Source organism: Podarcis bocagei (assembly GCF_964188305.1).
Source record: "Podarcis bocagei genome assembly, chromosome: 4".
Classification (NCBI taxonomy): domain Eukaryota; kingdom Metazoa; phylum Chordata; class Lepidosauria; order Squamata; family Lacertidae; genus Podarcis; species Podarcis bocagei.
The window spans coordinates 31,330,575-31,578,655 of record NC_138128.1 but is presented as its reverse complement, the minus strand read 5'-3'; the positions used below and the strand labels follow the sequence as shown (position 1 = coordinate 31,578,655).

The 248,081-nt window shown below is 42.6% G+C and overlaps 1 protein-coding gene across 13 annotated transcripts; it reads right to left on the bottom strand.

Moving 5' to 3' along the window:
• Nucleotides 1-8,652: 8,652 nt before the first annotated feature.
• DOCK10 (dedicator of cytokinesis 10) lies at nucleotides 8,653-223,092 on the bottom strand. 13 transcript variants are annotated; one of them, XM_081192469.1, is made up of 58 exons: nucleotides 223,063-223,092; nucleotides 192,667-192,757; nucleotides 109,000-109,116; nucleotides 104,318-104,407; nucleotides 98,881-98,963; nucleotides 94,759-94,831; nucleotides 94,351-94,473; nucleotides 93,827-93,961; nucleotides 87,787-87,970; nucleotides 86,085-86,170; nucleotides 84,518-84,601; nucleotides 83,548-83,703; nucleotides 79,231-79,449; nucleotides 78,847-78,969; nucleotides 77,922-78,004; nucleotides 73,736-73,858; nucleotides 70,189-70,268; nucleotides 68,700-68,887; nucleotides 67,587-67,652; nucleotides 66,749-66,841; nucleotides 65,950-66,073; nucleotides 65,656-65,777; nucleotides 63,914-64,000; nucleotides 62,097-62,189; nucleotides 59,786-59,904; nucleotides 57,976-58,045; nucleotides 51,384-51,497; nucleotides 50,273-50,344; nucleotides 48,682-48,828; nucleotides 46,350-46,433; nucleotides 44,872-44,968; nucleotides 44,597-44,641; nucleotides 43,800-43,975; nucleotides 43,582-43,698; nucleotides 42,455-42,566; nucleotides 40,818-40,939; nucleotides 40,612-40,726; nucleotides 38,901-38,967; nucleotides 37,218-37,265; nucleotides 36,415-36,516; nucleotides 34,220-34,344; nucleotides 33,819-33,931; nucleotides 33,236-33,373; nucleotides 30,638-30,820; nucleotides 29,807-29,917; nucleotides 28,070-28,285; nucleotides 27,484-27,541; nucleotides 27,064-27,162; nucleotides 25,125-25,231; nucleotides 23,316-23,438; nucleotides 22,152-22,265; nucleotides 17,103-17,249; nucleotides 15,386-15,596; nucleotides 13,415-13,605; nucleotides 12,394-12,494; nucleotides 11,981-12,119; nucleotides 10,704-10,779; nucleotides 8,653-9,268 (listed from the first exon to the last, which is right to left on the bottom strand). In XM_081192469.1, exons 2-58 carry the CDS (start codon nucleotides 192,751-192,753, stop codon nucleotides 9,201-9,203), a joined length of 6,546 nt encoding a protein of 2,181 aa, XP_081048595.1. In that variant the 5' UTR covers nucleotides 192,754-192,757; nucleotides 223,063-223,092; the 3' UTR covers nucleotides 8,653-9,200. The 13 variants fall into 13 exon arrangements, with proteins under 13 accessions (XP_081048595.1, XP_081048601.1, XP_081048602.1 ...); XM_081192475.1 differs by lacking the exons at nucleotides 192,667-192,757; nucleotides 223,063-223,092 and adding an exon at nucleotides 190,082-190,300 and having other exon boundaries at nucleotides 109,000-109,119; XM_081192476.1 differs by lacking the exons at nucleotides 192,667-192,757; nucleotides 223,063-223,092 and adding an exon at nucleotides 190,082-190,300.
• Nucleotides 223,093-248,081: the final 24,989 nt, after the last annotated feature.

Below are 248,081 nucleotides of genomic sequence, written 5' to 3'. Positions count from 1 at the left end.
AGAGATGCAGCAGGGCTGAAAAGACCATACCAGACTAGATGGCCAGAGGAAAAATAACCTCCCTAAATTCCTGGGCACTGCTCAGCTTTGTGATACGTGACAGGAAATCTGAAAACTCTCTAGTCTGGGATTCTAAGCACGAAACCTTGACGTGTGCTTGCTGTCTCTAATGGTCCTGCTAGACAGGGATCAAAGAAATCTGACTCACATTTCAGAGTGGCGTATTGGGAAACTGCGAAAGGAGGGCCAAAAAGCTAAACGTCACTTTGTTCTTAGGTTTTTTTTTCACTCCATGACCAAGAACTCTCGAGAGTGTCTGTTTTATGCTCTGCTGTTCTCATGTCACAGATCTGAAGAAGGAACTGAGAAATTCAGCCAGTTTTCTGCCCCCGTTTCCATTTCACAAGTAATGGCAACCTATTAGGCAGGCAGCCCAAGTGAGGGAAGTGGGAAAGTATTTCAAAACAATCCCAAAGTGAAAACCTTGTCTAAATGTTAATTTTGTCATATTTTAGAGAGGATGGAAAGTCAGAGGCAGCTCATTAATATCTTGCAGTAATTAATGCCTTGCTGCGATGGTTGAAACTATCCAATTATTTGAAACCTGGTGAGGAATTTGGAGGGGATCTCTATTTTAAGTTCCTCACACATTCCGGCCCACCCCCCTGACACAGAGATTAATTGCCTGGTGAGAAAAGCAATGTAGAAACTAGCCCTAATATGAGGTGGAGAACCTCAGAACCAGGGGGAAGTGTGGCCCTCCAAAACCATCTGTCTGGTCCTCAGGACTCTCCTCAGGTCCATGTTTCACCAACCCTACCTCATGTCATTCTTGAGTAATTTTGCCTGTCTAGAATGTTTCTCCTGGATGGAATTTAAGCTCCTTGATGGAGCACAAGAGGAAATGTGTGTGTGTGTGTGTGTGTGTGTGTGTGTGTGTGTGTGTAGAAACTAGCCTACTGTATTGTACTTTTGCTGCTCCACCCACCCTGGGCTCTGGCCCTGCCCACCACTGGCATGTGGCCTCTGGTAATTTGTCCAGAAGGAAATGTGGCCCTCAGCCTGAAAGGCAGGGGTGAGGAAACGTTATCAACCGAGGGCCATGTTATCTTCTCCGCCAGCTTCTGGGACCACATGCCAGTGGTGGGTGGAGCCAGTAGCAAAGGTGGGTGGAGCAACAAATGTTAACGTCCCTCTCCCTATCCATCTTAGGTGAGCAAGAAGCATTATCAGAGTCCAAAGATGCATTCTAGCAAGGTGAAAATACTCAAAAGGTGCAAAGCAGGGTTGGAGAGGGTGTGTGTGTTCTAGGAAAAGTCTCAGGGGCCAGACAGAGAGAGGACTGGAGGGCTGCCTTTGGCCCCCGTGCCTGAAGATAGGCCAACAGCATCATCCATCTCTCTGATGATTAGAGAGACTGGTTTGTCTAAAACCTCTTAGTGAGTTTTTTTATGGTAGGGGGTGAGGTTCAAAATGATAAGCCCCTGATTCATAGCTCAGTAGTTGGCCACTAGACCACACAGTCTACAGGTTGATATGTTGATGGATGTAGGTAAAGCCCAGGCTTAAGCAACTGGGACATGGGGACAACCCATCAGGATAAGGTGAAGATTACCGTATTTTTGCTCTATGATATTCACTTTTCCCCTCCTAAAAAGTAAGGGGAAATGTCTGTGCGTCTTATTGAGCAAATGCAGGCTGCGCAGCTATCCCAGAAGCCAGAACAGCAAGAGGGATTGCTGCTTTCACTGCACAGTGATCCCTCTTGTTCTGGCTTCTGAGATTCAGAATATTTTTTTCTTGTTTTCCTCCTCCAAAAACTAGGTGCGTCTTATGGTCTGGTGCGTCTTATAGAGCGAAAAATATGGTAGTTACCTTTCCATCTACAGTGGAATTTGATGCTCCTCTACTTAGAAGCAAGAAATTTGAGTTCAATGGGTACGTGTGCATAGGATTGCAGCCTGAGTGCAGGACTAGGTCTGTCCAAGCAGAGCGGTGGCCTCCAAGATTGGGACCCACTTTGCCCCCCAGCCCATCCAATCATTAGGCACCTAAGGTGGCTGTTGCCAAGGGGCAAGAAGGTCACAGCTGTGTGTCAATGCACTATGGCAGGTGTTGGGACCCTGTAGCCTTCCAGATGTTGTCAGACTTCAACTCCCATCAGCTCCAGAACCCTGTGCTAGAACATTAGGCTTTGCATCTAAGGAGACCTAGGTGTAAATAATCAACAAATCTTACTAGGTGTCCTTGGGTCAGCTGCATACTTGGATCCAGGAAAAAGGATGTATGCTGCCTTGAGTTCTTTGGAGATAATAAATGCAATAAATCATTATCATTCCTCTTTAGGAGAGGAATTAAGCACACAAGAGATTGCCCCAAGTCAACCAGTAAATTTCAGACCTTTCAGAGGCCTTCTATTTAATTCTACCGGTGTGTGTATATTAATGCTGGGGAGTGTATTAAGCATGGCTGCAGAAAAGAGAAATACTCTGTGGTACCCAGTGCATTTTTTGTGTGGGTACGCAGGGGTACGCATATCCCTGAACATTTTGTGAATCCAAGTTTGGTCTCAGTGAGGGGCAGTATTTCAATATGAGTAGGAAAATGAGAGTACCCCTAAACATTTTTTTTAAAGAAAAAAGCGCTGGTGATACCAGAATCTACATTTATAAATAGAAATGTGCTTGGATGCAATGACAACTTAATTCAGATTTCAGGTGGCTGTACAGTAGCATTAATCAAGGCTCAGAGTGACAGAACATCTCAACAGTTTAAGAATATTGCAGTTACTAACACATACCGCCAGGCATAAAAACTGAACATAATAAAAGAAATTTCAAGGGTAATTGCTTTTATGGATAGAGTAGCTTGTGGCTTGACCACAACTGTAATTACATTTGTATCTTCTTCCTGATAATGATGAAAGGCAGCACAGCAAATTGGAAGAGGTGTCTATTTTCTAAATGCGGTTTTAGAACTGAAACCATCTCTCATATTTCTAGGATGGTAAGGGCAGCCTCAAAGTGTCAAACAGGCACTTCTCCAGGAATTGCCAGCTTGAACTACAAATATACCTTAAAACATATGAGCTACACATTATCGTCTGGAGGTGTGACTGCCTGCTTATCTAGCAGAGGTAGGGAAATTCAATACAGTACATGAAGTTATATTCTTTCTGGACCACAGCTGGTGACTTTAAGTGTTTGCACAGCAAGCATTTTAAAATTGATTTCCATTAGCCAGGCATCCTTATTGAAAAATATGCATCTAAATTGTATGTTTATTCAGAAGCAAGTCCTTCTGAGTTTAGCAGAGTTTACTACCAAGTAAGTTTGCATGTGATTGCAACTTTGCAGTGCAATCCTATATACGCCTCCTTAGAAATAAGCCCAACTGAGTTCAGTAAAGGTTAGTCCCAAGCAAGTGTGTCTATGATTGCAGCCTTGTATGTCTTATTTACAACTGCACACTCTGCAGTTATATTGGACAATAAATATACAATGATGCAGCAATAAAACTAGCACATTTTCATGGTATAAAATTGGATGGGGGTGTGTATGTTGAGCAGGGGCGTCTTACACATAGAGGCTAGTGGCGTGGAGCGCCAGGGCGCCAAGTTCTGGAGGGTGCCAGGGAAGAGGCGGAGGCTGGATGCGGCGCCTCCCAGCATCAGCTCGCCACCCTCGCCCGCCTCTGCCATGCCGCGCCAAAGCAGTGCTGTGCCTGGAGCCTCCGTCTGCCTCTTCCCCGCCGGAGGAGCTGCCTTCTAGCCACTGCCTGCCTCCTCCAGTCATGCCAGCAGTGCCGCCCTCCCTAAAAAACTCTGGGAAACGGGGGGGGGGGGGGCGGCGGGGCGGCGGGGCGGTAGAGGGAGCTTTGCACCACGGCTCCGGATATGCTTAAGACGGCCCTGATGTTGAGATTCCAGTATTGCAGGGGGTTAGACTAGATGAGCCTCAGGTTCCCTTCCAACTCTTCAATTCTATCAGCCTATGATTCTATGAAATATTCAGACCAGAGTGACCAGGCTATCTCACTTCAGCATCTGAGGCACACAAGCAACCAAGATCACTCCAGGAGGACTAAAACCATTTGCAAAATTAAGCATGTAACCACTGGTCATATTCTGAAAGACCAGTACTTATACATTGTACATCCAGATCTTACAGAACCGTTATGTTAGTCTAATATGTGGTGTCCTGCTCTAGCAGACCTGCTGTTGCTTGGAAACTTTGTCACGGCTGTGCTGGTGTTTTTGATTCAAATGAGCTGGAAAGTCTCCCAGAGGATGTCTACATTGTGCTTAAGTCACAAGTGGCATTTTAAATGGCTGTATCATATCTGGGACCAGGAGGGATGCAGCAGTGCTAGAGCAAGTGCCAACCCTCATTTGAAAACATAACTAATAATAATAATAATAATAATAATAATAATAATTTATTATTTGTACCCCGCCCATCTGGCTGGGTTTCCCCAGCCACTCTGGGCGGCTTCCACAGAAACTAAAAAACACTAAAATATCATACATTAAAAGCTTCCCTGAATAGGGCCGCCTTAAGATGTCTTCTGAATGTCAGGTAGTTGTCCATCACCTTGACATCCAATGGGAGGGCATTCCACAGGGCGGGCGCCACCACCGAAAAGGCCCTCTGCCTGGTTCCCTGTAGCTTCGCTTCTCGTAATGAGGGAACCGCCAGAAGGCCCTCGGCGCTGGACCTCAGTGTCCGGGCAGAACGATGGGGGTGGAGACGCTCCTTCAGGTATACTGGGCCGAAGCCGTTTAGGGCTTTAAAGGTCAACACCAGCACTTTGAATTGTGCTCGGAAACGTACTGGGAGCCAATGTAGGTCTTTCAAGACCGGTGTTATGTGGTCTCGGCGGCCGCCCCCAGTCACCAGTCTAGCTGCCGCATTCTGGATTAGCTGTAGTTTCCGAGTCACCTTCAAAGGTAGCCCCACGTAGAGCGCATTGCAGTAGTCCAAGCGGGAGATAACTAGAGCATGCACCACTCTGGCCAGACAGTCCGCGGGCAGGTAGGGTCTCAGCCTGCGTACCAGGTGGAGTTGGTAGACAGCTGCCCTGGATACAGAATTGACCTGCGCCTCCATGGACAGCTGTGAGTCCAAAATGACTCCCAGGCTACGCACCTGGTCCTTCAGGGGCACAGTTACCCTATTCAGGACCAGGGAGTCCTCCACACCAGCCCGCCCCCTGTCCCCCAAAAACAGTACTTCTGTCTTGTCAGGATTCAACTTCAATCCATTAGCCGCCATCCATCCTCCAACCGCCTCCAGGCACTCACACAGGACCTTCACCGCCTTCACTGGTTCTGATTTGAAAGAAAGGTAGAGCTGGGTATCATCTGCATATTGATGGACACCCAGTCCAAACCCCCTGATGATCTCTCCCAGCGGCTTCATATAGATGTTAAAAAGCATGGGGGAGAGGACGGAACCCTGAGGCACCCCACAAGTGAGAGCCCAGGGGTCTGAACACTCATCCCCCACCACCACTTTCTGAACACGGCCCAGGAGGAAGGAGCGAAACCACTGTATAACAGTGCCCCCAGCTCCCAACCCCTCTAGACGGTCCAGAAGGATGTTATGGTCGATTGTATCAAAGGCCGCTGAGAGATCCAGCAGAACTAGGAAACAACTCTCACCTTTGTCCCTAGCTCGCCGGAGATCATCAACCAGTGCGACCAAGGCAGTTTCAGTCCCATGATGAGGCCTGAACCCTGATTGGAAGGGATCCAAATGGTCCGCATCCTCCAGGAGTGCCTGGAGTTGTTCAGCAACCACACGCTCAATCACCTTGCCCAAGAATGGAAGATTTGAGACTGGGCGATAGTTGGCCACACTGGCCGGGTCTAAAGATGGTTTTTTAAGAAGCGGTTTAATGACCGCCTCTTTCAGCGGATCTGGGAATGTTCCCTCACAGAGGGAAGCATTCACCACCCCGCAGAGCCCATCGCCCAGCCCTTCCCGGCTTGCTTTTATTAGCCAGGATGGGCAAGGATCAAGGAGACAGGTGGTTGGTTTCACGCGTCCAAGCAGCCTGTCCACATCCTCGGGGGTAACGGATTGAAATTGATTCCATGCAACTTGACCAGACAGGGCTCTAGCACTCTCCCGCCCCGGCCCTGCTCCCACGGTGGTGTCTAGCTCCTTCCGAATATGAGTGATTTTATCTGCAAAAAACTTTGCAAAATCGTTGCAGGAGATCTTGGGGTCTTTACAAGGCCCCGGTGGTAAAGGTGGTTCCGTTAAATTGCGGACCACCTGAAAGAGTCTCCTGCTACTATTTTCTGCAGATGCAATAGAGGCGGTGAAGAAAGTCTTCTTCGCCGTCGCTATCGCCACTTGGTAGGCTCGACGTTGAGCTCTAACCTGTGTCCGGTCAGATTCGGAGTGAGTTTTCTGCCACCGATGCTCTAGCCGTCTCAGCGATTGTTTCATCGCCCTCAGCTCCGAAGAAAACCACGGGGCTGTCCGGGCTCCATGCAATCGGAGAGGGCGCTTTGGAGCCAGACAGTCGATAGCCCTGGTTAACTCCGCATTCCAGCGGGCCACCAGGGAATCAGCTGAAAGGCCATCAACATGGGATAAAGCATCCCCTACCACTCTCTGGAAACCATTTGGATCCATTAAGTGGCGGGGGCGGACCATCCGAATTGGTCCCACCTCCCTGCAGAGGGGAAGGGTAACATTGGGCTCAAGGGTCCTGATGATAGCAGGAAAAGTGATGTGCTCAGGTAACAGAATATAGGGCCAAAAAATTGTTCCAATTAGGTCCCCCTTGCCTCTATCCAGAGAATGGAAAAACACTACCAGCTCTTCCTGATCACTGTTATCAACCTTCAGAAAGAAGCACTTTTAACAACATACAGAGGCATTTTCTTGTTATATTTTCCTCAGCAATGCAGGAATTGCAACTCCTAGAAGATCGCCGTGTAACTAAAAAGTTACTTTCAGACACTGTGTTTTTGTTAACAACCCTGTGATTTTAGTGGTTTTTAATTTTCCCAGTGCTGAATATGAAAGGCAGAGCTGTCCTCACCAACATGAAGATTAGATCCACATTCCTTCCATTTGGTTATGTGGCTGAAGCTGATAATGAGACGCAGGCTGATTTTCATTACAAGCAAGCACTTCACTCAACAGTGTGTATTATAGAGGTGACAGACGGAACAATTATCTACACACAAGCTAATACTATCACTATATAAATGAGAAAAGGGAACTGGAGAAGTATAGTGTGTTATGAGTAAGCAACCCCCCCCCCATTACAAGTTATCTCCCATGAATGTGAGTAAAATACACAAATAAGTGCAAAAGTTGATAATAGAGGGGGTAAAGGATAATATTTAAGAACGATGAAATTTTACCCTTTTCCTCTATTATCAAAACTGCCTTGATTTATATATTTGCAGACTGTCCGAGTCAGCAAAATTGCTGTGTTCTAATGAGAAAAGTAACCAGCGGCAACTCACAAAGTGATGGGACTGCTTCTCTGGTTTGAGCAGGATGGAGGATCACCGTTCACTCCATTTCTTCACCCCCCCCCATGTCTTTCACTCACTCAACACATCTTGCTTGATCTCCATTACGTACTGCTCTCTACAGTCGTACACACCCTCACACAACCTCTGTGTACATGGACACACACATATCACCCAACTTTTTCACATAGTGAGCTACACATCCCATTCTTTACCTTCATAAATGCACCTACCAATCCATCAAAACACACACACACACACACACACACACACACACACACACACACACAGCTCATACCCCAGTTGCACACAAATACCCAACACAACCAGGAAGGGTACCACAAGCCCTTTTAAATCACAGCAACTTCATCCAACTTTGAAAGATAATCACTATTCGAAATCAACTTCATCTCAGCAAGGGCTAGGAAGGTGTTAGCAACATTCAAAGGACTATCCCACAAGGGAACCTCATTTGCATCTCAACAATCCCAGCTCCTCACCTTTAAAGGCAGGCAAAGTCTTCAAGCACAGTTTGGACAACTTCTAGCTCTGAAATTCCTGCATTGAGAGAAGGCTGGGCAGGAAGATCTACAACAGAGATGTTGTTGGACTCCAACACTCTCAAGGAGGCTCACCCAATAACAATGTAAAATCACATGTAACCCTCAAACAAACCACCCTGGGCTTCCTGGAGGAGGGGCCAGATAAAAATGTGATAGATCAGAGATACATCAACCCCAGCCAGCAAGGAAATCCAGCAACAGTGTTTGGTTCTCCACTCCTGTGACAGGCAGAATTGTGTGTGTGAATGTACCTTAAGTTTATAATGCCAGAGTGGGAGGTGATTAATACCTCCTGAGCCCAGCGGAGCCTGTAATCTGCTGGATGAGCTGGAGATCTGCTGCACCTTAAACAGCTCATCCCAATGGAGCTTACCATAGGATTGCCCCTCAATGAAGGACTTTTTAGGCAGGGGAGAAAGGAGAATACAGTAGGCAGGGAAAGGTGAATGAAACTGAGTGCATGGAACCCTGAACCAAAGCACTGCACACTGAAACACTCCTGTTGCCGGACCCAACTTGTATGGTGCATTCCCAATGGACATTGCAACATGCCGATGAATTCCCATATCACAAAGAAATAATTATCAGTAATTTTTTACACATAGACAAATATTTTAATATAATTGTATCTGAAACGTTATCCACATTTTAGTAATTATTAACTAAAAACTTTGTAAAAATGACATATTTTACACATCTTCTATTTACAATCGCAATATTCTTAAAGGTTATAAAACATCCACTTTTGACTTTTAAAATATATGTATACTAGGAATTAGATTATATTATCATTTACAGCAAGCGTAAGGCTTGTTGAGAAACCAAACTTTCAATGGAAATATCACTTTCAGTCTGTTTAATAAAGGCTGAACCATAATAAAGAAAACCATAGGAAATGTGCAAATATCAGGAAAGGCAAGAACATTAAAAGTATCAAACTTACAATTAAAAAAAACAAAACACTGAAAATGTTCAATAAATTAAAACAATGCACCGCGTTTCATTTTCGTGGGATCCATCATGATTTTGCTTATTCAGAATAATCCCGGTTTTCTAGCAATCCGTCGAAAGTCAATTTCAGCGATCAAATGTCAGCACTGGAGACAATCAGTGGCCCAGGTGGGCCTGTGATTGTTCTACTGATTGCATGGGAATAAGTTGGTTCCACTCCTTGCTGCTTTGCCGAATCCTCCTTGTACGTGATCTTTTAAAGAACAAGTTTTAAAAAAAGACTTATGAGATGCAGAAAAACTGGCAGAAATCAATACAATTGTACTATATTAAACACAGTTGTTCTAAAATATATCTTTCCAAGGATCGTACTGGATGGCAGTTACTGCCATATGAAAGGGAAGGCAACTATGGGTCCTTTTGCCACCTTGCTCATTCCTCCCCCAGCCCCCTTCCGGAATCCTATAAGGCGGAATGTTCCCTGAATCAGAAGAAATAAATAACAACAACAACAACAACAACAACAATTTTTATTTATACCCCACCCTCCCCAGCCAAGGCTGGGCTCAGAGTGGCTATAAATAGAAATAAAAATAGAAAGCGGAAAGCAAAACACACTAACACCCCCCCCCAAAAAAACCTGCCCTGATTTCAACTTTTGCTTCTTCTGTCTTTGTAACATCACCATGCTGCTTCTATTACAGAGAGAGGTTCAAGGTTCTTATATTAATTTACAAAGCCCTGAACAACTTAGGTCCAGGGTATCTTCAGGCGATGTCTGAACACTTCCTTATATCCCAGCTCCATCACTGAGATGGAGCCTTGTTGGTCATTTCCCAAATTGGTGATGCTCATTTGACAACAAGAAGAAACCGGTCCAGCATTGTGGAATACTCTGCCAATAGAGATTCAGCAGGTGCCTTTGGTACTACCCTTTAAATGCCCACTGGAAACTTCTCTATTCTGCCAGGCCTATGTGGGCAATTAAGAAAATAACTTTCCACATTGGTTTATTGATGTCTGGGTTTTTAAATATTTTTTGTTGCAGGTTTTATGTATCATTGCTGTAAAAAACGTGGACATTTTTCTTTTTGTGATATAACAGTATAACAATAACAATAATAAAAAACATGATTGCTGTGGCACTTCTATATCTCAAAACATGTATATGAATCTGGTTTGCTGTGATTACAGGTAGCATTTACCGAGTGAGGTAAAAATAATAGTGTTTGTGTGGCACAAATGTTCGAAAGAAATATTAATTCAAGTGAGAAGTGTGTGTATTAAAAAATGAACATAGGAAATGGGCCTCAGTTATAAGTCCGCAAAGGCCTAAACAAGAGTACACTGTATCCTATCCTTACATTTCTCTCTGATCCCATATTATGTCCTAAGCTCTTTAAAGGAAATGGTGACTCATGCCCATTCCCAGTGCTATTTTTCTAGAAAAAGTGGTGCCGGAACTCACCACAAACTTTCCCTTTATTCTCTTATATCAATTGCATCCATCTGAGAGGTGCCGGAGCTGAGCTCTGGCTGAAAAAAGCCTTGCCCATTCCTTTGCTACAAGAATCAAAACAGAGATGATGTCCTAAGTAGACATTAAAAGTCGGGCTACACAGAAGACTAGCCAAGTGAGGATGTATGACAGTAAAGGAGCATGTAGACATAAAGAAAACCAAACATACCACTTTTGGCTATAGTATTGAGGGAAATGTTAGACAGTGAGGCAGAGAAGTTGTATAAGCAGTGACCATGACAGAGCTGTCAGGAAAAAGAGAGAGAGATGTTGATGAAGATGCTACTGCCATGGAAGACACAAACAATGTGACAATGAGCAACGCAATGAGCAACCCCCAAAGCCCAGGCGAGAAAATGCAGTTAAGGGCTATTTGTGGTCGACACACACACACGTTATACTTGGATGCGGTAAAATTACAACAGGAGAGTTGACCTTTTCGGTTTGCATGGTTAATATATGTGCTGAGGTGGTGAAAGCTGAGATCTACCAAGCAAGCTTAAAGGGGTAACCCTATACGCAAGCATCTCCCGTGGCTGTCTGCTCACTCAGGTGCTCTGGGAGGGCAGGACTCTTGGGGTGTGCAAGTGGGAGAGGTGCCACTGCCAAGGTGTATGAGGCAGTCAGTTGGCTCAGGCCTCCTCAGATGCAACCCAATGGGGCTGGCATAATGGGCAGAGCAGCAGGAAGGGGATGGGTGATATAACTGAGGATGCTGTACCTGAATGGGGGTGGGCTCCCCTCCTTTTCCAGTGCAGATTTGAACCTGGAGCCTCCTGTGAGACCTGAGATGTGCCAGCAGGCTAGGGTTCTTCCTGCAGGCCGTACTGACTGGTGGGACAGAGATGTGTTGCTAGGGCATAAGGAAAAATCTAACAGACAACATGGTGGGCTGCATTTCTTTTCCTGATCAGTGTTGATCTTACTTGAATCCTAGTGAGACGTAAGGAAAAGGCAGGGGGTGTATGTCTGGGGCCTGGAGGTTAAGATCACAAGAAGAGCCTGGTGGACCAAGCCCATGGCCCATCTACTCCAGCATCCTGTTCTCACAGTGGCCAACCAGATGGCTGTGGGGAAGCTCTCAAGAAGGACCTGAGCACCAGAGCCCTCTGTCCTCCTGTGGCTTCCAGCAAGTGGTATTCAGAAGTATTACTTCTGACCGTAGAGGCAGAGCATCACCACTGGTAGGGCTAGGCTTTGTAAGATGAGGATGAGGAGTGGAGATGGGGGTGTCTGCAGCCAGGAATTGCTCTCCAAGTGAAGGAAGTTTGGGAGTTGGAAGACCTGTCCCTTCCTTTCCAGCTGGACTTCCAACCCCCCATTCCCCAGGTTCTTCTCCAAACCAGGCTCAGGCTGCCTCCTGTAACATCTCTAATGCCGTAGGAATAAGAGAAATAAAATAGGTCCAAGCCATCAGCCACAAGGAGATAAAACAGAATCGCCAACCTGTTCATTCATAACTTCAGAGAGCTCACTGAGCATATCCTTGTAATGAGATTTCATTTCTTCCTGGTATTCCAGCTGGTCCTCCTTAATCAGCCGCTCATTAACTTCCAGAGCTTGTCCGCATGCGTCTGCAAACTGCCTGCATAGCACAGGAAACGCCACATTTTTAATATCTAGGCAATGCAAAACAGTATTCTTCTCTCATTACGGATTTAAACAGTGATGGAGACAGGCGCAACTGAACTTCAAGGGTTTTCTCTCTCTGCGTATGAACAGAAGAATGCGGTTCTGTGTTTGCCGCCTGGTGCTTTGTCAGGATTTGGTTAACGTTAAGTCAAATAGCTTTAGTTTCATTTGCTGAACATTTCTTAAAGGAGTGATTGCCTTGCTGTCTCTGGAATGGAAAAGCTTACCTGAAGATTTCCTTCAAAAGTTTAACTTGGTTGTCTGGGTACTTCTTCGCATTTGTTTCCTCAAGGAAAGCTCGCGCATAAGCCATTGGTCCTGCATTTACCTGAAAGATAAAACATGCTGCTTTTTAACAAGGAAGGGCAAAGCTGGAGAAAGTCCTATGCTATCTTATCTTGTGAGGATTTGCCATTTCTTTTCATTTATTCAACAGGATTTCTGTTCTACTTAATTGTCCACACCTTTAAGCCTGGGGACGGATGGATGGACTTGGCTCTCAGGCCTCCCCATGTGCCCTGCCAGGCTGTTTTTGGGAAGCCATGCCTGTCCACTTTACACCTGACTTCATACATGACATCAGGTATGGGGCGGGATGCCAAAGGAACAGTCAGGAGCTTAAAAGTTTTTTCTAAATCCTGTTCTGTTACCTAGTATGAATCCAAATTGCACTTGAGGTGGTTGAAATTATCAGCCTCAGGCTTAAAAACAGTTTGCTTAAACAGCAACGCAATGCAAGGTCTAGGATAAGAATCCTGGTAGGAATTTGAATAACTCCCTATAGGTCTCAAGCTTCTCTCTTTCTCTTTTTCTTTTCTTTATTTCTATTGTTTTTTTCTCTTCTTTGTTTATTTCTAATTTTACTGTATTATGGAAAAATTTTAATAAAAGCTTTTACATAAAAAGGGATGCCCTGTGTCTGTCCATTTCCAGCTGCTATAGTACAAAACATTTTATTATATTTTTTTTTTAAAAAAGGTAACAATTTATGTACTTGCTTGTAACCTATAGGGGACATTGTGGTTTTATCCTTATAATATTTTTATGCACACTGCAGTCTTCAAGAGGTGAGAGATTTTTGGGTTGTCGGCACATACTTCAGGTTTAGATTGTGGTAGCTTTTGATTATGAGTAATAAAGTCCATAACAGAATAACGACAAAAAAGTGGAGATTTTGTTCCTTTTGATGACGCGTAATATGAAATGTTGAAATCCTTAAGCCTCAATGAAGGACCAAGCCATATTTACCTTAACACTGACACTTCCTTGTAGTTTCAATTGTAGCCTAATCATATCTACTTCCTCCATTGTGCAAAGCTGATTGAGTTCCAAAATCTTCTTAGACATCTCATCAATGGCTACTTCAATGGGGTTCAGCTCTGTGCTTGTTTGGCTTATGACCTGTATTCTTTTCTTCACATAAGGGAATAAATGGCTGGCTGCATGCAAACACAAGAGGGCACGTTTAAGGAAAATTCCCCTTCTCCTGCAGTCAAGGCATTAATCTCACATATTCACAATTAAAATGCAGCCATCATTCATGCAGTGCTTATGTAATAAATCCATTTACTGGACTTTCAATATTTTTTAACAAAATTCTGAATGCTGATGAACACACTACACAAACTGAATCACTACACAACAGAATTTATTCTCAGAGTAAAAGAACGACATCATTCCTATTATAAAATCTAGCACTTTATTTTTAATTTATTCTCCAGTAAATTAGGAGATGGGCAAATAATAAGATTAATAAATTTATTATACCCCTCCCATCTGACTGGGTTGTCCCAGACACTCTGAACAGCTACCAACAGAAATAGAGAGGGACAGGAAAAAACCAAACAAAAACATCAAGCATTAAAAACTTCTCCAAAAATGGTGGGATGGAATTCAACGTCATGCTCTTTCAGTCGCTACATCTGCATAAACTGTGTAGCTTGCCAGATTGAACTGCCCCTCCTTCCTTCTCAGAGGGTTCTCCAGACTCCCCCAAGCTAAGCTCAGGGGGACATGGGGGGAGGAGGCCCTGTTGCACAAATGGAAGTCCTTGCACAGGGCTTCTACTGATGGGGATGCTTAGAGGAAATCTGTCCAGCATGATTAACTCTAAAGAAGCTTCAGTAGAAACAGCAACCATACCAAAAAGGAATAGTTTTTGATCCAGGCTATGTTAATCAGTGGGTGGCGCTGTGGTCTAAACCACAGAGCCTAGAGATTGCTGATCAGAAGGTCGGCAGTTCGAATCCCTGCGACGGGGTGAGCTTCCGTTGCCTAGTCCCTGCTCCTGTCAACCTAGCAGTTTGAAAGCACGCCAAAGTGCAAGTAGATAAATAGGTACCACTCCAGCGAGAAGGTAAACAGTGTTTCCGTGTGCTGCTCTGGGTCGCCAGAAGCGGCTTAGTTATGCTAGTCACATGACCTGGAAGCTGTATGCTGGCTCCCTCAGCCAGTAAAGTGAGACGAGCACCGCAACCCCAGAGTCGTCTGCAACTAGACTTAACGGTCAGGGGTCCCTTTACCTTTATGTTAATCACTTTAGGCTACTATCTTATGCCCACTTAACTGGGAGTAAGTCCCATGGAACGTGATGGGAATTTTGAGTAGACACATACAGGAAATCAGTGGGACAAAACTGATCACAGCTAGCTCAGTGGGAGTTCAACAGGACTAAAGAGTGTCCAGCATAGGCCTGCATCCTACCCAACTTGGATGGCAAAATAGCATCTTTCTACCTTTGCTCAATTTGCAGAAACCTCTCTGTATCTGCTTGCTAACATACTATGGGTTGTTTCTTTCTTTGTTTGCAGTGCTGAGAATGTGGACTAGCTTTCACTTTTGTTTCAGTGGGCATGTCCAAGATATTGCCACTCTGCTCCCCCCCCTGCAATAGTTGTTTATTTTATTTTTTTTAAATACATGGATTATTTAATATGCATTTTATAGGCTTTGTGTATTGAAGTTCTAAGGTACAGTACTATAGTTGATATAGGAAAATGAGATCCAGATTGCAGGAACAAATAAGGTTTGCTGAACCAATAACTCACACAATTTTAACAAAAGAAATGAAGAACTTTGGTCCTGGGGGGGAAAAAGGTTATGTGCCAAATGTTCTAAAAACAAAGATTCCCTCCTAAAACTATACATTCCTGAGTGCAACCTTTGGCAGCTCCACAACAAGCCTCCCTTGTGCCCTAAATAATGCAACAACCATCATACTTGTCAGAATGGTCCTTCTCTTGCATTGCTCTTCCACCCCTCCGTGTTTCTTCCCTGACAACGTGAAGGGCGTTTCAAACACAAAGCGATTGATGTTGTGATGCATTTCAAAGTCAGTCTTCCGCTCCTCGGCTTCTTTCTCTTCAAAGAAGGGTGTGACGTATGTCACTTGGATGTAAGCGTATTTCGGATCTAAGTCTTTGGGGTTAACCTGGACAGGCACGGCAAATGAAATGAAACAGCTGAGATCAGAATGGGGAGTATGACCAAACATTAATTAAAGACAGATATAGCAACGAATGGCTCGGTAGTGGGGATGGGCGGTGGCGGGGGGAGGCGCAAACAACCCCATCCTCTTTCTTTTAATGGCATGGCAAGGAAGATCAGAGTCCTTTTTCTATGCATTCTGAAAAGAATGGCAGTGGTTTATATAGCCCTGTGCTCTTTGCAGTCGACAGGGTGCACATGAATTTTGTACTTGGGCATTTCTACTGGCTAAAGTGTGTGTGTAGCGGGGAGTGTTCTCATGACAGAAAGTGAAAGGCAACAATCCCTAAGGAAGGCTTTCTTGGTGGCAGTTCCACCATGATTCAACCCTTCACTTGGAAGTTAAACATGCAAACTCCTCCTGCTTGCACTTCGATTTGGTGCGTGAGGTTAAGCTACCCAACGAGTTATTTGTAGAATTATACATTGTTTTAATTGCTTTCAATATTGTATCTTTATATTGCAAACTTATGGCTGTAAAGTTTCAACAACGTAATGTTGTAAGCTTATGGTGAACGGCAGGTAATAAATAACAACAGCAGCAACAACAACGATGTCTGAGGTTGTATGTCTGAGATTATTTTTTAAATATCTAATTTCAAGCACGTCATTTCAAGTCTTCTGAATGGAAAAGAGTAAGCAAGCAAATCAGAGGAAACTCCAAATACAATTCATCCCTAAATCTATATCTTCATCCAGCCTTCCATACCACCTCTGGCAAGCTACTGAGACCAAGTAAACTGCAGCCATGTGAGAGGAAGAGCTCTTTTGAAATATAGGTGCTCATGGATCTCTCATTCTCAGCAATAGCCTAGTGCAGCTCTCCCCAATCTGATGGCCTCCTACAACTCCCATCATTGGCCAAGCTGGCTGGGGCTGATGGGAGTTGTAGTCCATAAGGCACGAGCTTGGGAAAGTCTGGCCTAGCAAGTACCAAAAGTGGAAGGGGCACAAGGCCCTCACTCCTCTAGTCCTTCATTGTACAGAAAGATTTTACCAAGTGTTTTCTTATAGTGGGTTGCCTCCAATTAAATCCTACCCACTGAAATGAATGGATAGGAGTAAGTTAGGTCGATTAATTCCAGCTGGTCTACTCTCTGGATGCAACCGCATTTCAATACATTTGGCAATGAACAATAAACTTTCCTTTATTTGCTGGTTAGCGGAATTAGCCCCTGACCTGCTCATTTAAGTATTATGAACTACTACATGCTAACAAGGGAACAGCACTGTGATTACTAAGGTGTGCTAGAAATCAACATCCTTTCACGTCCAGAATCTTTGAGGACAATCCATCAGGACTTTTTCCTTTGCAAATCCCAGTGAAATGCTGGGAGCCACATAAGAATGTGTTTCTGCACATATTCCATTTATTTCAGCGGGGCCTGTGCAGCAGAACTTACAGCTACCTCGTGCTCAGAGTCTCAGCGGTGCTAATTTTTTTCCGTACCTTGTTTGAGTCTTGGATTATTTTCACATTGTCCGCTCCGAACTTATCTGCATAAAGCTTCAGCAATCTCTGGGAGATCTCAGACAGGCCTGTTAATTTGGGCTCTTTGTAGATGTATTCCTTGCCCTCCTCTTCTTCAAAAAAGCCCTATTTAAAATACAAACCATAATAGTTAAGAGGAAAGTAAGCAAGACAATACTTCCAAGCAATCCACTGTGGATGGAAGGTGTAACATATCTAATTGATAAGGGACATAAAGCAAACCACACACACCAGCTTATCTGAATGCTGCAGCGTGTGCTTGATGAAGGAATGGAAGGCAAGAAAACCAAACTCTGTATATTAGCACAGGATGAATCTAAGCTTTTTACCAGTGGGACAAAACTCTGATGTGAAATGCGAAAGAAAATCTCTTTGGAGAGCAAACTACTAGTCAGTACAGTATAACAGGGGCACCCGCATTTTGTGGAGACTGCACCACCGTGTGGTGCAATCCAGTAATTGTCACAGGAGATGTGAAATAATCTCACAGCGCCATTAATATATGTTCAACCCACTATTCAGCGAAAAATAAACAGAACAGGGGGGAAAGTCTGCAATTAAAGTAGGACAAAATGCTTTAGAAGCATGTTAGGGGTTAACAGCCAACTCTAAACAGAATTTAGTGGGTGGAAAAGCTGACTGGACACAGTAGGATTTGGTTGTGAGTAAACATACACAGGCTTGTGTTGTTAGTCTACTGAAGTTTCTCAAACTTGGGTCTCCATCAGTTGTTGGACTACAACTCCCATCATCCCTAGCTAGCAGGACCAGTGGTCAGGGATGATGGGAGTTGTAGGAAGTGTGGATAAGCCATAAGCCTGACTATGTGCTATAGTAATAGAGGGCAAGAACTTGACAGAGGACTGCCATGTTTCTCAAAATGTGAAGTTTTGCAGTAAAACCAGTAACAAAGCCGACTCCGGATATATTCCTATGAAGTGCTGTGCCACTATTGAATCCTTCCTTTGTGCCTCCTCCACATGTTTACAGAATCCTCAAGCTCATCAGGAAGGATCCTGATGTAGGAAGAAAATGTGTTTCCTTTCACCATTCTTTTTGTGTTGGGGTGACTCATTCACTCTGACTCTCCTGGCAGCCAAACATTTGGGGGTGGCAATTAAGAAGTCAGCAGCTCTGTGAAAACTTTACGTTTTCAAAACACTCTTAGGTACACATAATTGCACCTATTTTACAGAACTTGAGTGAAGCATTATTTTTGTCTATTGTTCAGGCTGGCTTATGAATAGTGAAGTCTAAAACATAGTTTTTCTGTGAGCCCCAGAAATCCTCATTTAGGAATTTTGTATTTCAGATCTGTGTTTGTGAACCGTAGAATTGGAGTCTTCTGTGGGTTTTTCATCAAATGCATTCTTGTCAAGAAAGAGCTGGTTACATAGAAATACTAATGTCTGTACATACATGAGTACTAAATAAGTCATATGATAGCAGTTCTGCTTCTTTTTAAAAGAGTCATTGTTGACCAAGAAGCTTTCTCATAAGGTATTACTAAACAACATGTTTTAAACCTGTGAAATTTCTGCAGTTTTCTGGGAAGATTTACTTTTTTCAGTTTCTTAGGTTTAGCTCTCTCGATGTTTTTGAACTGTACTGTGAAGTTGAGTATGTTTGGACACCAACATTTCAGTATAAACTGCTGGCTTGCTAAGCATAATGAGCAGCCTCTGATATATAATATTGCCAGGGAAAGAGAACCTGCAAGTTCACAATCACCATGACGATAAGGTGTTGATGCTAACTCAAAGAAAGTATTTCAAAGCCTCAAATAATTTTGAAATAAACACCTTCAAAATCAGGAACAGGGAACCTGTGGTCCTCCAGATGTTGTTGAATTTCAGCTTCCACAATCTCTGATCACTGGTTGGTGGGAGATGATGGGAGCTGGAAGTCCAACAACATCTGGGGGGCAGCAGATTCCCATCCTTGCTTTAGGTGAACAGATCTGCTACAACAGCCAAGCAGATGAAGATCTCCTTGCCACTCGATAAATGGGTGCACTGAAATATTTAATGCGTAGAAAGATGCTACAATAGATTTTCCATACATGAACACAACTTTAAAGTCCACTCTTCCTTTATTATTTTTTGTCTTTTTCACATTGCCCTCCCTTTCATAAATCAAAGCTGCAGATTGAGCAAAAATAAAAAATGACAACTGGCTGGTTCTTTGGCTTTTACACCTGAAACCAGAAAAGCAAGGGCCAAAGTCATTCCCTGGCCATTCCCAGTTTTTTGCACTGGGTTTTGCCCTTGTGATCCCCCCTGAACAGCTTGTTTCCAGCCACATAGGAATGTTTTATTTCAAGTCTGGCAACTGCGACAGGGTCTGGAAGAAGGTTGTAACAGCAGCCCATTTATTTTTGTTTTTGTTTCATTATAGAAAATGCTAATAAATATATATTAAAAAAAAAACAGCAGCCCATTGATGATTACAGAAAAACCTCTCGTAGTCCTTTCTGCCTCATAACCATTTATTTATTGCCTCCTCCTCCTCTTACTTGCCAAAATGGCTCTTAATCAGTTGGGATACAGCAAGGGATAGCCTTGAGGCTTGTATTACAGTCTCTTTTTTTCAAGGCTGCCCTGAGTTACATCACCTGGGCTCCACTAAAAGTAAGTTTAATAGAAGCATCTGCCTCCTTGAGAGAGGGGACAATTCTGAGGGTTTTCCTTGTGCCAAATGAGTGAGCAGGTGAGACTGGAGTTAAGCACAGGACTTGCATCCAGGAGAGCCTGTGGTTGGCTGCCCACATCGCCAGCCACATGGGCTATTCTGCCTATCTGCCGGGATGTCCTCTGGAATGCAAAGGCTTCCTTGTTCATCTCTTGGTCAGGTAGGTGAGGTATAGATTGGCCCTGGAACAGCAGTGTAGCTCCTCCTAGACATGCCTGTTTTCCCTCCCCATCTTCCCTCTTGATTTGCTTTCTGTTTTAGCCCTGATCTCTCACCCCTGACCCCGGTCTTATATGCTTCCTACAAGGTATCTCTGGATTCTGGTTTTGAAGGTCCCAGCTGACTGGGGCTACCTCCTCCCTTACTGGTTGATCACTGGAGGTCCAAGGTTCTCTTCCACCACCCTGGCTTCTCCTAGAGACTCTTAGTGGTGTCCCCATTTCTGCCATTTCAGTGCAGCCTCCTCTCTCTCTCCTCCCATCTTGTAGGCAGGCAGGGGCCAAATGCAACCTTCTCCATTTGGCCCTCAGGACTTTCCCCAGGTCACAGCCACTCTTTCCAGGACACTTTTCCCACCAGCCATGCTTTGCACCTCTAGCTTGGCTGGACTACGCCCTTCAATTTTGAATACGCTCCAGATATGCAAACAACCAACAGCATCTAGAGGGCCAGAGGCACCCTATTTCTGGTCTGCAGTTATATTCTGGAAGGTTTCTGGCCTCTTGAGCATTTATTTGAGGAGCTGCGCAGAGATAGGTATCTAAGTTGGGCAATAAACCCAACAATTCATGGCAACAATGCCATGTGTGCACAAGACCCTGAAATAGTTTCACTGTGGGTGGGGATGGAGATAACTATAAATACCTTCTTAGCTCTGCAAATACATAACTGGCAAATCTGCTTGCAGTGGACATTTCAGTGAAAAGGAGACATGGCCTGAACCTGTTTCCTCTGGACAGAGGAACAGGATTAAGCCTCAAGTATGTAAACAGCAAAGAAACCGCTGTAATTTCAGAAAGCAGAGCAAAAGAATTAGTTTTGCAAGATGCGACACGGCATATAAATGAGTGAAAGCAATGTCATTTCACCTCTCACATTGAATGCTAAAGCACTTGAAGTTAGGGTTAACTCATACAGGGAAGACAATGAGTAAGAAGAATTAAAGAAAAAGCATGCAAAAGAATAGACAACTTACCACAGCCTTGAATAAGACCAAGAGAAGAAAAGAGCAAATTTCTGCATTAAAACCTAATTAGCAGACAGAATGATTCAGATCAATCTGTTCTTTACACACCTCCTCTTTTCATTAGATTAGGGGGAATTGTTTGCCTGGAGAGCACTCTCTCAGAGAGCATGCTTAGTCCCCTGACCCAACTGGTGCATAGCAGAGGCAAGCATAAGCACACAGTACACCAATACAAGCAGGCAGAAAGAGCACGTGCTCCAAGACTACTCTACAATGTACTGCAGAGAGCATCAGAGGCAAGCTAGAAAGCAAAGCCAGAGAGTCTATGAGAAATACAACTAATGCAGGGATGTGGATTTCAGGCCACATAGGAAAAAAAATACATCTTGATGGCTTAAAACTATTTTGCAGTTGTAGTAGGGATAATTTTGGATAACATGACAAACGTCAAGTGGCAGGAGGAATCGCCAGAGAATAAAGGTGCTATTTGTATCCCCTTTTCTCTGTTTCCCATTAGAAAATGTGCATATCTCTTTTATCTCCGAGTAAACAATTGAAATGATGAGACTGGCTATTGGGTCCGTTGATGCCACCAAAGTTGAAAGTGATAGACCTGCCATAATTTTAGACTACCTCCAAGGACTATGAGGTATGTTATGGGATCTCAAATAGGTAAACATGGTTAGTGATCAATCACTTCTGTGTCACCATTCATGGTGCTTCACTGCTGTCATGTTAATTGTATTTGATCCTGTGCATGTTTATTTGGAAGCTGAATAGGACTTACACCCCAAGTAAGCATGCATAGGCTTGTATCTAGATGTGCAGGGAAACAGCCAATTTCTTGTGCAAGGCCCCATCAATATTGCTTATGCACTGCCTCAATTAAATATATATTTATATTAAAGACCTGACTTTTGCTCTGGAGATGGTAGCACTGGTTCACTCCAATCTTCAGCAAAGATTTCAGAATTAGATCCTTAATAGTAAGTCAGCTAGCATCATCCTTAATATCACCCAATATCATCTTGTTTTCTTATTATACTTTCCTTAAGAAGAGCATCTGTGGAACTGTCTTTTAGAAATGTATATGGTATCTGTATGTTCGCAAACATGTTGGAGTCACTCACCTGCCCATAAAATGCTACCCGGTAGTACCGTCCAAATAAGCGCTTCTCAGAATTCACGACTTCTGCCACTTTCAGATAAGATCTATGGATGTCGTAGTACAACTCTGACAGTCTCTGGAGGTAGAAGAATGAATGAAATAAAAATAGGCTTTTTAAAAAGTGAAAGCACTGATCTTCAATACAACTTTGCAGTAAACTTGGGAGCTCCCTGGATCACTAATTTAAGAGGCTTTAGTCTAGCCACATTCGCCATTATAAGCAAAGTGCGTAAGTCCTATGTCAATTATGGGAGTTAATCTCTTCCCACTTGCTCCTTCTGTATATACTCAAAACAAAAGCTGCATTTGAAAAAAAAAGGTTTCACTAATTTTAATTGTAATTGTTACATGGATTTATTAATTATTTTCTCTCTCTATGAACCACTTGTATTGCAGGACTTCTCAAGAGGCTCCCCACACATGTTTGACTCGACCAATGCCAATTTGGGCTCACTGTACGGGCAAGTGTTTAAATGGAAGAGGGAAGGGAAAGGAGAGTAGGCAAGGAAGGGAAAGGGAGAAAGTTGGGCATATTGTCTTAGTTGGAAAACTTTTAAATAAAATGTTTTTCAAAAAAGTGTGCACATTTTGTATTGGGGTTGTCAGGATTTCCCTTCACATATAGCTGAATGCATTGAAAGCCACTTCTCTATAGTGCAACGCCATAGCTGGAGGAAGCAGGCTGGACATGGATAACAGAATTACACAGGCAAAGCAAATTGTTGTGTCTTTCTTATGCCACGAATACCCTCTGTCCTGGGTGAGCCAACAGGAGTGCAGAAAGCTTCTGGCACATTGGTTTTTGCTGTGTGCAGAATTGCGAAGAGTCCAACAAACTCAATTCACATTGAGATGGTCTCTCTGAGCCCTGTGCCCTAGGTGGCTGCCTAGTTGTACTGATGATAGTACCAGACTTGAGTGGAAAAACTGTAGCCTAGAAACTGTCCTCTGCATCACCACCATGCCTTTTGTCACTGTGCATAGGCTATACACAAAGTCTTTAGCCACTAGAGGAGGAATAACATGGGAAAAAGAATGAAAAATGAAAGTATGTCCAACTATGCCATGGCATTTTCCAGGACTCTTCCCAGAGCAACTGCTAGATCTTATTTTCAGCTTTTCTTACCTTGAAGTCTCTCTGTTTTTCAAACACTGCAATGATTGGCTTGTTAACTTCAGCAATGAGCTCATATCTTTCAGATTTCCACAAAAAGTCAACACACAATTCCAGCTGCGACACAAGGATATTCTGTAATCGCACAAGTAAAAAGAATGTTAAATCTGTGTCTTAACACTGTTGGTATAGTTGAAATCAAAGGCCTGGTTTAAGAAATTAGTGAAGCAAGTAACTGAAGCAAACGTCTAAGGACATCTTTGCATCTTACATGCCAAGGCTGCTTGGTTTTGGTAGGTGTGTTAATAGGTGTTGCACCGCAATGTACATGCTCACATGCTGCCACTATCTTTCTTAAGTTGATAGCATGAGGTGACTTATGTGGGCATGTGAATCACTGTATGCAATCTATGAGCACGTCTACTAAATGCAGGTAGTTTCAGCATAGTAAAGGCATCCAAGAAGCTGCCCTAACTTTAAGCAAAAGTGTGGTGTCATAAGGAACATCAGACACAACTGAAAGACCATCCACACCTGCTAGATTATTTATATTGGTTGCAGATCAATCACATAAGGATAAAATCCAACAGACTTTTCTGAGACCCAGAAAGGCTACATGCATGATCAGCTATCAAACACATTGATATAACTAGCTCCAATTCTCCTGCTTTCAGATATATGGGGTGAAAGGATGCCTCTTCTTCCAAAACTGGATACACCCACCAATTTATTTCAGTGCATGCTTTCTGTGGGCAATAGACGTTTCATTTTGGAGCATATAGCTTTTGCTCAAGGTATTGTTTTCTTTCATAGAAAGAGAGGGTCCCTCAACATATTGTTCAAAGTTCTGACAATCCCAGCTTCTTAGAAGATTCTTAGAAGATTTCAGTTCCTTGATGGATGATCCAGCAAATAGCACTGATTTCTCTTCCCAGCTTCCCCCTCTGCTAGTAAACATTTCAATAAGACACTGAAAACAGGACTTTGGGTTTGGCAATTATAAGCCTACCCTCTATCGGGGATTTATCTATCAATTAGGATTTTGTCCTAGGCAAGCTCCACTGAAGGAAATGGGATGTTCTCACTCTTCCTGGTTATGCCTCAGAGAGCACTGTTGAAATTCTATTTTTGTAGATTTTTGTAGATTATTTCTGCTGATAAATTAGAATTGTAGATATGTAGTACTTGTGCTGTGATGATAGAGAACTGTTGTTTTTTTACTGTGGCTTGTTTCATACAGCAACAAAAAGTAGTGTGCAAAAGTAAAATGTAGCTGCAATCCTATGTATGGTTTCATTGGTCTAGGTAGGTCCCACTGGTCATGTTCATATGTCACAGTAAACCATGGTTTAGCACAACACATGTGGGCTGGAAGTAGCCTGAGGCTTACTCTTGTGCTTCACCCTCTCCTCTCCTTCTTGTGTGCTGAGAGGAAATCTTTGGAAGACTTTCTTTCAATTTCCCATAAACATGGTTGGTTATTGCATCTGAACCAGGGATCGTGGATTGCACTAACTATGGTTAGTGTAAACAAGTCAGCTTCATAACCCATATTTTGAAGCTGGTTGGTTTTGAAACTAATCAGAACTACTGACAAGCTAAAGTTGATAAGAAACGGACGGCAAAAGCTTTTGTGGTTCTCCTCCTGGCTAGGAGGGCAGGGAAGAGGTGAGTGTGCAGGCCTGAGGCTCACTCGGGCTTATCCCAGCTCATGCATGTCACACTAAACAATGGTCTAGCATGACATATGAACATAACCAGTGGGACTTATTTCTGAAAAAGCATGCACGGGATCAGGGTGTAAACATTAGCACTGCTGACCTCATTATATGGTGTATCCTGCATTCCAGAGTCTTCCTTCATAGCTCCTTCTTCTTTAATATTTGGTGTAATGTTGAGGAAAGCTGGCCATCCCATAGAAAACAAGCCTTTTTAAAAAAACAAGAGAAAGAGCCCCATGAATCTATTAATATTACACTCTTAAAAAGAAGAGGATGCTACTATAAAGAATGCTTTAAAGAAATGCTGATCAAAAGGACTTTTTTCAGAGCCCATAGGGCGAGTAGAACAAATGGAATGGGGTAATTTTGTGATAGGTTATTTATAAATTCCATTCAGTTCATTAACCTATTGGCAAGGCTGAAGTGTTATGATTGGATGATTCAGGCAAATAATATTCTTATTCAAAAAGCATTATTGAGAAACCTCCCAAATAATTGTATTGCTAATATGGCAAGGCATTTCTTTATTTGGACCATTCATAAATAAACAACGTTCCCGGATTCTTTATAAATAAAAAAAATGCTGACAGAATCATATGCTTTGTGTTTAGTCTGAAGTTATGAAAAGATGAATTGCCTTCCCATCATCCAGCCCCCTTGCCAAGGTGATTTAGGAAAAGAGGGTAGGGCAAGGTGGTGACAATGAATACTGCTGGCACAGAATCTAGCTTCTTTTGAACATGGCCTGAATCTTGGATTGGCCTGAAACCATTTTGAAAGGTTTTGAGAGAACAAATGGTTGAAATTCACATTTGATCCACTCATTTCAAGACTCAGAACTATCACCATAATATTTGTGAGTGGTCACATTTTCTCCCTTTCTCCCCTAAATTGCTTATGATCTTGATATTGCCACTAAATATATTTTATTTTGCTTTTGGAAACAGGAAAAAAATATATCACCAGAATGATGTTACATGGATTTTTTTGAACTCTAATGCAGGAAGAATGGAATTTCACTGGGAAGAGCTACCATGTTATTAGGAGTTTTTTTGTTCTATTAATTTCCTCAACTACGTGGCAACAGTCCAGTTCTAAGGCAATGGATGCATGCCTCCATCTTAGGACTGGGGGTTTTCCACCCGAGGGAGATGTAGATGTAGCTTGATTTACATGCCTTTTCTTTCTCCCATCCTTATTAGAAAGCAAGGCAAGGGAAATGCAACCCACAAGAGTAATGCAAAATGCAGTCCAAGCATAATCTGAACTGAGATAAACTAAGCAACCTACAACAAGCAGTGAGAATTATCCCACTACTGATCCCCACTTCCTTCTTGGATGCTACTAGATCAGGGATGGAGTGCCTCTGGCCCTCTAGGTGGTTGCCATTTGGCTGCAGTTGATGGGAACTGGAATCCAACATCATCTCCAAGGCCACGTGTTCTCCATCCATGTTCTAGATATTCCTTCTACCAGGACTAGAATCCTTGAAACCACTAGACTAAAGGTGGGGCAAGAGGTAGCTAGAACTACTGGATATGGAGGTAGGTGGACCCTACTCCACATACATGGTTATTGGGCACAGGATTGCTGTTGCCCATGGGAAGCTTGCAGAAGTGGCCATGCTGACTTATCATGCCCTGGTGTGTGTTTGTGTGTGTTAGAGAGAGTGACCTTTGCAGGCAACCAAATTTCATTTTCTTGTTTATCTTGGTGGGTTTCCTAAGTGATTATTATGCAGGCATACCCCATGCATACCTTAATGTGGAAAGTCAATGACCTGAGAAGTTGTCTTGGAGTAATCCTTATAAGAAAAATGTATACAGCATTGCAGTAAAAGACTTCTTCTAATTCAGTCTTCCAACCAATGACAGAAACAGAGAGAAGACCTGACACCTCCCAATGTCAAAGAATATAAATATGCATCATGATATTCCCTCCCTTTTCAGTTAATCTCTTCTTCTGTTGAATCTCTGCAATCGGTGTGGGTCAAATGTGGTTGTCTATGCCACATAAACAGATGTGGTTAGAACACTCACTTCCTCCAGTATGAGTTGTTAGTAAGACATTACTATCAGAGAGTTCAGCATCTTCCAGGAGCATACGAGAGGTACATATCTTTTCCATTTTCCAGTAACCTACGATAGTGTGAGATGTTATTAGCATTCTGCTATCTGTATGTGTTAATACATGCATACTTAATGATACACACTAAAGAAATGAGATACAAATGTCCCCCTTCCCAAAAGAGATTGAGTTAAGCTTCATTTTCACACCACATGCAAGGTTGTAACCATTGATTTTACTGGTTGTAGTATCTTACATGGGAAACATTTGAGAAGAGTCAAAGCTGCTTAAAGGATAACTACAAAAGGACATGAATTGCATCAGATTGAAATAGGCGGTCACATTTTACTCTTTGCTGCATCGATGCTAGCCTTGGAATAAAGTTATCTTACCTTTTCTTTTCAGGTATTCAGCAATAAGGGCAGCTATATGGATATAGCACATAGCAGCCTGCAACAAGAAATTGTATGCAAGTGTTAATATTAAGCCGCACAGATTTTCTTTATCCTCATAAATGTCAGGCAAGTGTTTTGCAGAAAGGTAGCCAAGCTTCACTTGACAGATTTATTAGTGTGAATGTTTGTGCAAAACAAGAAACTGATGCTGAAGTCTTTACTTGAGCTAAGCTCCAGTTACCAAGAGATTTGCCTAAAAAGGCTAAGAGTATGGCTAAATGAGAGCATCAGGATTTCAACCATAAAAACAACTATCTGGGTCATGTCCTTGCAAGAGCTTAGAAAATAAAGGAGTCTAAAATAATTTGAACTCTGAATCAGGTTTCTTTTGGGGTGGGAAAGGATGCACAATAACACTCAATAAAGTGCTTGCATTTTAACAAAACAATTGTTAGCAAATGTCAACGGGTGATAATACATGCTCTGCTCCAGCCAGATGTACGGTATTTAAGTCAGACTCATATAGAGTGCTCCTCCCAATCCCTTTTGGATACAAAATCAATCGTTAGTATTTGCAAGTTACCTCTGATAAGTCACCATTTCTAGCATGGATCTTGGCCATGCTTTCTAGCCAAGTCCTACGCAATTCAGGCGTGCTGGCGTATGAATTTGCCAAACTGTACTGCAAATCCACTAGCATCTCGGGGTCCTTCTCATGTTCCTTCATTTGAGCTGTAGCCATCAAAACCGTCCTTATGCGTTTGGTCAAGTCTTTCACTTCTGCTGGGAAGTTGCTGTTCTTTGGGGAGGAGAAGCAGCAGAAGTGTACTTTTAAACTTACAGAATTTCCGTTTCCATGTTAAATCACATACTTTTGGGACAGATGACATAGTGGACCATACACACACTTCAAAATCCTGTGCTTGCTGGCTCTTGCTCCTGCTCATACACAGTTACTGACATCTTTGCATGCCACTCCTTTTTTGTGCATCATCTTTTTTATATAGCATTTATCCTGCAATTCAAAAACCTTGATCATGTGCAAAGTGGTAGCTGAACATCTAGCCACAGACTAGGCAGGTGGGATATGCAGGACTTCCCAGAGGTCATAGGAGTTAACCAAAAGATACTGGGTCAGGATGGATGTGTATGGAGGCAAAAAGCCATGACCCCGGAACAGTTAGGGGAACCCTCTCCAGGAATCTAATACATACTTTGGAAAGTTATTCATTCACTAAGCATTTGGACACCTCTTGAGATACTGTAACACAATTTTGCATGAAGATTATTGAGATCAGGGAGCAGGTTTTTGTCTATGTTTGGATACAACCAGATGTCACTTTGAATCAAGATGGCAGACTGAACCATTGAAAACTGCACTGATTTTAATTGCTGATTTCAAAACTGCACTGATTTTTGATCTCTTAGAATTCTAAGGGAACACTGTTGATGAAGTTACCAGTAGCATACAAACAGTGGCGTAGCGTGGGTTGTCAGCACCCGGGGCAAGGCCAGTAATTTGTGCCCCTAACCCGTGGATTTGCTCCCCCTAACCCGTGGATTTGCGCCCCCTAACCCTAACCCCCAGATGTTGCGCCCGGTGCGGCCGCCCCCCCTGCACCCCCACGCTACGCCACTACATACAAAGCAGACTGAAAAGAGCAACCTCTTATAGAAGGTTTATAGAATTGTAATGTCTGAAGGGACCACAAGGGCCATATAGTCTAACCCTCTGCATGACCATGAGATTCCATGTCTCATGCTGTACTAACTGAGATCTTCAGCTTTCCACTGACATTGATCTATTTTTTCCTAAAGGACCCAGTCCATGTGATACTTACCAGCATTATCTTTTTATTTATTACATTGGTGCCCTACTTTTCAGGCCTGATTAGCTCCCGAACAAGCTTACAATGAATATTTACCAGAATATACAATTTCATCAGACTTTGTACTGATAAAGCAGGGGAGAGGGTGCCCAGGAGCAACTGTTTCAATAGCCAGAAAAATTGGTGTGATTTAGCAATACCCTAAATGATTCTGAACAAATTTCAAGTCAATATTGGGTAATTTATTTACTCCAGAAATAGCTTCAATGATTGCAGTGGTGAAACAAAATACAATTCAGTACCTGCAAAGATATTAGCAGTAGGGACTGGACTGGATTATGCATTTCAGAGTGATTAGAAAATTAAGTATATTTCTTTTGCAAAATATATTTTTGGAAGGTTTTCACAGAAAGGACTAAGATTGTAATAGAGGATAATGTAGCTTAGGACCCATCTATTTATAGTTGTAAGTAATACCAGTCATTTCTTACTTTCATTTGCTTGTCTCCGTTAGCGAAGTTATTTGTAATCGCCAGTGAATGCTGAAACCGGGAGCCTCCAATTCCTGCATCTGCAATCAACTGGCTTACAGCTTTGATGAGCTAAAAAACATTAAAAGAAGGTGTTAGCATAAGTAAATCAAGCTAGCAAGTGGTTATTCCTTAGACGAACTACTAGTACAACTTAATAGACTGCAAAAAGGGCTGTAGTTTAGGGGCAGGACATCTGCTTTGCATGCAGAAGGTCCCAAGTTCAACCATCAATTTCTCCAGGAAGGGCTGGGAATGTCCTGCGTCTGTAATCCTGGAGAGCCTCTGCCAGCCCATGTAGACAATACTGAGCTAGATGGCTCAAGGGTCTGACTTAGTACAAAGAGGATCCTATGCTGACCGAGTTACAAGATGGACAATAGTCCAAGTAGTTGTCTGGGTCTCCATGTATATGCTCAAAGAGGGAACTAACAGCTCAAATGATGGCAGTGCCCCATGCCACATTTCAGAATTATAATCAGGGATATATAGGACACTAAGTGTGTCTCAAGAAGATTTCTATGCTGTGGACTGCATTTCCAGAATTAAACCTGCACCTTTCCAACCAGAAAGTTTCCTTTAGTTTAGAAAGAAAAGTTGAGGTTTGGGGGATTTTGCCAAGGTACAGCAGGACTGGAAGAACAGAAGTGCTTGGGAACTCTATGTGATCTGCACATAGACACTGCTCATCTCTAGACTGAGTCGAGGCAAAAACTAAAACAATGCCATGACCAGGAAATGCAAAAAGTAATCTGTGTGGGATGCTCATTCATCACCATAGTGTTTACTTACCTGCAAATGGGACCTGACTATTGACTTCTGCTTATTAAATTCAAAGTTCTTTCTCATGAAGAAATACAGCAGAGCAGAGGCTTCCATCTGTGTCGACCGTGACCTGTGATTGCAGCACTTAAGAATTTCATAGCAGAATGAGCCACATAAGTCAGCCTGCCCTTGGAAGAATGCTGAAGGGAACTATGGAGACAAAGATACACCTTTGCTAAAACATAAGAGATTTCTTATAACACAAATGAAGCATCTGTCAGTGCTGGAAGGCAATCAAAGACCTCATGCCACTTATAAACTGCCTACAGTTGAGAAGGAGCTAGTCGTGACCCACAAAAAAACACCAACAAGACTATCTGCATGGGCCACCGTGATCTCCAAAGATCATTGCTCAAGGTCATTCTGATTCACCCAGGTGTACATGTCATAGGGATACGACACAAATATTGCTGCATATGTGGCTATCTAACACCTAGCTCAATGGTTGCAAGTGAGCACGAGGCAGGATAAACACTCAGAGAGCAACATGTTGTATAGTTGATGTTTAGTGAAACAGACCTCTCCCTCACTAGAAGTCTTCAAGCAGAGACTATAGACAGTCATCTCTCGGGGATGTTCTAGCTCTGGATTTCTGCAGTGTGTAGGTAGAAGGTTGGATTGGATTGCAGTAGGAGTTGGCTAAATGGGGGTGCCTCCATGAACTCACCTTCAACGGCATCACTGCAGATTATTGGGAGGAGTGAGGCAGCAGCAGGGTTGGTGTGATGCAGCTGTAGCACTGGAGCTAAATGGATGCCCCCACTTGCACCGACTTCACTGCTGCTTCACCCCTCCCAGTACGTTGCAGTGATGCTGGTGATGAAAGGTCATGTAAGGGCTGCTGCCCCACCCTTCAGCTCTTATTATTGATCACGGACTTCTGGAAACCATAGAACTCCCGCTTTCTGCTTGGACAAGCAGTACAACCATAGCCTCAATAACTTCTAAAAACATCCTAAGAACTGGTTGAAGTAGCTTTAGGTCCCAATTTGCTTTTGCTTCTGATGCGATTTCTTCTCCTCTTTAATTTTGATAGGATGTATCTAATATAAAATCTAAATAAAGATAGTATCCAATTAATGATATGAATAAATGAACTGAGATTTCTCTGAGTAACAACATGATCGGCTGAGCAGACTACGGAGAATAAGTAACATTATTCTTTGCATGCCACCTGTTGAGATGAGATTACTGAAGGAAAATGGAATGGAATGAGCAGGAAGAGAGCAACGTTACCATGTCAAGATGGAGCTAACCCCCATAGATATTTCAAGGGAGCATCCAAATCCATTCACTCCAGACAATGGAGTGGGTGGCTCAGATGACTGGAGAAAGGCCATAGCTCAGTGGCAGAGAGAACATGCTTTGCATGAAGAAGGTCCCACATTCAGTCCCTGGGTTCTCCAGGTAGGGCTTAGAAAGACTCCCTGCCTGAAATCCTGGACAATCACTGCCAGTCAGAATAGGCACTACTGAGCCAGATAGACTAATGGTCTGATGCAGTGTAAGGCAGCTTCCTATGCATCTGTACGTCTCCACTCTCCCACTATTAAACAGGCTCCTGACAGTCTGCCACGTAATTGAAAGCTGTTCCTGCTGGGTTTGTCTAATGTTTCCCTTGGCCCTAGAAATATGCCACTGGCGGCGTTACAATATCACACGTTGCGAAAGAAAAGCATTCTCCTCGCATTCTGTTTCGAGTACTTCACCGTAGGGTTCCGTTCAAGGAAGGGCTTGTCTTTATCTGGCAAAAACGTGGCTTTTGAAAATTTGCCGTATTAAGCAATGACTGAAGATGGTGGAGGAAAAAGCTGTGGATGGAACGGGCAATGAGGAAGGGAAGGCCAGTTCAGCTCCATGCTGCAGACATATGAGTAGGACTGCAAAGGCTTCCCACTGGCATCTATCTGGTTGGCAAGCATGACAACAGAGGGTTGGACTAGAAGAGCTTTTGGTCTGATCCTGGAGGTCTGTTCTTATGTTCTTATGTTCAGTAGTCCATGAACAAACACAAGGAGCTTTGCTGAAGAACTAGATTTAAAAAAAATAATGATCCCGGACTTTCTCTCCCAAATAATTCTTTATGAACTCTGATGTTGAATGTTGCCTGGGTATCAAATATTGACTGCTTGATGCTAAAGCTCAATTTAATGCCATATTTGATTTTAATATTTGTTATAAGAAAGGATGTGACTGTTAACAAGCAATGGTCTGCCATTTTAATACTTGGCTGTATTTGATCTTCAATAATATCGATCTATGATCAAATATTACAGCTGACATGCAATGCCTTTGTTGGAACTCTAGCATTTGATAGCTAGCATCTGCTTTTTTTTTTAAAGCAACCAACAGACTGATAACATGTCTATATCAATCAATGTCTGAGGTAAAATTTTGAATCTAAAACACAAATTTCTATGAGAAATTATCTGAAATTGTATTTCAGTACTGATTTCCAGGATGCAACTTGATCACTAATTATGTGGCAGGCATGGTTTCAATGCTGGTTTAAACAACAAACGAGCATTTCTTATCACAGGTGACCCAACTGTAGCAGGGACGTACCTTACTCACAAACAATCTAAGAGCAGCAAAGACGTGCTTGAGGGCTGCTGCAGAGTGATTGATTTGCAGAAACAGCAGGAAGGTATCAAAGACTTTCTTCATCAGTGTGTTCTGGCAATCTGATTGTTGCAGCTGTCTCTGAAAAACGAGCCAACAAACATCTTTCAGTCTTTCAAAAGCTAAACTGCCTGGCTTTCTCTGCATCTGTTTCTCCTGCCCAAATGGGCAAGGCCTGCTTTAACAGAATTAGCAACACAACGTCAAGTCAGCTGCTTCAGTACCACCTCCCAAAGTATATCAAATAATATCTTCTCCCTTAAAATAATTCTGCCTCCCCCCACTTGCTGCCCCTTAGGCCAGGAAGTTCCAGGACTATCATAATAATACATAATGCAAGGTGCATTGGGCCTAGCACATTCCACTTACTTTTCCAAGCATGATTCGTAGATTTTGCCCAGATATGATACCTTTGGGTCATGTCTTTCTCCAAAAAATTAAACTGTGCAACTATAATAGGTTGGCATAAATAATAGAACACTGTGATTTTCATGTAAAACATGATTTTGTCATATGGAAATCATACCTGATGATGTTGAGTAAACAGACATAATAAGTCAAGAATAGTAAGGCAAACTTCCGTGGCAATGTTGGCTTCGGTATCTACGTAGTTCACAATATCTGTTTCATTGGAACCACCTACAACAAAACAAATGTCATGGGAAAATGTATTTGAGGACAACAAGCGCAGACCAATTCACTAATGGCAAGTGCCAACAGTGAAGGGGAGGTCATTTAAACAGCATTTGTGTAAAACACTAGGCATTCTATCACAGTTATTTTTTTAGCTAAATTGTTAAAGATATAAGCTTGAATGAGTTGTTTTAATGGATGCTCTGGAGTAAGACTCATAAAGACTCATTACCCACACGGCAGCAGCTGATATTAGAGCAAAATGCAACATACACCTAGGTCTTTTGTGCTTACTTGCAATGGTGCTGTCTATCATCTGCAGGAGTTTAGGGTTGGAGAAGGCATTCTTGCCACGTATTATTGGTAAAGTTTGAGATCTGTGGTGCTTGTGGACGTCACCGCTGGAGGCAGAATGTATCCTGCAAAATGAGAAGTTAGAGGGTCTTGCTTAAATGTTACATACTGTGTCCCAAAAGTTCTTCATTTGCTTCAATATATAGAGTAAGATGCCAGTTTCTATTTGACATATTCCATTTTCTCCCAATATGAATGTAATGAAGCAAGGAGAAGTAATGGGCAGCAAAGTGGGATATAAAGCTCACGAGAAAGATTACTTAGCTGAAATTTTGTACACATGTGTTAAGTAACTTTAGGGACTTGGGTAAACTGGCAATTGTCTCCTCATGCTTTGCTGCAGCAATAACAGAAGGGGTTCAGGATTGGAAAACTGAATCTTGAGTCACAGACTCTGCATTTTTGTGCACAATCTTTAATGGTGTTTTATGTCTTATAGTTACAGACTGCCCTGATATATTATTGTATAAAGCATATGTGGTATTAATATGGCTATACTTATTTTTTTCTTTTTAAAGCAGATGATTATTGTAGGGCTACAAACCACCACCCCCAAATCATGGCATCACAACAGGGCACCAACAGAAGGAATTTAAAATATTATTATTATTTAATAATTAAAAAAAAATGGGAGGGGGATGTTGATAAGCCACAAAAAACCCAAAAAAACTTCTCAGGGAGGGGGATGTTGATAAGCCACAAAACCCCCCAAAAAACTTCTCAGGGGTAAGTTAAATGTAGCCCATGTATCCATTCCTGCAGATAAGCATATCTTTCTTTTATCAGAGGTGTAGGCTGGGGCTTCAGCAGCAGAACAGATTTCGTAACAGCAGAACTTCCAATTAATAAAGCTCTCAAAAACAATCAGAAGGAGCACTGGCAATTATCAAGATTCTCTTAAGATACAGCCTTCTAAGTCTTGTTAAGTTAAAGGCACAATGGCAAGAAAAAGACCAAGTGATTGCTTTGGAGAGAGCAGAGTGAAGCAGTGGGTTAAGAATTTGCTGCAGTACACCTCATTGCTAGGCCTTTGTTTTGTTGAGGCGTCAGGGTCGTTTTCCTGTAAACATGCCGCAATACAATGGCCCAGTGAAAGGATTCATTCAGATCTGTAAAGTGAGATCAGGGCTTATTCTGGAGCGAGAAGCAAAGGAGTGCATCATTCCCCCTCATGCTTCATTTGGTCCAGCCATTCGCCATGACACAAGGCTATTATACTGGCAACTGTTGAGTTTCAGTTAGCTGTGAATGAACAAAGTGGCTCTCAAAGAACCATGGGATAAAAATATAAATGTGTCTTAAAGCCTACAAGCAGAGCAGATTCAAAATGTTCAGTCCTTAACATTAAGATGCATCTCACTGTCTTCAATGAACCAAATAACAGCACAACAGGGATTTTAATCACAATACCTAAGGATTCCTAAAGTCAAAAAACCAATAGTGAACTGGATCGGAACCCATCAACATCTCCATCTTTTACTTTGAAGCAGCAACAGGAGGCTCTGAACTTTTTGCAATGCTGGTGTTGGAGAAGGAGGATTTCCCCTCTTGATTAATTTATGATTGCTCAAAAGTAAGCCCCATTGAATTCAATAGGGCTTATATCTCTGTAAATGAGATTAAGATTCTACTCTAAATCACACATCTATCTAAAAGTACTAAAACTCAACAACGGGAGGTAGTGGAAGATACAGGTACCTCTATTCTGTTAATAACAGCTTGCAGAAACAAATCTGGAGAACTTTGATTTTAAGTAAAAAATGAAAATATTGGGGAGATGTAGCCATGTATAGCTCAGCCCTTAGATTCACTGCACACTGGCTGCTTTGCCTGTGGTAGGTCTACATGCAGATCACAAGGCAGAGCTGTCATGTCCAAGGAGCTGTAAGCACAAAGCAACCTATTTCACAGCACTGAGGCGACCCAGATGCCAAACTGGCTGGATCTATTAGCACATGGGATGAACTGGATACAAGATAAACATGACAAAAATATTGTGGTCATGTGGCTTGTTAGATTGAAGTAACTGCATGAAAAAAATATAGAGAAAAAGAAGAGGAGCATGGGATAGGATTACTGTTGACTCCTTTTAGCTTGGAATGAAGTTAAAAGCTCAGTAGCAAAATGTATCTTACCATTGGGGCAGAAGCCCAGAGGTCTGGCAGGATGAGTTAGAGCCTTTCAGGGTTCCATTATTCTGTGTTGTTTGAGCAACCTTAAAAGCAGCAGCAATTTTCCTAATAATAATAATAATAATAATAATCTTAATATGCTTTTATATAATCAGCCTTATTGAACACAACAGGACTTATTTCTGAGAAAACATGCATCGAGTTGCCCTTTTTCATATGAAAAACACAATGGGCAAAAGATAATAAAAATACCAATAGTTTGTTTTCATTTTATAACTGCTGGAAATGTAGCAGACAGAACAGCTCATTGTTGCTGCTGGAAATGAAAAACAAACCATCATCATATTGCCAAGGAAAAGTGTGTGCCTGATCCTTGGCAGCTGCAAAAATAGCCTCATACTTCAGAAATAGTGGCCAAAAAATGAAGAGGCAAGAAGGTATTGGATTGCAAACGCTGCAAAGTATTATTGATCCCTTTTATACTACCTGTCATAGGAAAAGTCAACTGTTAAAAGCAACATGCAGCTGCTAATGCCATCAAATTAGAAGTTTTGCACACAGGGACGAACCCTCCTTAAGTTTTTTTCATGTACCTAATTACTTATCTTCTTGGTAGTAACAAGGGAAGCAGCATTACTTGGAATCCTACCAGCTTTAGTGCATTTGGAGCTCAGCTTTCTGAGAAAAAAGCCAGTCTGGATTGAACTTGTACACACTGATATTTGGGTCATTCATTTACATGCCAGCTTCAAAGTGTGTTTGAAATTTCATCTTGCCATATGTTATATAACTAAAGCACAACTTACCTCACTATGTTTCGTTTCCCAAGGTATCTGAAATTTTGGAAGCAAACCCTGAAAGAAAGAAAAAGTGAGACTCTGATAGTTTTTGTTTGATAGTACAGGGATGGTCAGGCACTCACCTGAGCATAAAGTCAAAAGTTTGAACAGCAACAGGGCATGCACACCCTCTTCCTTGCATGTGTCCATCCCCTAAGTCTCCAACTTTCTTCATACTGTTCAGAGAAGGTCTTGTAGGGGTGAGGAACCTTGGTTTAACAGGGTCCCCAATTGCACAAACAGTTCTACTCATGTGCAAGTGAGTGCAAGGAGAAGCCCAGGCTTTGCCTCTGGAATATGGCAAAGGTCAGGAACTGAGTGGGGTGCGCCATGTGCATTGGGAGAGGGGGTTGTGTGCATGCCCTCCCCACCACACTTTCAGCATTTGCATGTTCAGGTGAGTGCCTGAACACATCTTATATAACAATGCACGTACACACACTTTACACTGAACCATTTTTTTCTCTTGCCAGGAGTATGGCACTGCAGCAAGACCAAGCTTGCATAACCACATCTAGCTTACAAGACATACAAACCACCTTTCAGCTCAGGTTTTCCATGCCTTTGGAAGCAGACAGGCCAGGAAAAGGGAAGCATTGGGAGTCATGATTGACCCCCAATTCTGAGCAGAAGTCACTGGACTAGACCTCCCATCAGCCCGTATCGTTGGCCAAACTGAATGGGCTGATGGGAGTTTGAGTCCAACAACATCTGGAGGGCCAAAGTTCTTCATCTCTGCTCTAGAGGTTAAACTAGTTTGGCTCTTTTGACAGGGCTGAGGATTCCTGAACAAGACAGAACTGACAGTGTCATAATTTCTATATCATTTCTGTGGTAGTTTTATAAAGAAGTGGGCACCTTCTGTGCCAACCTTTAAACGGTGCTATTCCAACAGGCCTATGCAGGCAATTAAGAACACACCCTTCCACAATGGTTAATTGATGTCTGCTTTTGATGTTATGTTTCCATTGTGGGAACTGCTTTGATATTTTTTAAATGATACAGTGGTATACAAATATTTCTATAAATTAATAGTTGAGCACACCCACATCTTTCACCTCCAGGTAGCTGGCTTTGTGTACAGCAAACTATAGGGATCACATGCATAGTGCTGAGGACAGCAGAATCCTAGGCATGTCTACTCAGAAGTAAATTGAATGGGACTCACTTTGAGGAATGCATGCATAGAATCATCTCCTAAGAGATATAAGGAGATTCTGAGCCCTTTCATGGCATGTGATCTATAGTGAGGCTGACATAGGGAGCAAATAATTTTCATTTATTTCACAACAGAAAGAAGGGGAAGGAATTTGTCCCATGATGGGTCAGGAATGCATATGATGAAAACATTTTCTGTTCTCTATGTATGGGAGACCATAACACACCATGTTTTAGGCACAGATGTTATTAGAAGAGGTTCAAGATTCACAGGTTTCCTAGGTATATGGGTGGGGAAAGGGAACAATATTTCAAAAGGCCAGCAAAAATTGGAAATAATTGGCCTTTAACAGTTTAAAAACAATGAATATGTGGATCTGAGGCTAATAATTTTCAAAATGTCAGTAAAACCCAGTATTTACACCTTGCTTCGTTCTATTTGAGTCACTGCCAATGACAGCCTTAGAAGGACAAACCTCAGAGTGAGCTTACTCTAAAATGCTGAAAAAGTCTGATATCTCTGTGAATGGGGCTCTCTGCCAGTAGGAGATCAATGTATCTGGAAAAAGACATAAAAAATATAAATCTATTATTTGCCCGCAATTAAAGAGCTGACTCAAAGCATTAAGAACATAAGAAGAACAGTGCTGGATCAGAGCAAAGGCCCAGCTGCTCCAGGAGCCTGTTCCCATAGTGGCCAACTAGATGCCTATAGGAAGTCTGTAAACAAGAGCATAGGAACACAGGAAGCTGCCTTATACCAAGTCAGACCATTGGTCCATCTGGCTCAGTATCGTCTACACCGATTGGCAGTGGCTGTCCAGGGTTCAGACAGGAGTCTCTCCCTGCCGAGCTGGAGATGCTGGGAATTAAACCTGGGATCCTCTGCATGCAAGGCAGATGCTGCACCATTGAGCTACAGCCCCTTCCAAAGGCCAGTTGGTACACTACCATTCTCACAGCCTTGTGAGGTAAGCCCAGGGGGAGGAGCTATGTAGGATACAAATGAAGCTGAGGACATGAATGCAGCAGAACGCTTCCCACTTGTCAGTCCTAGAAACTGGTATTCAGAGGCATATTTCCCGGTTTCGGGAAGCTTTTAATGTTTGATGTATTATAGTATTTTAATATTCTTTTGGAAGCCGCCCAGAGTGGCTGGGGAAGCCCAGCCAGATGGGCGGGGTATAAATAATAATTATTATTATTATTATTATTATTATTATTATTATTATTATTATTATTATTATTATTATTATTATTATTATTATATTGCTCCAGCTCTGGAGGTTGAGCATTGTCTTTATGGCAGGTAGCCATGACAGCTTTATGCTCCATATATTTATCTAATTCCCTTTTTAAGCCATCCATGTTGGTCACTGCTGCATTGTGTGGGAATGAATTCCATGATTTAACTATGCGCTGTATGAAAAAATAATTTCTTCTTCCTATGAAATATTCAGGTTTATTTGATGTAGGGGATACCTGACTCTATCCACTTTTCCCCACACCATGTGTAATCTTATACTAATAATAATAATAATTTATAATTTGCACCCCGCCCATCTGGCTGGGTTTCCCCAGCCACTCTGGGCGGCTTCCATAGAAACCAAAAATACACTAAAATATCACAGATTAAAAGCTTCCCTGAACAGGGCTGCCTTAAGATGTCTTCTGAATGTCAGGTAGTTATTTATTGCTTTGACATCTGATGGGAGGGCGTTCCACAGGGCGGGCGCCACTACCGAGAAGGCCCTCTGCCTGGTTCCCTGTAGCTTTGCTTCTCGCAATGAGGGAACCGCCAGAAGGCCCTCGGCGCTGGACCTCAGCGTCCGGGCAGAACGATGGGGGTGGAGACGCTCCTTCAGGTATACTGGGCCGAGGCCGTTTAGGGCTTTAAAGGTCAACCCCCACACTTTGAATTGTGCTTGGAAACGTACTGGGAGCCAATGTAGGTCTTTCAAGACCGATGTTATGTGGTCTCGGCGGCCGCCCCCAGTCACCAGTCTAGCTGCCGCATTCTGGATTAGTTGTAGTTTCCGAGTCACCTTGAAAGGTAGCCCCACGTAGAGCGCATTGCAGTAGTCCAAGCGGGAGATAACTAGAGCACTACTTATACACTGCTACCATGTCCCCTTTTATTTACTTTCCCAAATGAAGCTTGAAACATTTTTTTGTGAGGGCTTGCACTCTATGGTTTCCTCACCTTCCGAAATTGTTTTCATAATGTGAAGGAAACACATCAGGAGACTTCTTGTTTCAGCCTGATCTAGTTTGTCAAACCGAAGAGCTGACCCAATCAGGGATAATGGCCTCACAATCTGTTAGGAGTGAAACACAAAGGATCTTTGTAGTAACTTGGAGGCCTTCAGATTCTGAAAATTGTTTCCAACCATTCACACGCATGCGTACCTTTTCACAGGTTTCTGTCGCCTCGCTGTTCTTTTCGTTGGTGCTTGGGTTAGAGTCGAGACTTGCTAAGGAGCCTCTGGAGTCAGCATGGTTTGCTGCAGAAATAGCTACTGATGAAAAAGCTGGAAACAAAACCCACAACGAACATGCTAAAATGATGTTTATGGACACAAAAATTAGGCAGAAGAATGAAAACTCAAAGTGTAGGGTGGAAAAGTGACACAGTTGTGGAACACAATGTTGCTCAATTAATGAAGACACTGATGGCCATGGGTCTGAGTGTATGAAACACTGTTGACATAGGATGATAAATATACAGGGATATTTGTGCTGTTGTTATTGATGATGTTAGGTACATTCTGAGACACAATGGACCAAAGATCACTGAAATGAAGAATTTTATTACGCACAATTAGTATTGTATACAGATAGAAGTACATACATTGAACAGTATTTCTATTATATCCTTTTGGCCAGGAGTTAATTTTATTTATTATTACTTATTTTAAACACTTGTATCCCGCCTTTGGAAGGTCTCTGACAGGACAAGGAGTTAATGATGCCCATGTTTCTGAGCTCAGCCGACCTCTGCTGTTGACTTGTGTTGGGGTGTTTTGTCATTCTGCATGTTCCTGCTGTAGCTATGGAATGTGTGGTGGGTTGAATTCCTGATGGTGACTGCCAGCACTGAGCCTAAAAACAGAGTGCTGAAGGCCAGCTATGAATCTGCTGGATTCTATGCTAGTCCATTAGGTCCATTACCCACATGGGACCAATATGGGCCCTTCAACTGCACTGACCTAGAGCTGGCACAGCAAATTTTTTTTGGAAGAAACACTCTCCAACCTCCCACCCTGACCAGCATAAGCCAGTAAGGCTTCAGATGTGCTGGTAAATCTGTTGCTCCTCCTGGGTACAATTTATAATTACTATTCTAGTTATTTACTTTACAAAAATGAGTTGAGAACAATGTGACCTGTTCAAAGTTCTTTTATTTGGGGCACCAATTTTTATGTAGCTCGGTCCCTGCTCCTGCCAACCTAGCAGTTCGAAAGCACGTCAAAGTGCAAGTAGAAAAATAGGTACTGCTCTGGCAGGAAGGTAAACGCCGTTTCCGTGCACTGCTCTGGTTCACCAGAAGCGGCTTGGTCATGCTGGCCACATGACCCGGCAGCTGTACGCCAGCTCCCTCGGCCAATAAAGCAAGATGAGCGCCGCAACCCCAGAGTCGGCCACGACTGGACCTAATGGTCAGGGGTCCCTTTACCTTTAACTACAAAGCAGGGAAAAGTGTAATAAACTGATTAACTCCTCTCCCCTGGAATTATGGGAGAATGGAATATTTAAGCATATGCATACATTTAGGAAGCATGGAGAAATCCCAAAGGGATTCATCTTCCTTAAAACAAGAACAACAGGCTGGGGTCATGTTTGATATCATTAACAGAAGGAATAAGATAAAGTCTGGTGTGAGAGTGCTGTAGCTGTACAAACTGAAAAACTAACTCAGGCATTATTTGGATGACGAAAATATATAATACGAAGTTTTCTTGCCTTGCATGTTAAGGAAATAATCAGAGTTTAAAAACTGGTAACAAGCCTCACGGTGGAGCAATCTGCCCCAAATGCTTTCGTACCTGCTATAGAGTTAAGAACATCTTTGGAAAAAGAGGTATCTACAGAGTTTGCATGTTTCATTGCTGCCTGACTCTGAAATCCACCAGTAGTACTCAAATCATCTCTGGATCCCTGGATTTCAATGAGAACAAGGGAACAAATTTAGTCACTCATATCATCAGCTTTCGAAAACAGCCTGTTAATTTGAAAGTTATATAATTACATTGCTACTGGAATGGTTTTCTGGCATGACGTTAAAAATAAAAACAACCCAGCGTCTGCTGATTAATGCCAAGGAGAGCTTATCCTCACTACCAAGTTAATCTTTCATATTTCCATCTACATATTTTTCCTGTGTGCTCAAATCAAATTCAGATAAAGCCCTATTCGTGTGCTACTTGTGTCTACATATGCATGTAGAGCAAGGAGAGGAACCTTCTGCTGCCTTTGCCTCTAAGGCAAGTGTATTGGTTGACATATGAATCCTGTATATCAAGTCAGCCAACATGAATATACTCAGTGGTTGCTTCCCCTGAAAGTTGCTAGGTCAGGTGGTGTTGTCTCCCAGAGCATAAGAAGTTGAGAGTCACTGTACAGGGCTATGGAGAGTGGGAGCAGCACAGCATTTCATATGGTTTTGCTATGAAGGCTCTTCCAAACAAGAAATCTCTGACATCAGTGAGAACACTAAGCTACTACAGTCACATGAGTGGACCATGTGAATGAATGCTTGAATTGGTCTTTGGTTGCGTTATAGTAACTCTTCCTCTTGTCCTTCATCATCATCATTATTTTTTAATAGCCACAGTCACGTCTCAGGGTTTTAGAACAATGGCTGGATAATCCAGATACTACTGTAATATAGCTGAGAAGCCTCTTTAGACAGGGCTATGTATAGACTTCTATATAATGTACAGTTAATTAATCCATAAGGGCTAACACAAGTCTGTTGAGGGCCCTCGAGGTAGATATATGAGTGTGTAGCTCATTTAAGGGCCTTCAGCCTAGTGAATTTGGGTCAATTGTTGATAAATTAACCTAATTATTCACCCAGCAAAGACAGATCTGAAAACAGAAAGGTCTGTATGAAAACGTAACAAAAATGACTCAAAATGAATTTGTGGAACAGAAGCTCACTCTCGTTTACCTGATTGGACGTATTTATGTTGAACGGAAACAGGTCCTTCATATATATCCTTGGCATGTTGTCTAAAAGCATGCCATACAGGGGCATATACAGGTTTGCTATCTTTGCCTGTTTCTCCTGGGGAAAAAAATGAAATTCAAAGAGAAAGGCTCACTGCAGGTGGCTGACTGGTAGATTTCAAAAGCACACAGGAATATGCAAGTAAGGCAAAAATTTACCAGGTCGGCATATCGATTATCAAAGGAATGTTTCGCCATGAGGTTTTTTAGTACTGCCAAGGCCATGTGCCTAATATCCTGATCTTCCTGGAGCGCAAACCCAACCTCTCGCAGAAGTAATCCAATTAAGAAATGCTTTCGGCAAAACTCATTTGTCACAGTATACTCTGGAATATCTTGAAGAGAACAGGCAAGAGGTTCATTGCATATTACTAAAATTATGCATGTCCAAGAAATAGATATGCCAGCAAGAGTCTAGTACTATTATCAGCCATTGCTATTATCCAGTTAACTTTTTTTAAATAAAAAAACCTCATTATATTTTCACAAAGCTCTTTCGATTGAACCAGTTATTTTTCAAAGGTTCCTAAGGCAATAAAATATTATCTATCTTTGCAAACATTTCTGTAAGGTATGGTTGGTGGATATTAGTCTCATCCAAGATCTCACAATATGGAAAACATCCAAACAACAACAACAACAACAACAACAACAACAACAACAACAACAACAACAACAACAACAACAATTTATTTATACCCCGCCCATCTGGCTGGGCTTCCCCAGCCACTCTGGGCGGCTTCCAAAAAAATATTAAAATACATCAAACATTAAAAGCTTCCCTAAACAGGGCTGCCTTCAGATGTCTAACTCCCAACTATCAACATTTGTAAATGCTTGGCTTCAGGTAATATTGTAGCTAATTTCAGAAGTGCTATGAATGGGATTTGGACCTCTTAGTGTGTTCATCCATTAATTTATGGTCATGGAAGGAATAAAAGCAATTCACCTCTTACCTGATGCATGAAACTGCAGTGTTGTTTCTGATGGTGTTGCTGGATCTTAAATGATTTTGCAGAAATAGAAGGGGAGGGGAAAGACAACAATTACCTTTTTATACAATGAGCTGACTTAGGAAATGCAAATTGGGCACGTTGATCCTTCATATAATTAGATTAAGCATCAAAGTTCCATTGATTTCCCTAGGGCTTATTTCCAAGTAAGTGTCTTTAGGATAAAAAAAGTTTGTTTTCCTTGAAAAGAAATAATAAATAAATAAGGAAGTTCTTACCTGGTATGTCTGCTGATCTCATAGGCAGGCACAGAGGAATGAAGTGTTCATGATTGCATACTTCTTGAAGAAAGTCAAATTTATACTGGAACAAGATCTGAAATGTTACAATAGTGATTGTTTTGCACTCAGTATTGGAGATTTACATTTGCATTACATAGGTCACACAGAAAAGATGAAACCAGTGGTCTGTCATGTAAAGCAAAACTGGGTTTGGTTTTGCTATTTCACTGCAATTTATTTTGGATCCTTAAATATATTTTATTTCTTATGAGCATTAAATTGTATTGAATAAGAGGATACCCTTTGGGAGAGGGCAGAATATACTGTGTAATAAATGTGAAAATAATTCCCATATGTTGCTTTTATGTTTGGACTATTGGTGACCCAGGGCAAAAGGACTGTGTAAGCACTTCCTATTTAGTCAAGAAGCAAGGGAATGCAGAACAGATATGGATACTTCACAGTTTGCTGGAGTAGAGCCTTTCAGTACTTCCCTTATGAATAAGCTTTCAACAAGGGGTGTATTTCGAGAGGAAATGCAGTATGCAGAGTGCCCTGCTGATGTCGGCATCCTTTTTACTGCACATCCATGATGATTTGTGCACATGACTGTGTCAGAGCAGTCACATGTGATCCCGCTTTATATATTGTTTGTGTCTGCAAATGCTTTGGGTTGGTCTCATTTTTGTTGCCCCTCTGGATAGCAAAAATGTGGTAGCATCAGGGAAGCATCACAGAACCAACTGAAATAGAATAATTCCACCACTGATGCATTGTTACTGGGCCAGAATGCACCCTCAATAAAATAACAGTCTGGAGGGGTCTGAAGTCTTGGGGAGTGTAGTAAGACTGGGTATAGCTTTAGGGGCTGCACTGTATAGATAAATGTTGCATAACTGCTTCCACTTATGTTTTGGTAAAGCTTTGATTATAAATGCAACAGAAAAGTAGCATCTTGTAGAGACCAACACTCTCTTCATATTAATCCTGATGTTAGGATCGCCCTACTGTGTGTAGGACCCTGGCAGAAACACATGCCTGACTGGCATGTTCTCTCCATCCCGGTCGTTCGTTCGGGAGCTTCAAAAGCTTTCTCCAGCCTGAACATCACAGTGACTGATACCAAGAGGCATTAGTACGCTTACGTAGTTTGCATAACAGACTCAGTAGCACAGCATTTTGGCTAATCTACATTATTTACATATAATACACTTGGAGCATTCTGACTTGGCTCCTTCCTCTTTCTCATCAGACACCAAAGAGAAAGAACAAAGGACAATAGTCCCACATCACGGAACACTGTAATACCAAACATCCTGTCTCCGTCACTTCCCACTAAGTGGAATGAAAACATACACCGTCATGTGACATAAAACAATCCCATGACTGCAGGCACGGAGCAAGAATCCTAACACCTGATTCTTTCAGCTGCTGAAGAACTGGGCTGTACATTTAAACACTATGTGTTATCTTACCTTGTGGTCACCTGGTCCAAACATGCTTATATAGCTGTTGATCATCTTAAATACAAATCCACGGTCCATGAATGTGAAACAACGCTAAGAATAAAAATTGAGCTATTTTAATTATTCACTCTGGAAATGGATTATATTAGCAGAAGAAAGGCAACAAAGCACCAAAGTTATCATCATCCTGTCAAACAATAAATTGACTGTGGACCATATCTGGTCTTGGGGACCAAATATTTGTCAGCAGTTTTCAGCTCAACAAGGAAGTCACCTTATATAAATGGCACTAAGAGATGAAGAGTCACAGTAATGTGGGTCTTTTTTTGCGGGGAGGGGAAGCCAAAGTAAGGCATTGTCTAGAAGCCTAACTATAGGTTTGACAAGCATGGATTCAATCCAACCCCCCCCCCATATATCCCTGGACTGACATTATGCCGTGGAAAAAATAAATTAAGCTTTTGACATGGCACTAGAAATATACCGTATTTTTCGCTCTATAACACGCAGATTTTTTCTCCTAAAAAGGAAGGGGAAATGTCTGTGCGTGTTATGGAGCGAATGTGTGGAAAAATAAGGCAAAAATCAAACCGCGCTTCAGGGAGAAGGGAGCTCCGTGATACAGGAAGTGGCAGCTTTCCTGCATTCTGCCTCAGGGTCTTACTGCCCGCCCTCTCTGTTTCCTTGCTGTGTTTGCTCAAACGGAACAAAGAGCAGGGAAAGCCCCTCCCCTCCAGGCAAGTAGAGAGGGAAAGCAGAGCGTCCGAACAAAGAGCAGGGAAAGCCCCTCCCCTCCAGGCAAGTAGAGAGGGAAAGCAGAGCGTCCAAACAAAGAGCAGGGAAAGCCCCTCCCCTCCAGGCAAGTAGAGAGGGAAAGCAGAGCGTCCGAACAAAGAGCAGGGAAAGCCCCTCCCCTCCAGGCAAGTAGAGAGGGAAAGCAGAGCGTCCGAACAAAGAGCAGGGAAAGCCCCTCCCCTCCAGGCAAGTAGAGAGGGAAAGCAGAGCGTCCGTCCTTCTATCCTGTCCCTGCTCCGGAGGAACAATGTTTGTGAAGGGAAGAGAGATTACAGGTTCGGCTTAAAATTCTGATTTGACTTCCTGCTTTTTGTTTTTGGAGACACACAGCATTCAAATATGCTTTCTTCCATTTAAAGAGGGAGAGAGAGAGAGAGAGAGCACACGCTGGCTGGCTTGTGTGGGTGGATGGGGGGAAACTTTTGCCTTCCTTTCCTCACGTTATAGCCCTCTCCTGCATTCTTAGCCTTCTGTGTTTTTCCTTCCCTCCCCACTTAAAATGTGGTTACAAAGCATGGATCCACATGGATCCTCAGGATCTTTGCATTGGGTCACCCCAAATTCACCATCAGAGCACACAGCATGTCCATGGCTACAGCCTGCCCCCCCCCCAAAAAAAATCACGCACCCACTGTTGCCTGGGGCTGCAATGGTGCAAAAACGTGGTTACAAAGCATGGATCCACATGGATCCTCAGGATCTTTGCATTGGGTCACCCCAAATTCACCATCAGAGCACACAGCATGCCCATGGCTACAGCCTGCCCCCCCAAAAAAAAATCACGCACCCACTGTTGCCTGGGGCTGCAATGGTGCAAAAACGTGGTTACAAAGCATGGATCCACATGGATCCTCAGGATCTTTGCATTGGGTCAGCCAAAATTCACCATCAGATCACATGTCTGTGGCCACAGCATGAAGCACAAAAATGATACGTCCACTGTTTCATTCAGAATATTTTTTCCCTTGTTTTCCTCCTCTAAAAACGATGTGCGTGTTATGGTCAGGTGCGTGTTATAGAGCGAAAAATACGGTACTTTCTCTGCAACCTGTGATTTGCTAGAACTAGTGTCAGTGAAAACCAGGTGTCTGGTTCTATAAAGGGCTATAAATACAAATTGTAAGGTAGTATGATAAAGTTGCATAGTATGCTAAATTAGCATGAGCTTCTCCACATGGAGTGTAGCTGCATAGCTTCCAGGTTCTGACTGCTCCAAGCTGAAGGCAAACAACACAGTGCTGCTTATCAGGCACCCAGAAACATTTAAATGTATGACATAAAACTTTTATCATGTAGTATAATACATTATGTTGTGTCAGCAACATGTAGAAAATCCACACTGTTTGTAGTGGCTTTATGGATGTTGCTGGATGTTGTCAGAGACTGCTGGACTACAACCCCATCATGCCTAACCATTGGCTGGCCTGGCCAGGGAATTGGAGTCCAATAACCTCTGGAGCGCCATAAATTCTCCATCCCTGCTCTAAAACGTAGATCAGACCATACCAAGGCTAAGTAAAGGCTATTTGCGGTAAAAGCATCTTACCTTCAGAAACCTGCCAATGCTGTGATTTGCATTCCTTGTTTCTTCAAGAGCATCCCTGTGTTTCCAAACAACATGATCTGAAATCACCATGATGAGCGTATCCAGCTCATTTTGGAATGATTCTGGAAATCTCTGAGTGCGAGGCATCTGAACAGACAGCAGATGACGTTTTTAGAATATAAGTTTAACCCTGTCACCACTCAAAGTTCCCCTGTGGTTCTCTCCAGCCCACAAAACCCAACAAAGCTGCAACTTTCAAAGCTATAGAGCGCTCTATAGGAGAATTTGATGGTATTACTCATGAATGGGTTGTTAGATAGAGTGGCCCACCTGTGAAGCCAGCTGAGACAACTGCCTCAGGTGACAGGATCTCAATGTAGAGCTTATGTAGGTTCAGAACCATGTATTGGAAGGGAGGAAGAGGTAATTATATCAGTTTTGCATAGGAACCTACTTATGGTAAGACAAACCATTGATCCATCTAACTTGGTATTGTCTATTTTGACTGAGCAGCAGCTCTCCAATCAAAGAAAGGGAGGGGGGTCCTCCAGAATGATGGTTTCATCTGTGAACCTCCCAGTTTTGTTCAACTACTAGCTATTGATTGTAACAATTAAAAAATGATTTTATTTGAGCTCCTATAAGTCCTACCAGCATGACCAACTGTGAGGGATTGTGGATGTTGTAGTACATCTGGAAGTCCCACCCATGCTCCAAAATTACATTTGATGTGCCATGAGAGCACAAAAATGTACAATGCTACCTTATATTGAGTCAGACCATCTAATCAACACTGTCTACACTGATTAGCAGAAGCTCTCTCTGAGATCTCAGGCAGAGGTCTCTCTTAAGAGGTCACTCTAAAGTGGTGATACTGGGGATTAAACTGGGAACCTCCAGCATACAGAGTGCATGCACTACCACTGTGTTATTGTCCTTCCAGTACCTAGAGCGCAGCCATTATATTATTAATTTGTGAGAAGCGACATTCTATGCACTAGCTCACACATCTTTGGATCCTGGCAAATGCTACTTTTTAAGGGGGAGGGAGGGAAGGAAGGGGATATTAATGGGTTTTTGTTTTTTTACTTAGCTTATTTCTGGGAGGGAAAAACTATGCTTAAGAAAGTGTTTACCTGACAGCCTAATGAAATATAATTGGGACTGTGGAGTAATCACAGCCTTGGCTCTGCCAGACGGAACAAGATAAGGATTATGTCATGCACACTCTGTGCAATTATCTCTCCGAAACAGCAGATGTGTCACTGTTGCCTCATTTCTCTGCCAGATACACATTTGATTCTGCTGAATGTTTGTCTGTGAGCCGAGCTACGCATTTTCTTAGCTGCATAGCTCTACCTTTAACTCCATGGTGTTTAATACAAATTATCTTCAGGTAGGGGTGTGTGTGTGTGTGTGTGTGTGTGCGCGCGTGTGCGTGCGTGCGAGTGAGTGAGAGAGACCATGGGCATATGCCAAAGTATCTTTTTATGCTCAGGGATGTTTTTGTTCAAGTAAGGTATTTTAAATGTGTGTCTGTGTAAAGATTGATATCTGCTTATTCATAATGGAGAGCAGCACACAGTCTTACCTGTATTCTCTTTGTATCCACCAAATGCTGAGCCATTGATTTTAAGATAATTGCGAAAAAGAACCAGGAGTGCTATTAAAATTGGAAAAAAGAGAGAGCAGTAAGTTATCACAATGACAGCAATGCTCATTTCTTTGTTTTCCTTGTTCACCCTTACTTTATAGTTTCCTTCTTAAAATCAGACTGATCTCTGTAATTTAGTCAAAATAAAAAAATTCCTTCCAGTAGCACCTTAAAGACCAACTAAGTTAGTTCTTGGTATGAGCTTTCGTGTGCATGCACACTTCTTCAGATACGAATGTAATTTAGGTGAGGCTCTGTAATTTAGGTGAGGCACGAAGAAAAGTTTTACAAACAAACAAACAAACAAATTTGGAGTTTCAATGGTCCAAATATTCCACATATTGCCATCTTGTTTCCAGAAGCTGCTGGCAAGATTGTGAACACTGTGAGAAAACTGACTTGCTCTTCTATAAGCAGGGATCTATTTTAATTCCCAGTTTGTATATGTGTGAATACAGAAGGAATGTACTATAATTTCATTAAAAACAACAAGCCACTAATAAGTTAATAGTTGTCCATAGAGCATATAGCACTCATTCAATTAATAACCAAAACTGAATGATCAACTTGGTGTGAACTTTCAGACTTCAGGGTGATTTCTAGATTAGAGTAGGGCAACAACGGAATCTAATGGGTGCCTTGCACTTGTAAAATATGTTGTGCAAACCCTAGTACAGCTGTTCCTATTACTAGGTAACAGTTAAGCTTGTGCACTACAGCTTGTGCAATGTAACTCTCAAACTTCATGTGCAAATGCCACGTTGGATCTCATCCCATATCTCCATGTACGGTACTTTAAATGCTGACACCCCAGTCAAGAATTCCATATGAACTTCTATGGGCACCCAGTTGGGAAGATCTGTTTGTGCAAATGGCTCTGTTCACTTCAGTGGAATGGATAACCCAACAAACACAAATGAAGTGAAGCACTCTCTGGTGTATGGAGCAGTAAAAAGCCAACAACACACAAAAAAGGAGCATGAAAAAAATGGTAAATCTATGCAAATCTTTCTAGAACTTGTAGCTTTGGAAAAGAAGAAAGATTTACCTTTAAAACATGTTTCACTGTTCTTTGCTCATTTGACTTCAACAGACCGGTCATATTCTTAGCTAGCTCCTCGTGAACTGTTCTTTCTTCAAATGACTTGGTCTTGAATACATACTAAATATATATATAATAAAAATAATAATAAAAACACCATCCACATACACAGAGGAATAGTTGGCAGTGAGAAGGCTGGTCTCCCAAGACTCAGTGTAACATTCCTATGTGTTTGAAATGATTGCCATCTGACAGAAATAACAGAAGAGACACAGTGGTCTTTATATTTAAAGCAGAATTTATTGCACTGATTTATCATTTCTGCTTTCTCAAGCAGAATGAAAGGAAGAAGCGTATCAATTCAGAGTCCTCAGGTTCAGGAGGAGTTATGTGCTTTCTAGATACAGTGGTACCTTGGTTTATGAACTTAATCCGTTCCAGAGGTCCGTTCTTAAGCCAAAACCATTCTTAAACCAAGGCGCGCTTTCCCTAATGAGGCCTCCCACCACCGGTGCCCTTCCACCATTCGGATTTCGTTCTTAGACCAAGGTAAAGTTCTTAAACTGGGACACTACTTCCAGTTTTGCAGAGTTTATAAATCGAATCGTTCTTAAACCAGACTGTTCTTAAACCGAGGTACCACTGTATATAAATAAATGCAGGAATAGGAATTATGTATGAATGCTTGAGGCCATGGCGATAATCAGAATCTCCATATCTTTTTGTTTATCAAACTGCAGAAATCCTGAATTGCTGTTCATTGCATAAGCACTTCGGGCTGAAGAGCTGGAAGTTTCTTTTGAGACAGGAAAGCACTCAACACTGTTTTTCCTTAAGTCCTTTTACCTTTGGCATTGGAAATACTGCTTTTATGTACTGAGCTACGTGCAATGTGGGATTTCGGATCATGTATTTCCCAACATCATTTTCTAAAAGCAATTCTCTCTGTGTGTATGTAGATTTGGAGCTGTGAGGGATCTTAACTGCTTCCCTCCAGGGCAAGTCCCCAATGCAAATTGCCTCCCAATTGAGCAAATTGCCTGCTCAATGAAGATAAAATTGTGTGGGTACTCTGTGACTAAAAGTGGCTTCATGAGGACTTCTTGTCTCTTGCAACTGGAGTAGGGAGGTTTCCAAAAAGTACCAAGATTAAGGTTTGGCACTGCTCAGAGTAATCTAAATACAGTTGATTAATTCATCGAATAACCATTACTGTACAAATATAATGAATCACTAAATATTGTCCAGCTATTTAAGAGTTTTTAATGCAAATACATGTAATGTTGGTGTCTGGGCTATGATGTAATTAAAAAGAAGTGAAATCCTTCACAAGTCTGCTCAGCAGTAAGTCTTGCTGAGTTTAATGCAGATTACTCTCAGGTATAGCTGAATTTGGAAGAAAGGTCCTTTGAACTCAGTGGGTTTCCTTCCTGGGTAGACATGTATAGGATTGTACTGTGAATATGGATGCGTACACACTATATATTTACAACCCATTCAAAGCACATTCTTTCCTTCAAAGAATTCTGGTCACTGTAACTTACCCATCACAGAATTCTGGTCACTGTAACTTACCCATCACAGAGTTAGAATTCCTAGCAACAAACTACAATGCCCATAATTATTTGAGGGGGAAGGGAATGTGCTTTGATTGTACCTCAGAGGAATAGTGTATATGCAGCACCTACTCTGGAAATTTTTGGTTTCATTAACTGATCCCCTGCTCTTTGCTTTCCAAATCATGAAAACACTGGACCCTGCACCAAAGTGTGGACAGAGCCAACCCCTGAAGTACGGTAAATGTTATGGCAGTTTTGTAAAACAAAGAAACAAAAACTCGTTTTACAGGCCAATCATTATCTACTAACAAATGAGTAGAAGAATGGTCCACATTCCTATTTTACCTACAACTTTGGTATAAGAATCATTAATGCTTGATTCACACTCTTTTCCCCCCTAAAGGTTGACACCACTTTTAAGTTTACTCACAGAAGCCAAGTCTTCTGATAATGGTGAATAGCAACACCTTCAAAACATGCCTTTTGAAATAGGCAATTAAATGCTGAACACATACATTTAAATATTAAAGCATCAATCCTGGCAGCACAAAATCATCAACAGATGCAATTAGCTTGCACATGCACCATTCTTTAGCAATAAACTCTCCTTACTGGCCAATCTGGAAATGTATGGAATGTAGTAACTCACACATTTAATGTTTTTTCTGAAATATGGGACGAAGGGGCAAACCAGCCATTCAACCAATGCTGCTCTGAGCATATTAAGTCAGAGAATACTTTTAGCAACAACTAATTAAACACTTACAAATTCCTCAGTCATTTACACCTGAAGAATACACTACATCTAAGCTTTGCACCACTGTCACTCCAGGCATAATTTGGCTAATGAAATGTGACTTGTACAAGGAATTATGTACTGTGTATGTGAAACAGCATTAAGCTTAACTGATGTTGAAATTGTTCCCTAATAAACCTTTCATCACACACTCTGCTTAGGCTGGAGCTTGATGCTATAGGAGATGCAAGGCCACAGTCTGAAAGAATAGAGTCCTATAGCAATTATGTGAAATCTTTGACCCTTCAAATATTGCTGAACTACAACACCCATCATCCCCGACCATTGGTGACACTTGCTGGGGCTGATGGAAGTTGTAGTTCAGCACTATCTGGAGGGCCAAAGTTCCCACACACCTGGCCTATAGCATCTCTTTCTTTCCTGATTTATATAGGGATAATGCATATTATGATATTGTCATGCAGAACAATGGCATCATGCTTTCTGAAGAAGGGGAAAGGGGAATAATTCATCTGCAGCGGATGCTGACCTGCTGCCAAAGTCCAAATCATAGAACAGCAGCAGCAGCGACAACAATTATTTGTAAACACTTCTGAGTGTTCAAAAAACTTCACATACATTGGCTGCATTTGCACATTATGGTAAATATAAAGCATGGCTTATCGTATACGAGTGTGATCGTTTCATTCTTCCCCTCTTCTCCCACAATCCCTGGCTTGGCATTACATGTGATTTCTTTCACTCCAGCAAATCACAAATAAGCCAGGAGCAAACCTTGGATATAGATCATGGTTTGTTGGGGGCGAAACAAACAATGATCTCTGGTATGGCCATGATGCTAGCCAAGGGCTGTGGCTTGTTCCCTCCTTTTGTGAGTGGGGTTCATCATGACATATGAACTGGGCTGCTATCTTGTTTGAATCCTTACAACAACACTGTGAGGTGTATTAATATCCCTATGCAGCAGCTGGAGAATTTAGACTGAGAGGGAGTAGCTTGTTAAAGGCCACATAGTGATTTCATGTCAGAGGTAAAATTCAAGGTGCCTGATTCACAGCTCATTCTCTTAGCTACAACTGCAGAATAGCCCTTGACATTCTTCAGAATGTTTGTTAATTATGGGGTTGCTTCTTTCTCTTGCAAGGTAGTTTTTCTATCCATTGCCCATTTTTTTTCCTACCCAGTGCTAGGGCCCCTAGGCAGTCAAAATCTCTCCCCTCACCTATGTGCGTGCTCTAGTGGGATAACATGGAAATAAGAAAGCTTGATTGTAATGTTCTTTCAAGATCAAGTCAATATTATTTTGATCCATTGTTGTGGGGCCCCTAAAAGGCTTGGGGCCTAAAGCCCAGTGCCTTCTCTGCCTATTTGATAATCTGGCACTGTTTCTAGCAATAAATTCTTAAACCCTTGCTAAAAAACAACAAGCATACAGAATGAATACTAGTTTATTCCATTTGCCAAAATATTCACATAACCCACACTTGTATGCTGTATCCAATTACAATTTGAACATAAGAAAGGTGTTTAATTTCCTTTATCACACTCACTTTATTATTTTGCTCATCATAGGTGTAAGCTTTCTTTATGCCAAAGTTCAGCAGTGTAATACTCAGAGAACCAAATGAAAAAAGTGTTTCTTGTTTTGTTCTCACAAAAATGTATAACTACTGTAGATTCAATTTATTTTTCGTTATGTCTCTTCTAGGCACAAAGTCAAGCAGTAAAGGATTTATATCCCAACACTTAATATTTCTGATGGCATATCTGCCTGAGATAACTGCAAATCTTCATGATCTGTGACAATATATGGATGCAGAACTCAGTAAATCTCACCCTAATACAGACATGGACTGATAACCATAATTCTTAGCTTTAGGTCATTGCTGTCCTAAAGTGCTTCAACTACTGTACACTCATATCCTAATAGCGAGGACGAATACATTCACTTTTTATTTCAAGGATGAACTGCATGAATGAAATAGCTATCACATATCAAACACCACAGTTAGACCTTTCATATCACCTCAAACACAATGCTTTACAATGGAAGAAGTTCACACATTCCCTTTAAAAACATTCGGCGGAAAGTCACTGAGCAATGATTCTGAAGCTATGTACATGCACATGTGAATCAGACCTAAATTCACTAGTTTATTCTTTTAACAAAATTTATGTACCACTTATTCTCTAGAAATCCTCTAAGTGGCTGGACTAATATGGTGTAACTCCAAGCCAGAGGTGAAGGCTGGCACCAACTGCTCTCTAAATTTTCTTAATCCTTTGTTCACTGAAACACAGAATTTTCTAAACTTCTGCTTTTGAACTAGTTTGTATGAGGCTTGCCAGTGTCTGTGAGCTGATTCACACTATTTATTTTTTTCTTACTTCAAGGAATTTTTGTTGTGATAAGTGCACAGCAGACATTCTCATATGGAAACATTTCATGTGAATCTGTTCAATATGATCCTGTTTAGTCCTTTCTAACCTGGTGCCTCCAGATGACATGGATTTGAACTCCATTCAGCCCCAGGCTTCAAAGCCATGCTGGCTGGGTTTCAGAGGAGATGTAGTCCAAAACATATGCAGGGATCCTGGTTGGAGTAAGCCGTTCTAGGTCTTTGCCATCCCTCCAAGAGACTGCAAAGTCAGATTTGTCTGGAGATGGGCATGTTGGCAGGCAACAGTTGAAACTTATTTGTAAATCAAGCTGTTATTTCTTATTGCTACTGGAGAAGATCACATGGTTCATTAATATCTATTGAGCTGCAGTTCTGTATTGTAAAGGTAAAGGACCCCTGGATGATTAGTTCCAGTGAAAGGCGACTATGGGGTTGCGGCACTCATCCTGCTTTCAGATCAAGGGAGCCGGTGTTTGTCCGCAGACAGACTTCCGGGTCATGTGGCCAGCATGACTTATCCGCTTCTGGCGCAACATAACACCGTGACAGAAACCAGAGTGCACGGAAACGCCGTTTATCTTCCTGCCGCAGCAGTACCTATTTATCTACTTGCACTGGTGTGTTTTTGAACTGCTAGGTTGGCAGGAGCTGGGACAGAGGAATGGGAGCTTACCCCATCATGGGGATTTGAACTGCTGACCTTCTGATTGGCAAGCCCAAGGGGCTCAGTGGTTTAGACCACAGCGCCACCCGCGTCCCTGTATTGTAAGCAGCACATAAAGTGGTACATCTCAATTCAGAAATCCATAAACTGGAAGATATGCTACAGATCTAGGAACTGCATATAACTCTGTGGATGCCAGGCAGTCCGTGTAACCTGCCCAGGAGGTGTGTGGCACCATTCATACCACAAAAGCTACCACAGACGTATCAAAATTTTCAAAAGTGGGGGGGGGGGGGTGTCCGTGGATTGGCTTTTGAAAAAATAGGGTGTTCGCAGTACTTAGCTAATTGGGAACCACTTAGCTGCCTGGACTCCTATGCACATGTCTGATGATGTATGATTTCTATCTGCCCCAAGGGTGGTATTGGTAAAAAAGACTGCATGTAATGTACTGAATGTGCATAGAGCTCTATGTATGTACATGCAAAAAATTATCACTTCCCCATCCACCGAAGATGCATCAGCTGGGGGATATTCTTTCTCCTTTCAGGAAGTTACTCTAATGGAGGTCTGCAGCAGGGACTTCTAAGTGGCTGCACTGAATTTCTGTACACAAGGATATGCTTTTAAGGTACTTGGTGCCAGCTTCCTAAATATCCTGGCAAGTTCAATGGCAGTTTTGAGTGAGAAGTGAATGGAGAAGGGGCATAACAAGCAGTGCAGACTCATGATAATGTGCAAAGAATCATGCTGGAAGATTAAAAATATTTAACATACCATAAGCAGGTACAAAAGCACTGTAATTTGGACAAATAAAAAAAAGTTTCTTAAGAAAATAATGGGGGGGAAATAAGGAAATATTACGGCACAAGCAATTTCAAAGCACACAGAAAAGCATCGTTATTAAAATTGACCACCGAAGCCAATTTGACCATTTGTCAATTCCTTGTAAGAGGAGCAATTGATGAAATCACCACAGTTAACTTATAAAGGAAGATAACACACCTCTTACAACAACGTAAAATGCTATTTGCCATCAGAAAGGAAACCTGAGATAGGTATGTAATGTAAATGTAAAATGCTATTTGCCATCAGAAAGGAAACCTGAGATAGGTATGTAATGTAAATGTAAAATGCTATTTGCCATCAGAGAGGAAACCTGAGATAGGTATGTAATGTAACAGAGATGATCAAAAAGTGAGTTAAATGCTCTTACCTTTACATATGTCTGGATACAGTGGTCTAATTGTTCTTCATGGAACTTGGCAACAATATCAGTAAACACCCTGTAAAGTTAAATTATTGGATGACCATGAAGATACACATTTTCCCTTGGAGCTGTTTGACATTCAACATGGAACACAAGAAAAATCAATTGATTAAGGGAGAGGTTTTCAACCTTTTTGAGTCCACGGCTCCCTTAACCAACTACATTCTTTCTGTGGGGCTCAGGAGCCCAGTTATGTCACCCCTTGCCTGCAGAGCTGGCTGCCTCTCACCCTTTTTCAAACACCCTTTCTTGTGGAGTGTTCCCTCAGCCTCCTCTCCTCTCTTCTTGGGAGTCCTCAGGGCAGAGGAGGGAGGGAAGGAAGGAAGGAAGGAAGGAAGGAAGGAAGGAAGGAAGGAAGGAAAGAAAGAAAGAAAGAAAGAAAGAAAGAAAGAAAGAAAGAAAGAAAGAAAGAAAGAAAGAGGGACAGAGGCCAGCATTGCCCGTGGCACCCCTGACCACCATTCAAGGAACACCAGGGTGCCATGAATAGCTGTCAACCTTCCCTTTTTTGCGGAAAATTCCCTTATTCTAGTGACGTTTCCCACTGCTTCCAGTTGCTATCCCGGATTGGTAGATATCCCGTAGATTGTCCCTGGGACAGGTGAGGCTGCTGATCCCTTATTTTCAAATCTGAAAGTTGACAGCTATGGCACTGCCATGGCACACCAGTTGAAAACCAATGAATTAAGGGGTTGTTTTTTTCTGAACCTAAGGAGCTCTCCAAACTTGTTTTAGCTTGCAAAACAACATTTTATTATTTTTTTTAAAATGCACATGTGTGGAGCTAGAACTGGTTAACTCGGGTTCTAGAAGCAAACAGCTGACATAGGAGATTCTAGGGGCTTGCATTGCTATCTGCTTTGGGAACACTGATGCACAGGATAACTTCAGGATAAATGCTTTGCTCCATATTTGCTTTTTAATGTTTATTTTTCGTCAGCAGACCAGTGGTCTGATTGCATATAAGGCAGCTTCCTTATTCAAAGCCTATAAAAATTCTAATATAGAGATTTTAATAAAGGTATCATAAAACTCCAGTGCTGTTCTGCCTATGAAATTAAGGCAGTTAGTTCTGGAATGGAAGAAGAAAAATCCAGCATTTTTCATTGAATTAAAAATGGAAACACTACTTTCTACAAAAAATTCATTCTGGACTTCACAATCTACTCTGGAGTTTGGGCATAATGAAATGGACCCAACCTTACATATGTCAAAAACATATTGGATTATTTAGCAAAGTTGTGGCCTCTGTAAAGTCAGCTGCAAAACTCTGCTTGGCGATTTTAGTAAAATTGAGCCATTCCAAAGGCAAAAATAAATACACAGATAATCAAGAGATGTGTCATGCGGAAGTGCATTCTAAATACAGCCTTAGTTATTCTGCCCATCCCTTCCCATAAATGTGACCTCTTTGGTGTAGATGACAGGATCACAGAAAATTGCCTCTTCCCCTCCCAAAAAACTGCATATACAGATGTTTTCAAACATGAATGCCATTTTTAAAGTTAAGGCAGCATTCCCAATTTTGGTGTAAGTGACTAGAGGTTGTCTGGCACCTGCTCGGAAGAGTGTAGCTGTTTTACATAGAGAAGGTCCCAGATTCTGCCCCAGAATTTCCAGGTACAGCTGGAAAAGACCCCCCACTTGAGAGTCAATGCCAGTTAGTGTGAACAATACTGGGCTAGAGGGATTAAGGCAACTTCCTATGTTACCAGTACACAAGGCAAACATGAAACGAATACAATGGAAAATAAACCTGGTCACAGCAGTTGTAATCTCATCCTCCTTATTCTGTACAAGTACCCAGAAGAGCTGGTTCAGAATCACAGGCAGAAAATTCACGATGACATGGATCCTCTCAATTTTAAGCAAATTCTGATTAGGAAACAAAAATACATGTAAAGACAGGCAGATTCTCTGCTGCTTTGTGACAACTGCACATTAATGTAATTTCATCAAGGTAGAGTTATATTTTGCCGTAGAAACAGTTGTACCCAAAATCACCTGTGATTTAAACTGTATTTTAAATAGGTATGCAAAGATAAAGCCAGAGCAGTATAGCTGTTCAGGTGTTGAACATGGAGCAGGGAGATGTGGTTTGGATTTATGCACGTCCAATGGAGCTGCCTGGGTGCCACTGATCTGATAACACTTTCTCAACTTAACCAGCTTTAGGTGTCTATTTCTGAAATCTTCTATCCTTGCATGGTTAGCCAACAATGACAGAGTTAAGAAAGGATAAAATACAGTGACCCAGTGTATGCCATTGTGAGCTTCTTGGACAAAGGGAAGTGTGAAAAATAAATTAATATCAAGATTAATGGAGAATTTTCTCTGCAATAGCTTGCTGTTTTCTAAACCTTAAGGCAGTCTTCACCAACCTGCTGCCCTTCAGAGGTTTTGGACTACAACTCCCATCAGCTCCAGGCAGTACATGCTGGCTGGGGCTGATGGGAGTTGTAGTTCAAAACCTCTGAAAGGCCGTACGTTGGCGAAGGCTGCCTTACGAAAGCTCAAGAGAAGCCTTAGTGCCAGCAAATTGCTAAAGACTGAGCTGTGGAAAATTGACCACAAAGGGAGGGGTGTAGTTAATGACCACATTTCCTCATCCTGTTACTTCCTCTATATGTTGCAGCTGTTTGAATGAGGAAAACCCCCAAAAGAATGACATAATGCTTCAGATTTAGCTTTTAAAGTGGCTAAATATAATTTTGGGAAACTTTCTTGAATGAAAATGTGCAAATGGCTGTTCCAAGAGCATCACGGATCACAAACTGCAATATGCACATTTACCTCATGGCAAAAGTGACATCAGAAATAGTGATGGACAAAGAGTTATGAGCTAGTTTTAAAGGGGTAATTTGATCATCTGTAAATAAGACAATTATTGTTCAAAAAAAAGTGAACCTAAAGTTGGTGTCCTAGGATAAGCTGCAGTGATTCCTCCAACTTTCATGACTTTAAAAGGGGATTATACACATTCAGGGAGAATAAAAGAATGCCTGGTCACAATAAATGACATCAAAACTCTCAGTGATGGCTATATACTAAGCCCACCCCCACCCCCTGATCAGAGTCATCATGCCTGAATACCAGTTGCTGGGGAACATGAACAGGAGATAGCTATTTCACTCATATCCTGCCTGTGTGCTTCCAAAACACATCTGGTCACTCACTGTGGGAACAGAAGGCTAGACTAGATGAGTCTCTGGTCAGATCTGGCAAGGCTCTTCTTATGGTATTCGGCACGCAGTGCTGTACATGGGGCATTGCTGAGCTCCTAGCTTCCAAACATAGCGTGTCGCTAGCTCTCATTGGAGAAAGAGGGTGAGGGGTGAAGCAAGGGGAGTTCAGGGTTGTGTGGCACAACAGAGCCAATCAGATGCTCTTGCGATTACATTCCCAAACAGCTCTGAGCTCCCCACGCCTTATCCCCTCTCTGGTAAGCACGGGCAATATGCTGCTACACAGGCCGCTACTGGTCTCAGGACATAGGGATGCTCTTATGGTGTTCTACCACCTATGCACTCACATAATGAATGGGAAGGACAGTAAACAGCAACACACAAGGTCATACGGTTCCTGGGAGCCAAATAAGGAAAGCAAACATTGTGTACCCTGGAGTTTTCTTGAGTGCTCCAGAACAACCTTGTAAATAGCCACTTGCCTGATCACCAGTGGCAAGTAAAAGTTACATCAGTGTGACTAGGCAGGATGGTTTATTTTTTCATTTGGGAGAGAGTAGGATAATTTCCTTTTCTGAAGCAGCCCGTGCTGTGAATGGTGAACTTAGGTGGGCAGGTATTAAACATTTGCCATGGGCCTGTAACTTTTGGGCTAAACCTTTTTGGGGGGGCGATCAGTGTCATTTGCAAAGCTGCTTTGGAGCTATTCAGCAATGTGCCATCCATTATTGTGAATATGTGTGCATTTCTAAAACTGATACAATGGGAGTTATTCAAAAGGCAAAGTCAAAACGTAGCATTACTTAGTGGTAATCTCATCTTTATCACTACTACCAAATGCCTCATTATCATTAACACTGCCATTATCATTTATCATCTTACCTTACAAGAGATGATAAAGTTTGAGGTAGGTGGTTGGGAGAGATCCCTGTCCCTTTTTTGGCACTGCTGGAAAAATCTATTCAGGTATGGATCCTAAAAGCAGCAAAATACATTATTTACTTATTTATACCCACATCATGTACACATTGTATCCTGCTCTTCCTCCTACAGAAGCAGAGGGAAATCCAACCATATATGAACAAGAAACAAAACAGCAGTACGTATCCATCATTAAAAACGTATCAAATTCCATCAAACTGTTTCAGCAGCAGCAGAATACAACACTAAAACTACCGACACTCAGTCTATTTCAAAGTGATACACAAAATGACAGTGAAGTGTCAGAATTACTGACTTGCATTCTTATAAGCAGAAGTGTAATGGCAAGCAATGAAACAATGAAAAATTAGCCTGATACAGTTAACTTCTGCACCACTCCTTTATATATGTTTTTCATGTTTTATTCAGCGTTGATCAGATCTGTTGCAGTGTCAGCAGTGTCACTGACTTCCTAGAAAAGAAGATTGTATTTTCACTAATACCTACACCCTCCCCCTTTCTGCAAAAGATTAATTAGTCTGTTTTCTTTAGCTATTTACTGTGCAAAATCTTACCCCATAGATCTGTGCTGCTGGACAAATGTGAAAGAGGTCCCCCACCTGCTGCTGTTGTCCACCAGAGGCCCCCACTGTCATCATGGAAAGCTTGATGGATCGAACACGACTGCTGGTGGCAGCCAGCACAGAGCCCCAGAGTGGGATATAGCAGAGCACGGCCAACCATAAATCTCCACATCCTAAGCCCATCCATTCCCCTGAAAGGGGCTTGATCTGGGCTTCTCACACACACACAAAATGAAGGCAGCCTTTCCCTCTACCTGCCCTGACCAAGCATGAGCTGCCAGGGCTTCAGATGTGGTGGCTGATCTGTTGCTCTGCTGCTGCCAACCATAGCTCAGGACTGCTGTGAAATTTTTGTTTTGACAATCTTTGTATACAGTGGTACCTTGGTTTATGAACTTAATCCGTTCCTGAAGTCCCTTCTTAAACCAAAGCATTCTTAAACCAAGGTGTGCTTTCCCATAGCAGCGAGGGACTCAATTTACAAATGGAACACACTCAACAGGAAGCGGAACATGTTCGGCTTCCAAGGCAAAGTTCACAAACCGAAACACCGACTTCAGGGTTTGTAGTGTTCTTAATCCAAGTTGTTCATAAACTAAGCTGTTCTTAAACCAAGGTACCACTGTAATTCCTTGAGGAAGTGAGTACGGAATATTCATATTAAACAATTTATTACAGACTAAACTAAATAGTCTACCTTTGTCCTTTGGTGATCACAAGTAGCTGAGTAAGATTGCCTTCCATGAAAGCGGTCTTAACAACGAGTCCGTAAGTGACTGTGGAGGCCAATTCTGGAACCACATGTCCTTCCACAGTAGGGACATAGGTTTCTGCATGGGAGTTGATCACAGTGAGGGGTTGCCAAATGTGACTTCCTCTTAGTTCGATTCTCCTTTTCGCCCTGAGTTCGTGCTTCTTCAAAGTCCATTACACCTTTGGTGAAGGCTGTTCTCCAGTGGGAGCACTTGCAGGCCAGTGCTTCCCAGTTATCAGTGCTTATACTACATTTTTTTAGATTTTAGATTTTTTTAGATTTGCCTGTCTATACATTCATATTCAATACTGCATCTGTAAAGTGAAAACCACGCTGACCCAACTGAAATGTTAAGCAGAAATTCTACATGCAGCCTTTGTATTCAGCCTTTCACACACACACTACCTTTCACCAAGATAAATTTTTGTAAAGGTGCTCACCTGAGTATAAACTGTCGATACAACCAACGAAGACACTTTGAAGAGTGGCTTCCCTCCATCTACCCACTTCACGTCACTTCCGCTGTGCTGCAAACAATACAAACAGCACGTATTTCTATTTAATTCCTTAATTTGTAACACTAGATTTGTAACACTTGCTAAAACATGGTGCAGGATCATTCCAAGGGGGAAAATGGGAAAATGGAGGATGCCATTAAACAGCCGAACATTCAGCCTTTCAGAATCTCAGCCTTCTGTTGGATCCATTCAGAGGTCCCATTTTCAGAATGGAGATACTTCCCTGTAGTGAGTTCTGCAGCTGTTGTGGTAAGTGTATGAATACTGGAAACACATGGGCAGGACTAATCATATTTGTCTAAATTTATAAAAATCACCATGTCTAAATTTATAAAATGAAATACTGAGTTAAACTCCTCCTGTCACTGGAAATGTAAAATTCTGTGCACATGTCTAATTTAGGCAACAACAACAATTTATTTATACCCCGCCCATCTGGCTGGGTTTCCCCAACCACTCTGGGTGGCTTCCAACAGAATATTAAAATACAATAGTCTATTAAACATTAAAAGCTTCCCTAAACAGGACTGCCTTCAGATGTCTTCTAAAAGTCTGGTAGTTGTTTTTATCTTTTACATCTGGTAGGAGGGCGTTCCACAGGGCGGGTGCCACTACCGAGAAGGCCCTCTGCCTGGTTCCCTGTAACTTGGCTTCTCGCAGGGAGGGAACCGCCAGAAGGCCCTCGGCACTGGTACACCCCCCCCCTTGACAATGTTATCAAAAGCAAGAGCAGCCAACCTGGCACCATCTGCACTACGCATTTAAAGCAGTATCATGCCATTTTAAACAGGCTTGGCTTTCTCCAAAGAATCCTGGGAACTGTAGTTTGTTAAGGGTACTGAGAGTTGTTAGGAGACTCTTATTCCCTTCACCGAGCTACAGTTTCTGAGTGGTTTAACAGTCAATTCCTTTTCCCTCTGTGATGGTAAAAGGTGTCTCGTAGTAACTCTCTTTGGGGGAAGCCATGACTGTTTAAAGTGATAAGATGCTGATTTAAATGCAAAGTGCAGATGAGGCCTAAACGTTGTTGGACACCAGCACAATTTCCACTACCCCTAATCCAAAGTCATGTCGCCGCATATTTTATAGACTACCCAGAACCAGAAAATGCTGCACCTATTTGTAGGTGTCCAGAACAGAAGTAGCTGTTCAGTATGTGATTCCAGACATGTATGGGATTATAACCAACAACCATGTGTCTTAATACGAAGGGCATATTTACCCTGTACTTCACTGTGTCAGCTCTACAGCAGGTGCAGCACAGAAGAAAATTCTCTCACGTAATCCACACTGCATGCAAAATGTACCAGGTGAAGCAATGTGTGCATACACAATTATCTACCAGAGCCGGCCACCACAGAAAAAGGATGTGGTTGTATGAGGTGATTCTCTCTCTCTCTCTCTCTCTCTCTCTCTCTCTCACACACACACACACACACACACACTGTACACATGAGGCAATGTGTGTCTGTGAGCTTGAGGTTTACTTCTGTAACCTATCATATGTAGAAAGTGAACCCCTCTTTCACCTTCATTTCAGTAAGGCAGTGTCAGACACCAAGGATAATAAAACTGCACAAATACTATAAATATTTCAAATTGTAAGATTCACAGACACTTTTCTTTTTGCTGGAGAGACACAAAACTCAAATGCTACACAATACCTTTCCAGCTGCAGGATCCTGAAGGCTCAGATAACCGGGAGGCAGGCTGGTTGCCACTGGTATGCTGTGTTCTTGAGACACTAACTGGTCATCTTTCAATAAAGGGAGCCAAGCATATCCCACTGCATCCAAAAGGAGGTCTAATTAGCATTAGAATATTTTGCTTTATTGAAATAAAGAGAAGCAATGATGGTCACACACAAAAAACAAATCTTGTCATAAATGCTTGACCTAAAATGGTACTACGTAATACAGGAACAATACAAATCATGGCTTTGATCAAAGTATAGCTACCTGATGTTTCCAGGGCCTCTTTCTTTTTGGCATTAGCTTTCGCATTTATGTCGCAGGTGACGTGATAAAATGAAAAGAGAATGTGGTGCTTCTTATGGAGTTGAGTAGGCAGCTCAAGCTTCACCTGAAATGTAAAATGTTGCAACCATTTTTAGTTAAGACGGACTCAAACAAGAGCAAGAGAGGAATCCTGGATGGCTTGAGCCTGATCTTAACTTATCATTGTTTCAATACAGTCAAGTACGCTGTGGAACTTGTGCATGAAGTGGGGATGAGAGTACAAAACTCTACCCAGTTACATAAGTCTATTACTTTTTAAAAGATGTCTTTTGAAAAACAGCACTGTTCAGGCAAACCTTTGGAACATGTTTTTTCAACAAACCTGTCTTTATTGATGTTTTTATTGAAGTTATTGTAGTATTATGTTTATATGTTGCACACCATATACAGTGCGTTTTATAAATATTAAATAAACAAATAACAAACAAAATAATTGACCGTGTGTCTTATAATTTTCAAAAACTGTGTGTGTGTATAGAACCACCTCACAGCCCCAGCCCTTTCCTTAAAAACAGTTCCTAAAGGCCTGTCTTCTCTTGCCAATGGAAGGACAACAAGGAGGTAGCCAGTCTAACTTCTCTAGGGAGGAAGTTCTAAAATTTGGGAGCAGCTACCAAGAAGGCCCTCTCCCGTGTCCCCACCAAGCATGCCTGTCAGGGTGGCGGGACTGAGAGCTTTAACTGTTAAATGTATCCTAAGTAGTAGTAATACATATGAAGTCACAATAAAGTAAGCTTACCTCATCGTAAAAATCAGGGTTCTGTGAATGGTGTAGAACAGCTGTATATGCTGCTGATGCAAAGAGTGGTCCACCAGGCTTTCCGTAGATACACTGTTCAAATAGATTGTGCTTTAATTCGTTTGTAACATTTTGTGGATTGTATTCCCAACAACTGCTTTAAGTGCCCAAAGCTCTGAAGGCTTTATCAACCTGGATTCTCATAACTTATATGAACTCTTGTCATAATGGGGCAAGAAGAATTGATGTGGATCATACCTTATATGAGACAACAGTGTACACTGGACTGTTTCTCTCTCTCTCTCTCTCTCTCTCTCTCTCTCTCTCTCTCTCTCTCACACACACACACACACACACTCACACACATATGAAACAGTTCAGTGTACAATGTCCTCTGATCTACCCACCTACCTACGTACCTACCCAGCTACCTACCTACCTACCCACCTTCAGGGGGGAAGACCTGAACCAATGGTTTCAAATGATAGGAAATGAGATTCTGACTAAACATTAGGAATAATTTTCAGATGGTAAGAGATGTTTGACAGTGTAGGATGGTGGACTCTGCTGGAATTTTTGAACAGAAGTTGGATAGTCCTCTGTCAGAGAGATTCCTGCATCGGCGGAGGTTGGACTAGATGTCCCTTTGTGTCCCCTTCCAACTCTACAATTCTATGACTCTAAGTACTGCAGAATAAGCATTTCCAGAAGCCCTACTAATAATTGTCGTTATAAAGGATTGTTATGGAAATACAAACAATGCATGGAACAGCCTTAGTGGTGCCAAAGAAATTGCTTTCAACCTATTGTTTTGTGAATGAGATCCATCTCTGCTCACCTTCATGGGTTTGGCTCCTTCTTCATCGGAACTTTTAAATTCAATACAGACTGTTATATTCCGTGCCTGTAAGGAAAAGGTGCAAATGGAAATTATTAGCTCATAAATTACATGCAAATTAAAGACGTGTGAAATACAAGGCTTTGTTCCAAATCTGGCACTATGCTGCCAAGTTGAGAGCAAACCAGAGCAGTGTTATGAAGCCAGAAAGAAGACTGCAAAAATATTTAACCTCTTATCAGCTGGAGTATATGAACACAGAAAGCCGACCCTTCACTTCTAAACCTTGCTTTGGTTATAATTCACATTCTGTATATAGTAATATTCAAAACGATCATTAATTTATGTTTATTTTTTCAGGTTCAACACTGGAGTTCTGTATTTGGACATACTGTGTTGTTAAATGTGATTTTTTTAAACAGGGTATGTCTATGTGGCTGAGCCCTGCTTTAAAGCAGGTCTCATTTATTTCAGTGAAGCACAGCTTAATGAAAGTGTGTTTAGAATCAATCCTGGTTCCATTACATTGTAGCTGCTTCTCTAATGTCATTAACTACTATAGTTTGTCAGATCATTAACCCTGATTGAGATTTTGGAAAACAAAATGCAATTTTTAAATTGAGCAAAAGAAACAAACAGAAATGAGAGGCCTATTCCACAGGAAAGTCTGCTATACAGGTCCAAATGCTATTAATAAAATCAACAGGTCTTATTTTTACATAAACGCGTGTACAACTGGGGGTTCCAAAGGTGAATAGGGTTCAGACATATTCTATATTCGTTGCAAACTAAGGGCCAAATTATCTCTTGGTGAATGGTTATTAGGAGCACAGTGAGCTTTCAAGGAGCAACGAAGCTAGCATTCAACTGCTTAATCGCGCTCAGATCCCTTGTGAGAACAGCTGAGGCCAAGCAGCTGAATAATTGAAAGCATCACTTAATTGCTAGGGATCTAACCTATGCACTGAAAGCTGCTTGTGAATCCTTCAGTTTAAGGGAATTGAGATTTTAGTCGCAAACTAGTCAGTAGGTAAGTCCTGCTGAACAAAGAGGGACTTACTTTAGAGTAAACACACTGAGGGTTGCTGTGCTAAGGCTCTTGCTTTGGCATACCTTGTTGAAGCATTTTTGGCTGTCGTATTTCAGATGTTTGGGATAGATGTAGATTTGGTTTTTATATACTCTATAAGTCTGGGAGTACTTTGTCGATTCTTGGACAAATTCTTCCACCTCTACCGTGGGCTGATGCTCCTTGATATCATTGAATGGCTTGATTGGAATAAAAGATGATGTTACACAATCTTGAGAAAGAAAAAGAAAGAAAGAAAACCCTTTAGTCACAAAACTGTAGCCTTTTACTATTATGGGCTATAATCTAGAAAGCCCAGCAAACACAGCAGGGCTTCTTATACCTCTTCCCTACAACCCCCACAACAACCACACTATCACAGTTCTTGATGGATGAATCAATCAGACGTTTGTTTTCTGGGTCAAAACTCATACTTGGCTGAGCAATATCTTGGTGGGGTTGGGGAGTGCTGAATCTTGGAAGATCTGAAATATTCAAACCCTGCTGGGCACCCAGAAGCAGTGAGGGATGAATGGTGCTTCCCTCTCATCTGTTTTCCTTTCTGGGTAATTTTTTTTGGGGAAGTTGGGGGTTCCCTGGGCTGGGAAACCCTCCAGAACTGGCATATTATATCCTCCTGTTTGGGATAAATATTTGGGTAATTGGAAAGCTTTGGACTGAAGATGTCTTCAGTCCAATATAACACTATGTAAAGATACACACTATGTAAAGATGCACACATGGGCATCCACAGGGTGGGAACTGGGGCAGGGGCTTGTTTCTTCCCAACTTGATGAACCGCAATCCACAGATTCCTGGCTTACCTTTTAAAAAGAGCATAATTCTAGCATGTGTAAAATTTTATTATTTGTATGCTGTCCATCTGACTGGGTCGCCCAGAACATGTGATACAAAAGTAAAATGTACATGTACTATTCATCTCATGTTTTTGTGAGAAATCAGCCTGCTTTCCCTGTTCAGTGTTTTACTTTCGACCTTCCCCCACCTGGAAAAATTCCTGCAGATGCCTATGGATGCCGAATTTGTTGAAGGAGGAAATCCTATTAAACTGGCAGAGGAGGAAACACGAGTGATACATATTTCCTTTGTGCATGTTCTTATGGCTCATGTGAAGATGGGGGATATTATCTCTGTTCCCGTGTCAGAAAAAAAAGGCATCTCTTTCCATCACACAAGGTCTGAAAATGTATGGGAAGGAAGACTAAGACAGCCATGCTTCTACTTTTGCTGCTTGTATGGAATGTTTGAAATTGCAAATGGTTTTATCCATGAAATTCTATGGAACACAGATGTGGTGATGTGCCATGTAGCCTAGTGTCAGATGTGTTAATGGTACAAAATCTGCCTATCTACCAAACTCCTTCACAAAACTCCACTCCTATGCAAAGCAACCACAGAATCAATAAAAACAATCCTTTTTTTAAAAAAAGTGACATTCATCCCCCCCCCTTAATCCCAGTGTCTCATCACAATGGTTAGCAATTTCTTAGAAATTATAAATTGGAATCATACTTTGGTGCTCCAAAGGTACAGAATCAACTGTGATTTCTAAGCTGCCAGGTATGATCTGAATTTTGTTGATCTTCTCTGCCCTGCAAACATCAGAAGAATATTTTTTAAAGGTGACGCGGACGGAATAAGCAAGAGCAGTTGTAAGTGAACACAGACATTGATCACATCATCACCGTATGTTTGAAGCACTCTTATACCACTTTAATAGTCATTGTTTTCCCCAAAGAAACCAAGGAATTGTAGTTTGTTAATGGTGTTGAGAGCTGATAGGAGATCTTTCACAGACCTACAGTTCCCAGTACAAATTAATGGTGGGACCATCATATAAAGCAGCGGTTAGGGAACTGTGGCCCTCCAGATGTTGATGAACTACAACTCTCATTATCCTTATCCAATGGCCATACGACTGGGGCTGATGACAGAAATAGTCCTGCAACATTTGGATGAAACCTGCCCCACCCCCAAGTATAAAGGAAAATGGAATTAGTGATTTAAGGCACAAAGAAAAGAATAAAGCAAAACATTAAATTTTAGTGAACTGCTGAACTACAGCAAAATCCATTTTTCTTCTCGAATAGAAGTGAGGTAACTGTCAGGAAAAGAACTCTTTTATTTAAACTTATTCCTGTTATTTTTCAGCAACAATTATTGTAATAATGGTAGGAAATAACTCTGAGCAATATTCACTGTATTGTCATTCAGCTACGCCTAGCTGAAAAAACAGTGTCAGCTTCTGCATTGTAACAATGAAGGGATGAGGAACGAAGTGAAAGCTCTGTCTAGGTGACCATTATTCCATTGCTGAAAGCTCTTCAATGGCAAATTTGAAAAGCATTATCAAGGCTAGAATTGCTAAGCCGTATAGAACAAAGCCTTGCTGATGACGAATTGCCGTAGATTCTGAAAAAGCAAACTAGGCTGGATTCAGCCACTGAAGATTAATGTTGTACTGCAACCTGAAGTACAGAGTAACCCTAGGACTCTCTCTGCCCTTGGCTTAAGAGAAAACCCAAAGCAGGCTTATCCTGAGAGCCCTGCTAGGGAGCTGTGAAAGGTAAAAGGACCCCCGACCATTAGGTCCAGTTGTGGCCGATTCTGGGGTTGTGGGGTTCATTACGCTTTATTGGCCGAGGGAGCTGGCGTACACCTTCTGGGTCATGTGGCCAGCATGACTAAGCCACTTCTGATGAACCAGAGCAGTGCACGAAACGCTGTTTACCTTCCCGCCGGAGCGGTACCTATTTATCTACTTGCACTTTGATGTGCTTTCGAACTGCTAGGTTGGCAGGAGCAGGGACTGAGCAACAAGAGCTCATCCCATTGCGGGGATTCGAACCGCCGACCTTCTGATCGGCAAGTCCTAGACTCTGTGGTTTAATCCACAGCGTCACCTGTGTCCCTTCCCAGGGAGCTGTACACAGCCCTAAACCAGTTGGGTTACCAGCTACTGTATGGAGCCTGAACATATAATCAAAGTTCCAAAGACGACACAGAGGCCTTGCTTTGTTAAATTCTTATAAATCATTGAACATGAACATAGAGAGGGGTGAAAAAGACCCTTAATGAAATGAAGCAGTTACTGGATGAAAACCACTCTGTACGGGACTTCCTGCTTTGCAGCGAACCTGGCAAGTAGTTCTCTCGGGTGCTCCAGTACCCAGGAGGGGTCCCAGATGGAGATTAATGCGGGGTGGAAAGGGGCATGTCTCCCCTAACCTTTTGAGGGTATCGAAAGGGCACGAACCGTGGTTGTCTGTTAATGCCTTTTGTTGTTGTTTGTGAGCAGGGTAGGAAATCCCTGTCTCCCAGATGAAAAGTTAAGGGCACTGGGCTCAATGGCTCCGTCCAAGGACAGCCCCAACCAGCTACCATGGTGAGCTGCGGAATACCTTTGAATTCGGACAGAATTGGCAAGTGAAGAGGCACCCCCAACCCATGAAAAGATCCTGATTTATGCTGCAGGAGAAAATCATCTGTTTGGAAAGAATGAAAGATGCTAAATTCTTCTTTGCTTGAACAGTGGAAGGAGGGGAGGAGAGGCAATATTTTAAGTCATATTTCTGTTCTCAGGATCTATGTTATTCACCATCCCCAAAAGTAATGGAATGCAAAGTTGTTGGGAAGAGTGGACTTTAAAGATACCTCTTTGCGTTGGATTTATTTTATAACAAAGGACAATGCCTGAAAGGAGGAGAGTAACAACCCTGAGGGACTTTTGAGGGATTTTGACCACCTCTTGGAACTTTGTATTGTGAAACAAAAATACTAAAGAAGAAAAGATTGGTAAGAACTAGACTGACTGTCTGTTAAGCACTCGGAAGAGAATAAGCTGTGGAGTTGGATATAATGGAACTGAGCATCGGCAGGATGGAGTGCAGGATGATTTATTAGTTTAGGGGGGAGGATGTAGAGGAGATGCGGATTTTGTTGAGATTACATCAATCCATCCCTCTTGAAGCTTGAAGTTGGAAATAAGAAAAGTGAAAGGGACAGGATGGACCACAGTGTATACCATCTTGACAGCTTCAGAGACTTTCAGACAGAGAAGAAAAGATATGGATTATGTTTATTTATTAATGATTTATTAATGAGCTGGTTGTATGTAAAAATTCAGATTAAATTTGGCGAAATGTGAAGGGTGGGTGACACTGGGAGATTGGCAGTGTTAGAGGGGGGAGTGTGTGTGTGTGTGTGTGTGTGTGTGTGTGTGTGTGTGTGGATTTCATTTTCACCCTCTGCACACAGCACCAGTGAGGCTTGAGTTGTTTATTACTGGGACAGCAATGTTCAAGGCCATGTTAGAGAGGAATGTGTGCATGTTGTCTGGGAGGAAGCAAGATCTGTCTTTCTCAGGAAAAGTGTTACTCAAGAGGTATCAGAAGGAAATGTTTCAAAATTGATGAATGGCTATTATAAATAGATAAAAGAGGATTTACTGTACTTGACTATTTTGAGGATAGGTTATAGCCATGTACAAAAGCCACAGCAGAAATTGGTAATGGAACAGGTGATGTGAAGGGAGAAGGGGGTGAATAGATTTTGAAATGATAGTTGAAAAAATTATTTCATTGGGAGCAGCAAAAGAGGGAGGAAAATAGAGAGGACATCAGGGTGGGTGGAAAGTCAGCTTTTAATTTGTATTGAATTTGTATTAATTTGGTGACAATTTGTTAAAAATTATGGAAAATCAATAAAAATAATTGGCAAAAAAAGGAAACCCCTTTGTACTTCCATTTAGTCAATATACCTGATAAAACACTCCTCCATGAAATGCATCTATATATCTTTAATTCCTACACTTTCCCCTTGCTTCAACTGAAATTAATTCCATTCAGCACTACAATCAAGCGGCCATAAAGTTTGTTAATGCAGCAAACATCTCTCCAGTTTTCCCAAAGAGCTTTGCTGGAAACCCACTTTGGCATGCAACTGACTAATGTGAAAACCATTCCATGTAATGTGGTTGTTTTGGCACTCATCGCTTCTGTGCAAACAAAACCATTGATGCAAAGGAGTTAATCAACACAGCCAAGCAATGATTCCTTACCTTCTGTATTCTGTGACGAGTTTCATTAAGTCATCCATTGAAATTTTGCTACTTTCTTGCCTGAACAAAGGTGAGAACCGGGAATCTCTGTCAATATTTCCCTGATTATCTTTAAAGACTGGTCTGTAACAAAGGGGAAACAATATATTAAATGAAAACCAAGCTATTGTTAATTATCTCTAGGGATGCATGAGTTCCTCCCTTTGCCCCTGAGTTCTACTTTCAAGCTTTCTTTTTACTAATTCCATCCCCAAACCTAAAATAAACATAATTCATCTAGAGGTTTACAGCAATATGTCAGTCAGATTGTGGCGTGGGCACTGGAATCCAAGTAGTTCAATAATATTCACACCACACACCAGATTTCTGGCAGCACTTAGGATGATATCAAGGAGGTACCTCCATTCTTGTTGCGGGTACAAGTCTATGCAAATATACCTGGGAATAAACTAGGGTGACCAGAGCACCTTTAATGGTGGAGTAGATGAGGGAATTGATGCCTTCTCATGCTACAATTAAAGGTCCAGGAGTCCTGTCCTCTTACACTTTTTGGCCACCTTGGAACAAACCTCACAGAATAGAGTGAGTCTGACTTCTGAAGATGCAGCCACAGGGCTGCAAAATAAATAAATAAATAAATAAATAAATAATCAATCAATCAATCAATCAATCAATCAATCAATCATATATTTATACCCCACCCATCTGGCTGGGTTTTCCCAGCCACTCTGGGCGGCTCCCATCAGAATATTAAAAACACAATAAAACATCAAAAACTTCTCTAAACAGGGCTGCCTTCATATGTCTTCTAAAAGTCAGATACAGTGGTACCTCAAGTTACTTATGCTTCAGGTTACATATGCTTCAGGTTACATATGCTTCAGGTTACAGACTCTGCTAACCCAGAAATAGTACCTCGGGTTAAGAACTTTGCTTCAGGATGAGACCAGAAACTGTGCTCCAGCGGCGTGGCAGCAGCAGGAGGCCCCATTAGCTAAAGTGGCGCTTCAGGTTAAGAACAGTTTCAGGTTAAGAATGGACCTCCGGAACGAATTAAGTACTCAACCCGAGGTACCACTGTAGTTGTTTATTTCCTTGACGTCTGATGGGAGGGCGTTCCACAGGGCGGGTGCCACTACCGAGAAGACCCTCTGCCTGTTCCCTGTAACCTCACTTCTCGCACTGAGGGAACCACCAGAAGGCCATTGACGCTGGACTTCAGTGTCCGAGCTGAACTATGGTGGTGGAGACACTCCTTCAGATATACTGGACCAAGGCTATTTAGGGCTTTAAAGCTCAGCACCAACACTTTGAATTGTACATAGAAATTCTGTACCATTGCCATGACATGACTGAAAGTGTTGGGAATCAGGATGTTTTCCTAGGATGCAGCTTTAAAGAAGGGCTGAGTAAGCTTAAGAGCTCCAGGATCTACTTTGTATTTACTACAGTCCAGTGGCGTAGCGTGGGTTGTCAGCACCCGGGGCAAGGCAAGTAATTTGCGGCCCCTAACCCGTGGAATTTAGCACTCGAGTCTCTTCCGCGCGCCCCCCCAGATGTTGCGCCTGGTGCGGCTGGCCCCCCCTGCACCCCCACGCTACGCCACTGCTACAGTCCCAAGGTAAGTATAAAATAGTGGCTCAGGGAGGGTGTAGATGGAAGTTGAAGGGGCCGTCAATGACTGAATCAGTGCTGAGGGGGACACCTGCTGTTTGTTCCCTGGGAAGACTGAGCTCACATGAAAGTCTACTCCCCATTTCACCTTAAGTTTTCTCACTTCAGCAGCCTTATTTGGGGGTACAGTGGAGTTGGGAGACTTTGGGTTCTTGCTGTTGTTAAGCAACTGTAGGCACATGCATACAAATAAACTGGCTTCTTTTGAACTCTACGTGCAACATCTCTCCCTCCCTATTCCTTTCCTAACAGCTCTCTGTTCCCCCTTGGTATGAGGGATCATTATCCTTGGTCTTCCCACCCTCCACATTTTGTCTTATCTTCTTGATATCACTTCTGTAGCTTACCTGAAGATGCAGTTGTCCCCAACTTGAAAAATAGCATGCTTTTTTTTTTTTAAGGAACAAGGTAAGCCAATGAGAAAATTATTCTCTAGATAGGAAACATGGGCTAAGGATAAGGTGATAAGAGTGACTTTCCACTGAAGCTCCCAGGAAGGGTCTACTTTACTGATTATGGATAAAGTTTATGATATAATTGTGACAGTCGGCTTTTATATCCTTTTCTTCTATTTCTTCTTTTCTCTCTTGCCTTTTTCTCTCTTCCTTTTTATTTCCTATTTTGGTTCTCCTTTATCCCCCCCCCCCAAAGACTAGTTTGGCTTTTATTGTATTTTATGTTGAAAATTTTTCAATTTTTAAAAATCTTTAAAAGAAAAAAGAAAAAAAAGAGAGTGAGTTTCCACCAAGAGAATCGATAAGTTTAGGTTCTGATGCTTCACCTCTTAGTTTTAAGCCCTTCCTTCATAAGATATACAGGTTCAGATTCTCCACCACTGGATATTGGGGAAGCAGTTGGTTAGGTAGATATAGAATCAGACATAAAGGATACTTCTAATATTACAAGTCATTGAGATATTCTAGAAATTGGATTCTAAAATGGTCTGGTAACATCCGGTGCTCCAGATGTGGTTCAACTCCCACTCCCATCAGCCCTAGCCATCATGCCCAGTAGCCGTGGGATGATGAGAGCTGTCATTCACCAACATCTGGAGGGCCAAAGGTTCCCCCACCCTTTTTTTGAAAATAATAGAATAATAGAATGGAAGGAAGGCTATATGGAAAATATTTTGTGGGAAATGAGGTCTCCAAGTACAAATCCTATTTGCAAACTCTGGCAGCTGTGGTAGAAATATGAGAAAGGGAGACTGACTTCTCACATTGTAATTCTAATGTGTGCTGCAATTATTGTCTCTTGGGAAAGTGTAGAGGGCAACAACCCAAATTCCAGGACACAGAAACTTCTGTTGTGACAAAGGGCAGTTCTAGTGGCCAGCTTGAGATCTTGTCAGATTAGGAGTGACTCAAGAGTAAAGATTACATTATGGCTGCATGTGCCTGCTTTAAATTATAATAGCACAAAGTAAAATATAAAAATCCACATTAAATGGGAATAGTACTATAGCCAGAAATTAAAGAAATGGAAAGCACATTCACAGTCCAAGATTTCTGCTTTTCATCATAGCCGAACCACATTTTGCACAGCATGTTGTGTGTGTCTAGTGGAAATATCTATTTATAGCGTTGTGCAATTTACTAGGGCAAATTCCACTTTGTGAGCTGAAAACGTGGATAAATCTACGAACTCCAGGAACTTTACTTTGGTTATGTGAAGGGACTATTGATCCACAATTACCAGCCGTGCTAAAGCTATCCTGTGCTTTAATTTAAATGCTGCTTTTGCAGTCTGTGAGCTACCTGTATATGGAGTAGTACCTTGTCTGTCCAGTAACATATAAGAGCAGGAATTAAATGGGATGGGTGTGAGATGCAGTTACTTGCCAAGTCAATGCCACTCACTGGTCCACTCTATTTCAAACTAGCATGCAATTTAAAATAGTGAAATGAAATTCCGCCGAGTCTTGAAAAGCACAGAAAGGTGAAACAGGAAGTGGGTGAGAGACTCATTTCCCCAACTTCCTTTTTCTGCTCTATGTAGTTTTTAAAGATCATATCAGCAGCTGAACAGAAAGTGGAGTGACCAAGAGGGTAGGAGGAAAAGGGGAACAGACCAGAAAACTGAGGAAGGGAAAGCAGAATGGCCAGAGGGGAGAAAGGGGTATGTCACAGGAGAGAGAGAGAGAGAGAGAGAGAGAGAGAGAGAGAGAGAGAGAGAGAGAGAGAATTGCTTAGAGGGTGAAGGAAGATACACATCCACATATACATATATTGGTCCAGTGAAATGCATCCTCCCTACCCAAAAACACAAATGAGTCACCCATTGAGCTTCACAGCTGAGTGGGGATTTGAACTCTGCTCTCTGCTCTCCTAGTCCAACCCTCTAACTACTACCCTACACTGGCTCTCTTCATTTGCTTGCCCTGGAGAACTATTACCAATTCATAGTCCTCTATATAGGGGTAGTGCTGTTGTTGTGCCTTGCCAGTTCCTTTCGCAGCCTCTGTTGGTATGATCAATCACTGAAAATGACATTTACAAAGGCAGCTACGTACCGTACAGACCAGGCAAAGGGCATCCGGTATTTCCCCAACTTGCTGCAGAATTGCTTGTTGGATTTTAACACTCTCTGGGCCCACTAGGGGGAAAAACACACAAATTAATAATTCCTATAAAGAAAACTATCTGAAATCCCATAAACATACTGTAAATGTTACCCTGCTGGATGATCACTAGAAGTTTTAATTATTCACAAGGAAAGAGTGACACGAAAGCTGCACATTTCAAGCACTTGTTGATTCCTCCAACCAATGGTCTGCCATAAAATTGGAGGACGCTCATTTGTCCATTGGGCCCAACCCACTTGCCAGTGCAGGACAAGACAGAGCAAGAGCATCTTCAAGAAGTGGCTGTCTATCCCCCTGCTTGAAGGCCTCCAGAGAAGGGCAGCCTGCCACCGCTCTAAGTAACTGGTACCATTATGTTGGTTTCATCAATGGACCTAGTTGAGTTATGGGAGGGGAGGGATTTGTAACCATCAATACCATAGCCCAGCAGGTTCAATTACTTAGCTATCAGCTACTCAGACAATGGGAGTACTCAGGCAATGAGAAACAAGCAGAAGCAGAGTCGTCAAAAGGCTCATCTCAGCTATCTGCCAATCTCCCATTCCCACCACCCTTCTGAGTAATACCCCTCCCCACCTTCTCACTATATAGAAGGATCTGGCAACTTCTGTTTCAGTGTATCTGAAGAAGTGTGCATGCACACGAAAGCTCATACCAAGAACTAACTTAGTTGGTCTTTAAGGTGCTACTGGAAGGAATTTTTTTTATTTTAAGCAGAAGCAGATCGTTCATAGAACTGAAAATCCACCGTGGTCCTATAGATTGCTAAAGCAAGTTCTGAGGAGGTTTCTCAGTACAGTGTTCGACTTGACCCCTGGGTTGCGAAAGGCATTCCATCTTTCGATCACATTACCTTGTTAGAGTCTGGATTCCTTATGTAAGGTTCTGCACTGGTGGCAATATTTCCCATGAGCACCTTTTCAATCTTTGCCACCAAAACTATTTCAGAATGAGGGTTACTTATGGAGAAAACAGCCTGTGGAGACAAGAGGTGAAATTCACTAAGACAGAAGAAGTCCCAATATGTGAGAGAAACATTTAAATAACTAAAGGCTCCCATGAGCCAAGCACAGCTCTTGACTGAAAGGGCAGCGACTATTATACTACTGAGCCTAGCAAGTCACGCTGAGAGCCTTTTCAGCCAAAGAGCAGAAAAAAGGTATAAATAAATAACTATAATTTTCTGCTTTAACAAGTCAAAAGCAAATGCCTGTGGAACTAGTGAAGTTTTGGGTACCTGTTTTGGGTACTTCAGCCATTCTTCTGGAAACCCCTTGACCTGTGGTTCCTCGTCTTTGGTGCCAGCAGACTCAATAGTACCATTTTCCAATGAGGGTGAAGGACCTGACATCATCTGTCTAACCAGAGTATGGTTTAGATCCACGTGAAAATCAGCAGAGAGCTTCCTGCTGTCCCGTATATCAAAAAGAGCCACACTCACAAAGAATGGCTCAATCTGGAGGCAAAGAGCAGGAACGAAAAGTGAAAAATCAGAATAATAGCAGGCTAAAGCTGCAAGGTTGGCAGTGCAATCCTATGCACTGTAACTCAGATTAAGTGGTATAAGGCAGTGTTCCCCAACCTTGGGCCTCCAGCTGTTTTTGGACTACAATTCCCATCATCCTTGACCACTGGTCTTGCTAGCGAGGGATGATGGGAGTTGTAGTCCAAAAACAGCTGGAGGCCCAAGGTTGGGGAACACTGGTATAAGGGACTGAGAAGCAGCAAGAAGTGATTTCAACTCTCACCATGAAGGAGAATTGGCCCCATTCATCTCTGATAAAGGGCCATAGCTTAGTGACAGAACTTCTGCTTTGCACTAGAAGACTCTCAGGTTCAATCCCTGGCATTGCCAGGCAACGGTGGAGCAAGCCGATTGGGCGCCTGGGGTGGCACGTGTGCCTTGCACCCAGGGCCGGAGCCAGCCGCCTGCGGGGTGGGGACAGCTGGAGCGGGACGCTCTGCGGGGTCTCAAAAGAGTCTGCTTGCTTTCTTCCACTCAGTCGCCCTACAGCTGAGGGGGAGGTGGCGGGCAGACCGTTTGGGGCAGGTTGGAGCTTGCGGGTGCCCAAGCCACCACGTCATTCCCAAGAGTGGGTCGGCATTTTGTCATCCCCCTTGGTGGTGACACCTGGGGTGACCCGCTCCTACCGCACCCCCTTCCTCCGCCCCTGTCGCCAGGTAGGCCAGGGAATGCTCCCTGTCTGAAACCCTGGAAAGCCACTGCTAGTCTCACAATACTGAACTAGAAGATTGGAGACAGTATTAGGAAGTTTCCTCTGTTCAGTTCAGGCAACTTCTTTCCAGAGGAGTATATATAGGTTTGAAGCCCTACACTGCAATTATATACATGCTTATATGGATCATTGTACTCAACGTAGGGCTGCCATGCATCCGGAATTTCCTGGACATAGTCCGAATTCGTCTGTTGGAAAAAAAAACCTTCTTTTGTGGGGGGAGATTTTGCAAAAAAAAATCTCAACAACTTTTGTGTCCGGATTTTCACTTTGTGAAATATGGCAACCCTAACTCTATGGGACTTACTTTTGAGTAGGCATGGGCAGAATTGCATTGTTAATCAGCTTAACAAGCAACGTTTTTGCTGATTAATGCACCGGGGTAAGTTTTAATTGGGAAGGCCAAGTTTTATTTTGTTTGAGACTGCATTGGGTCTGTAACTGATAAAAGTAACTAAAAAGAAAATGCTTATTATGGTGTTTTCCTCTAAGTTTTTCAAGAGTTGGATTAAGTTTAGCCAGTAAATGAAATCTGGTTTACATTTGAACTAGGAATCCTTGTTTCAAGCTAACACTGGTCCTTTTAAATTAGTTTGGCTGTTGTTTGTTCGAAGATATGCTTTCAGCTAGGTTTATAAAATGTGTTTCTATCAATTTCTGCAATTTCTATCGACCTGTCCCAACCCACTGACTAAGACTCCGCATGTTAGTTGCTTGCTCTTCACTTTTTGGAAATCCTGCATTAGCAAATAAATAAAATAAAAGCAATTATGCACTCGTCCCATTCTCACTACAGCTATGATTTTGCCAGTATTTTTTGCCAGTATTTTCATCCTGCCAAAAAAGTATTGACTGGCATGTGCAAAATAAATACTGCTGATGTCATCTGCTAATGAAAGAAACCAATGTCTTCTCCAAAAACCACAGAAATTGCATTGTCAGAACCTAACTGACACAGTCCCTTCAACCTGCCCTCTGTAACAAAGACACTGGCAAAAATCTGATGCTCCTGAACTCGTATTTTGTAATTTATTCCAAGGCAGCTTTTATTTTGTTCCTAATTTCAACAGATACATTATATTTTGGACTTCTGCAATAGTTATTTTTTATTTTGTCATTTTGATGTAAAAATTAGAAACAGTTTTCTGGAGAAATGTTAAATTGGATCCAGTATAAGCTGGTCATGTTTAAGTTCCATTGAAAGTTGTAGCAAACTTGTCCCATTGTTTTCAATAGGAGTAAAGCATGACTAGCTGAGCTGGGGTCCAACCCATGGGCTGCAATTCTGCATTCTATTCCATGTGCAGTGAGATGAGTTCTATTTCAGCTTATAGACTGCTCCAAGGTCCCTCATCAGACAGCAGACACTGATCTTTGCTCCCAAGGCCCCATGCCCCGAATTACATTACATAAAAGTGAATAGGTAAAGACACACAAACTCATTTGTTTGTATAAGGTTTGATCTAAAGCCTGATGCAGCCAGCTTTTGTACTGATTAAGGTCAGGTAGTTGCAAGCCCCTATTAAGATGGATATTAAAATGAAAAAGAGGCTTAGCATCATCTTTTTATTTCTTTATCTTAAATCTAGAAGGAAACTGTGTTTCAAAAATATGTGTACATTCAGTGTTGTTTATATAAATTGATTTATATAACATCACCACTCTTTATACATAAATAACAGCAAAATAAAAATGCAGACTAAAACCTGCTGTTTTTACCAAATCCCCATGAAAAGCAACAGGCTTCAGAAGGGATTTGAGTCACTCTCTCAAGGAAACAAAGCAGTGGCTTCATTCACACGCAACACTGGCCATAAACCATGGCTATAGAAACTGCACCTGTGCAACGCAGTTCAACGTCTCTGCTTTGCTACTCCTTTCTTAGAGCAGGGAAATGAACCACACAGCACATCTGGCTTAGTATTATGTGGGAACCAGCGCTCATGGGTTGTTTCTCCCCAACAGGGCCAGCAAAAGACATTACATAGCCTGAGACTGGCACAGCTATCCTTTTCTGTCTCCCTACCACTTCCTCTTTCCTCTCTCATTGCTGCCACCATCTCCTCCCACGCTCCTGCTCCATATTCCTCTTCTGGCCTGATCAGCCACAGGTGCTTCTACCTTCACTTTGAGGAAAGAGTGTGGGGGTGGGGAGTCCTCCCCCAGAGCAAGGCATTGTGGGTAAGGTCACCAAAAGATGGCCTGGCACTTTAAATAAAAAAATTCCTTCCAGTAGCACCTTAAAGACCAACTAAGTTAGTTCTTGGTATGAGCTTTCGTGTGCATGCACATTTCTTCAGATACATGCATGCACACGAAAGCTCATACCAAGAACTAACTTAGTTGGTCTTTAAGGTGCTACTGGAAGGAATTTTTTTTATTTTGACTATGGCAGACCAACACGGCTACCTATCTGTAACTGGCACTTTAAAGTACAGCTCAAAAATGCATTCACAAATTTCCTTTGTTCTGTCTTCTGAAGATTTGTTCTTCACTTTCAGCTCATGGTTTGTTTATTCATTTATATGTATTTATTGCATTTATATCACACCTTCTCTCCAAGAAACTCAAGGTGGCGAACGTGGTTCTGCCACTCCTCATTTAGTCCCTACAAGAACCCTGTGAGGTGGGTTGTGCTGAGAGTCAGTGACTGGCCCAACATTACCAAGTGAGCTTCATGGCTAAGGGGGGATTTGAACCCTGGTCTCCCAGGTACCAGCATTACCCTCTAACCATTAGTACTTGTTTGCATGTGATGCTAAGACAGCAATTCCATTGTTTGTTTCTCCTGTCCAGGAAGGGAAGAGTAAAGTGCAGACTGCTTAAACTGTGTGTACCACCATGCAGCTCATGGAGAGGCCAATGTCCCTATGCTTTACTGGCCAATATTGCTCCTGACCATAGCCAGTGTCTTGATATAAGCCCCCCTACCTCTGCTTAAAAGGGACACGGGTGGCGCTGTGGGTTAAACCACAGAGCCTAGGACTTGCCGATCAGAAGGTCGGCAGTTCGAATCCCCGTGACGGCGTGAGCTCCCGATGCTCGGTCCCAGCTCCTGCCAACCTAGCAGTTCGAAAGCATGTCAAAGTGCAAGTAGATAAATAGGTACCGCTCTGGCGGGAAGGTAAACGGCATTTCCGTGCGCTGCTCTGGTTCGCCAGAAGCGGCTTAATCATGCTGACCACATGACCTGGAAGCTGTATGCCGGCTTCCTCGGTCAATAAAGCGAGATGAGCGTACAACCCCAGAGTAGGTCACGACTGGACCTAATGGTCAGGGGTCCCTTTACCTTTACTTTACCTCTGCTTAAGACTTACATTGGTGACTGGGTCACTTTCATTATCAGAAACACAGGCCTGAAGATTCAGATTAAGGGATTTGCATGTTATCATGATTCGCTTGGCATCCTTTTCCTGAAAAGGCTTGAGCAATGAATCTGCTGCTGGAAATTCCTTTCTTTGAGGATTCAAGGCCTGGAATAAAGACACAGGGATAATTAGCTGATTGAAGTTAGTGTACAGAATTCATAGGGAAAACAGACTTTTCTGGAAAATAGTTGTAAGATCAGAGATCTAGTGACAGACAGCATAAAATTCATTTCTTTACAAGCCAGTTTTTGAAGAAAGACAGTATGTGGGACACTCCTGATAGTTCCAATGCCCTCATAATTGTGATGAATGGTGGCCCTGGAGGGAGTTTTCTCTGTGGCAGCCCTTAAATTGTGATTGATTGAGTTTACTTCTATGCCATTTTCCCACAATGAGCTGTGGCCAAAGCAGTTTACAGCAAAGATTCAAAACATTGAAATACAGAGCATTAGAAATACATGCAAATATACAAAATACAGAGCAGCATTAGAAATACATGCAAATATACAAAATACAGAGCAGCGTCAGTAAACTGTGGAACTCCCTCCACACAGAGCTGCATTTAGCATTTTCATTACACAGCTTCCATTGTATGTTGATTATAAGCCTCTTTAGTCTGACCCTGGACATTTAAGGTATTTTTTTTGTAGAATCCACCCTTTCCACTTTGTTTAATTTATACTCTGCAGCTTTTGCTTAGAATTGTTTTAACTTGTCCTTATTATTGTATATAAACTGTTCTACTTTTTTTTTAATTGTACGCTTGTATTACTGTAATCTGCCCTTGGACCTTACAAAGCAATAATAAATAATAAAGGCAAAACATTGAGAATGGCACAGCTGTCTCCCCAATGGACATGCTGGTCACTTTTAGCTTTCTCTCACCTAACAATATAAAGCAACAAAGAATAATACTTACAGCAATATCAGGATCTAGGGAGAATAGATTCAACCTATCCATATTTCGAGATGCTCTGACAGTTTCTTCTGTTTCTGTGAGGTACTGCAACAACAACAACATCCTCTTATGCTACAGGTAAACATCATATTAGCTCAAATTGCTTCATGTCAGGGGTTCAAATTTAACCCACAAAGCTATTTTCCTCCTCCCTGCAACACACACACACACATATTCAAATTTATAATTTGTGTCTCTTTGTTTCTGGTATTTCTCCCTCTTTTTGAATGTTAGCCTGCAAAGCAAACCCAGGTGGGAAATCTACATTTAATCTGGGGCAGAATCTCTAAAACATTCAAGAATATCACCTTGCTGTAATTCAGATAATTCTGTCTTATTTTTAGTAATTCATTTAACTTAATTATTGACCGTGTTTAATTTCATCCAACAGTGTTGTTTGTAATTAAAATACATACTTATTTCCAGTGCTGTAGCAAATTATTTCAGATGCACCAGTACAACATTATAAATTATAATTATAAATTTGCCAGCAGCAAAGTAACAAACACCAAGCTGAAAATCCATAAACAGTAAGTGGCAAGGCAACTCTTCAAAATCTGACACTATGTATGCAAATTGTTGTAAGAGAGTCAAATTTACATTCACGTGCTCTGATTTGGAAAAACCTCAAGCTGCTTGGATAAATATTTTCCTTTAATTGTAAACTCACTTTAATCATGAAGCCTAAATGATTTCAGTTTTGTTTCCTGCCATCTACAAGATCCTTGTTGTTAACAATGAAAAAATATCATGAAGTACCAGTATTAATGTGGCAGCATGTACTGTGAAGAAAATTTAACAGGTGCATTCTGCTATGCCTCATATTTCTCCCAGTACTATTAAAAAAGTTTACAACTGAGGTTAACCACATAAATGGCTCCATAGCAGCTAAGATGCCTTTAGAATGGCATGTGGACAAAGTCATCTGTCACAATGTCTCCAACAAGCCAAATCTCCACCCATTTTGCACCCGGTACTATACTAAAATGATACATCTTTAGATGGCAGCTGTTCCCAGCAAAACCTATTCTCTCCTATCAAAAAAGGTTAGATTTGGAGGAGCAATTTTACTAAATGGTTGAATTTACTTCAACAAGGCCTAATGATGGAGACCAACTTGGATGCTTTGAAAGGGGATTAGACAGATTTATAGTCAAGATGGCTAGTTTCTACCTCCACTGTCACAGCCAGCATATCTCTGAATACCAGCTGGGAATTACAAGTAAGGAGAATGTTGTTGCACTCAGGTCCTGCTATTGGGGTTTCCAGAGACATCTGGTTGGCCACTGTGAGAAAAGGATGCTGGACTAAATGGCACTTAGGCCTGATGCAGCAGGACTTTTCTTATGTGCTTATCCTGATGAGGAGAGTTGAATGGTCCTAGGCTGGTTTGCAAGGCTGGAGCTGCATGGTGCATCTTGCCACTAGAGCAGGACACTCTGGACCACAGATATGAATGCTTAGCTTTGGCACATGCAAAAACTAGAAGTTATTATTATTATTATTATTAACAATGGTAGTCTCTTACTTTTGAAAAATCTGGATGCAGGCTGTTCTCTGCAGAATCCGTTTCCTCTTGCGGACAATCATAGTTCATTGACATGTCTTCCAAATCTTAAAAAACGAAAAGCACAACTGAAGAGTCAGAATCAGAAAAATCTTTATTTGCATCAGCCACCAGCCATAGCAATACAATAAAATGTACTGAAGATAGAGGTAAAAACATAACTATAGAAAATAGATTTTGGGGGTTTTCACATCAACAATCCAATAATAGATCTTATTCTAATTGCCTCCGCTAAAAACCTTGCAGTTTTTGCTGTCACCGGATCATCTTGATCTGCTAAAAGAAAGGACACAGTAGCAATGGTTGAGCAACCCGACATGGGCAATAATAGAGGGGTAATAACCTCCTCAAATCTTTATAAAGTGTGCAAGCCAGAAGCACATGAGCCACTGACTCAATACTGCCATCTCCACAGGGACATAACCATTTTTCCAGAAGAATATTTTGAAACCGACCCTCAAGTACAGCCAAAGGCAGTTTATTCAATCTTGCGAAAGTGAAAGTGCGTCTGTATTTTGGAATTGTTAAATTTTGCAAACAGAGTGCCAGCGTGTCAAAATGACTAAGTGGAAAATAATCATACCATGGACAAAAATTTCCTTATTGTGGCCAGATTATTCTGTCACTCGATATCATATAGGAGCTGCCTAATTAACAACTGAAGATTAATTTCTCCCAAATTCTTTAATGATGAAATCTATGATACGATACAGGAGCTCTGCATATGCAGGGGCTCTCCTGCTTCCTTTTATAAGTTGCCCTCTGCCCATCGAATGGCAGGGTAGGGGGAAAGAGCAGGACAACTCTACGTGCCTATCAGTGATATACTTCTACTAGCGCTACAACTTCTAGCTACACAACATAATTTCCCCTTCCTCTCCATTCCCCATGCACCTCCTATATCTGCCCTAGATTTACTTCTAGTCTTCCAGAGCAGTTTTTAGGAGGGTGTTTAGGGAGAGGAAGTTCTGCTGTGCAGCCAGAAGTCCTTGAGCCAGCAGAGGTACGTTGTTAGATACTGCCCACTGTCTATCTAGAAAGAAAACCATTAGAGAAACATTTTTAATAACCTTTTCATCAATACCAATTAGCCAAGGACTGCCACTCTCATCACAAAACCTCTTTAGCAACGGAACATCTCTGTGGCTGTCAAGTAACTATCTTCTGCTGCCATGTGTCAAAGAAAAGTTGCGATTCTCTTGTGGAATTATGACTCACATGTAGAGCCCACCACAGGATATGCCCTGTGGTTGAAGGAAGGCTTAATAAGAGCATAGGCTCTTCCACTGCATCTCCTTTGATGTAAATGCATTTTGAATCATAGGGCAGGTCTCACTATATAAGGTCTCCTAAATCTTTAACAATGTGATTGGTTTGTGGCTTCCTGCCCCAATATATAAATTAGATGGAAACGAAGTGTTAGAAATGCATTTGCTAATACCCTGTATGTGCTGGTTTATACCATGCTGTTCCGAAGGACACTACAGGGAGCAGTACACCTAGAAAAACTTTTAAAACAACCAACACTATGCAACAGGGATTCCGAACAATTAATGCTTCAACAGATCTATGCAAAAAAAGGGGGGGGGAGCAAAGCTTTACTTTTATCACTGCATTAAAAAAACGCAATGCACCCAAAATTATTAAAGGCATTCCCTGTTACCAAATTTCAGATCTGTGATGTCTGCGCTCTTCCTCTCTTGAATGGACCCTTCTGGATTTATCTGCAGGATCTTGTTGAGAGTGAAAATCCATTCATCCATATCTTGCTCATTTTCAGCTGCCAGCACAAAGTATGTCAAGTCATTCATTTTCAGCTCAAAGGCATGTTTTCGAAGCCTGTTATTCTATTGGATCAAGATATTTATAAGAAGCAGGGAGGAAGCAATGGGAAAAAAGCATTAAACTATAATGACAAAGCCTATATTGAACAAGTAGAACAAGAAGTAGCACCTGTAAGTTGCAGATACAAATGTTCTCCTTAGGCGGGTAATTGGGAATCAATAGTGGTAGAAGCAATGGAAGGTTTCTGTACCTCCTATACCTCAAACAACAGAAAAAGCATAGGATAATGCCTTATTCTGAGTCAGACCAATCGCCCATCATAGGTCAGTGTTGTTTACACTGACTGGCAGCAGTTCTCCTAGGGATTGCTCTACCACTGAGCTACAGCCTTGCTAAGTCTTAGGCATTTAAAGTTTCAGTCTATTTCCATCAGGACTATCCCTGAACAGATGCTTTGCAATTTGATCCAATAATGTCTCCCAGTTCCACTCAGTTCATTTGGGCTTGCTATCAAGTAACTGTATGTGGGACCACAAACCTAGTTGCTTATAATAGTAAGGTTGAAAGTTGTCCACAGCTGATAATGCTCAGAAAGTTTGCACAAGGCAGTTGTATACCAATATTTTTATATGGTGCTCTAATACTCTCTATGCTGGCCTCTTCATAGTATCTATGCTTTTTGGGCCACCAGAGTGATGGACATTGCTACTTGGTTGTATAAAACTGGATTAGCCAGGCTCATATGGAAGAGCTGACTATAAGACCCCCCCCCCAAAAAAGCAAGTCACTCTGTAATAACTGCCAGGTCATTGCTTGAAATGGCTATTGATTAGCACTTTAAAGCAGACGTAGTCAACACGATGCCCTTCAGATGTTTCAGACTACAACTCCCATCAGCTACAGCTTTCATGGCCAATGGTTGAGGTGATGGAAATTGTTGTCCACAACATCTGGAGAGCACTGCATTGGCCATCCTTGCTTTAAAGAGGAGACTGGATTGATATTCAATAATTGCAGACAGGCTAAACTGTATTCAGAAAAGTGCTGGGAACAACACCCCCACATCCCACGCAAGCATTTTCTCAAAATGCAAAGTAATGTTCAGAACAGAAAATAACGTTAATAGAAAAAAGAGACAGTGTATTCCAATGGAAGCCAAGCAAAATAAATGGATTGAAATGCATTGAAATATAAAAGCCAGCTAGTGTTTTACATGGCTACTGGTACTGCATGGCCTTTGATCTCTGTCTGCTGACTTAATTGAATTCCTTATAAACGACTTCTTTATAGCATTCCATAACATGCAAATACTTTCTCTCCCAAGAAACACATACAAAGGGGGAGCCCTCTCTTTTAATCTGCACTCAAATTATTCTTTCCTTGCATCTCATTCAATTCTTAAAGAACAAGAAAGCATCCTGGAAGATGTGACTTTCTTGGAAGATTAAAAATCTGCCAAGGATTTAACTATAGACTGAATCCTCTATTTATTAAGAAGATGCAAATGAACTGCCTTCATGAAAGCAAGGAACAAATGTCATTTAATTTGAATGTTTTCTTTACTGGCACTTCACCTTTTCTGCAAAGTCATTCAAATTAGATGACAAAACGTTATCGAGTTTCTTTTTTTTTATAGCAAAAATCATTTTCACATGCTGAGTACTTAAACATACCAGACAACAGGAATTCAATATGTATTTATAAGATGTGCTTCAAAGTTTTGGCAAGCCTACAAGGTTCTGTGCAAAAGCTTCTTTTTCATATCTACAGCCAAATATTTCCTTCTGTGGCAAAGTTAATATAATGTGTGCCGTCCCCCTCCCCCTTTGATTCTTTACTGCTCCTACTACTGGATAAATTGGCTTTAGACTTTAGTATCTCCCACATTTAACTTAAAGTTCAACATTATGGTCTACATAAAGAATGTCACAAACACCACATCATATAGGTTGAGATAGATATTCCAGGCTCAGCCCAGATTATGTCTAATGTCTACTGGAACTATCCATCTCTTAAAAGATCACAGAGTGGTTTGAGAAGTAATTCACATTTAGAGCTTATTTAGGTTTTAACTTTCCAACAGCTATTTTATGTTACACAGACCCAGGCCTTTGTATTAATCCACATATAACTCCCCCCCCCCCCAAAAAAAAATCACATATGCCAGAAAAAGTAGAAGATCAAAACAACTATGAATACACTACTTCTAATGGACTGGATATATTGAGTTTCCATGATGTGAAATACTTTATTTCACACCAAACAGCTGAACAGCCAAGAGCAAACATAGAGAACTAGAAAGTTGGGAGGCTGCACTACAACATGTGGTGCCTGCAAGTTTTCACCAATAGCAAAAATAGCACCAGGAGGGCAATTTAAGTCTGAGAAAGTGGTATGGAGAAATACTTTCTGTCCCAGGATTGCTATCCCAATCTGATCCCACCCTCATCACTGGCTATGTGACACAATTAACTAATTGCCCCTAGCCTCCAGTCAAGGTTCAACAGACAATACACACGTACTTAACTAAAGTAAACGTTGCTGAATATCTGGGCACAGGTCTCCAGGTATCTTTGTTGAGTTCTGAGAAAGCTCTGGCTTCCAGAACAACAAACGTTCTAGAGGTTCTGATTTAGAGGTTGCAAATGGCAGGTCTGTTCGTTCACATTTCTTGTCCAACAATACTTTGTTCTCTGTATCAACTCATTTTTATCTCTGATAATACCACCTGATAAGTGGCAGGGAAAACAAATAATCTTTTCCAAAGCTTGGAATTAACATTTCCAAATGTTCCACGTATGTGACATATGGATCTAGACTAGCCATGCTGGAAAGGGTTGATGTGAGCTGGAGTCCAACCATGTATGGAAGGATATAGGTTCCCCATTCCTGGTCAACTTACCAAACAAAAGCTAGCCAGGATTCAACAGGATAAAGCAAACTTTGAATATCTATGTTACCATAATTGTATTTCAAAGGGTGGGGGGTAGACTCTGCAACATTAACTAAAATATAAGAATGCTGAGATATTCCTGTATGTGGAAAAAATGGGATTTTGTTCCCAGGTAAGGGATGTAGGGAACATGTGGCCCTCTAGATGTTGTTAAACTACAACTCCCACAATCCCTGGCAATTAGTCTTGCTGGCAGGGGCTGATGGGAGATGGAGTTCAACAACATCCAGAGAGGGCTGCAGGTTCCCTATCTCTACCTTAAAATAATGTGCTTCAGTTTGCTCCTTTTGAATATATGTGATAAGTAATGTAATGTGTTATTTAAAGGCACTGTAGAAAAACAACTATGACTAACATTCAGCATTGCTAGGCTACTAGCCTTCTCTAACAAGTTCCACCTTTTTCAGCAAATAGATTTATGTAACTCTGTCTTGGTTTTGAATTGATGAAATTACAAAAAGCAGGTAGGATAAAACATTTGTATTATACGGCAGAAGAAACACACTCTGTATTTTGCATGGTTGAAATATATGAATGGATGCTACAACTAAGTTAGATGTTGCTCTGTGTTGGAGGCGCTGTGGTCAGTCAGAGAGTATTTGTATCTCCTTTTTGAGGCATACTTCCTCTCTTCAGCAAAGACGATAAATATAGTACAGCTGTAAAACTTGAGTATTCGCCAGGAAGTCTGGTTGAGCAACCACAGCTACACAGCAAAGTGCCTTAAGAAAACCTCAAGAACCCAAAGAAAACATATTTGTAGCAACCAAAGCAGTCATAAGGATAAGTGCTATGAATCAGGACCCTAAAAGTTAGGCCATTCTTTCAAGAGGAAGAGGGGTCTTTCATGGCTCACGTGGAACTCCATGTGTGAATCAGTATTATCTCAAACGTCCAAGAACTACTAGATCAGGATGATTCACTCTCTTGCTTCCAAGTTGGCAAGCGCATGACACCACCAGAAAACATCTGGTGCAATTTAAGTTAGCTCTACTTTGTCCATTCAACAAAATGTAGCAAAAAAGTTCATCATTAAATGTATTGGCATTTTTTATTTTATTTTCTTCTTTTTCTTTTAAAGCAATTAATTATTCGGGTCACTCAGTCATCCGATTTGATAACTACATTAAGGAGATGTTCTGTGAATGATATCCGGTGTGAGTCACACTTGGAATATGACTTAGGTAATTTAATTCTATTGATTTTGAGGACTCTACTATGAGTATGACTTATGGAGCAATCCAAATGCCTGAGCAGTAGTGGTAAAGCCTAACAGAGTGGTGCAGCTGCCACCACGTCCACAGACCTGCCACTCATGCTGGTTGGGGGAGGCTGGCACAGCAAAGAGGCCCAGTTCAGGCCCAATGCTTTCAAGTGATGGTGGTAAGACTGGCTCAGGGTTCAGCGGATATATGGCCATCCCAGTTCTGCCTCCTCTCTGTCTCCCAAAATGACTCATTTCAGGGATTTTCATTGGCCAATGCCAACAGTAGTTTCATGTGTCAGCCTGACAGACTGGGAATTTGGACTAGTTACAGATAGGTAGCCGTGTTGGTCTGCCATAGTCTCCCATTCCCACCACCCTTAGTTGGTCTCCCATTCCCACCACCCTTCTGAGTAATACCCCTCCCCACCTTCTCACTATATAGAAGGATCTGGCAACTTCTGTTTCAGTGTATCTGAAGAAGTGTGCATGCACACAAAAGCTCATACCAAGAACTAACTTAGTTGGTCTTTAAGGTGCTACTGGAAGGAATTTTTTTATTTTGGGAATTTGGACTGAAATCTTAGTCAACACATACATGCTCTCTCTATGTATATAGATATTGTACATGCATACAAACTTACACAGTAGTTTCACGATTACCTGTATTTAAACCTGCATGTATTAGCCTATATACCAATAACAAACGCATCCGCTAGGCACTGATCCATATACAGTATAATCAAAATGGTGGCATTCATGCTCAAGACATGTGTGTGATCAACAGGTTTGCGAGGGGCCTCAAGGTATTTATGTATTTGAAATATTTATATCTTACTTTTTAACTGAATGACCCTCAGGTCAATTACAATGGGTTATCATAATACGCACTCAAAAAAGTAGTGGCAATATGTGGTCGTGTGTAGCCACAGAGCCACTATCCTGGCATTGGCATCAATGCTATTTACCTGGATAGGACTAAGGTGGGACAGCAGTGAAGTCAGAGCTACCATACTACAGCCCTGTCAATGTAAGCAGTGGAGAGGCCAGCACTGGGAGAGTGGCCCTGTGGCTTTGTACCACTACTGTACACAAAGCCACACCACCCAGCACCCTCTGAGCAATGAATGGGGTCACAGAATGCTTCCTTTCAGCTCCGCAGTCTAAGTCAACTGACAGTAGAAGCCAAGTGGCAGGAAGGAGGAAGCAAATTCTACCCCCACCCAGCTGTTGCTTTGCTGGCTGATGCATGGGCTCAGCTTTGTCTCCCCTGGTGTTATTTTGCAGGTATGCAAAAGCACAAAAAGGCTTTAGGGGGTGGGGGTAACTTATCAGTGGAAGGGGAAAGCCCAAAGAGCCCAGTGAAGACTGAGGATGCTTAGTGGTCAAAGAGCACTAAGTGTCTGCTTTAGTGCAAGAAATGGAAAACCAGAGGGATATTTTGGAAAACTGCATGGTTGAGTGGAAACCTGAATAGGAGCACTTCACAGTGCAACATTCTGTTGCAGGTCACTCTTGCCTTTCAGTTAGACTGAAAGAAGGGTGCCATGGAAGCTGTGAGCAGATGATGCAACCACCTTCTCTGCACAATGGTTTTATATTGTTTTGATGCTGCTTTTATTGGAGCAATTGCCGATTTTCAGAATGTGCTTAAACAGCCTCAGAAGGATGGTTTAAGTGGGACATACGTTATGGAAACACATACATATTCTGGTACATTTGTATATAGCTTATATTTGAAAACCCAGCAAAAAGGCTTACCTGCACAACCCCCGTACAGGAATCCAAAAAGATGCAGCCTTTGGGTTCCTTTGATATCTTTTCATCTTTGTAGAAGTTCATTATGTACGAGTTGTCTGACAACTGTGTCAGCTGGAAGTAGCGCTTTTTGAATGACTAGGTGAAAACAAAAAAACCAAGATTGGACGTACTGCAAATTGTTTCTGAAAGGTGTTTTATTCAGAGAAAATTTTTTAAGTGTAGCACTACTGATAAACATTTCAAGTATATGTTTTTGGTAGACAATGGCAACATCCACTTTGCTATCACTTATAGTGCAATTTATGCATTTCTACTCAGAAGTAAGCCCTGCTGAATTCAATAAGGGCTCACTCCAAGGTAATGTGAGAATAGCATTGCAGCCCAAATGCACTTTCATTGATTCTATTTTGAGACAAAGAACTAAATGAAAACGGAAAGCATAAATGCAATGATCGTGGGAGACAGAGAAGGGAGAGGATGGATAGATAATAACCAAAACAATGAAGACGTGGTATTTTCCTTACCCGAACCATAATGCTGTTGTTTACTGTGCTGTTAAAATTCCCTTTATAAAGCCAGCCCGATTTGAAAACTCCTGTATTTCCTCCTCCTCCACCTCCTTTTGAAGATGAGTGGGATGTTGTATCCTGGGCAAAACACATGGTTAATATTCCTTTGACTTGTTGATTTCCCTTCCCTCCCCCCCCCCTTATTTTTTTGCAAGTTGAAAACATCAAGCCATACTATGTGATTTAATACCTTCTTTCTATTAAACAAAACAATTTCCACTTCCTTTTTAAGTATATGTTTTTCTTTTTTGAGCAAGCAATGACCAACAAAGTTTGTTTCTATTAAGTTTACATGAGAATAAGGAAAACACCAAGATACTCAGCACTGAGGAGGAAAATGCTGGTGGGGGCGGGTGTGCTTACTTCGTCCTTGTCAACATCTTCATGATCAATTTCAAAGGAATGTGAAGGGAGTTTATCTGGTCTGCATTCATGCCTAAGGAAAAGCAAATGGATTAATTTTCATCTTCATGAAATATAATGGAGTATTCCCTTTAAAAGAGGGGGAGGGGCTGCTAATGCAGTCAGTCAGACCTCTTATTTCTCCATCGTTTAAAAATATAGTGGTAAAAACGGGATGGGTTAAGGCATCGAGGAGCTTGGGAGCATTGGGTTGGCTCTGCCATTGCTCCTACATGCAGTGGCGGAGCAAGCCGATCAGGCGCCTGGGGCGGCGCACGTGCCCTGCACCCAGGGGTGGGGCGAACTGGGGCAGGATGCTCCTCGGGGCCTCCGAGGAGTCTGCCTGCCTCCTCCCACTCAGCCGCCCTACAGCTGAGGGGCAGGCGGCGGGCTGACCGTTTAGGGCAGCACAGAGCCTGCAGGCACCCAAGCCACAGTGTCACTCCCAGGAGAGATGTGTGGCTCGGGCTCACTGCAGGCCCCATGGTGAGTGCCCGCCCCCACCACACACCCCTTCCTCTGCCCCTGCCTACATGGTGCCAAGCTCCCCATTGTCTTGCCCTTCCCCCCGCTTGATGACCAGCAGTGATATACAGCATTGGGAAGCCAGGAAAGCAATGCAACCCCACTAATGCCAACCTGCCAACTGCTACTACTTGATTGTGATCTCCTGGTACTAAAAGGGTGATTTCATGGCTATTCTAAAAGTGTCTAATAAACACTGGGACTTGTCCATGCTTAACTCCCTTATAAAAACTACTATTGTATTTTATTTAAAACAAGTTCAATAAAATCAACAAGAATACAACATGCACATTAACTGGAGATGTATTATTATTTTTTAATACAACCAGAAAAGGCTTGGACAAGCATGTATTGTAAATTTTAAACAAGTACCAAAAGCACATTCCAGTTGGCACCTGTCTCATTTCAGAAGAGAGACAACTCCCCAAACTGGGCACCACCTCAGGCAAGACCCTACTTCCCAGTTGCCACAAGATGAACTTCAACAGACCATGGCACAACGGGGGGGGGGGGCTTAACTAAAGATCTTATTGAACAGACAGGGCTATCTACTTGTTTATTTAATGAGTTGCTTCCCAGGAAACTTCCCAAAGTGATTAGCAATAAAAAACAACAACATGAAAACTAAAAACAATTTCAGATCCCATTCAGACACAGTGGGGTAAGAATCTCCATTTAAAAGAAAAAGAAGGACTTTGAAAGGTGCTGAGATGTGTCTATCACATAGGTCCTAGGAGGGGTTCCAATGGTGCCCCCACACTGAAGACCCAATTCCTATATCACATTGAATCTCTTGATATATATATAATTATAATATATATAATCCAGTGCCATTGAGAGCGTGCTCACTTATGGCTTATGTGTGTGGTACGGAAGCTGTACTACCCAGGACAGGATGGGGCTGTGCAGGGTTGTTAAGGCAGCAGAGAGCATTGTTGGCTGCCCACTCTCCACCTTAGAGCAGATTTGTGCCACAAGGTGCCATAGGAAGGCACTAGACATAGTAAAAGATCCATCGCATCCTGGTCACTGTCTCTTCGAGCTCTTGCCGTCGGGACGGAGATACAGGACGATGAAGACAAGAACGAGCCGTCTTAAGAACAGCTTCTTCTCCAGAGCGATCTCGGCCCTGAATGGGAAGCCCGGACTTTGAAAGTCATCTAATCTCCCTTGCTGTATTATACTGTATTGTTTAATTAGTGTTTTTATGGAGCAGTCAAGTAATTTCGTTGTCCCCGATGGGGGCAATGACAATAAAGATATTATTATTATTATTATTATTATTATTATTATTATTATTATTATTATTATTATTATCTCTTGATGAGATTATATGTATCAGCAGCTTTCTCCTGTAGAACACACCAATCAGCTGGGTAAATAATAGGTGACACAGTCTTTTAGATATCTCAGTCCCAAGTTGCATAGGGCTTTGTATTCCTGTACCAACAACTTAGCTAACTAGTAGCCTGTGTATCTGGTCTATATCAAAGAATGGTGTATATTTTTGCTTTTCAACAACAGCCTACATCAGTGGTGCCCAAACTTTTTTCAAAGAGGGCCAGATTTGATCAAGTGGAGGGCCTTGAGGGCTGACCAAAGGACCAACCAAAGTTCTTGACCTTTTTTTAGGATTGAAGTTGCTGGGGATTTTTTAGAATTTTACCCCAGGGAATAAACTGCCACAGGGGCAGTTAAACCGACTGCCAGGCCAGATTAGGCCCCCAAAACGGACTTTGGATGTGCCTGGACTACATCTTCTTAAAGAAGAAATCAGATGCTCACGAAAAATCTATACTAGCTGCTAAATACACAGGATGAGGCATATTACACATTTTAAATGCTTCCCTGTCATCTTACTTCACAATTTAAGGACAAAAAGACTGTCCCAAAGTCAGCTTTTTTGTCTCCAGGTGATTATTGTGCAGATTTTTTTGTATTCCCCCTGCCAAATATTTCCTGCTATTGAAAAAAATTGCTTTTGAGTGCAGTTGACTCCTTCACCAATCTATGTGCTCCGTGAGTGTCCAAAACAGCCAGTTAACACAACATGCCTTGAGGGAAGGAAACAATTGAATCTTCCCAGTGCAGCGCTTCAAGGTTTCAGTCATGCTGGCAGCGTAGTATCACTGGCCGGTTCTAATTCATGTGGTTCTCAGTACAAAATCCAAAGACAAGGTTCTGATTAGTATTGAAAAATAAAAGCTCTATGAGCTATTTTGGGTCTGGTGAAAAATAACTTGCTGGGAGGAAGGCACTTAAATAAAAGCTGATTTAAAACAAAAACAATCTCCTCACCAAACTTCTAAGTTTCTACAATATAATGGAAGTCAGGATGGGATGAGACACAAGGTGTCCAGTGAAAGGCCAACCCATTTACTCCCAAGCTGTTATTAAGATGGAGGGGACAGGAGAGATGTAGAAGGGCACTGAGAAAGTTATGCCTCAAAGTGCTGGGCCTTCTGAATCTGCCATGCAGCTCTATGGGCCAGATCAAATGGTGTCTTTGTCATACAGGCTTGACAAGTACAGGAAGCCATGAGTGAGTTCTTCACTTAGATCTACTCCCAGGGTGTTTTAAGAGGACAGGGAGAAATGCCCGCTTCTAATAGTGCACATTTCCTTCCCCCCTTTCAGCTAACTAGATTATTGCATGCAAACATCCTTATGGGCTTAAGCTATCTTCCGGTTAATGTGGTCAGGAATGATTTGGGATTTTTTTGTTTTTTGTTTGTTTTTGGTAGGATCAGAGGGGGAAATCCAGTTGGTTACCCTCTGCTGTCCAAAGGCATCAATAAGCAGAATGGGGAGGAAGGCAATTTTCAGGGATTCCTCATCCTCCTTTCCAACCCCCTAAATCTGCCCCAAAGAGGCCCAGACCCTTCATAGCTGATTTGTGGGGGCAGGGGCATGCAGAGATGGGGAGGAATGATTGAAAATTGTCTCCCTTCATGATGATGTATGTCCAGTTTTAAATATTGTGTAATATTGATTTTAATATTAATGCTGTGTTTTAATTGTTGCAATTCACCCCGGAACCTTAGGGTTAGCAACATCATCATCAACAACAACAAGATATTAGTCCCTGAGTTTCATGTGTAAACCAGGGTGGAATTCAATGCGTTGTTGTGCTAAAATGAACATTCCATCAGCGCAAGCATTCCAGCTTGTCAGGCAAAACTATTCCCCTCCTCCCCACTATGCTGTTCTGTAGTTTCTGCTGACGTTCCCCCGCAAGCTTCTCAGGGTGGCAGAAATTTAAAAAGCGCCCTTCCTGCTGATCTTAACACCCAAGAGCAATTAGCTTAGATGTCCAAACTGCTCTTACAACTTGAAAGGGTTAAGAACCACATTATGTTTCCAGATAAATAAATATCAATTATATAAGAATTCATGGGAGTATGACTTGCCCAAAGACACCTGAGTTGAAGACACTTTAAGTCAAGGACATAACTTACCAGAAGCTAGGGGCAGTTCCATAGCATAAACCTAGACACTGACATATAATTATTAAAAATAACATTAAAGCAGCAGGAAAAAAAATAGAGAGTCTCTTACCTTGGTAATTGTCTAAAATCTCCTGAGTACTGCTCATATCTGTAGTTTACAATGTGCCATTGGGAACTGTAATATTTACAAGCCTAAAAAAAAATTGAGAAAGGAACAGTTTCATCAAGCAGATTTAGTGGTGGTGGGGATTGATAATTCATATACAGAAAAAATGCAGATCACCCTTGTGGATATACTCCCACATGTGCAAAAAGTTATGCATGTCCAAGAAATATACCTAATACACACACTGGTCCCTGCATCCCAAATGCACCACCAAATGTTTGGTGATATTATCACTGTTGCACCAATAAGCTGTTGGAGGGAAGACCACTTCCAGGCACTCATATTTGCCATTCCCACACACTCCCAACAGCTGATTTATTCTCTTGGAGACAACAGCTGTAGGTAAGAAACCCCTTGTGCACAGGATCTCTAAGATCTGTGCCTCGGAGAAGAAACATTCAGTCGTTGTAATCCTCCATGATTATGTCACGCAATGAAATCAGCAGGGCTGAAGTGTGAGTAAATGGGTGAAGAGAACCTTGTAGGAAAGTACGCAACAGGCCTTTTAGGGTCTTTCCCTCCTGAAAAGCAGCCCTTTCCTTCAATATTGTATGGAGAGTGCTGTTTATTCCCCCAAATGTAATTTCACTACCCTTGCAAGCTCACCAGTCCTAAGCTTTTCCATTCTTCCTCCTCCCTGTTTTTTCCTAATATTCCTTATGGTGCATGCAATCCCTGTTCCAGTGGAATCAGTGGCAAGACTCCAATCAAGTTAATGATTGCACCCTCTGTGCAATTAATTATATCTCAACTGCCTTTTCTTCTTCTTCTTCTTAAGCAGAACTACTTATTTTTCCTCCACACAACTCATTTTTTCCAAACCATGATTTGGCTTTGTTGCTCATCTTGGACTCATTCGTTAGCACAGTGAGGTATCTTTCAATATGTGTGTGATTCTCTCTGTGTGTGTACCCATAGTTCATCACATATCCCTCAAGAAGGATCCCTCACTGTCAAGAGGAGTGGAACATTAAACCTGTAAACTGTGTTGACAGCAGCAGACAGTTTTGTCTTCACACTAAAAAAACATTTCCCAGTATATTATTCTAATATTATGACAAATTTGCTAAGGAATAAAAACTTCATAGGAACTTCATCAAGAAGTAAACAACAAAGAGAATGGACTTGATTAAATCCTGTCTTGAGAATTAGGGTTAAAGCTTTGTGGCAGGATTTAATAATTGTACAGTGCCTTAAGAGCACTACAACATTGTCTAATCAAATTGCAAGTGTGCCCAGTAGCAAGTTGATTTATGCACTGCTGTGTCAGCTGAGCTGCCTTGGCTCTTTGTCCTGTGCTTGTGCCACAACATAGCTGTGGAAATAATTCTTAGATGAGAACTAGGAAATAAAAAATAAAAAGGACCACACATGCTGCTCTTCAAATTAAATCTGTGCTTTTACTCTGATTCAAGTGCCCAGGACAGGAGTCCTAGAAACATCAAGTTTATTTGATTAACAGTCCTACCACAGGTACAGAATGACCTTGAGTTAGGTTGCAATCCAATGCTTAACTTAATGGAGCAATGAGGCCATCTCTTCAACAGCAGCCCTGCTGTGCAGACCAGCATTTTGCTAGGGCAATGGTGGAAGCAGTGGCGGAGCTTCATGCTCCGGCACCAGGGAGTGGAGAGCAGACGGGTGCAGGGGTGGCGTGCGTCCTGGGGGTGTGGCACACTGCCTGTGGGGGCGGGGCGCCCAGCACGGGCGGCAGCGGCGGGGGGGGGCACAGCTGCAATGGCACCCTGCTGGGATTGCGCCACCAGGGGCGGTGTGCTCCCCTGCACTCCTCTTCCTCCGCCAGTGGGTGGAAGGTGTGCAGACAAATTGCTGCACTAGCCTAGAATCTGGGGGCTTCCCATTGGCTGCCAATGGTGGGAATCCACCTATCCACATGTTTGGCAAGTGGAACAGGGAGCCCCAAACCAGCAGAGTGATGCTAGTGGAAGCTGGCAGGGCTGAATGGAGGGACACCTCTGCCAAATCCACCCCATTGCCCCCAAAATGGCACAAAATGATTTCAGGGTCAGTCACTCTATCCCAGCTTTGACTGTCTGTTTGCAAAAGTCTAATAGAAATAACCTCCAATGTACAACCGCTGCAAGGAGCATCAAAATAAAAGCTGTGAAGAACAGTCTCAGTGTGATGAGGAGCACATTTGTTTATTTTCTCCCAGTCATATCCTGCCTTTCTTCCATCATGGAATCCAAGGCAAATCCCATATTGTTCCCAAGAAGTCACCCATCCAGGTGCGGACCAGCTCAGACCTGCCTAGCTTTTGCAAGGTAGCAGTCCCATGTGCCTGCAGACATAAATTATTATATTGCTAACTAGCATATATGATAAATAGATAGATAGATGATGATGTTGAAGATGATAGATGATAGATAGATAGATAGATAGATAGATAGATAGATAGAGATAGATAGATAACCAACCCAACATATCTTTCCCACAAAATTAGAGGCAATGGGTTGTGTATCTGGACAAAGTTAATTAAACCTGATGGCACCAAAGACTTAAATTAAATCTCATTGATTTAAATGGAAACAACATACAACCAACTTATGTCTAGATTTGACCTAATGCGAGTTCTGCATGAAATGCTGGACTGGGATATAAGGGGACCAGTCCCTTGTGTGCAGATTAGCAGGTGGACAAGAACATTCCTAGCTCTGCCCCCCCCCCCGTAGTTTAGGTGTTTCTGAAAGAAAGCTGGTAAACATCTGGTCCATGATAAGTGTATATTTGATTAGCAGCAATGTGTACACACGACTATATGAGCCAGTGAAAAAGCCCTTTCAGTGAGTTGGATAAGGATCAGAAAAGATCCCACACTTCATTCATTTTGTGGCTGGCACATGGACAAAAACTGCATTCTTAAGAAAGGGCCAGTTTTCTTCTTTTCCACTGGCATTTCTCTTACTAGTCATTATACATGGGGGGAATGCAATAGTTATGCATGCATTGGAAGATCAACAGAGCATTAATTCTCAATAATATGCCATATTCACTCGAGCAATTGTAAATAGATACGGAGTTGACACATACAAATAACCACAGTTCTTGGACCTACAGTTTAATACAAAAGGGTTGCTTTTCTTCATAGAGATCAATACATCTAATGTAAACAGAACAAAAAGCACATTCAAATAACTGTAAAAGACTAGCTTAAAGCTGCAAAGCTAGTTATATGAAGAACTGTATCATTTTTGGACAGCAGTGTACCACAGATGAGCACATGCTAGACGGGGCCCCTGCAAAGTTCAGATGGTGTTCCAACAAGCTACTTCCTGCCAGACCACCCATCTATAAACTGGGCAGAGCCACATCTAAAAACGAGGAAAAAAATATTATTCCTTAGTAGGATCATGCCAGACTTGGATGACAAGTCTTTAAAAATGTGCTGATGATATGATGTTTTTCCTTGATACCATTATGGCATGTGTCAGCCAGGAAGGTTAGACTGGGATAAGAATAGGAATCTAGAAGATCCTACAAATGAAATCTGGAAACATTTCTTGAATATACTCAGGTTAGACTCAGTTCCTCTTTCTTGACAACATGTGAGAGAAAGGGGATGTTACAGTGCCCTATTTGACCCCTGTAATAAGCATGGGAAAAAGACAAAAGAATAATTAATATAATTTCACCAAGATGGGTGTGGCATTTCACGAACTTCCTCTGCACAGCAAAGTTTGTGAAAGTGAAAACAAATCAAATATTATTCTAGCCAAGGTCCATGGCAAACCTGCAGCAATTGTACCAATAAAACAAAACAGATCTATAATATGAGCCAACATCCATGATTTAAGAGAGAGGTTACCAGAGACAAGCGGCCAGTTGATGCACGTTATATCATATAGCATTCTAAATATTGTTCATAATTAGCATGCAGAATAAATATCTGTAACATTTATTCTGCATGTAAAACCATTATATACTATTTTGTATTTCCAGGATTTTTAAAAGTGAATGTATAGGAAAATGTGTCTCCACAGAACCTGAGGTTAAATTCCAGGAAGTCTGTCCTGTGGGTATCATCTGTTAACAGGGCATACCACTTTGTGGCTCTGTTATATTTGGGGAAACAATATTTTCAAGATCTTATTAATCATTCCACCAGGTACCTCAACTATATGGGCTGGAATAAAGGAATCCTTACATCAGCTTCCCAGAGCCTTCTATAACCTCCCAGAGCCTTCTACAGGATTAAAACTCCCACCCCACGCCAGTCATTGGCCATGTTGTCTTAGGCTGATGAGAGTTTTGGTCCAAAGTATCTGAGATGCATCAGGTTGGGGAAGGCTGTCCTTCATTTCTGAGTGACCTTTATTACTGCTGATGGTAACAAAGCACATCCTTATTCTGAACCTTAGCAATACTTTCAGTCTCAGCCAGTGGCGTAGCGTGGGTTGTCAGCACCCGGGGCAAGGCAAGTAATTTGCACCCCCTAACCTGTGAGTGCGAGCGCCCCCCCAGATGTTGCGCCTGGTGCGGCCGCCCCCTCTGCACCCCCCACGCTATGCCACTGGTCTCAGCAGAGGAAAGAAAAGCCTGGGTGCTACTAAATACTTTGTGCTGAGGTTTTCGTTTACTTGCTATATATAGACTTGGAAATGGAAAGTGGAACAGTTTAAAGCCCTTATCCTGAGACTGTTCCATTAACCAAATTCCCATTGAAATCATAATTCCATCTCCCTGCATTTGCCATTGTGCCACTGCTTTCACACTGCCTTTGGCTCCATGGAAGGCTTCAGCCTAAGCGACAACTTGCCAGTTCGCAATAATTTCCAGATAGAATATGTCATGTTCCGCTCTGGAAGTCATTGCTTTTCTAATAAAAGCAAGGAAGCCAGTGCTGGCTTTGCTACTGTGTTGAGTATCATGTTTCAACTCCCGCCTCACTTTTTCTGAAGATCACAACTGGAAACAGGATACTTTCCCAAATGGAATACTTGCTAAGTTAGGACAACAGCTACTCCACACTGAGTAGTGATTCATGTCAGGAGTGCTCTGATGGTGTTTCCTGCTTGGCAGGGGGTTGGACTCGATGGCCCTTGTGGTCTCTTCCAACTCTATGATTCTATGATTCTATGTGGAGGAGCCATAGCTCAGTGGTAGAGCATCTGCTTTCCATTCAGAAGGTTTCAAGTTCAACCCCTGATACCTCCAGCTAGAGATGAGAATGTCCCCTGTCTGAAATCCTGGAGAGGCTCTGGCAGTCAGTGTAGACTGTATTGGGCTAAATCCCATCAAGATGCTATTGTTCATGCCTTCTTGAAAGGCCATAACATTGTTTAATCTTTAATTAAAATAAAATCCACAGCAACAAGGGTACCTATGTAAGGTCAAGGAGATGAAACAAATGTTAATTTACCTCTTTAACAAACAAATGCTCTGCTTTTTGCTCTGTATCTTCAGAAACTGATGAGTACAGTGTTCTTATTTCCCAGGGAACTGTGGCTATCTGCAATTAAACAAAAGAGATTCAAAATGTTTCAGCATTCTCATTTTAGTCTAATAGGGAAGTGGAACAGGGATCTGCTCTATAGAGATGGATAACCTGGTTCTGAGACAAGTGATACAGCAATGGAGTCCTTTGCTTCCCCAACATCATAGCATTTGAGCTAGAGAATAAGACTTTCCAGTGGATAGCTCAGTCAGTAGAGCATGAGACTCTTAATCTCAGGGTTGTAGGTTTGAGCCCCACATAGGGGAAAAGATATCTGCATTGTAGAGGTTGGACTTAGATGACCCTCATGGTCCCTTCCAACTCTACAAGTCTATGAAACTGTTAACAGAACAATTTGCTTCATCAGCTCAACATGAATTGTATCGGAGGTATGTTGATACCCCTGAAAGCAATTTCTACTTTCTGCATCCTGCTGAAAATGAATTTTCAATGAAATTGCTAAATATATTCCTTCTCACATATATCTCAATATCTAATAATGTTCTTTCACACAGCACTACCTGTTTATTGGCATAAACAGGGAACATTTTGTGAAACATCACAATTTCACAGCATGATTGTGGGGATTAAGGAGCGGAACGGGAAAGTATTTTGCAAGGTAATGTGTTCTATATAAATTATTAGGATTTATGCAGAACATGTCACCAGGCAAAATGCTTTGCAATCCCCATTAATCATGTAATCCCCATAATCATGTTGTGAAATTGATTGTTATTATATTATTCAGCGTGATGGAGTACCTGTAGCGATCAGAGATGTGCTTTTGCATTTAACCCATTGGACTTGGAGATGAAAAATGCCATCTCTGATTAAAGGAAGCTGGAAGGAAAACTGACAGCTCTACACAGCTTAGAGCAGGGATGGCCAATGTGTGTTGTTGGACTCCAGCTCCCATCATCCCTGGTTTATGAGCATGGCTCTAGCCCTTTCCCTGAAGAAAGGGAAACTCAAACAACAGAAGGCTTGTGAGTGCCTGTGTGAGTGCCTGGAGGCGGTTGGAGGATGGATGGTGGCTAATGGATTGAGGTTGAATCCTGACAAGACAGAAGTACTGTTTTTGGGGGACAGGGGGTGGGCTGGTGTGGAGGCCTCCCTGGTCCTGAATGGGGTAACTGTGCCCCTGAAGGATCAGGTGCGCAACCTGGGAGTCATTTTGGACTCACAGCTGTCCATGGAGGCACAGGTCAATTCTGTATCCAGGGCAGCTGTCTACCAGCTCCACCTGGTACGCAGGCTGAGACCCTACCTGCCTGTGGACTGTCTAGCTAGAGTGGTGCATGCTCTAGTTATCTCCCGCTTGGACTACTGCAATGCGCCAATGTGGGGCTACCTTTGAAGGTGACCCGGAAACTACAACTAATCCAGAATGCAGCAGCTAGACTGGTGACTGGGGGTGGCCGCTGAGACCACATAACACCAGTCTTGAAAGACCTACATTGGCTCTCAGTACGGTTCCGAGCACAATTCAAAGTGTTGGTGTTGACCTTTAAAGCCCTAAATGGCCTCGGCCCAGTATACCTGAAGGAGCGTCTCCACTCCCATCGTTCTGCCCGGACGCTGAGGTCCAGCACCGAGGGCCTTCTAGCGGTTCCCTCATTGCGAGAAGCAAAACTACAGGGAACCAGGCAGAGGGCCTTCTCGGTAGTGGCGCCCGCCCTGTGGAACGCCTTCCCATCAAAGAGATAAACAACTACCTGACATTCAGAAGACATCTTAAGGCAGCCCTGTTCAGGGAAGTTTTTAATGTGTGACATCTTAGTTTATTTTTGGTCTTTGTGGAAGCTGCCCAGAGTGGCTGGGGAAACCCAGCCAGATGAGCGGGGTACAAATAATAAATTATTATTATTATTATAAGGCTTAAACGAAAGTCACTCTCTTTGAAGATTGACTGTAGTCAGGAACCAACTGCAAAGATTCTTTGGAGCAAGTTTGGGCTTGCACATTGTGGGAGATGGGAAGATTCCGGGAGAAGTTGCCTTAAATCCCCAGTTCCTCTCTGAAGTTCAGTCTTGTATATTTCATGCCATGCGGATGTGGCATGAATGTGAATGTGGATGGGAGGAGGAAGTAGTAACCACCAGAGAGACAAGGGGGCCAGGTGCCAAACATCTGGCAAGTTGGCCACATTGCTGTGAAAATTGTATAAACAAATGTTGTGGCTCCATTTATCAGGTTGGAGACAGAAATTATTCAGCTGTTTTGCTCAAATAACCCACTAAAATTCATGTTTGAAATGCATGGGCAGTTTGTGGATTAAAAGCCATTGTTCTAATATGCACCACATTCTCCTAAATGAACAAATGAACTTAAAAGGAATTCAAGACACAAAATTTAGAAAGAACTGGGGTATGAGGAATCCTGTGCTCCTCTCAGTATTGTTCTTCAAGTTGCAATGAACTTCCCTTCTGAGAATTAGGCGTGCTCCGACCACTAGCTTCAAACTCTGCCACAAAATTGCTTCCTGTTCAGTAGAGTAATTTTGTTTCTAAACTGCTGCAGTTTGTATTAGTCTGAAATGAGTTGATTTTAGCATCTGACAAGGGCAGCAAATGGTTTGGGGTTGTAACAGCTCACATTTTTAAATGGAAACATTCTCTCACCAAAGGTTGTAAAAATGAAAACACAGCTCTAGAGAAAGAAACAAATCTGCACAGATCTTCATTTGGCGGAGCAGCCCAATACTCACAGCATGACCAGGGGATGTAGCCCCCTGAGAGCAGTTGCTGAGCAACCTAGTCAATGCTCTCTGAGAAGCTCTGCTGCATGCCCATCTCAGGGACATTGGCCCTCTTGCCAGGTCCCCTCTCCAATGAGAAATGGGATACAATGAAACTTTGCAGTCTAATAGCATGCCATCTCTATTTTTTGTGATTCAGAATTACTACCTTTGCTAAGCATAGAGGATAAACAGAAATTCTCATGAGTTAGAGAGGTTTACCATGGCAAAGTAAGATTGCACCTCAACTGGAAACTGGCTGAGCCTCCCTAGAGAGATACATCTCACGCTCGGATCTCTTGATCAAAAGATGAGGTGGCTGAAACTCATTGCCTGCTATTATTAAAATGCACCACTTTCAATGCCTTCTGGTACAGAAAGAAGCAAAAGCCTATATCATTCGTGATAACATTTCAGCACCCAAATCAAAATATTTAATGAACTAATTTGCAAAATGGCTTGAATGAACTGCATGGGATGGGATCTTGACCTTGAACTGGATTGACCTACCACAGATGGAAATGCTCTTTCCCTCCACAGGCTTTTGATTACCTGGTTAGGTGGGGGAGGTGTGTGTGTGTGTGTGTGTGTATGTATGTATGTGTATGTATATGTATACATATATATATATCCCAAAATTTACTTGAGGGGAAATTGAAGCAAACCTGCCAGAGAGAGAGGATCCATCTCAAAAAGCTGACAGTTCATTCTAAGAGAAGTGTTGAGATTGTTGGACCCTGTACCCTTCTAGCAAGGCTTTGGGAAAAGAATCCCCTTCTTTCACATTTGGTATCACAGTAGTGGGAAAGAACCCACAACTTTAACACTGGTGCTAAAGTTTTCCAACACTAACCTCTCAAGCGCAATACCTTTCAGTAGGCAGTGAATCAGTTAGCTTATGAGATGTTTTATTTTCCTAGGCTAAGTACTGCGGGAACAAATAATCTTCTAGTTTGTCCTGAATTTAAATGCTTCCATTTCCAGATCTGTAAGTCATTATGCTACAAAAATGAAAACTAGTGAACCGAGCTGAAACTTTGGTCATTCCTGGATGTGGTGGAGCAGAAGGAGAAGAATTATTTCTCATTAAGTTCTATGGATTACTGGGCTATGGCAATAAGTACAGGCAAAATGTAATCTGGGTGGATAAACACCACGCCATAGGAAGAGCGGTTATACCCAGTGCTCAGCCAGGCTTGCCACTGTGTGTGTGGCACTTTCCTCTCGTGACCATGATGAGCTACTGGTCTTCCATCCAACTTTGAAGCTGTGGAGGTGGACAGAGATCATCCTGGCAAATGCGCCAAAGCTGGCTGGAAGGCTGAGGATTGTTTGACAGTGATGTGGGCCAAGGCTCCTGGAGGGTCTAACCAGCAGGGAAGTCTGGTGGGTTAAAATTACTCTTCCAGAGGCGATCCCAATGAGCTACGCCCCTCACTATCCCCTTCCCTCGGGGAAGCCCTGGGGGAGAGTCTTGGACATTGATGTGTGAAAGTGTTCAAGCGGCAACACCCAACTTACCAGGGAAGTTGCTGTGAGAGATGTGCATTTGGCAACTACATTTAGCTTTAAAGCTAAAGAACAGGTTTTTGCTAGGAAAGGAGCTGGAGAAGGGGGAAACTGCCTGGACCCATGCCTAGAAAGCACAAGTCAAGTGGAAAAACACTCAGCCCTATGCTTTCTAGAAACAGGACATGCAGAACTATGGACATGCCCTAATATCCATGTACGGTATATATCTCATTGGGTTTAAAAGTTTTCTGATGTAGAGCTACATTGCTCTCTTCTGCAATAAGAACTGGTCCAGCTTAGCCAGGAGCTCTAGAGGGGAAATGGTGTTGGGTGAGCTCTGGCTTCATTTGTCGCTTACCGAAAAATCGTCATCTGGGAACAAGATGAGTTCTTTGAGACCGTCGTTTTCAACAGTCTTCTCAATTTCCCCAATGACAGTTTCATAATCCAAAGGCTCTAGAAGTTTGGGTTTCTCCTGCTGATGAAACAGAAGCAAGACACAAGAACAACATTAAGCTCAGCTGACATCTTCTCCGGAGCCTCAGTTTCTAATATATAAACAATATATACGCAATATGAGATCTGCTGCTTTCATGCACAGCAAGATGTGCTGAGAAAAAGCACACACCGAGACAAAAACATCATCGGCTGGTCAAAATGTTCATTATTAGCCTGATTAATCCCTGATAGTTAGCTTGCTCAAGGAGGGGTGGTGGATAATTATAGCATGTGGAAATAATATCAAATCATCCTACACATCCTGCACACATCATCAACATATTTAGCTCAGGAACTTGTCCTTTAAAATAAAAAAATACATACGTAATGCCTTATCACAGATCATGGGCAATATTCTCAGTAAATTTGCTGTAGAACAGCCTGTTGTAATTTCAAATGTTTCCCTGAGCTGCACACTTATTTCCTCCCCCCCCCCCCCCGCCACATTACTCTTTATGCTTGGACACATTTTAAATTCATGTGGCTTACTAGAAATAGAAATAAAAAGTACTATTGCTCTATTTAACTTGGCATTTATCCTGATCTCTTTGTCAGGATAAAGTATTTTTCAGTCAGCCCCATTCCATTGCCAGTCAGAAGCTGGACTATATCTTCATAAGCCATCGTGAAAGCATTGTTATTGCTGAAGTGCAATATTGGCCTTTTAAAAAAAAGTGCTCAGGAGAAGCAGTCAAATAAAAGGTAAATCTTCATGTAATAATAAAATGTGTGTAGGGGAGGGGTTATTCTTGTTTTTATTATGTATTTTGTCTTTTCTATCTTGTATTTTTATGTTGTGAACTGCTCTGAGATCTAAGGATAAAGGGCAGTATACAAATTAAATAAATAATAATAATAATTCATGTGCCACACCCACACCAGCTGGAGAGCCCACTAAGTAGGCAAATGAGTTTGAAATGTAAGATTATGGCTACAGTACTAACTCTCCTTCACCTGGAAGGAAAACCCATTGAATTTGGCAGAGTTTACTTTTGAGTATACATAGCTAGGATTTTGCTGTTCATGTCAGCTGGGTGGTGGTGATCATGCCCATTGCTATGTTGCACTAGGGATGGCTGGGCACATGAATGCAGAAGATCCCCACACCCTCTCCAGCTTGGGCTTGACTGTTTGGTTGCAAACTTTTGGATGTGAAAAGGAGAACAAGGGATTGTTATGACCTGTTGAAGGGGCACACAAATAGGTCAGCAACTAAGGCCTTGGTTCTGAACACAGTTGGACTGAAGGAAAGGCATGGGGGCCTGGTAACCATACAGTGGTGCCCCGCAAGACGAATGCCTCGCAAGACGAAAAACTCGCTAGACGAAAGAGTTTTCCGTTTTTTGAGTCGTTCCGCAAGACGAATTTCCCTATGGGCTTGCTTCGCAAGACGAAACGTCTTGCGAGTTCTTGCGAGTTTGTTTCCTTTTTCTTAAAGCCGCTAAGCCGTTAATAGCCGCTAAGCCGCTAATAGCCGTGCTTCGCAAGACGAAAAAACCGCAAGACGAAGAGACTCGCGGAACGGATTAATTTCGTCTTGCGAGGCACCACTGTACAGCTTGGCTTAGCTACCTAGGCCAGCCAAAATGTGTGGTCCTCTAGGTGATGAGTCAATGTGGAACCACAGTCGGGGAAAATATTTGACAAACCATAATATATGCAGATCTACCACACAGAAATCACTGGGTGAAGTATTTGTCTCATCTAAAAAAAACAATTGCGTGGCAAGCCCCCCAAAGCAGCCCCTCGTTGGAATAAAATTCACACTGACACAGAAATTAGGTTTAAGGTTATTGGACAAAATTTTAGGCCACAACTTTATTGATTACAGAAATGTGTGGCTTAGGCATTGGCAAAGGACTATATCGGACTCCTGCTCCCTTTGCAGGAAGTCAGTAAGGGTAAACCACCCAAAGAGGAAGCTACATCGGGGGAACCCGCCTGTAGCTCTCCTCCATGTCCCCAGAGGCCTGGCATGGCCCTAGCCCCTCAAGCGGACTTCGGACAGAATCCAGGCCCTGGATTCCTTTAATGGAATACCCGTGGCTGACCTCCCCTCCCCCCACAAATCAATGAGCCAATACCTAACCGCCAAACCTTACAAAGTTGTGACGATTGCTAAGAGGTAGGCGAAAACCAAGTGGCCAATGCCAATCTGCCAAATGGAAAAATTCCTCCCTGCCCCCCATCCCAAGATAGGCAACCAACCAAAGTCCAAAGCAAGGCCAGAGGACATCTAAAATAAAGGGTGGGTGGGTGTTTGGCAGTGCGAAGCAGGTGCTTGACACGCGTCACGCTGCCATTTTATATCCCCCCATGATCACCCCACACAAAAGTGATTGGCCAAGAAGCCAGGGTGATCTTAGTGCCACCCTGGCATGACGGCATTACTCCGACCATGCTGGGGGGGGGAGGAACCGTCCTGGGGGTCTACCGGCAACCAGGACCATCCTTAAAGATGATCCCACTTGCCTGCAACTGAAACTGCATTTGTGTTAACAGAGCTTCCCCATCCTCTCTTCCACCCCAACCCCTGGAGCAGATTTGGGGGGTGCATGGGGGCTGGGAGCTGCAGCAGGAGGGGGAAGATTCACTGTACAAACAGAAGTCTATTGAGCAAGCAAAACATCCACTCTACAGTTTGTTTTTATAGGACTGAGCACAGTGATATTCAGGCACCTAAATTCTTTGAGCAACAAAAAACACCCAGAGAAGACTTTTGAAGCACTTCAAATATTTATCTGAAGTTTACAGAGGTAATGCGAGGTGACTACGCAAGCCTTATTCAAAATACAGTATTCAAATATCTGATAAAGGAGATAGTGAAATCCTACCAATTCAGTTACACTAGAATGGTCCCTAGCGTTTTAGCTGACATCTAAGAAGTTCTAAGATCAAGGTTACTGCGGGTGTTCTGGGTGTGATGTTGCTGTCTCAAAGAGCATTAGTAAAGAAAAGTTGCCAGTATTATATTACAAACTTGAAAGCAACGGGGTAGAAAGCCAAGCAGGGAAAGTGCAAACTGTACAGAAATCTTGATTTTGGATGGTCATTGTATTAGCTTATGCAGCAAAGAGAAACTGGTTTTACTGAAGTTACTCCATGTTTATGAGGTTCACATTTCTTACTACTACAGCACATTTTGTCTGAATCTTGTCTATGTTTTCCATTTGTTTTTCTTACCCTTGAATTCTGTGTCCCTATTGCCAGTGCAAAAACATTCTACCCCCCTGGTATTACACTGGTGCCACCACCATCACAACTTGTGAAATGATGCAATTGCTGGACTTCCCATGTGTTGGTTCAGCTGTGCTTCCCAAAACCCCCAGCATTATTTTACCAGAACTGTAGTAATGGACAATTAAGGAAAATAGATTCATTCATTTTAAACCAATGTGATTTTTAGTATTAAGTGATCCAATCCTATCCAAGAATATTTCATACTAATATGTGAACCACTTAGATTTGTTTTTGGAGGGAGGGGATTAAGCGGCATATAAATCTTTCCAAGTAAATAAAATATCCTATATGCTCTATATGCTTTGGCACAAGCTTGGCAAAAATGGCACTATAACACAAGGCAAGTGAAGAATAGCTTTGCACACATAGTCCAGCTACCTTTAAAGGGCAATTTGATAGCGCAAAGCTCACAAATAGTTTCAAGATGGCTGCTGTGTGATGTGGAGCTTGTTCATGTACTTCAGAGAAAGAGGGAGCTGAATTCATGATGTTGATGACCAATTGCATGGGAGCCCTACATAATGCAATTTCTCTTTTTCAACATATGGATGGGGTGGGGGGAGAGAACGGGGCCAGTGATTCCCAGACTCGCCCCCACCCACTTCATGGACCACTTGAAAATTGCTGCAGGTCTTGGTGGGCTCACTTAATGATTTTTCTGCCTGTTGTAGCAATTGTGATTACATAGAATTCAAACTGTAGTACAATAAAATACAACATAAGAAATAAAAGAAGCAATTAAAAATGCAATTAAAATCAACATGATGGGCTGTCTCTCATCTACAACCAGAAATCCACAGACACCACAGACCACCGGAATGAAACTTACAGGCCACAGTTTGGGAACCCCTGAATTTTGTTTCAGAAATGAGATGGGGGATCAATATCTGAACTCCTCCCTATGCTCCCAGCTGCAGGACCCTAAATAATCCAGAGTTCTAAAGTTCAGGATATGCAGTCTGAGTAGTGCTGATTTCATTCTTTGCAGAGAAAATTGGTTGTGATTTGGCAAACAAAGCCCTGCAATTCACTTCCCTTCTCCTTGCATTTTGAGAGGTTTTCTCTGCGTTTGGGATGGAAAATCCTGATAATTTTTGCTACCGTTTTATCTCTGCACCAAGATCCTTGGGATAAAAAGCAGTCAGGAAAGTCTTACAGCGTTTGAATTAGTGCATTTCTTTCTAGCAATGTATGCTGGGAGATTTGTAATGGAGCTTATTCTAATTTAAAGCTCCAACAGTCTCAGGATTGTCTCGCCTGAATTTAACTTGTCTGGCTCTCCTGGAAATGAACCAATTAGGCAATCTGTGTGCCAAGGCTGAATGGTGCAGGATTGGATTTTGATAGTGCTGTTTTGATATTTGCTAGCTTAAATGAGTAATGAATTACGTTGGCAAGATGCAGATGATGTGACTATAAAAAGAGGCACTCACCAGCAAGCTCCTACTATTACACCCAATTTCTACAGACTATTTATTCACTAGACTGCAAAATGGAGCCTTCCATATTCATTCTCAATAGACAAGCTATCGTTAACACGCACCTGGGTCTGAGCTAGTGCCAGAACCAAAGAGAATTCCCCCTACAATTCACAGCTGTTATATATGCACTGGCTTCAATGTTATGTAGCTTGTTAATGATTAAATCAAGTCCCACCTCCTACAACTTCTCATTTTATGTTCCAGTCACAGCGTTGTGGCTCTTCCAGCAATGAAGACTAAAAATATCCTCATAATTGATTTCATAGAAGCAGACACAGTGCATCCATAGCTTGCCTGAGGTCCCAAAATTTGACCAGTCTCAGAGAGCTCTTCTTTGGAGCAATGGGGCAAAACAGCACACTCAGATGCAATGCAAGTTAAATCGCACCTTCCGATGCAATGCAAGTTGACTATAACCTTTGAGTGCCTGGGGGCACATTTTGCATGATGAGCTTTTTCTATCACATTACTATCCTGCAGGTTTTGTGCAGAACCTCTGAGCTGCTTTTTACACCTAAATTAAAAGCCTGTCTTGAAAGCCCACAACTGCTGAATAGGAATCTAACAGAAAAGCTCCAGTGAGCACAATTTGTGTTAAATCTCATGCTGCATTGTAACTATTATGTTCTATTCCCTGTGTGGTAGCCACAGAAGGGCAAATTGCCTTGTTGGCCACAGTCCTCAAAGCTTCCTACATGGGACTGCTGTGGAGCAGGATAGTGAGAGGTGGCAGGAGACTGGTTGATCCAGAAACCATCCAAAAGTTGACGTTTTCATAAGGTGATAACCAAGGGAAAGGAACGGGGGGAAATCAAAGTTATAAATGGAGTTTTCTGAAACAGGTCATAGGTCAGGTCAGGGACCCACCTTTAATCCCTAAAGCTTTACAAATTTGGGCAGGCTTGCCCAAATAAAAATATTTTTAGCAGATGTCAAAAATAGTGCAGCAAAGGCACCCACTTAATGTCAATGGGCAGGGAGTTGCAGAGTATAGCTGCCTTCGCACAGAAAGCGCAACTCCTTACAAATGCAGAATGGATGTTGTGTGGTAGAACTTGCCCATGCAAGATGTAGGAAAAAGGAGAACAGCTGGTTGGAGGGAGGCAGATGGAGCCTACCTGTTGTGACTACTTATGTGATGAAAAGCAACGACTGAATTTGTTGCCACAAGATGTAATGATGGCCACTAACTTGTTGTTGTTGTTGTTTAGTCGTTTAGTCGTGTCCGACTTTTTGTGACCCCATGGACCAGAGCACGCTAGGCACTCCTATCTTCCACTGCCTCCCGCAGTTTGTTCAGACTCATGTTTGTAGCTTCGAGACCGCTGTCCAACCATCTTGTCCTCTGTTGTCCCCTTCTTCTTGTGCCTTCCATCTTTCCCAACATCAGGGTCTTTTCCAGGGAGTCTTCTCTTCTCATGAGGTGGCCAAAGTATTGGAGCCTCAGCTTTACGATCTGTCCTTCCAGTGAGCACTCAGGGCTGATTTCCTTAAGAATGGATACGTTTGATCTTCTTGCAGTCCATGGGACTCTCAAGAGTCTCCTCCAGCACCATAATTCAAAAGCATCAATTCTTCGGCGATCAGCCTTCTTGATGGTCCAGCTCTCACTTTCATACATCACTACTGGGAAAACCATGGCTTTAACTATACGGACCTTTGTTGTTAAGGTGATGTCTCTCCTTTTTAAGATGCTGTCTAGGTTTGCCATCGCCTTTCTCCCAAGGAGCAGGCGTCTTTTAATTTCGTGACTGCTGTCACCATCTGCAGTGATCATGGAGCCCAAGAAAGTAAAATCTCTCACTGCCTCCATTTCTTCCCCTTCTACTTGCCAGGAGGTGATGGGCCACTAACTTAGGTGGCTTTAAAAGAGATTAGACAAATTCACGGATGGTGGGTCTTTCAAGGGCTACTACTGCTGTATTGTATAATGATCCATAATCAGAAGGAGGATACCCCTCATTCCAGTTGTAGGGGAGCAACAGCTAGGTAGGGTTATTGTCTTTATGCCCTGGTTCTGGGATTCCCAGAAAAATAGGGTTGGACAGTGTGGGAAGCAGGAAACTGGGCTAGATGGACCTTTCCTCTGACACAGCCAAGCTTTTCTCATATTCTGGCACCCTTGTATGCCAGAGCATAGGTTTTTTAAAGCATGACTCAGAAATAAGTCTCACATGTGAAGTTAACTGGGCGCAGGACAGAAGAACAGAGTCAATCTGACACACTATGACCCTGCAGGGAATACTCATGCTTCTTTCTGCCCATGCGCCCAATGAAAAAGAAGAGACTGACAGAAATCCCCGAGAGAAAGTAAAACAGAAACAAGGTGTATTTTACTGCACAGAGCCTAATTTTGCAAAAAGCTTCTAGCAAAATCATGATGAGGTAGCTGGAAGACAAGTCACTTAAACCCCCCACCCATAAATGCAATAAACTTGATCTACTCAGTATTTTCAAGATCAGCCAAACAGCCAGCTGTACAATATAAAACAAACCCTCCATAAATGGCCCATTCAAGAGGAAAAAGCCTGCTGCTTAGTTAAGCGTGGCTTCCTATGGAGACATTTAGCCACTCAGTTTGCTTTTTCCAGTGCTGTATCCAGGCTAGCCTGTTGCAGCAAAAGCAACAAAAGAGTACTTTAATGACCAACACACTTTATTGCAGCATAAATGTTTGTGGGCTAAAATCCACTTCAACAGGCGCATTCTGGTGTTCTGATGAATATCTAATGAAGTGGACTCTAGACCACAAAAGCTTGTGCCAATGAACATGGTTAGTCTCTATGACCTTTGGTTGTTTCAGTTTGCTTCTCTGTGGTGTGTACATTTAGGCTATGGTTGGGTGGGTGTGGAGAACAGGACCTTTGAGCAGTAGCATGGGCCCACTTGCTTGGACATTTAAAGGAGGCCCTTTAAAACAGGAGCACAGCTGAATATATTTTCATTTCCGTTCTAGGCCCTTTGTGGTTGTGTAGATTGCGGCTAGATCACATCCTTAAAATTTAGCTTGTCACCAAGAAGTGAAAATATGGCAGTTCTAACACAGAGGTACCCTAACATGGAGGCACAGAGTGGAGAAAGCTCCTTCTTTTCACCCTACTGTGCTTTATGGGCCAAATACCACAAGGATTTGGCAGGCTTTGAACCATAATGCTGGAACATTGAGAAAATACTGAAGTATAGTTAAAATCCTGCCAGAGTATTCAAGGGTGTGATATAAAGACAGACTGTTGTAAGTGTAGAATACTGCCTGATTAACGAAGAGGATCAGACCTGAAGGTTGCAAATCCAACACTGGAGGAAGCATAGTGCAATTACTCATGGGTAAAGGCCACTGTAGCACTCCAGTTCCAAACCAATGGGTGAGAGCTATACATGGTTTCCATCCATGGAAGCTGATATATCCAACCAACTTCAGAGCGTCTGTTACTTACACACACAAAAAGGAATAAAAAAAGATGAAAAATACTTCAGCATTTCAGAACCAAATACGCTTTCATCTGCCATGAGTTTTTTATCATATGAGTTTCCAAAGACCATAGGAAGCTGCATTATATCACATCAGGCCATAGGTCCACCTAGCCCAAGGGTGGGGAACGTTTTTGCCCCACCCCTTTTTCTCTCACCCCCAGCAGATCAACTTTGATGGAGCCATCCACCTGTCAATATTTGACACCATATTGATACCTTGTCATCTTGCCCACCTGTCAAAGTTGACCTACTATGGGAAAGGTGGATACTGCCCAACCAGCATTGAGTTCCCCGTACATCAGCTGATTTTGTAAGGTTCCGCTGCACCAGCCATGTCCCGGGAAAACTATTTCGTGCGCCTGAACCAAGAAGGACTGAACTTTGCACACTTCAGCCAGTGAGTTATTCAATCCTGCTTTATGTAGACATATCTCTACCTGCCCCATATCTGGTCTCTACCTGCTCCACATGTGATGCTGTAGCTCAAGGAAAACAGTCTTACAAGCAAAATGAGCAGGTCTGGTGTCCCAGGTTTCACCTGCAGACTGGAGATTCCCTACTCCTGATCTAGCCCAATCTTGTCTACAACAACTGACAGTGATTCTCCAGTTCTCAGGCAGCAGCCTTTTCCCAATGCTTTCTGGAGATGCCAGAGATTGAACATGGAATTTTATGCATGCAGAGTAGTTGCTCTACCACTGAGCTTTGGCCATTCCAACATTTCTCCAATGAAAATAGGGATGTCCATGAGGCATATTAAGCAACTCAAGAAGGTAAGGTATGTTGATTGGGCTGAGAAACACCCAATGTGGGAAATCTGTGATCAGATAATCTAGCTTTAACAAACAAACAAAGATTAAACCCACTCGATTTTTTTTTATCAGAGAAGCAGCAAAGGTACTTAATAACTTCTACTTCAGGTAATTCAAATATAAATTTCATTCATTTCTATTAACATCAAAATCCTCTACATTTCTGCTCAGCCCCTTTGAATTCAAAGGGATCTCGTCCCAGGTAAATGAGCCCAGGACTGCAGCCTAAGAGGCCATCAAAGGATTAATAGAATCGTGGCTGCCTATTATAATCCTGTGTCCTGGGGTACAGTGAATATTTTGTAAGAGCACACGGATAAGATTGCCCTAAAACTGCCTGGTGAATTTTGAGATCATATGAATGCTTTCTGAAACTTAGAATTATTTCTGACAACCTGAATTTGATAGAAGACTGTAGGGAAGCTGCAGGGATGGTAGAGCTAAACTGAATATGCAATTGTCACATCACACAAAAATAAGTGGAAGTGATAGGAACATTTCACAGCAAAAGTTTTAAAAAGGGGGGAGGGAATTTCAAGTGCAAATAGATTTAGATGCATACTACAATAAAGAAAAATAGTTGTAGTTGCAAGTTGCAACCAGTTCATAATTTAATGCCAGCATCACTAACATCTGCTTACAGCAGTGATGGCCAAACTTGGCCCTCCAGCTGTTTTTGGACTACAATTCCCATCATCCCTGACCACTGGTCCTGCTAGCTAGGGATGATGGGAGTTGTAGTCCCAAAACAGCTGGAGGGCCAAGTTTGGCCATCACTGGCTTACAGTGAACCCGTCCCCTTAAACATTAGATGCTAGGATACTCATCCTGCAATCTATTCTGAACACAGGAGAGGTGCAAAGAGCTTCTCTCTATAAGCAAACATGGCAGTAGACAATTTGAGTGCCTTTCCCCCCATTGATGGGTGGGGGCTAGTGGGTTGATGGGGCAGCATACTTGGACCATTCTGTGATTCTGTCTCTTTTTATGCACTTGCAGTTGCGGCAGCAATTTGGATTATTCCACACCTGGCCCACCACAGCAGCCACTGGCACCCATGCCATCTTCTTAACCTGAAAAAATTGGTGACCCTTGCCTCAAATCAATACTACTACTACTAATAATAATAATAATTTATTATTTGTACCCTGCCCATCTGGCTGGGTTTCCCCAGCCACTCTGGGCGGCTTCCATAGAAACCAAAAATACACTAAAATATCACAGATTAAAAACTTCCCTGAACAGGGCTGCTTTAAGATGTCTTCTGAATGTCAGGTAGCTATTTATTGCTTTGACATCTGATGGGAGGGCGTTCCACAGGGTGGGCACCACTACCGAGAAGGCCAACTGCCTGGTTCCCTGTAGCTTTGCTTCTCGCAATGAGGGAACCGCCAGAAGGCCCTCGGCGCTGGACCTCAGTGTCTGGGCAGAACAATGGGAGTGGAGATGCTCCTTCAGGTATACTGGGCCGAGGCCGTTTAGGGCTTTAAAGGTCAACACCAGCACTTTGAATTGTGCTCGGAAACGTACTGGGAGCCAATGCAGGTATTTCAAGACCGGTGTTATGTGGTCTCGGCGGCCGCCCCCAGTCACCAGTCTAGCTGCCGCATTCTGGATTAGTTGTAGTTTCCGAGTCACCTTCAAAGGTAGCCCCACGTAGAGCCCATTGCAGTAGTCCAAGCAGGAGATAACTAGAGCATGCACCACTCTGGCGAGACAGTCCACGGGCAGGTAGGGTCTCAGCCTGCGTACCAGGTGGAGTTGGTAGACAGCTGCCCTGGATACAGAATTGACCTGCGCCTCCATGGACAGCTGTGAGTCCAAAATGACTCCCAGGCTGCGCACCTGGTCCTTCAGGGGCACAGTTACCCTATTCAGGACCAGGGAGTCCTCCACACCAGCCCGCTCCCTGTCCCCCAAACACAGTACTTCTGTCTTGTCAGGATTCAACTTCAATCCATTAGCCGCCATCCATCCTCCAACCGCCTCCAGGCACTCACACAGGACCTTCAGCGCCTTCACTGGTTCTGATTTGAAAGAGAGGTAGAGCTGGGTATCATCTGCATATTGATGGACACCCAGTCCAAACCCCCTGATGATCTCTCCCCGCAGCTTCACATAGATGTTAAAAAGCATGGGGGAGAGGACGGAACCCTGAGGCACCCCACAAGTGAGGGCCCAGGAGTCTGAACACTCATCCCCCACCACCACTTTCTGAACACGGCCCAGGAGGAAGGAGCGAAACCACTGTATAACAGAGCCCCCAGCTCCCAGCCCCTCTAGACGGTCCAGAAGGATGTTATGGTCGATTGTATCAACAGTTTTCATCACTGTTAACGAAAGAAGAACCCAGTAACAGTTCGCCGCAAAGTGGCAGAAATGAATGAGGGATGCTTTATTAGACATTATGACACAGTAATATTATAAAGCTGATTTCAACAAAACTAGGGAACGATTCTGAATTATGTATGCATTGTATGGTAGAAGTCATAGTCACCTTCACTGTGGCTGGTCAGTGCATCCTGGCCTTACAGAATACAATGAGGAAAACTGCAGCTGTCCTGGGGAGGATGGAAGACTCACTGTATACTGACAGCAGAAATGCCTTTGGGACAAGTATTTAGTGTGCTCCAGTTGTGAAATATTGGGTGGGAAGGCATAGGTTATGAACTGCAGAAGTGAAGTCAAGGGAATCCATGTTTCAAGCACTTTTCTGAAGGCAAAACAAGCCACTGAGAAATGCCTGAACAGGACAGCAGGCAACAGTGACTGCAACTTACTTTAATCCAAACTCAAAGATGCAGGGAGTAGTGCTTTCCTGTTTTAAGAAGCCACAGTTTACAACAGCTCAGCTCACGTTGCATATAAAATCAGAACCACCAATGTTATTAAAAGCAACAATTTTATCTTAGTGCTCCAATATTTTGTTTTTAAATCAAGATGTGGCTTTCACACCCACACACACCCACACCCTATACCCCACATACAAAATATTATTCTTGGTGCAATCCTACCCCTGTGTAACCCAGTGTTCACTCATTGAGAGGTGATCCAGTCATATTGATGTATTAATCTGATCTTCTGATTTGTGTATTTTTAACTTGTTTTGTGAATATATTTATATTGTTGATTTCATGCTGTTGACTGCCATGTTATCCCCCTGCCCGCCCCTTAAGTTTGGTAGCGTATGCATTTTTGGCAAATAAATGAATCCTGTGTATGTACTTTCAAACTAGCAGCTCTGGAAGGAAACACACATTTTGAATTAAGGTACCCACCCAGCCAATTCAGTGGGGATTGATAAGTATTCTGATGGAAACAAGGCCTCACACCTGCATGTTTGTTAGTCATCTTCCACACAGAGACCTTCCCTGCTATATCAGGGTGCCCTGTTTCTTCCAAAAACTCTCCAAAAAACACTATTTGCAACATTAAACTAGAAGCTACAAATGAGTTCCATTTTGCTGCATTAAATTAGATTGATCCAGAATGCTAGTTAATTGGCAGTGAGATATTTCCACAATAAGAATGAGGCAGATGAGATGTCCCAAATCATATGCTGACCTGATAAGATCGACAAAATAAGACTGATCAAATAAGGTCGACCAAAACATACACCACTATTTATTTTTCAAATCTTTCTGATGAAAACGAAGAGACATTTAGAAGCAGGGCAGTAGGTCATCAGCTCCAAAAAAACACCTTAATATTCTGTCTAGAAACCCAAGTCCTGAACCAAGGCTCACCGTATTCTGAGACCAGAATACAATATGTATCTTGTCAAAGATTCAAAATTCTTTACAGAATAAGCAGATAGAATAGTAACCACGGGAGAGGGGAACTGATCTGTTGAGGGCCACAAAGTCTCAATTCCTGGCCACAATTGTACAGACCTCTAACTATGCCCCCAACAATCCTTGCATATCTGAAAGGTCAAAGGAGATTTAGCATAGGGACAGAGGAAACTGCCATACCATCTGCTTAAGATGCCCATCTACCTTGCAATTATCTACTCTGAGTAACAGTGGCTCTCAAGAATCTCTAGCAGATATTTTCTCCATCATCTTTCACCCAGTCTCTTTGATGGAAGAAGCCAAAGATTAAATATGGGATTCCTGAGACTGGACATAAGAAAAGCATGTATTCTTCAAGTGAACATACTGCCTCTTTAATTTCTTGCACATAGATAACACAGCATTTACAGAGAGGGGTATAAGCCTTTCCCCCTAACCATTTCCCAAACATTAATCAATTCTGACACTATCTTGTTCATCCCTCCTGAACCTGCCACGGCACTTTAGGAGAGGGTTTAATGCCACCACCACCCTGTCATTGCCTCAGCATTTATCTCCTTTCCCATTAGGGGAAACTATGCTTCTCTTATAGTAGAAAGAGCAGCTGGAGGGAGATTTGCATCAGGAAAATTGCATGGGGAAAGGGTTAACTATTGCCAGTGTCATCATGCCAACCAAACTGGGGAGGGGCTGTCTCTGTGGCTGCTTTTTTAAACAAAAATGACAAAGAGGGGAGATCTAATCCCCAGTCCTCAAAATCTTTTCTGGTTTGACCTAGACTATTACCAAATGCCTGCGCTTTCTGGAGCTTCTCTTGACAGGCTTACCGTAAGTAATTGGATCTTCCTTTTGCAAAGAAACCGTGAAAGCAGAAACACTTTAAAGATGCAAAATTCTGTGCCAGGTCTTGAATTAAAAACAAGCATGATGAACGCACACAACATGGGATAAAGGAGCAGCACTTTCCAAAGGCCTCAGTTTTCAAAGGATGTATATCAGGAAGGAATGGTGTTTTAAATCTATTGTGTATCCAGGTGGAAGATGTAACATTGTGAAAATCAGTCTGCTTGGCCAATTGCCTGGCTAATAACCAAGATTAAAATTGTACTCTTGTAATGCAACATTTACCTCCTTTGACAGATTAGCATTTCCATGTCATAAACACAAGCAAGGCAACAATCTGAATTAATAATACTACTAATTTTCCCCCATATTGTCTAAAGCCAGACCAATCTAGATTATTAGTTCCCTCTTTCTTTTTCCTTGAAGGAACAGGAAAATGAGTAATTTTAAACCCAAGATAATATTAAAAACTAGATTCAAGCTAATTTTCTTCCGTAACATTCAGACAGGGTTAGAATCATGATATGCTGTTTGACTAGAAATGCAACCTCCAACTTTATCAATTGGCTTTGTACACAGATATTAACTAGCTCAAATTCCGCTTTCTTCCCTATCCGTAGAATGGGGAACTTGCATGAGAAAAGAACTAGATAAAAGAAGAGGAAAGATATATATATATAATACATACGCAGCTCAACCTGTGGATTTCTCCTTGATTTACTCGCCTAATCGTCCTTTTTCTCCTCCAGAGTTCACTGGCCTCCCTTTTAAATACTTTCTCTCTAAAACTCATGGTGTCAGTAGGAGTCCCGGCAGCATATTCCTTTAACCTTTTGGCTACACCAGCTTCAGAGAAGAAACTGAGCTGTACTGTCTGAAGGGGAAGTATAGTATGAGCATTTACTGCATTCACAGAAGCTGCATTTAAAAAAAAGCCCCAGCGCCCTCAGTTATAACTCATTACTTCCTGTGAGCTATAAAAAAGATGGTGCTTCAGTGAACCGCAAATAAAATCTTAGTGGGGATGACGCCTTAGGCACAATATTTCCCTTCGCAGACCCACTCATAAGAAAATCCTGTTTCAGTTAGGAAACTCTGATTAGAAGAAACCTGGTTACCCCAAACTCACACCATTGCTCCACCCAATTAGCAATTTCAACTTTGGTAAGGGGCAAGCAATCAAGGCTTCCCTAGGAAGATGGAGACATTTTCTAGAAGAAGCTCAAGTCTTCCATGACTAGGAGGTGGAAACTGCATGGAGGGTGATGATGAGGGTTTGGGAAGAAAAGCAGATGAAATTTGAAGGTGAATGGACTTAATTCACACTTTCCAAAACCATGTGTGAACTGAATCGCAAGCATCCTTTGAACTTCACACATTTCTGCATTTTGCAATGCAGCTCTCCAGCCAAGCAGTGGTGTTGCATCCTTTGTTGGTGCCCAGGACACCTGTGTCCATGTGCGCACCAGGTGGGACCAGGGACTGGGCATGGAGGGTGAACAAAACCTGGTGCACAGGCACAGGGCATGGAGTATGGCGGTCACATACCAACGTTGGCCGGGCAGCCATTCAGAGAGGGGGCTGGGGACACAGCAGCAAGGCCAGGCTAGGCTCTGGGGCCCAGAGATCCCTGGTGGCAGGCAGGACAGAAATCCCTGCATGGGGGCACCTGGTTCACACCCCCTCAAAATCACGCATCTGGGGCTACTGCCCCCCCTGTCCCTCTCCACGCTATGCCCCTGCAGCCAAGTAATTTGCAGTATCTCCTTCTCTTTCCAATTCCAATTCAACTGACTTACTAGGGGCTTGTTTCTATCAATTTTCTTTTCCTGTCTCCAAACTCTAGTTAATAAGAGCTGCCTTCCTTTATTTCTGATGCTTACAGTCACCCTTGAAAGCAACACCAGCAACTACACAATCTAGCACAAATGAGTTTTAAATGGCGATAGGACCATCCATTGCTCATTTGTTTAATTCATTCTCTCTCTCTCTCTCTCTCTCTCTCTCTCTCTCTCTCTCTCTCTCTCTCTTCCTAAGCAGCTGAAATAGGTAAGATAGCGATTGCAGGGAGGGAGAGATAGGAGAGGTGGTAAGCAAAATTTTTACTTTAGCTAAATCTAGACTTAACCCAAGACCTAGATCCGAATTGCCATTCACACAAGCCAAGAAGGAAAACGAATGAACAAAAACACAAGAGCATTGGACTTTTGCCCTCCAGACATTGTTGAACTACAATTCCCATCATCCTTGGCTATTGGCCATGCTTGTTAGGGCTGAGAGGAGTTTAAGTTTAATAACTTCTGGAAGACCAAAGGTTTCCCACACCTGCTCTAGCAACTGACAGGAATGTCCCGTGATGCTTCCAAGCCTCAGGAGGGAGAGAAAAGCAATATAATGTCAAAAGTTAGCAGTGTTAGTTTGGGTCACTGGTTGCTTTGTAAAAAGTCTTACATTTTAAGTAATTAGCTAAAACGATGTATATAAAGAATTCTGAACAATTGCATGTATTTTATATAGTAGTATTTCTCTTCCTAACCTCTCACTGTAATCCAGATTGCCATCATAATATCAACTTCAGTAGGAAAGGAGAAACAAAATTTTGGAAAGGGCTATGGAACTTTGGGAGGAATGAATTCTAGGACAATGTATGAGAAACGAAACAGATTTGGGTTTCTATTCTTCAGTTGTATGACTGCTCTTTCAATTTGTCATTTTTTAAAAAAAGTGTTGATGCTCTGAGAACCTGATCTGAAAACCTAATCTAGAAAGTGTTAATGGTGACTCATTTTAGAGGAAATTCCACTCTGCACATGTTTGAAGCTAATTTTTGTTCATGGTGTACATATCATTGAGCTGGGCCCTGACACAGAAAATGATTGCCACAATGATGCTCTGAATCTGGAGTGAAAAATGTCTGCCTGACATTGCAATATATTCATGTTCAACATTGTGCTGGCACCAGTGAAACATTGGTCTCCGTCATGTCCGTTCTCTCGCTTAATTTGCTACAAGTAGATGCTTTACAATACTTTACCTGTGGCAGGGGGTTGACCTAGATGACCTTCGAAGTCCCATCCAGCTCTTATCATTTTACGTGGATGGTACTGGTCACCAGTTGGGTATTTGTAATGTGCAATGGTAGCCTCAGTTGAACAGACTCCATGAGTTTTTTTTTCAGTGAACAGACAAATCTGGAACTTGGGTCCACCACTCTGGCACAAACTCCAAATACAGCTCCATAGTAATGGTGAAGGTGGAGCTAATCACAGGAAAGGGTACCATACCATTTAAATATTGCCTAAATAATACACTCATTAAGGGCACAGCCCTTAACAGATGCAATTTCCGGGAAATTTCCTGGAGCTTGGGTAAGCAAGGAAAGCCCTTCACACAGCATATTAAACCAAAAGGTTTCTTGAAAATTCAACATTATTTCATCAGAGATTAAATTGATTAAGTGACTAGGTTACACCTCAGGCAATGCCTTACAAAACAAAAATGTCTTCAGTCATTGCCTAAACATCATCACACCAGACACCTGCCTGATTTGGGCTGGTAATTCATTCCACGGAGCTGCAGCAGCAGCAGCAGCAAAGGCTGGATTCTAGCAGAGGCTAAGCACAACCCTATGTGGTCATCCATGGAAACAGAGGAGCACACCCCCCCCAAATTACTAATCCAAAAACACTCAGGTACCACACTACATGTGGAAAACAAGCTGAATATGCTCACCCATTCGCCATACAAGAGATCTTGCTGGTTGATTACAAAAAATAATTCCCACAGCTCTTCATCATGTAGCAAATCGTTGCTGATTGTAGTAACCTGATTGTTTGCAATACCAAGGTATCAAATCTTGTTTTGGCACTATAGCTAGACCTCTAAAAGGGTTGTGCTGAATTATGGAAGCTTCTATTTTAGGGACCAACAAAAATGTTGATTGCAGTTCTGGTTTGATCTTACAAAAATTGTCTTCATTAAGAAACTCTCTAAAGGACAGCCACGTTTTGCGGGTGGCTGTTGGAGGAACGGAAAGTTACTGCCCTTCCTTACCCAGCTCCATCACTCTCAACCACACAGTCTCTTTCCAGTAACTAAGCAGAAAATCTGTACTTACAGTACCCCTATAGCCATCCCTTGCAATGGCAAGGGTTACCTCATTGGTTAATGGAAAAGCAAAAAGAAATGGGTGAAAATTTCTTCTCCCACTCTAACATGGCCATGCAGCCACTAACATGGACACAGCAAAGGGCACTCCTATTTCTTCCAAATCTGGACCTGATGCCCAGTGGTGTGGTCAGAGATGGACCATTGGGGCTCTCTCAGCAAAATCATCAGGAAAGGCCCCCCAAAGCAGCAGAACTAGCTTCCCACATTTTGAAGCAATATACATTAATATCTGAGGAGCCCTCTCCCCCACCTCCATACGACCATTAAGTCCACATCATTAAATTACCTAACCGCACCATTGCTGATGACCCAAACTAACCACAGCCTCCAGACCCTGAGTTGGAAGGCAAGAGACAACTTCCTCCATCAGGCAGAAGCATTTGGGATTGGCATGTTTGTGTGCAGAAATTCTCTGCATTGCTTCCTTCCCACCTCCCACTTTGGAAACACAGGCTCCATCCTCACTATACATTTAAAGCACTGGGATACCACTTTAACCGGTTGCAGTTTCCCCCACAGAATCCTGAAAAGTGTTGTTAAGGGTGCTGAGAGTTGCTAGGAGACTCCCATTCCCCTCGTGGAGGTATAATTTCCAGTTCCCTGGGAAGAGGGATTGTTAAAATACTCTGAGAATTGTAGCTCCATGAGCAGAATGGAGGGGCTATCCTAATAACTCTCAGCATCCTTAACAAAGAACAGTTGCCATAAAACTTTGGCGAAAGCCATGACTATTTAAAGTGGCATGATACTGCTTTAAGTGTACTGTGCAGATGGGGCAATAATGGCTATTCTTCCAAATACTGGAAGTGCTTTCAAGAGGAATATTGCTCCCTTCAGTATATCCCTCTCTCTGGTGGCCAAATCACCCAATATGTTTTCCCTGCACACAGTATTTTAGTTTCCCCACAAGAATGTGAATGGCAGCTATTTGCTTCCTTATAAGAAAGTAATGGCATAGACTCTGCTTCTAGTGCTGTTCCGATGTATTGTGGTTCTGGTACAGGCCCTGGCCAACTCTCAGCCTCTCTGCCTGTGTATCACCAGGAGCAGGACATAAAACTCCTTTCACCCTCACACAGCATGACCACCGGTTGGAGATGATTGGAAATGTAGTCTGGAGGACTTGCTTGCTTGCTCCGAAGACTTGCAGAAGAGTGGATTCACTGTACTCCCACTGAGTGAAGTACTGAAAGGCAATGGCGTCTGGCAATAAAGAATGGAAAAGAAAGCAAAAGGTCTTTGCCAAGCTATGCAGACATTCCCAGTGACTACCAAGGAAGAACCACAACATTAACAAAGTTGGTATTTGTCCTTGTTTTCTCTCGTACCACCAACACTGGCGGCGTTCTGAAAACTTCTTGCATGACACTCTGAAAAGAACTGCCAAGGCGAAATGTCCCTGACAGACTCGGGAGTTAACACAGGATCCCTCAAGCCCTGCTGACTTCACTGAAAATAGAGATTCTTTTTTCAGTAGCTGGAAAGGACATTGGACATTATCTGCAACACTTTATCTCAGGAAAGCATTCTAAGATTTCCTTGCCCCTAAAATACCTTTGCCATGCAAATATATGTCTCTCTCTCAAACACACACATAGAGACATTTGGTTCAAATTGTATAAAGACGAAGAATGCTGTTGTTGCAAATAGCCCTAATGGAAGACAACATAGCTCCAACTCTGACCTGCCTCTCCAACAGAGAAATACGGTAAATATGCTTTGCCCTTAAAGGGAATTTAGAAAGGAAGGGAGGCTTTTGTACATTGGCCAGAGAACACATTGTTTTGGCCCAAACAACCACTGTAATGGCAAGATAAATAATTGAACTTCATCCAAATGGCTTCCACCTAGCAAACGAAGCTGAGACTGCTTTGTCTTCTGCTTTCAGCTTCAAAATGGAGAAGGAATTCTGCAAGTGCAGCCGTTAGTGAAGAGCAATAGTAAAGTCCCACTTCTCTCAGTAGATATATAAAGCCATACACTTTAAAATAAGTGGAACCAGATTTTGAACAGGATCAATATCCCAATGAAGTCAGTGACAAAGCACCATTTGAGCAGACTAGATCTAGATCTAAACACACACAAAAAGAGAGGATCTCTGGATGGTTACACACTGAACAGATGCTTGGCACTGGTTTAGGTGAACCAAGAAGGGCAAGTTGGTTTAGAAGAGGAAGAGGCAACTTTAAGGTTTGCAAAACCAAGGCTGAGCATTATGTTACCACCTCCTTAAAAAGAAATTCGACAATGGGTGTGCAACACATGGTGTGTGCATGACGTCACAGGTGAGCAGTGTGTGCAATACTGGGGGCCCTCAATACTGGGTGCAAGACTGCACCTCTGCATCACAGCAAGTGAAAAGTAGGTGGTGTATGGCTTCATCTTGCAATCATAAATTGCTTTCTCCCTGAGTGTAAGGACAGAAATGTCCTCAAATCCAACAGTCAAGTTTAGGAGCAATGGTGCCTTTTCATGTTTCTAGTCGATGAAGCATGCTTTGACATGGTAACATCCCCAAATGTTAAACTCCCCAATTTTGTTTCGAGGATAAAGACAATCCTGTTTAAGTATCTGCATACTTCTGCATAAGGGTTGCATTACTGGGCAGGATCAGGTCATGTGAATTAATGTGCCCTCATCAGTGTTACATCTCAAAAAGATAGCTCTTGTTCTCATGCCCTTTTGGTACAGCCTGGATGGAATCCAGTAAACCCTCCAAACCACTTCGTTCTGGGTTATCCTTAACCTCAGATTTAAGGTACATTATGCATACATGCTCAAGAGTCTAAAAGTCCTGGGTGAATAAAAATGGTGTTCACACAGAACTAGTGCTGTGCCCTATCCTGCATGCCCTCTCAACAATTTCACATCAAGTAATTAGGTAGGAATTTGCATTTGAAAATGAAAACGTTACTTTTCAAGGGTCCATGGACTGTTTGTGACTACTGCGGTACCTCGAGTTACATATGCTTCAGATTACATAAACTTCCGGTTACGGACTCCGCTAACCCAGAAATAGTACCTCAGGTTAAGAACTTTGCTTCAGGATGAGAACAGAAATCGTGCTCCAGCAGTGCAGCAGGAGGAGGAGGCCCCATTAGCTAAAGTGGTGCCTCAGGTTAAGAACAGTTTCAGGTTAAGAACGGACCTCTGGAACGAATTAAGTACTTAACCCGAGGTACCACTGTATAGCCTCGTTCATTCTACAAATCATCAGCACTCTTCAGCCTTCCTGGGTGTCCAGGTTTCAATCAAAGCCCAGGGGGGAAGACATGAGGCATGGGGCTTTTTTAGACAAGGAAGCACCAGGAGCCAGGGAGACTGCAGAGCACTGGATAAATGCTTACTGGGGAAAAAACAGAAACCACTCCATTAGGTTTGGTTGAAAATTACTGACACCTGTGTCTCAAATAGTGGTGGAAGGTTTGTCCATCATCCCCCAGAACCCACTGGACCTTGACATGTGATATCCAATTGAAGGACCAACAGTTCACTGCTTATTTTGTAGCATTCAGCAGCAAAGCTGCCTGTCCAATTTCCTTTATTTGCAGCAATCTGTGAAGCATCTGCATCTGAGTCTCCAGCAACCACAGAAGCTGCACTCTATGCAAAATAAAATAAAATAAAGCATCAAAGGCATATTGTGCTGACTTTCCTTCAGGGATGCACAATTTTGAAGGCATGGTAATTTAGTAATCTAAACTTTTTTGATATGAGTTATTCCTCAGTTGAGACAGTGCTTGCTTTAATTGGTGAACCAATAGTCTGCAGATGTACTCTTGCTCTTCCCAACATGTTTGCTATCAGAGATGGAGCAACTATTCAAGCAGGGGGGTGGGGAGATTAACATGTAAATATTCCTTGTGTGAGACATTTCATGTTGGCTACAAATATAACCCCATGACTCCATGCAGGACATAATGGAGAAAGTCATTTACAGTCAAGGAGAGAGGGGGTGATGCCACTCTTTGATAACAAATAACATGCTCCATGCATCATTTCCTGCTACACTTAACAGGGCTTGCAGTAAAGCTGCTGGTTTCTGACCTAAAGCATCAAGAAAGAAAGCTTATGAGCTCCTAGCCTGCTCTCCTGTCTTCTGCTGCCTTGCTGCCCCCTCCCACTTCCCCATATTTGGCAGGATCTCCTCAAAAGAGGTTGTAGTTTCTAAAGAAGCTCTTTAGTCTTCCCTGTTCATAAGAGATTACGACAACTGGCTATCTCTAAATCCTCTCACAAGCTATGTCAAAGTACTGGGGGTTCTGGGCACTGTCAAAACCTCTATGGAATTATTGACAGCAGTACCAATGGTAATCTTCAGCAACTGCCAGTGTGTCCTTTCTAGCCAGCTTCTCTGCACCTTCCATCCACCAGAAAACAGAATCTGTCAACAGCTGCGCTATTGGGTCATGCCTGTATATTTCACTAGCCACATCTACCTACCAACAATTTCATGATAGCCCAGATGCTACCTTGGGGCTTCTTGAATTGTCAGCAGTAAAAATTGATGCACAACTTCACATTTTGTCCTCTGCCACATCACAGAGGATGCTGGATCAAAATTCTTGGGCTTCTAGGTCATGCACAACTTGGCTACCTAGGTAATTGGTACACTTAACAATAACCTATTTAACTGGTTATTGGAAATCAGCCCTGAGTGCTCACTGGAAGGACAGATCATGAAGCTGAGGCTCCAATACTCTGACCACCTCATGAGAAGAGAAGACTCCCTGGGAAAGACCCTGATGTTGGGAAAGATGGAGGGCACAAGGAGAAGGGGACGACAGAGGACGAGATGGTTGGACAGTGTTCTCGAAGCTACCAACATGAGTTTGACCAAACTGCGGGAGGCAGTGGAAGACAGGAGTGCCTGGCGTGCTCTGGTCCATGGGGTCACAAAGAGTCGGACACGACTAAACGACTAAACAACAACAACACCTAGCCTATTTTGGTTCATCTGTTCCAACTGGATCAACATATGAGTCAGGTTGCTAGCCACCAGCAACTATTTAGCTATCACTTATGTGAGACAACCGTTTTCCCTTGCATGACCTCACAATTTCATCTAATTGTTACAAACAGTCAGTCATTAAGAGTTTAGGGACAGAGTAATAATAGCTTCCTTCCTTCCAGAAGACTTTCACAGCACAGGAGCTCATCAAGCAGAAGTTGAAGGCCAGAACTCTTCCCAATGCCTTTACTTCCAGAGAGGGAATAGTAATTTAATTTGCACATGTCATTCACACTGTGACCCACAAGGGTTTTTCTTTCCTTGGTGGAAGTTGATCCCATAGATATTTCAGTATGGATCAAGTAATTTAGAGGCCTTTTAGCCTCATGTTTACCCAAGGCTCTATTTTGAATTCTGCTCCTGCATTCCTGGTAATACGTGAAGCTAGTCTTCCATTTCCTTTAATAGACAGCACATCAGATTCTTAATTGAGCTGGGCTTTGCCTCTACCCATGACAGCCATTTTTCCTTCCATTCTGCTGTGAAAACAGGATATGTTCCGTAATTGCTTGATCAGCTACTATCTAATTAATTTGGGGTGTTATTTAGTTGAAACATTTTGCCCAGGGATTTTGGGAGCTCTGTTAGGTCCTTTGTGCATCAATATTAAGCAAAGCAGGCCATCTCACATTTGCAAACTCCATTCATGGACCAAGCATTCCTTTACCTTCAAGACATTGTTGTATGGCACATGTGTAAGAGATTGTGTTAAAATGTTTAATGCCTACACAAGGGCATATTGATTTATTTAATTTGAATCCTGCCCTCCCTCCCAAAAGGAACCCAAGACAGCAAACATCAAAAGGTAGTTAATATTCTCTTCTCCCTCAAAAAAACCCCCTACAAATTCTTCATAGTTTCTAATTTTCATGGATCCATCAGGATCTCGAATGGTTTGGCAGCTCAAGATAGAAGAGGAGCAGCAGCAGCAGGGGGAGAATGGAGAAGAAACAAAGAAGAGGCTTGAAAGCTGGCACCCAAGGATGGAAGTTCTCCCTTTGAGACTCTAGATATCAGAGGGGGGGGGGGGGAGAAGATCTGCCAACTCTCTACATCACCACTCCTGCACAGCATGGGGATTCATTAGGGAGTGGAGAGGGCTTTGACCAGCTGAGGTGGATGAAGTGGTGGCAGAGCTGCAGTCAGACACAGCGTTGTCACCAAGAACCAGGCCTCACCTTGGTAGGTGGGATCAAACGCCCCAGTCCAGGTGGAGCATGTGTTTCCATATAAAGCAATCTAATAAGGTAAGAGTCTCATAAGTGAGATCATCCCACCTCATCTTTAAAAGCTTGGCAAGAGGGGCATGACAACAGTTGGGACATCATGGTTGCTTCTGTTCAGTTCTGCATCTCTTGCCTTGCTCGACCCTGTGCTGAGCCTGTACCATTGTTAGCCTGCTTTCCTTGTGTTTTGGGACAGTTAATTCCAATTAATTTTTGTGCCCTCCTTAAAAGTGTGGCAATTACTTGGATATTTCTGGCAACCTAGAGGATTTACCCAAGGCAACACATCCATTGCAAGAAGATCTGTTTCCTAGCATTTAAATTATAAAGTGTTGTTCCTGGGGAATCACACCTACGGCTAGGACTCCCATTGCTATTGTGAACACAAGTTTCACCTCATTCCTAACAATGTGAAATGGATCATTCCTAAAAATGGACAACAACTTAGGCACCAGGCAAAAACATTTCTTTCCAACCAGGCCTTTGGCTGACTAGCATCCTATATCCTTTTAAATGTGTTTGTGGGAGGGGGTGGGGGTTGCTTTTGTTATTATTATGCATTTTATATTTTTATCTTGTGTTTTTATGCTGTGAACTGCCCTGAGATCTATGGACGAATGGTGGCACACAAATTTAACAAATGAATATAACAACTTCTCTCATATCCATGCCATTTTGTGTACCTTTCAATTTTTTATCTAAACATTATTTGCCTAATCTTTTAGAACTATGATCTCCTGCACTGTACTGCTAAAGCATAGGAGTGCCATCCTAATCCACCTTAAACAAACAAACGTAACACATGGTGAAATTTGCCTACCTAATTCCTCGTCTCTCCCTTTTTATTAAAGAGCAAAGCAAAAACAGAACTTTGGCTCTATTCTCACACCTCTAGCATTGCATGGATATGTTTGTGTGTATTTTAATATTTAGTCAAAACCACTTTCCTGATTTTGAGAGCATGGAAGTGAAATTATATATTGAAACCACCCTGAGAAAGGCATTTCCATAATCTATGACTTTCCCCACGAGAACAGCATATTGTGTTGTGGGAGATTTGCAAGATGCCTCTACCAACAGAAAAAAATGTTGAGCAATATTTTGCACAATCATCTTGATTAACTTTTTTAATGCAGGCACAGTTGTACCCTATTAAAACAGTCCAATAAAATAAATAATTGAAACAGTTTGATTTGTTTTTGCCTTTCACACAGCTTCGCCACTTCTGTTACCAATGCTTACGAATCTAACTATCACAAATGAACCCTGTTTTGTAGCTGTGTGATCAATAAGGAGTTGTCTCACAGATGAGCAACTTGTATTTGACGTGAGCATGTAAGCTTGTGAGAAAACACAGAACTCCTCAGTTCATCTGTGAGATATTAGTAGGTAGAGTGGCAGGGATCCTGCATACGCTGCCAATGCTGAAATGCCATATTCAGAAGAAGCAAAGATCACCAGTGTTGAAGAAATGATTCTTCAACATCAACTTCATTGGACTGGTCATGTTGTACAGATTATCGTCTTCCAAAGCAACTACTCTATTCCGAACTTAAAATTGGAAAGCGTAATGCTGGTGGTCAACAAAAGAGGTTTAAAGACTGTATCAAGGCAATTTTTTTTTTTTTAAGTAGTATAAACACCAACAATTGGGAAACACTTCCCTGTGAGTGCTCCAGTTGCAGAACAGCCTTTACCAAAGGTGTAATGGGCTTTGAAGACACACAAACTCAGGACACAAGGGGGAAACGTGCTAAGAGGAAGGCACGTTTGGCAAATCCACACCATGATCAACTCCCGCCTGGAAACCAATATCCCCACTGTGGAAGGACGTGGATCCAGAATTGGCCTCCACAGTCACTTACAGACTCATTGTTAAAATGAGTTTTATGGAAGACAATCTTACTCGGCTACGAGTGATCACCAAAGAAGAAGAAGAAAAAGAAGCCATATTCTACATAATTATTAAAGGGGCATGAGCCCTGTCCTCCTTGGCAACAGGATTTAAGAACGTAAGAACAAAAGAATCATAGAATCATAGAGTTGGAAGAGACCACAAGGGCCATCGAGTCCAACCCCCTGCCAAACAGGAAACACCATCAGAGCACTCCTGACATATGGTTGTCAAGCCTCTGCTTAAAGACCTCCAAAGTAGGAGACTCCACCACACTCCTTGGCAGCAAATTCCACTGTCAAACAGCTCTTACTGTCAGGAAGTTCTTCCTAATGTTTAGGTGGAATCTTCTTTCTTGTAGTTTGGATCCATTGCTCCGTGTCCGCTTCTCTGGAGCAGCAGAAAACAACCTTTCTCCCTCCTCTATGTGACATCCTGTTATATATTTGAACATGGCTATCATATCACCCCTTAACCTCCTCTTCTCCAGGCTAAACATGCCCAGCTCCCTCAGCCGTTCCTCATAAGGCATCGTTTCCAGGCCTTTGACCATTTTGGTTGCCCTCCTCTGGACACGTTCCAGTTTGTCAGTGTCCTTCTTGAACTGTGGTGCCCAAAGAAGATCCTGCTAGATCAGGCCAGTGGCTGTTCTTATAGCAGCCAACCAGAGGCCTATGGGAAGCCCACAAGCAGCGTTCTCCTCGCTTGTATTTTTAAGCAACTGGTATTTCAGAAGCATTGCTGCCTCTGACTGTGGAGGCAGAGCACAGCCATTATGGCTAGTAGCCATCAATAGCCCTTTCCTCCTTGAATTTGCCTAATAGCCCTTTTTAAGCAATCCAGGTTTATGGTCATCCATGTTGGTGACTATTTCACATAACAGATCTGCCCCAAATGCATGGCTACATGCAGTGAATCACAGACTATTTGAATGGCGGCAATAATTCAAGACAATGAGCCTCCTCGCCATTGTTAATGTGCTACGCACTAGGTAAAATAAAGCAAGAGGAAGAAACACACCATGGCTTACACAGAATGGACCACATAAACACATAAGGAAATGGGTGAGAGAACGGAATTAACAGATTAACAAAGGGAACACAATCAAATCCAGAAACCATTTTCACAGAAGGTAATAATGAACAGAAAATACAAATGAGTAGGCAGTGAAGACAAAGCAGTCTTTGTCTCTAGGGCACACTTAGTTGTATCTCACATTAGATTTTTATTGAAGATGAGAAGAAAGGCCACACCATCACTGATGCCATTCTAGTGTTCCACACAAAGCCATTTTCTCCCTCATTATAACCAATCAAGCTCACTAAACCTTCCTAGCAAACATAAAGCCAAAGCCTCCTAAGAAATAAGCTTAGAGCTTATTATTTTTACAGCCAAGCAGTATATACATTTTGTTAAATAAAAATAAATAAACAATTTTATAGGAGTATGCAACGGCCCCATGATTCATGCTTTTGTCTGTATATGCGCTTTTGAAAAATTTCAATTTGTTTCTGAGTCGCTCTGTCTGCTTTTGGTGCTAGAGGAGACTCTTGAGAGTCCCATGGACTGCAAGAAGATCAAACCTATCCATTCTTAAGGAAATCAGCCCTGAGTGCTCACTGGAAGGACAGATCCTGAAGCTGAGGCTCCAATACTTTGGCCACCTCATGAGAAGAGAAGACTCCCTGGAAAAGACCCTGATGTTGGGAAAGATGGAGGGCACAAGGAGAAGGGTATGACAGAGGACGAGATGGTTGGATATTGTTCTCGAAGCTACCAGCATGAGCTTGACCAAACTGCAGGAGGCAGTGGAAGACAGAAGTGCCTGGCGTGCTCTGGTCCATGGGGTCACGAAGAGTCGGACACGACTAAATGACTAAACAACAACAACTGTCTGCTTTGAACTGTGATTTGACTTCTGAGCCATTCTGTATAAAAAGCAGCTCTGTGTTCCCCATTCACTTTTTGGGGGGTATTTAAAAACAGGTATAATTTTTTTTTTCTTTTGGAAGAAGCAGTTGAAATTAGGAGGCACAGGAGCCCTTCCAGAACTGATTTTTTTCCTGCCAAATTGCAGGTCTGGGGGCTTTTGTGGGGGAAGTAGAAAGGATACACTTTCCTACATAAACCATATTAAGTCAATGCCTTCGTTAGCCTACTAAAACTACAAAATCCATACTGGTTTCATATTTTCTGGAGGGGGGGTTATCTTTGGCTCCAATAGGCACTACAAGATGAGGCTGTCTCAAAGAACCAAAGCACTCAGTAAGTTCCGTAACCGGTGCATTTTGCTTTTCCTATGGATCATGGTTACTCGATTGAATGCTAATGTAATTATTCTCCTATACACTGCAACTTATCCTCTCTGATAAGTAACCAAATGTCTCCTATGATTGCCTACCAATTTTTATTTTTAGCTCAGAATGGAAAGTGTCTCAAGCACTAAATGGCTCTACATCATTAAAAAACAGATTATGCTGCTGTGCTGACCCAGCAGCCTCAGTTATAAGGTAGACTCCAGACCTAGTTATGCATAGTGGAGAGACCCACTGCCATCAAGGGGACATATACTAGTCCTGTCTAGATTAATTCCCATTAATTTCAATGGGCCTACTCAAGCACACTAAGTCTGAATCCAGCCCATAAATACTTTAGAAAAGTATCAGAGATCAAGCTTAGAAACTGACCAAATTCAAAAGACTGGAAAGTATTCCATGATCTAAAAGTTAGTAATCTAGACAGAAATGTATTTGTCACATACCAGTCATTCTTTATCATATGCTCTTTTTTCTGCACTATTCCCTCCCCCCCCAAAAAATATACTGAGAATTTCAGGATAAGGTATTCAATGAATTAGGTTATAGGGAACAGCCTCAAACAGAAGAAGACGTGCTCCATCTAGCCCTGATTATTTTAACTAGAAACAGCTCTCTAAGTCAACAACGATAATTTCTGCTACTGGAGAGTTAAGGTTCAGGTTCAAGGGCTGCAAACTGCCTGGGATAGATAAGTAGGTACCAGGCTGGCATCAGGCACATTGTTAAAATTCCCAGTAGCAGAACTAGGAGTGTTATAGGAATCAGTAGAACAGGGCTGGCTTCACTGCATAACATGATTCTTCAGGATGAGAATGACAGGGTGGTACTACCTGAAAACGCCTCTTGTGACACAAAGGAAGCTTAGAACCAGTGTCTGACCTGCAGTGCTACCATCCTGAGTTTCATGCTGCCAGATCTCTGCTGGAAGATCAGGATATCACTGGGACAAACTGTCATGGGTCAGGAGTCAGCTTCTGAACAGCACTCTGAAGTGGCAGAAGGCCGAATGACTCCACCAGCTGAGAGAGAAGGCACCGATGAGAACCAGCTGGCACTGATAAGAACCAGCTGGCTTCAGCCTTCTTAAACAGAGCTCTCAGCAGCAGTCAGATGCTGAAAACAATGCCTGTGGTTCCTGGCCCTACCTTGCAGCTTCCTGCTATCCACCTGGACCCTTGGCTTTGTGATCATTGGATTCCATGATCTCTGGATTGTCTACATCAGGCTTCCTCAACCTCGGCCCTCCAGATGTTTTGAGACTACAATTCCCATCATCCCTGACCCTGGTCCTGCTAGCTAGGGATCATGGGAGTTGTTGGCCAAAAACATCTGGAGGGCAGAGGTTGAGGAAGCCTGGTCTACATGGATTGCTCTTTGCCTGACCCTCGAAATGGACTTCACTTTGTATGCTGACTCTATCAATAGTATCTCAAAAGACTTTTATATTCTGTCTGTTTTGCCCCACACTCTACACAGTGTTACTTGGCAATGGGACTATGACACAGACACCTTTCTAAGTAAGTTACAGCTATTGATTTTAACAGGTCTTCTCTGTGTATGACTTAACTGGATATCACTGGAACAGAAAAATGTGAAGAATAGGAGGCAAATGTAGCTAGTATTTCATTGGAGTGGATGGAAAAGACCTGCCATCTCATTGCCTCTTCTATAGCTGTGTATGGAAGGCTAGAATCTATAAGAGGAAACTTGCTGAACCATTCAAATCAGTTCCTATGCCTATCATCTGCATCTGAGTGAGCTTTGTTGCCGCAGAGACAAATGAGTGAGTCTTTCTCCACCTCATCTGGCCGGATGTCACATCAGCCTAGGGTAGAGACAGGCTAGGGCGTGTCTGCTGAATGTGAGTGGGTTTGGTGAATGATGGAAGCTGGAGAGACAGAGCCATGTCTGCCCCTTGCTGGACCCAAAGCTGAGTTTCGGGCTTCCCTGGAAACCTAACGGGGAGGCAAGTTGCTAGGAGCCCATCCAACCTAATGTGTAAATAATGTCTTATATCCTAAATTCCCCGTAGTCTCCATTGACCTTCATTCCAAGGAAACCAAACCCTGGTTAAGTGCAGGCACCCCTGGAGTCTCTTAACACGTGGAGAAAGGGGTGTGTGTGACAATATGTTTTTCCCCTTGTTGTTGTTTAGTTGTTTAGTCGTGTCCAACTCTTCGTGACCCCATGTTTTCCCCCTGCCTTTCGACAAATATAGAAATAGAAAAACTAACAACACTCACAGAAACAGCTGAAGTTGCATGCTGTAACTGCAGAGGAATTTTTCAACATAGGCTGATGGCATCCTTTCAGGAGACAGCCATGCACAAAAAGTACAAAAAAACCCTCCACTTCTGCCTCCAACCCCATTGCCTGCCAGAAGGAAGCTAGCGTACACTAGCAAATAAAGTGCATTGGCTGCAGTTATGCAAGTCTCTTTATTTGTCTTGGATGACACAAATATATTATCAGCTATCCCTCCTCCCACCACAACCATTTTTTTGATTATTATTTTTTACCTTTGTACATGGTCCAGATGCTATGGTGCCTTGCCAAAGGACAAGCATTCCTCCCCCTTCTGTGTACAAAGATCACTAAGACCTCCTTGCTAAATCATCAGAATTGTGACGTTTAAATGTTTTGTAGACCCCTGCTTCCTTGTGTATTAATTGGAGTTTTGCTCCTGGTTCGTTACTTTAGCCCTAGGGGAAGAGGAGACACAGCAGGGGCTGTGTGTGTGTGTGTGTGTGTGTGTGTGTGTGTGTGTGTGTGTTACACCTCAGTTGTGCTCCTTGCAAAATCTGTTAAACCTATTAAAGTCAATGGATCTGATTTTAGGCAGAACAATCCTAAGTAAAGGAAGCTGGTGAAACTTCAACAGGCTTAAGTTTAGCTGCTGTAAATTGCCCCTCTTCCACAATCCATTCAGGAGCAGGGCTACTGCTGGGTGAGGCAGCCTAAGCCTGGCAGAGAGAAAATAAGCCTTTTAAATTCAAGTCCAATAAATGACAACACCCAATACCCTTTAAAAAATTCCACATGCAATCCTCAGGGGGTAGAGCTGAATGAGGGAAGCTTTGTGGAAGATCAATTTACCAGTCATTTCATTCATTCATTCACACACACACCCCTTTTCTATTAGCTATGCACAAAGTGATGTACAACAAATCATGCATTAACAATTTTTAAAATGAAGCGTGTTTTTTTTTAAAAAAACTACCCTAGCAATGAAAGCTAAATAGTGTAAAATAAAATTAGGGCAGCTTGAAAAACTTAAGATGGCAGAGCAAATGGTATGACTCAAAAGCCTATCCCAAAAGGCAGGTTTTCAAAACCCACAAGAGACAGAGCCCGCTGGATCTTTCCCAAGATCTTCTATACTTTTGGCACCAGCACCGAAAAGGGCCCGTCCTTCACACCACCTGTCATTTTTTTCAGTGTGGAGGGGATAGAGAACAGAGCCTCTGAGTTGCTGTTAAGAGTTTGGGCAGGCTCATATTTATTTAGTTATGACTTAACCTATCAGCCTCTGAAAGCCTGAGAAAAATGATGAGCCTCTTCTCTTTGCACCTAAAATGATTTCAAGTTTGAGTGGGATACACCTCACTGGGGCAATATAAAGTTGGGGTGAGACACACCTCAAATGAAAAGACAGTCCTTTAATTAACCTTTAAAAAGGAAAAAAGAAATGGACATTTTGGTTAGGCAATTTGACCTTGACTTGTGACCTCAAGGCAGCATAATATACCTCAGAGTAACGATCAAGACTGTATTGCTACCTGGGCTGATTTGGATCCAGCTCAGGTGTGCTGAGAACAGAAGGCATTAAAATGATAATGGATTTGGGGATGGCAGAGTAAGTGGCTGTGTTCGTGCTCGTCCTTTGCAACCCAAATCAGCTTAATCTTGACTGCCGCTGCTTTTCAAGGATTTGTGGAATATTCAGATTCACTGCCGTTTACTATTTCCAGACATGCTTATTTGGATTTCCACACACATAACTCTGAATGGCTGCCTAATGAGTACCAGAAATATCTGCAGTAGTTATAGAAAGGATTTTTAAAAAGTTAATTTAGGCAGGAAAGCCCAGCTCAGACACAACATCTGGTTTCTGCAGACTCGGCTTTATACCCAATTTTCCAGCTGAAATGACTGAAGCAGAAGGAGGTCAAGTCCTTTACCCAAAGTCACATTGGTTTCTCAGACAGATATATTTCTCTAGTTCTTAGCAGGGGATCACACTCATTCACCATCTAAGGCTTACGCTTGACAATTTCCTACGTAAGCTACTATTCATTTGCTTTTTAAAAATCGTGGAACCAGCTGATCAAGACTCTCTAGGAGGCTTGCAACACAACAAGGTATACAAAAAAGCACTTTAAAATAAAATGAAAAAGCTTTCTTGGCCATTCAACTCCAACGAGGTGTATAAAATACTCCATAAACAAATCCATCAAAATTGAAAGCATTCCTTAAAAAGGAGGTCTTCGTAAACCTTTTAAAGTTAAAAAGAGGACAGATCTATCTGAGTAGGCAGTTTCAAATAAGGTGCTACCACTGAGAAGACCCCACATCTTATTTACAGCTTCCAGACACACCGCTGAAAAACAGGACACCTGAAGCAAGGCTTCCTATGGTATGTTTTAGGGCTGTGCAACTGTATTCCAAACTGAATTGGGGCAGCTTGGGTCAACTTTGGTGGCCACAGGGTGAGGCGAGAGTGCCCCACTCCAAGTCACTTTGGAGGTCCAGGGAGACCGAGTTTAGAAACGCTCATAAAATCCCAGACGTTTGTCTCAAAAACACTTTAAAAATGAAGCAAAAAGTCAAAGATACACCATACAAGGAAAAGGTGTGGGGAGCGGGTAGGAGGAGACCTTGCTTATTGACAAACTCTCCTTCCAATCCAAGGCTAGAATGCCAGGGTGGGGAGATGGAGAGGTGGGCTTTGCTTATTGAGACAGCGGCCTTGCTTCCAATTCTTCTCAACTAGGAAGTCTCATTTAACATCTTCCCAATGACAGTGCTTGCGGGGAGAGATGGTGAAGCCTTAAAATTATGAGCTTTCCCTCCACTTGCTTCACTCTTTTCTTAGCTTTTCTTGTGAGAGGAAGCTTCAAAGAGTTGATCAGCATTTGGTTGTTTTATATTCAGCTTTTCTTGTTTCCTCCTCTAGTCCTTAGCATACCAGTACCTACTCAGCCTTATACCTGTAAGTTTTCCCAATCCCCTTTAAAATAACATGTTTGTTGCCTGGGTCTTATCTTAGCTATTCAAGCTGTGCTACCAACCCATCTGGAATTTTGGCCCTATTTAGCAGTCCCCTCTATAGAGGCTACCACGTTTACAAATAAGCCTATGTAAAAAACAAAACAAAAAAACATTTATGGTGATTTTGATTTCTCAACACAAGTTAATGGGATTCCTAAAAATTTGTTTTTCACAGTCTGGAACTGAGGGTCAAGTTGGGTCAGATTAGGATGGGATGCAAAATGGGGAGCTGTGCACATCCTTACTATGACTGGTGGCATATGGAAGGTATGTTCCTTGAGATACCTCAGATCAAAGTCATTAGGGTTTGTCTTCTTGCATGGAAAAAAAGTTATAGAAAAGTAACAATGGAGCCCGTTTTGAAATAACTTTTACAACTTCATTCCTGGACAAACAGAAAGTTTGACCAGTTTTCCAGATACATGTAAAATCAGAGGTGATTGTACTGGTGTCCCTCACATATAGGACATTGCTTTCAGAATTGCATCAGTAGCCTCTCGTCAACTATTTGACAGTATTGTGTTAACAATGAGGAAGCCTTCCAGTGTTGGGTGTCTGTGCAGGGAGATCGTATTGACTCATCCCTGGATTAATCTGGGTGATCCATGTTTGATTGCCACACAAAAAGAGACATAGATTTATTTGTGAAGCACAAATTGCCACATGAAAAGTTATGTGTGTGTTGCACTAGGCTAGGGCCTCAGTGCATACAGAATATGCACTGTTCAAAAATGCCATTTTCCTAAACACTAAAAGGCTGTGGATTAATTTTTATGAGAAGATACAAGATTTCTTCTTTTTCCACTAGCATGAGCTCCAAACATGCTTACTCATGGGAAAGCGGATTATTATCTGCACGAGCAATCACATCTGGAATCAAAATAATCGTTTGACCTCCTCAGAGCTGAAAGTTTTGAAAGAGTTCAGCTGCCATCCTAAGCATGCTTATTAGGTAGTTTCACTGAACCTCAGTAAAGGCTTATTTCCAAGTCAACATGTTTGGAATCATACTGCATGTCAGAAGGGTCAGAATTTGGAATGCTGAATGGAAGATAAAAAATCTGGCTGTAGCCCCAGTCCTTCCAGAAATGTATTATGTAGTTAAGGATGAATTATTCTGTCACAACTCACATCCTCCCCAATACATTTTCTTATGATGACCCTTAAATGACACAAAGCAGGATCTGTGGAATAAGGAGACAATTTTTGTATTCTTCACAAATACATTTCTCTTACTTTCAAGCACCAAATAAGTGAGTCACATAGCTGAAGATGCATTGCCTGTGTGAGGAAATAAAATTTAATTTTGTATATTTCCCCCCTCCATGTAGGATGATCTGGAGTTCTGTGCAAAGTTTCAAGTACAGAACACAAGAATCCTTGAATTAGCTTTCACATGACTGTATTCTTTGGGAACAACCCTATGCACAAGAAGTTGGCATAAAACAAGCTGGTGTAAATTAAGCCCATGTAAAGTTACACCAGATCCAAACCTCATTCAGCAGCAACAGCTGCTGCTGCTCTGTCTAAACCTGGCAGAGGGAAAGCAAACCTTTAAAATAGTGTTCTACACTGGCTTGCCAGGTCACATGACTGAGCTGAATGGCCTTTGGGATCCATCCTAAACCTCCCCCTTCTGGTCTCACTTCTCCACTCACCTCCAGAACTCCTCTTTTGAGGAACTTACACCAGCTCAAATGAAACAGTGAGCTTTGGTTCAGCCAGCTGAACCCTGAGTGAGCTGGGAAGAGCAAATTATGCCAGCATAAAATTGGCTGAGCCAGGGGTTGGGACTTAAGAAAGGCTAAGCCCAGCTGAACCAGGAACCAGCTGGCTGAGTTGGAGATCTGCTGCCTCCTAAAATGTCCATCCCAGAAGATCTTGTCATAGGATCACCCCATAAAGAATGCATATAGGCATATCTGTTTTTATTCTCACACTTGATAATGCAGATATAATCACTAGCTTCTGCTTCAATACACAGTTTTCAGGCTCACTAGTGTATTCCAGAGAATTGTTGAATTAATAATTTGCAATCTGTTTGTCCTGATAATTTATTTCATTATTGTAATGGAGTGCTGTTGGTCAGGGATGATGGGGGGGTATAGTGGTAGTCCAACAACTTCTGTAGGGCCACCATTTTTCTATTTCTGGTTTGCTTTTCTTATACCAAGAAGTCTCCTGTTTATCTTTACAACTCCAAAGGCTTTCTCCACCATGGCAATTCTTTTAGGATTGGATGGTGAATCTTTGGCCTTCCAACAACCATCACCCTTGGCCATTGCCCATGCTGGCTGGGACTAATGAATAATGGAGTTTGATGGCCATGCATGTTTTATAGAATGCCCTTCCCAAGCAAAGTTGTCTTTTTGACATCGGGTAAAGTCATTTTTATTTTCTCAAGCCTTTCAGGGTGGAATGTGATCTGGGTGATTAGGCTTATTGACCCTGCTGTATTTTTAGGCTAATCTGCCCCTCCCCCCCGACTTCTATTGTTCTGATTTATTGTGACAGGTGATTTTTATTTTTATTTTCATGTGATCCCATCACTCCCACCTGGTAGTTTAACTTAAAACTAGTAAAGGTAAAGGTAAAGGGATCCCTGACCATTAGGTCCAGTCGTGGCCGACTCTGGGTTTTGCGGCACTCATCTCGCTTTATTGGCTGAGGGAGCCGGCGTACAGCTTCCGGGTCATGTGGCCATCATGGGGAACAAGAGCAACGCACGGAAATGCCGTTTACCTTCCCACCGGAGTGGTACCTATTTATCTACTTGCACTTTGACGTGCTTTCGAATTGCTAGGTTGGCAGGAGCAGGGACCGAGCAACGGGAGCTCACCCCGTCGCAGGGATTTGAACCGCTGACCTTCTGATCGGCAAGTCCTAGGCTCTGTGGTTTAACCCACAGCGCCACCCCTACTTAAAACTAGGGAAGCCTAAAAACAAAACATAAATAAGCCCTGTGAAGTACTTTACATCCAGAGAAGCAGTGATTGTACCAAGGTCACCCAGCCAACTTCATGAATGACTAGGGATCTGTCTCTGTGATCTCAGACAAGATGCTATCTGCTTCTTTTTTTCTTATGGCAACATTACAGCAAAGCCAAATGCATACCATACTCGTTTCATTGTTTGTTTCTAAACATTACTGATTAGTTCACTTTTGTTCATATATATACACTTCAGTTGCTTTTGTGAAAGAAAAAGCAAAAGAGCCAGCAAATCTGATTAGATTTACATCAGAAAATGACTCCTTTGTATATCCTGACTCCAATGCAAAGGGAAAAACATTTCCACAGTTATTCTAATTTTGTTTATCTGTAAACAACTATGGAAATTCCATATCTGTTGAGGCGGTTATGATTCCTGATGACCGCGTGTGGCACAGACAAAAAGTCTAAACAATCCAGAATTGACTTTGGTTCAAGGAAGGCTGATGTAAGCACAAGTAGTGTCTATAGAGGGCAGTTCTACATGTTACAAGGAACATGCAGGTGCTGTTGAAAATGACAGGCCTGTGTTGAGTCACTCTCCACAATACACAGTATTCATTTTCTGTAACTTAAGGGAAGTTCGAGCAGTGCCAGCTCTGGGTTTGGGGGGATCTTTAGGCAGGAAGCTCCCGGCATGGGCTGTTTTTGAATGGGCCCATCTCTTCCTTGCCACTGTTACTTCAGCCCACGTGCTTGCATGCTTCTGCTAGGCCCAGTCTATACATAGCCAGAGGGGTGCTGTGCCATCTCTCCAGTCTGCCTACTGTTTGAGTCCTGGAGAGAGTATGTAAACAGGGTGATAGCCACAAGAAGGAACAGAACCTGGAGGCTCGGGGGGGGCAGCAGAAGGCCCCTTGCATGGCTGAGAGCCTTGTCGGCTACCCAGCAATGCTGATCCCTGACACCAGCCTATTCCTGGTAGCTTGCACAAAGGTAGGCTTGTCAATAACTCATTCATTGCTTTCTTCCTTACTGGGTGTTTTATTGATTGAACAAGCCAAACCCCATTCAGGCAGTACATTTTGCAGCAGGGATGGGGAAAAGAGGATGGCCCTCCATCCTGTTGGATAACGGCTCCCATCCACACTGACCATTGGCTGTGCCAGCCAGCCAATGGGAATAGGAAACACAATGTGCAGAGGCCAAAGGTTTCCAAAGTCTGATGTGGACAAATACTGTATTTTTCTGTGTATTAGACGAGGTTTTTTGACTCAAAAATCATGTCAAAAAACTGGGGTCGTCCTATACATGGATAGTGATGGGGGGGAGCTGCGTGCCGCCAGCCAGCTGCTTGGTGAGCGCACAATTCCCCCCCCCATGCATCTGTTGGGGGCAAGCGCACTAGGGAGCTTCCTGCCCACAGAGGTGTGGGGAGAGTGGCTGCCCACTTTCCCAACCCCCCATGATGGGGTGATGGCGCACGTGCAATTCCCCCTAAAAAAAGCTCAACAACTTTGGGCCGTCTCCCCTCATTTTCTTTAAATTTAGTCCCCCAAAATAGGGGGTGTCTTATACACGGAAAAGTACGGTATTTAGAAACAAAATTGCACACTAGCATTTCCTGCCATGGTTCAAAGCAGTTTTGAATTGCATATACTTAGTCACAAACATATCAAAATGGTAACTGTGTTTAGTCAGCACTTACAAGTGGGGAGTTGCTGAACAATGTATATGTTTACTTATAAAGTGTAGCAAGGAAACTTTAGGAAGCTAACTGATGCAAGGTTGTAACACTTACACATTTGAAAACTGTTACTTCTTCACCTTCTCAGATTTTTCTCCTCAAGTGTTAAGCAAACACAATTTATTGTCACTTTCCTTCCCCTTTTGTCAATAAACTGTAAAAAACCAGCTTATCCTTAGCCAGTGCTGCTGAACGGTTTTGAACAATCATGTCTTTTGTTTTAGATATGATGTTTCTCCTAATGCAAGACCGAATTGTGTTTGGCATTGTTAACATTCACATTTTGTTTGGAACCCAGAAAAAGCACCCTTGTTAGTTGTGTTTTTCTCCCCTCTTGCTTAGTCTCGTGTTCTTAGAGCATGTCTTAAATGGATGCAAACCCATGCCTATATGCTTCCAAGGATATTGTGAAAATATGCAACACATTCAACGTCTGTCTTTATAGCATCCAAATCCCTTTCTAATTTTGATTATTTTCATCAAAAGACTCCCCAGTTTAACTGAATGACCATTCGCCTTTGTGTTTCCAAATACCAGTAACGAAATAGAAGAAATGGTGTTCATTAGGGCTGTGGATAGAGGAAATACACCACTAATTTAAAGAAGTAAAATGGTTTCTAAATATAAAGCTGTCTTGGGGGCGTCATCATCCAGCTATAAAACTGCTATTTTTCATAGGGTAATTAGCTCAGGAAAATACTATCTCTACACGCTGAGTGATTATAGTTACTGGAAAACACATGTTGATCATGATTAAAAATACATTCTAGTAGCAAAAAAAAGCAGCAATAAACTATTTTGGGAAAATGTTTAAAACCATTGCAAAGGCAGAGATAAACACACAAGGTCAGCTTATTTGCTCTCATAAGTGACAGGACTCAAAGGGATATTTCCTCCCTAAGCATTTATGGTTGCCAAATTTTGAGTTGGCCCATTTAAATATGCTTTAAACAGCCGTCTGACCTGAAGCAATTAGAAGGATTTATTATTTATCTCCATGATACAAAAAGCTTCATTGGATGATTTCTTTATATCAAATAGCTATTCAAGGTCCAAGAGCAATGCTAGGCCAGTTTTTTTCCCCCTTCTTGCTACTTGGCAATCTTACGACTGACAGCGATCTGTACTTAGGGAATAAAAAATGAGTCTTTTATTGGGGATCCATGCAGCATCTGGCTAATTCTGAACTCGAGGAGACCCGGGCAATATGAAAGACAAGGCCATTTGCTGTTTCTGTCCAGAATCTCTTGAAGCTATAAAGAGAAATGAAACAATTTATTCCTGATAGTGAAACACATGAACAACCTAGAATTGGCCCATGAGCTACCTAGAACTGACACACAATTCCAAGCCTCAGCTACTCTTACATCCAGAAAGTATATGAATACCAGGATATTTATCAGTGAGTGCTTGCAAACCTCAAAATCGCCATCATGGATCAAACTAGAGCATTGTGCCATTTGTTCCTGTTTTATAAATGCCAATTAGAGTAGAGGATATTGAACTACAGGTACATCAGCAATGGGGAACCAGTAGCCCTTCAAATATTGTCAATAGCCTGGTGCATTTTGAAGCCATTGCATAGGGCCACAATCCAAATCCCTTATCCATTGGGCTGGAGTGGGTTTGAATGAGGCAAAAGCATTCCTCTACCCAGCCCTGCCTGCTTCTGTCAGGTCACAGGGCCTCAATGTGCCTACTTAAACAGTGGTGGGTTGAGTTAGTTAGTGGTACTTAGTGGTAACCTTTGAAATGGGGTGTTTTTGAGGGTAGGGAGAGGGCAGCTGATCCTGAGCCAGCTCTGTTTGCATTATGCCACAGCAATGGGCCTGATCCAGGCCGCTTTGCTGCACTAACCTGAGTGGTGGTATAGCAAAATGGCATTGCTGTCCTGTGGCGATCACACAAGGTCCCCAGACATTTGACGGTCTATTGACCCTGTGCCACCACTGTGTTTGCTTTCTTTGCTGCCACCAACCCATGTCTCTCGGGTACACACGGAGTCCAGACAGTTGTTAACATTAACAAATAATCAAGTTTATTTTTATAAGCAACTTCAACTTCCTAACAACTTCAAACTAATTATCCCAACTATCTATCTGACTCCACCTAACAGTTCCTCTCACTCTCTCACCACACAACTCGACCAACCCACAGACTTATCCCCCCTCTTCCTTCTCCAACTCCCAACTCTCAACTAACTTCCACACAACACCAAATCTCACTCTAACTCCTCCCCTTGGGTTCCCACTGGCCAATCATCTTCACACACATTTAACACTTTTCTTATGACCCACCAGGGATGCGGGCGGCGCTGTGGGTAAACCCTCAGCGCCTAGGGCTTGCCGATCGCATGGTCGGCAGTTTGAATCGCCGCGGCGGGGTGCGCTCCTGTTGCTCGGTCCCAGCGCCTGCCAACCTAGCAGTTCGAAAGCACCCCCGGGTGCAAGTAGATAAATAGGGACCGCTTACTAGCGGGAAGGTAAACGGCATTTCCGTGTGCTGCACTGGCTCGCCAGATGCAGCTTGTCACGCTGGCCACGTGACCCGGAAGTGTCTTGGGACAGCGCTGGCCCCCGGCCTCTTAAGTGAGATGGGCGTACAACCCTAGAGTCGGACACGACTGGCCCGTACGGGCAGGGGTACCTTTACCTTTACTTTACCTTATGACCCACCTAGCAGGTAAATGCCACATGTCACCTTCCCACAACCCTTTTAGCCCTGGTCATCACAAGCAGTGGGGCTGTGGATGCAGAAGTGGCTTCACTGCTCCATTCAGCCCCACTGCTGCTGGGCAGGGCATGAAGATTGTTCTGCCTGTCATGTTTTAGTCACATTGAAATTAATGGGAGTTCAGTGTTAGCCATGACTCACTTGCACCATTGATTTCACGGAGGATAAAACTTGATCAGCTCAATGTGGATCCCGCCCTCTATATTTTCCTCTGCCTCCTGCTGGAGGATGTGCCTTGGTGGACACAGAATTTCCACAGGCCTAAAAGCCATTTGGTGGAGTTATGGAGTTGCAAGCTGAAAGGCACAATTCCAGAGACTAAATCTGCCAGGCTCCACGAAGCTGAGTCCAGCTGCAAGAATCCAGGCTCCAAAGTGTGATGCTGATGATGTCAGTGGAGCTTACTCCACAGTCACAGAAGGACGTGCACCCCATAAGAAAGCACAGCGAGTGCTGATTGCTTGATGGGAAGATCTGCTCTGGAGCCTGTGCCAGAAACAGCTTAATCACTCTCCATTCAGGTTCCGTTAAATGTTAATCCCCGAAGTAAGGTAAGATGGTAGTTAAATGTGCAACATCGAAGGATTTTCTAGCAGGATGAGGACTGCAGAAAAGAAATTTCAGGCTAATCATCATAATAAGTAAATTAGAAATTGAGGTATTAAGATAGACCAATGAGAGACAGTGGTTAGAAAGCAGATTATAATAAACTATCTTTTCAATAGCAGTGTGCCAATTTAATTAGGGCATTTTACATTTGGCTTCTCCTTCCCTGAACTCTTAGACTGCCTCTGCCTCTTGATCTTTCTGCTTTATCCCCCCTCTAGTTTCCCCTCGAAGCTCTTCATTTCTGGCGTTTTCTTTTGCTTGGCTGACTTCCTCATCTCGTCTCTCTGCTTTATGGGTCTGTTCCTCAATCAGCGCCTCTCTTGAAGAAGTGCCTGTTTGCTTCCAACACTGAGTTTACAGACTTTTGCTACTAGCCAGAGTCCTGGAGACAGCTTCTAAGTATGTTTACACCTATCCAGATTAACTGCACTGAGCTGGAACCAAAGACAAATATACACTCAAGAACAAGTCCAGCTTACTTGACACGCCAAGCAAATGGGTTGCAGCTGAAAAACAAACATGTCTGGTGCAGCTTCTTAGCTGAGAATAGATTAAAAGTAAAATTAGCCTCTCTGCATCTGCCTAAAACTATGTGACACCAACTATAGCTTTAACTCTTTATAACTGGCTTGAATTGGGACCAAAACCACATTTGTGGATTCTATCTCTCTCTCTCTCTCCCCCCTTTCTCATTTTTATTTAAGCTCAATCTGACAGTAAAGTAAGTAAAACACAATCTTTATTTTGTTCTGGCTTTCCTATTTCCCATCTCTCTTCTATTTTTGCAAAGACAACAAAAAAGTTACTAGCCTGCAAAAAAGAAAAAGCTGGGAGTAGGCTTCATTGAGGCTAATAGGTTTTCTTTCCATGCTGGCAGCAGAAGAGGAGAAACACTGCTCTCCTTGCCTCACATGGAAACATAGACATGCTGGAGCCGGAGTAAGTGGTAATGTGTAGACAGCCCAAGTGGGCTATTGGAGGAGAGAGAGATTAATCTGTTCCTTCTCTACCAACCTGCTCACGTAGCTGCATTAAACAGGTGAGTCCTTAAATTCAAAGCTAGCCTAACACTGTCTTTCTATGTTTATTCTAGGGCTTCATTGGATACCAACCACTTTTGGGTTTTTACTCCAAAACTGGCAATTTCTGCTCTCATTGAAATGTCTCATCCCAACCAGTAACTTATTCCCCCCCCCCAAAAAAATTCACCTTTTCCCAGTCCTGTTCAATACAATTGTTTCCTTGGGTGTTGCTTCTTCAGCTTTGCATACACACGTGTGCCTTCCATACCTGCTTATTTCTAGCCCTTGAATAGTCACATGGGTAATTTCAGTCAATCTGAATGAGATAATTTCATGATGCTATAGCTGAGTGGATACTTTTGATTATACTAAAAATATTTATTTCATAAAAATCATATAATGCTTGACTTTTTAAAATAAAATAAAAAAGCCTTGGCTGTAGTCGTTAATTCTCAGATACAGAGAGCATCTATCTACTGTATTTTTTTTTTATATCACTATGTTGTCTAAACAGAAGCCTGGCAGTATATGGGCTCAGCCTGTGATTCCTTCACATAACATTATCTGACATAGGAACCTTCAGTCTAACTTAGGGGTAGCCAACATGGTACCCTGATATTTTTTGGCCCTCAACTCCCATCTTCTCTAACAATTGGCTGTACTGGCTGGCACTAGTCCAATCATGTCTGGAGGGCACCAAACTGCCTACACCTGGTCTAACTCATGACTTCCTACTACCTCCTATGAACTACCAGTAACACTCCTAAGTGCCTCCATTAGGTTGCACAATCTTTAGAGCAACACAGAAGAATGGGATGTGCAATGGCTTCAAGTACCTAGGCAACTACAGTGGTACCTTGGGTTACATACGCTTCAGGATACAGACTCCGCTAACCCAGAAATAGTGCTTCAGGTTAAGAACTTTGCTTCAGGATGAGAACAGAAATCGTGCTCTGGCGGCACGGCAGCAGCAGGAGGCCCCATTAGCTAAAGTGGTGCTTCAGGTTAAGAACAGTTTCAGGTTAAGTACGGACCTCCGGAACGAATTAAGTACTTAACCCGAGGTATCACTGTATTCACTTTAGACAAGGTAACATACATTGCTACAGACCTTTCCCAGTGGAAATCTTATTTCCTGTTATAAGACCATTGACTTTTGTGGGGAGAAAAGAACCACACAGGTTAGAAATAGAGCATCCCTTCATCTTCCTGTGCTGAAAAGCAGGAAGCCTAGTATCTTTTCAGCTGACCCAACTCCTAACAATCACTCTGACCTAATGCTAAGTCTCCTGCACAAAGTCATATGTTTATTTGTGATTAGAAAATATTGGAGAGAACACAAAGCAGTATTTGGAGCTGGCATCTGAGTGGCTACTCATTGATTGGAAATTGTTCTAGGATGTACATAGTGTTGCTGTACTAGTGTTTTAGGTACATCCACCTGGAGCATCTCATTGATGGATGCATTATAAAAACAATCAATAAATACATCAACTTTAATAATTAATAAATATTATTATGCAAAACTTCTGAGTACGCTAGAAAGCAACCAAACTGGAAAATCACTGTCTCTCTCAGATGATACGGCATACAATGTCTGACCAAGTGTAGCAACTTTGAGGTCTTTGGATGAAGCCCTCTAACAAATAATAGTAAGCCTTACCGTGGTTCAACCATTTAAAGTTTAATCAGGTGCAGCTATTTAGATGTCTGCTTGATAATTCCATCCACGCAACAACTGATCTTATTCTCAAAGAATCTAATGAAGGAACTGAAACACAACACACAACCAAGTCACACAGGTAGCCTCTAATTACAGTCTCAAATGGCTGTCCAAATTCACAGCGGCGTAGCGTGGGTTGTCAGCACCCGGGGCAAGGCAAGTAATTTGCGCCCCCTAACCCCTAACCTGCCGCCGCTGCCAGCTTCTTCTTGCTGCTGCCTGGTCTGGTCTGGTGTGGTTCTCTCCCGCGCTCAGCACTGCGCTGGGCGGCCGCTGCACTGTCCCTCCCCCAGATAGTCCCTCGCTCTCTCTCCGCACCGCACGCCTGGCACCCACCCGCTCCACAGTGGGCGGCGACCCAGTGGCTCGGATCGGATTCGCACAGCCAGCACTGCAGTGAGAGAGAGTGAGTGAGCCAGGTAGGGGCAGAGAGCTGCGAGTGCGAGCGTGCCCCCCCAGATGTTGCGCCCGGTTCGGCCGGCACCCCCTGCACCCCCCACGCTATGCCACTGCAGCCCACTCAGTTTCACAATATTTGGGTGTATTTGCTGAACAAGGCACAAATCCTGTTTGCGGCCTCATCTTCTAGAAAGAATAAATGCTTCAGGTTCTTTTGTAAATTTCTCTGTTCTACAGGAAACAGAATTTTAGCAAACTTCTTTTTAGATTGCTTCTTATGGACTCTGAACTCAATAAGAAGGAAGTGACTGAGCTTGTAAAAACAGAGAAAGGCTATTCACTGAAGTACTGTACTGATATGAGGCTATGTAATTACACAAAGGGTACTATACAAATCCTATAGAAATCAATGCCTCATTTTTATTTTTTGCAAGGCTCCTGTGACTTTAAACAGTTGCTTGATCAACTTCCATAGACTGGTTTGGACAAAGAGGAATGGTGGGAGGAACCAGCTGGGAAACCCCCAAGGGAAGAAGGCTCAGAGTCCAGAAAGTGGTGATGGGACAATGAGTGGTCAGAGAGAAAAGAGGAAGAAGACTGGGAGGAGGAGGTGTTGGAAGCTGAAGAGGTAAAAGGTCTTAGTGAGATGGGATAGTCTGTGGCAGGGAGGAATCCAGAATCAGAGCAGAAGCTGAAGAAGGAGAGGGAGGCCAAGAGATGAGTCTGGCTGGTGAAAAGGCATGGGTGTCTCCCCCTCCTGCTGTGACAAACTCCGTCCCCCCCAGTCTGCAAGAACCAGAAGAGGCATGTAAAGGGTGGAGAAGTTAACTTCATGCAGGCATAGTCTCAGATTGCTTGGGGAAAACCCTGTGGGGAGGCAAGGACCCTGTCTCAGCAACTGTTTCATGGGGGCAAGACTTACTGGAGGTGAGTTGTTCTGCTCATTAGGCCTCACACGCCTATGCAGATCCTGTTTTTGCTAATAAAGAGTTAACTCCAACTTGCTCAGTGTGATTTACTGCTGGCTCACTCCTGTCATCAACGTATATTTGTTAGGATATAGTTCCGTCTCCCTGGCAGTATCCCAACAATATGAAGTGCCCCCCACAACCCCCTCCCATGCAGCTACAGTAATGGGGAGAGATTAATATATGTAATTCATCTAGATGATTTAAAAACATAAGAGCTTCCAGATGGGGAGGAGATGTTGGTAACTATTGTATCACATACCTTTCACTGGTTTTAAATGGTTTTGCATTTCTACTTTTTATTCTAAGCAAGGAAGTAATTCTATGGAAAAGTGTTCTATTATACATTCATAGCTTCCACATTAAGAATAAGTTTTCAGCTGATGTCAATGAAAACAGACAAACTGAATACATTTGGTGAGAGCTCCTCATGTGCCTTTGAGCATTCAAAAAAAGACCACATTTTGTCACAAGTAAGTAGCTCTGTGGTTGAATTTCACAGCTCTCCAGGGAAGGCTTACCCAAATAGGGAGCTACTCCACCAACCTCAATGTATGCTCAGCCAAATAAATTGTTTCAAAACATTGTTACGTATGCCACCCCAATCTCTGCTGAATGGCTACATGAGATTCCACGGGTGCCAGATGCTCACCCAAGTTTGTGCTAACCAAACCTAGTGCAAGACGGCACCTTTTTCTTGCTGCACAGCCTGCCACCATGACCTTGGCAATGTCTCGCCTAGTTGATGATTTCCATTGACTTGCTTCCAGCACCTTTTGCCATTCTTAACAACTTCTATCTCAGTTGAGGCCCTGGCATCTTCCCTTCGATATTCCAAATATTATCTAAATTCTACAATTTATTCAATTCTTTCATTCACTAACATTGCACCCCGAAGCCTGTAATAGTATCTATTTTCTGGCCAAACACTTGCATTGTAAAATGCTTTCCATGTAAGAATATGAAAGCAATATGTAGGTTGTTCATGTGCACTATTTCAGTGTAATACCTGTGTTTTAGAATTTCTGCTCAGGAAGCTCACCTGTGATGCATGTCATTAAGAAAGAAGATAAGCCCTGAATGGAGGCCAAATTTTGGCTAAACAATTCCTCAGTGCTAAGTGTTAGTGAAATTGCCTTTCTCAGCAGGCCTTCTCAACCATGGCATCCCAATCAGGGAATGCTCTTCCCAGAGAATTTCATCTTTCCCCCCTTCTGGTGCTATGATAATGCATTTACATTTTCCCAAACCTTTTGCACATAATTTTAGTCCTACTGATTGTTTTTTATCTGGCTTCTAAGGTCTTGCTGCCTTTTAGTTCTTGTGTTCACTGCGATAATCTGGATTTGTATTGTTTATTTTCACCCTAATGCAAACCATCCTGGAAATTAATTCACCTTAGTTAAACCATCCTGGTATAAATATATCTATAATAAATCAATTACAAACAGAAATGTTCATTAAAAGAACGTGAAATTTTGAAACTTGCAAAGACAGGCCACTGCGGTCCATAAAGAGAAATCCTTCCTAAGGCAATTTGTGCTAACAATGGTGCTAATAGTAGTATCTGGGTGATACTTAGAGGATACCTGGAATATCCTTTGTTAAAACAGGGAGTTAGCCACAGAGGCTGCACAGTCCACACTTGTACCACAATAGTCCATGTCAGCTGTCTAGACTGGCAGAACACAAGTGAAAGCTAAACATGTATTCTGCAGGGACAGAATGTGCTGATATCCAATATGAACCATGTAGGCATAAGGTATGAGTATGGGACTAAAAACACACTTGTCCCCTTTTACATTCCATATATCTGAATGTCTATGAATAATTAAGAGGCTCTTTGCTATGGAGCAGCATTCTGGACTATCTACTCAGGTACAGTGTGCTGCAGGAACCTAAATGATATTCACCGATACTTTACCCTGTGGGGAAAGATGTGCATAACATGTAGAACTGAGCAATATTAACACGAGGCAACATCATACCTGCCTTGAGACTTTGCAATGTACTAGTGCATCTGAAAACACTGTGCTGTGGTCATGGTAACTGGAAATAAAATGCTGAGAACTAAACAATCAAGACCATTCTTTTTTATACACTAATCAGAAATAATAAGAAATTCAGTTGAACTGTTTTGGGGAATGGAAAGGGGAGCAGGAGGGTGGTCTCATTTCATTGTACTCTTACTCTGAAATCTTCTGCTTGAAAAAGCCAATTCTAGCCAATACCTAGTTTAAATTGGAGGTACATCTCTGAGCCCAAGACACCATGATTCTTTTCAACCAAAGCAAAATAAATACAAAGAGATCTCTTGTATTCATTCATAATCTAATAAGTCACTATTAATGTGGAAAAGCCTACTGGCAGGGTAAAGAAATCTCTAGCTCCCGTAAAAACAAAAAACAAAAAACAAAAACACCTTTAAGACTAAAAGGAATCATTTGCAACAATTGGCTGTGAGGAACTATGGGAAGGTGCTAGGAAATCACTTTGCTCTATAATATGGCTGTGTCTATACCACTGAGGCAGAAGTTTTGAAGGAAGATGACAGAAGCACTATAGAATTCAAAACAAATTATAGTCAAAATAAAATGATGCTGTTTGCAGCAACTAGAACAAAATGCAGAAAGAAATCCTGTCAGATAGCAAAATGCCCTTTTCTCTATTGCATACAGACCTTTCCTAGTTTCAGCTGCAGAGAAGTGGAAATTGCACTCTGTTAGGTAACAGGCAGAATTTCAATTAGAGGGTTTCACAGAGTTTCAAGCATGTTAGCAAATGCTCTTTTCTCCTCTTCTCCCCCACTCTCTATCTCAAGTCAAGAAATCACAAAACAATTGTCCTAAAACCCCCTCTCAGCTGTCACTGTATGCAAAGAGTATACTGTACCATTATGATGAGAGTTCTGGGTCTGCTCATTTCATCATCACTATCCAGAGGCAGGATTTCATGTGACAATTCCTCTTGCCGTCTTCTACAAATATGTGCACAGTTCCTCTGTACCACTGAACGAAAGGCTTGAAGCAGAACAATGCTGGCAGCACAGCCCATAGCTGCATCCTGAAGCCTACAAAATAACTTCTATGTTTATGCTATGTTTGAAAAACAGTAGCTCCTTGTCCCTGAAAACAGCCTACAGTGCAGCTGCAGCCAGCCAGCTCGCTCCAATCATTTCCTTGAGCTGCAATCATCTGATCACAACCAAATAGCTTGGATGCAGATATAGGAAAGATTTGATCCACTGAAACAACATAACACACACAGAGAGAGACACACACACAGAGAGTATTAAGGTCCTTTTTTTTTGCAGTAACTGTTTCTGAAAACACAGAACAATTTTTTTTCCTTTAGCAATAATCCTCCTCCTCCTCCTGATCCCAGATTCAGAGAGCTGAAAAGTATAAACCAGCTGTTTAATAAAAAAAAATCTGGCAAGACTCATTTAAATGCCTGTTAACAATCACACAGAGGAAAATCAGCAATGACAACCATAAGGAGGATTAAACAGTGATGACTAAAAATGAAATACTTTGTTGTATTGCTTTACTAAGGATGAAAAATAAAATCCAGCTTCTGCTTCATTGAGGCACATAGGCTGGTACCTTTGGATGAAAGTGTTTCATTTTCTCAAACGAAATTAACATGTCAAAGTATTAAAACATGATGGGGGGGGGGGATGAAAGATAATAACAATAAATGGGTTGCACAGCTCATGCCCAAACATCAATTGCTTCATGAAAAACACCACTGTTTAGCTATGAAATGCTTCTCAAGACTAGTTTTTTTGTGAGTGATCCCACACAAACACTTCTGCAGACTGTGGCATTTTTTTATACTGGCAGAGGCAGCTTGTGTGTGGCAAATCTTTCTAGGAGGGCTCACTTCCAAGGAATTAAGCACAGATTATCTCTCCACCCACCCACCCCCACAGCCACCACCACCCCTCAAAAGAAAAAGAAAAAAGCAAGGTAACCAACTAGGAAGCATTAGTAAATGTTTTATTGCTAATAATTAATGCAGAGAAAGAAACAGGGTTTGAGCAGTTAACAACTTAGTATTCTAACTGCTGGCAGAGAAGTAATTGAGAAAGCTGCTAAAAAGAGGTGCTTAGAAACCACATGACCCCGTTTGGATAAATATCAAGATCTTAATGGTACAGTTGTGTGAGGTAAAAGTACTTCAGGGAAAGTTGGCACTAAGCCTCGTTTCTCACAAATGAAGAGAGCTGCGAGTGTTGCAAGGAAGATGTTTTCAGAAGGAACAGCATTCTTGTTTCTATGCTTATTTTCTTACTATCTGCAGTCACATCTGTCTTCACTTTTAAAACATTGTTTCTGTCTACACACATGCGCGTGCACACACACACATGGCCCTACTGCTTTTGTAGGCAGTGGGAGCCTTGCCATTCACTTTCATGGGGACTTGAGTAAGCCTGTAATTCCTGTTGATGTAATCTTTGGAATGGCTGTTTCATAGAATTGATTGTTTAAAAAGAGAATGGGGCTGCTAACACTGTTCTCCGGAACCGTTTTACACAGGGGTTGATTAGGATTTAATTGCTCAGTAATCTGTCACAATATGGCAGCATTTAAATGAAAATATTTACCAGGGCCATTAAATGGCTTGCTTTTTTTAAAAAGGCCTCCTGCCCACTGCCAAATGTTTCTCTTTGCTTGTATCAAGAGCGAACTGACTGCAGTACTTTGATCTATTCTCTCTCGCTCTGTCATGTATGCATATATGAGAGGCAAACAGGCATAGTAAACAGCATTTGCATCTATCCGCCTTGAGTTTTGTTAGCATCCTTCCAGGAAACGCTTTGCTCCCCCCCCCCCAAGTCATCTCACTAGAAAACTCCTTCTCTTGAATCATGATCTGGCGCATAGGAAAGTTACACATTAGAAAAGTCCAAGGCATACTTTCTTGTGCTTAGCAGTTTCATTTCTTCAAATACACTTGCAGCAACACAGTGCTGTCATTCCAGCTTCAAAATGAGATGCCTCGCTGCCTCTTGCCTGCCCCACTTGTCTTTTCATTACTTTCCTTCTGCACATTAGGATGAAGCTGACCCTTTTGGGAGATAAGAGACTAAAATAGTTATCATTGCTGGTCTTAATAGCACCAGTCTGGGTTTGACTAACTTCCATTATGGTGTATGTAGTTTGCTCTTCTAGTGTCTGCTGCATGGCCTTAGGCAATATTAATGTCCCTGGCATGACAGGCTGCTGCTGTTATTTTACTCATATCATACTGGAGTGCTTGGAGTTTGGTTTCTATGGCAACAAGGCCCAATTTCACCATGCAACTGGATGCCAGACAATTCTTTTCCAAATCCCTTTAAAAAACTAGTGGAGGAAAATTCCCACAGAACTGAACAGTCCTGGATCAGGTCCATTCTCTTTAAATGCTTTAATAAGGAGACAGAGAAGAATTGCTCGAGATACGGCTAGGAAGCAGCTGTGGCTTATAATCACTATAAAGAAGTATGAAGAGAACAAAGCCTGCCCCAAGGGAACAAGACAAACTCTTTGTAATTCATAGAACTGTAGAATTGTAGAGTTGGAACGGTTCCTGAGCACCATACTCCAACCTCCTGAAATGCAGGAATCTCAATTATAGCATCCATGACGGATGGCCATCCAACCTCTGCTTAAAAATCTCCAAGGAAGATGAGTCCACCACCTCCTGAGAGAGTACATTCCACTGTTTGAACAGCTCTTACTATCAAAAAGTTATTCCTTAAGTTTAGTTGGAATCTCATTTCTTGTAAATTGAAGCCATTGGTTCGGGCTGTTCCCTCTGGAACAAGAGAAAACAAACTTGCTCTATTTTCCATGAGACACCCCTTCAGGTATTTGAAGATGACTATCATAGCTCCCGTCAGTCTCCTCTTATCTGGGCTAAACACATCCAACTCCCTCAACCATTCCTCATAAGGTTTGCATTCCAGACCCTTTATCATCTTGGTCACCCTGATGTGTGGGTGACAAGCCAGAGGAGTTTTGTGCTTCAAACTAAGGCAACTGTAGGCCAAATGGGTTGCAGAAAAGGAAAGCAGCAACTCCACTTAGTTACTGTTAACCAGCCATTTATTTACTGGGTATCTTACAAAATTATCTTTATACAGGCAGCAATGTATAAACTAGATTTGGAGATCTGGAAGGGCCCAGTTAATAATCTACTGAAGACTTCTTCAACCTGGTGTCATCCAGGTAGTCCAAACTGGACTACAATTCTTTTCATCTCTGGCCAGCATGGCCAATGCTCAGGGATGCTGGCCACAGTAGTCCAAAACATCTTGAACAAACCAGGTTACTACCCAAAAGGTAGGATGATCCTTTCACCCAGATCCATCTAGGCACATGCCGTTTGGACTATGGTGTTCTGGGGCATCACACTTTAAGAAGGAAGGAGGCAACCTGGAAGGGATGCAGAGGAATGCAAAATGATGATGAGCACTGTGGCAAGCAAGTCATATGTCAAAAAGTTGAAGGTGTTGGGCATGTTCAGTCTGATAAAAAGAAGATTGGGGGAAACAGAATCATAGAACAGCAGCATTGGAAGGGACCATGAGGATCATCTTGTTCAGCCTCCTGCAATGCAGAAATCTTTCACCTGTTGTGGGGCTCAAACCCACAACCCTGAGATTAAGAGTCTCAAACTCTATCGCCTCCATGCCAGAAGAAGTGTTCTGGGCTGAACAGAGGAAGACAACCCGTCAGTCAGCACAGCAGATCAACTGTTTGGCTGGAACCACCAAACTTTTCCCCCTTCCAAAACTGTCACCCTCTCTAGCAGATTCCATTGGAAAGGCCCATATAATAAGTCCCGCAGTCTTATTTCAAAATTAGATCTCTTCAACTTCTCTTGCTTTAGGTCAGATTCTGTTCATATCCTTTCTGACCGTTGACAGAATTTATTTTTGTAAGATTGCACTTTTTATCTTTCGGTATAGCTTTTCTGATTGAAATTACTTAGCCAGGGATCACACAAGTGATGAAAGGCAAGATGTAAATTGAAATAATTAGTCAATCAGTCGGTTGGCAGTATGGCCAAAGTCTTTATGCTTAAGTCGTATGAGCTCCATTCATCTGTAAAGCAATACGTCTAAATTGCTATATTAAATCACCAAGGAAAAACACCTATTAAAATCACCTTGATTCAAATCAGTTACTCATACATTCATCCTATCTCATTGTTCTCAGTGCCACAACTAACATTTTTCCATTTGCTGGATTGCATCTTATTTACCGGGTATTTATTGCATTTATATTTCACCATCGCCCCCTCCTCATCTAATGTTCACATCAACCTTGTCCAGTAGGTTAGGCTGGGAAGCATGGACTGACTCCAGGTCACCCAGTGAGCTTCATGGCTGAGTTGGTATTTGAACCCTGGTCTTCCAGGTCCTAGACCAATACTCTCCCAACCACTGCACCACATTGGCTCTCACGTATTCTTATGTGTTGAGGACTCCTAAGAACTAGAGGCCAAGACAGGTGATTTGCAGTTCTGAGAATGAGATCTGTAGCACTCTGAATGTGCTTCAAGAGCACTTTTAAAATATATGATATTCATTGCTGTATGTTGCAGCTAGCTACTCCTGCTATGTTACAGACACATGCAAATGAAAGAAAACTCAAAGCACATTCACAGCCCGGGGGGAAAGGATAAGAACCACCATTATCATTGTGAGAAATGGTCCATCTAGTGCAATAAAGTGACACAAAATAGAAGCTGGATCAGATGAGACAAAAGGAACTGTTCAAGAAGCAGAGCACTTACGGAATGAGCAAACAGAAGTGGTAGTTAACTAGGAATATCTAGCAGTCAGTGATGAATACATAAATTGGAACAGGACCAATTACAGATTCCCGCAGCACCCCACTTACTCTCTGCAATGAAAAAGCAAACTCGAGTATGATAAACAAAAAGTAATTTAAAATGTGCACACTGAAAGAACAACTTTTTCAGTATTGAAGTGAAAATGTGTCGCAGCACAGGAACCAACCGACAATACATCGTTCAAAAGAAATGGATCAAGAGAGAAATCAATATAAAGAAAATTCTGAATCCCTCTAACTGTATTATTACAAATGGTGGGCAGATATAGTTGCTGTTGATGAGGGTGAATGTGTTGCTGTTGTTGTTACTGCTGTTGTTGTTGTGCATAGACACTCTGTTATTTAGAAAGGGGAGCAGCATCTATTTGAAAAATAAAACCTCTTGCATCAGACAGACAGAGAATCACAATATCTCTCAGTTAAAGAGTGACATAATTTCTTCAAAATACTACTGTTAGCAAACTGACAAATGAGGAACTGCAGGAAATTAGTAAGCATATGGCACCCTCTAGGGAGTAACCCTCGAAAGGCAGCTAGATCACCCTGAAATATTTTAAGTAAGTAGCTTCCCAGATTGCAACTATGCCTACTGAAATTTCTTTAGCATTTAAAAAACTAGGAATTTTTAATTCCAGATGACCACTGAATCCAAGCTAAATGAGAGACGGGCAAGTGAGCAAGCATTTGGACCTAGTCCTGCCCTGAACAATGGATCATCACTATTACAGGCAGATAGCCTAGGCAGAAGCAAAACTTCATGTGGCGTTCGCACAGAGGTGCCCCCCCCCGCCCGGTCATTCCACAGACTTTTGACCCTACACCACCATGGCTTATCTCTTCCACTGCCACCAACAAGGTTTCCCCGGTAATATATTCAGACTCCGTCAGGTTGAAATGTATTAGCAAAGATTTTAGTTTATTGTGAATGCAAACAAGTTTTAAATACAGTGGATGCTCGGGTTGCGAATGTGATCCGTGTGGGAGGCACGTTTGCAACTTGCAGTGTTCGCAACCTGCAGCGCCGTGCATGCACATGCGCGGGTTGTGATTTGGCACTTCTGCACATGCGCGAGTGCCAAAACCCGGAAGTAACCTGTTCTGGTACTTCCAGGTTTGGCACGGTGCACAACCCAAAAACGCACAACCTGAAGCGTCTGTAACCCGAGGTATGACTGTACTTTGAAACATTAATCTGATTCACTCTCTCTGTCTCCCCCCTGTGTCTAACTCACTCTGACTCCTATGCCTCCTACCCACAAGAAACCAACCGAACTAACTGCCAAGCTCCGCCCCTGGGCTTTCTTATTGGTCAGCCTATCAACCCTTTCTCTCTCTCCACCAGTACATCTCCATAATGTGTGGGCAAATGCCACACTCCACAGTGCTCCCCCCCCCATCAATCATTTCCCCAACTGCTAAGGAATCGCTGCATAAAGCATGAGTTTGCACATCTGAAGCCATTGTGATGCATTGTTTATCACTGTCCTTTCCCCCTCTCTCTTCCAAGTTTGCTTCTGATGCAGTTGCTGAGAATATTTATTTATTATTTAAAGGCAGAATGCTTAGAGAATATTTATTATAGAAAGTAAAACATTAAGTAAGCAACATCAACAAGAACCATTCATTGGTTCAACTAAACCAGCCAATTGAACTTCCTTTCTTATACTAAAGACCTGTACATATGGGCATTGCGACCCTTGCCCGGCTAATTCAAAAGTGGAATCCCCCAAACTCACAACAGTATGCTTTCACCTTCATAAGTCAATAGTTCTTCCTCATAGTGGCAAGTGAGTCACAGCATTTGCAAACAGTGAAAACATCACATGGCAAGCACATTTCTGAGAAAGTTTAACATGCCACCTCAAAGCAGCAGCAACTTCCTGTCGAGCTATCTAAAGTCACTCGGTCACCTGAATGGGGTGGTCTCTACCTATATGGATAAGTCACAGAACCAGAACCTGACCAAAGATGGAAGACTACCAAAGACTTTTTTCGAACTAACTGACAATATGGATTTGATTGATCTATGGAGGACGAGAAACCCCCTAGGTAAAGAAGGAACTTTCTTTTCTGAGGCCCATCTGTCATGGACAAGAATCGACCAAATCTGGACAACTAGAGGTCTGGCACCTAAGACCACAAGAGTAGAAATCTGCCCAAAGACATGCTCCGACCATAACGCTATGAAAATAGAAATGAGATTTACTACTGCCGATTCCTTCAGATGGAAAATGAATGACAACCTGCTAAGAGATCAAGAGATTGTAAAGAAGGCCCAAAAAACTTTAAAGGACTACTTTGAAATTAACCTCAACACCTCGGTGGAAAAAAGAATAATCTGGGATGCAAGTAAAGCTGTTATGAGAGGGTTTCTGATACAACAAAATACGATCAAGAAAAAACTTTGGAATGGGAAAAAGGATAAGATATTAGAGAAGATAGCAGCTGGAGAGAAAAAATTAAGACTAAATCCAAAATCAAAAGAGACTTTAAGAGAAATTAAATTTCACCAGTCACAATATATGAAACTGATCAACCAAGAAGTGGAATGGAAAATTAAACAAATGAACCAAAGATCTTTTGAATCTGCGAATAAATGTGGGAAGCTGTTAGCTTGGCAGTTGAAAAAGAGACAAAAATTAAACTATGTTACCAATCTAGAAGTGGAAGGAAAAAATATTCAGAAACCAGGAGAAATTAGAAAGTGCTTCCAGAAATATTTCAAAAAACTGTACACCCAAGGGCCTGAGGAAGTGGCTGAGATAGAACAATTTCTGAAAGATAATGGCCTACCAGAATTATCTCAAGAGAAGAGATCAATCTTGAATTGTAAAATAACACAACAGGAAATTGAGGTTGCCATACAGAACATGCAGTTAGGCAAATCCCCAGGCCCTGATGGACTTACCTCCAAGTATTACAGGATGTTAAAGGACTACTTGACACAACCATTAGTGGAGGTTTGCAACCAGATTATGGGGGGAGGGAGGGCACCAGATACGTGGAAAGAAGCATTCATCACTCTGATACCTAAAGTGGAAACTGAAAAGACTCAACTTAAGAATTACCGTCCCATCTCACTCCTGAACGTGGATTACAAAATATTTGCAGACATTTTGGCAAATAGATTTAAAAAGGTCTTAAATGAAGTAATTCATAAGGACCAAGCAGGCTTTCTCCCTGGTAGACATTTGTTTGATAACACCAGGAACATTATTGATATTCTGGAACTTTTACAAACAAACATTAACACTAAAGCAGTGTTAATTTTTATTGATGCGGAGAAAGCCTTTGACAATATTTCTTGGAAATTTATGAAGAGAAACTTGGAAGGGATGGGAGTGGGAAGGGGGTTTGAGAACGGAATAGAAGCAATCTATTCCGAACAAAAAGCTAAGTTGATAGTGAACAATGTGGTGACAGAAGAACTTCAGATTGAAAAAGGAACACGCCAGGGGTGCCCCCTGTCCCCTTTATTGTTTATTTCAGTCCTGGAGGTTTTGCTGAACATGATAAGGAAAGATCGGCAGGTACAAGGAATACGGGTCGGAGTGAAACAATATAAACTGAAAGCATTTGCAGATGACTTGGTTTTAACATTACAGGAGCCAGAATCTAGTACAAAAAGAGTTTTAGAACTGATACAGAAATTTGGTCGGGTGGCGGGTTTCAAGTTGAACAAACAAAAAACTAAGGTGTTAGGGAAAAATTTGACAGCTACTGAAACAGAAGAGTTTCAGAAGGAAACAGAACTAAACATTGTTAAAAAAGTGAAATACCTGGGGGTTAATCTCTCTTCCAAGAACTTGAACCTATTTAAAGATAATTACGAGAAATGCTGGTTAGAAGTTAAAAAAGATTTAGAAATTTGGTCAAGACTGAAGTTATCCTTGTTAGGCCGAATTGCAGCTATAAAAATGAACGTTTTGCCAAAGATGTTGTTTTTGTTTCAGGCCTTACAGATTGTGGACAGAGTGGAATGCTTTGGAAAGTGGCAGAAGGATATCTCTAAATTTGTCTGGCAGGGCAAAAAGCCCCGAATAAAGTTTAAAATACTAACTGATGCAAAGGAGAGAGGGGGATTTGCCCTGCCGGACTTAAGGATATATTATGAAGCTGCAGCCTTCTGCTGGCTGAGAGATTGGATTTTGTTGGAAAACACTGATGTCCTGGATCTGGAAGGCTTTAATAACTCGTTAGGTTGGCATGCGTATTTGTGGTATGACAAGGCAAAAACACATGGAATGTTTAAAAACCATATTGTCAGGAGAGCAATATTTATGGTCTGGAAAAAATACAAAGACTTATTAGAAAGCAAAACTCCGAGGTGGGTATCACCAATAGAGGCCAAGGCTCGGAAAAAACCCAATATGGAGGCCGGATGGCCGAAATATTGGGAAATAATAGAGAACATTGGAGACAATTGGAGGTTGCAGAGCTTTGAAAGGTTAAAGGGTAAGGTGCAAGATTGGTTTCACTATGCCCAAATTAATGAGGTTTTTAAGCTAGATAAAAAAAACAGGATTCCAGGTGGAAAAATCGAAACTTGAGACAGAATTGTTAGAACCAAAGACCAAGCTATTATCGAGAATGTATAACTTGCTGCTTAAATGGAACACACAGGACGAGACAGTTAAATCAGCCATGATAAAATGGGCTCAGGACATTGGTTATAACATCATGTCTGAGGACTGGGAAAGGTTATGGACCACCGGTATGAAGTTTACGGCATGTAATGCCTTGAAAGAAAACATTATGAAAATGGTATACAGGTGGTACATGACCCCAGTCAAGCTTGCTAAGATTTACCATTTGTCCGATAATAAATGTTGGAAATGTAAGGAGGCTGAAGGGACATTCTTTCACCTCTGGTGGACCTGCCCAAGAGTGAAGGCCTTCTGGGAAATGATATATAACGAGTTAAAAAAGGTGTTTAAATACACCTTCCCTAAGAAACCGGAGGCATTCCTCCTGGGCATTGTCGGCCAGAAGGTGTCAAAGAAGGATAGAACTCTTTTCATGTACGCTACTACTGCAGCAAGGATTCTTATCGCTAAGCATTGGAAGACTCAAGATTTGCCCACACTGGAGGACTGGCAGACGCAACTGATGAACTACATGGAACTAGCCGAGATGACTGCAAGGATCCGAGATCTGGGAGAAGAAGCTATGGAGGAGGATTGGAAAAAATTTAAGGACTATTTGCAAAAGTATTATAAGTTATATGAAACTTAAGACGCCGTATGATTTGGAATGTTAGCCCCAGCAACAAAAGTGGTTTTTATAAGAAATTGGATAATTTTTATGAAAGAATTAAGGTTTAAATGGGTAAAAATGACAATATGCTATATTTTAAGAGTAAATGGAAAACAAGAGATTTAAACTTAAACTGCAATTGAAAGTAAAAAAGAAACACATGAAACAAGGTTATAATTTGCTGATAAATTTTATTGTTAAGAATGCATTATGCGGGAGATGTGGGGAAGTCCGATAGAATTCTGAAATAAGTTGATGAAATGGTTGAGATTCTCTGTCTTTTTCTTTCTTTTTACTGTTTATGTTCTTTCTTTTCTATCTGTAATTTGGAAAAAATGCAATAAAAATTATTATAAAAAAAAATAAAAAATAAAGTCACTCGGTCACCTAGCAGGAAAACCTAAACTTTGCTGTTCTCAGGCATCATTCCCATGCTTTCTTCTGAGCTGGCTTTGTTTTCGTATCTTGCTTTAACATGCGTTGTTTCTCTTGTCCCTGCAAAGGCTTTCAAAGTAACCATACTTCATCAGAAAGCTGAGACTAGGATAGGATTTGTATGAGAGTGTGCCATTCTGCTAAGGTTTACTCAGAGCAGAGCCATTGAAATTAAAGGACATGATTAAGTTAGATCCATTGATTTGAATGGGTTTACTCTGGATAGCATCTTTATGTACTTAAGATTAATGGGTAGGGGGATAGTATATGCAAGAAAAATCCAATTGATTTCAATTATATTAATTCACTAAGACCTAAAACATCATAGTGCTTAAGTGTGAGAGGAAGCAAGTGCCTTTTCCAAATCTGGCCTCAGGCATAAATATCACCACTAGGTGATAATAATACTGTACTATCATGTGGAATTGTGGTAATTAATACTAAGGTAATGTATATAATGGGACACGGGTGGCGCTGTGAGTAAAAGCCTCAGCGCCTAGGGCTTGCCGATCGAAAGGTCGGCGGTTCAAATCCCCGCGGCGGGGTGCACTCCCATTGCTCGGTCCCAGCGCCTGCCAACCTAGCAGTTCAAAAGCACCCCCGGGTGCAAGTAGATAAGTAGGGACCGCTTACTGGCGGGAAGGTAAACGGCGTTTCCGTGTGCTGCGCTGGTTCGCCAGATGCAGCTTGTCACGCTGGCCACATGACCCGGAAGTGTCTGCGGACAGCGCTGGCCCCCGGCCTCTTGAGTGAGATGGGCGCACAACCCTAGAGTCTGGCAAGACTGGCCCATACGGGCAGGGGTACCTTTACCTTTACCTTTAATGTATATAATACTTGAAATGTACAGCATATGCAGAGTATTAATTAATCTGTGAAAAATTGTCTCAGTTGACTGTTGACTATGTAAAATGAATAAATGGCCACGTAACACAACTGAGGAGTCAGCTTGTGTCTCTGATAACTTTTAAATAAATGTGCCTGTCAAACAAAGAGAGAACTTAATTAGCTGGAATTTAATAGAACTTGCTCTGTAATCCTAAACAAGTTTACTCAGAAGTAAGTCACATCCAGTTTAATTATCAGAAGTCTCTATAGCTGAACTGACAGTTCAGTTTGTTCATGGCCCATGTCAGTGTCACATAAATTAGACACATCTACTCTCTCTCTCTCTCCCCCCACATTAATATGTGATTCTGCCCCCGTCCAAAAAAACCTACTTGAAATTTTGTATTTATGTACATATTTTTGATCCTATTTTCTCACAAAATACAAATTTCTAAATACAATTTATGCTACATGTTGATATATATACATTTTTGCTATGCTTTTTTAGCAGAGAACTGCTCCACAAAATTCAGAGAAGAGAAAAATCTGCAAGATAAGCTGTGTTCTTATCCACAGATTAATAAGGAAGGGCAGATCAAGCCAATTCAAATCAGAATTCACAAAGAATGGGTTCTTCAAGCACCCCTAATAACTGGGTGAGGTTTGCAGATAACCTCTTGGGCATTTAGCCACCTTCTTAAATAAGCCATTGTACACATATACATTTCTGAAGATAGAACCATTTAACATTAAACACTATCATTCTAAAAGGACTGATTTCTTATTTCACAGTGAATAAACACAATTTGACACTGTGACACAAATCACATCAAAAATGTGCCATACACATTGAGAGACATGGGGTTTTTTCCTCACTAGATGAAATGTAGGTTAAGCAGCAGAAACACAGACAAGACAAGGTTTGACAACAGGCAGTAGTTCACTTAAGGAGGTCGAGTGGGTAGAGAATGTGCTGTTTAAGGGAACCAAACATCAACACATGAGCTTTAAGTAGAGATGAAACACTGGTAATTATAGGCAGAAACAAGTTAAAAAAAAGGACATACACACCTCAAAAAGGGGGTGTAAATACAAATGCCATTGTATTATTGGGAGAAACTATTTCAGAATCAGCGTTCTGGTCTAAATTCCAGCCATAAATATCTTATTTCCAAATAGTTTTAATTGAATGTGATTTACCTACATCTAGGCCAACACCCTGTTCTTGCAGCGGCGAACCAGTTGCCTATGGAAAACCCATAAGCAGAGTGTAACACCACTTTCCTCAGTTGTGGTTCCCAACAACTGGTATCCACAATGTATCAGTAACTCTCATTTAAGCATAATATGCATTGCTGTCTGACATGCTCTCCACACAAGGACTAGATCACTTCCAGGTTCTAACTCTATGGTTAAATATTATTTGCTGCATATTCTTGAAGCACAAAAATGTTGTGGCTGTGATCTTTTCAGAATAATCTCTTTCACACCTGCTTTTCTAATACCTAGAAATTATTATTTTTGAATCTAGTCTTCTTTTTCATTTGCTTGTATACCCCAGTATTTTGATATTATTTTGGGGTGAGCTTATGTATGCTTTGCTTGCTTTGTGTATGTTTGTATGATTACATTTTTAAAAACAATTATTGCTAAAAACTACTTAAGTGGATGGAAAATTGATACATCCTATTGCATATTTAGGGGAAACAGGGACAAACCCCTCAGCAAATTAGGGTACTTTGCTGGCTGTTGACAGTTTCTACTTCAGAGTCTCAGTTTTACATCTGACAGCTTTGCTGTACCAGTTTTCAGAGTGAGAGCTAGTAGAGGTGGGTGTGAGGAGTTATATCATAATAAGGCAGTTCCATCTTATACATGTCATCCAGCCCAAGTTTCGTTTCTGTCAACTCCACATGACATGATGGTGTCACTAGTTAGTGCAAAGATAACTATTTCATGGAAAATGGATGAAGTGCTTACAGTTCTGCTATGCTGATCAACAGCAAGAGACAGGACCAATAATTTCAGAGAACAGAGTGGGAGAATGTGTCCTTCTTGCCCTACAGACCCTCCCAGGAGTTAAGATCAACAGAGGGGGACCATCTTGGTAGTACCACTGCCCTTGCAAGTTTGGGAAGTGGTGGTTTAGGAAGGAGCACTCTCTGTGGCAGCTCCTAAGCTGTGCAATTCCTTCCCTACAAAGGTGTAGCTGCAGAAGACGTATCTCTTGACAGCTGCATGGCAAGGAGTTGAACTAAATCCTCAGGGTCCCTTCCAGCTCTATGATTCTTTACCCTGGCCTTTGACACTTCACTCACTCTCACACACCAGGACCCAACCTATTCTTCTGACTGTAGAATGAATTAACAGAACTCCGCTCAAGTGCAAGTTCAATTGTTGAGAAAATCATCACCATCCCTACATACCAACTGGCATGCATAAAAGCAAAATGCCATTAAATTTCACCTTCACAGATGATAGACATTCTGCGTTTATGAAACTGAACCCACCAGAACAAGGGTGGGTGGAAACAGAAATCCATCCAGACCCTTTAAGTAGGTGCCAGAACACAAAGTAACAACAAGAGCGTATGCCGAGAGAGGAAATTATAAGCCATCCTTTTCATAGCTTCTTTTTTCACTCCATATTTGATCATGAGTTTACTCATGACTGATTTGCTTGTGTTAGCTTAGTCTTTTTTTGTTTAGCAAAAGGTAATAATGTTTAATTTAGCCATCTGGTTGTCATGCTTCTTCTGCAAAGGTGGATAGCATAAGACTCCGGCTAGCTTTTGAAGTCCCACTGAATTTGCATTGTTTATCTGACTGTTGCATGCAGAAGATAAACTTATTTCAGATCATTGGTATCTATATTCAACTTGGATATCCACCAGTGCAAATAACAATTCATGCCCTTCATACAATTATCAATTATGTCATTGGCTTTTAAAAGTTAAATAGCAGGTACAGAGGCCCCAATCTGGGGAGCAGGGGCTTTCATCCTTTGCCACCTGCTGTGGGTCCGATCCTGATAAAATGCCCCTCGCCCAAATCCAACCCATTCTGAGCAGAATGAGACATTATACTACACATGGCTACTGCTGGAAATAATCAAGGCAAAGCAGGCATTGGGAAGGTTTCAATTCAAAAAACAGAGAAATTAATGTACTTGGGCTAATTAAAAAATGACTCAACCTGGCATTTCAAATTTACAGTTAGTATGTACTTCTTAGATTTCAGATAAGCTCTTCTCATACCAAATAGGTTAACCAAAGGTTTTGACTACCCTTTTGCATGTGCTTTTTCATAAAATTCATATCCTTTCTTTTTTCTTCTTCTAGATTAAGTATGGAAGAAATCCATGGGAGAGTGGAGGTTCACTGTATTTATAACTAGCAGTATAGGTTCAGAGAGAAACCCACTTGAAGGGGAAATTACCTTCAAGAAACATTTAAACCAGGGGTACCTAACCTGTCACCCTCCAGATGTTGCCAAATTACAACACCTACCATCCCTGGTCATTGGCCATGATGGCTAAGGCTGATAGCAGTTGGAGTTCAACAACATTTGGTGGGCTACAGGCAAGCCATCCCTGTAACAGACCTACACTCGTAATAATGTAAACCTAACCAGGCAGAGCAACAAATAAAACCAGCGAAAACATTCCTTTGTTGATCAGATTTAATTTTCCTTTCTTCACATCCATGCTGGTATCAGTTGTCTCCAGTTAGAAAAGAGGTGTTTTTCTCCTGCTGGTGCTTGTAAGCTAGCTGCATTCATTAAACACCATTATATCTGAATCATTTAATTTAGGTCAACATGTCAAAGCGATGCAAGTTCATATTTGCTCCCAGTCAGTCTATCTTACCCTCAATAACAAAAGAAAGCTAAACAAGCTGTATTTGGACTCAGCAATAGAAATCACCATGTACTTTATATTCCATGACGATACAGCACAAAGAGCACATGCACCATATATGGCATATAATTTTGTTTCTACCTGTGCGCAGTTGCTCTTTCCAAAGATAAATGTGAATGTTAGCCACCACTTTTGTACTTAAAAGTGATAGCAATGTGTGAGGGTTTGATTAGCTGCTTGTGCGTGAAAACGTGCTCCCTCAGAGTTTGTGCGCCCCCACAAACCTCCGTGTGTGACGGAGCTCCTCAGACATGTCTGCTCTAGTCACTAGTAGAGTCCGACAGTGGCTGTCTGCGGAAGCGTTTCCAACAAAGAAGTTCCTTAACGGAAACGCGTCTCCTGGACTCACGGCGTGACAGTTTCCTGCGAGGTATGGGTCTCCCTATGGGAGACTCCGATACCTCCCCACTGTTTTCGCTGGAAGCCTCCCTGAGCCCTCCCTCCTGCTCGCATTCCCTCAGAGACCCACTCCTCCCCCTGCTGGTCCCTGCTTCAGCAGTTGAGTCTCTTTCATCCTGCCTGAGTCCCTCCACCACCTGATGCTCTGATGGCAGTTCCCTGACATCCACCTCCCCTCCAGGGCCCCCCTCACCCCCTCCCAATTCCTCCCCCCTGGGAGGTGAAGGGCTAAAACCCCGAAACGAATCTTCCTCATCTTCTGACGTCTCGAACAATTCTCTCCATCGATCGTCGTCCTGGCCAGCTGAATCCTCCTCCTCTTCAGAATCTGGGAACCCCTCCAACTCCTCTTCCTCGTCGGTGGTGGCAAAGTATTCCCTTCGGAACCTCGCTACAGGCTGAGGTTTACGTGGGAACCTCTGATGAAAAGTCTCTATTAAAACCTCGTCATTGACATCCTCTGCCCTAACCCAGGTGTTTTCCGACTCCGGTTCCCCTTCCCACATTACCAAATACTCTACTTGATCTCCCTTCCACCTGGAATCGAGGATCTCCGCTACATGGTAGCTGTGTTCCTTCTCCTCCATTGCTGGTCCCCTAGTGACCCTCCCCTCACTGTCTCCTCTATACGGTGACAGCAACGACCTGTGAAAAACTGGGTGCAGCTTCATGTGGTTCGGTAACCGGAGCCTGAAAGCCACTGGATTGACCTGCTGTATGACTTCAAACGGACCCAGCCTTTTGGGTCTTAATTTCTTACAACCTCCTTTGAATGGCAACCCTTGGGTTGACAGCCACACCTGGTCCCCCACCCTGATGCTTTCACCTTCCCTTCTGTTTTTGTCTGCTTGCCTCTTATATTCCTCCTTAGCCCTGTTTAAGTTGAGTTGGAGCTGGCGATGGATCGCTTCCATTTCTTCCACGAACTGTTCTGCAGCTGGAACGCTCCAGTTCTCCCCCTCCCCCCCTGGGAAGGCTCTGGGATGGCACCCGTGATTAGCCAAAAAGGGGCTCATCCCCGTGGACACGTTCTCTGCATTGTTGTAGGCAAATTCTGCCAACGCCAGCTTCTCCACCCAATCATTCTCTCTGTCATTAACATAACACCTCAAATATTGTTGGAGAACCCCATTTGCTCTTTCCGCCTGCCCGTTGGTTTCAGGATGACGGGCCGTCGAGAAATTAACCTCTACATGCAGTAAGCTCATGAGCTTCCTCCAGAACCTGGAAGTAAATTGTTTCCCTCGGTCTGAAACCACCCTCAAGGGGGCGCCATGCAACCTAAACACATTCTCTACAAACAATTTGGCGGTTTCTTCTGCTGTAACCGCATGTGAGCAGGCTATGAAGTGGGCCATTTTAGTTAACAGGTCTACTACAACCATGATGGCTGTTTTCCCTCTAGACCTTGGCAGATCAGTCATGAAATCTATTGCCACTGCTTCCCACGGTCTCTCAGGTGTGGGCAGTGGTTCTAATAAACCAGCCGGCGCCTGCCTCTCCCCCTTGGCTCTTTGGCATTGTTCACACCCTCTCACATACTCCCGCACATCTTCCCTGACCTTGGGCCACCAAAATTCCCTGGTAACCAGCCACATGGTTTTGTGTTGCCCAAAGTGCCCTGCTGTGGGGCTATCGTGCAGCTGCTTGAGTACTTTCTCCCTCAATTCCCCTTCAGGTATATATAACGCTCCCTTATAATACAATGCCCCATTTCTCTCCTCAAAACCACCGGGTTTGTCTTCCTCCCCTCTGAGATCCCTGAGTTTCCCCTGGGCGTATGCATCCTGCACCGTACCCTCTACCAATTCCCTTTGCCCCACCAAAGTCGCCCCACACACCCAGCGGTCCTCTGGAATGATATGGGTTTCTTCGGGTGCTCCCTCCCCCTCCAAATATTCAGGCTTGCGTGAGAGAGCGTCCGCCCTAACATTCTCTGGGCCTGGCACATAACAAATCTCAAAGTTAAATTTGGAGAACTCTTGGGCCCATCTCAACTGCCTTTGGTTGAGCACTCGCGCCGTTCTCCAGTACTCTAGATTTTTATGGTCCGTGCACACTTGCACTTTATGTTGTGCACCAACTAGCAGATGCCTCCATCTCCGGAACGCCTCATGAATAGCAAGCAGTTCTCGGTCGTACACCGTGTAGTTCCTCTCGGATTTGTTCAGCTTCCGCGAGAAGAAGGCACACGGACGCCACTCCGACTCCTCCTTCCCCGGCTGCAGAAGAAGCACCGCCCCTATGGCTCTGTCAGATGCGTCTGTTTCAACCCTTAGCTTCTTTCGTAAATCCACATGCAGAAGTTGTTCTTCAGAGGCGAAGGCCCTTTTCAGTTCCTCAAACGCTCGCCCCGCCTCCGCCGTCCATACAAACTTCTTCTTACTGCTGAGACAGTCAGTGATGGGCGCCGTCAGATGGGCGAAGTTGCGGATGAACTTACGATAAAAGTTTCCAAACCCTAGGAACCTCTGCACATCCTTCTTGGTTTTGGGTGTTTTCCATTCCAGCACTGCCTGTACCTTGCCGGGATCCATGGCCAATCCCTTGTCTGACAGGCGGTACCCCAGGAATTCCACCTCCTTGGTATGGAACCGACACTTCTCCAGTTTGACCCACAGCCTGTTGGCTTGCAGTCTGCTCAACACTTCTCTGACGTCTCTCACATGTTGCTCCTCATTCTCAGAATACACCAACACATCATCTAGAAAGGCAACGCAATTCTTGTAGAGCAAAGGGCCCAGCACGTGGTTCATAAAAGATTGAAAACACGCGGAGCCTGCTTGTAATCCAAATGGCATAACGAGGTATTCAAACGCCCCCAAAGGGGTAAACATGGTGGTTTTCCATTCATCCCCTTTCCTTATGCGTATCAGGTTGTACGCCCCCCTTAGATCCAGCTTTGTGAAAATCTTTCCCTTCCTCACCATGGTCAAAATATCATCAATTCTGGGCATAGGGAACGCCACCGGTTCAGTCACTGCATTCAGCCGCCTAAAATCACATACAAGTCTCGGCTTGTCCGCATTTTTTTTGTCCACAAAGAACACTGGGCTCCCCCCTGCTGCTTTGGACTCTCTGATGAAGCCTCTCTTCAGGTTCTTGTCAATGAACCCTCGCAACTCCTGCATTTCCCTGTCTGACATGGCATACAACTTGCCCACGGGAAGCTGTGCTCCAGGGAGTAAATTGATCTGACAATCAAAGGGTCTATGAGGTGGTAGTTGGTCAGCTTCCTTCTCGCTGAACACGTCGCTGAGATCTGCATACTGTGGTGGTACCTTCACCTTTCCCATTACTTCAGTCCCTGCTAGGGTGGCTTGGGCCCCTACTGAACCCTTCTCCCCTTTGCAGTGTTCTAGGCAATGTGCTGAACCAAAGGACACCACTCTTTGATGCCAGCCAACCAGCGGATCATGTAGAGCTAGCCAGCTCATTCCCAAAATAATGGGAGCGCCTCCCAGGGTGGCCACATTAAACGCTATCAGTTCTGTGTGCCTTGCCACCCTCATTATCATTGGGACAGTCTGCAAGCGGACTCCTCCTCCCAACAACTCCCTGCCATCAATCGTGGTCACCTGCAGGGGGTTGCTTAAAGGGATGGTCTGTATCTGGTGTTCAGCAACAAACTCCTTGCTCATAAAATTGCAGGAGCTGCCTGAGTCCAATAGCGCCTTTATTTTTAGGGGGTGCCCATTCTGCAGCTCTAGCGACACTTCAATCACTAGAGCAGGTCGAGGAGCTTCTGGCACGGGCACTTTCACTGCTCTTTGGCCTGGCTGCAGTGCCCCAATTGTGGCAACCAGGCGTTGGCTTTTACCTGCTCCGCTCCCCCTTCTTCTCCCCCCTCAACAGCTCCCACCATCCCTTGCCATTCCTTCCTCTGGGGGCAGACTCTGGCAAAGTGGCCTGGCTGTTGGCAGAGATAGCATTTCCGGGGGCCCTTTCCCTCCTTCTTAGCTCCCTCGCTGGTTTTTGAAAATGCGCGCGCGCGCGCTGTTCCGATTTCCATCGGCTCTGCCGGCGGGAAAGCTGGCTCAGGAATGTCTGGAATGCGGAACTCCTTCCAACGTTCCCCTCTCCCTTCCCGCCTCTCCAAGGCTCTTGCCTCCTGCCGCGCTCCTATGGTCAGCGCAGATTTGGTCAGCTGATCCATAGACTCCGCCCTGGGGCTCCGTGCCAGCTCGTCTTTCACCCCCGAAGAAAGACCTTCTTCAAATAGCATTTGAACGGGTGCCGCCGATAAATCCCAACTCAGTCTGTGAATCAGCATGGTAAACTCAGTCCAATATTCACGGACAGATCGACTCCCCTGCTTACAAGCCATTAGCTGTCTGCGCACCACCCCTTCCTCAATATCGCTGGAAAACATGATATCCATTGCACGAAAGAACTTCATTGTGTCCTTTAGTATGTCATTGTGCGTTGCCATTAGGGGTCGCACCCAGTCTCTAGCCCCTTTCTCAAGATGCCCAATTACAAAAGCAACTCGCGATTCCTCATCAGGGAACTCATCGAACTGCACATTAAGGGCATATTGCATCTCTGTCCTAAAAGCATGGTAGTCCTTGGGGTCCCCCCCAAATTTCTGCACCAATCCTGGTACCTTTCTGGGGAATTGAGTGGCTCTCCCCTTCTTGTCTGCATCCTGAGCCCTTCTCTCCTCCAGCCTCGCCGTCTGCAGGGCCAGTTGAACCTCCAACGCTCGGTATCTATCTTCCAAGCTTGGACCAGCTCCAGCCCCTGCTCCTCCGGTTCCGGTTGGTTCGCTCATGATGCCTTCTCTTGCACAGGCAGCGTACAAAGACTGTCGGACTGCTGTGAGGGTTTGATTAGCTGCTTGTGCGTGAAAACGTGCTCCCTCAGAGTTTGTGCGCCCCCACAAACCTCCGTGTGTGACGGAGCTCCTCAGACATGTCTGCTCTAGTCACTAGTAGAGTCCGACAGTGGCTGTCTGCGGAAGCGTTTCCAACAAAGAAGTTCCTTAACGGAAACGCGTCTCCTGGACTCACGGCGTGACAGTTTCCTGCGAGGTATGGGTCTCCCTATGGGAGACTCCGATACCTCCCCACTGTTTTCGCTGGAAGCCTCCCTGAGCCCTCCCTCCTGCTCGCATTCCCTCAGAGACCCACTCCTCCCCCTGCTGGTCCCTGCTTCAGCAGTTGAGTCTCTTTCATCCTGCCTGAGTCCCTCCACCACCTGATGCTCTGATGGCAGTTCCCTGACACAATGTGTTTAAGAAATGAGGGTTTTGAACAATCCTAAGCCAGTATGCATCAAGTCAAACACACTTTTTAACTAACCAATAGGACACTAACTTTCAGCTTGATTTGTGACTACTTGACACTAGCCTTCCATGGCTACCAGCCTCCCCTATTTTTATTTATATGTTTTCTAATAAACCACTATGTCGCACAACATCATAAGGGTGGTTTATACATATAAATCTTACTGTTGAAATTATAAAACACAATGTAACAAATTAAGGCCAGTATTGCAACACATACCAAGCAAACAGCACAAAACAGTTCTCCATTACAAATGGATGACTTATCAACCGTATTGATACCGTATTGGCCTGAATATAACCCTCACTTTTTTTTCCAAATTCCGACCGTGAAAAGTTAAAGTGTGGCTCAAATTCGCGACCTTACAAAAACTGGCTTTTACGATATCACTGATGAAATAGACATATGGTAACACGGAACAGGTGTGAGAGTGAATTTTAAAGGAGCAGCTTATGTTTGGGTATTGTCTTTTTCTCTCCTCCCCCCCCCCCAAATTTTAAAGGTGCAGCTTATATTTGGGTGTGGCTTATATTCGGGCCAATACGGTACCTCAGTGAAGAGATGTTTGAGCTGCCACCAAAACTCATGCCAGCCACATTTCTGATGGGAGGGTATTCCACAGCTGGCACCTCAGAAAAGGTCCTACAGCACACCAGCACCCAATGTACCACAGGTACTAGCCAGAGCTTCAGAAGACCTTTCCCTGCAGATAGTCTTGGATAGATAGGTGTAGGGTGTGTTATAGGAGAGGGGTAATCCATGTGGGTCCCTTCAGATGTTGCTGGACTACAGTTCTTGTGATTCCTGATCTTTGGCCATGTTGACCACAGCTGGTGAAGGCTGTGGTTGATTGCTTGGAGGGCACTACACTGGCTAACCCAGTTATAGGTATACAGTATACTATACCTATACAGGTTAATTTTGATATGCTACTGGTTTCCTTCCCGCTCCCTCTTTTCTTATCATTATAAGGGGGGGGGGGCAAATTGGCAGCAAAGACTGGGGGAATTGTCCATCTTATGCTATGGTTGCAAGTCTGCAGTGGGCATACATAGTGCTGTTATCTTTTTATGGAAACACTACACATTGTGATATTGAAATGTATACATCATTGCAGTTAGCAACCACAGGAACTTAGGGTGAGTTGTTTTTTTTTTACCATTTGTCTATGCTGAGTTCACGGCAGATTCCCTTCTTTTGAAATTTGATGGTTAGGAATGCGTGGAAATGGGGTAGGGAGGTGGATGAGTAGTAGAGGGCTTGTGGCAGTAGAAGAGTAGCACCTGGCTGGGTGTTTCTGAGCCTAGAAACTCTTTATGCCATGGGTAGGCAAACTAGGGCCCGGGGGCCAGATCCGGCCCAATCGCCTTCTGAATCTGGCCTGTGGGTGGTCCAGGAATCAGCGTGTTTTTACATAAGTAGAATGTGCGCTTTTATTTAAAACACACCTCTGGGTCATTTGTGGGGCCTGTCTGGTGTTTTTACATGAGTAGAATGTGTGCTTTTATTTAAAATGCACCTCTGGGTTATTTGTGGGGCATAGGAATTTATTCATATTTTTTTTCAAAATACAGTCTGCCCCCCCTCCCCAAGGTCTGAGGGACAGTGGACTGGCCCCCTGTTGAAAAAGTTTGCTGACCCCTGCAGTTTTATGCGGGTGTGTACTTAAGAGATCTCTCAGAGATCTCGCTCAGAAAGACTGAAATATATGATTCAAGAAGGGGGATTTCACCCTCACCAGAGCTGAATATTTCCAGCCCTTGACTGAAGGCTGGTTCACACACTGACCCAGTTGAGGAGCATGCATATACTGTTTCTCACCATGTGTACAATCTAATCTGAGGCATGGGAATGACACACATAGAATTAGGATCACAAGAATCTGGCCTACAAGTAAATATGCATGCATTTACCATTTTAGTCATTAAATATCTTGTATGCACATATTCCCAGCATTTCTTTCTAAGGCTCTTCACATCTCCTCCTTGATGAGACCTTCTGTTAAATGCCCCCTTATTTGCATTCTATTATTTCCCTTCCTAAGTTGGCTGCTGAGCACATCATCACCATCTGAATACATATCTGCCATTCAAATATTGCAGTCTAATTATACAAAGAGCAACCCAGGTAGCAAACATATTGACTGCACCACTCCAGTCCTGCCCCACTACCCCTGCTGAAGGCACCCTTACCTTGGATTGTGTAGCAGTGCCCACAAAGTGACACAGAGCTCTTGCAAGATCTCACGGAAGCCACCACCGCTTCTCTGTCACCAGCGGAGGCAGCAGGGTGGGCAGGGCACCCATGGGGGCACCGCCTCTTGGGCTTCTGCTGCCCAAGGTGGCTGCCTCAGTGTGCCTCACAGGTGGGCCAACCCTGACTATTTCAGACTGCAGTTGGGGATTTGCATGATTCAATAAATCAAATGTTTATTATGGTACATCAACCATCAAACAAAGTTCAAAATACAAGAAATACAAAATCATACCCTCAGAAGAACTAATTAGGAATTACTGACAGGTCTTAGAGATATTACAATGTTCAGATATATTGCCACCTGTAGCAAACTTAATAGTCCTCCTTTTGTAAGACTGACTCAGCTCAATTGATCTTTCATGATAATCAGTCCATTTCCTCCCCTGCAACTGCAAGCTATTTGCCAATTGCTTATTTCAGCTCTTCCACTTCAAACTTGCTACTTTGCCACAGCAGGACAACAAATTTTGAAAAGCTAAAGCTAATTTGCTCTTTGTTTTTTTGTTTTTTTGAAGTTTGCAAACCTTTTGAAATGCTTGCTATTCAACATGATTCATAGAGCAAATGATTTCTTTTTTCCCCTTTTTTTGTTACTTTAAAACTTTGTCCCTTCTTTAAAAATTACAACAGCTTATAGTAGCAGACCTAGATTAAGGGGTGTTTGTGTTAACTTGGAATCTGCAAGAATTCAAGGGTCAGTTTATTAGTCATCTACCCACCTGTCCAAGCTTGGGTGCAGTTTTCTTTGATTCTTTCCTCCTTTTCCATTTCATTTTTGTTCTCTCTTTTTCTGCTACTTCTTTTCTCCTTTCTCCCATCTCCGTTATGCTTTATTCCTTTGGCTGGACTTTCTTGCTCTTTTTCTACCTCCTCCTCTTTCGAGGAACAAATTCATCTCTGGTGTCAAGCTAGTTGGACAGAGCTGCAGGAATAAACTGCCCCTTTGTCTTGGTCTCTCCTAGAGGGCGAGTCCAGCAGCCAGGGAATTTGCAAGCAACACATTCTTGCCTCTGCCCTTTTCTGGTTGCCTCCTAATCCACCGTTCCAGTAGCTATGAGATATATCTATATGTTGGTGGCTGAGCCTATTGAATGATAACACAAATGTTAAGAAGTGAGCCTCTTCACAACATTTCTCCAGGGAGAGAAATTATCTTACAGTAAGATAGATCAGTTTAACAAGATGAGATTTACCGAAGATTGAATATTCAGCAGAATTTTTGGAAGTTTTTGTTCAGATTACCCTGTAGAGTATTACCAGTTTCTTTTCTCTCTAAAACCCATCTGCATTATTTAAAGTGACGGCTAACAGATGGCACCTCTATTGCTTCATGGGGTTACCTTTTCAAAACCCGCTTCTTCCATGAAGCCTTTGGCACAACGGACTAGTTCCCATGCCCAGTAGAACACAGCCTGAAACTAAGGCTAAGGATGTGTGACTGAAACTAATGTATATTGCTTCCCTGTTTAGCCCTGCCTCTACTTCCCTTCCCTTTCTCTATTTCCCCCATGTTGAATTTTATATTGAAAAGCCATTGGCCAGTAGCCTGTTCTCTTGTATTCTGTAAAGTGCCATGTACAGTGATGGAACTATGTAGGTAACAACAGCAAGAACAAACAACAACACTTGTAGGAACATGATATAGCCAGATCCTACTTAACATACATGTACCATAACTGGCTGGACCCACAGACCTCCTGTGGACAGATCAGGAGGAGAAAGTAGAGGAGAGAAAGTCACTAAAGTTGGCTGAGTAGCTCTTGCAAATCTGCTATCTGTTCACATTTTAATCCTGGCTCTTAAGGGGGACACAATGTATATTCCAATTCCACTAGAGAAGAGTGCTTCTTGGATTTTCTGCCAATTCCCTACCACTTAACCTAGCAGTTATAATATCCTGGGTCTATTCAAATCCAAAGCTCTGACTCTAAAGTGGGGTGTACCATTCAGTACAAATAAAATAATAATTGCTCCCATTAAACAGCACAGAATGTAGGTTGCACACCATTTACTCAAGGGAATCTCACTAGAGATAACAGGACAACTACAGTGAAAGTGGACTGCAACCATAAACTTCAGACCATTTGGTCTTTCTCTGTCCCCCCCCCCCCCAAAAAAAAAATTGTGTTAGAATAATGCTGAACCATTGCTTCTCCTAACCACATCCTGTGGCAATGCCGCAGTGTCTAATTACTCACAGAGTGAAATTAAACATGGGTTTCAACTTTCTTTGTCCATTTTGAAATTTCCTAGCAGATAACTCAACATCAGCAGCTGTATTCATTAGGAAGAGAATGCAGAGGCTTACTGAAACAAATGCAGGGAGCAATCTACCAAGCACTGCTGCAGCACCATCTTCACTTCAGTGGGGCTTCTGTACCAAAATGAATGATGAGTGAAGGCTACACAGAAATGGTGCTGGGTGAAATGAACTAAGCACAAATGACTGCTTTGTTTCCTGCTATGAAGAGAACAGATGGAAAGCACTGTGGCACCTTGGGAGTCTGACAGTGGCATCCTATGCTTTACACAGTAGCAAGTCCCACTGTGTTCAATGCAGCTTGCTCCATAGTAAGTGCATTCAGGATTGCAAGCTAAGGCTTCAGTCCTGTGCACACGTATATGGGAATATGACCCTGTGAATACAAGAGGACTTATTTCTGAGTAAATACACATGGATCACGCTTCACTTCCTACATTGATCAGGTGTACACGAGGCAGGTACTACATATGGCAAGCTATGTCCGCATCTTCTGCTGCTGTTCCGCACAATCAACTGCTGCAGGCAGATAGCGCAAATCTGCAGAGCACCAGCTACATAAATTCAGCTTCTAGCAGCCTCCATGACTATTCATTTTGTTTCTAGAAATGACCCTCCATAGTTTACCGTGGCTTTAATAGGCCACAGTATTCGACATGCTTAGAATACATTCACTGATTGCAATGCAGTCTGTGGTCTGCTTTTAGCATTAACTTAAATGGTCTGGACAGAGGTGTAGCAAGGTCAGGTGATACCAGGTGCGAAAATATTTTTGTCAAACCCCCATTGCAATTTTTGGGAAGTTCTTGAGCTTTTGGGGGGGAGGATACCCCAAAGTTGTTGAGCTTTTTAAGGGAGGGTTTGCCGCAGATAGCGCAAATCAGACCTTGTCAGTGCCGCCCAAGTGCTGCCAATCAATCTAAGTCTCAACATTAACAAATACAGTCATACCTCAGGTTACAGACGCTTCAGGTTGTGGTTTTTGGGGGCTACGGACATGCCAAAACCTGGAAGTACTGGAACGTGTTACTTCTGGGTTTCAGCAGTCATGCATGCACAGAAGCGCTAAATCGCACTTTGCACATGCACAGAAGCACTGAATCACAACCCTCGCATGTGCAGAAGTGCCACTGCAGGTTGTGAATGCTGCTGGTTGTGAACTTGCATCCTGCATGGATCACGTTCACAACCCGAGTGTCCACTGTATGTAGCATTTGCAAGAAAGGCCACACAAACTTTTTTTAAAAAGCTACTGTTGCCCCGTGATCCAGTCACAATAAACGAGGGTGGGTGAAAAGAAAAAGTTACATTGCATCCACTGAAAACTGCAGATCAGAATAATGAACACAGAACAATCTTTAAACATTATGGTATATTCTGGAGACTTAAATATTCCCACTAATGAATTATTACATATAAACTAATAATTTATTAAGGGATTGTTAGTGTGTTGGCTATGATACTGATGGCCAGATGCAAAATACAACTGGGATCCTACAGCTTTAAAAGTTGTTTAGAAGAAGACGAAATCAGTAGGCACACCTACTTGGCATCTAAGTGGATAAGCTTTTGGTTTAATGCATCATCAAGATACACTTGTTGAAAAAGCTGAGAATAGAGATAAAGAAAATATAATGCATTGGGACTCTACAATAAACATATACTGAATTCAATTTAAAATAATAAAACTCCTGCCTTGAAAGGGTTAATAGTCATGAGTGGGTCACCCTCTCTCCTCACATCTAATATGAAATAGGTTTATTTGAATAAGATCAATTCAGGCATAAAATTAATCCAAAATGTGATGCTTTCCAAACTAGTAAAACCTCTGTATTCTATTTGCATTTTTGGTTATGTCACTGGGCATATGATGGATCGAACCACAAAATTTCAAAACAGGAAAGTAGATTAATATATTCAACGGATGTTTCCTTGGCCTGGCCCACACATTTTTCAGAAGGGACATTCAAAAATATAATTATTGTCCTGCAAGCTTAAATCATGCAGTTCATTAATTCCTGTTTCATTCCACTGCCTGTGTAGACCCAGCCTATTTATATGCCAGAAATGTCTTAAAGCTTCAGAATTAATAGGCATGTAATGCTAAATAGCTTCAGTGAGACTTGCAAGACTTGTAAATTTGTGTGGTGCAACCTTCAGATTATGTTTTAAAATACTGTACAATAGAGGTTTTCCCTTGGGTGTTTTTTTGTTTTGCTTTGTTAAATAACCATATATATTTTCGGTTTCTGGAAATAACAAAGGTAAATATTTTTAGGAACATACCTGGTTTGCATGTAATACTAAGCCAAACCATGGTTTAGCATGAGCATGAACAAACAAACATTAAGGTTCTCAGTGTGAAGATTATGACTGCTGCTCCTCAAGTCCTGCTGCTACAGCACTATTCAGGCTGAAACCATGGCTTTGCTTTGCACTGCATCCAAGTGGGTGTTTATTGTTTATCTCACGCCAGACAAACCATGAGCAGTAACTAAGGCTTGCTCTTGATAATGATTGTGGCTTGCTTGGGGGAGACAAACCACAAGCCCAGATTCAGTCATGATGCTAAACCACATTATGGCTTAGTTCATGAGTAGGCAAACTAAGGCCCAGGTGCCGGATCCAGCCCAATCGCCTTCTAAATCCAGCCCGTGGACGTTCCGAGAATCAGTGTGTTTTTACATGAGTAGAATGTGTCTTTTTATTTAAAATGCATCTATGGGTTATGTGTGGGGCATAGGAATTCGTTCATAATTTTTTCCCCAAAATATAGTCTGGCTCCCCCCACAAGGTCTGATGGACAGTGGACCCCGCTGAAAAAAGTTTGCTGACCCCTGGCTTAGCCCTTCACTCCAGCAACCTGCATGTTTACTCATGGTGCTGGTTTTAACCTTTAAAGCCCTATACGGCCTAGGACCCTCGTACCTACGGGACCGCCTCTCCTGGTATGCCCCACAGAGAAATTTACGGTCTGCAAATAAAAACACCCTAAAGATCCCAGGCCACAGAGAGGTTAGGCTGGCCTCAACTAGAGCCAGGGCTTTCTCGGCTGCGGCTCCAATCTGGTGGAACGCTCTGTCACAAGAGACTAGGGCCCTGCGGGACCTGACATCCTTCCGCAGGGCCTGCAAGACAGAGCTGTTCCACCAGGCCTTTTGTCAGGGCGCAGCCTGACCCCCTCCTCTGGCAATCTGCACAAAATTTTGCTTGATGGTTGCCATTAATTTGATTTTAATTTGATTTAATTAATTTTATAATGAATGTTTTAGAATGTTGAACTATTTTGATTGTTGTTAGCCGCCCTGAGCCCAGCTTCGGCTGGGGAGGGCGGGATATAAATAAAATTTATTATTATTATTATTATTATTATTATTATTATTATTATTATTTACACTAAGTCATGGTTTAGCTTAATGTTACATACAAATGCATACATTGTATAACTCTGATGTATCAAACCTAAGTAATTTATGTTACTTACTCAAGAAGGTGTATTTATCACTGCCAAATGACTGCTGCTGGAAACTCTTTTGCCAGAAATCTGTTGCTGTGCAACATAAAATGAACTTGGTGATGGAATTCCTTCTGTAAGTTCACACATGGCTACAATCCTTGGCTGAGTGAATAGCCAAGAAATATATAGCATTTTCCAGATCTGTAGCACTCTAGCCAACAGTAACTTAAGAGTCTTAACAATAAAAATTATGCAGTTTCGAGCCCACACTGACAGTGTCTTTGGATGTCACAATCAACCATGGTTTATCATGACAAGAATTAGCTTAGTGAAGCCTCAGGCTCATATATTTCCCAGTTTTTCTTCTCCCTTGGCACAGCTGCAGAATGGAATTTGGAAGCTTTCACTTGTGATTAACCATAGCTGCTTGTGAACTGAATGCAAAAAAGGGGGGGAAGGGGGGAGAGGTTAATCTGAACTACAGTTTGCTTGCAACAAGCCAACTTCAAATTATGGATTATGAAGCTGTCTTGTTTCCACACCCCATCATTATGATTTACCGCTGTTTAGATCTGAATGCAATACTGAATTGCATTTAATCAAAAGCAGAAGCAAAAGCTTCCAAATGCCTTCTTATGTCTGGAGTAGAGGAGAGGAGCGATGTTGATTCTAAAGGTTCAACTTTGTTCCTGTCACAATAAATGAATGAGTTGTGGCAGTAGAAGGCAATATAAGGTCTTCTACTTTTCACCCCTCTATTCTCCTGATTTGCCCCTCACATCAGCTGGGGGGGGGGTGGCTTTCAAAGGAACTCCTAGAATAGTGCATGGGGAAGGAGGAGAGGGGAGATTGTTCCATCTGGTATGCTGAAATGCTGGAACTGATGGAACTATCTTCTTAAAACTACACTGAATTCCTCCCAATGGTTCTAACAGCCAGTATCAGAAAAACCAGTTATGCTTTTTGCACACATGTAAAGCAAAAACTGTTGTTAAGGGCAGGGTATTCTTACACTGAATAATAATGTATACATACTTGCCATAGGTGGCAATAAACAGGTAGGTTTTTGCCATAGTCACATGGCAGCTTGGTCATTCAAAATTGTCCCTGGTTAAGACATCATTTTTTCATGGGGAAACATTGCCAATCGATGATGAACTCATAATGAAGGCAGTTTATGAATGGAACATCTTCATCCACCCACTTCTTATGCAAGAGACACAGAGTTTGCACCAATGTTCCTGTACTGCCGCATGTCCATAAAAATTACAGGAAATAATTTGGCAATGTTTGCTTACTGCAGACCAAGGACACATCAGATCTTTCCCCCAAGTGTTACAGTCAGAATCGATAGCTCAGTGGTCTATATTAAACTGTGTGATTTTTCAGGTGGGTAACAACCCCCCAAACCCTGTAAAAACAATGGGACCCTCCTTACAATGGAGGTCATGACACTTTCTGTGCAACAGGGGTAGCTGGATGGGATCTCTGTTAGAAAGTAAGAACAACAAAGAAACCTGCAAACAAATTCATAATGGAATACATTTATGGACTAGTCCACTTTATGATAAATTGGACTCTGGTATAGGAAAGCTAACGGCATAAATTTATTATGTGTCACAATATATTTTGTTATGCTTTAAGCAGCCACAGGCCTCTTTGGCTGTTTTAGCTGCAACAAACTAACCCAGCAGGAAGTTGTTACTATCTGAAAGCACCAATGCCCGGCAGGAGCAACATAGGCATAGATGGCCACAAAGAGACAGATGTCATATCTTCTTCTTATTCCTCTTCTTTGGCGATCACTCGTAGCCGAGTAAGATTGTTAAAACTGTGTTTATGGAAGACAATGAGTTTGTAAGTGACTGTGGAGGCCAATTCTGGATCCACGTGTCCTTCCACAGTGGGGACATTGGTTTCCGAGCGGGAGTTGATCATGGTGTGGATTTGCCAAGCGTGCCTTATGCAGTGTTTCTGAGATGTGAAAGCTAGGAGCTAAATGGCACCTTAAACCTAGGTTATGGGCACCACAATGGAGTGTCTAGGCTTGCTTTTTTTTTAATAACAAGAATACAAAGCTGAAAATGAATGAATCTTACGTTCATTTCTCACATGGTCTAGTCCTCATCTTAAGACTGCAAAAAACAAAGCCATACTTACCCCACCCAGCCCACTAATACTGTATTCTTATGCGGATCCCTTTTCCAGTCTCAACAAGTGGCTGGAAGTGGGGAGGCAGAAAAAGGTCCTCCTTTCCTTCCAGCAGTGGCAGTTTCAGTCTGAAATCTTATGGGCAGTACTGCGCCCAGAGCTCAGAAACTGTTTGCATTAGTGAAATCCCCAAACGCTGGGAGTTTCGAATGCTGGTCCTATGCAACACACCAGAACATGCCGTATGAAAGACCTTTGCCACAATCTTACTAATTAAAGAGCTGCTGTAACACCATACCTAAGGGCGCAATCCTATGCACACTTACCCTCCTGAGTAAAACTTACTGAGCACAGTGGGATTTGCTTCTGATCACACATGCAGAGTATTACTCAGCAAGAGAGCTGTTTGAGCAGGAAGCCCTTGCTTTGAATCTTGCTTCTGTGGGGAATTTAAGAAGGAAGGCTGCAATCCCAGCTGCATCTCCCTGAGAGTAAGATCCCAGCATCAAACCCCAATAGACATGCATCAGACGCTGTTGCGTGCCACTTTTTCGGCTAACCTCAAGCCTGGAAGCTTCAGCCCTGCTTCTCTCCCCAGTTCCCATCTCCAATATGAAAGGGGTGGGTGGGAAAATACTGATTTCCCTTATAGAATCTTAGAATTGTAAAGTTGGGAGGGGTCTAAAAGGACATCTAGTCCAACCCCTGCAATGCAGGAATCTTTTGCCCCCCCCCCCAAACCACCCATGGGACTCGAGATTAAGAGTATCATGCTCTACGGCTGAGCTATCCCAGATTAAAGTTTGCTTAGAAGTTTGAAAGAACGAACGGGAGGCGCTCTGAACGCTCGACAGCGCTATATACATGGCCAGGTCTCAATACTATTGAAGGGGACACAAGGCAACAACGCCCTTCCGATCCAAGACAGACGCGCCTCGTCGCGACAGAAAACGCCGGGACTCCCCGCGAGCCACAGGAGGCGCTAGGGCTCCCTCCGTCTCCCCCACTTTGCGCCGCTGCTTCCACGTCTCCCCCTTCCAAGCCACATGGTACGCGCGCCCTGCCAAGGGATGCCAGCGCGCGAGATGGGACAGCGCGAGTTCATTGGCGGCGCCCGGGGGGGAGACGGGACGACGCTTCTTCGCGCCTTTCCCGCGCACTCCAGAAGAGGCGAACTGAACTCACCCTCAGCCGGAGCCGGCAGCGGCTGGCGACGCTGGCGACGGCGGCGGCTGCGCTCTGGCGGTGCTCGGAGGCCAAGCTGGGTCGTAGCAGGCTCCGGGTGAATCTCCGCGTTTTCTCCACAGCCATGAGAGGGTCAGAGCGGCTGGCAGGAAAAGTCCGGCGGCGGCGGCGGCGGCGCAGACTGGCAGCGCTCCCGCCTCTCAGCCGCGTTCAGGAAGCGGAACTCGGGGCTTGCTTGCTTCTTCTCGCTTTCCCCCCTCCGCAGCTCGAAGGCGTGACACGCGCGCTCCCCCCCCCCCCATTCACCTCCGCGGCGCTTTTCTCCTTTTTTTTTGAAGGGGGGGGGGAGCGTCGCAGCGTGAGGCGCCCAAGTTGGCAACTCTGCAGAACGACCGGCGGGAAAGCTTCCCCGCCAGCAGCCCAGCCGCCGCTCTCTCTCTCTCGCACACGGCTGCCTTGGCCGAGCGGGGTCTAGTCAGCGCCTCCTCGCTGCTCCCCGCAACAGGCCGAGGCTGTCAGGGCTCCTACTTCGCTACTGGAAACACCGGGGGCCTCGGGGCAAATGCCCCCTAGAATAAGCAGGAGGGAGGCCCCACACTCCGCAGGGCTGCCTTGCTACCTGTGAAATAACCCACATGCTGGCGTGGGAGCCAACTCCTAGGGGGCCGAGATCCCTTCGTAGCCCCCCCCCAATAGCTGTCAACGTTCCCCTTTTTTAAAGGGAAATTCCCTTATTCTGAAACTGAATAGGATTCCTCGCAAGAAAAGGGAAAAGTTTACAGCTATGCCCCCCAGTGGCGTAGCGTGGGGGTGCAGGGGGGCCGGCCGCACCGGGCACAACATCTGGGGGTTAGGGTTAGGGGGCGCAAATCCATGGGTTAGGGGGCGCAAATTACTTGCCTTGCCCCAGGTGCTGACAACCCACACTACGCCACTGATGCCCCCCTCAAAATATTTAAGGGGGCCGCCCCCCAAGTTGATGGGCACTGCCGTTCAGATGCTGTGTGCACGTGCTGCATTTTGTGTTCAGTTATGAGGGGCGGAGCTCCCCCCCCAAAAAATATCTAATTCAAGTTGGCACCCCTGCATGCCAGAACTGTACCGTTGGAAAAGACCCTGAGGATCAGTGTCGGGTTTTCGTATAAGCTTCCGCGCCTGTGATTTTTGGGGGTCCCCGCTTCGCCGTAGCGGCCAGACCCGAACTCGTGGAGCATACTCCCTCCAGAGCTCGGAGGGAAATCCGCGATTGATCGCTGGCGGTGACCAGAAGACTAAGCTAAACAAGCTATAGTTTAAGGCCCCACTCTGTTGCCCCCCCCCCAAAGGAAAAAAACCCCTGGATGTACATTTCCAAAATATAAGATAAAAAACAAATAAAACCTACATACAGCAACAGTGTTTTGTGTCGTGTAGGCTTCTATGATGTAAGTAATAGGCCCCGCCTGCTAGCCTTCTCCCTAAAATATCACTGCTTTGCTCATTTCTGTGTATAGGGTGACTACATTCTGCATGGGCTTTGCATTCTGCATGAACTTTTCAACAATTACTTAGATAAAATACATATTTTGTTATGTGCAAATGGCTTTAGATACATATTAAGTCCACAAATTACCATATAGCATATATTAAACACAAAAAACAGTGACAATTTGTTGTTGACAAAGGACAGCTGGACATATAAAGGGCCCCATTACCTTCCGTAGCTTAGGGCCTCATCAAACCTAAATCTGGCCCTGCTAAGGATCATCATCATTTTATTATTTATACCCCGCCTATCTGGTCAGGTTTCCCCAGCCGCTCTGGGCAGGTTCCAACAAAAGATGAAAACACAATAAAATGTCAAACTTTAAAAACTTCTGGATACAGGGCTGCCTTCAGGTGTCTTCTAAAAGTAGTCATCTAGTCCAAACCCCAAACCCCTGCAATGCAGGAATATGCAGCTGTCCCATACAGGGACAGAAGGCATTAATCAAGCTACAGGCCCTCATAGGATGGACTAGATATAAATAATAAACTATTATTATATTATTATTACTCCTAGGTCAGCATCATCAGATACAGTGATGCAATGATCCTCACACACTGAATGCAGATAAGTGATTCTGCCAGACATCCGGTTCTACAAACGATGGCTGCAAAAAAGTCTCAGATCCTGTGTTACCCACACTGCAGTGTGGCTGATTTTACACAGTTCAAAAAAAAAAAATTTCAGGAAGTGGGTATCATGGGCAGGGTTGACAGCATGGTTACTTCCCACTCTGGAAGCTGGTAATCTTGTCTTGAGACTTAACAGCAACACCACCCCACGATCACTTCCTTCAATCATGAGTGGAGCAGAATGAGTGTTACCACACCACAACTGGTAACATATGAACTTAAATATTTTCTTCCACCACCCTCCAAATGAATTTCTGTCCAGGGTATTTGGTAAAGCGGTATAATTTTTAATAAATATATAAATAGCACGTCCAGGAAGGCATGTCACATCATTTTAGTTAAATTTCTGTGGTTTTCTGGTCATTTTTACAACCATGTTGAGTGAACCCTCTTCATATATCTCATATTTGTGAAAAGGTAATCCAAACCTGAAATCTGGTGGCAGCATGGAACAAATTCTGCAGCAGCAGCAGCAAACATCTGTCCTTTTCTTCCATTTCATCAATGGCATGCATCCATCTAGAAGAGAGGAAACAGCAACTTATTCCACTAGTGCTTGTGCGCTCAATTCATAACCAAGGAAACTAAAGGCAGAAATGAGATTTTTGGGTGGCATTCTCTTCTCTCACTTAACTGGAATTTTTATATAGGCTTGAGGAATATATATATATATATTTAGGAAAGAAAGGAATGCGTGCCATTGTGGCTGCCTTGTTTGTCACACCCACCTCTGCTTGAATGACAGCAAGGTGCCTGTCTGAAGCTAGAACGCGAATGCATAATCTCTTCTGCTTTGGGCACTTAGGAAAGTCAAGAGATGGAAAACACAGGTTTAGTTGCCCAAGGGCTATGTTATTGAATGCCAAGGCTTTGAAATTTAAAATCAGCGTCAGCTTATTGCAGGACTCTCTCCAGCTATTCTAGCTTAGTTTGCATTAATTTTAAAAGGCAGTGTCTGGGCACAGAGCAGTGAGCCTCAGGGCTCTCTGAGGCTGCACCCTATGTTGCTTGGATTATCTAGTGAATGTGGTGGAATCAGGGTAGTATGTACATGTGAAGGAAAAGCCATTGTCATTGAGATGTTAATAAGTGTTTCTTGACATTTCTCCCAGATACAAGGACCAGAACTTTAGGAGTATATTTCTTACATGCAGACTGAAAATGTGATAAGTAAAGGTCATTAGGTCCAGTCGTGACCGACTCTGGGGTTGCGGCGCTCATCTTGCTTTATTGGCCAAGGGAGCCGGCATACAGCTTCTGGGTCATGTGGCCAGCATGACTAAGCAGCTTCTGGCGAACCAGAGCAGCGCACGGAAACGCCGTTTACCTTCCCACTGGAGCGGTACCTATTTATCTACTTGCACTTTGATGTGCTTTCGAACTGCTAGGTTGGCAGGAGCTGGGACTGAGCAACAGGAGCTCACCCCGTCATGGGGATTCGAACCGCCGACCTTCTGATCGGCAAGTCCTAGGCTCTGTGGTTTAACCCACAGCGCCACAGTATTTACAGGCACTGATACTATCAAGTGACTCCCATACAAGGTGAAAAAATAATAATTGTTGGAATCTACGCACCAAATGGGATAGTAACAATGTTAGAACAGGCAACCCCTGTATTGTGCAGGGGTTATGTTCTGTGTTGCTGTGTATTCTGGCAGAGCATGAATAAGCTGACCCCATTCCACCCCTTTCACACCCTCTTCTGGGTCCAAAACCATCCTGTGCATGTACAGCCATACATTCTTTGAACTCGTGCAAAACGGGAGTTGCCTGTATACCTATGCCCATACAGTGGTACCTCGGGTTAAGTACTTAATTCGTTCCAGAGGTCCGTTCTTAATCTGAAACTGTTCTTAACCTGAAGCACCACTTTAGCTAATGGGGCCTCCTGCTGCCGTTGCGCTGCTGGAGCATGATTTCTGTTCTCATCCTGAAACGAAGTTCTTAACCTGAGGTACTATTTCTGGGTTAGCTGAATCTGTAACATGAAGCGTATGTAACCTGAAGCATATGTAACCCGAGGTAGAATCATAGAATCATAGAGTTGGAAGAGACCACAAGGGCCATCGAGTCCAACCCCCTGCCAAGCAGGAAACACCATCAGAGCACTCCTGACATATGGTTGTCAAGCCTCTGCTTAAAGACTTCCAAAGTAGGAGACTCCACCACACTCCTTGGCAGCAAATTCCACTGTCAAACAGCTCTTACTGTCAGGAAGTTCTTCCTAATGTTTAGGTGGAATCTTCTTTCTTGTAGTTTGGATCCATTGCTCCGTGTCCGCTTCTCTGGAGCAGCAGAAAACAACCTTTCTCCCTCCTCTATGTGACATCCTTTTATATATTTGAACATGGCTATCATATCACCCCTTAAGCTCCTCTTCTCCAGGCTAAACATGCCCAGCTCCCTTAGCCGTTCCTCATAAGGCATCGTTTCCAGGCCTTTGACCATTTTGGTTGCCCTCCTCTGGACACGTTCCAGTTTGTCAGTGTCCTTCTTGAACTGTGGTGCCCAGAACTGGACACAGTACTCCAGGTGGGGCCTGACCAGAGCAGAATACAGTGGCACTATTACTTCCCTTGATCTAGATGCTATACTCCTATTGATGCAGCCCAGAATTGCATTGGCTTTTTTAGCTGCCGCGTCACACTGTTGGCTCATGTCAAGTTTGTGGTCAACCAAGACTCCTAGATCCTTTTCACATGTACTGCTCTCAAGCCAGGTGTCACCCATCTTGTATTTGTGCCTCTCATTTTTTTTGCCCAAGTGCAATACTTTACATTTCTCCCTGTTAAAATTCATCTTGTTTGTTTTGGCCCAGTTCTCTAATCTGTCAAGGTCGTTTTGAAGTGTAATCCTGTCCTATGGGGTGTTAGCCACCCCTCCCAGTTTGGTGTCATCTGCAAATTTGATCAGGATGCCCTTGAGTCCATCATCCAAGTCGTTGATAAAGATGTTGAATAAGACCGGGCCCAAGACAGAACCCTGTGGCACCCCACTAGTCACTCTTCTCCAGGATGAAGAGGAACCATTGATGAGCACCCTTTGGGTTTGGTCAGTCAGCCAGTTACAAATCCACTGAGTGGTAGCATAGTCAAGACCGCATTTTACCAGCTTCTTTACAAGAATATCATGGGGCACCTTGTCAAATGCCACTGTACCACTGTATTAGTCTATCCCAATAGTGTGTGAGGTCATGAAGAGTCAGACACGACTAAATGACTAAACAACAACACCAACTAGTGTGTGGTGTACCAATAAGATAATTTGAATCAAATTGTGTTGGATTTAAAATGGGTATTGACAAATTCCTGTCTGTCAAATGGTTACAAATTGTGATGGCTACATGCTGGTAGGAAAAACAAGAGGCGGCTATTCCCTTCTTGCCCTGTCTGTGGGTGTCACAAAAGTGTTGGGTTGGCAGCTGGAAGAATTCATCCAAATGAATGATTTTACCATTTTGGGAATGAAGTTGACAGTTTTACAGTTAGTCACAAAGTCGGAAACAGTTTGATTTCATTACAAAAGTACATGGGGGAAGTTCAGTTGCTCTACATTCCCATCTTGTTTTGTTAGTCAAAAACAGATCATTCAAGATGGGAATGTAAAGAAATGGAACTTTGCCCTCCTTACCACACATCTTTAACTTATTTTTGTTGTCATCATTTGTTTTGTTATGAAACTGGGGTTGCTTGTCGGGAATTAGCTCTTAGTTCTTGTTTTGTCATCAACTAGAGCAGGCTGCGACTGGACTTAACTGTCAGGGGTCCTTTACCTTTACCTTTTTAGAGCAGGCACAGGCAAACTCCGGCCCTCCAGATGTTTGGGACTACAATTCCCATCACCGCTGGCCACTGGTCCTGTTAGCTAGGGATGATGGGAATTGTAGTCCCAAACATCTGGAGGGAAAGAGTTTGCCTATGCCTGAACCAGAGCCTATTCCTATGCTGTTTTTTCCTTTATGGGATGCACAGCATATACAGACTTCAGAATACATCTCTTCCTAGATACGTTTAGTTATCTTTAAGGCGATGATGACCCATGTTTAGACTTGCTTTGAATAATAGAAAAATCACCATTTCTAGCCCAAAGTAATGACAAACATTGATAGAAAACGTATCACCCTTTTTCTTTTTGGAGATACTTTCCTCCTCCTTTAAATAATAATAATAATAATAATAATAATAATAATAATAATAATAATAATAATAATAATAATAATAATAATAATAATTTATTTATACACCGCCCATCTGGCTGGGTTTCCCCAGCCACTCTGGGCGGCTTCCAACTGAATATTAAAAACAGTACAGCATCAGACATTAAAAACTTCCCTAAAGAGGGCTGCCTTCAGTTGTCTTTTAAAAGTAAAATAGTTGTTTATTGCTTTGATATCTGCTGGGAGGGCGTTCCACAGGGCAGGCGCCACTACCAAGAAGGCCCTCTGCCTGGTTCCCTGTAACCTTACTTCTCACAATGAGGGAACCGCCAGAAGGCCCTCGGCGCTGGATCTCAGTGTCCGGGCTGAACCATGGGGGTGGATACGCTCCTTCAGGTATACTGCGCCGAGGCCGTTTAGGGCTTTAAAGGTCAGCACCAACACTTTGAATTGTGCTCGGAAACGTACTGGGAGCCAATGCAGATCTCTCAGAACCGGTGTTATGTGGTCCCGGCGGCCACTCCCAGTCACCAGTCTAGCTGCCGCATTCTGGATTAATTGCAGTTTCCGGGTCACCTTCAAAAGTAGCCCCACGTAGACAGCTGCCCTGGACACAGAATTAACCTGTGCCTCCATGGACAGCTGTGAGTCCAAAATGACTCCCAGGCTGCACACCTGGTCCTTCAGGGGCACAGTTACCCCATTCAGGACCAGGGGAATCCCCCACACCCGCCCGCCCCCTGTCCCCCCAAAAATAGTACTTCTGTCTTGTCAGGATTCAACCTCAATCTGTTAGCCGCCATCCATCCTCCAACCGCCTCCAGGCACTCACACAGGACCTTCACCGCCTTCACTGGTTCTGATTTAAAGGAGAAGTAGAGCTGGGTGTCATCTGCATACTGATGAACACCCAGTCCAAACCCCCTGATGATCTATCCCAGCGGCTTCATATAGATATTAAAAAGCATGGGGAAGAGGACAGAATCCTGAGGCACCCCACAAGTGAGAGCCCAGGGGTCTGAACACTCATTCCCCCCCCCCACTTTCTGGACACAGCCCAGGAGAAAGGAGCGGAACCACTGTATGACAGTGCCCCCAGCTCCCAGCCCCTCTAGACGGTCCAGAAGGATATTATGTTCGATGGTGTCAAAGTCCGCCGAGAGATTCAGCAGAACTAGGAAACAGCTCTCACCTTTGTCCCTAGCCCGCCGGAGATCATCAACCAGCGCGACCAAGGCAGTTTCACTCCCATGGTGAGGCCTGAATCCCGATTGGAAAGGATCCAAATAGTCCGCATCCTCCAGGCGTGCTCCTCCTTTCCATGACCCATATTTTTTGTAGGAGTTGATGGGATCCTTTTCATGAAAAGCTGAACTGCAAAATACTCCTCCTAAGTAATGATGATGAAACAATAAAATTCTGCTTAAACTTCTTTTCCTACGAGCAATTCAAATAACTGTTCCTTCCAGAAGAACCAATGGGGTTTCTTCTTCTTCTTCTTTCTCTTTCTCTTGAAAGATTGTTCTAGAGGGTTTTAATATTAGAATTATCACTCTAAGGTTATGCATCACTGTGTGGTATAGACAGAACACAAACAACATGTTGGTTTGTGATGTTCCAGATTATACCATCTGCGATCTGCCTTTTCAATATGTTTCTTGCTGGGTAATGCTGTTCTCACTTCTTTCAGATTGAAGCAATTGAACAATATGTTCCTGTTCTCCTGGAGCTGACCACCATCAGCTTCCACTGTCTGTAGCTCATGCTGAGAATCTAGCATAGAATTATTGTTTTTTTGCAGACCAGCTACCTCAGAGATGGTTTCTGGCTTTATCTCATATTGAGTACAACATAATTGCATTTTGGGACTTAAAAATATATGCAACAGGGACATTTGAAAGGTATGTTCAGGACTTCATAGCTGCCATGACAACCATATTGCTTTCCCAGATCCAACAGATGAGACAGATCATATACTGGATTTGTTGTTCTGTCCTGGCCTGTGAAAAGGCTGTTTCAAATTTAGGCAATGGGCTAGGGAGGAGGATATTGATGTTTTATACATGGTCAGATGATTTTTGTTGTATTGTGTGTGCAATGCCTCTGACGCTGATTGGCTGAGATGATGCAATTGCATGGAATGTTCACAAATACTCCAACTGTTCAGGGAATAAAGATGTTTCAGAATGTTTGCAGTTCGGCTTGTGTGGGGGAGATGTGAAACTTGTCAGTTTAACCGAGACTGAAACTTCACACAGCATTAGAATGAAATGTTCTATGGATAAAAAGATTTATGGAGTAAGGTGAGTACTGGGAAGTTTAACAAACAAACAAACCAAAAATAGCCTTAAATGTATGAGTGGAAGTGGTGGGCAGGAAGGAGGGAGGGAACAATTTTCTTCCTTTCAGTCATTATTATCCTGAGTTTTTCCTCTGACCCACTATGCTGCTCACAGTGGATATGGGGAAGGTAATATGGGGAAAGGGTGAAGGAGTGTCCTCTTTGTTCCTCCTGTTATTCTTCTCAAATTGACAGCATTTTGAGCCTGCTTTTTAATGCAGCAGAAAGATGCATGCAAGTGCATGCCACATATATTTGGGGTCTGAACTACATGTTAAGAATGTATGCAGAAATGTCTGTAAGATATTTTTGCCAAAGTCACCTTCCTTCACTATATACCATATTTTCCCATGTATGAGACTAGGTTTTCCCCCTAAAAAATAATGTCCAAAATTTGGGGGTGTCCTATACATGGATAGATCTCCCCCCTTTTCTTAAATTGGAGTCCCCCAAAATAGGGGGTGTCTTATATATGGGGGTGTCTTATAGACGGAAAAATACCGTAATTCTCTCTAGAACTCTGTTGTACAATCACTTGCCACAGCTAATAGTAAAGGTTTGATAAGTAAACTGTGTGCTATTTCCTGACTAAAAATCTGTTTCAAGCATATGTATAAAAGAAATGGGTAGAAAGCCCTTAATAGCAACTATATGAAAAAAGAATAGTCTTAGGTTTTTCAAAAAAATAGTCTTGGATTCTTCAAAATGCTTTATTTCATCAGATCTAAGGAAGAGTTCCTTTAAAATAATATTCATTGGTATTTAAGACCACATGTAATTACAGACATTCTCCTTATGCATATATTAACTTAAATTCTTTTCACAAACAAAAACATGCTTGCTTCCATGGGAAGAATTTAAGTGCTACACATTATTAAAAGAGGACACAAGCTTTTGTAACACATGTTACACTTGGGCAAAAAAAATGAGAGGCACAAATACAAGATGGGTGACACCTGGCTTGAGAGCAGTACATGTGAAAAGGATCTAGGAGTCTTGGTTGACCACAAACTTGACATGAGCCAACAGTGTGACGCGGCAGCTAAAAAAGCCAATGCAATTCTGGGCTGCATCAATAGGAGTATAGCATCTAGATCAAGGGAAGTAATAGTGCCACTGTATTCTGCTCTGGTCAGACCTCACCTGGAGTACTGTGTCCAGTTCTGGGCACCACAGTTCAAGAAGGACACTGACAAACTGGAACGTGTCCAGAGGAGGGCAACCAAAATGGTCAAAGGCCTGGAAACGATGCCTTATGAGGAACGGCTAAGGGAGCTGGGCATGTTTAGCCTGGAGAAGAGGAGGTTAAGGGGTGATATGATAGCCATGTTCAAATATATAAAAGGATGTCACATAGAGGAGGGAGAAAGGTTGTTTTCTGCTGCTCCAGAGAAGCGGACATGGAGCAATGGATCCAAACTACAAGAAAGAAGATTCCACCTAAACATTAGGAAGAACTTCCTGACAGTAAGAGCTGTTTGACAGTGGAATTTGCTGCCAAGGAGTGTGGTGGAGTCTCCTACTTTGGAGGTCTTTAAGCAGAGGCTTGACAACCATATGTCAGGAGTGCTCTGATGGCGTTTCCTGCTTGGCAGGGGGTTAGACTCGATGGCCCTTGTGGTCTCTTCTAACTCTATGATTCTATGATTCTATGTGAGGTTTAAAAATCTGAAGACAGACAGAGAGGCAGAAAGTAAATTGATCCATTCATCTTGGGTCTATTATGTCCCTGGACCAATATAAATTATCAGAGCTAATATCTGTATTGCTTTGGCAAAACCAGTTGTGGTTTGCATACAGCAATCTGTGGCTTGGGGTTATTCAAAAAATGGAAGGATATTGATTTCTCTTGAAACAGGAAAATACGTGCAAACATTAAGGTGCCACTTTCCCTTCTTTATTCTTTACCACGAACATTTATGCTTTATAACCAACCTTTTAACCACTTTGCACTGAGAGTCAGCTTGAGGTCAAACTCTGCTTGCTGGCTCACATGAAGCAAATTAATGAGGCAGACAGAGCGAGTGGATTACACAGGGTAGCAAAATCAGAAACTGCTCCTTTGCATCGCACATGAGATCCTTAAGCCTTTGGTAGATGTGATATGATCCAGAATAAAGATGCAGGGCACCTACAGATATTTTAATAATGCCAGCTAATGAGGTGTTCTCAGATGAATAGACTTATCCATTGGAGGGTTGCCCTTCTCCCCACTCCCCGGTTATTTTATATTATTTTGACAGGCAGGAGAGAATTATGAGATGGAAATCTAAAAACACAAGACAGTGCCATAGTATTGCCTGCAGGAGCAAACAGTTCTACACTTAACAAACACAGCATGGGATAGAGCTCCTTGGTGCATTAATAAGAAATTATAAATACGGCCATTCAAAATGCAGTACACCAAGTCAGACCATTAGTCCATCTACATTGACTGACAGTAGATCTCCAGGGTTTCAGGCAGGCAATATTCCCAGCCCTACCAGGAGATACCTGGGACTTTCAGCAGTTGCTGTACCACTGAGCTACAGCCCTTTCTGAGAAACGTGGATGTAGCTATAAAAAATACAGCTACAGAAAAAAAGGTCCATTGGGATTAATTAAACTTTTACTTTTTTGCATCCAAGTTGTTCCCCTGAGCTTTGTGCTGCAACAACTAAAGCAGGATCATGCGCTTCAAAAGATAGCAGGCATTCCTTCAAGAAGAAACCTTCCCCTTCTCACATGACAATCATGTGAAGAGACAGGGCTGTATCAATCTGGAAGCAGAACAAGTTCCATAAGCACTGACATTCCCCTCCGCTATTTAACCCCCTCCCATTGACCCCACATCTTTTCTAGAGGGTTTGGGGAACCTCAAGAGCAGATCTGGGGAGTATATGGAGGAAGGGAGGAGAAGGAGGGGAAATTCCCTTAAACTCACGGAAGTTGGCACACCCATGCAAGGACTTACCGTAGTTGGAAGCCTTCTAAAGACTTTGCCAGATGTTACAGTCATGTGTAAAACTAACTCATGAACAGGGACAAGCACATTGAACTTCTCTGCCGACCCCATCACTTTCCCAATCATATTGAAAAAGTAGAGAGCAAACTTCTGAATCAGGGGACCTCCTGTACTCGTGGAGGCACCCTGCACAATTTCTGATCTTCCAGGGCTGGAAATTGCATGGGAAACCTCCATAAGTCTTGGATGAGCATCTAAAAGAAATATGCATTCTGCAGTGCTTCCACCAGCACCCCCCCAGTACAGGCCAAAAACCTCTCCTTCCCTGATCTGTTGTCATACTGTGGCTGCTGGTGGGTTTGCTTAGTGAACCACCTCAGTGGCCACAGATAGATTTTATCACAGCCCTATCTAATAATTCCATGGGGCGCGGGTGGCGCTGTGGGTTAAACCACAGAGCCTAGGACTTGCTGATCAGAAGGTCAGCGGTTCGAATCCCCACGATGGAGTGAGCTCCTGTTGCTTGGTCCCTGCTCCTGCCAACCTAGCAGTTTGAAAGCACGTCAAAGTGCAAGTAGATAAATAGGTACCGCTCTGGTGGGAAGGTAAACGTGAGCTGCTCTAGTTCGCCAGAAGCAGCTTAGTCATGCTGGCCACATGACCCGGAAGCTGTATGCCGGCTCCCTCGGCCAATAAACCGAGATGAGTGCTGCAACCTCAGAGTTGGCCACGACTGGACCTAATGGTCAGGGGTCCCTTTACCTTTATCTAATAATGCCACAAAATTTTCTTTTTCTGCCACATTTTCATAGCACTGGGGATTTTGTGGGTGTAGATTCGTGAGCTTACCTTATTGCTGCAAGGTGGCCAAAGGTGGTATGCTTTTCTTTCCATCAAGCATTTCTCCAGTGTTCTGCAGCCTCCCCAGTTGCCTGTTTGGAAAGGTTTGAAAGAGCTGCATGGGAGGAGTTGCCTTATGTTGTCCTCCCCTGGGCTTTAATTGAGGAGCAGGCACCCGGGGAGGCTGCAAAGTGCAGACCACTGGTGGCATGATTTGCAGAATGAAAGAAAATACACTCAGAAACACCCCTGGGCTTTAACTGGATAGCTGGCACCCAGGATGGCTGCACAGTGCATTACACTGGTGAGATGATTTGTAGAATTAAATAAAGGACATTCACAGACACCTCTTTGCCACCACAAAAGTACATTAAGTGTAGCACCTCACTCATGAGAATTTCACCAACATTTAAACTCCCCTTAGATCATTTCCAATGAAAATTCATTTTCTCAGTTACTGAGAAAAAAAATAAAAATAAAAATTTCAACACATTAACTACTACCGATAGCGTGTTTAGTATGCAGCTGAACCAGTCACATAAAGAGAGCAAGTTTTGTTTTTAAGAACCAAAAGGAACATTCTGGAGGTGGTGAAAGTGAAGAACTCTGCCCATGCCTCCCCTCCAGGAATTTCTCTCACTAACCAATTCTCTCCTGTAAACTAGCTATGACCATAGCTAGGCGAGAACCACTTGGGAACAGGGAATGCAATGAGGATAGCAGAAGATGATGCTATATTTCTGTGTCACTGGGACAGTTCTGTGCTGAAAACACAGAAAACTTCTTCTGTCACATACAGTTTATCTAAGGTTTAGGGTAGAGGCAGAACAATCTTTCGGCAACACCACTGTCCATGCATTTTATGCCTGTTCTCACAAACTAGAATCTTATAATCAGCTATTTCCTTCCGATTCAATTCAATCATGTCTTCCAAATCCCTCTGGATTCCTTAATTTGTTTTCTAATCTATAAATAACCCCTCTTTGCATAAACAGCTGTTTGTGACAGACCTCCAGCTCATTCCCACTGTAATGGTGAAGCTTCCCACCCACCCCAGTGCCTTTGTAAGAACTAGAAATATTTGCAGACAGATAAACTCAAATGATCCGAGTTGCCAGGCTACGTGCCACAGAGTAATGACTGGACCTTACTAAAAGGTTCCTAAGGCAGCAGTTGCTGTGGAGGGGGGGGGGGTTGTTGCTGACCTACTGCCTTCCTCACCCCCACATTGCAGAGACTAAGGACTCAGCTACATTATTAAAAAAAAAATCCCCAGTGCTTTGAATGTGTTATGAACATGCAACACCAGATGGCGCTGCAGAGAAAAATATTTTTTGAATATATTTTACATAGCATTTCCCCCCTGACTTATTTATAGCGTCTCTCTCCCCCCCCCCCCACCATGTGTAGATCCACCCTAAGGCTCCTTGCTAACTTAAAATACAGCTAGGTCATTCCCCCCCCCCCAATGTGGATCAAAACTGGTTTTGTGGGAAATGCATCAAAAAGCAGTATTTGATAAGAGGATAGATATGGATTGTGGCTAATGTTGTGTGCATGCCACTTTCCAAACCAGCAGTAGGAATGCCTTGGATTCAGAGTAAACAGGAGAGTGTACATAGTCAAATTGTTTGGCTATATTGACAAGCATCAATGGCTTGGAAACTTCAATCCAGTAATGTTAGGGCTTCCAGGACATCTCTTTTGCCGTCCATTGGCCAAAGAGGAGAGGAAAAGAGGGGCTTCATAAACTGCTAGTGTCCCTGACACTAATATCTCCTATGTGAAACAACAAAGGGAAGGGAAGGGCTGGAACATGAAATGATAAATAGTATGGTCTGGAGATGGAACAGACCCACAACACAGAATGCAGCTGAGGATCTTCTACCACATTCACATTCAACTTAAATCTATTGTGGCTGTTTTCAAACCATGCTGGGCGCTATCTAATTTTGTTTTAAATAACCCCGATTGCCAGCTCCCTTGCTCTGTAACATATTTTCAAAGTCCGTGGCAGTCCAATGCACGAGGCAGAGTTAACCAGGCAAACATATATGTTGCAGCAAAGATACAAGCTTTTGAAAATTCGTTTGTTTTCACAGCTGACAAGGCTCCGTGAAGCAAAACAAATTGCTCAGTGGTGGAGCACATCATTTCCGTTGTAAAAGACCCCACTTCAAATCCCTCGCCTCTTTACGAAGGACTGGGAAAGATTCCATCCTGAAACCCTGGAGAGGTGCTGCCAAATCAGCACTGACAATATTGGGCTAGATATAAGATATTTAAGGCAGCTTCCCATGTTCCTCTCTTGACACCCTTATTCTTTAAGAGCAAAATAGTTAATTGACTCTCTTGAGATTGAGGTTGAATCCTGACAAGATAGAAGTACTGTTTTTGGGGGACAGGGGGTGGGCGGGGGTGCGGGATTCCCTGGTCCTGAATGGGGTAACTGTGCCCCTGAAGGACCAGGTGCGCAGCCTGGGAGTCATTTTGGACTCACAGCTGTCCATGGAGGCGCAGGTTAATTCTGTGTCCAGGGCAGCTGTTTACCAGCTCCATCTTGTACGCAGGCTAAGACCCTACCTGCCCGCGGACTGTCTCACCAGAGTGGTGCATGCTCTGGTTATCTTCCGCTTGGACTACTGCAATGCTCTCTATGTGGGGCTACCTTTGAAGGTGTCCCGGAAACTGCAATTAATCCAGAATGTGGCAGCAAGACTGGTGACTGGGACTGACCGCCAGTTCTGAGAGATATGCATTGGCTCCCAGTACGTTTCCGAGCACAATTCAAAGTGTTGGTGCTGACCTTTAAAGCCCTAAATGGCCTTGGTCCTGTATACCTGAAGGAGCGTCTCCACCCCCATCATTCAGCCCGGACACTGAGATCCAGCGCCGAGGGCCTTCTGGCAGTCCCTCATTGAAAGAAGTGAGGTTACAGGGAACCAGACAGAGGGCCTTCTTGGTAGTGGCGCCCGCCCTGTGGAACACCCTCCCTTCAGATGTGAAGGAAATAAGCAGCTATCCTATCTTTAAAAGACATCTGAAGGCAGCCCTGTTTAGGGAAGTTTTTAATATTTAACGCTGTACTGTTTTTAACACTTGATTGGGAGCCGCCCAGAGTGGCCGGGGAAACTCAGCCAGATGGGCGGGGTTAAATAATAATAATAATAATAATAATAATAATAATAATAATAATAATAGATGCTTTAGTTTCTCTATATTTTTATGTTTGCTAATCATGGGACATAAAGATCGAACCTTCAACTTTTCGCATATTTATTGGCTTGAAAAAACTTATCAAGGCATCTTTTATCAAAAAACATTTATGCAAAATATCACTTCTCCCCTGTACAATACACCAAAGTAATTAATCTCCCCCTCTGATTGCTATTCACAATATTTTCAAACTGAACAAATCTTTGTTGTGTGAATAGCCTCCTTTACTCGCTCTGGAACTGTTTGTGAATTTATGTATTCCTGCCTCCCTCTAGTGGCTAATTCCATGAATGGTTTTATAATACAAAACAACACACACACATACGAGAGAGAGAGAGAGAGAGAGAGAGAATGAGAATGTGCTGGACTATTCATTAGGAAATTTTGCTCATGTACAATCACCATTGTCTCATAATGAAATAAAATCTATTTCAGTTCAGTTGACTTGTTTCATATATAATTCCTTTTGACAGTTAAAAGATGTAGCTTTCCATGCATGCATCCAAGTCATAACAATAATCCATTCAACCTTTTTGGCAACAACAACAACAACCCACCTGTGATGTTTGCTATTGATTACTGCAATTATCTGGAGATTCCTTAATCATATTTTTCTGATTAAATAAGGGTAAGCTTACATATGGATTTTTATGATGGCCATAGCCCTGAAAGAAATTTTAATGAGTGAAATAGTGGCCTTCGCTGATCAGTTACCGTTCATGAATTTCAGACTACTTTGTCTTATCAGATACAGTATCCCCCCCCCCCCACCATTGAGGTCTTTCATATGTTAAGTTTTGTTCAGATGAAACATCAAGTGATGGCCATACATGTGAAAAATCATAGAATCGTAGAATTGTAGATTTGGAAGGGATCCCAAGGGTCATTTAGTCCAACCCCTTGCAATGCAGGAATCTCAACTAAGGCATCCATGACATATGGCCATCCAACCTCTGCTTAAAAACTTCCAGTGAAGGAGAGTCCACAACCTCCCAAGGGAGTCCGTTCCACTGTCGAACAGCTCTTACTGTTATAAAGTTATTCCTGATGATTAGTCAGAATCTCCTTTCTTGTAACTTGTATCAGGTCCCAGATAACCTAGAAAAGCTCTGTTGGATGATCACCTGAGAATGTAATAGAAGCAGTAAGGTAGAATTCCACCTTCCATGAATCAGCCCTAACATTCAAACACAGCTGTATAAAGTACTGGCTAGAAAATGTTGTGTATAGTCTACCCACGCTGCAGCTTTTGGTCTGAAACTGTTATCTAATTGCAATAAGAGCTATTCGGGGAAAACCCACACCTTTCTCTTTGAAGAAAACAGATAGAGAGGAGTTTTTCTCATAATAACAGAACTCAGAGCCATTTGATTAAGCTGAATGCTGGAAAAAAATCACAGAATCACTGAATTCTAGAGTTGGAAGCAACCACGGGGATTATCTAGTCCAATCTCCTGCAATGCAGGAATTTTCACCCAATGTGGGGCTCAAACCCACAACCCTGAGATTAAGGGCTCAGCTATACAGCTGCAAATAAAATGTTTTAATTTTGTTTTAAGCACAATATACAATGTGACACTAGATGGCGATGGCGAGCCTTATGGAAAATTCAACGTATTTTATTTTTTTACAAATGGTTTTTAAAAAGCATTCAGAACTTTTTTTATATGTGTGTAGATTCCACCTAAGAGTCTCATGCTATACCAACAGAGCTACCCCACTTGAAAGAACATAAAACTATGGTGCTCGCTCCCATAAAATATAGTGATGGTGACCAACTTGGATGGCTTAAATGAGGAATGGGCAAATTCATGAAGGATAAGGCTACCAGTCATGATGGCTCTGCTCTGTTCTGAATCACAGTTACTTGGAATTACAAGTTGGCAGGATGTTGTTGTACACAGGTCCTGCTCGCAGAGTCTTGGTTTTTGTCTTTTTGAGTAGTCCAAATCACATTCTTTCCAAGAAAACAGTCTCGCCTTCATACGCATCAATCACCAAAAACAAAAAAGAAAGCCAAAGTGCTGACGTTTAAACCTGAGGTCCTGACATTCCTGCTATATTGATATGGAGCTTTGGAAAATTTATCCTCTAGACTTCAGTGGCAGACACCAGATTGTGGGAACAAAAGCCTCAGCATCTGTCTGCTTGGCAAAGCGCCCAGTAGCTGCCTGAGTTGTTTTGGCTTTGGATCTGTGGCAGGTCCGTTTCATGATTAAGCTGCTGCTCTGGATCTTAAGTATCATAGCGAAGCTATTCACTTATAATAGAATAAATACAAGACCCTACCCCATTTTGAGGTAGTCCACGCATCGTATACAAACTGCTTACAGCTTGAGGCAAACTTGTGCCTGGCAGCTTCAGATTTCTTCTGTTTACTAGCAACTGCACGCACATTTTTATACTTTTTGAACTTTCCTTTACCTTCCTTGGCTTGGTAACGATACTTAAATTCTGGATGTTCAGCTTTTCACTTGGTTAGTACTGTAGTCTCACAAGTCTAGGGCCTTTTAAGTAGAGCTCCTTCCCAGTCTGCACCTGCACTGGAATAGTTTTCCAGATGTTATTAAGATGTTTTTGTTGTCTTGTCACCTGTTATTCGCCACCCTGGGCTGCTTTTGGAGAAAGAATGGGATTTAAGTTTAATAAACTAACAAATGAAACAGAATAAGCCCTATGCGTTCAGTGGGATTCACTTCCAAGGAAATGTGCTGAAGAATAAAGGAAATTATTTGAAGAAACAAAGTTTGGGGGTAGGGGAGGGATGATTTCACAAAACCGTATCTCCTTGAATTACTGAGTAAATGTCATGAACTTTTGGCCAAATCACTATTTCTCACCAGCAGGGATAGGAGAGAAATTACATTCAGTTCATATTTAAAGATTTATCTACCAAAGCCACACTTTCCAAAAGAACTGAAAAAACAGCCAGTCTTCAAAATTTGCAGTTATCCAGTTCTCCAACCAACAAATGTTTAAACAAATGCATATGTTAGGTTAAATAATATATAATAATAATAACAATAATTTTATTGTTTAAGGTAAAGGTAAAGGTGAAAGTAAAGGACCCCTGGACGGTTAGGTCCAGTCAAAGGTGACTATGGGGTTGTGGCCCTCATCTTGCTTTCAGGCCGAGGGACCCGGCATTTGTCCACAGACAGCTTTCCGGGTCATGTGGCCAGCATGACTAAACCGCTTCTGGCACAATGGAACACCATGACAGAAGCCAGAGTGCATGGAAATGCACTTTACCATCCCGCCGGAGCGGTACCTATTTATCTACTTGCACTGGTGTGCTTTTGAACTGCTAGGTTGGCAGGAGATGGGATAGAGCAATGGGAGCTCACACCGTAGCGGGGATTCGTACCACTGACCTTCCAATCGGCAAGCCCAAGAGGCTCAGTGGTTTAGACCACAGTGCCACCCGCCCCACCCGTCTGGCCGGGTTTCCCCATCCATTCTGGGTGGTTTACAGCATATATAAAAAGATAATAAAACATCAAGCATTAAAAACTTCCCGATACAGGGCTGCTTTCTAAAGTTTGCATTTTGGTGAAAATAACAACCTAAAACTTATTATGAGGAATTACTTTTAAAAATGTGTAGGTTAATCAACTATGCATTAAAAAACTGTTTCACCAGGAGACATTCATGGTAATATGCTGAATAATTTTCATGAGGATTATAAAACCAAAAAACCAAATGGAAGAGTGCTACAGAAATGGTAGATTTAGGATTGGGGAAATGAGAAACTTAGAGAACTAAGGTCAACAGATCTTTCCACCCTTAGCTGCTACTTGCATGCATTCCATCAGAGATACAAGCGGAACCATGTAGCACTGGTCCAGGACTAAATGACCCAGAGTGCCACACTCAAGGGGCATAAATAGTAGAGGACAGTGCTCCAGAGCAGAGTGGCACTGCTTACGTGGCTGCTTAACCTGTGTTGTATCACTGATTTCCAAGGACCAGAATAAGCTGCTTCTCACACAGAGTTGTACCTGTGCTTGGCGAAATCAGCCCCCACCAAAGGTGTAGGCCAGCCCATGCCCCTAAAAATCACCTATCAGACTATGGAGTTTATGACATATATGTGAGCGGTGATGCACCGCTGCTGTCATGGCAAGATCAAATGCAGGAGAAGTCTCCCATCCTTCTTGTACCATGGCACATTGACGTGCAATTTTTCCACCTTGCCACCGCTCCAGATGCTTTGAGTACTTTGTTGTTGTTGTTTAGTCATTCAGTTGTGTCTGACTCTTTGTGACCCCATGGACCAGAGCACGCCAGGCACTCCTGTCTTCCACTGCCTCCCGCAGTTTGGTCAAACTCATGTTCGTAGCTTCTAGAACACTGTCCAACCATCTTGTCCTCTGTCATCCCCCTCCCCTTTTCTTTCCCAACATCAGCGTCTTTTCCAGTGAGTCTTCTCTTCTCATGAGGTGGCCAAAGTATTGGAGCCTCAGCTTCCAGTGAGCACTCAGGGCTGATTTCCTTCAGAATGGATATGTTTGATCTTCTTGCAGTCCATAGGACTCTCAAGAGTCTCCTCCAGCACCATAATTCAAAACCATCAATGATCAGCCTTCTTTATGGTCCAGCTCTCACTTCCATACATCACTACTGGGGAAACCATAGCTTTAACTATACAGACCTTTGTCGGCAAGGTGATGTCTCTGCTTTTTAAGATACTGTCTAGGTTTGTCATTGCTTTTCATTGTGTAAAATGTAATTTCTAATGAGGCTACTGCAGTAAAGTGGGCTCCCCCCCCCCCAGCATTGGGTGGGATGGGGGGGCCAATACAGCCAAGGGCACAAAGGGGACCCTAGGTACACCTCTGTCATTGCATCAACACATCTTTAATGATATTGTGTACCGCTATATGTACTTAAATTGTAAGCTGATTTGAGAGCCCATCTGGGCTGAAAAGCAGGGTATGAACATATTGGAACAAAGAGAAGTAAATTAATGTATCCGAGATCAGCCTTTGTGCTTCCATCATGGCCAAGAACCTGGTGCTCTGAATTGCATCAAGGCCCTTCCTTTGTTCCACCTCAGGTAACACAATGAAAAGATTGATGAATAGAATGCTGAATAGAATTCTGTAATGAGAAAGATGAGCGGAGTCATCTGAAAGTGTGGGAGAGAGGAACTGAAGAAAGCACCAAATCCAAAGCCATGCTGGGCTTATGGCAGCAGGGCAGAAGTTTTGTGTGTGTGTCCCAAAAGGAGGGGAAATGAGCACACCAGCTCCAGGTCTAGCTACCACCCTCCCCATTCTGTGGACATCAGGGTAACCTTGCCCTACCCCAGAATGCCTCCTTTTTGTCTTCTGTGCTGTCGGCAGTGGAGGCGGGCCTGCTGTAGATACTGCAAGGAAAATGCAGATCTTCTGCTCTACTTGACAGGGGCAGATATGCTCTATCTCAGGGGTCAGCAAACTTTTTCAGCAGGGGGCCGGTCCACTGTCCCTCAGACCTTGTGGGGGGATGGACTATATTGGGGGGGGGGAATGAATGAATTCCTATGGCCCACAAATAACCCAGAGATGCATTTTCAATAAAAGCACACATTCTACTCATGTAAAAACCCCAGGCTGTCAGAATCTCCATTCGACTGAGGTGTTAAAGCTCATCTTCCGGAATTGCCCTCCGATGTGATTGACGACCTGAGCCTTTGATGAGGCTCCAGGCACATTCCCATTCAGCAGAGAATCAAAGCAGCATGTGGAAGTGATGAGATTTCTGGCTACATCGCTATGCTTTATTTCTTACTACGCAGACAGAAAACACATCCTCTCTCTGTGAGAGCAGAGAGCAACTGAAACAAACAAAGGAACAGGAAACCAGTAACGTCACATCCGTCTCCCGTCTCCCGTGAGACTTCCAACAGCCTGGAATGTCTCTGGAATGTAAACAGAGTCTTGTGACTCTGAGCAGCAGCACAGTGGCAAACAGAAACTAACACAAGCAGGCCCCACAAATAACCCCGAGATGCATTTTAAATAAAAGGACACATTCTACTCATGTAAAAACACGCTGATTCCCGGACCATCCGCGGGTCGGATTTAGAAGGCAATTGGGCCGGATCCAGCCCCTGGGCCTTAGTTTGCCTACCCATGCTCTACCCTGTTGTCCCATGGGATGGACTTCCCAGAGATCTCAGGATTGCAGCCCAGATTGTTTAAAGGAATTCCATTGTATATGGTGCACTATTTGTCTTGACTTCTGTTGACCACAGAAGCTTTGTTCTCCCTGCAGCACTCTTGTCGTTTCGAAACTCTCATTTTACATACCCCCATCTTTTCAGGTGTATGTGTGATGGGCATTCACATTCTTCCAATATAATTACTGCCCAAATAATATACCCCTGATCTTGCTGTATATGTGTGGCTGTGGTTGCCATGTCAGCCTGCTCTCTCGCTACAATTATTTCACTCTGTGCCATGAGTTTTCAAAGCAACATCTGCATTAGCCTCAGAAGTAAAATCACTCACTGCTGAGCTGTTAATACGTTCAACTTGCAGCAGCAGATGTTGACACCCCCTGCTTTTGTAATTATGAATTAAACAAATACCATATCCCAAGAATAAATCCCTGGGTTTGAGTAGTCCTGAAGTATGTGTGCATTCTGGCCTCCTCTGGTGAAAATTTTGCTGCATAAATTAGTTCCTTACAATCCCAATCTCTGTAAGTGTTTGAGTTACCAATGCACTCTGTGAAATGAGTGAACTCTGTTCATTTTAATTCAGCAACAGCGGGTGACAGATAGCCCTTAAACCATTTCCTGACAATATGTCCTGCTTGGTAATTTTTGCTTGACAGATTTAAATATGAATATGACCCTTAAGGGAGGTGGTGGGGGAGGGGGAGCTGATTGGTTAAAATGGTTCTGTTGACAGTGCCCACTAGGACTTCTATGTTACTCTTAGCCTTTCTACTCAATTTCAATCCATTTGCTAATGTAATAGAAGAGCTGGCATAAATCTGTAGGTTTGCCATCCTTGGTATTCAACACAACGGCAGATGACCCACATTTTAAGCACATGGCTTCCCCCAAAGAATTCTGGGAACTGTAGTTTGTTAAAGGTGCTGGGACTTGTAGCTGTCATAGTCTCATTGTTGAGCAATCACCTGCAGAACTCAGTGGAAGGGGAGGCCAACCATTTAGAAGAGTCTCTGAGGTATACTTGCCTGGAGGCAGAATCAGCATCCAAAGTCAGGTCCAGCCCTAGGGTTGGACAAACAACAATCCATTGTGGTCAGATGGTCTAGGGATCAGGGAATCTGATGATCATGGGGTCAAGGGTCAAGATGAGCAGGAAGCAGCAAAGTAGAGCCAGGAACTGCAAGCATAGTTATCAGCATCTGACAGCCACTGGAAGCACTGCTTAAGAAGGCTGAAGCCAGCTGGTTCTCATCAGCGTCTTCTCCTCTGACTACCTGAAGGCTGATAAGCTGCAGGTGGAGTCACTCTGCCTTCTCCTCCTTCAGGCTGCTGTTCAACAGGTGAAGCTGACTCCTGGCCCGTGACACTAGTCCTGTGACTGATAAACTACAGTCCCAATGATTATTTGGGGAGTCATGTTTTGTGTGGATATGAGTGAAAAAACCAGAAAAACTGGTCAAGAAACTGAAGAAAGACTAGACACCCCCAGCACAATAGCACTGGGATGGGTTGTATGAGCAAGCTGCCTAAAGTTGTGGTTAATAGTGTGGAGGTGGGAAAAGATCTGATCCATGTGTGGCTAATTAACAAAAGTATTGGCTGAATGCCTAGAATCAAAACACAGGGCTTTGCACACTCTCCAGCGAGAGAGAGACACCTTAGCAGAATTTAAAACTCTCTGAGTTAACAAGCAGTATAGCATGGAATATAGGTTCTTAAACCCTTTTGCATAATCCATTAGTCTGCTTTAATGCTCTTGCCCCCCCTTTCTCTACTCATCTAGCAATGAACAGACTACACCCTCTTAAGTAAGTTTAAAAGCTTTACTTACTAAATCCAAAGTTCTGATTCATGCATTGTTCCATGCAGCAGGAAGGAGAACACAGGTAAAATACTCTTGGGTACAAAATACAGAAAGATAGCTTCCAGCATGCAGTCTGGTCAATTATATGGTGTGAAGGGAATGTAAGGAACAGGAAGCAACACAAACTAAGTCTAGGAACAGAACTCTCTGGTCTTTCACGCACTACCTGTCACTCATGCAATTTCCAACAAATGGAGGGTAGGTCATGGTTTACTGTAGGCTCAGTCCATGTAATCTCTGGGTGACACAGTAGAACTACAAGTTTCTGTTTGCCAGTTTACAAACTGATTCCTGAGTGATTCGAAGTATATTTGCCAGAATTGTGCTTCCTGATTTCTAGACCATTGCAACAAGAATATATGTTCTAAACTAGGTTGCTAAAGTGAAGATACTTGGGGGGCAAGTACTAAGAGTGGATGTCTGCATGAAAGGGCTGTGAGCTCATTTCTGGTACTAAATCCTCACCACACACTAATACCACAAAATCAAGAGCATAACAGCATAGACGGAAACGATGCAAGAGTCCACATATGTTATGATGGAAACGCAGGAGAGAAAAACTGGATCAGCTCAATACTTCTGAGATATGAAAACTCTTATTGTAATTTGAAAGGGTAGGTTTGCATGGACCTCTCTGTGCCCCCCCCATCCACCCCCATGCCTTTCTCTTTATGAATAAATATCTGCCATCCTTCAACAGATCTGCAAAATCTCCTGCATCTTATTAGTTAAGTAATTTTCATTTAGTTTGAAGTGTTTAAGAGGTGCTTCCTTCTTCCTGTGACGCTAGCTGTGAAGTACACCTGATTGCTTGGCAATTAAAGGACGCATAATTTTCCTGCAAAGCAGAATTTAGGATGACACAATCATTTCTGACTGGCTAGAACAAGCTCTATTCCTCATAGCTGCATTGTTTTTAAGATGCTATTAAAAAGATGTTTTTTGTTGTTTTATCGTCTGCTATTTGCCATCCTGGGTTCCTTTGTGAGGAAGGACAGGATATAAAATTAATAAACAAACAATCAGAAGGAAGTCCCATGAGTTCGGTAAGCCTTATATCCAAGAAAATATGCAGAAGAATTAAGGAAATGATGCAGGAAAAACCTAGCATGTCTTGAGTAGTATCTCCTTCCACCACCAAGGGCAGAGCAACACACCTGTCAATCACCTGACTACAATATGATGGCAGATAACTGTCAGGTGGCCTGTCAAGGTTGGCTTCTAGGGTGGGGCAGACCCCCTCCCCACACTGAAGCAACATCAGATTCTAAGTTAGTTGCACTTAATTTACAATCCAATCATTGGGACTTAATTTCAATCACGACTAACTCACCCCATTGATTTGAACCAACATAATCTCTTCAGCTCAGAGACTTTGAACTCTTTCAGAACTATTGTGTTTCAGAAAATGCTGGTGAATGGAAAACTGCTTTTAAATGTGTGATTCTTTGATATATCAGTAGGTTGCAGTAGAGAGCTAAATTCGGGTGGAAATAACTATTAATGAAATGAGAGTGCACAACCAATGATGGTTCTTTGACAAACGGTGTACAGAAAGTCAGTCCAAAAGCAAATATGTAACACCAGATCCTTCCATATCACAGCGAATGTGTTTTAAATGTCAAAGGATACACATACGCCTCATAGGAATACACACATACCTTATGATATTATAGGAGAATATGAAAGTTCCCAGAATTACATTTGGAGGTTTTGTCCGATTTTGGCCAAAATCCATTACACAATTACCTGGGAGTAAGTTGCATTGAACTCAACAATGATAACAACTGAGTAGAGATCATAGAACTGTAGAACTGGAAGGGACTCCAAGGGTCATCTAGTCCAACCCCTAATAATAATAATAATAATAATAATAATAATAATAAATTAATAATTAAATAAATAAATTTTATTTATACTCCGCCCTCCCCAGCCAGAGCCAGGCTCAGGGCAGCTAACACTTATAAAATTACAGTAAAAACATAATAGGAAAAAACCACACCAATTTAAAATACAGGTTAAAATGCAATTTAAAATGCAGCCTCATTTTAAAAGTAGTCCATAGATCAAAACCATAAGGGGAGGGAAACATAAGGGTCAGACTGAATCCAAACCAAAGGCCAGGTGGAACAGCTCTGTCTTGCAGGCTCTGCGGAAAGATGTCAAGTCCCGCAGGGCCCTGGTCTCTTGTGACAGAGTGTTCCACCAAGTCGGGGCCAGTACTGAAAAGGCCCTGGCCCTAGCTGAGATCAATCTAACCACCTTGCGACTTGGGACCTCCAAAATGTTGTCATTTATGGACCTTAAGGTCCTCCGCGGGGCATACCAGGAGAGGCGGTCCTGTAGGTACGTGGGTCCTAGGCTGCATAGGGCTTTAAAGGTCAAAACCAGCACCTTAAACCTGACCCTGTACTCCACCAGGAACCAATGCAGGAATCTCAAGTAAAGCACGCAGGACAAATGGCCAACAAATCTCTGCTTCCAAACCTCCAAGGCAGGTGAGCCCATCACCTTGCGATGGAGTCCATTCCACTGTCCAACAGCTCTTACTGTACAGGATGGTGATAAAAATGGTTCTAAGACAGGACTCACACTGTTTAGGTGCATACACAAGTAGCTAGCTCTGTAGTGGAAGCTTGCTTGCTTGACAAACACAAATAGCCTGAAACTGTAATTGCTGAATCCAGCCAATTTAGGAGGCAAGGATGAAAAAAGGAAGAAAGGAGACATAGTCATCTGTCGGAGTCCGTCCGCCCCCCCATACAAAATATCGAGTGGTACAAAGAAAAAGCAAAAATTGGCAGCAAAAACCTAATTATTACTTTGATAATGAAGCTTGTTTTCTTCATTGATGATATATTGGCATGCAGAAGTAAAAAAAAAAAGGGAGGAAGAAGACGCAATATCCCATTTAGTCAAAGCTTCTAATAGCTTTTAGCGAGGTCTCTGATCCCTACAATTGTTCCTTTCCTCTAATTTGGTTGTACGCAGTAACTTCACAGCTGCGCCTTGGCAATAAACTGCGCATCTATAGGTTCCTATATTTAGATTGCATAGACATGCGTTAACAGTGACAAAGACAGAAAAGAGCGCTGCTTAGCCCCTAGTGAAACTGTACAAAAGAGCTAATGAAGCTTACTCTAATAGGCTTTGCAGAGTGACCAGCTGTACAACTTCATTTGTATTCCACTACAGGGACTCTCATTGTTGAGGAGAAACTCCAAACAAAGTATCCAGTGATTCTTCTTTCAGAGTAGACATATGAGTGCTTGTCACCGATTCCTTCCGGTGGTATGTACACAAGGCTGTCCAATTAAATGTGTCTCTTCAAACAAAACAAAACAAATAAATCAAGCACTGCTAAAACAAAACGAAACAAACATATGTTGCTTTATAAATAGCCAGGTTTTAAGTGGTGGCAAACTCTCTGCGCTGTACCCAGCGTTCTCCTAATGCAAGCGCCAGGGTCCTTGTGGCAGCAAACGGGTTTGTTTTGTTTGTTCAATTTAAAACGGAAGCAGAAGTTTCCAAACTCTCTGCAGCCAAACTCTCTGCTCCTCCCTGTAACACCAAACCATGGTTTAGCATTGCATAGAATGGTATTCTGGTTCCTCTTCTCACAAATCACTGCTTTGTCCATGAGAAAGAGTATAGAATACCACTTTGTTGTAGTTTCCAACCTGATTTCCACATAACCACTTCCGAACTTGTGAGGAGGTGGAGTTGCGGGCTTCACGCCCTCTCCACGTGCGCGGGGGCTCCGCGCGATTGAGGGGATCCCTGGCTGTGTCATCCCCTGGGGCTGGTCTTGGGTGACGTGGCTTGCGCGATATCACACTGGCGCGGCCAGGGATCTCCCTCTTTTGCCGCCTCAGCTCATCGGGTTTCCCACCCTTTAGGTTTTCCTTTTGATCTTGCTATGGACCTCGGTTGGTCGCTGTTGAGGTGCCTGGTAGGAATTTTTTCCACTTGGCAAATTGGCACCAGCCACTTGGTTTTTCGCCTACCTCGTAGCAATCGTCACAACTTCCTCGGCATTGGCAGTTAGGCATTGGTAGGGGTATTGTCATGTAGATGAAGGGGGGAGGAAGCACCACCACCTCCCCCGAATATCGAAGGGTAGTCCGGTAAAGGATTCCGGGGGGTTGGTCCTGTCCGAAGCCTATGGAAGTGAGAGCCCAAGGCACACCCCAGAGCAGTGACCCCGGGGGAGTTCCTAGTTGATGTGCATCAGCAGGACTCCCCCTACTGGTGGTTAACCCTTCCCGGTCTTCAAACAATCGGGCTGAAGCCGGGTAGACGGTTAGGACCAATGCCTAAGCCAATACCGCTCATTCCTGTAACCAATAAAGTTGTGGCCATTTTTGGCCCATTAACCTAAATATTTGTGTCATGTGTCTTTATTTCCACCGGGGGGAGGCGGGAACTCGCCATGCAACCATATTTTTTTCTGCTTGCTACTTTTCTTTGCTTTCCAGGCTTCCTGCCAGCTTCCATCAATGTCTTATGTTGCACTCCCCAAAACGCTTTCACAACAAATGTTGGCACTTTATTTAACATTTTGTTGGATACATGTGATAGATCCTTATGAGAACACAGGAATGACCTGGTCTTACTCCAAAGGGCTGTGTGTGTGTGTGTGAAAAAATACTTTTCAGACAAAAATGTTTCCGGAGGCTTACATTTGATCAGTTAAAACAACGCGATCCCTGCCCTCAGGTTTGCAACAAAAAAAGCCACAGCGCAACACGCAAGGGAAAAGCAACAGGGAAGGAAGAGGAGGTTGGAAATCAAACTCAGGCACCAGTTCTTAAACAGTTATTCCTATAATGACCAGCTGGCCTAGTTCAGGGCAGGGGCACCAACTCCTAGGAACTGAACCCCTTTGAGTCCCCCCAATATTTGTTAGTGGGGGCAATTTCAACCAGGGGAGGAGGGAGACAGAGGGGAGGGACATTGTCATTTACTTTCAAGTTTCTTTTCTGCTATTCCTTCTTCCATATTCCCCCAACATTTGCCTGTCCATTTGATAACCAGTGCAAAGTTATGCTGTTGGGGAATAGAATAATAGCAGTTCCTCAGTGGTTTTGTGAACGTCACACAGGCAGTGGATACAGATTTTTCTCAGCAATAGAATCATAGAATCATAGAATCATAGAGTTGGAAGAGACCACAAGGGCCATCGAGTCCAACCCCCTGCCAAGCAGGAAACACCATCAGAGCACTCCTGACATATGGTTGTCAAGCCTCTGCTTAAAGACCTCCAAAGAAGGAGACTCCACCACACTCCTTGGCAGCAAATTCCACTGTAATATGATTGGATAGAGTCATGCCTTAGCTTGGAAGCAAGTTGAATAGCCCTGGATCCTTTTGCCAGATGCCGTGATGCATCATGAACTCAGAGCAGTGGAGAACAGGATTGGCCTATAAGGCAAAATTTACTGAATTTTCTGCTGACTTGATGCACACGATAAACTTCATCATTGCTTACTGGACTGAACTTTATTGACAAGTGAAAACAGAAGACTGCCAGCAGCAGAAAATTCAACACAATGCCCGCTTCACCAATTGACTGGTCTAGCTTGTTCTTTTAAGAAGTAAACTGTGGAGTGAGTTAGACTCTAAATCATATAGCTTTCCCCAATACTACAGCACCACGGTCTGGGTTGGTGCTGGAGCTACCATAATGATATAAACAGCTTGCAACTTAACACAATGCAGCTGCTTAAGAAATGGCTTTTGCCTGTGGTTTTGCTTCTAGTAAACTACATATTAAGCAGGCTAAATTAATAATATAATCCGTGTGATCATTAATTCCTTAATGAAATGGCTATTTTTAGATTCAAATAAATATCTGGGTCTTGCTGTGTGGAACATAGAGAATGCCACCCTCTATTTGTTTTAATTAAACCCACTTACTAAATAGCACCCCACCCCACTAAAGAAACATTTATGAATGTAATTCTGTAGCTTAATTCAGTTCATTAATTTTTCTCAGTGAGCTTCATACATCAGAAAAGCACAAAAACAACTGGCAATTTTTATTCTTTGTAAACTCACTCTAGAGCTAACTGGGCCAACAGGAAGTTATATTTCAGCAACAACACAAGCAAGTCAGGAAATTTAGCTGTGATTTTTCTCTATATATTTCCCATACTTTCATCATCATCATCATCTTTATTAGCTTTTGGATCTTCGTGCAAAAAGTAGCAACCCTACCCACTGAGTGACATGATGCAGTGCACTTTTTTCCCAACAAAGAGCTGAGGAGCCTTAGGCTGAGACCCAGATGTGTTCCTCCAAACCTCTCCCTCTGGTTTTTGGGCCTCTTCCCAGGCCATACCTGCTCACCATCCCTGCTTCCCATTCTCCCTATTGGCTGTGGAAGACTAGTTTGAATAAATCGACCATTAAACTCAGCATCCAAATACTCAGTCATCCAAGTGGGGGTCACCCCCTGAAACATATGCAATAGAAAACAAGTTTAATTTGGGTTGGCAAAACTCTGGGGTAGGTGATACCCCATTGTCTTTCTTGCTATGGCCTGTAGTGGGGTTACACAACTTCCATTTTGAGGAAGAGTTTGGATTTGATATCCTGCTTTATCACTACCCTAAGGAGTCTCAAAGCGGCTAACATTCTCCTTTCCCTTCCTCCCCTACAACAAACACTCTGTGAGGTGAGTGAGGCTGAGAGACTTCAGAGAAGTGTGACTAGCCCAAAGTCACCCAGCAGCTGCATGTGGAGGAGCGGGGAATTGAACCTGGTTCACCAGATTATGAGCCCACCGCATTTAACCACTACACCACACTGGCTTTTGGTAGAATATGCTTAAGGATTAAGGGTACCTAAACAATTAGGCAACTGTGCTTATTAGGGATGGGTGAATCTGTCGGTTTTGGTTTCTCTCAGCTTCTCGTTTTTCCAATCTAAAATTCAGTTCTTCACCTGTTGACATCTGCTTGCTACTCTTTTTAAAGTCTGCATGAAATATTACACTGGTCAACAACAAATTTGTTGTCTGCGTTTTTTCAGCTGATTTAGGACGAATCTGATGCACTGAATCCAAAAATCACATTGGTTTTGCTCAATCAGGTCAGGTTTTTGAGCTATGGCCACATGTCGTTTTTTTACGTTTTTGTTCACATGTATGCTTGTGTGGAGCATTTTAGAAGAAGTTGGTGGGGGTAAAAAGCCATGTCGAATAATTGTTTTGATTGGAAATGATTATTTTAATGACAATAAGTATTCAGGTCCGATAGTTCTGGGTGATTATGCTGAAAAGGGATCAGTTTGAAGTCATAAAACCTCAAAATCTTCCATAAATTGGTGCTCAGCATTACACGAAGAAGGACTGGCCTGTGCGGGAGGAATTGGTGCCTTGTAGAAAAAGGAACGTCATCAACGATCCTCTGGTGGACAGAGACAGAATACTCTTCCCACCGCTGCACATCAAGCTCGGCTTAATCAAGCAGTTCACCAAGGTTCTGGACAAGGATGGTGACTGCTTCACTTACTTGTGCCAGGCTTTTCCAGGATTGACCATGGAGAAGTTGAAAGCTGGCATCTTTGATGGTCCTCAGATCCGTCAGCTCATCAGAGATCCAGAGTTCAGAAACTCAATGAACGAAGTGGAACTGGAAGCGTGGAAGGCATTTGTTCTGGTAGTGAAGAACTTTCTTGGCAACAATAAGGCCAGAAACTACGCAGAACTTGTCAACAACATGCTGACTGCTTTCAGAAACCTGGGCTACAACATGAGCGTCAAGATGCACTACCTATTTTCACATATGGACCGGTTTCCTGAGAACCTGGGTTCAATGAGTGATGAGCAGGGGGAGAGATTCCATCAGGACATGAAAGAGATGGAGACCAGGTATCAGGGTTGCTGGGACGCAGTCATGATGGCTGACTACTGTTGGACTCTAAAGAGACATCTCCCTGCCGCTGAGCATTCCAGGAGTTCCAAGTAACGGAAGTTCAAGCCCTGAAGTTTGAAAAATGGTGAAACAACCTGCAATTTACGTGTACTTACCTTTATCAATGCCCACCATTCAGTTTACAGTAATTGATGTTTCTATCAGGTAATCAATATATGTCGTTGGAAAAACTTTTTTTTCTATTAAAAACATATTTAGGATGATATGTGTTGACAAAAATCAGCTGATAATGCCACAAAAATGTAATCGATTTTGTCACAAGATCTGATTTTTTTTCAAATCAACATAGGACAAAAACCTGACCTGATGGGGAGAAACGGATGCCATTTCCTGATTCAGCAGTGCAAAAAATCAGTTGTAGAAATCTAGACAACATTCAAAAAGTAAAAAGTAAACATTCAAAAAAAAAAGAAAGTAAAAAATTGTTGCCCAGTGTTATCAGCACTTTGTTTGAAATTTATTTTGATTTTGGCATGCCATTTCGCCTAATATATACTGTGAAGATTCCTCTTATTTTCTTGTGAGTCCCAAGTACCTTCAGAGCCCCAGTATGCCTGTCTTGTTCAGAGACATCAGGTGAGCCTCACTCCCTTTCCAGGTTAGGGCTCTTTCAAGTATAGGCAAACTCTTAGGTTTGCCTATTCATTCTCCTACCACTTAACCTGTCACAGGTAGATGCTGTGTCTGAAGAAATATATCAGAGCAGATGGTCTTCAGGAAACTGCATGCTCTGCATTGGAAACACAATTGCTACATGTGCACCACAGTTTCCTACCATGGAAGTATGGAAAGCAAATACCTGTGTATATGTGTATTACTGTTTTCAGTCCTTTAGCCCAAGGCAAGATATGATGGAATTCAGGTTGAATCTGTCAGTTTCAGTTTCTCTCACTTCCCTGTTTACCCAATCTTAAATTCAGATCAGTTTGCAATTTTGGGAAGCATCTGTGAAAATCCATCAATTTTAGTGCATTTTTCCCCCATACACACATTTTCTATGATATTTTGCCTACTACACATATTTTTCAAAAGCAATTTCCCCTGATGCAGCTGTGTATGCAATTCTCACTGATATTTGCATTTGCATGCACAGCTTACTATAGTATATGCATTTTTAGACATATTGCTTGCCTGGGGAACTGCACTGCAAAATTCAGAGAAGTTTGAAGGATGGCTATATTTACATAATGTTTTGGAAAATGTGCATCAGGTGGTTCCAGCTTTAAATGCAAACTGAATGAATCCCACCCAGCACCTATAATTTAGGCTGAAGAGAAATAGAGAACAAGCTCTCTCTCACACACATACCACACACCTTCAGGCTCCAAACCATTGAACCAGATAAGTGACCCACCTTTCTGATCAAGAAATGGGGCAATTGAAGCACTGACCATCTCCATCTCCAGCTTCATTAAATTGGAGTGCATTGGGGAAGACTGAGAGAAAGAGAAGGCAAGAGGAGGACAACATTTCATCCCTTTGCCCTGCTTTTCTTCTCCTTCCCTTTCAAATGACATTCTGCCTGTAACTATTTTCGTTATCGCTGTAACTGGAAAGCCTCCTTGCCATGCTTTCCCTTGGCACGGAGCTTTTAAAATAATCTAATTGTCTGAAAGCACACAATGAACCTTCCTCACACTCGGCCCAGTCATTTTTGGCATTCTGCCAGACTCAGTCAATAAAACCGAAAGGCAGGCAAATGTGATGAGACCAAAGCGTCTTTCCATTTCCACCAATACAGGGAGACATCAAGGTGGTTTTCAAGAATCATGATTTTAAAAAACTAAAAACTTGAAGGAATACACCCAACTGTTTTTGTTACTATTTCACATTTCAAATCAACAGGTTTGCCTGGCTTCTACAATACACTCTCCAAAAGACAGTAGTTATGGGCAGATTTATTTTGAATAAATATGTATGATATGGTAAGGTAGTCAATGGTGTAATTGTATATTTTTGCATAACATTTATTGCATGCCCTTTTTGTATGCTTATTAACAAAGCAGATGCATTTAATTGTTGAGATCCGTGTCTATATTTAGATTTGCAAACCTAACTAGTGAATGCGGTTGTGCTAAAAGTTTTAGCTTAGTTAAGTCTGCAGCCGCAGTCTAGACCTTCTTAACTGATGTGAAACAGGCCGCAGATGATCTAGTTCTTTCAGACTTCTTTCAGTAGAAATGTCTCTATATTAATGATGATAAATTATAATGGATTAATAGAGCCTCCTCAGAGGTAAAAATGTCCAACTACCGTATTCGCCCTAATATAAGCTGCACCCAAATATAACCCGCACCTTTAAAATTGGAGGGGGAAAATAATAATAATAATAATAAAATACCTGAATATAAGCCACTCCATTCCTCACTGCCCCTAGCTGCATACTGGGGGTGGGGGGGGGTGGGGAGAGCCACACTGTGTTGTCGGTGGCCTTTCCCCTTCCTCCCTCTCTCCCTTCTTGGCCTTGGGGGAGAGAACGGAGGACTACGCACGGGGTGGGTGCACTGTTTGCCCCGCACTCCTGGCTGCATACTGTAAGGTTGTGAATATAAGCTGCAATTTAACTTTTCACAGTTGGAATTTGGAGAAAAAGTGAGGCTTATATTCAGGCCAATACGGTAGTTTCTTTTCTCTGCTTCACATAATCATGCTAGCGCTGGATGTTCTTTAGCTCAGTCAAGTTCTGATGTAATCAGTGAGAGCTACCTCCCCTGACATGAGTCCCCAGATGTTGTAGGTCTACAGCGACCGTCATTCTTGACCATTGGCCACGCTGGTTGGGAGTGATGAGGACTGGAATCCAACAATAACTGGATTAACGTCAGGGAAAGTTGAGCTAGAGAGACAACTGGGCACAACCTCAGAAGGCCAGCACTGCCCATTGCCACCAATATGACTCTGGACTGTAACCTTGGAAGGATGACTGGCTGCATTTTGAAAATGAGGCATGATGTCCAGGCAGCATTGAAAGTTTAGAGCTCGCAGTTTGCATGGATTTAGAGTACAAGCTGGTTTTCTTCCCTTTCCCCTGGTGTTTCTTACTGGAGATCATGAATGGAACTCTCCCCTCTCCACTGGAGTCTGGAAGCCACCATTCAGCTATAGCAACAATTATTGTGGGCAGAACAACTTACGTCAAAAAGGGCACTTACTATGGGAGATTGGAGCTACCCCACAAATTCATTTAAATCTCAAGTAGGAAAAAAGAAATCTCAAGTAGGAAAAAAGAAAGAAAGAAAGAAAGAAAGAAAGAAAGAAAGAAAGAGAAAAAAAGAAAACTTGCAAAAGGATAGTTGAAAACAGAAAGTCTAAAGATGTTCTAAGATGTTTGAATTTTGACTAAGGGATCTTTTGGCTAAGTGCATGTCCTGCTGGGAACAATTCAGGCTTAATATGATTCCCTCTTCCCATACTGGTATTGAAGTGTTTTACAAGAAGTTAGCATGAGACACAGCGAGTAGCAAAAATGGAAGATTGGCAGCTAATGTATTTTGAAGTAGATTCTAATAGAGAGGTGCAGACTTGGAAAAAGTGTACAGAGAGCAAGAGGCACAATCTCTGTGTGTCCCCCATCTGTTAGAACACTTGGTGCTTGGTTAAATTTTGGCCCAAAGGACATTGAAGGAGATGCATGTGGCTTTGATTCAACGTGCTGACTTAGTTGCTAAGCAACTGATTTCCCATGTTTGGAAATTCTGCTCTCCATTTGACACCTGATTGAGCAGGGTTCCTGTCACTGTGTTGGAAGCCCTATGCACAAGTCAGACAGCCCCCTCTAGGCTAACGCCAGTCATTCATTGGCCAAAAAGTACACCTGGCATGTGCAGCATGAGGAAGTGGATCTCAGTTCTCATGTTCCTGCTTGCGTCTTTGCCTGTTCAGACCTGAAGGAGGCTAAGATGTGCAATACAAGGAGAAATGCCTTTTTTTTTTTTAAAGATCAGAAATTTATGGGTGCCTGCAAAGGGCTCCTCTCTGGAACATTCAATATTTTGAGCCATTCTGCTGTCCTTTGTTGTTGTCGTTTAGTCGTGTCCGACTCTTCGTGACCCCATGGACCAGAGCATGCCAGGCACTTCTGTTTTCCATAGCCTCCCGCAGTTTAATCAAACTCATGCTGGTATCTTCGAGAACACTGTCCAACCATCTCATCCTCTGTTGTCCCCTTCTCCTTGTGCCCTCCATCTTTCCCAACATCAGGGTCTTTTCCAGGGAGTCTTCTCTTCTCATGAGGTGGCCAAAGTACTGGAGTCTCAGCTTCACAATCTGTCCTTCCAGTGAGCACTAAGGGCTGATTTCCTTCAGAATGGATAGGTTTGATCTTCTTGCAGTCCATGGGACTCTCAAAAGTCTCCTCCAGCACCATAATTCAAAAGCATCAATTCTTCGGCAATCAGCCTTCTTTATAGTCCAGCTTTCACTTCCATACATCACTACTGGGAAAACCATAGCTTTTACTATACGGACCTTTGTTGGCAAGGAGATGTCTCTACTTTTTCTGCTGTCCTACAGCCCCCTAATCTCTAGTCTGTTTATCTCATACATTCTTGCTTGGTTGAAATGTTAACTTTCTGACAGCTTGCAATATGTTGCCGTCGGTCTTCATATATCCAACGTACCTCTGGGCTGTTTTAGACATCCTCGGGAAATCTATCTGGAATTCCACTTAATTTCATTTCCCCTCCTCTCATTGTCTGGTGTCACTCAAGTGCAATGCTTATGATGCTGCATGTAGCAAACAAAAATAAGAAGATGCATGAGACATGGGTGTTTTTCCATACCACCCCCCTCAGTCTAGACTTCACGAAAGCTCTCTCGGTGCTCTCTGACTCTTGGTGTGACATGTGGGCTTTGATGTCTTTGAACCTCCTGTAGTTAAATGACAGGCAGTCTGAATTATTATTTATCAGTTCCCTGCAGCAAACAACTGCATTTTCTTATTTGACAATAGTAGCTGGGGGAGGGAGGAATCACTTTATTCAGCTTGTATAAATAGAGAGCTCAGAAGCTTCAAATTTCTTTTTTTAAATAATAATAATAATATTTATTAAGTTTTCCATTTTAACAATCCAAATTAAGCCACATTAAAACCATTCCAAATTATAATACGATCAAATAGTCCAAATTTTATGCCAAATTATAAGTCTTTGGGTGACTTCCCATGCTCTGGAGGTTGAGGAGCAATGATCTCACATAGTGCTGCATTCATTATTTAGTTCAGGTAATTCCAATAAAACATTCCGATAATTCCAATAAAACATTCCGATGTTGATCCTTCATTTGTTTTTAACAGCCTCTGAATTCGTCTAACAAGCGGCTAAGTCCCATGAAGTTCTGTGTGAAAGGTTTCTTGATGCCAGAAGCTTCAAACTTCATTTCAGCAAGTCCCTCAACATATTTTATTTTGGATTTACCTTTATTAAACAAAGCCTGCTTGAAAAGGTAACCACTGCACTTTCTTTTGATGCATACAGATTTAGGTAACCCCTGTCTCCCCCTCCCTCAAAAAAAAACCCCTCACCTTTATATTCCACCACAGATTACACTGCTTTGTTTCTAGAAGCCAATGTACTGCAACCAGGCTTTCTCAATAGAAATATAGTGAAGTGGGGGGAATTACGCTGCTTAGCCAAAGAACGTCATGATTTCCTCCTTTCCTTATAAATCTAGCCCTGTATTTCATCCAGACAGCAGGATGGAATGATTAAAGCAACCACTTAAGAATCCTCCCAGTCAAAATAATAATACAACTTAACAAAAATCACAGTTTTTCAAACCACATGAACCTAGGGTCAGGATGGTTAAAACAACAACAACATAACAATATCTAAAAGCCCCCCCCCCCAAAAAAAACCTCTCTGGGGAAGGATTTGCAAAAGACAAGATGCCACCACAGAAAAGACCCTACCTCTGGTCATCAGCCATGTTTGTTGGGGGTGGGATGAAAGCTGAGAGTAATGTCATCTTGTCTTTTTTGTGGTTCTCCACCCTGCCAGCAGTCTCCAATCTGATTCAGTTCGTTGGAGGTTGTGGGTGTGACAAAGGGAAGTGGTTCAGCTGTGTCCACACCTCCCTGTAACGTGTATTTTGGTACTTCAAACCATTCAGTCTAATTTTCTGATTACCAGTTTCACATTCCACAATGTGGGCTAGCTTGGAGACCTGTTGGGAGGACATCCCTAGATCCACCAACAGATAGGATGGAATGGACCTCCTGTTTAAGGATAGCCGCCCCTCCACAAAAATAGGAGCACTGAAATGAAAGTTCAGCTTTGACTCTGGAGCTTTTCTCCCCCATCTCTACCTGCACTCCTGTCAAAGTGTCTGCATAGATGCCCTACTTGCAAAGGAACTTCAGTCACCACCAGATTTTTCTCTAGCTCTTACCGAGCCTGAAGTTTGAAAGGTGGGCACTCAGAGAGAGCATGCCAAGTGAGGAAGAGAAGAGCTGTCGGCTAGATTCTTTTTAAAAAAGGGACAGGGACTATAAAGTGTCCTTTTGCTGCTAACCAGATTCACTTCATTCTTCTGCAGACCATCAACTTCTGTTTGTGCAGTATGCAATATTCATTCCCATCAATCTGCATCCATAGATTTGGGCTGCGCTCACAGGACATTTTATTCTCTCTTTATGACATAGTTTTTGTTCATTTCATCTTTAAATTGTTTAACATGGTTACATTGAAATATATCTTTGTTTACATTAGAGCATATGATATTACATAAAAACAACAACAACAACAAAATCAACAAACACTTCTGAATATATTAACAAAGTTGTGTCAAAGTGTATATACCAAAATTATTGCAGATATAAAATGATGTATAGTAACATGTATAGTAACACTCAATATGCCAGCAAGTTTGGAAAACTCAGCAGTGGCCAGAGGATTGGAGAAGATCAGTCTACATCCCAATCCCAAAGAAGGGCAGTGCTAAAGAATGCTCCAGCTATCGCACAATTGCACTCATTTCACACGCTAGCAAGGTTATGCTTAAAATTCTACAAGGAAGGCTCAAGCAGTATGTGGACCGAGAACTCCCAGAAGTGCAAGCTGGATTTAGAAAAGGCAGAGAAACCAGAGACCAAATTGCAAACATGCGCTGGATTATGGAGAAAGCTACAGAGTTCCAGAAAAACATCTACTTCTGCTTCATTGACTATGCAAAAGCCTTTGACTGTGTCGACCACAGCAAACTATGGCAAGTTCTTAAAGAAATGGGAGTGCCTGATCACCTCATCTGTCTCCTGAGAAATCTCTATGTGGGACAAGAAGCTACAGTTAGAAGTGAATATGGAACAACTGATTGGTTCAAAATTGGGAAAGGAGTACGACAAGGCTGTATATTGTCTCCCTGTTTATTTAACTTATATGCAGAATTCATCATGCGAAAGGCTGGGCTGGATAAATCCCTAGCTGGAATTAAGATTGCCGGAAGAAATATCAACAATCTCAGATATGCAGATGACACAACCTTGATGGCAGAAAGTGAGGAGGAATTAAATAACCTTTTATTGAGGGTGAAAGAGGAGAGCACAAAATATGGTCTGAAGCTCAGCATAAAAAAAAAACGAAGATGATGGCCACTGGGCCCATCACCTCCTGGCAAATAGAAGGGGAAGAAATGGAGGCAGTGAGAGATTTTACTTTCTTGGGCTCCATGATCACTGCAGATGGTGACAGCAGCCACGAAATTAAAAGACGCCTGCTTCTTGGGAGAAAAGCGATGACAAACCTACCGGTAGATAGCATCTTAAAAAGTCGAGACATCACCTTGCCAACAAAGGTCCATATAGTAAAAGCTATGGTTTTCCCAGTAGTGATGTATGGAAGTGAGAGCTGGACCATAAAGAAGGCTGATTGCCGAAGAATTGATGTTTTTGAATTATGGTGCTGGAGGAGACTCTTGAGAGTCCCATGGACTGCAAGAAGATCAAAACTGCAAGAAGTTGAATCCTGACAAGACAGAAGTACTGTTTTTGGGGGACAGGGGGCGGGCTGGTGTGGAGGACTCCCTGGTACTGAATAGGGTAACTGTGCCCCTGAAGGACCAGGTGCGCAGCCTGGGAGTCATTTTAGACTCACAGCTGTCCATGGAGGCGCAGGTCAATTCTGTATCCAGGGCAGCTGTCTACCAACTCCAACTGGTACGCAGGCTGAGACCCTACCTGCCCGCGGACTGTCTCGCCAGAGTGGTGCATGCTCTAGTTATCTCCCACTTGGACTACTGCAATGCGCTCTACATGGGGCTACCTTTGAAGGTGACTCGGAAACGACGACTAATCCAGAATGCGGCAGCTAGACTGGTGACTGGGGGCGGCCGCCGAGACCACATAACACCGGTCTTGAAAGACCTACATTTGCTCCCAGTATGTTTCCGAGCACAATTCAAAGTGCTGGTGTTGACCTTTAAAGTCCTAAACGGCCTCGGCCCAGTATACCTGAAGGAGCGTCTCCACCCCCATCGTTCTGCCCGGACGCTGAGGTCCAGCGCCGAGGGCCTTCTGGCGGTTCCCTCATTGCGAGAAGCAAAGCTACAGGGAACCAGGCAAAGGGCCTTCTCAGTAGTGGTGCCCGCCCTGTGGAACGCCCTCCCATCAGATGTCAAAGCGATAAATAACTACCTGACATTCAGAAGACATCTTAAGGAAGCCCTGTTCAGGGAAGTTTTTAATTTGTGATATTTTAGTGTATTTTTGGTTTCTATGGAAGCCGCCCAGAGTGGCTGGGAAAACCCAGCCAGATGGGCGGGGTACAAATAATAAATTGTTGTTGTTGTTGTTGTTGGTGGTGGTGGTGTTGTTGTTGTTATTAACGTATCCATTCTTAAAGAAATCAGCCCTGAGTGCTCACTGGAAGGACAGATCGTTAAGCTGAGGCTCCAATACTTTGGCCACCTCATGAGAAGAGAAGACTCCTTGGAAAAAACCCTGATGCTGGGAAAGATGGAGGGCACAAGGAGAAGGGGACGACAAAGGACGAGATGGTTGGATAGCGTCTTCGAAGCTACCAGCATGAGTTTGACCAAACTGCGGGAGGCAGTGGAAGACAGAAGTGCCTGGCGTGCTCTGGTCCATGGGGTCACGAAGAGTCGGACACGACTAAACAACAACAACAACAACATAGTAACATGTATTGATTAGACTGGTGACATTAAGTAAAATATATTTTGTATCAATAACAATTAGAATTTATAGGAATTTATCAGAAGGGGGGGGAGAGGGAAAATAAAATAACTTCATGCATGCCAGACTGTGCTGTAAACTATGGGTACTGTTCTACCATACATGGCATTTTATTCTAAAATCAATAGATACCCAGTACTTGGCTTTTCTATGTAGCCTCCCCTGCAGCCTGGATCTGTTGCTTACCTTTTGTTCCTAAAAAGCACTTCCTGAGAAACTGGTTTCATTCTAACAATAAAAGCTCATTGCTGATTGATTCTGCATTACACCCCAGAGTGTCCTTTTGAAAACAGATGTCGGTGGGCCCAGCAAGTGTGTGCGTGTGGACATTTGTCCAATAATATTGGGTGGGTGTATCTTCTTCTTTGGCAATCACTTGTAGCCGAGTAAGATTGTCTTTCATAAACATGGTTTTAACAATGTAAATGACTGTGGAGGTCATTTCTGGACCCACACGTCCTTCCACAATGGGGACATTGGTTCCCGGGCGAGAGTTAATCACAGTGTGGATTTGCCAAGTGTGCCTTCCTGGTGTAGTGGTTAAGAGCGGTGGACTCGTAATCTGGTGAACCGGGTACGCGTCTCCGCTCCTCCACATGCAGCTGCTGGGTGACCTTGGGCTAGTCACACTTCTCTGAAGTCTCTCAGCCTCACTCACCTCACAGAGTGTCTGTTGTGGGGGAGGAAGGGAATGGAGATTGTTAGCCGCTTTGAGACTCCTTAGGGTAGTGATAAAGCGGGATATCATTTTTTTTTTATAAAATTTTTATTGGTTTTACAACATTTTTAAGAAAAACAAACAAACACAAAAAGTAACAGACATACATGAATAGTTTCAAACATATTTTCATAAACCTCTTTTCTTGGACTTCCCCATACCCCCCCTCTCTGCATCCCAATGTCCATAATTCAACTAGCAACTCCCAGTTGTTACTTTCTAATCCCTGTCATCTTAGTCCTCTTTTATAGTCTAGCCTTGTATCCCTGTACCCTTTTACTTCTGGAAACCAGAACATTTTAGCATTCATTAAGTTTATAGTAGTCCTTAAGATAACTTTTAAATTTTCTCCATTCTTCTTCCACCGTCTCTTTTCGTTGATCACGGATTCTGCCTGTCATCTCGGCCAGTGTCATATAGTCCATCACTTTCATCTGCCATTCTTCCAAAGTGGGTAAATCTTGTGTCTTCCAATACTTTGCGATAAGTATTCTTGCTGCTGTTGTGGCATACATGAAGAAAGTTCTATCTTTCTTTGTCACCAATTGGCCGACAATGCCCAAGAGGAAGGCCTCTGGTTTTTTAGAAAAGGTACATTTAAGTACCTTTTTCATTTCATTATAGATCATTTCCCAGAAGGCCTTTATCTTCGGGCATGTCCACCAAAGGTGATAGAAGGTACCTTCAGTCTCTTTACACTTCCAACATTTATTGTCGGGCAAATGATAGATTTTTGCCAGTTTGACTGGGGTCATGTACCACCTGTAAACCATTTTCATAATGTTTTCCTTTAAGGCATTACATGCCGTAAATTTAATACCGGTGTTCCATAACCATTCCCAGTCAGCTGACATAATGTTATGTCCAACATCCTGAGCCCACTTAATCATAGCCGATTTAACTGTTTCATCCTGTGTGTTCCATTTCAACAACAAGTTGTACATTCTAGATAAATTCTTAGTATTGGATTCTAACAATTCGGTCTCTAATTTTGATTTTTCCACCTGGAAACCGATTTTCCTATCCTGTTTAAAAAATTCCATTATTTGGCGATATTGGAACCAATTTTCTACTTTATGCTTCAATTTCTCCTGACTTTGTAGTTTGAATTTATCTCCATCCTGTTCTAAGATTTCCCAATACTTCGGCCATCCGACCTCCATATTGAGTTTCTTCACTGCTTTAGCCTCCACTGGTGACACCCATCTAGGGGTTTTATTTTCCAATAGGTCTTTATATCTTATCCAAACATTAAATAATGCTTTTCTAACAATGTGATTTTTAAAGGCACTGTTAACTTTATCATACCAAAGATATGCATGCCAACCGAAAGCATTATTAAAACCTTCCAGATCCAAGATGTCCGTGTTCTCGAGGAGCATCCATTCTTTCAGCCAGCAAAAAGCTGCTGCCTCATAATACAATTTTAGGTCCGGCAGGGCAAAACCCCCTCTTTCTTTAGCGTCAGTCAATATTTTAAATTTAATTCGGGGCTTTTTGCCCTGCCAGACAAATTTCGAGATGTCTTTGTGCCACCTCTTAAAACATTCCATCTTGTCAAGAATCTGCAAGGTCTGAAACAAAAACAACATTCTAGGCAATACATTCATTTTAATTACTGCAATTCGGCCTAACATTGACAGTTTCAAATTTGACCATATTTCTAGATCTTTTTTAATTTCTGACCAACATTTTTCATAGTTGTCCTTATACAAATTCACATTCTTAGATGTTAAATAAACCCCTAGGTATTTCACCTTCTTGACCACAGTCAAACCTGTTTCCTCTTGAAATTTCTCCTTTTCCATATCTGTTAGATTTTTCCCTAAAACTTTAGTTTTTTGCTTATTCAACTTAAATCCAGCTACCTGGCCAAATTGTTGTATTATTTCTAGGACCTTTTTCGTACTAGTGTTTGGCTCTTGCAAAGTCAATACTAGGTCATCTGCATACGCTCTTAACTTATACTGTTTAGCTCCGACCTGCACACCTTTGACCTGCTGGTCATTTCTTATCATGTTCAGCAACACCTCCAGAACTGAAATAAAAAGTAATGGGGAAATTGGGCACCCCTGTCGTGTTCCTTTTTCTATCTTAAGTTCCTCAGTCACGACATTATTTACAATCAGTTTAGCTTTTTGTTCAGAATATATTGCAGCCATACCATTCTCAAAACCCTGGCCTACCCCCATCCCATGGAGATTCTTCCTCATAAAACTCCAAGAAACATTATCGAAGGCTTTCTCCGCATCCACAAAGATCAATACTGCTTTAGTGTTTATATTCACCTCTAGCTTTTCCAAAATGTCTATTACATTCCTTACATTATCTGCTAGGTGTCTCTTAGGGAGAAAGCCTGCTTGGTCTCTATGAATCTTCTCCATCAAAACTCTTTTAAATCTTTTTGCCAAAATGTCTGCAAAGATTTTGTAATCCACATTAAGCAGTGATATTGGGCGGTAGTTCTTGAGTTGGGTCTTTTCAGTCTCTGACTTTGGTATGAGTGAAATATATGCCTCTTTCCACGATTCAGGTGCCCTTTTTCCCTCAAGGATCTCATTACAAACTTCTCTTAGTGGTTGAGTCAGCCATTCCTTCAGCGATTTGTAGTATCTGGAAGTCAGTCCATCTGGTCCCGGAGATTTGCCCAATTGCATATTCTGAATGGCAGCCTCTATCTCTTGTTCTGAGATTCTCTGGTTCAAATCCATCTTATTTTGATGAGAGATGTTTTGTAGTCCATATCTTCCAAGGAATTTATCTATATCTTCTTCATTTTGCGGGCCTTGAGTGTAAAGTTTTTTAAAATAACTTAAAAAGCAATTTCTAATTTCATTGGGTTTAGATATGTTCTTTCCATCCACCTCTAGGCTTGTAACTGTATTTAGTTTCTGCCTTTTCTTCAGTTGCCATGCCAAAAGTTTACCACATTTATTTGCTGATTCAAAAGTCTTTTGCTTCATTTGCTTTATCTTCCATTCAATCTCTTGGTTCATCAATTCCATATATTGTGTTTGATATAACTTGATCTCTCTTAAAATATCCTGAGACTTTGGTTTTGTTCTTAATTTCCTCTCTCCTTCCTTTATCATTTCCAAAATCTTCTCTTTTTTCTCATTTTGTTTTTTCCTCTTTATTGAATTTTGTTGAATCAAAAATCCTCTCATAACCGCTTTACTTGCGTCCCAGATCACTCTTTTCTCCACGTCGGTCCTCAAATTTATTTCAAAATAGTCTTTTAGGGTCTTTTGGGCCTTCGTGAGAATCTCCTTATCTCGAAAGAGGGTGTCATTCATTCTCCATCTAAATTGACCAGTTATTGTGGGTTTCATCTCCATCTTCACGGCGTTATGGTCGGAGCAAGTTTTTGGGCAGATTTCCACTTTCTTAATCTTTGGAGCCAGTCCACTAGTAACCCAGATTTGGTCAATTCTGGTCCAGGTCATCATTGCTTGGGAGAAAAAGGTTCCCTCTCTCTCCAGAGGGTTCCTTGTTCTCCAAATGTCTATCAAGTCCATGTTTTCTGTCATTTCGAAAAAAGTCTTAGGGAGTCTCCCTTCTTTAGTGACTGTTAGTCTTTGTGCCTTGTCCATATTAGTGGAGACCACGCCATTCATGTCTCCCATGATTATCATATTGTAATCCAGATAGTCCGTCAAAGTTTCATGAAGTCTCTTAAAGAAGTCAGATTTGCCTTCATTTGGTGCATAAATTCCAACAACTAGAAATTTTTCTCCTTGTACTTGTATCTCCACAGCCAGATATCTCCCTTGTTCATCTTTGAATATCATTTTTGGAGCCCATTTCTCCTTCACATATATTACCACTCCTCTCTTCTTAACTTTGTCTGATGAAATAAATTCTTGTCCTAGCCTTTTATTTGTGAGTAATCTCCTGTGGGCTCTGGTTATATGAGTTTCTTGTAAACATATCAAGTCCAGTTGTTCTCTGTTCAAAATATGAAATACTTGTCTTCTCTTCAAAGGCCCATTCAGTCCATTACAATTCCAACTAAGGAATTGCAAAGCCATCTTGTTATTTTCTTAAGGCTCCTCCAACAGCTCCAAGTTGTTGCTCTTCTTCTGATGGTGGTGGTTTTTGTCCAAACGAGAGATTCAGGATATCCAGTGCTCTCCTCTGTTCTGCAAGTACGTCCACAGTCCCCTTCTGTAGGTCCTCCTGGTATCTTGCCAAAAATTTGTCTTTATCTTGAATTGTCTTTATTTTCACTTTCTTTGCCTTGTAGTCAAATGACAGTCCTTGTGGGAACTCCCACCTGAAACGGATAGAGTTTTTCTTTAGCAAAAGAACCAAGTCCTTGTAGAAGTTTCTTAAATCCAAAATATATTTTGGGATGTCTTTAAAGATCTGTACAGCTGAATTTCCAATTTGCAAGGCCTTTTCAAAGTGTAGTCCTAATATTTTATCTCTTTCCTCCTTGGATCTGAGTGTAATCAAGCAGTCTCTCGGTGTCTTTCTATCTTGCTTTTTACCCAGTCTAAAGGCAGTCGTAATTTTAAATTCGTCTTCCTCAAGGTCCCAGCAATCCGCAAACTCCCGTGTCAAATATTCCACAAGGTTGTCTCTTTCATTCTCCGGAATCAGTCTTAATTTTAAATTTCTCTCTTTCCTCTGTAACTCCCACAAGGCCAAAGTTGCATCATGCTCATAGACCTTCTTGGCAAGTGGCTCTAATTTCTCCTGTGTCTCTCCGGCAGTGGCTTTTGCCTCTTCGGCAATTTGGCGCGTGGTGGCGTTTTCCTCCACCAATTTGTTTATAGATTCCGTATTCTGGTTTAATCTTGCTGATATTTCTGTTAATTTTTGTGTGTTCTCTGAAGTCTGTTTTGTCAAAGACTCCAGAGTTTGGTTTATCTTGAGCAAGGCCTCTGTCACAGCTTCCATAGAGACGGCTGCTCCTTTGTCTTGTCCTGTTGTTCCTGTTGATCCGGCTGTTGCGCCTGAAATTGAGCCTCTTTTCTTTGCCTGTTGCAGCTGCAGCTGTTGTTGTTGTTGTTGTTGCTTGATCTTGGCTCTTGTAACTATCTCTTCTTGTGGGCCACTCATGTCAAGGTCAATTCCCACGGGATAATTCTCCCTTGGAAAATTCCACTGTCTTAGGCCGTGCCAAGTTTTACTTTATCCTCTAGAGGGAGCAAATCAAAATGGCCATAGAACAGGATTTCCAAATACAAAAACAAAGGAGACAGTCCAAGATGTAAAAAAGAAGGAGATTAACACAGTCAAAGTCAATGTTGCTAAAGACTTATAACTTCAAATTGCCACAATTGCCCAGTTTATACTGTTTCTTCTAATGATATACAGTGATCAGGCACTGTGGAAACTTTGTATCAAAGTATCACTTCACAGGAAAAAGTCAGTTCAGTGTACTAAAAAGGCAGACCGTTTCATGCTTTCAGATAGGTGAGATAGCAGAGGTTTTTTTCCCTCCAAATAGATCATGCAGTTGTTGGTCAGATTCACCTCCCCTCTGCCCTGCTTGCTGGAGGGGAGATCAAAGGTCTAAATGTCCGGTTTATATGATCAAAGAGCAGGTTTAAACGGATGCAAGTTTAGAGTTCCGTTGCTTTCACTTTCATGCAGTCGGGGGGAGGCAGACTTCCTTTGCTTAAATCTCCCCGTTTTTAGCCCAATTTCTAAAATTTTAAAGGGTCCCGATTATTTTCCAGCTCTTACTCACGGGAATTCAGTCCAAATTTTCTTTTCAGGAAGGAATCGGCGCTCTCCGCTTATGGCGACGCGGCTTCACTTCGCAGGCTGGGTAGCGACTCTCAGCACCGCGCTCTCTCCCGATGTCGATCCGTAGCCTTTAAAAAGGCTCTTTCACGGTACCGGGGGGGCGCGAAGGTGCCCACCGAGTCTCCTTGTTCTCAGGCTTCAGCGCCTGGGATTTTAGGGGTCCCCCGCTCGCCGTAGCGGGTAAGACCCGAACTTGCGAAGCAGTCCTTCTCCGGAGCTCGGAGGTAGGACCGCCATTAAGCGCTGGCACCGACCGGAAGTCCGATAAAGCGGGATATCAAATCCAAACTCTTCTTCTTCTTCTTCCCTTGTGTTCTGAGTTCGAGTGTCTTCAAAGCCCATGACATCTTTGGTAAAGGCTGTTCTCCAACTGGAGCACTCGCAGGTCTGTGTTTCCCAGTTGTCAGTGTTTATGCTACATTTTTTAGATACCAATATCACGATCGTGAATTTCTCCTCCATTCACCTAGGGCATGGGTAAGTTTTCAAATGCAGATCAAGTTACCGCACCCATCCTTGCATACAGCAGGATCTAGAAACAACTGAAAGCAGCATGTTGAGGAAAAGCATGAACTATTTCAGTTTTCTTTTCTTTTTAAATACTTCTTTGTGCTACAAACAGATTAGTGTGTATGCAGCCTCAATTGCACAAAGTGTGGGAGAAAGGCAGCCACCTTTTTTTCGTCCTGGAGAGTCGTGAGTCACAAGTGGGAAGACAATTGTATAAAATGTCCAGTCTGGTCTATTCCACCACCCCACCCCACCCCTGATAATTGCTCTCATGACACAGGTAGACAAGTGAGGGTCTGCTAAAGACAGAAAGCGCCTAGTGATGCTGAAGAGGATCAGGCCAGGTGAACTGTAGCTGAAGGCTTGATACCAACGAGTGAGTTATAAACATGCAAAATTGTACATAATCACACATTGCAATATTGCAGAAGATACTGAGCACAAATAGTTAAACGAGAATTAATTCTGGAAACTAAGAAACCTAAAGCCAGGGGCATCTTTATGTCTGACGTATTTGCTTGCAGCCGCTCTGAGCATGTTTTGAGCTTAATATCCTTTATCATCAAAATCCCACAACTGGGAATTTGACCAATGAAATGTGAAATGTTGTAGGGTGCACCAAGGGGCACCTTCTAGGCTTTGCACGCACATGCATGCAGCCATTCAGTCTTTGTCTGAACCGCTGACATTTTGAAATCCTTAAAAAAAAAAAATGGTGACCAAGCCCTCCATTTCAGAAACAAGGATCTTTTTAAACCTTATTATTAGCATAACTGGATCTGTCAAAAGAGCTGCACCTCAAAATCTGCCTTCATAATCAGATGAGTCATTTGTTTACTGCATTCCTATTTCCCGACCTGCGAGGGGGTTTCCGAGCTGTCCCTACCTCGGCAGATGGAATACTCCTATGATTGCATTGCCATAGCAACCACAGCTGCACCAGACAACCAATGCTCTGTTGATTTCCATGCAACATGTGAGGTCACTGGAGCTGGCAGAATCTTCTTTATTCCAATTACGATCCTCTTTGATTTAATTCGTTTTAACATTCGGTTTGACCCAGATCCCATAAATATAACCAGTGCTTAAAAATAAAAATTCGGGCTCCATTTTAAGAAATGGAGCTAAGCACCAGGAATGTTGAATGTACATATTTTGGTAAAATAAAATAGCACTTTTAAAAAAAAGCTTTTCAGCTATAAATAGAGAATGATGTATAATCTTGATCAACACTTTTCTGTGTGCAAGAGCTTAACAAAATTTCAGGTGAATGGAATGAGCTGATCTATGTTTATCAAAACATAAATATTGCTGTGCACATGCTATAGCTACACACACAAACACAGACACATTTCAGTATCATTAGGATCAGTATAGGAAATGATGTACTGATTGTGCTGGCGCTTTGAAGAGCAAGGTTTAAAGCTTAGGTTTACTTTGTGCTTCCTGCACTACAAAATATTACACACTCCACAATCTCTTTCCATGTCTGTTACCGTGCACATTAAAATCAAGCCATTACATTCAATTTTTTCATGCTTCCTTCTAGTTCTAATCTTATTTATGAGAACTGACTGCATGAGCAACCTTCATTTTCTGACCTCATTACTCAGTGGCTTTGGTATCATCTCCTCCACTTACGCTGCAATTAAGTGTGCAATCCTATTCTTCAGTTCCACTAGCTGAAGGTCTCTAGGATCTGGCAGTAGCCCCTGGTACCATGTGCTCTCATCTATATGTGTATAGCAATACACAGACATACACATGCAGAGATCTTTAACAAAAAGTCACTGTGTACAGCAGTAAGAACTGCAGCACAAGTTGGGGGAAAAGCAGAGCTAGGGTTTGGCATGCATAAATACATGGTTTATTACAGAGGCAGAGAAAGTATCTATGCTTTCAGGGGTGTCCAAACTTTTTTCAAAGAGGGCCAGATTTGATGAAGTGAACATGTGTGAGGGTTGAACAATAATAATAATAATATAATAATAATAATTTATTATTTATACCCCGCCCATCTGGCTGAGTTTCCCCAGCCACTCTGGACGGCTCCCAATCAAGTGTTAAATCGAGTGTTGTTGAGCTTTTTTTTAGGATTTTACCTAAGGGGCTGGATTAAACTGACCAGGCTGGATTAGGCCCCCCCCAACAGACTTTGGACATGCCTGCAGTATTTAAACTCAACCAGCAACTTTGTGGTTAAAACCATGTAGAACACAGAAATGTGAGGGAAATGAGCAAAACAGAACAGCAAGCAGGTGATATAGGAAAGTTGGAGAGGAGATGGTTAATGTCAGAAAAGGGGGGATAGGAGGCTGATTACAGCCAGACAGATATAGGGAGCCTGGTCAGGTTGGAGAAAGAGATAACTAATGTAAATAATACTTCAATTCTTCCAAGGTGGCATGGGTAACAGATTGAAAAGTGAGGGAAGCAATAATTAGACAGTGAAGTGTGGTTGGAGCACAACAAAAATCCACTTCTGAGGTGTTAAAGGTGCAAGTGGACTTACCCTCAAGATTCCCAGTGAATCATTTTGCTGTCTTTGTTACTGAGGACTAGGAGGTGGTAGGCCTTATGGCTGAATTTAGCATAACAGCAGCCAATTGAGCTCCAATAGCAAACTGCCTGGAAACATCCACCAAAACATTGGTAAAGGGGAAGGATGGGTCTGTGCCAAGCATTTGGATTCTTCCTGATTCTGTACAGCTAGCCCAAGAGGAAAGGAGTTTGAGAGAGAGGAGAAAAGCAGCCATCTCAGGTACCAGTTCTTAGTCTAGTAGGAGATAATTCAGCAGGTCATGGAGTTGGATCTAAGGACAATAGAAGGGCTTATTCTGGTGCTGATTTTGGTGGCCTTAATCATGTCAGTTGATAGGTGGAGGGGGAGAGGATACAGCTGGAGCTGTATCTAGGTACAATGAAGGGTACCTGCCTGCTGCTTCCTCTTCCTCTCTCTCTGATGGCTTTAGCAATGGGCTAACTATTGATCCATCAACAGCAACCTAGCAACAACTTCTAGGCGCATGGCAAGATATACAGGTTGCAGTGACCTTCCTCCTGTAAGGGGAAGAGCCATAGCCCTATGGAAGAACATTTGCTTTGCATGCAAAAACTGAAGGTTTTATACTCATCTCCAATTAAACAGATCATGAGATGCAGAAGACCTCAACCAGACATCCAGAGAGTTGCTGCCAATCAAAATAGACCGAACTGGGCTAGGTGGATCAGTGAACTGACTCAGGGCTTATCTATACTTCCTCCTGCTTCCCCCTGGGAAAAACCACTATTTAGTTGGAGCAAATGACAATTCAGGTTTTCTCTGGCTTGATGTTTGCTCTGATTTAGAGCTGGGTTTTCCCTGGGAAAAGAGCAGGACATGGGGAAAACTGCACAGACCCATGCTTCCTAGGCATGGGACGAATAGGAGTGTGGACAAGCCCGCAGTATAAGGCAGCTTTCTGTGTTCCCAATAAGTGTCTCTACAAACCTAAAACAAGAAATCAGCTTCTCCTAAAGCAAGCAAATGACTCTCTAACAGCCCTTGTCCTTCAGGGAGAGTGAAGCCCAGTCTGGGAGAGATGATAGATTTTGGAGTGCTGTCATGAAGATGCCACCTGAAGAAGTGCAAAGACAAACGTAACCTGACCTGGCATCTTCATTTACAAATCACTGAGCATTGGCAACTGAGTCTGACAGACCTGGGCAAACAGGCATAAAACCTCTGAGGTCTGTATTCACTTCATCCTCCCAAACCCAGAGGGGTTTTTGATGTGATTAGAGGGGAGATGCAGAGAGAACTGAGCATGGAAGAGTGACCAGGCACTACACTATTTATTTAGCATTGTTACTTTAAGAGATTGTTTGGACACGCTGTCAAAATCCATCCAGGAAAATCTCTCACTGAGTGTGTTTGAAATTGGCTGAATGGTGTGATCATCAGGCAGCATGTGGGGATTGGGGTCTTTGGGGGGGAATAGGAAACACATAGTTATTATATCAAGGGAGGAGACGCAACACGCCCACCCATTTCCAGGACTCCACTGAGCTATTTCTAGTCAAATATGGGGGGGGGGGAATCCCTTGTAAGAATCTCTCTGCTCCATATAATACTTGAAGAAAACTATGTAATGCATTTTAAAAGTAGAATTTATTTATGTGTTGATTAATATATATAACCTTCTGCTTCCATCAGTGGAGATGCTTGAAACCACTTACAAATAGAAATCCAAAAAGTAACAGTAAGACCATATATACTATTGTAAAATCTGGTCACAGACAGGTCAGCTTCTCCCAATATCTACTAATTTCTACATTCACAACAACACAACTACTATAATAAAGGAGAATGTTTAGACCCCAGCTGCAGTGTAGATTTAAAGCAGTCCCATACCACTTTAAACAGTCATGGCTTCCCCCTAAAAAAGTTCCTGAGAACTATCATTTGTTAAGGGTCCTGAGATCTGCTAGAAGATTCCTGTTCCTTTCACAGAACTATAGCTCCCAGAGTTCCCTGGGCAGAGGGATTGATTGTTAAATCACTCTGGAAATTATAGCCCTGTGAGAGAAATAGGGGTGATCTAGCAACTCATAAGAGCCTTAACAAACAACAGACAGGACCTTTAATCAAAAGGGAGAGGGATATTGGAACTGGAGGGACCTTGACGGTATCAGGATGAGCCAACCTACCTCAAGGGGCAGCACCACTGCTTTGCCTCAAGTGGATGGACCACAGTTGTAAGAATGATGTGAGTTGCTGGCAGTTGTAGCCTGCTTCCATCTTCTCAACATGGCCCAGCAGGTGGGCAGGATGAAGCATTTGTGATAGCACATGGGATGTCAGAATTAGGACACTTGCCATGGACCCCTTGCTTCTGTGAAACTGTATCCACTAAAAGGTATCCTGTATCTTGTGTGTTCTCTTCTCCCATCAACACTCTGCTCCTGATTGCAGGGCACAAATATGGAAAACTATACTTGCCTCTATTATAGGTTTCTTGGTAGAGGAGGAGAACCTGGTGCTCACCTTATATTGTGGGACTCCCATCATTCCCCAGCCAGCATGGCCAATAGTCAGGAATGATGGAAGCTGGATTCCCAACACCTTCAGGGCAACACCGTCATGATGTGAAGGAGGTCAAAGATAATATCTGAGTTTTCAACACTTGAAATGCACTATGCAAATGCTCAGAATTATTGTTATAATAAATTAATAACCTTCATTTGTACATCTGGTGAAGTCCTCTCTCTGTTCACAGTACCATAGATTGCTGAATGGCTGGGCATTGCACCCCACCCTGATGCTGCTTAGGGCAGATGTTTTCTGCCTGGTACATAATCAAGGAGTTTTGTCACTATATTAGTTTTCATTTCAACATGTCATAGGTTTCTTTACTTGCTGCGGATTTTATTTACAGCTGCAGAAAGGCTAGCTAACGGAGAAATGTAGCCTGCAGTCAAAATGACATCCATCATTCAAGCAGAAAAATAAATTAAGTCCAACATTTAGGCTCTCTCTGTAAGGTTGTTGAGAAGCAACATCATTTGTTTTGTGTTAATGTTAAGGTTTGGCTGCAGGAATCAGAAGAATTGTGGGGGGCGGGGAATGTGTTGCCTGTATTAATAAAGCCTTCTAATTAAGTATGTGCTTTAGAGAAAGCAAGTATTTAATAGCATGCTTAAAGAGTAACATTAAGCCTTACCAAAAACCACATTGCTTTAATGAAAGCAGGAGCCTGATGGAATAAGTTAATAATATCATAAATTAGGGTAATGGGGTTTTGTTTCAGTGCTGAGAGCTGATCTGGATTTCATCTTCAAAACTATTATAATTTATAACTAGCGTGAATTGTGTCTTAAGTCACAGGCAAGCACATTTGGAATTCAGTCCACACACCAAAGAAGCCAGTCACCTTTCGTATGATGTATGCCAGCCGCGCCAGCTCCTCTCTGTTAAAAACACATTGCTGGTGAAAATATAACTCAAAATATAACTGAAAACATGTAAAGTGAATTTCGGATTATTTGGTGTGTTTCTAAGAACTTCCATTAAAACAAGTGGATAGAATAGATTACATTTACAGTCCCATGCATGTAGAAGCTCATTTGGATTTAGGCTGCAATCCTATGCACGGTTACCTGGAGGCATACAGCTGCTGCATTGCACACACAACAGTAAATTTTGTTTCAGCATTGCAAGGAAAAGTCTATGTGAGTTTGGGGCTTATATGATGCTCTCTCTCCCCTCCTCCCCAACTGTGAGGAGATTGGAAGCTTCCACTTCCATTTCACATTGACCACAGTTTAGTGTTACGCTGTCAATCTTACAGCTTCATAAACCACACTGAACTTGGCTTGTGATGGCAAACCATCGTTAAGATTAAGTACAAATTGCCTAGGTTCAGTTGTCAAATTAACTGCTGTTAATCTCCTACTGCTCTGAGCCCGGCCTTGGCCGGGGAGGGCAGGGTATAAATAAAAAAAATATTATTATTATTATTATTATTACCAAACTCCTCCTTGCAGTTGCTTCAAGGTGGGAGGGCACAAGTTTTAAAATATTTATCTACAGTATAAAAATATTAATATTTAGACTGAACTAACAACAAAATTAACTATAAGCTTTGACACAAACTAGCCCCCAAAGCAGCTCACAAAATTAAAACCAGTCATTTGAAATCTGCAATAAAAATACACTTACAAATTCTTAAAATCAATATATACCAAATATATATACAGTCATACCTCATGTTACAGATGCTTCAGGTTGTGTTTCTTCGGGTTACTTCTGGGTTTCAGCGGTCGCACATGCGCAGAAGCGCTAAATTGCACTTTGCACATGTGCAGAAGTGCTGAACTGCAACCCGCGCGTGCACAGGTGCACCACTGCGGGTTGCGGACACTGTGGGTTGCGAACGCACATCCCGCACGGATCATATTTGCAACCCGAGTGTCCACTGTACAATAAGAGTGATAGAACAGGCTTCAACATAACTTAAACCTTTACACCCATTGTAAGGGCCAGATTAAACATTAAACACATCTCTAAAATGAAACAAAACTCCTTTCCAACTTAACAAATGCTTTCTCTGATTCTCTTGGGCACCATTTTTATTCAAAAAAAAGCAACCAGGCAAGTGGCTATTTACCAGCTTGGGCTAGTAACGTCATATTAGAGGTGTGCACTGACTTCAGATGAATCACAGATCCCAAGCTGAAGTGGAGATCTTCAAAAGAATTCTGGGCTTGTCCATGATAGATCTGTAAATGCAAAGCCTTCTATCACAGGACAATCACTGCCACCATCCTTTTGATATTTGGCAGGATTCATCTCCTCTGAAACAGTCTTCTTCTATTATTATTATTATTATTATTATTATTATTATTATTATTATTATTATTATTATTATTACTGTGCCTAGAACAAAAATCCCTGGACCTATAATTTAGCAAGCATAACCCACTCAAGGGTTTATGATGCCTGCATTCCCCCCTTTCAAACGTTTTATCCACTCTGGAGAGGCTATGATGCCTGTATAAAGTGGGGGAAAGCTATAGCCATTGTTAAATTTCAAACAAAGCTATGTTTTCCTGTAAGTGAACTTAGCCTCAAACCACAAAATGAATTGGGCAGTCTCTGAAATTTTCCAGATCACTGTGGACTGTAATCCGAAGGACCAAAATGGGGTCTGGAGCAAATCTTGTGGTCAGTGCACACCCATACCGCAAATCTATGAAGTGCTAGTTAATTGAATTGAGCCTCATCAGGCTGTGTGTGTCTAATCCCAGAGGCAGCATTATTATACAGGAGTATGTGAATATTTTTGGTTACTTGAGAAAAAAAGAAACTCTGAGACTCTTGTAACGATGGCAGCGGGGAAGAACTGTCACATGTTCCCAATTTCAAGTTACCAGACTTGGAGTTTACTATTTTCAGGCAGTTTCATTTGTTATGTCTGGAAAATAATTGGCTTGTACTATGCAATGCTGACCTTTCTACTGTTCTGAAAGCCTCTGCAGGAAAAGCTGAATACCTAACAGCTGTTCTTCAAAAGGCCAGAGGGGGAAAAACTATCCCAGGCACTTAAGAGTAATTCATCTGACCTACATATTTATTTCATTAAATGACATGAAATATTAGCACCCTGTCTACCCACTTTCAATTTCCATACTCCTCATTTCAAAAGTAAATAGACCATATAATGTATTATTGAATGTTTACATGGTAACCAATTTGTTATTCTTTAATATTTCTGCATATATCATTCACTATGGATTGAACTCTTGAGGCTGAAGACAGATGGACTACCATATGGACTCTGGAAAGGATTCGCTAAAATGGTAGGGATAAAACTTAACACGAAATGCAAGAGAATGAAGAAGGCATTCTTTTGGAAAGCTTTTTCTGCAAAAATGGTTGCTAACATGCATATTTGCTATTAAACGGTGTATCAGAGTTGCATCATATTTCTGTGTTGCTGGTGAGTAACAGTGTTTTATTGCACCAGTATTCCTAACTAGCGACTGCAAGTATAGAGGGTCAGTTCCAGCAAGCTGTGGTTTACAAAAATGAGAGTGAGCCATGGACGGTATTGGGCTTGTATGCTTTTTCTTCCTGTCATTTGCAGTGCTGAAGAAATCAAGCTTCTGCTTTTGAGGTTTAAACTAACCCCAGTTCCCAATGAACTCAAAGATATAGTTTGTTAAACTCTGGTTGGGTGAGGGGAAAAGCTCAAGCAGCTGTTTTAAACCATGACTTATTCTCACTAAGCTAATCACAGTTTCCTGAGCATGACTGTGGCTTATTTAAAATAAAATTTTGTTAAAACAGATCAGAGATGGGAAGGTCTGGGGGGGAAGCTGAGAAAATTGGGGCTGGAGGGTGGAACCAGGTTCCCCCCTTTCCCCCCAAAACTGTTTTTTCTGGAAAAATTTGGGGGGGGGGACAGTTTTATATAGTTTGAATATTCCACACACTTTTGTTTCAATTTTCCCAGAAAAAATGGCTTTCAGAGGAATACGGAAAAACCCCTGTTTTTTTACCCAATTTTTTCACCCCCCCCCCTCAGGCCTTCCCATCTCTAAGACAGATCCATATGTTATATCAGATGGCAAATTCTCTGCAATTTGGATTAATTGTTTAAATTTAATCTTCCACTGCTGCTTAAATAGATTAAACAAGACGTCACATACATATTTTGATCTTTTCTGGTTACACCAGATGATTCCATTGTTAACCACCAATGACTCTAATTGCTGGTTCACCAGGGGAACTAGAAGTTAACCTCTTTCCCACTGACTGCTCTCCCCTGTGGAACCCATTCACTAGTAGTATGCAGAGTGTGTGGTGCAGATGGGGAGGAAAATTGGTTTCCTTTCCATCTCCTCTGACTCATTTACCTTTTCTGCCTTAATATAAGGGACTAGACAAACTAGCTTTATAAGATAAGCTAAAAAATGTCATAGTTTTTATACTAACCAAGGTACTCAACTTTGCCATTTCAAAGAGCAAGATGAATAGACTCCAATGAAGATCCCAGAAAAACAAAACATCCCTAGATAAAGATGTCTAGTAATAATATAAAATATGTTTTTAGGTGATTTGGCTGAAGGCTCCCGACCTAAAAATGCCCCTGTCAACAATCTAAGGGTCTGTTCCTAATCCTATCTCTGCATGGGTGCCAATATGTTTTATAGCCTACGCATGTATAAACACAGCAAAATGATTTGCAGGAAACAATACAGGAAATAATATCTATTCCACTTCCTAATATGAAAACACATTGCATCATATATCATTTTGATTTACAAGAACAAAAACAAGAGCGTATTTCTTCAGTCTGTAAATCTGTGTATTTCTTCAAAGACGTAAAGAACTTAATAGAATTTGAACAGGATTGTGAAGAGAACTTTGAATTTCCTGATTATTATTTTTGACTATTTTTGTGGCAGCAGCGATAGGGAAGGAACACAAACTGAAAGCTAAATGGTTTCAATCTAACAGCTCAATTCAAATACATAACAATTGCCTGAAAAACTACAAAAAACTTTAATATGAAAGATACCAGTTTGGAATGGCAAAACAAGGGAAATACATTAGATATTACAAAGGGATGATAAGTAAGAAATATTGGTGTTGATCCAGATGTACATCTGCAGCCTGAGCTACGGTTAGGTTTACTAAATTCCCATCCCCACT

What these genes read in the sequence shown, in the direction of transcription:
- DOCK10 (XM_081192467.1), bottom strand. Translation starts at nt 157,855, where the DNA reads ATGGGCTGTGCTGCCAGCATTGTTCTGCTTCAAGCCTTTCGTTCAGTG. An exon ending in GAGATCAGCAGACATACCAG is followed by an intron (nt 44,642 to 44,871) that starts GTAAGAACTTCC and finishes AAATCATTTAAG; the next exon opens with ATCCAGCAACACCATCAGAA. An exon ending in GACTTTTTCAGCATTTTAGA is followed by an intron (nt 37,266 to 38,900) that starts GTAAGCTCACTC and finishes TCTTTCTTTCAG; the next exon opens with GGTTTGCTTCCAAAATTTCA.